This window comes from Phyllostomus discolor, chromosome 9 (assembly GCF_004126475.2).
Source record: "Phyllostomus discolor isolate MPI-MPIP mPhyDis1 chromosome 9, mPhyDis1.pri.v3, whole genome shotgun sequence".
NCBI lineage: Eukaryota > Metazoa > Chordata > Mammalia > Chiroptera > Phyllostomidae > Phyllostomus > Phyllostomus discolor.
Window position 1 is genome coordinate 100,629,261 of NC_040911.2, and position 288,358 is coordinate 100,917,618.

Here is a 288,358-nt window from a genome sequence, read left to right on the forward strand (position 1 = left end):
CTGAGTGGCTCACGTGTATCCCATGAAAACTCAAATCAGTGCACCCTAAATTCAGTTTCCCCTTAGCCAGGGTTGGCCACGACCGTGTTAACACCACTTGATAAAAGGGATGAGTGGCAAGCAGGAAGTTAGTGGGTGAGGAAGCAGCATTTTAGCGCAACTGGGTGTGAACACCTCTTACACAATTTATAGAAATCTAAAAATACACGTCTGTGTGAATATATTGTTAGTAACCCTCCTCCCATGTCCAAATGCATCCCCAGTGTCTTACTCCAACATGGATTATAATAGACACTTACCAAAGCTCTGTTTCGGGATTAAATAAATGCTTGATGAAGCAACAAGGAAGAAAGGATATATTTATGTGAGTTTTTTTAAATGCCCCCATGGAGTGGTTGTACATGGAAAAATATGATTCAGAAGGTTTTCAAAAAATTAGTATTCAATTTATTAACCATCACAGTTATACAAAAATACTAGCTGTTTCTTATGCTTTAAATTGCACTCACGAATCTATTATTAGTCTACTATTCTATTTCTAAATTCAGTAGATGTTAGCACTCACTTCTAAGCAATCTTTGACCAAAAAAAGAGCTTCCTTTAAAAGCTTAAACACCTCAAATATTTTAAACACCTTTGATAAATTTATTTCCTTTATTTAAGTACTTCAAGAGACTAAAATAATAAAAACAACTTTCCTGAATAGTTACCAAATCTTTTAAATTTATTAATATTTAAACTTATAAAATTTTGAAGTTTTCATTCTCTTAACATGTTTCAAATGCCTAAGATAAAGTGTGTACAATTTATTGTTTACAGAAGAATATTAATACTATGGTTTTGTTACTCTCAAAATTTGTATACTTAATTTTAACGTTTAGGACACATGGTCACATTTAAGGAATATAGCTATCATTCCAATTCAATGGATTTACTCATGACCATAGGTTTCATCCATAAGATTTTCAGTAACGGCCCTGCTGGGATACAGTGAGGTCTGTTTCAGGTTCCTTCCCACGTCCCCATAACTCCAAGACATGCTCCGTTAGCCTCTACCCCCCAAGTTCATGTTGCACACATTTACTAACCCATATGTCTCTTCGCAGATTCTGTAACTCTCACCCAAGTTGACACTTGATTTCATACTGATTTGCTTCCTCCTCCTCCCCTCACAAAGCACATTACCTTGGTCCTTGCTCCATCAGACTTATGAATTTGATGACATTTTAAAGACATAGAAATATAATCTCTATCCAAGGATAGAGACTTGCCAGTCTGATGACCTCATTTTAAAACTGTATTCTCAAATGTGTACAACTGGTAGAGGTGCTTACAATGACACCCAGTTGAATTGTGCAAGCTTCATCTGATTTGCATTTAAATTCAGTCATTCGACTGGAAGGAAAGTGAAGTACTTTTCCTAAAAATGAAACTTCCTGCTATTCCCACACATATATCAAAGAATTTCAGAGAAGGAAAATGACGGTATAAAAAATGGGCAGTGAGCAAGAGAAATGTGATTCAATGGTAGGCTTTCGTTAAATGTGATAGCGAGAACAAATAAACACGCATTTCAAAAACAGTTCTTGAATGAGAAGGCTCAGAAAGTGGTAACTAGTACATTTATGGGTTATGTATCTCAGTTTATATAGGTTCTGTATAATAGATACTAGAAGAGGCAGGGTGGCGCTAATTTCCCCATCATAGATATTTATATACATATAGAACCTAACACAGATGTCAAAAATAATCATCGAACAGGAAGGAGTGTTGTAAAACCATCCCCATCTCTCTCAGTACAACCCCCTCTCCTCATAACCGAAAAGGCTCGGACAGGAGGCAAGGTCTTGGGGAAATAAAAAAAATCGCTTAGTTTTCTATGTCCTACAAAAAGTTAGACTTTAACATTTTTTTTGACACAAACATGAAAAATTGATTTAAATGTATTCACAGAACTATGAAATTACCTGCCAGGGAAATAAAAACAAGGCGGTGTGGTTGGCTGACTCCCCAGAGAGACCATCAAAACAGCGGTGGATCAGAGCCAGGCTGATGGTCCACGGCAGGGGGGCAGGACAGAGTGTCCGTCTGTCCTTCTGGGGCCTCTCCAAAGGGAAAAGCCCAAAGCGGGCTCTCCTGCGTCCTGATTTAAGACACCGCTGTCCTCGCGGGAACCTCCCTGGGGTCTGGCAAAGTTTGTGACAGATGAGTTGCGGTCGGAGGGATACGGAGAGGTGCACACTCGGAAGTGAATCTCTAAAGCGTAGACAATACTTTGATGAGTCCACGTGAGCAATCTGTTGTTTCGTAGGAAGAAGGCACTACTGTTCCCCGCAGGGAAGACAACAAGGTGCACAGTCTATTGTTCCGATAAATGGGTGTTCTCGGCAAGTTCCTGCAACCAACAAGCAAGTTCCTGGCAACTTTATTTTTCTGGGCAGGAATTTCTTGGCATTAACAGGGCAGTGTTAATGTCGGCAGTCCGGTGCGTGGATTACATGGTAACCGTGGTCAGCAACGTGTTTTTTTTTCAACAGCAGAATTATGAAAACTTGAATAGAAAAACATAGCTTTTATATAAAAAGGGGGGAAGATAAACATCAGAAAACAAAAATTAAGAGGGCAGGAAGAAGACCAAACATAGCAAGATATGTTAAAAATGAAAATGGGTTAAACTATCCAGTGAACACATACATTTAATTATATGATAATTGAAGATGAGCAGACTTTACAAGGATGCCTGCCGATTAAGAGTGGGCAGCGACGTCTCGGACCATCGCAGAGACATTAATAGGGAGCATTATACTAATGCAAGACGTTAGAATTCAAAGCAAACATTATTAATGTTGTAAAGGAGTTTCATCATTTTAGGGTTCTGTCTGTTTAACATCTCAAGACCCATGTGATATCAAATAATAGCCTGCAAGCATTGTCTGTGTAGCCTTCATTCTTTCTTTTTTCCTCCCTCCATCCTTCCTTCCTCCTTTTTTCCTTCCTCCCTCCCTCTCTCCCTCCTTTCTTCCTCCCTCCCTCCCTCCCTCCTTCTTTCCCTCCTCCCTCCCTCCCTTCCTTCCGGCAATGTTGAGCATCATACCAGGCCCTGTGGCTCGTGGTGGGCAAGTCACAAAGGTCCCTGCTGGAGTTCAGCCTAAACAGGGGGTGGGGAAGAGACATGCAACATGCTAACACATTATTAAGCAACATAGTTTCAATTTGTGATAAGCGTTTTGAAGAAGAAAATAAAACCGTTTACAACTGACCCGACAAGGGGGAGGCAGTCGTGAGAAGCGGAAGGAGGGGGCACGCCAAAGGGAGGAGCGAGGGAACGCTGAACCGCGGAGGAGGGCGCGAGGGGGTGGGGCGCATTTCGGGGCCTGCGAGAAGGTGGGGGCTGTGCGGGGGCACGAGGTAAGCGACCTCGGAGGCGGATGAGGATGCGGGCCCTGGCATGACCTTGAGGCCAAAGACAGGGCGTGGGTTTTACTCCGCACGCGAGTGGAACGTGATCTTCTTGTCCACGTCACTTCAGAAGACTAAATGTTATCTTCCTTTGAGCTAAAATACTCACGCAATGACCAACGTGTCCTTGCTTCTCCCGTTTATTGTTGCATGTTCACGGTTATTTCAATAGGCTGATGAGAGAGTTAAATTTTGAAGCTTACAAGGGAAACCAAAGAAATATTTAAAGTATATTAGTTTACTTTTTTATTCTCCCCGCAGACTTTCATCAAAACAGACTATTTTTATTGCGTTGGCTCCTTAGAAAGTCTCTGGAGTTATGTGGTTTCATTTTTTTAAATTTCATTTTAGAAAGCCCCCAAGTACCTGTATTCTTGAAGAATTCCGATGTTGTCAGTGACTGACAGTGATTTTTAGATATGTTTTAGAAATGTATACAGTGATGCTGTTACCGCACACTTTAGGCATAACAATTGAGCATCTATTGCTTGTAATGGGGTAACATGGAAATGGTGTTAAGTTCCATCGGTGGAGAAAGGAGAAATACAATGTGTTATTGTCACATAGTGGACCGTGAGTCAGCAGTGTACTGGATTAGGTCTGTGTGTATCAGCCTGGCCAGGTCTCCACAAAAGAGGAGGCAGGAAATGAAACAACACCCTCCCCTCGCCCCCGAGGTTTATTGAGATATGATTGACACGTGACATTGTGTAAGCTTAAGGTATACAAGGGTTGATTCGATACATTGATATATGGCAAAATGGTTACCATTGCCGTCTGGGGGTGTGAGATTGCAGGCGCTTGAGAAAACTTGGAGAGCTCATGGATATGGTTATGACCTTGACCATGGTGTTGATTTCGTAGGTGTATCTGTGTGCCTGAACTTAGGAAATTTTACATTTCATTGTGTGCAGTTCGTTGGGTGTCAGCTACACCTCACTCAGCAAGGCTGGCCGAATGACTGTGGCTGGTCGTGGACTTGAAGAGGAGGCCGGCGCTGATGTCCCTTCCTAACTGGTGCGTGAATTGGTTGTGCACGTTAAAATTAATGGCACCGTAGATTCCCCAAAACTACAGCGATGACTACTTTTGTTCTGAGATCCTGGTGGCTGAGCTTTGTGCTATCTCCAGCTAAAAAGCTGCTCACGGAGGTCCTAGGAAGTACTAGACAGACGGGGATGACGTGGGGAAGACAATGAACTCATTTTCCGGGGTGTTCAGATTCGGGTGTGTTTGTTAGAGGTGGCTGGGTGTCCCCCAGTGGCTTTCCGACTGGTCCCTTTAGCCTCCTGGGTTCCGACTGAGCCGGTCCCCAGCCTGAGCCGCAGACTGCCACCTTAGCCTGGCTCGTGGCTGCCTTCCATGACACCTATGCTTTCCCGCCTCCCCACCTGTCTGTGAGGCCAAGGTCATGGGGCTCAGCTCTGGCCAATGAGGTTAAAGCAAAGTCAAAGTACAAGTGAGGCTAATGCAGTCCCCCCAGTCTAAGAAAGATGTCTCTAACGTTACAAATGCATCTTCCTGTCACCTCTTATTGTAAATGTGTCCGTTTCTTCTTGCCTCATAATTCATCAACATGGAAACTGTGTTTTCAGCCTAAAAACCCTCCCGATGCAATTTAATGGTGAGTTGAGTGAAGTTGCAGTGTTTCCTCTTTGAATGGCAGCGCCGTGGACCACCCACCCCCATCCTGCAGCCGGCTCCGTCTGCGTCTTTGGACAAGTCGTTTAGTCTTTCTGCGTCAGGTCCCTCTGCTGAGAAAGCGGATGACAGTACAGGGCTTGGGGGCACCGCCAGGATTAATTAACGCTGGCAGGACGCTTGGGATGTCACACTTGCCCTCTCCACGCATTTCACTCCGCCACGGCACCGCCCGCCCCCGGAAGGCTGGTCCCATTTAGCTCTGTCTCCCAGGTCCGGTGACAAGGCAGGAGAAATAAATGACCTGCCCTGAGTCACTCCGTCAGCCCGGGGACCAGCCCCGAGGAGACCTCTGGAATATTGACTTCTAATCTCGTTGTGACAGCCAGCCCGCACACACCGCTCTGCTCTGACAAAGAGCCCCATGGATGGCCAAGGCCTTTGTCATCCGGTTGCTTCCCTCTGGTGTCTTTCTCGGGAGCCGGCCAAGATTCTCCTGGGCTGCTTGGCGCTGACCTCCGGAGAGGAGGGCTCCTCTCTCCTCAGGGAAGATGGTCCAGTTTCTGGGAGAGACTAATGAGCCCAGGGCTGTAAAATTCACATTCCAGCCAAGTTCGCCAGAGGTTTGTGTTTGCCTTTGTGTCTTCGGTTATAAAAGTTAAGACACAAGGTCCACCCATGCAGAAAGAAATAATATGTCTGTTTTTTTTTCATTGCATTGGGATTTGTTTTTTTTTAAGCACACAGGACAAAATGAACATCCCCAACACTCCTGCCAACAGCTAGCAACTGCTGCTAATAGTTTAGCTTTAGAGAGAATTCAACCTGGGTTTTAAAAATATTTATAAAAATCCTCCTTTAAAAAAAACTGCACCATACTGCACAGATCATTTATAATACCACACTGATCAGTAGAGAAGGACCCTTTTATTCTCTCTGACCTTATTCACTCCCCTCTCCTGCCTCTTTAATTTCCAATCACCCTGACACTTCTGCTCCAAATGTAACGTATGCTGTCTTGTCTGGGACGTGCCTCTTGCTCCCCACCCCTCCCCCATGGAATACTCCCTAATTTCTTCACCTGCCCCCACCTTCCAAGGGGGTCAGGTCCTCTCCCCTCGTCCTGACATCGAGTAACTTTCTTTTGTGTGCAATGTCACACTTCTCTCCGAGTATTTCATTCCTGTCTTGCACCCCCATGAGGGACGGCCTGAGGGCGGAGTCCAGGTGGACCGTGACTCTTCCAGTTGACTCAATTTTGGCAGAAGCCTCAGAAGCCCAGGAGAAATCTTTAGAAAACGTCGTGAAGCAAGGTGCTGACCCATCCAGGCAGAGGGTGCAGATGAAGGTGACTCAGGAGACTGAAGAAGAATGGCTCTTGGGCGGAGAAGTGCTCTGGGCGGGGGGAGCTACCCCTCACCCTACAGCAGGGGAGTGACGCTGAACAGAATCATTCAGAAGACATGCGTCCCCACAAGTGTGGGGACATGGACTGGTGCCTGACCCACTCCTTAATAGTCTAAAGGGGGGGGGGTGGCCGGAGGTTGACCAGTTGCCTTGATGCGTGCAGGTCCCCTGGGGTGAGGTGGCCTTTTGTCAATGTGGTGACACTGAGGGAGCTTTGCCCCTGGCCAGTCAAACACTCCGAGGGAGCAGGTGGGGGCAGTCTTATTGAAGATCTGCCAAGAGGCCCGCCTGCGAGGGGGAGGGGAGCCCAGGACAACCGTGGGGCCCTGGGATCCCCGGGGTGTTCTGGGCAGAGAAGAGCAGCCAGACAGAGAACAGGGCTGCAGGTGCAGCTCCGGGCAGGTGTGTGTCTCGTGAATCCACAAAAACCGCTGGAGCGAAGAGCGGGCATGTGTGTACCTGCTGCCGCGGAGCACGTGCATTTCTAGGCAACACCCACAACAGGAGCAACGTTCCCTGGCTCTAGCCTCTCCTTTCCCTCCAAACTCCAGTCCTGGGGGGTCCAGAGCCTGGAGCTGTTACACAGAAGAGACGGCAGAGCAGAAAGTTGCAAAGAAGCCGTCCCCAACCCTCGCTGCACTCCGGTGGCGGAACTGGGGCCCGGGGTGAACTGTACATGGTTAATATTCTGCTTATATGGCTACTGAATTAAAACGGACTCTTTATTACCTACTAGTTGCCAAAAAGGCCAGGAGTTTTATGGAGATTTCACTCAGGTTTAGAGAAAGAACTTTTTAATAAGCAAAGCTTAATGGGGCAGGATTGTGCCCCGTGGATCCGAGCTCTTTTGGATATTTGGTTACCTGTAGGTACACGCTTCCATGTGAAAAAATATGTTTAGATACATGTATTATGCTAAGATATATGTGTTGCATAAAGGTGTATGTATCATATTAAGATAAAGACACATATCATCATAAACAATACTGCAATGAATATTCTTGTAACTAAATGTCTGTGCTTTTGGATGCATTCCCAGAGTGGGGCTCGCCGAGGACCAAAGATAAGCAATTATCAAAGTTTTAAATGTTTCAATAGATTTCATCACTTATGCCTCAAAACAATTATATCAATCGATATAAATTTGCAAGCTTCATTTCTCTCAAAGATTTTTGGGTAAAGGTTTTTAGAGGTGCATTTTTATATGGTCTCATCATTTCCAGTCCAGTACTTTCTAATTTATTTTTTTTTATTCGTCAGACAGAACTAATATTTTAAAATATAAATCAGACGTTTCTGCGTAATTTCCTGCTTTGGAATAGAATGCAGTCCTCTCGCTGTGGCCTGCCAGGACCTGGGTTACATTGTCGCATTCTATCTCCAGGACTGTTCTCCGCACCTCTCCCTCTGCTGGGCTTAGGGCACACGGACCTTCCCTTGGCCCCTTGACTTGGCTAGCGAGGGGTCCTGGCTTTCAAGTGTTCTTGCCTCCAGCTGGAATGCACTCGCCCTGAGGGCTCACAGAGCTTCTCGCCTTTGCCATCTCGGCTCAGTTGCACCTCCTCCTCCGAGAAGCCTTCCCGGACTGGGGCTGCTTGTTCCTCCCTGCACAGCACCTCACCCGTTTCCTTCGCATCGCCATCTGGAGCTGTTTAAATTGCTTCTTTGCTCGTGTGTGTTTCCTGTCCCCTGCTGGGATCCGAGCTCCATGGGGACAATCACCGCCCACGGCAGATGCACCACCGTATCTGTTGAAGCGGGAAGGAGGCAAGGGGGCAGTGAGCAACCAAAGCAGCCGGCAGCCCCGGTGCTCCCCCCATCCCCCCCCCCCCCCCCCCCCGGCTTTGGAGCTGCCTCCCAAGCCACCCTTCTTCCGCTGGGTCAGGACGGGTGGAGGGAGACCTGGCCACACAGCAGACAACCCCTCCTCTTAGCGACAGCCCACCGTTTTCATTAGCGCTGCCTCACCCTGCCTGTGGAAGGGCCGCATATGTTTCTGCGGCACTCCCGCTGACAGCCGTGGGCCACGGCGCCGAGGCTCAGGCTATTTTTGGCAAAGGTATTGGCCCAGTGCCACGGCGGCCGCCGCCTGGCTACTTCGTGCTGCTTGGTGGAAACACAGCCTCCTTGGGGGAGGCTGGGGAGCCCGGCACCTGCTCTGGCACAGGTGGAAGCTTCTGGATTTTCCCACACTTTTCTCTCCCGAACAGCTAAACAACAACAACAACAACAGTAACAATAACAGTAGCAATGATCGGCCAAACGAAATGCAGAAGGAAGGGCACGCGTCTTTCACACTTCAAGCCGGAGTGGATATTTCTGCTTGGGCTGTGTCGGAGGGGGCGGCCTCCGAGTTGATGTCGGCCCTGCCACGCTTCGGTTCCAGCGTTCTGTTTCGGTGCAGGACGCAGTTTTGTTTCACGTCAGCGAGATGACACACAGGAGGTCGTCTCTCTGTTCCCCGTTTGGAGCTCACACGGGTTCCATGTCAACGCACGTGTTTTTCACAAGGGCGGGCCCGTGGCCCGAATGTCTGTGTCCCTCCAACACCGACGAGGCGTTGAAGCTCCGACCTTGACGTGGTGGCGTCTGGAGGTGGGGCCTCTGGAAGGCGATTAGGTCCGATGGGCCCGTGGGGGTGGGGTCCTCATGGTGGGATTAGCGCCCTCACCACAAGAGGAAGAGAGACCAGGGGGCCCCCTGCCCGCAGAGTGAGCGGTGGCTGTCTGCAAGTGAGGGAGAGGAATCTTCTGGCATCTTGACATCAGATGTCTCAGCAAGAAATTAATCTTCTTCTCAGTAAGAAATCGATCCCTGTGGGACTCGGCTCCAGCAGCCCGGGCTGACGGAGCCAGGTGCGGTCAGGGTCAGCGCGCGGGCGAGGCACTGCGGGTGCGTGGTGTAAACAAGCACTCATGGTCAGGGGCGTGCGGATGGAGGCTTGGCCCTGACGCAGCCCTGAGACTGGTAGGGGCCCCCCGACACTCTGTACCCCAGTGCCTCACGTGTCTCGCCCCAGTCCCAGCCCTGGGGAGTGTGTCATTCTCCCATAAAACTATGGGCTAACAGAGGAGAAAATGACCTCAGCCAACGGGTCCAGCCTCTGCCATTTGGGGTTTACCACTCTTCCAACTCCGAGTGATTCTGGTAGAGTGAGTTTGGATGGGTCTTTATTACCTTGTCCAGCACAGGGCTAGACACCTCATCAGGTCCAGCCAATCAGCGCCTGCCACCGTTAGACGCAGGGATGGCACAGGGATGGACATGTGATCTAGAAGACCCAATCAAACTCTCCCCTGGGATAAATAGATGGAAACCCTGAGATATGCAGCTGCCCCAAATCGAGTGGGGCCAAATAAACAAGACAAAAACCCAACAGGCTGTGTCACTGGGAAGCACGAAAGGTAGTTCTGGATTCGGGGATGGCTGTATCTCTAGCTCTGTCCCCAGGCCCACATTCTCCTTCCTCGGCTTTGTTCTCAGCCTGGCTCTCGTTTTGGAAACAAGGTGGCCAGGGGCGGCTGCGTATCTCAGTGTTTCCATCTATTTATCCCAGGGAAGAGTTCGATGGGGTCTTCTAGATCACATGTCCATCCCCGAGCAATCCCTGCATCCAAGGGTGGCAGGCGCTGATTGGCCGGACCTGATCAGGTGTCTAGCCCTGTGCTGGACAAGGTAATAAGGGCCCATCCACACTCACTCCACCAGAATCACTGGGAGTTAGAAGGGCAGTAAATCCCATATGGCAGAGCCTGGACCCGTTGGCTGAGGTCATTTTCTCCTCTGTTAGCCTACAGTTTTATGGGAGGATGACACAGAACATTTTGGAATTTTCTCAGGCGACCCGGGCCTTGCAGGCACGTCTGGATACAGTTTAGTTGAGAGGCTTGAGACTTTAAATCCCAGTTCCACCGTGCCTTCGACCAGACTCCTTTGGTCCAATGAACAGAACACTTCCGTCTGAGCTGGTTTAAGCAAAAGAGAATTTTTTTTTCTGGCACGTGCCATTCCGTAGTCTCAGAAGGACACTGGGGAGGTAGACAGTGCTCAGTGACCTGCCCAGTGCCCATTCTGTGTTGTCCTTTCTGTGTTGTCCATTGCCCATTCTGTGTTGTCCTTTCAGAGACAGAGCCATGCCAGCATGGGGACTGCCTTCCCCCTTCGCCCTTGAAGACAGGCGTGGCCACGGGACAAAATGGTAGTGGACTTCAAGAGGAAGAGGGGTCTGAAGCCACTGGGCGCCGTTGTCACCCGGACGCCCTTTCTCTCTGCGCTCCGCTCCCTCCCCCCCTCCTGGGGAGCGGCAGTGACTGGCCCCGCCAGCCTCAGGCTGAGCTGGCTCTCTCCCCGGGACAGTCTGCCTGCCGGGTTGTTTCATGAGGGAGAAATAAGCTCATGTCCCACTGAAGTCGTTGCACTCTGGGGTCCAGTGGTTATACATGCCTCACATGTGCTTCCATAACACAATAGATCCGTGGGGTGCAGAATAAGGGGGTTCAAATGGCGTCTTCAGGCTGTAGTTCGCTTCTCTTTATCTCCTGTCCCTGCTGCTCCGCGGTGGCCTCCACTGTCGCAGCTCCTGGGGTCCAGGGGAACTGCGTCTCAGCCATGCCCGGAGTGAATCGTTGCCTGAGAAACCAGCAAAGGTAATGCAGTGAAGTCTTCCTCATACAGGGTAGGTCCTGTGTCTGGACCAGACGGTACGTCGGGTGGGAGGAAGGTGACATGCTAGGCTGCCCCCCTGCCCTGGGAGCGAGGGTAACAGTGCAAGTGGTGACCACTGCTGAAGGGTGGGGGGTGCATGTGGGTGTTGAGAAAGCCAACAGGAATGGATGCAGACGTAAGTTCCAGGTTGTGAAGATTAAACGGAGACGGAAGTAAGGATGTTTGTGCTGTCTCAGGGTTCCGTTGTGACTGTGTGTCCGGTGGGCAGTGCATAGTTGCAGAGTCGTGTGCTGTGCAGCTCTGTGAATGACTCCTCTCCCCTCCAGCCCTGGCGTGTCCCGCATGCATTTTGAGAAAGCGTCGGTGGCTGTCCCCCCCCCCCCCCCGTACATTGCACGGCACAGTCTGTGCATTTTGCACACCTATCGGTGTGACCTCCCCCCCAAAACAAATAAACCCCACATACTGAATTCAGTTTAGCAATTGCAAAAGTCTCTTGTCCCTTCGCATCTAGTTTGATTCCAATTTCCTCGCTCCTAGCTTAATTATTTATGGATGTTGATTAAACTCAACATGAACTACCAAGGGCCAGATTTCACAGTCTCAGAGTTTGCCAGGAATTATCTGCGTCACCCCGCACCCTGCGCCTCAGGCTCCTCACGCCAAGCCCCCTCCCTGCGTGTCTGTGACGCTGGGGGTTTAGTCCACGAGTGATGGGTGCACGGCGGCCTCCCACGGACACATCTGCTTCATGGCAACCATGGACGGTATTTTTTTTTAAGTTCGAAGCCTTCAAAAAGAATTCTCTAAATGATTTTTCTCCTCACTCCATCCTCTCTGGGTGAGAGATTTAAACTTAAAACATCATGTCCATGGAACGCCAACCCCGATGGCTGAGCTGCTGGTGTACGATGCAGCCAGAAGAGTGTCCCCGACAGGGTGCTTGCTTTCTGCTCGTCCTGATTTAGTCTCGATTCCCCTGTGACACGCTCTTGGGTCTTTCTCTTCTTTAACTGATACCCACGAAACCCAAGGTGACTGACCCGCATGCGTGTTCCCGGTGAGAAAAGAGTCCCTCTTAGAGTGGAAAGGCCGGGCGAGGGTCAGCAGGGGAAACAGTCCACTAAATAAAGGAATTTTCATCTTAGTAGCTCCGGCCAAAGGTCACCCAGCCTTGGTTCGCTCACCTCCGGGTAACACGGACTGTCATATATTTCAGATGCTGTGTTTGCTTCTGTGGCCAGCGCCATGATTGGAAAGCACTTCCTCCAAAACCAGCCAGTAACCTCCGTCCCCGGTGCCACCACCTGCTTCTCCTAAGGGGTACGGGACCCTGTTTCCTCCTCTCTGTCCCAGCCCTGTGGGACTGGGGGAGAGCTCTTCCTTCTCCTGAGTTCCAGCGTCTGTGAAATACGAGTGAGGAGGGTATCTATCTCATTATTCCTTTAACAGAATTGGCACCCGGTCCAGCCCCCTTACCGGTTATCACCAACCCCAGGAAGGGAGTCCAGTCCGGTGAGGGCCAAGTCTGGTCCCCCTTTAATTTATTCTGCAGACTGTGCTCCATAACGGTTATGAGGATGAGCGCTATTGCCTGGCTCTGGGGGCATAAATGTGGACACGGTATTTACACTTGCGGGAGACCTACCTCAAAAGGCATGGGAGGGTTTGAAGGTGCCTGGTGCTAAGGGTTTAGGGAGCACCTGCTCTGGGCCAGCCTTTGGGGGCACACGTGAAACCCAGGCTTAGTGCCTGGGAACTCACGTTCCGGTGGGAAAGATAGGTTCAGACAATGAAAATGTGGCAAACGGTGTCACAGAGGATGGGGTGCAGGATGCAAGGAACCCCGAGGGAGCGTGCAGCTTAAGCCAAGGCAATATCCCTGCCCTCATAGGCCAAGGTCAAGGCAAGCCATGGCATTGCCACCTCCCCAGATAAACCCACCAGAGACGTAAAAATCCCACCACAGACGTAAAAATCAGCCCTGCTCAGGGAAGAGACGGGGCTGAAGGCAGAGGTGGGGTCGGCGGCGGCTGGGGAAAAAGTGAAATTTCCTCTCCTTCTAAAATAAGCCACCAGCGCGAGCAGAGAGGGAGCCTTCCAGCGGCGGGCTGTCTGGGAGGTGCAGGGGCGCCGGGGACGCGCGCTGGAGGTCCAATCGCTCGGGGAAGTGGGCCGGGCCAGGTGGGTGGGGGACCCTGGGAGAGCGCGTTCAAGTGGGTCGGCCGGTGGGTGGCCACTCCTAGTGCAGGGACCTGCACGGCTCCTCCTCTTCGACCCCCCTCCCTCCTCCTCCTCCTCCTCCTCCTCCTCCTCCTGGGCCTGGGAGGAGGCAGGGCTGGATCCCTGGGCAGCCGCCGCTCCTCCTCCTGGCAGGCTGGCTGATGAGTCAGCTGACGCCGGCGCTCCTGCCTCGCCTCGGCGCTGCGCTCTCCCTGCGCTCCCCCAAAGTGGCTGCACGCCGCCCACTTCCAGGGTTGGGGGACAGGCAAAGTGATGTGCGCCTCCTAAAGCCTCGCAGAGCCGCAGCGGAAGCAGCTACACCTCTTCAACTTTCTCCCCGCCCCCACGCCTCCTCTTGACCCTGCCCTCCACCCTCCCCGAAGCCCCTTAGGGTGCGTGCGCTCCGGTGAGGGGGTCACCGGCTGACCGGGATGGCTTCCAATTTTAATGACATAGTGAAGCAAGGGTACGTGAGGATCCGGAGCAGACGCCTGGGGGTGAGTACGAATCCTCTTCTTCTCTGTTCGCCGGCTCAATTGTCTTCCTCCTGAGCCAGCATCTCCGGAGGGAGGAGGAGGAGGAGGAGGAGGAGGAGGATCTCGGGCCGCGCGCTGGTGAATGGGAACGGCGAGGTGGCTCTCGCCGCCGCCGGAATCCACACCTCCGCGGGCTGCCCCTGGGAGGCCAGGTCTAGGTATGTCACGGGTCTATCTTTATCTCTCGGATGACTTGGCTTTCTCACGGTGGCCGCGTGTTTGGCTCCAGGAGCCGCCGGAGCCCATCGACTCGAAATAAATATTTCTCGGTAGCCATGGGAGTTAGAGCCGAGAACCCGGGCGGGCGCGGAGCCCTGCCGGATGCCCCCGGTGCCCGGCTTCCCGCTCGCGCCGCCAACTTAACTTTTCCAGGGGATGGGGCAGCTGGCCGAGAGAGAGGGCAGACACCCTCGGTGTGAACAAGGTCAGAGACCCTCTGCCCCCTGGGAGGCTTCTGCCCCCTGAAAGGTCTCTCCGGACTCCAGGTCCTGGGCGGTGACCCGTCTCTGCCCCAGGTACTGGGAGAGGCAGCGTGGGTAGCCCCTGGCAAGGCCAGCTGGGGGTAGATGCTCCAGTCTCAGTCCCACCCCCCCCCCCCCGTGTTTAGTCTGGGCGGTGGATTTCTGCTGCTGGAACACACGCTGGAACCCACTGAGAGATTGTTCAGGGAGGGACAGTCCCTGGCAGGGGCGAGTGGCTCTCTGAATACGTGCTAAAGGGAAGAATGAATGAGTCTGAGGGTATTGGGAGGGGACACATGATGGCACAGGGGTGGCTTTTGTCAAGGCTCCCCCCTTTCCCCCTTTCGTCGTCACCAATGGCATTTCTGACAGCTCCCACTCTGCTGTTCTCCGGGACTGAGGGACGGCGAAGGGATTCCTGAGGGAGGGGCAGGATCCTGGAATGATTTCTTAAAAAAAAAAAAAGAAAAAGAAAAGGCAAACTACCTCATTTCTCTCAGCGTTGTGTCCAGTGGTCTTGCTGTCTTTGTTTACTGCATGCGTTGGGCCAGAGGTGGGGGAGGAAAGTTACTTTAGTCATGTCTGAGATGACCGTGAACGTCAGTGGTGATGTGGAGTAGCCCCACCGCCGGGAGGGGGAGGGGGAGGGGGGAGGGGGGACGGGAGGGGAGGGGGATGGTGCCGTCTTTCTCTGCGGATCTGTCCTGGCACCTTTGTCTCATCTGGTCTTCAGACTTTCTTTGTGTGCCAGGTAATTGTACTGACAATTGAATAGAAATTTTACCGAGGTAAACAGCTAAGGAGGAACACCTGGTGATGAGAAACATCTGTAATTATTACAAACTCCTGCCTGGTTCCTTCTCTCTTTTTCTTTTCTTTTTCTTTTTTTCTTTTTCTTTTTTCTTTTCTTTTCTTCTCTTCTCTTTTCTTTTCTTTTCTTCTTTCTTTCTTTCTTTCTCCTGCCGGTTACCATATTTTAGCAACTATGTTCTCTGTTATTGTGACTGTATAATTACATAATTAGGAAGAATGTAGCAGAACTAATCCATCCCTATCAGCCCTGCCTGAGTTTCCTTGATTTCAGGTTTTGCTTTGCAAACGTTCTTATCACCAGGATCGACTATGCTTGGGGGACTGAAGTGCAAGACTGCCATGCAGAGGACGAGAATTAATAGGGCATTTATTTTGGATAATCTTGTGGGCAAGCCAGAGTGTTACAATAGTAAAGGCAGCATTAGAAAAAAAACCACCATTCTAATTTTAGACTTACTCCATCATGTCAATTGAGGAAATTGTGAAGAGGCATCCATTCTGTGTTAGGGAGCATTCCAATAGGGAGAGGACATGCATTATTAATGTACAAAATGTGAATTATTCATGAGGACCGGAGTTTATGCCAAATTGTGACACATGGTGATGTATTTGAAAGACGAGTTACCATAACTTTCTAGCTTATGGTAATTGAGATTATTTTTCCATACTACTACAGCTGACACAATATAGTCCTCCGTGTGTGCCAATGTTTATGGACAGATCTTTGAGGCAGAAGGGAAGGAAAGATAGTTTGCATGCATTTTATATTTTACTGTGGTTTGGACGCCAGCGAGCAGTACCCTTTCCCAGGATTTGTTTGTTCTGTCTCTGTTCACACTCAGACCGACTCTGGAATATCCACTGGGTGACGGTCACTGCTCGTGGAGACAAAAAGGTCAAAAATATAATCAAAGAAATCTGGTCTTCTCTGTTGACGTTGGTGTCAGCATCCGTTAATTTTTTAAAAGTGTTCTCACGATACGGTTTGTGTACGTACACCGAGGAGGCCGATTGTACCGTTGGCAGAAAACAGTACAAACTGGAGTTCTGAGTGGGTACTGCCAGTGAAGGGAAAACTGCTTCAGGGTGGGTGCAGGGACCCTCTGTCCACAGTGAGGCGTGGGAATGGCGTTCCTCCAGGCTGCAGGTGGCCTGGGACAGCGCGCCACAGGTGTGCGTCTCAGAGAGAGGCCGGGCACGGTGCCTGGCGCCAGGTAAGTGCTCACTGAACTGGGCATTGAATTACAGAGCAAATGGGTGACTTTGCAATTCATAAGCCTCTTCAGGAACTAATATGACATAATGGTGTTATTAATGGAATCCAGACAAGTGTCTGTGCCTTGGAACCCTGTTTGGGAGGGTTTATAATTAAACAAGAAAACAGCATTTTGTGGCAAGCAGCTGTTGTGCTGAGAAACGCTCCCTCGGATTTGGACGAAGAGAAGAGTATGCATCCTGTTGCTATGACTCGTTAGCTCTATGACCCTTGACCTTCCTCGGCCTCAGTTTTCAAATCTGTACAATGAACACGAGCTGTGTTGGGAGCGTTAAACCAGATAATACCGGTGAAAACACAGTGAAAGCATACACAGCATTGATTCCGACTGTGTCATTTCTTTAGTGTAATCAGGGAGGGGTTGGAACCAGTGGAAGGACAGAGGCATTATTGATTCCTTTATTTTTATATTTTGAAGTGTTTACTGTTTATGCAGCTGGAGACACTCTCATCGGATGCAGCGTTTATAAATCGTACACATTTAAGTGATTTTGTTGTACCGAGAGAGGAAACATTCAAAGACCGTCCGCATTCAGTTCGGCCGGGGGGGGGGGGGGGGGGCGAGTGCTCGCCATTAGGTGAGCTCCTGAACAGTTTTCGTGATTAAGCCATCAAGTGCGTATTGTTTTTTTTCTTCAAACACATAAGAGCTTAATGACATGCAACTCCTGTAACTCAGAAGTCTCAGTATCGTCACGTCTTCATTCTCCAGCTTACTCCTCACCGGTTCGTGGAAGCCTCAGGCTGTGCCCCTGTACAGGGTTCGCTCAGCGATGTCCATGTTACTATTGGGGGGGGGGGGGGGACGGGGGGGGGGAAGGGGAGCAGCTGTCTACAATTACTTGGCTAACCCACAAACGGACCTAAAAATGTACCCCAAGACGGTGGAGAGCCAGGCAGTTTGCACACCGATAACCCGACCGGGCTCGTGGCTTAGATGGCACATGTTAACTCTCCTCACTTGGCTTCTCCCTTTGCGACAGAGAGAACGTCCCAAGCAGTCATTGCTATGGCTAGTCCACAGTCCGAACCTCAGAGCTGAAACTCAGGCTTTTTATCTGCGTGCAGTCCCTCCCCCCGACGGCTGGCCTGCGAGTGACGTGTCTGTGCCCTGGTCTACCAAGGACCGGTCTCCCGTCTGGCCCATTGCCCCCTGGGTGCCTGACCAGTGCCTCACACTTTAGGCTTTCTCGCCCTTGATTGTTTGTCCAGCATCCACCGGAGTCTGCATCTCAGCCACTAGAGGTCCCACCGTTGTAGTTGCCCTGATAAAAATCATGCCAGCCAGCCAGCCAGCCAGCCAGCCAGCCAAACTCCCTGCCATTTCTCTCTCCTCCCCCATTCCCCCACTCCCAAACCGTCCAGCAGGAGATTTTGTGGGTTTTGTCTCTGAAATACAGGCAGAATCTGACTCCCTCTCCTACATTCCCTGTTAGCGCCCTGGACCAAGCGCCGTCACCCTCTCTGTGATAGGGCAATGACCCCCCGACCTGGCTCCCCGGCTGCTCACACCACGCGTGTCTTCCCGTGCAGTTCCGAGTAAGAGATTTACAGGGGACCCCGAGGTCCTGTGCTAACTGGGGTCCTTTGCTACTGCCGTTCCTTGGGCTTGGAATGGTGACCCCCCCCCGCTGTCTCTTCCTCCTGGCTCCCTCCCTCACCTCCTTCAGACTCTCCTCGCGTGCCACCTTCTCAGTGACACCCCCCAGACACCCTATTTTTACTTCCCCCCTCCCCTTCTATCCCTTTCTTTTTTCTCTCGCTAGACTTACCACCCCCTGCATATCTGTATGCTTTATTGGTTGATTGTCTGTGTCCCCCAAATAGCCTGTGAGGCTCCGAGAAGGCTGGGAATTCTGGAATTCTCTAGCTCTGATTTATATTAGAGCTGAACCCTCAAGCACGGAGCGGGCGCATGGCGAAGGAATGCACGAAACCATCACCACGGACTAGTTTCAAAGCGTGTTCTCTGATATGAGACTGTGTTCAAGTCCCAATTTGGCAACCGGTCATGTGACTTTCGATGAGTTGTTTAACATATGTGTAAGCCTCCGTGTTCGGTAACAGTAGGGAGGCTCAGAATGCCCACCTCATAGATAATGTTTGTAGAAGGGCTTACCACCGCGCCGGATACGGCGGAAACCCAGTTCATGTTTGTCGCTGCTCTCACTAGTAACCGCCCGCGCGCCACGGAGGAGGAGGGCGCATGGGCGGTGACTGTTTCCGCTGCTCCTCCTGCGCTAGCGCTCCTCCTTCCCATCCTCGAGGAACGTGCTGGGAGAGCAAACTTACTACACACGACATAATTACAGGACGAGCGCAGATACGGCTTGGCACGGATGCTAGATGCAGGGTATTTGCCGTGGGAAGATCTCTCCTGATCCCTGTAGACACACGGCGGAGGCAGCAAGACCAGGAAACAATCATCTCCATTGGCTTTGCTCTGTGTGAGCTCGTCCCACTAGGAGGTTATTTCTGTTCATTTGCCCAGGGGTGGGGGGGGGGGGGGGGGAGGGAGGCGGCTCTTTCTGGGTGGCGGAGGACAGGCTTGAAGAATCAGTCAGTAAATGGCCAGGTATTAGGAAGATGCATTTTCTTACCCTTCGCTTCTCTGTTTCACCTGCCAAAGAGGGTTTACGATTTCATTTAGGGTTTGGGGGTTGAGAGGCGATCAGGAGTCTGCATTTTTTAGGATGCCACGAGAAAGGTACAGTCATCACATCACAGGAAATCATGGAAATAGAATAATGTTATTGTATACATACTATCAGTACGTAAGTATATGTACACACTCATGCACACACACACAACCGTTCAGTAAGCTATATCAACTGTGGTTTTTCTTCCTTAAGAGAAAGAGACTTTGGGGGTAACTTCGCCACTCATGAAATTCACGGTCCAATAGACCGAGCAGAGAGGCCTAAACCAAGACCATGCAGTATTTCGGCCCAATTTGGATCTGCTTCCCCGGTTTCCTCGTGAGAAGTGCTTTCTAGCTGGTAGTTCAGCCATCTTCATTCAGCGGTCCGTGCGGATGGCATGATTAATTATGCATAAAGCCGGCCTTTAATCATCATCCCCGAAACCCGATTTAAGCAAAGAATGGCCCATGGAGAGACTGTATGTATAGACATAAACCAAATTACTGATGTGACAATTTTCCCCACAACGGCCGATGTGTTTTTCTTTGTTGTATTCATTAGACGACTAGAAATGTTTATCTTCAAGCCGTTTGGCAATTTTTTTTTGTTGGGGAGTCATTATCTTTGGTATTTAAAGAATTTAGTTCTCATTTGGGATATATTTGCCTTCATTTTAAGCACTCATCAAATATGTACTGAGTGCCTGCTAGTGCGAAGCTTGTGCTAAATCGCCCTGAATAAGACAGGAATGGTCAACATCCTTAAGGAATTAACAGTCTGGTTTGGGGCTTATTAACTCGAGACGAATATATTTGCTACGATTTAGGGTGAACTAGTCTTAGCGATAGGTCCCATTGTCACATGAAATGTATCTGCAGCCCCCCCCGCCCCCCCGCCCCGTTCTGTGTTGGCGGAATGAGGAAAGGCAAATTTGATTTTCCTCTTACTCGAGGACGCTGATTCCAGGCGGGTGGGAGTAAACCTCAGGAGATTCTAAGCCAGGAAGAGCTTCTTGTGCCTCCCCCTCTACCAGCCCCCATTTCTGAGAATTTCAAAATGAAATTGTGAGTTTAGAAGCGCCACAGACACAGGCGAATGTTGAATTTAAAATAGCTTCTCTCTGCAGTGCTGACGGCTAGATTTTGGATGAGTATCCAGACGCTGAATTTTGCAGAGCAGGTTGGGGACCGATTTTCCTTTCACTAGTGTTCTCGGCCTCTGTGCGTGCCCTGGATCCCAGAGAACATCACGGCGAGCTGTGAGTTTTATGCTCTGGAGTGGAGTCCTTTCAGTGGACTCCGGGGAGAGGACGCAGGTGATTTTCCTCAGGCGACACTGCATAGTTTTTATCAGCTTCTTACAGGGATCTGGGCTTCCCTGCCGAGGCCCTCTTATGGCCCACGCTCTACATCGGCCACAAGGCTAGGGACCGCTGTCTTGTTTTTCAAAATTGGGTTTAAACCAACGTTAGATAATCATGCAGCTGTAAGAAGTAATACAAAGAGATACTGCATGTCCTTTACCCAGGGTCCTGCAGTGGGGACATCTTTCCTACCTACATAGCACGTTGTCCCAGCCAGGAGGCTGACCACGCTCCAGGCAGGGTGGACACAGAACACCCCCTCGCCACCGTGTCCTTCCTCGTGCCGTCTTAGAGCTGCGCCTCCTGCCTCCCCTCCCGCAGCCCTAAATCCCCGACGACCAGTGCGCTGCTTTCTATTCCCACAATCCTGTCATTTCAAGAATATCGTGTAAATAGAACCATGCAGGATGTCACCTTTGGGGCTTGGGGTTTTGTCCCCTGCTCTGGAACGGCCATGGTTCCAGCAGTCCATTCCTTTTTCATTGCTACATAGTATTCCACGGTGTGGGCATACCATGGTTTGTGGAGCCATTCATCTGTTGGAAGACACCTGGGGTGGCTTCCAGTTTGGGGTTCTTCTGAGTAAAGCTGATATGAACCTTGTGTACAGGTGCCTATGTGACTGTGACTGTTCACGACTCGGTAGGGGGCCACCTGCAAGGAGGTGACAGGCTGGGGTCTGACCTCGGAGTCAGCAGAGCAGCGTGCTGTCCCCCGCCGGCAGAGCCACAGGGCTAGGCACTGCTGTCAACCTCGGAAAGGTGCAGTCAGGTTGGGGGAAGTCCTTCAGACTGTGCTTGAGCGGTTGCCCTTACGGCAGTCCTTTTGGTGACCTTTGCTCATGATAATAGTACAAAACACGCCCCCGGGCGGAGACCTAAAGTACTAATGAGACGTGCGTAGGGGCCCTACTACACTTGTGCCCGCTGGTGCCAGCCCGCCCCCCCCCCCCCCCGGGAGGGACCTGGACCGTGAACCCCGGGGAACAGGACTCACCCAGCACCCTGTAAGCGCAGCCCCCGCAAAGGCTCAGGAGCCGACGCTCATTGGCTGCACCGTCCCTCAATGATCGAGCTGTGATCTCTGCCCGCCAAAGCTTTAGAATCCTTTTCTATTCCAACTCTGGTCTCCTCCGTGATTTCTCTCTGTGGTCTCAACAAGACCTTCCCTTTGGTCAGTAAGACCTCTGGGTAAATGCCCAGGAGAGCAGTTGGTGGATTATATTGGTAGTTGCTTGTTTGTTTGTTTTTTTAAGAAAGCACCACGCTGTTTTCCACAGTGGAAACGGTTTATCGCATTCACACCTGCAGCGTGTGAGTGGTCCGGTTTCTCTGCATCCTCGCCAGAATCTGACGTCACCAGTTTTTGGTGCTGTCACTGTTTTTTCTTGTAGACATCCCGATGTGTGTGTGTTGGTACCTCCTTGTGGGGTCATCTGCACGCCCCTCGTGGTCAATGACCTTGAGCATCTTTCACGGGCTTATCTGCCGCCCGTATTTACATTTTGGTCAAATGCCTATTCATGTTTTCTGCCCATTTTTCTATTGGATTGCTTGTTTTTTAACTGTTGAAATTTGAGAGTTTTTAAAAAAACATATATTCTGCATATTAATCTTTTTCAGACATATGGGTCCTAAGAAAAAATATCCCATGTATTGGATACCATCCTCTTAAGGGACCTCCATCCAATATCACGATAGGTGTTTATGTTACTTCCCAGCCCCCAAGTTCCAAACTTATCTCAAATTTGCCTAAACCTTTATGTTATCTTCCCTTCCTTCATATATACAATGAATGAATACTTCAGTGGTTAATAGAAAGAGAAATTAGCCTGTCTTATGAAGGAACTCACTGAGATAAATTCAAACACTGCTTTCCACTCACAGCTTTTACTTAACATAAGTTTCACTGTTTAGGAAAGCAATTAAATTCTTAAAATGCATTTAATTATCTTAATGCCTCACATTAACTCAATACAAGAAATTTATGTAGAGCACCTTTAAGAAATCATATCTCGTGACTCCCCTAGCAAAGCTGACTCTTCGTGTGAACAGTTTCTTCCGGTCACCAGGTTTTCTTATCCGCCAACATGCAGATATTTTGGCTCATTTGCAAAAGAACCACATTTGAGCCTGGGTTATAATTCACCGACAGTGGTCCCAAATCAAGATGTTCTGAACCTGGTCTGGTCTGTAACATTGTAATTCAGATGCAAAGTGTGGTGTGAAGTGAGATGGGAAAAGCACGTTTCTCTGGAGACCTTGCCGCCGGGAGGTCTTCACCCTCTGACTCCCTCTTCTCTGTGGTTTTCTCCCGGCTGCTGGTTTCCTTTTGTATCCAGATTTGAGCTTTTTACTTCTGGCTTCAAAACTGACCTTTCCTAAGGTCTTCTCCTTACACCCCTCTGGATACCATTCTAATATCACAGTATATGTGAGGACCTTTTACATTAATTTTCTTTATTTTTGTGCCAGATATTTTTCTTCCCAGTCTTTTTTTGTTTTGTGTGGTTATGTTTTCTCCCACCGGGATGCTAAGTTCTATGAGACCGAAGACCGTGGCTAGCTTGTTCACTGTTGGGTCCCAGCTTTTAGCTCATAGCTACAGTGCTCAGTATTTGCTGGGTGAATGAATGAATGCTTGTACTCAGGTCAGAATAACGGAAGGGGATAGTCCCATGCGAGAAGACAAATAGAAAACTGTGCTTACGTCCCACTGATTTTGTTGTCGATTCTATTTCCGAGTGGTAGAATGTTCTAGAGTTTCTCCTTGGTATGTAACCTGCAGATTCAGTGTCAGGGAATACAACAAATAATGCTGGAGGTTTTGAGTGACCTCCTTAAAATTAAATTTTATTTGATGCCCTTGGGAATAGGTAATATGTACACGGTACAAAATTTGAAGGTTCACGGTTTATACATCAAACGGTAAGATTTCGGTTCATCTTTGTCTACGGGGACCACCTAGTTTCACTCCCCAGAAGCAACCACTGTGAATGGTGTCTTCCAGGAATTAGTCTGTGAACCGGAAGTTTTGTGTGTGAGTGCCCTGTGTATGAGTGTGCGTGTGCGTGATGTACATTTGCACACTCTCCTGTCCCGTGGTTTTCTTGCTTAGCAACCTGCCGTCTTTCCAATGATAAGATGGGATTCAGTGTGTGGATAGGCCTGAGGTCATGTGATTAACCGCTTATTCATTCATTCTCTCGTCTTCCTTCCTTTTTTATTATTAAATATGTGCACAGACTATTTTTATGCCCATTTTACAGATCCCAAAACTGAGTCACTAAGTTGTTTTTTTTTTGTCCAAGTCCCACAGCAGGGTACGTAGCAGGACCTGAACTTAAATTCGAGCTGCCCTCTCTTTAGTGGACCCTCTGGGTCCTTCTTTTCTGCTCCCCTTTGCTGACCGCTTGCCATCTCACCTGGCTGGTGAGCCTCCTGATGAGTAAATCCCCGGAAGTGGGGCCACCGCCCACCGTGCACTCACTGTGCAAAGACGGTGTTCTCCACCAGGACCTCTGAGAACCCCCGCACCCTCTCGTCCTGGACACGGGAGCTTGGAGAGCTGGTTAAGGTCTTGCTAACGTAATAAACGAGAAATGGACCCATTGTACCTGGATTTTCTCACAGTGTGAGACTGAGTTCTTGGCCTATTTTATAATTAGAATCTTTTCTGTCTGCAGTCTTCTCTTTATTCTTATTTGAGAATGATATTTACTCAACTTAAAAAGTAGTTATTAAGGACTCAGAAACTCCTAAAAGGTTATTTACTTCCTTAAAAAGAATACTTTGCTTGGAAGTGCTATGTAGAAATCTTTGATCTAGAAGATACGATAAATCCTATGTTAACTAGTGACTGTTATTTTTTTCCTAAAAATAAAATTATAATAGTTGAAAATTTGATCAACATATATTAGGTAAAAAAAGATATATGTATTTGACACAAATAAATACATAAGGACTAATGTAGCCCAACCAATATTTTCATTAGCTTGGCCGGCCTTGTAAAATACTGCACGTCAGTGTAGCTGGGAAAGGAAAATATTAATCTTTTAACTGCTGGCTAGATGCACTTCCTGAATACCCCACCTAGGGTGCTCCTCGATATTAAGAACCGCGAGGCCTTACCCAGGTTGGAGTCTTGAGCCTCTCTTTTCCTTACTCTGTAAGCTTCAGCCACCCTAGCTCCTTCCTGGTCCTTACAGGACAGCCGCTTTTTCATTCAAATCCTCTGCACTCAATTCTTCCCTTCACCCGTACGTAACGCGCTTCCGTGGCTGGCTCTCCGCTCAGTTCGCAGCCCCACGGGCGCCTCCCCAGACTGGGGACACCCTGGCACACGTGTCTTCTTCCCTCAGGTGTTCTCTGTGCGGCCACCCTTTTTGTTTCATTGAAACTCATTCCTCACCACTGTAATGGTTCTTTAAATTCTTTCATTCTTTTTTTTTTTTTCTGCTGGCTGCCGATCATCGAGAGGGTAATATCCTTTTCTGTTTCTGTGGTTGTTTTTCCCAGCTGAATTCTCTTCAGTGGCTAGAATCATGCCTGGGCCCATAGTAGGTGCTCAATAAACATTGAAGTAAATGAATGAAACCTCAAGATAACATGTTGCATATGCAGTTATGAATCAGGCACTAACCCTAGCGTACATATCACGTGGGTACATATCCAGAAATCCCAGGAAATGCCAAGAGTTGGGTGGAAATCCGTTGTGCGGTTTTTGTTTGTCGCCTTCTGCATTACCCCCACTGCAGTCCTTGGGCCGGGCCAAACATGTGGGCGAGAGAAACCCGGCTGGAATGAGAAGGGCCTGATCATTCCCCGGGCCTGCTGCTGGCCATCTGCTGTGACCGGAGCAGTGTCCCTGAACCCCTCACACCTCAGCTTCTGCCGGTGGCAGAGTGGAGTTGGAGATGTCTGACCTCCCTCCTCACCACCTGGCCGCCTGCCACGCCCGACGTGTGACTGTGGATGTGAGAGGCTTGCCAAACTGCACAAAAAAGCCTCTTTACTCCCAGGCTGGTCTCCTCCGAGCCCCACCATTGGCCTCTGGGGCGGCAAATGGCAGAGAAGACTTTGGATTCCGCTCCTGATGCAGTGGCTTGTGTCAGACCTCAAACAAGAGCAGATGGCTTTTTAGATTCATTACTTTGGATTTCAAAAGGCAGAGTTGAGTTTCTAGGGAAAAAAAGAAACCAAACAACAACAAAAAAGGCCCACTCTGCCTACAACAAAACATGGACACACACACACGCACACACACACACACACACCAGTTCCTTTTAACACCTCCTTTGCATTGCATGCACATGGCGAAGAAATTTAAAAATCCAAAAATCAAACAAAAAAAGGGATGCAATGAAGAGGAAACATCCCTCCTACCTCAGACTTGTCTTACTTCCCAGGCGCAGCCATTCAAGCAGCTTCTTGTGTATTTATGTAGAGACGTTTATGCATACGTACACATACAAGTGTGTGTGTGTGTGTGTGAGAGAGAGAGAGAGAGAGAGAGAGAGAGAGAGAGAGAGAGGCCGGCCTTTTGGGTGTTCTCCTGCCTCTCTTTCTTGGCTCAGCCCCCCACTTCCAAATCTACTCTGTTTAGAGCAAACTGATCATCTAAAAAACTCAAACCCAACCCTATCCTCCCTCTTCCTCCAAACCCCCTCATGCCTTCCCCTCACACGTAAATATTCTGCAGTGTCCTCAAGATGCTCTGTGAGTCTAGACCCTGCCACCTCTCGCACCACCCAAGTCACTGCTGGAACCCACGGGACCGCCAAGTCAGTGCGCCGGCCACTGTACCCGCTGACCAGTGCTCCAGCCAAACACACTCCCTTTAGTTCCTCTGTTGGCCCAGCCTTGCCTTTGTCACTGGCTCTCCACGTGCCTTTTCATGGGTGAGGAAAGTCTTCCTCCTCCTGCGGCTTCATTCTCACCCAGCAGACCCCAGCTGGGTGTCGCTGCCTCGGAGATGCTGCTCAGCACCGTCCGCCTGTAAAGGTGGGAGGAGCTCCATGCCACATGCAGACTGTTGAATGTAAATGAATTAAATTGAAATAGAATACAGACAATTCAGTTCCTCAGTTACACTGGCCGTATTTCCAGCACTCAATAGCCACACTTCGTTAGTAGCTGCCATGTGGGGCAACAGCAATATAGACCATGTCCAGCATCGGGGAGAATTCTGTTGGACAGTGCTGCCCTGTGTTTCTTCATGACACTCATGGCTGTTTTAAGTGATATATATTCTTAAGATTTTATTTATTTATTTTTTAGAGAGGGGAGAGAGAGAGAGAGAAAGAGAGAGAAACATCAATGTGCCATTGCTGGGGGTCATGGCCCACAACCCAGGCATGTGCCCTGGCTGGGAATCGAACCTGCGACACTTTGGTTTGTAGCTCATGCTCAATCCACTGAGCTATGCCAGCCATGTTTTGAGAGTCAAGTTTTGATGCTTGTGCCCTTACTCGTTTGTGAGCTCCACCAGGGCTCAGGTGGTTCCTGTCTTGCTCCCTGCTCTTCCCCTGTAGTGGGAGATCAGTAACGCTTTGTTGAATGAATGAATGAACGAATCCCTCCCAGCTCTCACCTTTATTGTTGTACCTCGCTGATCAGCAGACCTTCTGGGAGAGGAGGGCTGAGCAGTCCATGCTCTGACCCTAGTCCCCATCGATACTCCACCAGACACCCGAGCAGGACCCTAATTTTGTCCCCGTCAGCATCTGAGATTATTTAACCTTTTCCTGTGGGCTTGACCTTTTAGCATCCACTGCCTCACTGTGGAAAGGTTGCCTGGAATCGGACTAGACCTGCATGGTGGGTACTGGAGCCCCCCAGGAGGCTCCTCCCCGCTGCTCCAGGCCTGCAGCAGCCCTCCCTCCCCCCAGCCAGAGTGCGGGGGGGGGGGGGGGGGGGGGGGGTAGACAGAGGACACCTTGCAGCGGAGCCCCTGCTGCTGCTGAGGGAAGGCTACCTGGCTGAAGCCTGGCCCCATCCTGTGGCACAGCCCGCCCACCCACAGTGACTGCCCCTCCTGTATGGGGCAACTCTGCCGGTGTCCAAGGTCCTGCACGGGCATGGGGGCGCCTCAGAGGACAGTGTGGAGAGTGCCTTACGGCTGGCCTGCCCCCCGCACTCCCCCCTAGGTGTTGCGACCCACTTCCCCACTAAACTCGCTGAATGCAAGCCTCCTTCTTAGAACCCACTCCCTGGGAAATTCAGCTCGCCACAACCTGATTTGTAATCGCAAATCTGCGGCCTTTGCCTTTTGCAGAAAGAGGTTTTTTCACTTAGGAGAGCAACAGGCCACGCCCCTCCATATGTAAACTATTCATCCATTTATCCCTTCACCTTTGTAGCAGAGGTAGCTGGGCACGTGGCATGTGCATTTTGCAGCTAGCAAAATTATGATGCTTTCTCAAAAACATTGTATTAGAACGAAATACATTTTCCTTGAGTGATCATTATTTTTTTTTATTTTAATTGTTGTTTAGGTACAGTTTTCTGCCTTTTACCCCCATCCCAGCCACCCCCATCCCTCCCCACCTCCCTCCCATTTCCACCCCCTTAGTTTTTATCCATGTGCCCTTTATACTTGTTCCTGCAAACCCTTCCCCTTTTCCCCTGAAATTCCTTCCCCTCTCCCCTCTGGTCATTGGCGTCGTTTTAATTAAGAACAGCGAGAGCTCAGGGTGTTAGCAGCACGTCTCTCCCTGTCGTAAATTAGAGGATGGAATGGTCTTTTTATGTATCATATTAAGTTTATCAAGGAAGCAGCAGCAGCTCCAGCTTGTCAAGGGAGAAAGATGGGTTGTGGATTTATATGCTCAAATAGTTAAATGTGGAAGTTTCAGCAACGAGAGACGGTGGTCAGACTGAGCAAATGGCAGAAGGAGGTTGGGTCAGATTTTCAAAGCAAATCAAGCTGGTTTTTTTGTGTCCCTTTGTGAGTGCTGGTATTTGCCCTGATGGAGCAAAAATCACATTAAGTGTTTCAGGGTCATGGTCCCAGTGAACTGTATAAACCGCACAATCAACCTTTTCTTGCATAGGATAATTATATAAAGCAGGGAGGGAGAGGCCATACCTTTTGAAGCTGGTTTTATAAAGGTTTGTCTGCAAAAGCTAGCATTTTGACAGGTTCCAGCTCTTCAGCTCCGTGAGGATTTTTCCATGGACGAGTATAGCCACCTGTTGACCATGTCAGTGAGGTTGGTTGTGCTGCGGAGGTGGAAATATAGAAGGATTGACGGCAATTAGCTGGGCTCTGTGAATCAGTATACCAAGCCTGGGTGAATCATAGTAGGGCATTTCATAGCTGGTGCCCTTAGGCAAAGCGCTATACACACCCAGAGGGGAATGAGTTACTACTAGTGACCCCGTGTTGTGGATAAAGAAAGTGAACATCAAAGCAGCGACATGACTTGTCCAAGGCCACGTGCACAAGTGAGATGAACCTTGGGCACATCCAATTCCTTCTTCATTGAACTCTTGGGGCAACGTTTAGTCATTGGTTACTCCCTGTGGGAGGAGGGGGAGGATTCTTACAGGCCATCTCGGTTTTCTAAGTCATATGCTATTAGTGTCACGTGAAGTTTCAGGAGCCTCAGCAATTTAGGCTGAGCAGTTAGAATATGTCCTGAATCACAGAAATGGCGAAGGACAGAGGAGAATTTGCACTCCTGTTGGTACCAACGTCCATGCTAGTTGCACGCACACCGACCCTGATGCTAGCAGACCCAGAAGTCTCTGTGGTGCACGGATCAGAACGTGCGTTGGGTCAGGCGCCACACACAGACTGCTCCTTGTGGCGGCCTGCGTCTGCTGCCGTTACTACAGTCCTTCGGGGGCCAGCATCCGTGGAATGATGGCCAGGTAGGGAGTAACCACTTCCGTTGTCTCTTTGGCCAATTTAAAAGGACCAACTACGTTAGTAAAATTAAGGCACAGCCCTGGCTGGCATAGCTCAGTGGATTGAGCGCGGGCTGCAAACCAAAGTGTCGCAGGTTTGATTCCCAGCCAGGGTACATGCCTGGGTTACAGGCCATGACCCCCAGCAACCGCACATTGATGTCTCTCTCTCTCTCTCTCTCTCTCTCCCTCCCTCCTTCCTTCCCTCCCTCCCCTCTCTAAAAGTGAATAAATTAAAAAAAAAGTAAAATTAAGGCACAGAGAGATTGAGCAATTCACAAACAAGACAGCCATGTCTGTTTCTACGGTTAGCCACGTCACCTGACTAAGTGGCCGTAGAGCATAGTAGTTAAGTCTGGGTTTGCATTCTGACTCACTCCCCTATGATGGGCCATCTCTGCCCTTATTTTATAGATGAGAGAGTCGGGGCTTAGAGAAGATGCGTGGTCTACCCAGAACTGTGCGGCTACAGACTGCAGGAGCTCCAGGCTCCGAGCCTTTCTCTGCTCTGTCTCTGTTACACTCATGCGGGTCCCGGTCTCCAGTCCTTGTCATTTTAATGTTGGTAACAGGACTCACTGAACACCTTGAATTACAGTGGTAGGGCGGTCTCTTTTGCTATTATTGTAAGCTGCTTTATCAGATGCCCCCCAAATACCTTGAATTCCTACTGTAGGGTCGCCTTTCAGAAAATAGACTCATAGAATAAAGTTAGGTTCAAGAAATAGAATCTTTAGAACAATTTGAGTAATGGAGATTTTCTCATTTAATATAGTAAACTAAATTTGAACACTGGGCCCAGAAAATAGCGAAGACCATATTGATGCTAATAATGTTTATTTTAGTATATCTCTTTCCATTTCCCCCCTACCTAGCTACAATTTCACATGCTTTCTACTGCGTATTTACTATGTCACATCTCTTGTTTAAAATGTATTGTGTTGGAGAGGTTGTGGAGAAAAAGAGACCCTAGTGCACTGTTGGTGGGACTGCAGACTGGTTCAACCACTATGGAAAACAATATGGAATTTTCTAAGAAAACTAAAAATGGATCTGCCTTTTCACCCAGCAATTCCACTGCTGGGACTATATCCTAAGAACCCCGAAACACCAATCCAAAAGAACCTATGCACCCCAATGTTCATAGCAGCACAATTTACAATAGCTAGGTGCTGGAAGCAACCTAAGTGCCCATCAGTAAATGAGTGGATCAAAAAACTATGGTACATTTACACAGTGGAATTCTATGCAGCAGAAAGAAAGAAGGAAGAAGGTCCTACCCTTTGCCACAGCATGGATGGAGCTTGAGAGCATTATGCTGAGTGAAACAAGCCAGGCAGTAAGGGACAAATACCGTATGATCTCACCTTTAACAGGAACCCAAACAACAAAACAAACAAACAAGCAAAATATAACCAAAGACACTGAAATAGAGAACAGGCTGACAGTGACCAGAGGGGAGAGAAGGGAATTTCAGGGGAAAAGGGGAAGGGTTTACAGGAACAACTATAAAACACACATGGACAAAACCTAGGGAGTGTGGAAATGGGAGGGAGGTGGAGAGGGCTGGGTGGGCGGGCTGGGATGGGGGTAAAAGACAGAAAACTGTACTTGAACAACAATTAAAATAAAATAAATGTATTGTGTTATATTGTAAACATTTTCTCAAATGGCTACAGAATTTTTAAAACCATAATTTTCTCGAAGTCTGTGATACTCCACTGAGTAGGCACATAATTTACTTGACAGTTAAAACAATTAGGTTGTTTTTTAATTTCAAATACCACTCCGGCTTATAACTTTGACAGTGTTTTGGACTGATCCCTAACGATGGATGTGATTATTATGCTAGAGAGTTTGAATATTTTTATGCCCCTTGATATGCATCTTGAGTTAACTTCCCCGAGGGCCATGACAATTTATAGCATTGTCGGGGCGGTCTGCCGGGTCTGCCAGGACAAAGACCAGTGTTTCAGCCCAGACGCTGGCCGCGTGCCACCGAGGACGCCAAGTTCTATTTGTTTTGCAAGTCCGGAGTTTGGCTCCAGCTCCCAAACTAAGTAATAAAACAAAGTTATACCTACCGTCTTCGGTGTATTTCAGCCCTTAGCACGAAGATATATACAGTATTTTGTGACTTCCATGATTTAGGCCCTCCGTAAATTCTTGAAATAATTTAGGAATGTCATTACAACCAGAGAAAATTAAACATGCTCTTTGCAGCGGTGAGCGGGCCGTCTTCAGCGCGCTAATCAGTGCCGCCGGGTCACTCCAGTGAGCCCGTGGCTCCGTTCGTTCCGAAAGGGGGAAGAGGACACGTGGTATCTGTTTCTGAATTTTGAGCAAATTTTAGTTCCTCGGGTAATGCTCTGAATGCAGTTGATTTGCTATGTGCTTACGAAGAGTGGAGAACCTTGAATTTGGTTTCATGGCTTATGTCCTTGACTAATTATACTCACTCTGTTGATAAAGCCGGCTGTACCTACCTGGAAGCTGGGAAAGTTAATAAAGAGGGTGTGTGCCCCTTTAAGTAACTTCTGTCCTCTGGCTCTTAGTGGTTTGTGCAGAGCACTGTCAGGCCACATTAGCCGTCGGGACCTGAGTCATAATCATTATACCTGAGACCTAATTATTCTTATAGTTCCAGCTGTGTCATGCGCTGCCATTCATTTGTGGGCTTATGCATTCCGTGACTCATTGCTCAGCGCCTTTTTATTGAGCGCTAGGCTACTAGCAGGTGACTGATGAGTCAGAATAAGCCGGCAAATGATTAATGATAAGTGCAGTTGATCAGTAATTTTGTATCACTGTGATGTTTTTATGCTGTCTGATTTAAAAAGTTTTATAGATATGCACATGGCTCAAAATTGAATAAATAATAGTCAAACAAGGTGCACAGCAAAAATTCTCTCATTTCTCCCCCCATAGCTGTCTAATATTATTCAAATAGACATTCGGTGTTACGGTTATTTATGTATTGTTCCGCCCTGTTTCAGGCATGTACCAAATTACACATGCATGTATACAGATATGTTTACATATGTGTTATGTGTGTGCCCCATTCTCCCCACATATACTATTTTTTGCATTTAAAAACTTTTCATTTATGGTCGACTTTCTACATTCTTTTGTATTCATTTCAGGTGTGCAGCACAGGGGCAGGCAGTCATGTACTTTACAAACTGTCCCCAATTTCCGGCGCCCACCTGGCACCGTACGTAGTCATCGCGCCTGCGTATACTTTTATGTGATGACCCAAAGGAAGGGTGTGGAGCCGTGTGGACACGTGAGGAGTGTTCCAGGCAGAATGAAAGGGGTACAAAAGGGCAGAAGGTCCAGGGCTGTGTGCATTGGCAGTGTGCAAGGACCAAGGCTGTGTGCGTTGGGAGTGTGCAAGGACCAGCAAGGAGGCCAGGAGACCTGCGGCGGAGTGAGCAGTGGGAGAGAGGAACAGCATTCGGGGGGGCCGCTAGTCCTCACTGACCCCCCTGTGCGTGCGTGTAGTGCTTTGCTTGACGTCTCTGGCCATTAATCATCCTACTATTATTAGTCCTGAACTGACTATACTGGTTCACAGAGCCCAGATAATTGCTCTCGATCCTTCTATATTTCCATCTCCACATCACAACCAACCGCACTGACATGGTCGACAGATGGCTTTCCTGTTCTGCGGAAAAATCCTCACGGAGCAGAAGAGCTGGAACCTGTCAAAATGCTCGCTTTTGCAGACAAACCTTTATAAACGAGCTTCAAGAGGTATGACCTCGCCCTCCCTGCTTTATATAATTGTCCTACACAAAAATGCTTGATTGTACAATTTATACAGTTCACTAGGACCGTGACCCTGAAACATTAAATGTGATTTTGCCCCATCAGGCGAAACACCTGCAAGGTGACACAGAAAAGTGGCAGCACGCAAGTTACCAAGGTCAATTGCAATCTCAAATTAGCTTGATTTGCTCTGAAAATGTGGCCCTATTCTCTCCTTCCATTTGCTCAGTCTGACCACTGTCTCTTAGAACAATGCCTGCTATGTGGAGTCAATAGTCAGATCGCGTTCGTCATTATCGTCGCCGTGAGCGATGTTATGGATGGAGGACTCATTCTATACGTATATTCAATACCTACTGTGTGTTAGCACTGGAGAAACAAAGGCGAAGAGTCCTCGTTCCTGTGTTCATTGTGCCGATTGGGAGACAGACGAACACTCGTGGGTTTACTGTTCGTGCCCTGGTCGGGGACAGAGCAGCGGAGCCGCGCTGGAGAAGTCACATGGGCTTTGCCAGGGTCCAAACCACAATTTCTATGAAATTAGTCATGTGCAGTTCACTTAATCTCTCTATAAAAAACAGATGTTAACTTTTTAAAAATAATTCACCCAAGTACTCAGTAAACACATGCTTAATATGAAAGGTGCTATAAACTCATTCGTTCGTTTCACTAATGTTTGTTGAGTATTTGCGCTGCGCCAGGAGCTTGGGCGGCATGGAGGCTAGAGTGTGAGTGAGACCACTGAAGACCCCCTGCCTCCCGTGGGCTCCTGAGGGGCTGGGGCAGGGGATCGGTTGCAAATGAATGGAAGTGCTGGGCTGAGCTGAGAACTCCAGGGAGAGTTAAGTAGACTCCAGAGCCACTCTGTCCAATAGAAATACACTGTGAGCTGCACACATGAGCCATGTGTACGCAGTTGGGAATTTTGTGGAAGGCACACTAAAAAATAAAATGAAATAGGTGAAATGAACAGTAATCTATTTTCTTTAATCCAATAGATCCAACTTTTTATCATTTTAACACATGACACAAAAATTATGAATAAGACATTTCACATTCCTTTTGCTAGTAAGTCTTCAAAAATGTGGCCTTTTGTTTATGACAGCACATTTCGTTTTAGTCCAGCCACACTTCAGGGGCTCGAAGCTACCTGTGGACAATGGGCATCTCAGGTCTGAGTGACCAGGTGTCCTGCTTTCCCTTGAGTGGTCAGGGAGGAGTGAGATCTTGCGCCGAGGAGGCCCCAGCCATGCAGAATTGTGGGAGACCAATTTACACAAGCCTTTCTGTGTAAAAGACAGGACTGGGCGAAGAGCTTAGGACAGAACAGGCTTCCTGTGGTAACCCAGGACAAGCCGACAAGGCCCATGGGTCCAGATCCCAGAGAACCAAGAGCGAGTAGTGTGAGGTTGGAGACCTAGCATGGGGCCAGATCTTGTAGGAGCTGAGAGCACATGGACGGGGGACGATGGGTGGAGATTCTAAGTGCGTTGAGACTCGTTGGAGGGGGTAAGTGGGAAGTGATGAGAGCGGAGTGTCAAGAGGCAAGAAGGCGAGCAGAAAGCCATGGGAGATACATCCAGTCCAGTGTTGGAAGGTCAAGGTGGCCGGGAGAAGTGTGTCGTAAAGAGGACTTACCCGGGCAAAGTCGGGTTGAACTGGGATTGGAAGACACAGAGGGTGTTTTATACCCATGTTCTTCACACTTCTCTGATTACATAATTCATTTAATTAAGAAACAGCCGCTGCTAACACCTTTATATTTCATTATCCATTACACCCGTGCTCTACTATTAATCCATATAGGACAGTGTTATATTTTAGTAAACCTGCTTTCTTATTTATTCCAGCTGCACACAGAAGTAAATACAAGTTTTAATATATTTTTTTCCCTTTACTTCACTGCATCTGGGTTTGGAAATGACTGTTCTAGGCAGAGGGAATCACCTGGGCAGAGGGAATCACCTGGATAAAACAAACCAGGACTCCCGTGGGGAGACACAGTGGCTCCCTCCACACCCCTGGAGGCGAGTGTAAGTAGGCAGGTGGGTGGGGCCACGGTCCAGAGCTCTTTCTGGAGCTAGATCCTAAGAGCTTATAGGCTGCCATGAAGGATTTTGACCTATTTCTGTAAGTGATGGGAAGCCACTGGTAGGTTTTAAGCTGGAGAGGGCATCCAGCCTTTTGGAAAGCTCTTTGCTGTCAGCATTTCATCCTCTTTGTCTTCAACATGTACAAAGCAAGTGCAGGTGACGGGATTTAAAGCAAGGCGGTCACAGAAACATTTACGATTGGCTAGAAGGTTCTTCTTGCCTTCCTCTCTACTTTCTCTTGTTAAATTCTCTAAGTTGAAAACTCTTGCTGGTGAAGACCGTGGCTTTGATCACAGAGAGAAATTGCGTTCCAGGACACAGTGCACACCAGCTCCCCCTGACCCCTACTTCCACCGCTGCAGAAGGAGAATTCCACCCGGGCTTGATCCAATCAAAACCATCCCGTTATACCGCGACAGAAATATCCACCGGAAGCTTTTGGACAAGAGTGTGGACACTCTTTGTAAAGTAACCGGTGTACGTTTTCTTTCATTGCATTTTTTTGTTCCTTTGCACAAAATTTCCTAGAAAAAAAGGCTGCTGTTAAAAACCGTGGTATTTCTTTTTCTTTGTTGTAGGTTCTTTTCTCTCTTTCTTGGCTAATTAGGCTGGCTGGCTGTGGAAGGGGCTGTTTCTCCTCCCACAAATGCTCAATAATTAACAGTCACATTTTATATTTAATCTTAAAATATATGCACGCGAACTAGCCTAACATTTTTGAAACAGCCCTTCAAAAGTTTGGACTAAGAAGCTAATTTATAGCTTCTTATTAGAATTAGAGAGAAAATAAGCCCTTTCATGTTCAATTTCTAGTCATGGCTAAGAGAGGTGTTTTACTGCTGATCTCTTTAAACCGCAGCCAGAAATGTAGACTGAGAAAATGACTTTATAGTGATGGCTAATTGGCAAAGCCGACAATAAACATTGTTGGAACATTGAGAGAAATGGAATGTGGGCTTTCTTTCTTTTTTTTTTAGGAAAATAATGATTTTATTTTTAAAATTATATTTTATTGATTATGCTATTACAGTTGTCCCAATTTTTCGCCCTTTGCCCTCCTCCACTCAGCCCCTCCCCCTCCCTTAGCCCGTTCCCCCACATTGTTCAAGTCCACGGGTCATGTGCAGGTTGTGTGGCTGCTCCATTTCCTATCCTGTACTTTACATCCCCATGGTTACTCTGTAGCTACCTATTTGTACGTCTTAATCCCCCACCTCGTTACCCATTCCCCATACCCACCTCTCCATCTGGCAACCATCAAAATGCTCTCTGTATTCAGGATTCTGTCTGTTTTTCTTGTTTGCTTGGTTTGTTTTTTAGATTCAGTTGTGTTGATAGATATGTATTTATGGCCATTTTTTCACAGTTTTGATCTTCTTTTTCCTAAGTAAGTCCCTTTAACATCTCATATAATAATGGTTTGGTGGTGATGAATTCCTTTAGTTTTTTTCTTGTCTGGGAAGCTCTTTATCTGCCCTTCAATTCTAATTAGTAGCTTTGCTGGGTAGAGCATTCTGGGCTGTAGGTCCCTGCTTTTCATGACTTTGAATATTTCTTGTCAGTCCCTTCTAGCCTGCAAAGTTTCTTTTGAGAAATCAGCTGACCGTCTTATGGGAACTCCCCTGTAAGTAACTAACTTCTTTTCTCTGCCACTTTTAAGATTCTCTTTACCTTTAACCTTTAGCATTTTAATTACGATGTCTTGGAGTGAGCCTCTTTGCATCCATCTTGCTGGGGACTCTCTGTGCTTCCTGGACTTGCATGTCTATTTCCTCCACCAAATTAGGGAAGTTTTCTTTCACTATTTTTTCAAATAGATTTCTAATTTCTTGCTCTTACTCTTCTCCTTCTGGCACCCCTATGATGTAAATGTTGGACCTTGAAGTTGTTTCAGAGGCTGTTTATACTGTCCTCACTTCTTTAGATTCTTGTTTCTTCTTGTTTTTATGATTGGCTGTTCTTTGCTTCCTTATGTTCTGTACCATTGGTTTCATTCTTGGCTTCATCCACTCTGCTGTTGTTTCCCTGCAAATTGTTCTTCATTTCAATTAGGGTATCCTTCACTTCTGACAGGATCTTTTGTATGCTGCTGAGGTCCTCACTAAGTTCCTTAGCATTCTTTTAACCAGTGTTTTGAACTCTGCACCTGATAGATGGCTTATCCCCATTTCATTTAGTTCTTTTTCTGGAGTTTTGATCTGTTCTTTCATTTGGGCCATGTTTCTTTGTCTCCTCATTTTGGCAGCCTTTCTGTGTTTGTTTCTATGTATTAGGTAGAATTACTATGACTCCCTGTCTTAGTAACGGGGACTAATGTCGTAGGTGTCCAGTGGCACATCCTCCCCTATCACCTAAGCTGGGTACTCAAGGTGAACCCTTCATGCAGGCTGAGTACACCCTTCTCTTGTAGTTGAACCTTGATTGCTGTTGGCAAGTCAATGGGAGGGACTTATCCAGATCAGTTAGCTTCAAGGACTGGCTGTGACCACTGACCACCAACCTCCACCCTCCATGGAGGATAAGCTGTGCAGGGGTAGGGTGGTATGTAGTTGTCCACTGGGGTTCCCTGAATTGTGCAGGTCAAGATCAACCCCCATCTGTGTTTTGCCAGGGACCATCCCTGCCGGAGCTATAAAGCAATCTGAGATGGCTGCTACTTGAGCTGGTCTTGGAGATTCCCAGGCAAAGACAAGCTATGACTAGAGGTTGGTTGCTGCTATTCCCAGGCCAGGGGCCACTTAGCAAGAGGTACGGGGGCTAGGGGCTCACTGAGGCTGGCTGTTACTTGTTTGAGAGGATTTAGGAAGTTATGAAGCATGAGCCAAGACCAGCCATTCATACGGAAAAGCAGTTTGGATGGGCCCTAATCTGGGAATCTCCAGGGTGGGGCAAACAATGTTAGCTAGGCTGATGGAGTCTCAGATATGGCACCTGCCTGTGGGCCCTGTGGCTCTGTCGGTGGGGGGGCTCAGGAAAGGGACAATGCCTCTGCCTGCCTTTCTGTCTGGGAGGAAGCTGTCCCCCAGCTTTTGCCTTGATGCCAGACACTTCAGTTTCTCCCTGTATGCCACTGGTGCTTTTAAAGCTGTTCCCGCATTGTTGGAGGTCAGAGGGAGTGAGTCTCAGTAAGTCTATGTGTGGGCTGTTTAAGGGAACCTGCTTGAGACTCCAGAAGTTTCTTCCACTGACTCAATCCCCACTTGCTTTTGCAGCCAGAAGTTATGGAGACTTATTTTCCTGGCACTGGAACCCTGGGCTGGGGGGCTTGGTGTGGGGCTGGGACTCCTTGCTCCCAAGATATCCCTCCCAAACTTTTATCTACCACTCATGGGTGTGGGACCAGCCTGTTCTGTGTCTCCAACCCTCCTACCAGCCTTCATGGATGTGGTTTCTTTTATTCCGTAGTACTCAGACTCCCATTTAACTTGATTTCTGATGGTTCTGAGTGAGGTTGCTCTATACTTTTGTTGTAATTTTGATGTGGTTGTGCAAGGAGGTGAGCCGTGTTTACTTATGTTTCCATCTTGCCTGGAAGTCGGGAAAATTACATGCTGGCTTTCCAAATGGATTCGACACAACATCCCATGGCCCAGTTTGAGAGAGAACATTTCTCCTTCCCCGTCTGCCACAATCCAGTTAGTCCACCCCCCTCCGCTTTGCTGAAGTTCATGTACATTGCCCAGGGTCATGCTGGATTGGAAGTCTGCCAGGCTTTGTGGGTTTGCTGGGCCAGAATTACTGTCCCTGCTTGGCCATGGGGAGCACATCCTGTCTACAGATTCACTGACCTGATTGCACTTCTGGGCTTCTGGACTGGAAAGCGCAGTCTGCTGAATGGGGTTGAGCTGGGGGCCCAGCAAGGCTGGCTTTGTCAACATGGTCCGCCCATTGTGCTCAGCTTGACAACAGTGCAGGATGACCATTGTGTCTGATGACGGAGCCACCAGACTCCTCCTTCAACAATAATAGCAGCAACAGCCATAGGAATGGTTACCATTTAGTGAGTGATTTCCATGTGCTCAGTCCTGAGCTCAAGTTTTCCATGAAGCCTTGCCATGACCTTGTGAGCTGGGCAGCATCCCCTTGGAGATGGAAGTCGTCCATTTCCTGGGTGTGAATGCTGCCGCCGCCGTAGGCCTAACTCCTGCAGGCTTGCATTTCCCCTTCTTCTGGGTGAGAATAACAGTAGTAACGACTATCTAGAGCTGCTCTATTAAGCGGGAGCCTGTAGTGCTTGGCACATAGTAGGAGGTCAGTAATGGCTAGTCCCCGACATTGCTTTGCTAATGAAGACATTTAGGTGTAGGGAGGTGGAGCAGCCTGCCTAGCCTCTCTGTGCTCACAGAACCAGTATTTCCTCTGGCCTCGCCAAAGGATGAAGCCAAAGAGAGTAGAGTAGAAGAGCAGCAGGTGTCTGATAAATTAAAAAACGATTTTTGCATTATGTTAGTGGGTTACCCATAGTTCCCTGGGGAATTTAATAGCTATAGTCTTGGTCTTGATAATTGTTGCCCCATACCAGGCAAAGAGTCATAGCTGGAATTTTTGTCAGTTATGTGCAAATGGCAGAAAATCAAATTAAAAGAAAGGTATTGGCTTGTGAGATTCAAAGACCCCAAAGTGCATGTAGGTTGAAGGATGACTTGTCTCAGGAGGCCAGAGGACATGGATGGGAACTGATTCTTCCTTGGACAGTGTCCTTCCTGAGCTTACAAGATGATTGTAGCAGTTTCAAAATCCTCACCCATTCAGATTTGTGCCCAGTGGGACAGAAACAGTTGGAGAAATGTTCTGAGCCTGGCTCTCACTGGCCAGAATTAGGTCACGTGTGCATCATGGGAACCGATTCTGTGACCCAGGTGATGGGGGAGGCGAGTTGGCTCAGGATGACGGGGCTGTGCACTTGAACCTGAGGATGGGTCCCCTTACCCACACTGACAGGGAGATGGGCTCAGGGAGGAAGTGCAAGGTGCTGTTTCCTTGTAAGAGTGACAGATGCCGCAAGCAGGAGTGACGGATGCCACAAACAGAAGAAACCTGCCAGGCTCCTGCATAAATAAGGAGCAGCCTCACCTGTGTGCCTTCAGGGCATGTTCCTTTGTACTTTCCTTCTCTTTTCCCTTAAACTTTTCCCCTGCAAAATATACTTATTCAGAGGATAAAGAAAAAAAAGATTCATCACCTTCAAGGGAAAACAGCCAACTGTCCTGCAGCATTTTACATTTTCTGCTGTCGCCTAAGTACTGTGGCACATCAGTCCAACCCAGCCCATCATGACATTGAATGGTGATCACAGAAACTCAGAAGGACCCAACTGACCCAGTCATTGCAGTTTGTTAAAAATCTGGATTGTGAATTCCTTCATTTGGGGGGTCAGTTTGGGAAGTTGGTTCTGCCATGTACACTATTTAGTAACAGTGCCGGCAGCTGATGCTTTAAGTATAGGCTCCTGACTCTTTACCTCTGGGACCCTTGGGCGGTAAAAACTGGGCTTGGTGAAAAAGCGTAGCATTTTTTATAGTATTCTTTTAAATCAAAATTCCACACTTAACTATTTAAAAAATACTCTTATTTAAAAGAGAAATTTGCTATGAAGGCTCAACTTCCTTTCGGTGGTGCTCACCAGAGCCTGCTCCGTAGCAAAGCTCTTGCTGTTAGAGAACTATAAACTGACCTTTTACAATGAGCTTACGTCACATCGGTAGGTAAAATGGGAGGAAATAAGGTAAGTGAACAAGTAAGCAAAAACCCTGCCTTCTAGGACATGTTCATAACTCTTCTCAACTTTGGTATTATAGAAATCATAATTCGGTTTGACAAGGAGCAAAGAAGTTAGTTAAATTCCTTTGTCCCAAATCTTAAAGCAGGTCAGCATCTGAAGCCAAGACAGGATGCCAGCGTTTGGGAAATCTAATCCCTGTTCTTATCACTAACTATGGACCACTTAACGATCCGAGGGCTAATCCTGTGGCTCTGGGAATGAACTAACATCCTCCTTCACCGTGACCTCTCTGTCACTGACGGACCTTCTGAATCGGCCCCCTCACTTCCGTATCACCCACAAATACTTGACTCCTAGTCGGAGAGATGGCTTGGTGGAGAGGACATATGTGCTTTGGTTTCAGAAACCCACGTTCAAGTCCCATCTCTGCCACCTCACTTTCTAACTGAGTCACCTACTCTGAGAACCTCAGTCCTATAAAGGTACCAAGTCGATAGGGCTGGTGTGAGAGTTATGAGATTAATGGGCATTTGATGGAGAGATGATCAACAAATATTAATTCTAGATGACGGATGCCTAGTAGGTACTCTAAACTGAGCTACGGTTGTTGAAAACATTCAAAAGAGTCAAAAACTCCAAGGCCCTTGGGACAAGTTGCCAACCTAAATGAGTGAAAGAGGCTGGTTAGGCATTGCAGCAAAATCACATTCGCCCTGTTTCATAACCAGCCTGGGGATCCAGCCTGGTTACTTCTTCCAATTACTGAAGCAAAGTGGGAAGTCCAATTTTATGCAAAACTTGATTATGAAATATGGGTTCATTTATTTTTTTAAAAAATGCCCTGTGGGCAAAGACTCCTTCATATCCACTTGAAGGCTGCCATTTTGCAACTGACCATTCATTGATTTCATTTATTCATTCACCAGACTGTGGGGGGGTTGGAGGTGGTTCAGAAGTGAGTTGCAAAAAGGGCTGGAGAAAAAGGCTTTCAAAGGAAGGGGAGAGACACTGAGATTATTAATGTTGGGGGAAGGTGGGCTGTCAGTTGGCTAATTAGTAGTCTTCAAATATATGAAGGGAATTGAAATAGTTGATGTTGACTAATTATTCTTTGTCTTGTAGAGAATAGTACAGAAAGAACACACATTCATTTTCAGGGAGAATAATTATGGGTACATTTAAGATACCTGGGACTCAAATTTGGGACTGATTAAGTTTTCCAGGGGTGTCCAACTTTTTGGCGTCTCTGGGCTACACCGGAAGAGGAAGAGTTGTCTGGGGCTACACATTAAATACATCGCAACACGTAATCACAAAGAAATCTCATAATGTTTCAAGGAGATTTACGCTTTTGTGTTGGGCCGCATTCACAGCCAGCCTGGGCTGCACGCGGCCCGCAGGCTGCAGGCTGGACAACCCCGTTAGACAGAGCAGGGGTGGGGGAAGGCCGTGGACCTTATTTTGTGGTGGCTTCTCAGCAGAGGACACGTTTTCAGAGGGATCTGTTTATATGGTGTGCGTGACCTTGGAATGACCCCCACCCCCATCTGGATTCTGAGGCTGTGGTGACTTCTGAATGGGTTCGGTAGCTGCGCCCAACTTTCCCAACGCACTGCTCACTGCACGGTGCGATTCAAGGGAAGGGCCGAGGGGTCCGTAGGGATAGGGGGTTCTGATTACTGGAGTCTTTTGCCCTCTCATGCCACAGCCGCCCCAGTTAACGGGGTGTGCACTTTGAATGCAGGGCTCCTTTTGGAGACGGAGAGAGGAGTGTCTCCCTGGGGAAGTCACATCTCCCAGTCTGACAGGCGTCAGCTTAAATCTTCCTGCTCTCTTGTGATTCTGAATAATTCCGCGCAGCCCTCCTCACCACAGGACCGGGTAGGGCTGAGGACTCGCCTTCTCCACTTGTCAGAGGTGTCAGGAGCTGCGAGGAGCCCAGGCGCTCCCCGGGGTTTCAGACACGAGTGGGGTTCTAAGGGCTCCAGCAATGACAGCCGGTCTCTGCTCCTGCTAGCTTTGGTTCGGGCATGCTTTAAAACTGTGAAGCTTAACAGGGTTTTAAATATTCTCTTTCCTTTTGCTGAAAAACTTCGAGTTATTTTAAAACATATGGGGGTTGCCTAGTAACAACAGCTTCGCCGGCTGTGTAAGGGGAGTTTGCTTTTTAAAAAATTCTTTTGGCTACAGAAGGGTAGTCAGGGAGAGCAATGGGAGACATGAATGAAAACTAAGGTGTCTCTTTGGGGCTTGAGATCACATGAAACGGATGTTGGAGGGAGCGTGTAACACTAGGTTTGCGTCTGAGACGGAGAGGAACTGCTGGTTCAAGGAAACCGTCTTCTGCTCTATCTTCGCTGATCTGGGTAGCTTCTGTGAAGCGTATCATGTCCAAGTCAACTTTGCGGGAGTTGAATTATGAAAACATTCTCTTCCTCCCTTCCTCCCTCCCTCCCTCCTTCCCTCCTCCCTCCCTTCTTTCCTCTTCCCTCCCTTCCTCCCTCCCTCCCTCCTCCCTTCCTTCCTTCCTTCCTTCCTTCCTTCCTTCCTTCCTTCCTTCCTTCCTTCTTCCTCCTCCCTTCCTCCCTCCTCCCTTCCTCCCTCCCTTCCTTCCTTCCTCCTTCCTTCCTTCCTCCCTTCCTTCTTCCTCCCTTCCTTCCTTTCTTCCTTCCTCCCTTCCCTTCCTTCCCCCCTCCCTTCCCCCCTTCCACCCTCCTTCCCCCCCTCCCTCCCTCCCCTCCTTCCTTCCTTCCTCCCTTCCTTCCTAGGCTATCAAAACAAAATGCCGCAGACTGGCTTCAACAACAGAAAGTTATCTTCTCACACTTGTGGAGGCCGGGGAGTACAAGGTCTTATAACCTCATCTAACCGGAAACACCCACTCTGAGGCCTTGTCTGCACGTACAGACACACGGGGGCTGGGGCTTCCATGTGTGAACTGGGGAGGACACAGTTCCGTGTGTGACAAACGGCATGGGTAATCTTAGCTTTCTACGACCCTGACTTCAGGCTCTGAGATATGGGTCAGTGATAACTGGATTTAAGCTGATCTTACTCCTCTTAATTCTGCTCCTTTTAACCTAGTGGGCAACAACAAACCACCGACAGGGTGAAAATCCGGGTGGACCCAGCACCCTAGGTTCCCAACGAACTTGTAGGAGAGCGGAGTGTGGAGCTTTGCGGAGTCCTGCAGGGGCCGTGGGGTGGTGCAGACTATTGGCGGGACTCGTGGCACCTTTCCATGTTCAAGGGCAGCTTGTATTTCCTGTCTCCCTCCCTTCCTCTGTCTCTCTCTGTGACCTGTACAGAAGGAGACTGAGGGAAAATGCAGTTCAAGTTAAAGAAACCATGGGTACCGTGTGACGTAGGAAACCCAGTCTTGACTTATGTAAGGAACATGCATTAGCTGCCACCTCTGAGTCCTGCACAGGTCGTCGGAATAACGTGGCGAACGCGACAAGCAAGGGCGCTGCCCCGCTACATTCCTTCCCTGTTTATTAAAGCCCAGTCTTGGCCCTGGCTGGCGTAGCTCAGTGGATTGAGCGTGGGCTGCGAACCAAAGTGTCGCAGGTTCGATTCCCAGTGAGGGTCCATGCCTGGGTTGCAGGCCATGACCCCCAGCAACCGCACATTGATGCCTCTCTCTCTCTCTCTCTCTCTCTCTCTCTCTATCTCCCTCCCTTCCCTCTCTAAAAATAAATAAATAAAATATTTTTTTAAAAAAGCCCAGTCTTCTGGAAGCGGAAGGACGCTGAACCTCGGATGCAGTGGTTTTTAGGGAAGGTACAGTGAATGGTTTCCCAGTGCAGTCTGGGGTATATGGTAGGCACAGGATGTTTGAAGGAAAGCCAGCTACCTTCTGACCTTTTGGAGAGATGGTGACCTCCTTCTGTCTCCTCAGTGTCCTTCGGGGTCCCTTTCGGGAACACGGTGCTGAGTGGGATGACTCTGGGCCCCAGCCATTTTTGATTTTTCCCTGGTGTGTTCCCTTGACCTCCTGGGCCAGGGTCCCGGTCTCCCTCCTTCCTGTGCCTGCCTGACTCTTCCTGGATGTCCACCCAGTCGATAGCTCCGTAGCCTGATTTGGGAGCATAAGCTGCTGTAATATTTTATTTCGTTGTGTGAATACTGCATCGCACATTTTTAAGACAGGAAGTTAAAACGTTACAAACAAGCGCCAAGGCCAGTGTCCCTTGGCAATAGCTTCCTGCCTTTAATTCCTTACCAGGGATAACCACTGTCATAAATTTGCCTAATGTAACTCCAGATGAGTTCTAGCATTTGCATAACTGTATTCCCTAGGAATATAGTTATTCGGTATCTGTGTTATTTTATGTAAGTAATAGCCACAGCGTTCTGCAAGAACTTCCATTTACCTCCTGAGGGAGAAACACGTGTCCTTGAGCCGAGGTGCAGGAGGAGGACGCCGTGTCGGGGTTTCTGGTGGCAGCATAAATTAAAGACAGTATGTGTGTCCATCAGCAGAGGAGGGGTCCAGTGGCTGTTAATTGTGTACATTGTGGAATTCTGTACCATTTTAGAAATGATGGAGACAAAAATGGAGAACATGCGTAGGCAGTACACAGACACTGACGTGGCGAGATCATCTCTGTGTGCTGTACCCACATTTCTGTCACGTGATCTATGACACCAGAATGACGTTGTTGACACGCGTCCCTCCACTTAGACCGGGAGCATCCAGAGGGACGGGGCGGGCCCTTCCCTGTCCATCTTTGGTCTGCTCTGGTCCGGGCCGTGCTTTCCGTGAGCGCTGCTGGACCGGTGGAAGAACGTACCGAACACATAAATGAATGTGTTATACCTGAACAAATAAATGCGGAACCAACACATAACTCCATTTTCAATGATTGGAAAGAATTTTGAGGTACAATCGTTCTGGTTCAGTGTTCCAAATCATTAGTTATATATGGGTTCAGTTTTCCGAAATGGAAATTGCATACTATTTGTTTGCAAGGGGCACCTTTAAAAAAATAATAGCACGTATTATTACTTTTACACGGCTGTTGAAACTACTAATTGCACACTTAGGGGTTGGAGAGCACACGAGTTTCTTCTCTTACAGTTTTGGAGGTCAGACCTCTGAGCCTCGCCTCGCGGGCTAACACGAGATGTGGGCGGAGCTGCGTGTATTCTGGAGGATTCAGGGGAAATCGTTTCCTGGGCTTTCTCAGACTCTAGTGCCTGCCTGCACTTTTTGACGCACAGCTTCTTCCTTCATCTTCAGCGCGTATCGCTGCCACCTGTCGCCCTTGTCGCATCCCTTTTCTGACTTCGCCCTCGTGGGATGGCATACATTGCACCCACCCTGAGACGCCAGGATGCCCTCCCCATATCAGAATCGGTGGCTTGCCCACATCTGCCGAGTGCCTTTTGCCATGTGAGGCGCCATCTTCACTGGTTGGGGCATTAGGACCTGGGCATTTTTTTGTTTGTTTGTTTTTTGGTGTACCATATATATTTTGGTGCTCCTGGTTACTAAATATTACTCTGAGATCTTACAATGCGGGGACATTCTACCGATGTGTCACTTGAGATGCAAATCTGTAGAGTTTTGAGCTCGTGTTCCCTGTTGCTTAACTCACTTCAGGAGGTCGATTTACTCAGCAAGGACACCAGTCATTTCTCCCACCGGCCGCCGATGAAGGGAGGCGTGGCTCCACTGAAGAGACACGACCAGGGCGGGTCCCTTGCCTCCCGAGATGCTAGCCACCCGGAAAAGTGTGTCGGTAACTCAGAGTCCTCCGATCGCCAGCAGCCACCCCGCTTTCTCAGGCGGTGTGGATGCTCAGCGCGCTTTTCTGCTGTTCTGGGCGCTGCGGTAACGGGGTAACGCATCCGCCGACAGCAGCCCCCGACACCATCCATCTCCTTCTGGTTCTCTTTCCGTTGATTCTCAAAGTGGACAGGGGACGCCCAAAGCCAGGCACATGTGACAGTGACACGCTTCCTCGCAAACGTGTCACGCGCCCTGAGGCTGCAGGGAGGCGGCGTCTCGGAACCTGGCGCCCGAGTTCTCCTTTCCCCGTGTGTGAGTCCCTACGCGGGCCGAAGTGTGTCTCCTTAGGGAACCCTGCTACACCCAGTGGGGAGAGGCGCTCTATTTAAATGCCCGTGTGGAGAGCTCCTTGTCAGCTGCAGATACATAGTTAATTACTGTAAGGAAAAAAAATCCACGCATGTGAGTATGATGCGGGGGTTGGTTTTATTCAAATGAAGGTTCTAATTCAGTGTAAAAGGAACCGGAGCGGCGTCGCTGAAATGCTGGCCCCCTTCGGAGACGGCGTGCGTTCGCGCCTCCGCAGCCCGGCTCCATATAAAGAGGCCCGCACAGCAGATGGAGAGGCAGGAGGGAGAGGGGCCGTGGTTTAAATTAAACCCTTGGGAGCTACTCCAGCTCGAGGGGCGTTTGATTGGCTCCCTGGGTTCGGGTAGAGTACGCCACTGCGTCTGAGCTGTACCTTCTCCAACGTCCTGTGCGAAGGGCTTTATTTTCACAAAAACTCTGGTCCTCCAAGTGGAAGAGATGGGACTCCCACTGAGGTGGCTCGTCCCCGGGTGTGCTGCTTACACACGGTCCCAGCATCTAACCCAGCAATAAAGGGTGAAAAAATTAACGTGGGTCTTTACTCGTGCATTCCTTCATTCCATTGCTAGATGGGCTCTTACTACTAACTATGGTTGGTTTCCACTCACAAAGCATTTCTGACGCCCAGTAGGTGTTGGGTTTCCCTGCTCCAACCTGCTCTCCAGCAACTTTGGACACTAACTGGGGCCCCGCAGTGCCACCGGGAGTGACCGCAGACCCCACAGTTCAGGCGCTCACCCACGCAACTGTCCCCCTTTCGGATGCCAATCACAAGTAGTGGGTCCTCAAGGTTTCCCATCGGTGCACCTTGGCTACAAATTGGGGGTCCTGTGGCTCCCTTCTTCTATTCGATAATTTGCCAAAACAGCTCACAGAGCTCAAGGAAATGCTTTACTTCTGTTACTGGTTTATGGTAAAGGGTTTTGTCAAGGATACAGATGAACGGCCGGCCATGGGAAGAGGCACACAGGACGAGGTCTGGAAGGGTCCTGAGCCCGGGGGGCTGTGTCCCTGTGGAGCTGGGGTGTGCCACCCTCCTGGCAGGTGGATGCAGCCACACAGCCTGAGGATCTCTGACCCCTTTGTGTAGGATTTTTGTGGAGGGTCCATCACGTAGGTGTGATTGATGAAATCATTGGTCATTGTGATTAATGGGATCTTTGGCCCCCCTCACCTCCCCGGATGTCAGGAAGTGGGGCTAAATGTCCCGAAAGTTCCAGCTCTCCAGTAATCACCTGGGAGGTTCAGGATGGACCAGCCTCCATCCTGAAGCTCTCTAGGGGCCACCACGAGTCACCTGGGTAGTCTAAACCCAGGTATGGTAAAAAGGGGCTCACTGTATCTAACAAAACAGGCTCCTGTCACCTCTGTCACTCAGGAAATCATGAAGGTTTTAGGAGCTCTGTACTAGGAAATAAAGATGAAGACAAATTTATATGTCTTATATTACAAGGTCTCAATACTAAAGATCAACATTTTTCTTAGATTGAGAAATGCAGATTTTAGATTTTAGTTTCTGCCCTCCAAGAATTTTCAGGGTAGGAAGGAACCCACTTGTATACCTTTAATTAAGTCTTTCATGTCTTTGCTCTTATTCTGTAACACTGAATTTAAAACAGGTTTTTCTTAGACGCCATTCTGGTCTTACAAACTCTCTCCTGGGCTCCAAATTCCGCACGTTATCAAGTTTCTTTACAGCCTTGCGTTCACTTTTAAGTACAACATATCAGAACCCATGTTTTATGTTCTGTAATAATCTTTCAATTTCTTTTATTTACTTGAGAATTTGAAACTATATGTTGCTATGTACAAAACCCCTAGAGATTGAACAGACTGGTTTGATTTACACATAACTTTGTACCCGAGGTGTGATGTTAAATCGCTGAGTTTAGTAGATTTAAGTCCTAACCCCTTCCGTGTGTCTTATCAACATTTTAGTGGCATTTGGTTAACACGCTTGGGCTCACCTGGCCTCAGTTTCTTCACCTGCATAACGGGCATTGGTGTGGGTTCTGGCAAGGATCACATGCTGTTGGGTAGGAGTTCCGTGAAACCAAGTCAGGCCATAATATATGTTAAACGTTTAGCATTCATCCCAATAGTAAATGCTGTATGAATACCAGAGATCTAATTAACATTACATCTATTTTCAATGATAAATTATAACTTTTATTTCATGTCTAGTATTCTTTTTAACATTAAAACCATCCTGAAATGAAATACATTATATATTCTCCACTCCAGAGATACAGAATTTATCAGTGTTCATACCTTGAAAATGAGGAAATGATGAGATTTCTGTAATAAAATCTACTGAAAGGCAGAAACAACTTTTTCATTTAGGTCCAAGTTTCAAGTTTGAATATGACTTGAGCTCTTTTCTTCCCAAATAACTAGCTTGTATTTTAAACAAATATCATTACGTCGATAACAGTATCCTCTTGCGATTCAGTTAAGAAAGAGAAATGGGTTGTTTAAACACAATGTTTTTTTACCAGCTCATTTGAAAGTGAATGATGCATTCAATAACTGTGTTTGCGAATTTGGCTCTCTGCTATGAGATAACCAATTTGTCTGATTTTATCTCTGAATGAGTGCTTGTTTTGGCTTCAAGGGGAGGTGATGCATTAGAAATTGCATATTAGCTGTGGCAAATCTGATTTGTAGGCATTTAGTAACACCTCATTTCAAATTATCAGGGGAGAGAATACTGTTATCTTAGCATTTTGGTCCTTGAAAAATCAGCTGTGTTCTAACTTCTGTAGGGTGTGCATATTTGCCTGCTGATGCTTGTTGCCTTACAGCTTCTGCCGAATCTTGGACTCTCGCTGCAGTGTCCATGTCATTGGGCGCGCCCTCTTCCAGATGACGGGATCAGATGTATCTTAGTAGGCTTCCCAATCCAGCTCCCCAAATATATCCTCCATAAAGTCCCTCCTGTCTCAGTGAATGGTGACTCCATCATTTTAGTTGCCGGGGCTATCAACCTTCCGTCATCCTTGACTTCTCTCTCTCTCTCATTTCTTCAGTAGTTCCTTAGCAGATTCTGCTAGCTCTGTGTTCAAACTGCATCTTGTATTTAGTTCTTTGCACCCCTTCTTTTATCAGTGCAGGTCAACACTCCATGTATTATCTATCACCTGGACTGTTGCTGCAGCTTTCTAACCTGCTTCCTCGCTCCTACCCTTGCCTATCTTTGGTTGAGATGAGTTTTGATACAATAAATGAGAACAGGCCACTGCTCTGCTCAAAACTCTACTAGTCTCAAATCTTACCCAGAATGGAACCCGGAGTCCATCCGTGGCCTCTGGAGTTTCACGTGATTGTGCCTCTGGCTCCTTCTCCGGTCTTCCCTCCTACTCAGTCAGGGTCTGAGAAAGCTGGGGGAGCTCCTTGACTGGTGGAATGGGGAGACTGAGACAGAGGGCTGATTCAGACTGTCCCTGTCCAGCTCCGTGACTCACTCAACTCCCTCTCCCTCACATAACAGTGAGGTTCTGATCAGCATCGCTCATCTAGGAGCAAAGCCCCAGGCCTGTTGACCACAGAGACAGAGTTTGGGTCAAACTAGAGATAACATCTAGGCCGCAGTTGGGTTTCAGTTCCAGGCCTGGAAAAGCAGCAAAACCAGGTGAGGTGAGACCATGGCCGACGTCAGAAGCAGTGGCTTGTGCCCTGGCATCGACCAATCAGTAGAGACCACAACCCTGAAAGGACACACCTGAAAAGCTGAGGAATCTTCTATTGAGATCCTCCCCTAAAACTCCGGCCTTCAGAAAATAGATAAAAACCCTTAAGACGAAGGGCCCAGTGTGAGCTCTCCCTGAAGCATGCCCATGCCATCCCCTCTTTCGCTCCTCAGGTGCGGACTTTTCGTTCTTTCTCCAAGGGCCTTTTTTTTTTTTTTTTTTTTTGCCTCTGGATCTTGTTTCCTGAGTGCACGCAGCCCAGCTGGCTCGCTTCTTCTGCCTCTGTGACCATCTTTCTGAGAGGCCAAGGCAGCTCTGAGAGGCCCGCTTCTCTGTGCTTGCTAAATAAACTCCCTCTTTGCTAGAGTTCTTGGCTCTGAATTCTTTCTTTGCAGAACTCAGGAACCAAGAGCCTGCATCGCTGCTCACACGGCCACTTGTCCATCCACTCTGTGGACTGCCTGGCTTTTCTTTAACTGTGGCAGGCACGCTGTCTCGGGGCCTTTGCACTTACAGTCTCCTTGGAATGTTCTCTCCCTGCCTGCAGCCCAGCTTGCTCCCTTACACGACCTGGTCCTCTGGTTGAATGGCACCCGTCAGAGGGACTTTCTATGAGCAACCTCTGAACGGCATGTGTTTTCTCCACTTGGACCTGTCCTTCACGTTCTGGCTTCATGTCCCTTATTACCAGCTGTGGTGTCTTCTATGACACAACTTCTGACACCAAACATGTGTCTCTTTTTCCACACCAGTTCTCCAGTTCTCCAACACCAGCCAGCTGTCCTGCAGCTCACGTCAGCTGTGGTATGATTCCTGGGGTTGGCGCAGACTCCCCTGGTGAGGGGCCCAGTCCCGCAAGGCTGCCCTGATTCCGATCCCAGCCACAAAGGAAGTGCCCCGGGTACCCACACTTCTGCCTGCTGGCTACAGAATGGGGGCGCCCACAACTCCCTCCTCGGGTTCACTAATTTGCTAGAACAACTCAGAGTGCTCAGGAAAACACTTTACTCACATTTGCCACCTTGTATAAAAGGTACAACTCGGGGACGGCCGAAGGGAAGAGATGCGCAGGGCAAGGCACAGAGAGGACGGTCTTCCAGGACCTCCCGCGCCCTCCCCGGGCCTGCCACCCTCTGAGCACCTGGGCGTGTTCACTGACCCTGACGCCCTTGAACCTGCCATCCAGGGGGCTCTGTGGAGATTTCATTATCTGGCCAGGGGTTTCATTGCACAGGCACAGTTGATTAAATCACTGCCATTGGTGATTGAACCCAACCTCCAGCCCCTCTCCCTTCCTGGGAGCCAGGGTACAGCTGTGAGTGTCAACCTCGGATCACGTGGTTGGTTCCTCTGGCCCATCCAGAGTCACCTCATTGGCCTGAACCCATGGTTGAAAGCAGCTCATTTTGAATAAGAAAAGATGCTCCTACAACTTCGTCCTTCCACTCGGTACTTCCCAAGGGTTTCAGGAGCTCTGTGCCAGGAACCGGGGACAAAAATGAAATGCAGATTACCTATCATGCCATACCCGTGTGCCTGTGGAATGTTGTGCTTGGATGCTGAGGGTCTCTCCGCACCGGCCAGAGTTGAACGCAGCACCGAGAACAGCGCCTGAGGCATCATCGATAATCAGTAGTTGCTGAATGAGCTGCTTAACTGAATTACATTGAACATTTACTAATTCAGAAGTTCATGGAGGAAGACCACAGACAGAGGCAGAGAGGAGTGAACACACTCTCCGTGGGAATCAGAACGGAAGACGGAGGGAGAACCGGAACCGAAGAGCGTTCTGCTTCGAGTGCGAGCCCTCTGAGACACTCACACAGTGGAAACTTCCCTGAGCTTCTCTTGAAAATAAACTGCCCTTTTCTTAAGCAAACCTGAGTGGGTTTTCCATTCGCTGCAAGCCAAAGAGCCTCAGTTAATGGAACCCCGATAAGCCTGGAGGAGTACAAGAGATGTGCCTGGCACACAATAGGTGCTCAGGAAATAGTGTCTACATTTTCCTCAACCGCGGCCTCTTTGAGGGCACTTAACTTCAAAACTCCTATAAAAATGTTGCGACTGCTAATCACATCACTGTGTTTAAGGTCAGCACCATGGGCCACATTTGTTGTGGCGCAGAATTGGAGCACTTAGGGGCAGCTGTGTTAACGTCCAGCATATTGGACATCCAGCTTGTGGACTGGGTTAGCAGTGGTCCACCCCACTCACCTCTCAACTGTGCCCCCTGCACCTCCCAGGTGGAAGCCAACTCAGCGTCTCCATTTGGAGCTGGTGGAGGGCCGAAGGGACGAGGCTTTGTGAAGGGGAGTCCGGGACCAGGGGAGGGTCGTGGCATTCGTGCCAAAGCAGGAGGAAATGAAGGGCTGCTTCCTGCAGTGGAGATGGGACCGGGGTGTCTGTCCCTCCGCCTTATGGTTCCCCACATGGGTCTGGTCCACTTGCTAACGTCAGCGAATACTTGCTGGTCCGTGTTTGCCCTAGGATGCAGTGAGACCTCACGGGACTGGCCCTCTGAGTGCCCTGCAGTGCCCAGAAGCCCAAACTCTGCTGCTCTGACCGCACCCCTGCACGAGTGACCCGATCTGAGGACCGCCTGTCACCGTGAAACAGACCCCCGCAGCCTGCGCCCCTCCCATCACTTCATGCACAGTGCCGGGGAAGGCGCTGGCTCTCTTCCCTCCACTGTCCCGTGGGGAGGCAGAGACTCGGCAGTGAGGGAGCTAATTTGCCCAGCATCACACAGGAGACAGAGTGGGGTGGGTGCGCCCTTATGCAGGGAGAAGCACTCTTAGAGAAAACATTCACCGAGATGCCCCTGAAAGCAAACAACGCATTATGTTTTTGTTTCATTATTTTATTTCTTCAGGGCTTGTATCATTGCGGGGCCTCTTTGTGAGAGGCGAGAGATGGAAACCCTCTAGGCGCAGACTGGGTTTCCAGATGTCAAACCCTGTTCTTTAACTTTTCGGGAGTTTCTTCCTCTGTGACATGGAGGCCGCCATCCCTGGCTGGGAGAGTTCAGTCGGCTCCATTTACGGAGCGACCCAGAGTGGCGGCTCCCTCCACTTGCACACTCACCACGAGTATCCATTCGCGGGGGGGGGGGGGGGGGGGGGGGGCGCTTAAAAATTGTGCTGCCTATTTTTACAGCCTAAAAGTTATTGTAATAATGCAGTCAATCCAAAAGAAGCTATGCACCCCAATGTTCATAGCAGCACAATTTACAATAGCCAAGTGCTGGAAGCAACCTAGGTGCCCATCAGTAAATGAGTGGATCAAAAAACTATGGTACATTTACACAATGGAATTCTATGCAGCAGAAAGGAAGAAGGAGCTCCTACCCTTTGCAACAGCATGGATGGAGCTGGAGAGCATTATGCTGAGTGAAATAAGCCAGTCAGTGAGAGACAAATACCATATGATCTCACTTATAAGTGTAACATAATCAACAAAGCAAACAAACAAGCAAAATATAGCCAAAGACACTGAAATAGAGGACAGACTGACAGTGACCACAGGGGAGAGGGGAGGGAATTTCAGGGGAAAAGGGGAAGGGTTTGCAGGAACAATTATAAAGGACACACGGACAATAACCACGCGGTGGGGGGTAATGGGAGGTAGGTGGGGAGGGCTGGGGGATGGGGCTGGGGTCGGGGGAGAAGGCAGGAAACTGTACCTGAACAACAATAAAAAAACTCGGGCAGTCACAAAGATACCGTAGGCGTCCTGTCATCCTCGCTGAGACTGGAGACACCGGAGTCAGCCTTCTGAGGGCTTCCCACTCGGTGATTCAACTTGTTTGGAAGGTTCGCCTGCAGATTTGGGGCCCAACACTAGGAAACAAGTCACTTTTTCATTTTAAATGTGTGCACGTGAGTGGGCGATGTTTCCTCGTGGCGGTTCCCAGCTCCCGCCGCCCTCGTTTTCCTTCTGCTCTCCACGCGTCCCCTGGTTCCCTCGCTAAGTTCTCCTCCTTCCGTTGGGCTGCTCCTCTCCGTTCGGGTTCGGTCTTCTCTGACCTCCACTCTGACCTCCAGCCCAGAAACCTGCGGCAGAGCAAACCAGGAGTTTTCCGACCTTCTCCCGCATTCCTCCCTTCTAGGTCTGGTGAGGTCAGACCAGGTTTCGTGGTGGCCCATCTGAGAGATCTCCTTCCCCGAGTGATGAAGCCACATAAAGGCAGGCTGGGCCCAGAGCGCTTTCGGCCTGAGGGGTGCCCTTTCTCTGCATCGTGAAGGGCGAGGAGCTCAAGTGGGGACAGTGACAGTGTGACTGATGCCAGGATCCACGGCATTCTAACGGGGGAATATTCAGGAAAGAAGTGTATTTGTTCCCTTCGATCCATCTCTGGCTGCCAGAGCTGCCGGCTGGCTAGTGAAAGAAATGGGGAAGCTGACAGGTCGGGTATGAGAACTTTAGAAGGAATGACTGTCCCCCTAGAATTCAAAACTTCCTGGCTGCAGACTCAAGGTTTGATTAGAAATCAAGGGAGCATCAGGCAGAAACCAAGTATGCTTGGTTAAAAAAAAAAAGAAAAACAACAAAAATTTGAAGACATTAAAAAGACGTCCAGTCCTGGTGGCACAGCTCAGTGGATTGAGCGTGGGCTGCGAACCGAAGTGTCACAGGTTCGATTCCCAGTCAGGGCATATGCCTGGGTTGCAGGCCACGGCCCCCAGCAACTGCACATTGATGTTTCTTTCTCTCTCTCTCTCTCTCTCTCTCTCTCTCTCCCCCTCCCTTCCCTCTCTAAAAATAAATAACTAAAATCTTTAAAAAAAAAGGACGTCCAGTTGCCAGATGCGTCTGAGAACCGTGTAATTAAATTAAACCATGTTTTCCAGAAATACCTGGGGCATCTCTGTCTTTCAGGATTAGACAGCTCTCCATGCACATGGACTCCCAGAGAAAACAGCGGGGCTTCTCAGAAAGCAACCTTTTCCCCTCTTTTCCTTTCTGAGCACCCATGTGAAAGGCAGGTGCAATTTCTCATTCAGAGGGAGAGAAGTTTGAAGACTAATTGCTTACCACAGAAAAGTAGTGTCTATGAAATAATGGGATTTTATTCGTCATGGGTGATGTTTATTAAGGTACGGGTCGTCTGGTCTTTCATTTTACTAAGAAGTGATTCAAAATAGTTGAGATTTCTGCAAAGGTGTGACCAGGATGCTGAAATAATTGTGCTTTCAACAGCAAGGACAATCCAGAGGATGGCTTTCATTAAGATTTCTCTCCACAATTGAAAGCTGGTGCAGTGTGCCCGAACAGAGGGGTTTGGTCTTCGAATGAGATGTGGGTTGTGTTTTACCCGCACCGCTACCGAGTCCAGGGGCAAACCTCCGGGTACGTGGTTGCGAATTTGCCTTCTCCCTGGGCATGGTGGCTTTAAAAATTTTGTTTTATTTTAGCCCCCAACAAGGGTTAGTTCTCTTGTGGTCTGAGGAATGCAGATATATTTTTAATTTTAATTGTGTACACCTGTGCTTAGAATGTTATGAAGCTTCTTTCAACCTGTGGTTCCTTGGTGGTTCCCGAGAAAGCATCTATGTGTTGTCCCGGCAGCCACAGCAAAATGCAAATCCGAGAGCAGACCTCTCACACCGGGGTCACTCCACGGTGTTTGCTCCAGTGGTTGCTAAGGGGGGTGCTGTCCCCAAAGCACCTCTTGTTAGTGTTTCAGAATGGAACCTGGCGATAAAGTTGCATGCCTAAGAACAAAATCAAACTCAATGCCAGGGGAAGGTGGAACTGAGTAGAAATAGATTTTTCCCTCCCCAGAATGAGAGAGCATCGAAACAATAAATTTAACCAAGTAGCAAAGGGATACAGGGGAATAAGTTGAGGCTTTAAGATATGTAACAATGTTAAGTTAGCCATGTCTTCATTGCACTGGAAAACTTTTGCTGTCTGCTCATCATGATCCGGTTACTGTAATTAGAGACCCTCACGGAACTGAGAATCTAGAGAGAGAATTAGATGATCAGAGTGTAGTTTGTATGTCACGGTGGAAGGTTAAGGGGCCCCAGGTGTACAAAGAGGGGCCTCTGACACTTCATTTATTTAGCAATTGTTTATCGAGTCGCTACAGTGTAGCCAGCACTGTGAAAGAGTCGAGAACAAAATAACCACGAATAGAGATCTCTTTCCTCCTCTGCTCACAGAGGTTGCATTTTAGGAAGAGTATCTGTCATTCATTACATGTCCGTGTGCCAGGCATTGCTCTAGTGCTTTAAACGAAGTGACTCATTTGATCCTCTTGACAGCCCAATGAGGTAGCTTCCCTTGCAGTTACCCCAGAATGTTCAGAGAGGTTAATAACTTGCCTACGGCCACACGGCGTGTAGTTTGGGATCAACAGGTGAGTCCCGACAGGTTGGCTCCCGAGGCTGCATGGCTGACTTCTGCTGTACAATACGTGTCTCTCCGTGGTCTGCATGTGTATGGCATGGGGGGACGGGAAGAAGGCCAGCTAGAAGAAGTAATGTGACATGTATAGGAAGTCGCCAGGTGGAAGGGCATGAAGCAGGAAGACCGCCCCGCATACAGGTACTGCGTCCGGGGCAGGAGGAGGGGACTTCAGCAGAGGAGGGGTCCTGGGGGCGGCTGTGAGCCCCACTTGGCAGGAAACCTCTGAGTCACCTGCAGACTTGGGACTCTGTGCAGGGACGGCTGCCGTCACAGCCTCTGGCATGTTTCTCTTCCTGCTGGGTGATCCTCCCCTTACCCTCTTCCTCTGGTTTTCCCCATCCCCGCCGGCAGTGACTTTCCTATCCAGGCTCGGTTTGGGGCCAGATTCCAGGGGGCTCTGAGACCTGCCGTGGGAGTGGCGCTTCCTCAGGCTTTGTCAGACCTCCTGGCCCAGAGCGCACGGCTGTCACCTGACTTGGACATCTTGTCCGGGGACGAGGGACACGTCTCAGCTCGCTGGGATCTGTGGCTGCCTGACCCTGAAGCATTCTGTCAGCAGAAATGTTCGGTCGTCTTGATGTTTGGCTTCGCACAGGACAGGTGCTCGGTCCTACTGCCTTTCAAAGCACCTTCCGTGTACACTGCCCCAGCAAACAGACCTGGCTTGGACCAGTTAGTCCTTTGCAATCTGGGGTAAAGGCTTTAATTTCCGGTAGACTTTTCTTTGTCTGGCGTCTTCCTTTTCCTCCATGTTGACACTGTTCCCGGTTTGGGCCAGATGTGTCCTGGCAGTGGGGGCGCACCCAGTGCCTTTGAGGGTGTTTAGCAGCACCCCGGGCTTCTGACCACTAGACACTGATAGCGACGCCCCAGCGGTGGCAAGTCAATATTGTCTCCAGACGTTGTCAAATGTCCCCTGGTGGCAAAGTCACCCCCAGTTCAGAGCCATTGATCTAACAAGGAGTAGTGTGTATATATATATATATATATATATGCTTTGGCTAACCTGTTATAATTAAATTAATATGAGGAGTAATAATAAAATAATAAAACATGCAATTAGGAAAGGCATATTTAAAGAATAAAATAATAATTAACCTTTCTGAGCCCTCCTCACTGTTGGGTGCCATCCACACGGACCTGTGTAGGAGCTGCTATTATCACGGTTTCACGGACCGATGCTCAGAGTCGGACCGATGGTGTTTTTAGTAACCTTGACTTTATCCCCACCTTCCCGTTTTTAGAGCTCGGGGAACTCTGCTCTTAGTACCAGAATGTGCGATAGGACAAATCACATTTTTTACTCTTGATCCTTGTTTTTTATTCGATTGATTTCACAAGACAAATGATTACCTTGTTTCTCCAGAAATGTCAAAATTAAACGATGAAAACTTGATTTGTGTATTGATTTTATAACTTCAGAGATCATATGCCGCCAAAATGCTGTTTTTAAGCAGCAGTGTCTGTGGGCAGCTGCTGTCTTATCATCTCTTTTTCTGATAATTGTCTCATTGTTTTTCACTATTTTGCTGATGACTTTGTAAAGTCATTTTATTGTCAGCAGTACATTCAGGTCCTGAAAAGTGAATTCAGAAGGAGCCTGCCAGTATGGCTGGACCACTAATTAACAAAAAAACAAGGTGGTCCTGAAGATTTGCTTTTGTTCTGCAGCAGGGATGTGAGCTCAGGGTGGTGAGCTTGGCCTGGGCAGCAGACAGACCCGATTTCAAGTGCTGACACCACAATATATTAGTTAATTTATATGGCACAGAATATTGGGCTGCCAGAAAGTTTGTTCGGTTTCCCATAAGCTGGCTCCAGTAGCGTTCTTCATTCTAAACACTTTTGTTAGATCGCATTGTGACAGCTGTCGTAGTAGCATGCATTAAAAAAGAAACATCAAAATCGGTGAATTTTGGGGCAGTCATTTTAATAATGAAGATGGAAGAAAATACGCAACATTTAAGGCATAGTATGCATTATTATTTCAAGAAAGGTAAAAATGCAACTGAAATGCAAAAAAAAGAGATTTGCTCAGTGTATGGAGAAAGTGCTGTGACTGATAAAATGTGTCAAAAGTGGTTTGTGAAGTTTCGTGCTGGAGATTTCTCTCTGGACGGTGCTCCAAGGTTGGGTAGACCAGCTGAAGTTGATAGTGATCAAACTGAGACATTAATTGAGAACAATCAACATTATACCATGAGGGAGATAGCCGACATGCTCAAAATATCCAAATCAACAAAGTTATTGGTGATAGTGAAAAACGCATCTTTTATTTTACAGGAAAACCCATACAGACTTTTTGGCTGACCCAATAGTTAATGTGCTGCCATTATATAACCCTGCCCATCCTTCAGTAAAACCAAACAAGTCAAAACTCCCCCCCGACCAAGATCAAACAAGCACCTGACCTGCAGGCGCTGTCACTTGCACCTCTCTGCACGACAAGAATGATTTTCGAAACTCTGTTTCTTCGCCGTAAATTGCCCATGAAAACCTGCCACCGTGTCCTCCGGGGCCGCCCAGGTTTCTTCTCTTGCATTCTTGGCTTAGGATTTTTTACAGCACGACTATTGTTCCTCACCCCTCTGCCCTTTTCTGGGAACATCGTTCCATGTGTGTGTGTGTGTGTGTGTGTGTGTGTAAAAGAGTGCTTTCTCAACCATGGAATTCATTTCTCTTCCCATCTTTGAGAGTGGCATTCTCATTTTCTGCACTGAACCTTCCCACGGAATGACTCTCACTCAGCGTTGCCATTTATTCATACACGGAGGTGTGGCGGCCGCCACGCTGCGGAGGGGTTGTAATCGTTCCTGGGACTCAGCTTCAGCATACGCATTTCAAATGAAACTCTCTAATCTGGGTTCTTCTTCTCCTTGTTATCCCCCCCCTCCTCCCCTCCTCCCCCTCCTCTTCTCTCCCCCCTCCCCTCCCCCCTTCCTCCCCCTCTCCATCTCCCTTCCTTCCCTCTACCCCACTTCCTCCTTCCCTTTGCCACTGCAGATCCATGTCTTTCGAGGGTGGCTAGAGCCTGTTTCTAATTATAGGGATGCATTTATTTTAGTTTATAGGGAGATACAGTCATCTTGAGGTTCTGTGGGTTTAGAGCAAAAACCCACTGATGCTTTGAAACGTTGGCCTGACAAATAGTCACCGAAGGTTCTCTCCGTGGTATGGTAAACGGCATTTCGTGGAATGTGCTTTTAAAGAAAAACGCGGTTTCATGATTGTTTCTTCTAAAAGAATGACTCTCAATATAATTTGAATGTTTGTCCTCTACATTGTCTCGGGTTTTTTTTTTTTTTTTGAAATCTTGTACAAAGATGCTGAGGCTTGTCTGGAAGTGTCAGAGCCATTCCGAGGCACGTTGCTATCCAAGGGCAAAAATTATGGAATTCCAGAAATGTCATGAGTTCTGAGTATGAATTTCTCCCAGTAATGTATTCACGCAGTCATTCAGAAATAAAGAAGTGAAGACTCTAATGCTCTCCTAGATCCTGAGGATTTAATAAGGTGATTAAGGTACAAATATGATTTTTGTTTTTTACACTCTGAGGAGGAAGGGAAAACAAATGCGCAGACAAATAAATGAGCAAGATGATTTCAGGTATTGGTTTGGAGCTCACGTGTGGGAGTTGCAGGTATATTGGATTTGGTGGGCGGGGCGGTGTCTCAGAGGAGGTGACGTCATGGCAGACTGCGAGTGCGTCGATGGCTTCGGGGACCTCCGTGAGCTTGACCCTGAAACTTGCTTGTCTGCCCCTGCCCTGACTCCGGCCTTGACCATGTGAGCTGACTATTATTAGCGCACTTGACATACACAGAGGCTTAGGAAGCTTTTACGGACTTCTGATTCCAGGACTGGTGAACAGACATCCCTTCCCCTGTTCGTTCTGCTGTGCACGACTGAGATCCCTGGACATTACGTGTAAGTTTTTGTGGGGCCAGGCATATATGCTAATATAAACCAAACCCTGCAAACTCTGACCGGTGGAGAGAAGCAGACCGACTGGGGACCTTAGGATTGGAGGAGCAGCTCGGTGGTGACTTCCCTGGGTTTTCTTTGGCCCCATGTATCCCGGACTTGGAGCTAGAGAAGCCGGCAACCCGCAAATGCCAGCGGGTACCAACGAAAGTGCCAAGAAAACCCCTTCTCCTGACCGACAGACCGGGAAGCGAGGCAGCCTAGCAATGCATAAACCGACTCCTCTGTATCACCAAACCCCGCCCATGCCATGCCTGCCAGGAGGGGCTGAGTAAGGAGCCCAGACCTCCACGCGTGTGAGACTCTGCAGTGAGTGAGCAAAGTCGTTCCCCTCCCCCCTTAGGTGCTGTGCCTTGGCATTGCAAGTTCGACTGACGGAAGACAGCCCGTGTCATTGATAATCCTCCATTCACAGGGACTTCACAGAAAAGATGTGACGGTTCAAACACTGGTGAGGTATAGGGTCATATGCACCATTTCGACAAAGGATGAAAAATTGGGGTGAGGAGGCCAGACAAAGGAAAGGGGGGTTGAGCTCCTGGGGGTGGCGCGTTCTGGGGACGGGACCAGGAAACGGAGAGTAGATCGGGGTTGCTTAGTGCGGTTTGTGACCCAGGCTCCTCTTCGCTCCATCCCCGGCCTTCCGGGTCTGAGAGAAGGAAGCGCCTCTATGGCCGTGAGTCCGTGTCACCCTGTTAAAGGGAACTAGATGCCTTGCATTTAGGAGAAAGGGGAGGGGAGAGAGCTCTTGCCACGCTTGCTTGTTTCTCAGTTGCCTTCAGCTCACCGTCGTCCCTGTGCCAAAGCAGCGTGTTTGGCGCCTGGTGAAGTCTGACCCCTTTCACACGTGCCAGGGTGTCGCTGCCCCATCGAGGCCGTGTCCATGGAGTGCAAGGAGGGAGCCAGGACTCTCCTCCCTGCCAGCTGGTCACTAGCCCTCCCCAACACGGTGTCAGAGAGACCATGGGGGAGCCTGGTCCTGCGCCCTCACCCAGCCGTGGTGCGGGGCCCGCCCCTTTGCCGGCTGGGGCGCTGTCCGAGGAGGTTGAGTGGAGAGGAGGATTTTCCCCCTCACCCAGTGTGGTGGGGAGACCACGCCCACTCTGAAGGAAACAAGGGCCCCCACAGGTATTAACACTCTTGCTGCTGCTTCTCTCCGACTTCTCCTTGCCCTGGGAGAATATGCCCCATGGTGTCGAGGTGAGCCACCCCCCTGGCAAACGCAAGACGCACTCAGGACGACTGCGACTGAACTGCCCAGGCATGCACGAGCGCAGCCGTGATGGAGAGGCCAGGCCAGATCAGCAGAGCTGCCTCATGATCGGCCACAGTCGTGGGGAGGGATCGGTGGTTGCTGTGTGAGGTTGCCGAGCTCCAGGGTGATGCTATGCAGCCACAGCTAATTGGTAGAGAAGGCTCACCCAGGACGTGAGGGATGAAAAGGAGGCTGCCCTGTGAACAGCAGTGGGGACAGGCTTCGGGCGAGCCCTTTCATCCTCAGCAGAGGAGCCTGTGGTATTTGGAGGCTGCTGTGTCAAGTGCACAGCAGGCACCGGTGGGAGAAGAGGTCTGACTAGTAGGCGGGGGTCAGATTACACAGGGCCCGGCTATGGAACTGGGGCTGAGTCTTGGGGATTTTGGTTTGGGGATCACTCCAGATGGCTTCGGGAGTCCCTTTGGAAGCCACAGTGAGATCATTTCTTTTTTAATTGCACCAAAGACTTACTGAGTGCGCACGACCCAATGACTGTGTTCCGCAAGCATGCCCACAACCCTTATCCCCACATGCCAGGCATTGTGCCAGGGGCCGGAGAATTACTTGCCTGCCTTTGCACACGAGGAAGGGAGTCTGGGGACTTTGCTTTGCACACCGCCATTTCTTCAGTGCTCGGAGCAGGACCTGGTACGTACTAGATACTCAACAAATATTTGTAACATGAACGAGTGAAGGAAGGAATCAAGAGGTGTGCTGTCCTTCGTTGCATGCAGATCACCACCTAGTTGGGTGGTATGAGCGGCCAACCACTAAGAGTGCTTTGCACGGAATGTAAGTTCTTTCAACGCACCGATTCGCCCCATTCTCACGACAGCTGCAGGGGAAGATAGTATTACCGTTCACTTTAAAAGTCTGATAGAATCTTGTACAGTTAGTTGACCCTTGGATGTCTCGTGTTTGGACTGTCTGGGTCCACTTGGAAGCCAATGTTTTTCAAGAAATACCGCAGAGGTATTTTCCTTGTGATTTTCTTTTGATGATGTTTTCTTTTCTCTAGCTTACTTTATTGTAAGACTACAGGCTACAATACATACGACATGCAAAATATGTGTTAATCAACTCTTTATGTTACCAGTAAGCGTCTGGTCAGCCGTAGGGTGTTTTGGTTAAGTGTTTGAGGGAAGGAAAAGTTAATACACAGGTTTTCGACTGTGCGTGGGTCGGGGGAGAGTGGTTTGATGTCCCGTATAGCCCCTGCATTGTTCCAGGGTCAGGTGTGTATGCAGGCTCATCTCCGCATCATTGCGTAACCATCGTGTGTGACATAATGTTTATACAAACGCAGGTGTTTAACGGGCGTGGCAAGCTCATCGTACGCACGCTCACTCTGAGCAGCCTCTCTCCGAGTCCCGGCCCTCCCCCAGGCCTGCCGGGTTCATGGGAACCTCGTCCTCTCACTTCCTGGGGCTAAAGGTCTCGCAGTCATCCTGGACTCCTGCCTTGCGTTCTCCCCTACATCCAATCCCATCGACAAAGCTGTTGGCTCTACCTTCCAAGGATGTCGGGACTCTTCCCGCGTCTCATCCCCTTCCCGACTCCCACCCTGGCCCACATCACCATCCCCCTGACCGGTTTCTCTGTCTTTAGATCCCTACCGTCTACGGAATATAACCTGGATCATGCAGAGCGGGGCAGACGTAGGTCTGTGAACCACTGCGCGTGTGGAAAATAAGACAACGCTGAATATATAATAATACCAGGATAAACTGTTTCACATACAACTGTAGACTGACTTTTGCCTCACCCTGTAGTACGTCTACTCAGAACTGTTCATCTCACGTCCCATGTCATTCAGAGAAAAAGCCAAAGTGTTTACAAAAGGGCCCAGAAGACCCAACCCTAACCCCCTCTCCCCACCGGCCCCGCATCTGCGGCCTCCGCTGGCCTCCTCACTCACTGTCCCGCACGCTGGGCAGATCTCTGTGTCGGGGCCCAGCTTCTGCTGCTTTTGCCTGTTGTCCTCCTCCCCGGTCTGCCCACACCGTTGACCCCGCATCTCTTCGTCTCGTTCAGGGCTTCGCTCAGCATCCACCCTCTCTCCGGGAACGTCCCCGATTACCCCCCACTTAACATCAAAATGCCCACCGCTAGAATTTCTGTCCACTTTCCTGGGTTTATTTGTGTTCACGGTACTTACCAGCCTAAGACGTGTGACCTGTGCACCTGAACACACACATACATGCACACACACATGCATATACTCATAGGTGCATTTCCCGTACGCACACATTAAAGTTTGATTTTCTCCTGTGATTCTGTGTCTGTTCATTTGACTCTTAGCCCAGCCAGAAGGGATTAGAAGGCAGGAGGAAATGTCTTCTCTTTTTTAGCCCCCGCAGGAGCAAGAAGAGTTCTTGACAGATACCGATGCCGTGAGAATGTTGCACAACAAGGCACTCTTTGCTGGACCCTCACTAACCTCTGCCTGTGTGTGTACTTGCAAGGGAGGTGTATATGGACGAGGAGCGAAGCAGAACAAGGCTAGGACGGTGCGGGGAGGGGGGACGAGTTCCTGCAGGTTCTGGAATGTCGTCTCGTGGCTGTGGCTTTTTGCCTGAAGGCAGAGGCAGCCCAGAAATGTGTTTTAAACAGTGGATGGATGCGGTCAGACTTTGACATGCACCCCACTTGTCCTGCAGGCCATGGGGTGCAATGTGGCCGGCGTGAAAGTGGGGGAACTCCGCCTGCAGTTTAGGAGGTGGTGACTGAGGGTCCGTGGCAGTCCCCAGGGAAGATGAAAAGATGCTTCAGGCTTAATTAGATGGTAAAAAAAACCCCCAGAGGGTTCAGCGATTGATGTGTTGCATTGGAAGATGGCCTTCCACACCAGGTAAAAGCATGACGTAAAGATACAAAATGAACTCGTTAGAGATCCTGCTTCCCTCGTTCATTCGCTGTGAGAACAGAGCGGAACGGTATAACCGGTGCAGAGGGTGACCTGCAGAGGGCGCGCCGGTGTGAACTGTGCCAACCCCGGGCAGGAGCAGCTGCAACCGCCCACCCCCCCGCGCTGGGGGAGGGAGGCCGAGGGAGCCCCCACCGAAAGGGACAGAGCTTCCGTCTTTACGGACGAGGAGCATCGTGCGTTTTTATGAGCTGACACTCTGGGGTGGAGAATACCTCCCACACACCCGAGGCAGAGCCCCTCGGACCTGTGTGTGTTATAGCACACAGAGCTCCCCGTCAAAGCACAGATATTTTCCCTGTGAGCGTGGGAGGCGGGGGTGTGTGGGCGTGAGTGAGGGCAGGGGTGGAAGGATCGGACATACCGTAGCGCACAACCTTTGTCTGAGCAACTGAGCCGTGTCTACTGAGTGCACGTCTGTGAAAGAGCAGAAACATGAAAAGGCAGGACAGCCTGCTTTTTATACTTAATTATTTACTAGTAGCATTTTTCTATGGTATACATATTCTTTAACAACATCATTGTTAATGATGGCAATTTCCAGTTTACAGATATGCCAGAATTAATTAAACCACTCCCCTGAAACATGTAGCGTTTCCGGTTTCCATGCTGAAGGGTCCTATTCCCACATGTTTGCATAGTCCCTTAATTATTTCCTCGGGGGGAAGTTCCCGGGATTAATATTTCCAGGTCAAAGGGTAGACATAATTCCGCCTCTAGAAAGGTTGTCCTCATTTACTTCACCATTAGCAAAAGCCTGACTCGGCCAATGTATTGCCTGTGGGGGCTTTTACGGATTTTTAATCTTCTTTATAAAATTTTTATTTTATGATTCATTATCCCGTTCTTTCTTCCTGGTATTATTTTTCTGCAGTGCATTTAAAATGTTACCTGGCTGCCTGGTGTGAAACTGTCTTCAAATGAGCATTTCTTGCCTTGCAAAGGAAAGGTATGCAGTGTCAGCGATAGGCATGGAATCATGTTGTTTGCTCATTAAAATGATTTTTTCGCCCTCTGTGAAATATAGATTCCGAACCAGCTCGTTATTTCGGTAAGTGGAGTTGGTGGCAGCCTACAAGTTACGATTCAAGGGTGCCCGGGGACACCCCTCCTTTTATATTCTTCATCGGTCACCGTCTGCAACCCCATAATGACAGAGTCACCCCAAGAGCCAGAAAGTTATAACCGTCTCGGTCCCAGAGACCAACCAGGTCAAATTCTTGAGTTGGGAGAGGAGGAGCGTGCAGGCGATGGCAGATGGAGGGGAATTGTCTTCTGGGCTCATTTCCATCTCCCGTTTCTCCTTGGTTAAGGTCTCCTCCCCTTTTACTTCCAGATTGCATGATTCTGTGCCTTTTTCTGTGGCTGTTGGTCTCAAAATAGCAACAGAAGAACCCCAAGACTCCGGGCAGGCAGCTGGCGCCTCTGGCCGGCATCAGTGGCCGAGGCGGGGCTGCTGCGTGCTCCTAGGGAGGTCACTGGTCAGCCCCAGGCAGCGGGCTGCCTACGCCAGCAGAGAGAGAGGGGGGAGCCAGACTTCACCGTGGTCCTAACTAGTAGGAACCAGAGGCTGGCAGTTCGAGGGGCAAGGGAGGCCAAGAGGAGCTGAGAAGTTTCAGGAGATGCTTCCAGCGTCGTTAGAAATACTTAGCGCATTTGGGTTTCTGGACTTCTGTGAAGGAGGCTGAATTCTTTGTCACTTAAGGACAGAGCGTGTGGGATTCTTTTAAATGCAAACACTTCTTGCAGACTGCTAAGCTACCATGGCATCTGGCATCCTGGACTAGGGTCTTAAGACTCCACTTTCAGAAATCCTTCATTAAAAACTATCTCTGTGGGCGAGTGCTCGGTGCCAGCGAACTAAAAATCACAAACGCAGCCCTGGCTCAGTCGGCTGCAGCGTCCTCTGGCCACCAGAGTGTTGTGATCCCCATTCAGGGCACCTGCCTAGGTTGCGGGATCTATCCCTGGTCGGGGCACATACAGGAGGCAATGGGTCGGTGTTTCTCTCTCGCATCGATGTTTCTCTCTTTCTCTTTCTGTCTCCATTTCTCTGAGGATTAAAAAAAAACCCACAAATGCAAATGTCACACTTGAAGTAGCTCTGCTGTAGAGCTGCCGTCCAGATGACAGAGCGTATGGTTACAACTAAATGTCCCTTTTTAGAGTATGTGAAGAATGCAAATAAACTTCCTACGGGCAGCACGAGCCTCAGCCTACATGTGTGCATCCCCGGGAGTCCGGCTCTTCCGGGGAAATCCTGGGGTGATGGGTAAGAGCTTGTTCTCCAGAGCCAGGCAGCCTGAGGCTGCAACCCTGGCTCATCTCTACTGGCTTCCTGGCCTTGAGGCAGATGGAGTGAATACCCTCACTGTGGCTGTATTTTTCCTCCTTGTGAAACAGAGGAGTGGGGGGGAGGGGGAACAATAGCCCCTGCCCTTCAGGGTTGTTGGAAGGGGTAGCTGAGACGGTGTGTCTCACAGGCTGAGCCTTCCACCCTGCACGGCAGCCCGTGCTAGGCACTGGTATGAACATCCCGGACAAGAAGGAGATCTGATTGGTTTAGGAGAGCAGGTGAAAACAAGGTTCGGGTATGAGGTGAGGCTGCCGTAGCATGCTGTGGCTCAGGATATATCTTGAGGGGATAATGCTCAGGAAAGAAGAGAGAGTCAGTGTGGTTACAGAAAGGGGGTGCCGGCCACATGGCAGACAGCCCTAATAGCCCCTTTCCTCCAAGCGCACGGTGACTTCGTGGAATAAAGAAGCTATAAAACGCTCATTATAGCCAAGGGCAGCGATGGGGTGCTAAATCTCCGCCTGTGAGCATGCTTAGGGAGGCGCCTGCATGGGGTAGAGCAGGGATTCCTAACCATGGGCAGGGCGACCAGAAAAATGGCGGAGGGCTACAGAGGCGTCAGTCCGCACTTTAATGTAATTGGATTGAAGTGAAACTTTAACTTGTGGGGAGATGTGGAACTTAGAGGGGTTTTCCCCTGGGGCACATTTCTCCCTCTTTCCCCCCGACCCCACCCAGGAGGATCATGCCAAACAAAGTGTTATGTTCCTCAGAGGTGACCGGAGTTTCAACAGTTGAGAAATATGACTGTAGACCACAGGGTGGCAAATCGTGGCGTGTGGCCCTTGTCTGGCCCACTGCCTGGTTTTTAAATAAAGTTTTATTGGAAGATAGCCACACCATTCCCACACACATGTATTCTGTAACTGCTGTCATGAGTGTAGTAGTTGCTACAAAGACCTACACCATCAGAGACTAAGATACTTGTTCTCTGGCTCCTTACGGAAAAAGTTTGCTGACTCTTAGCGTAGATCAAAAGACCTAAATGGTCACGTCTTAGTTAGCTTTCCTCTTCTCTTGAGCTTACATAGAGGCAGTACATAATTTTCTTTTAACAGGAATTTTGTGATCTAAATTTTCTTTCTGTTTTCTTCATAACCACCCCTGTGCCCTCCAGAAGTTTAATTTGAGACTCCGTTGTTTAAGACATTGGGATAGACTGCCGATACAATTAGGGCTTCTAAAGAAATGTTTAACGGTTTCGGCTGCTTTTTGGAACTGGAAATCTTGGGGAATTGACCAGAATATTCGTTGTTACGAAAAGACGTTAGTAAAAAGTGTCAGGCATTTGAAACCAGAGCTAAGTAATGATGAAGGATATCAAGTTTTAAAGAAAGGAAAGACAGTGAAAAAATAGTCAAATCCTTTAAGGGGCAGTGACAATTTAAGGCTGAAAGTGAGGTGCAATCAAACCACCACCGGCAACAAAAGGCACGCTGAAGACCGTTTTCATGTGACTCCTAAATCTGGCGGGTGTCGGCCCAGGTTGTCACAGCCGTGTGATGAGCTTATCTATTCCAGCTGCCACAATGGCTGGTGTGGATTGACTCGCCCGAATGGAATCTGGGGCTTTGAAGATATTCACAAATCCTCACGTTCTTGAAATGTGCAACCTCAGATTAGTGGGCATTCATCTTTAGCGGTGTTCCTTGCTGTGCGTGCCAGGGGACATTTGGCACTGTCTGGAGACAGTTTTAATTGTCAGCTGAAGCTGGAGGAGCTTGCTCCTGGGATTTCTGTGGTGGAGGGCTGGCCCTGTTGCTACTAAATGTCCCACAGGACACAGGACAGTCCCGCACCGCAAAAAATTATCTTGCCTACAAGGTCGATAGTGCCAAGACCAAGAAACCCTGATGCGTAGGAGGAGGTGAGATTTCTCAGCGTGAGAATCATTCTGTTGTCAAATTCTCTGACAGTGTATGTATCATCGGACTGCCTATTCTTTATGGCCATTGAAATTCCTCTTTCCTATTGTGGCTAGGATAGAAGTTTCCTCCTTAAGTTAAAAAATAAGTTAGTTAAAAAAGTCTATGCAGAGTTGTTAATAAAAACTAGTATAGATGGTATGCAGATACATTGTTTAAAATATGAAGGAGATGGTTGAATGGATGAGTTGTAAGAAAAGAACTGTCCTAAGCTGTTAAGTGAATGTCATTCTCAAGGTGTCTTCCTTTTCACCTTTTAACAACTCCCGTGTTAATCCAGCCAGTCTCCACACCTTACCACGGTCAGAGTCCTGAGTCCCCCTGTCTCATGTTCTCTAAACAATACTGAGATAGTTCTGGCAAGTGTTTAACCCCTTGGTGCTACATGGCTTTCCTCGTGTTCTCAGGACAGGAAGTGCATGGCAGTGGAAATGGGGAGTTCACTCACCCCAACAGATGAGAGTTTCATTTTCCGTGTGTCTCTCAAACTCCAGAGGGTCGCCCACACTGTCCCAGAGGCCACTGGTTGGAAAGCACACCCCTCAGGGGCCCTCAATGTGGAGCCTTGGCTGGGGACCTCTTTGTGGGCAGTCCCAGCAGGAAGCGCTGCATTGTCTGAAAGGCCTTATGCATATTTATGGTTGGCTTGCAAATTGCAAACGAGAATACTTGGGGAATGAGTTCAAGAGCAAATGTGTCTGGCTGCACCCCAAGAGGCCCTGATTCAGGAGACCTTGGCTAATCTCTAGGAATAAGCACATCTAACAATCCCTGGGAGTGATGACGGGCCACCTGTGAGAGCCGACCAGTTTGTTTTCATCTATCCCGCGTGGACTTCCTGGCCAGTAGTTCCAGGCAGCGTTGCGTGTGATTTTGTATGGTATTTATGTTTGCCGTTATTTGATTATAACATTGCACCTCCCCCCTACTGCTTAATAAACACACACAAAAAACAAAAAAAGTGAGAAACAAAAATCCCCCACGCTTCATACCGATGGATTAGATGGCAATCATTGACATGCGGAAAGTGAGGAATCTTTAGCTGGCGTTCAACAGCCTTTGGACATGAGCCAGACGCATACTGGTTCAATTGTAAAGAAAATGAACATCAACGGAAAGAGTTAGAAATGCTGCCACTCAGGCTCAGGCCTGAAATTGAGGCATAATTAGCAAATTTTATCTGTCTAACTCGGTGACAATGATTTTCTTCGGTAGTGGCGTATTTCTTACACGCCTTTGGCATGCTCAATTTCTAACGCTTTTTCTGGGGTGTATACAAAAGAAAGTGGTTGCCAATAATAGAATGACAGTGAGAAACCTATTTTCTACACCTTCTATTTGAACAATCCGAGTGACAGTCAGTCTCACTGTAATTACAGTAATCGGGGGGCTGTCAAGTTTTAAGGGAGCCGGGTGTCTCATCTGCTGTTCAGACCTAAGTGAGAAGTCGGTGAGACTTCTATTGGCCAACCATAGTCCTGAGAACATTCATTGTCATGGCTGACTCGCCATCCTGAAAGGGATGCTTGAACCCTTTCCAGTGATTCTTATAAGTTGAGTCCTTAAAGTTACTTAGCGTACGTGGTTACGTAGACTGCGGTCTGACTGTTAGAAGCAGTAGGATGGTGGAGTGTGGAGATGGCCGTCATTAGATTAGGCTGTAAGTTTAAGATCTTGGGTACATAGCTTAACATTTTTTTCATTAAAATTTTTTAAGTGCTTTATGTTGAAGTAATTATAGATTCACATTCAGTTATAAGAAATATTGCACATAGATTCTGTGCCTTTACCCATTTCCCCTGGTGATGACATCTTTGAAGTTACAATGCTATATTATAACCAAGATATTGGCATCCACGCTGTCAAAACACAGGCCAGTTCATCACCACAAGGAATCCCCATGGTACCCGTTATACACCCCCTTCTGCCCACCCCCCTCCCTACCTGACAACCACTAACTGCTTTCGATAGTTTTGTCATCTCAAGGATGCTATAAGTGAAGTTATATAGCATGTAACCTTTATGGTTTGGCTTTTTTCTCCCACTCAGCATAATTCTCTGAAGGCTCATTCGAACTGTTGTAGCATTAATAGTTCATTCATTTACATAGCAAATGTGTCTGCTAAGTAACATTGCGTGAGAGGGAGTTTTGCTTCACCATTTCCCCATTGAAGGACATGTGGCTGTTTCTGGTTTGGTGCTGATACAAATGAAGCTGGTCTTGAACATTCTTGTTCCAATTTCTTTTGTGGGAAGTTTGTGTTTCTCTGGGGTTGATTGTTCAGAGTGTAACTGCCGGGCCTGTGTTGCTTGTTTAGACTTTTGAGGAAATTGCCAGACTGTTTCGGAGCAGCTGTACCAGTTGACACGTCCACCAGGGAGTGTGCGGGGGCCAATTTCTGTGTATCCCTGTCAGCCTCGGGTGCTGTTCTTATTGTTATTATTATTGTTTACTTTAGCCAATAGGATTGGTGTGTAATGATGTCTCATTGTGGTTTTTTTTAAAGATTTTATTTATTTATTTTTAGAGAGGGAAGGGAGGGGGAGAGAGAGAGAGGGAGAGAGACACACACACATCAATGTGCGGTTGCTGGGGGTCATGGCCTGCAACCCAGGCATGTGCCCTGACTGGGAATCGAACCTACGACACTTGATGTCTCATTGTGGTTTTAATTAACATTTCCCTGACAGCTAATGATGTCGAACATCTCTTCCATGAACTACTCAGTCATCTGTGTCTCCTCTTCCCTGAAATGTCTGTTTAAGTCTCTTTTGGTCCATTTTGTAATTGGGTTGTTTCTTTGCTGTCAGGATTGGAGAGATCTTTGTGTATTCTAGAGACGAATCCTTTGTCAGATAACGAGGTTTGCAAATATTTTCCCCCAGTCTGGAGCTGTCTTTTCATTCTCTTACCAGGTTTTCACGTAGCAAATGCTGTGAGTCCTGCTGACGCCCGCAATTTGGCACGTTTTCAGACTATGCTTTTGGCATGAAGTCTAAGAACTCTTTGTCCAGACCTTAATCCCAAACATTTTCTCCTTTTCCCCCTGAAAGTTTTATAGTTTTGTTTTATATTGAAGTCCATTGTGAGTGAATTATGTGTAAGACAGGTGTTTCTGGTTAAAGTGTTTGTTTTTCCCTCGTGGATGCTCAGTGATTCCAGCATCATTTGTTTGAGAGCTTACTCCTTCTCCATCGAATGCCTTCTCCATTTTTGTCTCCACGGTAGAGCCCTTGATAAATCAATGACTATGCAAAATGAAAGCCCAAAGAATTGATTTTCATTACTGTGTTATTGTACTGATACCTTTGGATAGTTCAGAATCTACAGGCAGAGCTGTCTCTTCCTCAGGCTGCCAACGAAGTCTTTAGAAAGTATCAGATGCGGGGTCCCCGAATTTACTTGCATTTGAAAGCAGAGCATGTGCCATGAATGCCTATGTTATTTGAAATGATTTGAGGTTTTTATCTCTGGGACTTTTTGTCAAATATTCCTACTGATAGTGTTATCAAAACATGAAGAAATTTGCCTTCAAATCCTTTTTCTTTAATTTCAGTAATTATCAGAATGACATAATACACTCTTGTGGAAACAATTTTGGTTTTTTAAATTTTACTTCCCCAGGCACCATCACGTTTATGGCTTCTGAGTATTTCACAGGTGAAACTGTCAAAAGGAAAACATTTCGATGCAAATGTCATTACATCACATCTGAGGGGGTAGTGAGGCTGAACACAGTCTCCGTACTTTCTTTCAGATTTATCAGCGATGCTGGTTAGTATTCAAGAAGGCCTCCAGCAAAGGTCCGAAGAGACTGGAGAAATTTTCCGATGAGCGAGCTGCGTATTTTAGGTGTTATCACAAGGTAAGACTCCGCTGCTCTAGCTTTCTGGAAATCTCTTCACAGGTAGGTAACCCAAGTTCATTGAGCCTGGAAACCTGTCTAGATGATTTGACCCAAGTACAAATCTTTCTTTTTCCAAGCACAAAACATCTCTGCAATAATATCTACTTGCTCATTGTTTAAGATAATTGGCTACTAACATTCACGGCAGCATGGGTGGACCTGGAGAGCATTGTGCTAAGTGAAAGAAGTAAAAGACAAACACCGTATGAACTCACCTGTTAGTGGAAGCTAATCAACAAAACAGATAAGCAAGCAAAACATAACCAGAGACATCGAACTAAAGAACAACCTGACAGTAATGAGAGGGGAGCGGGGAGGGTGATAACAGGGGAAAGAAGGGGCGGTGTCATCAAGGAACGTGTATAAAGGACCCACGGACAAAGCCAAAGGCGGGCATGGATAGAAGGCAGGGTGGGGGAGAGTGGTGGTGGGAAAACGGAGACAACTGTACTTGAACAACAGTTAAACATGCAAATAATAATAATAATAATTGCCTAATGTAAACTCATGTCAGTGGTTTCCTACTACTTGTTGTTTTCCAATCTCTAGTGTAAGAACTTACCATGTTGTTTCATAGATTTTCAAGTTGCATAGTAGACCCTATTCCGACATGAAAGCCCCCCGAGGGTAAGAGTTGGGTCTCATGGAACCTAGCACAGTGCCTGGGGCAGAACAGGCCCTCACACAGAGCTTGGGGAGAGGGGACTGGGGTGGGGGCGGGGGGAAGCTGGGAAACTGATGATTGGTGGAGGAGGTGGAAGTACCACTAGTTTATTTCTTTAAGTTTCATGACTAAATCTCATTCAGATTTCCAGTTTCCTGAGCAGTAATGGTGGTAGTAGTAGGGAGACTTCCTCACTAAAAATAGTCATTGTTTGTTACTGTGCATCATTCAGTGGGAAGTTCAGGTCAACACAAGGTATACTTGCTGATTGGATTCACAGATTAGCCACGTCTTTCCCTCTTCATGGCAATGTTGTCATGGTCTTTGTTACTGGGCAGTCCGTGTATTTTCTGTTGTTTTTTTTTAAGATTTTATTTATTTATTTTTAGAGAGGGAAGGAAGGGAGATAGAGATAGAGAGAGAGACACATCAATGTGCGGTTGCTGGGGGCTGTGGCCTGCAACCCAGGCATGTGCCCTGACTGGGAATCGAACCTGCGACACTTTGGTTCGCAGCCCGTGCTCAATCCACTGAGCTATGCCAGTGAAGCCATTTCCTGACCCCATTATTTTAAATGGAACCCTCTGGTACCTCCCCCGCCCCAACTCCCCTTATTTTTCTTTTTTACACTTAGGTATTCACTTGGTTGTTTCTTAATTGTCTTCACCACTGACCACCATACAATAAGGTCCCTAAGGGCAGATTTTTTAGGGGGATGAGGGGGGCTAGGCGTGGTTCTCTATTAGTTATTAGTACCTAACACACAGAACACACGTTTTATGGTATTGGCTGGACTGCAATGGATATTATCAGTAGAAAACGTGGAGTACGTATAGATGTCTCTGTTACAAACTTCTGCTTAGCTTGCCAGAGAAAATCTGTACCTGAGACATCTACAGCCAGGGAAAGGAGTTTTTGGTTTGGAGGAAATGGGGGAGTGAGGATAGGGGGCAGAAAAAGCCAGGATTGGGAAGTTTTCTGGGGACAGACTCAAAGGAAGTCCAAGAGGATTGGAAGATGCCCCTTGAACATGAAACAGGCGAGGGGAGATGGAGGACAAGCTTGCCCTGTCTCCCACTTCGCCCTCCTGGCTGTGGAATTTAATATGTAAATCTTTGAGGAACGTGGTGAGGCAATTCTCTTTCGTCTCCAATCATCATTAACCAGAGTTCAAAGCATTAGAACGGCAGAATTATCTACATTAAGCCTCCAAGCCCTTGATGAGTTCCTGTAGCCGGATTCATCCTTCTTATTCTTTTAGATCTGATACATTTCATATTAATCTCTTGGGGCCGACAAAAAGCCGGAGTAACCCTTGAGTTATGCATCTTTTTTATCTAAATGCTGTGTAATTTATGAATCTTGATAATATAATACCGGGGTTGTAAGTAGCATGCCGTGACCGGATTTCAGAGTGTACTCCTATAGATAAAGCCATTCCCAAAATAAATGAGGGCTTGTACATGACGCTGTTGGGTCAGTACCGAGGTGGTGTGTGACTTCAGCGGACACACCTGCCCTGCAGGGCATCTGCAGCATTTATGAGAACACCGTGCTGCTTTCATTTCGTATTGAAAGGTATTATTAAGAAAAAAAATGCCAGTTGTGCCTATCTGATCCTTCGTCGAAGTGTTAAGACAAGAAATTGGCTGGAGAATTTTGAAAGTCAGTGCCTTCCTCCCTGCAAACGCAGCCAGCGGTGGTCTCGTGCACACACCGGAAAATAAATGCATGAATAATGCACGCACAGAACAAGTCGTTTTTCATGTCTTTACCTCCTGCGGGAAGCGCCCCCAAGCACCGGCGGCTGGCTGGCGGGGACGCCTGCGAGTGGGATGGACTGGAACTGCGACTGTGTTACCACGTCAGTGACCTCACCTACACAGTTCCTTCGGGTTAAGCACAAGCCCGCTGTTTTCATTCAGAAAGTCAAAGGCATTCACCATCACCAGAAGGGGCTGAGCGTTTCTTTGCGTAGTTTTCCTTTTTCTGTAATGAGGAATGATTGGGAAGGGATCAGAGTGGAAGGAAGACCACCTCTTTCTTTTCAAACCAAGGCCGGCGGCGTGGTGGCGGGAGTGTGCTGGCCCCGGATGTGGGACAGCTGTTTCCTAACCCTGGCCTTGCTGCTCTGCGTGTCCTGCACATGGCTTACCTTCTGTGTCACGGTAACCTCCAAGGCCACTCCCGCTGTGGCTCCTCCATCATCATTGCAGGGTTCAGTTCGCTTTGGGCCAGAGGGACAAATCCAACATTTCTCGAACCTACTGTTCGCCAAAATGTGCGTGAGAGAGCTTGGTGAAGGAGAGTTCTGGGAGGACCAGGGTCCTGGCGTCAAATCTGAGAACTGCAGCTTTGCCATCCCGTTTTTGAGGTTCCTAATCCACGGGAATTTGTGGAGGCTCTGGGGAGTTCTGCTGTTAGGACTTTATCCCCTTTTTTTAACCAGATTTTTTTTACTATTGTATTTGACAGGTTTTTAAATAAAGCTTAAATACTAGTGGTTTTTTTGTGGTTGTACACATTTTCTCCCATTCCATAGCTTCTCTTTTCATTCTTTTAATGGGGTCTTTTCAGAAAAAAAGTTTGAATTTTGATGTGGTCTCGTTTTGGGATTTATACTGTCCCGGGTCACGCTTTTGGTGTCAAGTCTAAGCACACTTTGCCTGGCCTTGGATTCTGAATGTTTTCTCCCAGTTTTGCTGTTTAAAAAATTTTAAATGTTTTATAGTTTTCAGTGTTACATTTAAGTCCATGATCATTTTGAGTTTAATTTTTGTGTAAGGTGTGAGATGCGGATTGAGTTCCATTCTTTTTATTGGTGGCTGTGTAATTATTCCAACACCATTTGTGGAGGAGTTTCCTTTCTCCATCCAATTGCGTTTGTGCTTTTGTCAGGGGTCATTTCCATAGTTTAGCATGGGCCTATCCCTAGATTCTCCACTCATTTCCCCTGGGATATGTATCTACCTCTCTGCTAATATCATACTTTCTTGTCTGTGGCGGATCTAATCTTTACTCTTTGGTAGCATGATTTCTTCCAATTTATTCTTTTTTAAAACATTGTTTTAGCTCTACTAGTGCCTTTCCATAATGTTCTACAATAAACTTATTGGGATTTTTGAAAAGAATTACGTTAAACCTATACATCAAATTGTGGGAAAGCCAACATTTTTTCTATGTTGAGTTTCTTGGTTCATGGACATGGTGTGATGTTCCATTTATCGGAGCCTGCTCTGAGTCCTTCATCAGCATTTGTAACATTCAGCCTCCATATCCTGTCCACACTTTGCCAAGTTCGTACCTAATTGTTTCATTTAATGTGGATTCAATTTAAAGCCTTTTGGGTTAAGTCCTTGACTTGCGTAAGTCATTTTTTGACCTATAATGTGATAAAGCAATCATCTGGTTTAAATTATTTTTTTCAGTCCCTCACTGATTGGACCAGTCATCTGAAATGGTTGGTTTTCCTTGCTTTTTGGGAAGAGACTCAGGTTTTTAAAGGTGTATGAAAATGTAATCCTTTTACTTTGTCACTAGTGTGTACATTTGTTTGACTTAGTTATATTTGTAAGAAACACACACATATATAAAAACAAGACAAAAGCAAGCTTCACTGACAAAGTTCATTGGTTGCAAATACCTCCTCATTCATTTACATTTATTTCGTCCATGAGTTTCTGAAGAGCATATATCTCTCAGGCTTGTTCTGTGCTATTTTATGTCTGTGTGGGAGCATTTGAATGCAGTCCAAGTCCCCACAGAAGCTCTCTTTAAATGGTGTCAAAAGAAAAAGGGTGGGCTTTTTTCAAGTTAGTGAAAAATTAGTCAGTGGTGGCTTTGCTCTGAGAGACATCACAGATTGTGGTTGGGCCAGTGAGCCACTGGTCAAGGCTTCTGCTGACAAAGAATGGACATCCGTTCACCTTCCTTTGAAATGTTGTGCAGGTTCCTTCCTTCCTCCCTTCCTTCCTTCCCCTCTTTCTCTCTTTCTTCCTTCCTTCCCTCCTTCCCTCCTTCCTTCCTTCCTTCCTTCCTTCCTTCCTTCCTTCCTTCCTTCCCTCTTCACTCTTCTTGTTCCTTAATTTGTAGACATCATGCATGCTCCCAGTAACCACCCTGAACCACTCCGAAGTGTGTGGAGTAAAATGAGAGAGGACCACAGCCCCAGTCCCCGTCCTCTGGAAACACAGTGCCGTCAGGCCAAGGCACGTTTTCAGATGGTTTTCTCCGTCTGTGCAAACAGAAACATGGTCTCACTCATATAGAGATCTATGTTTAGAGCAAGAATGGAGTAATTCATTATTACATACTGTATGTGCTTATTTAAGGAGACCCTAATTACAGACGTCCCCAGCACACTGGGGGTGCGTCTGGAGCCCCTCTGTAACTTTGGGTAGCAGTTCCTTTCACAGTCAGAACGTCATGGGTCGTGAGATCCATTAAATGGCCACGACAATTACACCGGTCCCCTTTTGCTCACCCCTTGACTGTAAGTCTAGGTCAACAATTAGTGGCGTATTGATGACACCTCATTAATTTAGCAGTTCTGGAGCAACCTTTAATATCATTATACCTTAACCTGCTTAGAAACACTCAAATTGGTAGGCAAAATGTTTCCAGTTCTTTGTTAATACACATTTCATTATGGTAAAAAAGTTGTGCCTCTCTCTTGATGTGTCCGTGTTAATCTTTTTGGAAGAAAAAAACCTTAGAAGTGGGATTGGAGGCTTTTATCCCCCACACTTGTAATTTTTTGTAAAGCACTCTGCCAAATCGTGTCCGGAAAGGTGATACAATATCACACCCCTCGATGACAGCTTAGGAAAGTGCCCTTCGCCCCGGATTCCGTTCTCTGCATAAATTTCAGGTGCAGACTTTTCCGTTTGAGTGCTGCTGCTGCTGCTGTGTGTGTGTGTGTGTGTGTGTGTGTGTGTGGCTTTTTATTTTTAAGGAAGACACAACGAATGGATTATTTAAGTTATTTCACACGGACAAATAAAGGCCCACTCTTCAGGGAGACAGTTCAAATTTATGACTCAGACAGGCACTGGTCCAGTTTATTTTAAGTGACCAAGGGCATGTGGATATTTTGGGAAAGAATGGAACCATCTATCTGGGGGTTGGGATATCGCTGTCTAGACTGGTTCTTTCTTAAGAAATCCTTTATAAAATGTTTGCTTAGACAGCCGTGTTCGGGGTCCTGAGTGGGAGGCTCACGGAGAGGAATGTTTTGTGGCGACAACTGGTGATTAGACCTAAGCGTGTCTCTTTTCATTTACCTGTCCCTGCTTGCTGGCGCTGTGTCTTAAAACCAGGGGTGCTCTTCTTAGGAAAGACAATATGGAAAAGTTTGAAGCTTTGGAACACAATGTAAGCAATCTTCTGGAAATTTTTAACAGAAATGTTTATTAGGGCATTTGAGAGTACTCTGAAATTTCAGCAAATAATAATACAAAAACAAGTGTTGCAACAAAAACAATAATAGTAAGAATAGTGTAATTGATTATTTATTTGATTACTTGAGGAAACATTATGGACCCCCAAATGGGTCGCTTTCATATTACTTTTATTTTCAAAGACAACCTATGAAAGTTAAAGGGGCTTGTGCCTCTTCATTTTCAGCAGGGTAATGGCTTTATTTAAAAAAAAAAGAATAAAGCAATTGGAAGCTTCTGCAGAGCTTTGCAATTTGCATATACAAAGCGAATTGCTCACTTAATTCATTCAGTCCCATAAGGGGAAAATAATTAGGATACAGCCTACGAAAAAGCAAGACAGCAAATTGCCTTTTTAGGTAGCGGCCTCATTTTCACTCCGTAAATATAAATAAATCATCATCTGTACATTACTATAAGCAAAAGAAGGAGAAAAATTGGAAATCCAATCCTTGTTTCCTTAAATGGGTTCCGACTTTGCAGCATTGCCAGAAACATACTTAAAATTCCCACACAATGCCTACTAATTGCGTAATTCTGACAGGAATGTACCAGTTACTCAAGGGAATGTATTTTTAAAAAATTTGATTGTCTTAATCTTCTCTTGAAACACCAGAGGAAATTTAAGAGTCCCTCTATCTAGTTACAAAGTAATCCATTTGGAAAATTGAATTGTGTAATTTGTAATTGTTTTCCGAGTTGTTAATGCAGAACTATATCGATAGCAAATTAAAGTTTTAAAGTATGGCTGCTTTGTTAATCACTGGCTGTTAAACATTTATGTCAATTAATATTATCACGTATGATGAATAAGACATCTGCGGTATGGCTTTAAACAGCCAAAATCATTTGATGGTCCTTATTTGGGAGTTCCTAATTGGATGGCATACTTAAAGATTTATCAGAAATTTCGGAGAGTGTTGAATATCTTTTCTTTGATGGAGTCATAAGACTCGGTATTTCTGATCGTCAGGAAACTGGAAACCAGGGACTGCATAGTAATTAAGTAACTCTTCAATCTCCCCCTGTCTTTCCATCCTGCCCGCCCCCCCCCCCCCTGTTTCAACCCAAGCTGTAGTCGCAATCCACCAACTGCCTGGCTGTCTGCCGGCCTCTCGACCTCATCTTTGTCCTCCAATCAGGTTCCCTTCCTTCCCAAGGTTAAGGCCACCGTGGATGGCCAAGCCAGCTGTCCACTGCTTAACTCCAGGGGGCGCCACTATCTTCAGTTCCACGTGACGGTCACTCTGTTGTTCCCTAAGGCATCAGCCTGTCCCTTCTCCATTCTTACTGGATCAGGGATTCTCAACCCCAACACTATTGACATTTTGATCATGGGGGGCTGTCCTGCACACTATAGGATGTTTAGCAGCATCTCCGGCCTCTATCCAGTAGATTCCAGTAGCACCCCCAGTTGTGACAACCTAGCATGACTCTAGACATTGCTACGGTTACCCATGCAGAGGAGGGGGGTGCGGAAATCTCCCCCAGGTTGCGAACCACTTGCTCTACAAAAGAGTCTTTCTAAAACACAGACGTGGCCCTTTCATTTATCTGCCTGGACTTCCCGAGTCACACGGGACCCCGGTGGCAGTGCCAGCCCCTTAGGAGCTGGTCCTGGCCCACCTGCGCCGTGTTTTTCACACAAACTGCAGTCCCCTGCTTGTGCATCGTGATTCCCTTTACCTAGACACTCGTCTTCCTGTCTCATAAGCCCTTGAGTGTCCTTCATGACGACCTGAGGAGCAACAAGGCCTGGCTCACGAGTGGCCGCCTCGCTGTGCCTTTTCCGTGTGTTCGCCTGGTGGCATCTGCTGGTTGACTTGGCGCTTCAGCGGAGGGTAGTCAGGCTACCTGTGTCGGATCCCAGCGCACCTGTCGGCCAGCTGGGAAACAAATAAACCGCTGGAAGCCTCGGCATGCTTGTATGCACCGTGGGCACAGACGAGCAGCAGTCCTTAGAGATGTGAACCCCTAAATAACGGCCTCGCCATGGAGTGCACAGAGCCCAGTGTCTGACACAGGAGGAAGAGCCTGCTTGCCTGCCTGCCTGCCTGGAGTCGCATCCTGCCTCTGCCCCTGTTTGGGATTTGTCCCGCCCTGGGCACGGGACCCGCATCGCCGTGCCTCGGCCTCCTTGTTACCGAGGGAGAACATGTAACATGTACTCACCGAGGGTGTGCACGGTGCAAGGCGCCATTCTGGGCCCTGGAGATCCGGGGAAGGGACAGAGAAGAAGGAAATCCGTACGTAAATACCCCGTCTGTCATCGGTGTGGCTGCTCAGCGCTAAGGAGGGAGGTGAAGCCGGTGAGAAGTGTGGAACGACCCCGAACGGTGTCAGTGAGAGGCGAATCCATGGCTGGCTAAGCGTGGCAGTGGCTGGAGGGGGAGTGTTTCTAGACAATAGGAGGGGACACACAGAGAAATGTTGCTTCCCGGGACAAAGAGACCACGGAAAGAAAATGGACGTTGTTTAGGCTTTTAAGATAAGGAAGCAATAAATCGGGCACTGCCCTTGTCTCACTTCGGTGTAGTGAGCGCTAGCATCGCAGGGGCTGGATTTGCAGAGAGGCGGGTAGGAACACTCCGGAAGCGCCGCAGAGCGAGCGGTCCCGCGGGTGAGCAGGACCGACATGGAGACGCCGAGGTGCAGATTTATTTCTTCCAGCTGCGGAGAGAAGTCCGCTTCTCTCTGAGGGACTCAGAGTGTGGGGGAGGGGCACGTGGCTGCGAGGTATCTTGGGAACAGTGAACCCAGGTTTGTTCAGACTGATCTTCAGGCAGGGCTGTGCAACCAAACCAACCTGCTGAAGCCAAAAGCACACCCCCAGCGAAGTGGCCTTCTGTCGTCCCCAGGTTGGTCCTGGAAGGGCGGGGTGGACCCCCTTCCCCGTCTGCCTCGAGTCTCGGTGGGAGGGAGGCTGCCTCACAGCAAGGGGGAGGGTTGGAAGGCCCCAATAAGATGCTCTGCGGGTGCTCTCCAAAAGCTTCAGAAGCCAAGAGTCACCAATAACCCTGCACCACAGGCTCCAGAAGTGTAACCTAAATGGACCCCCCGATTCGCCTGGACATGGTGTTCTTCGGATCCTAACCAACCAGTTAGAACTTGCAGTGGTGGCAGCAGCGACCTGGCTGTCCCTGCCGCCATGGCCGTGAAGGGACGGGTGGTTATTTCGAAGTCACAGCGGCGTGGCTTCCTTCTCAGGTGAGCTGCTCAGTTGTCTGCAACAGCTCACCGGTGGACAGATCCACGTTTAAAACCAAGGATGAGGATGGCGGAATGCATATGGGGTGTACGGTGAGCACTCATGCCAGCTAAACAGACAGAGTGAATTCTACACAGTTGAACTGCTCACCTGATTCAGCGCTGTAGCTACACATGTTGAAGTAATGCATAATAATAGTGGCTCTAGTAATATCTGTGATCTGTGTTTCCAGATTACTTTCATAAAAAGCAGTACGGGTGGGAGCAGTGTCAGTGTCTTATATTTATCTCGAATCTGTCCATCCTACTTGCATGGGCTCAGGTGGACAAACCAATTGGATTAAAAGAATAGTACTTTGCAGGTAAGAGTCTCCCATGGATGCTAAGACATTTCCCTGAAAGATGGTTGGAGAACAGGGTATTCACAAGATACCAGAGGATCGTTGAAAAACCAGTAGAAGAATTGCTACTTTATGATGGAGAGAAACGGTGGCTACCTCCCGGGGATCAGAGAGAGCCTCACTAATACAGGGATGCACAGGCGCGATGTGCCTTCCAAGACGATGCAGCGTGAAGCCCACAGGCTCTCTGACAAAAGGTTTCTTAACAAAAATGGTACCTGAATCTCCTCAAGCCTTTCCTAGTGACTTCCACTGCAGAAAAGTGCTGGGAATGGAAAAGTTAAGGGCTCCGTGGAAGAGCGAACATCTAGAACATGGAATAGTTTACCGACGTAATCATCCCAGAATGGTAGTGCCATTTGCAAGATGTGGGGACTCGTCTAAGTTCAAAGTGGCTCGGATATGAGAAGAGATGCAGTGTCCACATCGTCACTGGATCCTGGATTGGTGACGGCAGAGGGTGTGGGCCCGGCTCGCAAAGACATGTGGGGACTTGCAGGGAACTTTGAATATGGGATGGCAATGAGATGATACAAGGGATTCTTCCCTGTTTCCTTACGGTGAAAAGTGACACTGAGATGAGAAGAACCTTGTTCTTCGTGAGAAATATTTGCGGAAGTTGTGTCTATGCCTGCAATTTTTTTTCAAATAATTCAACCGAAACCAAGTGCATATGCACGTATGTGTGGACACACACCAGCACTCACATGTATGTATGCTTAGAGAGATGAAGCAAATAAAGTAAAGTTGGCAAAACGTTCCTAATTGTCAATCCTAGGTGCTTGGTGTACGTGGTACCACCATCCCTCAGCAGATTCATTCCAGGACCGCCTGGATACCCAAATCCACACAAGTCCCTCATGTAAAAGGGTGTAGTACAGTATTACTCTTCCAGCTTTTCTGTTTGAAAATCTTCAAAATAAAAGGAAAAGAAAGATCTCAGAAAAGAAAAGGATGAACTCAGAATTCCTGGAGCAACAAGAAGAGGGAGGGAAAAAACAAAGAAAATCCAAAGTTTTGGTTTAAAAAATATGAAGCATAAAGGAACCAGAATAAAAGAGGACTGAAAGAATTCTCAAAAAATGTCAATCTAAAAATTAATTTAAGTTGACTTAACACCTGTATTAAAAGACAGTGGCTTATACTGTTGGATAATATTATACTCCAACAGTATATTTCTTAAAGTCAGGTAATAAGTTTTTCTGCAAGAGATTTGTCTAAGTGAAAGCAAGCAAAAAGTTTAATGTAAACAATGTGGTCACCCGCACAGTGGTGTACTTGCTACTCAGATGCCAAAACGTTTTAAATATGTGACGGCAGGGACGAGTCTCACAGCCACATGTTGGGTGAAGGAATCCAGACACAGAAAAATACATGAAGGTTTTACAAAGTCAGAGCTAACCAATGGTGATGAAGGTCAGAGTAGTGGGTTTCTCTGTGGGTGGTACTGACCCAGGAAGTGGTGGTTTTGATTGAAATGTCTCTTTTGTCCATCTGGGTGGTGGCTACGCAGGTGTGTACACAGGTCAAGATTCTAGCCTGTAGTCTTGAGATTTCCGTCCTTCACTATATGTTCTTGACCCCGACTACCTGATATTTAGACTCCCGTGCTGGGTGTCCCACACAGAATTTCACTAGAGCAGAGTTCTGGTGTAAACCATGGTGCCCCATGTACCCAGATAAAAGCAGGTGCTTCCTGGAAAGCTGGATTTTCTTCAACACTTTTTAAAAGTTTTATTTATTCTCTAGAGAGGAGAAGAGAGAGAGAGGGAGAGAAACATCAATGTGTGAGAGAAAAATCAATCAGTTGCCTCTTGCACACCCCCAACTGGGGGCCTGGCCTGCAACCCAGGCATGTGCCCTGACTGGGAATTGAACCGGCGACCCTTTGGTTCGCAGGCTGTTGCTTAATCCACTGAGCCACACTGGCCAGGGCTCTTCAACATTTTAAGGTCCAAGTAGAAAAGATGATTTTAGTTCAGATGACCTTTTGTTTATTTGAGTGGACAAACACTTTATTTTTACTTAGGAACTAAGATTTGCATTCCTTATTTCCTCCCCCCCCCTTCACCTTTAAAGGTACGGCTTACGATGGGCAGACATATCTTTGATGTGTTTGTCTCCAAAGCCACTGACATCTTTACTTCTCCTCATTTGTTTCCTTATTCACGCATTTATTCATTCATTAATTTTTTTAGTGTTTTTACTAAAAATATTTTAGTAAAAAGTATTTTAAGGAGCACACGTCATGGAGTGTAGTATTAGGAAAAACACGCAGACAGAGAAGCCAGAAGTTCTAGCTGTGGGTGGGGCTCCACCCTTCCCTGCGACCTATGACGTTATAATGGTTTCTTCCCTGATTCTCACTATTCATCCTTGAACGGGATTCATGACAGTACCAAGGGTGCTATAGTGCCCGGAGGACTCCAGATCATATTGTAACCATCCGACGTTCTGTAGTTGACAGAAGTGGGTGAGCTTCCTTCCTGAGCCATGGACTTACATCTATTACTGTTGAGAAAAGGGGTGGGTGGGACCCATTCCCTCATTTAATGAGATTGGCTCTACTTCAATTTAATGTGACACGGTGTGATTTCCTTGGAAAAGTTAAAAAAAAAGATTTAACTGATCAAATAAAACCCATCAGTTTTGCATTGCTCGTGTGTGTTATTATGTATTGGACTAGGAAATCTGGTCCCCTCTGCGCTAGAAGCGGGGTTGGTATACAGTGGGATTGGAGAAAAAAAAATTCTTTGGAAATTCTCAGTCAAAAGGAAATCAGCCAGAGGGTGTGTTGGCCAACATCTGCTGTGGCAACCATTCCAACATTTTATTAGATGATAGCAACATGATTTTTACCTCCTGCCCTTGTTCCGCGAGGGACCTGGGTTGAATGTGAGTGTATTGGGCACAGCTGGGTTCGTCTGATTCGGTGGAGATCCATCTGTCTGCACATTCAGAGATCCAGGGAGGAAGAGGGTGATGCTGTTAGGGTGGAAGGTGGAAGCTCAGGGAGAGAGGAACTGACCTAATTACACACGCATTTCAGTTGGTGGACGCGGCATATCTGCTTCCATTCTGTTGGCCAAAGCCAGTCGTGCAGCCAAGTCCAAAGTCATGGGGAGAGAGTCACAAGGGCCGAGGGGGGATGGACGACTGTGAACAAATAATCCAATCTAGAGAAGGAAAGGAAGGTCTCTGCGGGGTGCAGAATGTGCCTTTGGTCGGACTTTAAATAATCCCCAATTCTAGAGAGAGAACAAATTCTTGCCACTTCTTCTCTTTACCTAATCCCTTCTGACCTCGCGTTCAGAAACACACCTCGCGCATCACACACATCACAGAACTTCCTATTTAGTGTTTGGGATCTTAGTATTGGCGGATTTTTCTAGGAGCCGCTATGTTCCGAGATTTTTCCATTAGTTCAAGGACTGAATTGGCCCAGGGTGTACCACAATCAGATTAAGCCTGTAGCTAACAATGGGTTTTGGAAAGTACACGCCCAGTTTCTGGAGGAAATCAAGTATTTCAATGCTTCTAATATTGACGTTTTCAGTAAACCGTACAGATTGTTTCTGGTCTTGTTTGGTGGTGTAGCTGGATTCAGTAGGCTTAAGTAGACCTTGGAGAAGAAAACGGAAAGGGGGTGCGTTTGGGGGTGGTTACAGGTATGTGCGCACAGGTGCTCACTAAGGTGTGGTTCCGATTTAGGGACAGACCCTGTTGCTTCAGAACCTGATCTCCCTTCCACTTGTGAATCAGCACCCTGCTGGCTCTGGGGACACTCGGTCCCCTCCCCACAGGGGTGCCAGGTTGTTATTATCTGAACCAGTTTCCAAGATGGGTAATTGTGTTCTGACTCATGCAGTTCTTCCTACGTTTCCTGGCTCTTTCGGGTGACTTATTCCTTCCTCTTGGCCCTTAACGGATGGGTAATAAATGCCGTGATGCATTCGGGAGTTGCCGTGTTCAGACGAGGGTAGACCACTCTTATATAGGGACTCTGTAGGGGGTCAGCCTGAAGCCTGGGGCACCCACATCCTAGGTCCACCCCCGCCCTGGGAAAAGAAAGAGACCCTCAAACAGGAGATGAGTTGCAGGGCTGAAGATTCTTTGCGCTGGGCATTTTTCAAGTCGGTCCGTCATTAGCATTTCATTCAGGCGGCCAAACAGCGTAGGATTCAGGGTTACATGGCTGCCTCCGTCAGCGCTTGCTTCTGCTATTTGTTTAGCTGTGAGCTTGAGCACCTGACTTGGAGCTTTCTCAGCCTCAGTTTCTTCATCTTGAAAACATCGATGATACTCTCTTTCTCACAGGGTTTGTGCAGATCCAACGAGCCATACCGTGCAAGAACAGCCGAGCACGGAGCGTGGCGTCTCGTGCAGGCTTGGCAAATGCCGGCTCTCCTATGCCTGTTTCTCACTGAGTCCACCAGTAAGTCACTGACAGGTGACTCGCGTCTAGCTGCGCACCGGAGAGATAAGTGGATTAATCACAACAGCGGATAATAGAATACAGCTTCCTGCATCATACACGGAAGCAGAAAGGAAGGAACAATTAATTCACACGAAGGTCGGGGCAGGTTTCCCAGAGGAAGCCGACCTTAAAGGAGAAGGAAAATTTCCCCAGAAAAAAGAGGCAGGAGAGGGAGGCTTTCACCTGGGAGACGCGCCTTGCAAGCACGTTTGTGCGTGGGTGTGTTCTTCTGTTCAAGTCCACACCTGTTGACGGGGTTTCTGCTCTGCAGCAAGCCGTGTGTTACACTCAGGGGATGTACACTGTCCCTGGCCCATGGGACTTGCACTCCAGAGGCTAGCCGGGCGCTGAACCACAGCCCGCGCAGCCATCGGCGGGCTGAGGGAAAAGACGCCACCAGCCCTGGCTGGCGTGGCTCGGTGGACTGAGTGCGGGCTGCAAACCAAAGCATCGCAGGTTCGATTCCCAGTCAGGGTGCATGCCTGGGTTGCAGGCCATGGCCCCCAGCAACCGCACATTGATGTCTCTCTCTCTCTCCCTCCCTTCCCTCTCTAAAAATAAATAAATAAAATCTTAAAAAAAAAAAGAAAAAAAAGTCGGCCCCGGAGGGTAGAGCCTGCAGACGGAGAACAGATGGGATTGGGGTGGGGGGTATCTTTCAGGGCTGTGCAGGAACCCAGGTTTAAACTAAGTCCTGTGAGGTGAGGGGGGCAACGTCGGGGTGGGGGGGGCAGGCCCTGTGCCTGGAGAGTCCCGGGCCCTTCTGGGAACGAACGAAGGAAAGGCCCGAGTGGCTGGGGCACAGGGCAGGAGGCGACGGTGACGGGGAGAAGACCGGTGAGACAGCTGTGGGGAGGGCCACCGAGGGTCCTGATGGTCATCCCAAGGATTTGGGCTTTTGCCCCAAGCGCCATGCGTGGGAAGTCGTTGAAGCACTGTATGCATAGACATGCTCAGACGTGAGCTTTGAAAAGTCCACCTGGACCTCGTGTTTCCGGCGGGTTTACACTGGGAGGGGAGAGAGCGGCGAGTCGTCGTGGCAGAACGACAGAGGCTGGTGTGGGGGCGGCGGCACAGACATAAATCGACTATGAACCGTTTTATCCCGTAAACCCTAAGGGGCTTGGTGCACTTGGAGGATGAGTCAGGCAGTGCTGCGCCACCAGGGAGACCGGCTTGGCGAGCTTTGGGGGACACTGGTGTCTTGGTCCAGGGGTCCCCAGCCCCTGGGCCGTGGGCCGGTAGCTGCCTGTGGCCTGTTGGGGACCGGGCCGAGAGGGAAGCTCTCCTGAGCTCTGCCCCCTGTCCCACCCCCTGGCCCCCGCCCCGTCCGTGGAAAAACCGGCCCCTGGTGCCAAAAGGCTGGGGACCGCGTTTCAGTCCGTTTGTGCTGCTATCACAGAATGTCCTGAACTGGGCAGTTTATAAACAATAGAAGTTTATTTCTCACAGTTCTCGAGGTTAGAAAGTCCAAGGTCAAGGCCCTGTTAGCTTCAGTGTCTGGTGAGAACTTCTTTCTGGTTCATAGACGGCATCTTCTTGCTGTGTCCTCAGGCGGCAGAAGGGACCAGGGAGCCCTCTGGGTCTCTTCTACGGGGCACTGACCCCATTCAGGAGAGCTCCACCCCCAGGACCTAAGCCCCTCCCCAAGGCCCCACCTCTTCACACCATCACCTCGGCTGGGGGTTGGGGTAGGATTTGATCTATGGATCGGGGAGAGGCACAAACATTCGGTCTATAGCAACTTGTATGGTTTTTATGCTAAGAAATTTGCATTTATATTATAAAGAGAGCCAGTGGAAGTAAAAAAAGCAGGGAAACAAACTAATGAGGTTAGCCTGCTCATTGAGGATATTTATTTAGCTCCTTGCCTGCTTCTGGAGCCAGGCGCTTATTGAATTTAGAGCAACAGGTGGAAGAAATGGTCCCAACGACGGAAGGTAAAGATGGATGGCAGGCACATTCTTTCGCATAACAGCAAGGAGCTCCTGGAAGGGGAGCTCTTGTAGGTGGGGAAGCGTGATCTACCTTGTCACTACTCAACCCTGAAGCCACCGAAACCTTCCGTCAGGCAGGAGCCAAATCTCAGCCCCTGGCCTGCAGCGGGGACCCGGCTGTAACCAGAGGGGCACAGCCATTCTGGAAACTCAGTAAGCAGTCCCCCACGTGGGAGGGGAGCGGTCTGTACAAGCGCTAAAGGAGCCATGAAGTGGTGGGAGAGAGGTGGGAAGAGGCGGGACGGTGTGGAATGGGTGGTCTTTCCCTGCTCATGGGAACCAGGCGTCACCGATGCAGACTTCTCTGCCTCTGAGTGAAACAGAGATTGCCTGGCCCCTGGGAAGCTGGGCAGTCTGAGGGCGGGCGCGCCCTTCACAGAGCAGCTCTCTGTGTCAGGATCCAGGACTCAGATGCTGAGTGGGGGCCGTTGGTGAGAGGCCAGACGGTCCCCCTGGGGCTGGCGAACAGGGAGATGGTTTAGTCATGAACTGGATGGGTTTTTGCTGGGGGTTAGTGGGGTGTTTCCTCACCTGCGAGTATCTGAAAGGCCATTCACCATGATGCAGGCAGACATGAGAACCATGGAGAAGGCACAGCCTTTGGCAGGTAAAAAAACCAAATAAAACAGCCAGAACAAGCTTTCTACCTCCGTGAAGGTGAGCCTGGCCACATCACAGGCCTCTGGATGGATAGGAGCTGTAGGAAGGTGCATTAAGGATAACCCAGAAGGGATCCACGCTTTCCCACCCAGCCGCGTCCCTCCTGCTGTCCCTGTCTGCTGCCCGGAGTCTGGGGGTGTGGGTGGGAAGCACTCCTCCGGGGAACGCGATCAGACTCGCCGTTGTCCGTTTTTTCCAGGTCACGGAACTCAACAACGTGAAGAACGTGGCGCGATTGCCGAAGAGCACCAAGAAGCACGCCGTGGGCATTTATTTCAGTGACGATACCTCCAAGACCTTTGCTTGCGAATCAGGTTTGTGCGCGGCGGGGAGGGGCTGCAGCCTCCGGGTTTGGTTTGACACGGGCGGGCGCTGGGCTCACGGGGTCGCCTGCTGGCCCTTCCCGCAGATCTCGAGGCTGACGAGTGGTGCAAAGTGCTCCAGGCGGAGTGCGTGGGGACGCGGATCAACGACATCAGCCTCGGGGAGCCCGACCTGCTGGCTACTGGGGTTGAGAGAGAGCAGAGTGGTACGTAGAGAGACTTGTCTCCTTTGCCCGTTTATAGACCCGTTTGGTCCCTGTATAACAAAACGTAAGATATCTTCATGACGCAAAATGCTTCGAGTTGTAAAAAAAAGAAATGCACGTAAAAGCAAAAAAACCCTTTTGTTCCCCCTAAAACCAGTGTTACTATTTCAGTGGGTTTCACTTCTTTATGTGTTTTAGATGCACACTCTGACTATGTCTGCATTAGCAACATCAGCTAGAATTTGGGGGGATCCTGCTCTGTGCCTGTCTCTGTGGAAGAGGCATATAGACTATTTAATTTTCTCAGCAGCCCTAGGACAGAGGTACGATTGCTTTCCCATTTTACAGATGGGGAAACAGAGGCTTAAAAGAGCTAAAGAGCTCACTCCAGTTCCAGTCGCTAGGGTTTGATTCCAGACCATATGTTTGGGCCCGTAGATAGAATGCACGGATTTGACTGTGTCGTGGGTGTACGCCTTGCCTTTTCCACTTACAATTTTCATTGAAAGCCTTCCAGTGTTTTTAATAGAATCTGAACTTTATGAATATTTCATCAAGTGTAAACCTACCTAAGTCTGTGATTTCTTTTTTTTTTTTTCCTTTCTACTGAAACACTTGAGCCAACTCTTTGAGCTCAACATTCAACCCAGGAATAAATCATTTTATGTAATAGTGACCAAAATATTCATGAACACTTCAGCAAAAATCAATGTTGGTTTACAGTGTGAGCCCGGAGGTGGGAATCGCTTCCTTGTCTCCAAATGGCTGAGGCGTGGGACAAGGTAGATCGGACCCCCGAGTTCTGCTGTGGCCTATTGACGTGATCCCCGCGAGGCTGTGGGGCCCCCTGGCCTGGCTGGGGCCACAGCAGAGACGGAACTGGGCCAACCCTTTCCCGGGTGCGCACTCGAATCATTAGAAAAAAAACATCCTTCCCTCGAATTGGGGGGTGGTGTCTTCACGACACATTCACGGTCTGGGACCATTTCGCATGGCCCGTACCGGCCACAACCCACCTTCACAGACATGTTATTGACGGAGACCTAGAAATGCCCGCTCATTCCCAGGAGCCTCTTTGCAGACCGGGAAGGGGAGCTGCGGGCCGGCGGACCTGTGGCAGGTCAGACAGCCGAGTGCATGACCCTTCCCTGCGCCCCTAAGTCAGGAAGCGCCCCGACTTGGAGGGCGTACCCAAGTGCCTCACAGACAGATGCACGTAAAGAGGAAAACATGACAGGTTTTGATTTCTTTTTAAGTTTAGAGTCCTCTGATCAGCACATATTTTCACAAGTTTGTGTGTGCAAAGCTGCCTTCTGATGGTGCTACGCACTGCATTCGAGACGTGGCTGCACCTGGGAGTTACCTGTCCTGGGCCAGTGTTCTGTGCCTCAGTTTCCCCTTCTGTCAAATGGGAGTAAGAGTACCTCTGGTAGAGGAGCACCAGGGATGATTCTGAAACTCGACTATGTCTTGTAAGGCTCTTTATGATGTCGGTTTGTGTAATTTCAAGTACTCGTAGTAGAGAGGGCCGCTCTCACTACCGTGACTGTTTTCACTGGTGAGCAGGGCAGCTGTAAAAGACTGTTACGCAAATAAACTGGTAATGGTCTCTCCTACTTTTTAATTAACGATGACGGTCTTTCTTACTTGTTCCAGCAACTATTTGGTTAGAGGGAGTTTGAAATAACTTAGAAAACTTGAATAATACATGCATGAATACATTTCACAAACACAGTCTTGACACTCCTACTTACCGAATTCAACTAAAACCTATGGGAAATTCCAGTGATATCTTTACTGCAATAAAGTAATTAATGTAGAATGGCATTAATGTTATTAGCATCACACTCTGTTGTCAGATGTATGCAATCTACCACAATGATGGATAGGTGAAAATGTGTTTGCCATAATGGTAATATTCCTGTTCATATTTCACTTAAAGATTTTTGCCTCTGTAATCTTAAGTTAATGACTTTTCTAAAAATATAATAGAAATGCCACAATTATACCTGTAGAAATGAAAATTTGGTTGCTGTAATGAACCAAGAGCTATATTTAGAATAATCTTAGTTAAATTTTAAACAGTCATCCCAACAAGCGAATGAATATTTCTTTCTAGCATTTCGCTGAAGACAGCTCACTGTTAAAACTAGTTCAAATGTATCCATGGGAATTTTTCCAAAATGTAGGTCTATTACATGCATGGCATTAGTGTCAAGTTTTCTTTAAATAATTTGGGATACAGTTTCATTCATGTAGTTATGAAAATTACAAGTTAATCCATATAACTTGAACATCATTAAACTAGATGACAATTATTTCACACCTGCATCTGTTGTGAACACAAAAGTGTGGGTGCAATTAATATGTACCTGGCAGGGAAAAAAAATGTTTTCATGGTTTCCGTGCTCAGCCTTTTATTGGCACACACGTGTTTTTATTATGCAAATTGAAAGAGTCTAAAAATGGTCTTTGCTCATTTAAATAGTGTTTAGGGTGTGCTGACAGGCAGACTATCTCATAATTATGTGATGTAATACGGTCTTCATTAAAAAAAATCATTTTCCTGGACTGCTAACTTAGGAGGAAGGTTTACCCTTTTGCGTGTTCAGTCAAAAGCTAGACTGTTTGAGCTTGAATTATGTTTGCAATGCCTCTGTGTTCCTACATTGTCTTTGATGTTTTATTCCTGGGGATTTTAGACTAACCTTCTGTTTTTCTCCCAGAGAGATTCAATGTGTATTTGATGCCATCTCCTAACTTAGATGTACATGGCGAATGTGCCTTGCAGATTACTTATGAGCACATCTGTCTTTGGGACGTCCAGAATCCCAGAGTCAAACTCATCTCTTGGCCGCTAAGCGCCCTGCGGCGGTACGGACGAGATGCCGCTTGGTTCACTTTTGAGGCAGGGAGGTGAGTTTCGCGATCGTTTGTCCATGTCCCTCACCCTGAGACCCCCACCCCCTCCCCCAGGTGCACATCGTTGGAGGCCTTGGTTTACACATGAGACCCACCTGGCACCACACATGCGTAGAGCTGTGTATGACCCTACAGTGTTCGGAGGGCGTGCTGTAAACTAGCCACATATCGATAAACACGGCGTTCTTTTCCACGGGCGAGTCTCATGCTTCGTGAACATGGTATGAATTTGCACTTTGTGGTTTGACCGCGTACCACAGACTGAGGTTGAACAAGGTAAAAATGTACTGGATCAAGCTCCTTGGTTTTGGGAAAACTTCCCTGTTGTTACTCTGTTTACATTTCCTGGTCTGAGCTGACTGCGGTTGGTTATCAGTGGGGTGGGGGGGGGGCACGGACTTCATTGAAGCTGCAGGTGGTCAAGTTCCACCTCCTTTTTCTCACAGTGGGACCAGTGACGCTGGCGCTGGAGGAGGGTGACTCTAAGACCAGCTCACCGCAGGGCCCCGCACAGCAGGTGCTGCTGGGGTTTCCCTTTGTCCTCCCGGGCCTTAGTCCGGGCAAGGGCACAGGGCTGCCCAGCGTCTGGGTGGGTGGGTCGTTAGCTACGAAAAGACCAGTCTGATCAGTGTCTCACTGTCCTTCCTCAGTGTAGGCCCTCTCTCTCTTTTTTTTAAAGTCCTCTTTTATTTTTTTAAAGATTTATTTATTTATTTTTAGAGAGGGAAGGGAGGGAGAAAGAAAGAGAGAGAAACATCAATGTGTGGTTGCTGGGGGCCATGGGCTGCAACCCAGGCATGTGCCCTGACTGGGAATTGAACCTGCGATGCTTTGGTTGGCAGCCCGCGCTCAGTCCACTGAGCTATGCCAGCCAGGGCTTAGGCTCTCTTTTTAAAACACTGTTTATACATGTTATATGTTAGAAATGTAAGTGACTAAATTTTGAGAAACAGAAGTCCTTTAAATGGCCTGACACTGCATTCAAATTGAAATCCATCAATTTGTGACTTCAAAAGTAAGTTGTGTGTCTAACTGGACAGGAATGTGGTACTTCATATAAAGAGAGTAAACACAGAGGTTCTAGCCACCTGAGACCCCAGTCCACCTGCATATGTGACAGTAAGTTTCCACTCAAATAAGTCTGTTCATTCCAGTATTTTAAACAAAGCCCAGTTATTTACAACTTGCTTTTCAGAAATACGATCCATTTGATGCTCTTACAACCATTCTGGGAAGTTTTTAAATTCTGCTTTCCCATACAGCTCTTCTCTGGCCTATTTATTTTCTTTTTTAAAAAATTTTTTAAAAGATTTTATTTATTTATTTTTAGAGAGGGAAGGCGGGGAGATAGAGAGAGAGAGAGAAACATCAATGTGTGGTTGCTGGGGATCATGCAGGCCTACAACCCAGGCATGTACTCTGACTGGGAATCGAACCTGCGATGCTTTGGTTCCCAGCCCGCACTCAATCCACTGAGCTACGCCAGCCAGGGCTGGCCCATTTATTTTCAATCTTGAAAGTGAATTCCAGGTACAGCATCATTTCCAGTGCAGCATGGAGACGCTGTACGTGAGTCAGGGGGTCTCCCAGAGTCTGAGAAGGTTGTTGTGTTAGGGAAGGAGACCTGGGTCTTCGGAGCAGGGTTCTTCCTTCAGAACTGTGTCCCTGCGGGGTGGAAGCAGGATTCAGTCAGAATTACTTTTTATGGTCCTTGTGGGGAAAGTCTCTACAGAGAAAATTAAGAATTCGCTTGAGCAGGTGGATGTTTTTTCCTGTTTGGGTCCCAGATATTATTTGTGTGTTCATTCTAACCAATAACATCAAAGTATAAATATGTTTTATAATAGCCTTTTATGTTGACCATAGACCCAGGGCATTCCCACTCTTGTTTCATACTGATACACGGGGGAACTCTGCCCTGGTCTGGGCATTTGGGGACATTTCAGACAGCACACATTCAAACACGAATATCTTCCCATTGTTCCTTGATTCCCTATTTCTAGGGAATCCTAGTAGGAAAAGTGTGTTTTCTAATCATAATTTCTGAAGACTAAAACCTTAGTAAACTTGTAAGCTTCTGTAGTATCTTATGGTTATTTGAAACTTTTTTTGAAATTATCTCAAGATTCCAGGCTTTACTACTACGAGACTAATTCATTCACACTGAAACCTGGTTGAACTTATAAGGATCTAAATTTTTTTAAAGACTTTTATATTCCTCCTAAGTCTTGTAGGAAACCAGAGACTTTTTAAGCCAATGTATTGTGTGTGCATGTGTGTGTGTGTGGGTGTGTGTGGGTGTGGGTGAGAGAGAGAGAGAGGGAGAGAGAGAGAGATCATGGTCCTCATTTGTAAACAACAGGATGCAGGGCGCCGATGTAGTTGTGGAGAGATACTGAAAGAGTTCAGGCGAAAGAAACGGTGGATACCAAGTGTGGATGTGCTGGAGACATACATTTCAGAATTGTCCAGTGACCTCTGACCAAAGGCCACGGAGCCCTGCCACCTTGGAAAACGGAAGAGTTCTCCTCTGGGACTCTGGCCTGTTTATGGTCTGACCTTCCGGGTATTTCATCAAGGACTCCCGCAGTTGGGTGATTATAGAACCCACAACCTGTCGCACGCAGCCTGGGGCCTCAGATAGCGCAGGGACTTGAGTATTTTTTGAGTCTCAATAGCATTCTTAATCAGTGTCACGCTTCTCGGGGCTGGTGCAAACGCGAGGTTGAATGATGGGAAGGACAAGGGCCGGAGATTGTGTTCTTGGCACCTCGCTCATTCCTCAGCCAGCGTGCTGCAGCCGCGGGACCCTGGTTCAAGAGTCAGCGAGCCCCTAGGCTCTCATCTCTATTCCTTGTTAGCTGTTGACCTTGGACGAAGTGCTGACCTCCCCTTGTAAGTTTGCCCGGAGATTTACTTCCTCGCAGGGTAAAAGCAGAAATGCACATAAACAGATGGCCTAGGAGGGCGCTGGGTTTCTCCTAGGTAATATCTTTGATGTTTTATTATGATTCCTTCTGGAACAGGGCCTGCGCTGGCAGGATACAGTGTTAAGCACAAGGTGATATTGCTATTTTATATGTTTGCCTGCAACTCACACAAAGACGGATTTTTATAGTTACCGTCAAGATGCTCAGGGTAATCAGATCACCCTTGCTCCCCCAAGCGCGAAGCTTTCGTGTCTGCCTTGCTTTATTGGTGAAGATCATTTCCTCGGCTATTTTCGGATGTTCAAAACAAGGCAGTTTCCTATTAACTAACACAGTTTCCTCCCTGCCTCACAAGGATGAATGAATAGAGGTTGAGCCTCTCTGGGTGAACTGTTTTCACATACCAGGCTTGCTTCCACAAAGGTGTCCCCATATTTCTGTTCGGAACACCGGGAGTGCTGTCAAACACCTTAGCCCGCCTGTCAAAGACCTTAGCCCGCCCCTCAAGACCAACAGCGAGCACGGGTGATAAACTAGACTGGATGTTGGCCAAAACTAAATTAAATTCTATTTCTGCCACATGCTGGCTGCGCGACTCTGAGTGTGCCCGCTAACGTCCTGAGTTCCCATTGGCCACCTGTCACGTGGGTATCATATATACGCATCTCACAAGATCGCCATGGAGATGCGTAAAGGTACACGCACACACCGTTGCCCTAATGCCGGCACAGAATAGGCCGTGGTAGCAGCCCACGGCCACGAGTGGGAGAGAAACTCACTGGATCACTTACCTCAGAGTCCAGGGAGCAGGGGTGCCTGCAGGCTCAGCTTCACCAGGGTCAACGATGACCTTGGGCCTCAGCTCTGGGTCCTGTTTCTTCGAGGACGGCGTCGCTCTGGCTCCCCATGGTGGCTTCTAGGAGATGTGGGATGATCTCACACCATCAGCCAAGGGAAGTGCGATCCGTTTCTGCCATATGCTGACCAGTACGTTTACAAGGTGTCGGGCACTGTACCGGGAGCACTTTCTGGAAAGCACACGGGCTGTGAACTGAACAGAGATGGTTCTCCCGAAGCAGGAAGGCAGTTCTGACACTATCAGAAGGGGAATAACTTCGAGGTTTAAAAACAATGAACCAAATGTGTCCAGTACAACACTGCCTCATTGCCCAATGCAAATGGAGCGAAGCGACGGCCTGTGATTGGCAAGGTCACTCAGAAGGAGGCTGAGAGGCAGAACGCTGGCTCCCTGCGGCCGTGATTGGGCACCCGGGGACATGGGGCAGTGTCTGGAGACATGTTTGCTTGTCACCCCTCTGACAGGGGGCACTACAGGCACCTCATGGGCAGAGGGGCCTGAGGTGCTGTTACACCTACACTCGCGAGCAGCCCTTCCCAGGAAAGAATGACGAGGTCTGGTTATTCGACTGAGAAACTGCCCTAGCTGGCGTGTCCTCCATCGAAAATAATCGCTAATACTCACTGAGCCCTCACTATGTGCAAGTCGCTGTCCTAAGCATTTGGCATGCACTCTCTCTCATTTAAACCGCTGGGTGACCGTATAATATTATCATCCCCACCTTGGTCCAAAGGCGGGAGACTAGTACATCGTGGATTCAGGAGTCACTCTCGGATCTGCTTACTTCCCAGCCCTGTAGATTTCTGAAAAGGCAAAGTATTACCATTCTACGGGCAGTCAGCATAGTTCTTTTATGTTTCCTTTTTTAATTGAATTTATTGGGGTGACACTGGTTAATAGAATTGTGCAGGTTCCAGGGGTACAATTCTGTAATGCATCATCTGTGCATTGTATCCTGTGTTCACTGCCCCCGCCCCCAAGTCACGTTTCCGCCCACGGAAGGAGGAGTCTAGTACTTAATGAACTCCCACAGAGCCGAGGAAGAGAGCTCAGACTTCCGTAACCAGCGCTCCCCGACACCATCTGGGTGATCGTGTCAGAATATTACCATTGTTATTGGAGCTGCCCCACATGAGGAGGGCTGTCCACCAATGGGCAACGGACTTGCAAAGATGTTGGTAATGTGAACAGGCCTCCTGAGGTGTACGCTTTCTTAGTTTACTTTAAAGCTGGGACCTTGTATTCTTTCAGTTAGGAGGGCAGGCACACACAGCTGGGGTCGCCCATCTCTCCCAGGCAGCAGGGTCATGATTACAGGTCAGCAGCGTTTTCTAGATGCTATCTCTCCCCCTGCCCCCCCGCAACGCCCCCATAAGCAAATCTGACCAATCTCAATTTGTTTCCTCGAGGAAATTTGGAGTCGAAACATAAACGTTTCAGAAAAGTGTGGTTGCACGATGACTTGCCATTCCTTGCCTCTAGAGATAAAGAACAATTAGTATATTTTGGGGGCTGAGATACACATCACTTCTTTTGAGGTTTGTCTTGTCTCTTGTTCTTTTCTTTCCACTTCCACACCGGGACCCCTCAGGGAAGCCCATCCCGTGGGCAGGCCCCCCCACGTTTACAGGGAGACCCAGGTGACACGAAACCCTGACTGTGGCAGCATTCCCCACCGAGCCGTTCTGAAATGTTTATCGCTCGACGCAAGGCGGCAGGTGGCCAGCAGGCTCCCCGGTGATTTCACAGCTGGCGGCGGCGGCTGCGTTTGCGGTGCCTCTGTGTCAGCCCCGCCCCCGCTCCGAGCACCTCCTGGCCGATCTGCTCTGATACTCCGGGCGTCGCACCTGCAGGAATGGGGGCCGCTCAGGTGACATTTGGCAGGACGGACTGAAAAACCACCACACACGAGCACTCTCTCGACCGGCTGGAGAGCTTCCCGCCCGCGCTTTCGACATTGTTTTAAAGAGAAGCTTTTTGGTGTGCCAAGAATATGTGAAAAGCAACATTGCATTGACAAATGCTAGTCCTTAAATGGAGTGCATGAATGTGTGAAGAAGCTTTTTTTTTTGTTTTTGGATGTAAAGGCATCTGAACAGCCTCGGAAAAAGAAATCATTTGCTTCCCGTGCATGTCACTCTAAAAACAAGTCTAATCGGTGAAAACGACTTTTCGTTGGAAAACTGTTTCCCCCTCTAATTGGTGAATTTACAGCTAAAAGGACAATTATTCTGATATAAATCTTTGAATATTCTCTATTTGTCTTCTTGAGTCTAGGCTCCTTAATGATCTGTGATTTCTGAATAGAGCATATACTTGTTCATATAGAGCATTTTATAGAGCATATGCTCACTCATATTAAAGGATTGCAAGCAAATGAACAAATAAAAAGTATTCGGTTCTTCCCGCTATGTTGAGTAGATGGATTTGAATGGCAATGAACTAGATCTCACACCCAGGCTTGCTCAGAAGTGAAATTGCTCCTTTTGCAAGAAAGCAGAAACTACTATTGTGGCATTTATTCCATTTATCCTTGGATAGCCTATACCCCCAAATAATTTGAAGTGTAAAAGTCACACACATTTACTATAAATAAATAGGAGGAAGAGTTCCCTGTCTACTCCACAGAATAGCCTCTCCAATAACCAGCATGAGTAGATCTCCCATTACTGTGTGCCTGTTCTTTGCCGGACTTGGTGCTAGGTGTGCGTGTGCAGACAGACAAGAGGAGGCCACCGTCGGAAGCTTAGCCGGGTCGCCTCGGCCCCCCAGCTCCTGGGACTGTAGCACAGGAAAGCCCTCGGTGGGGAGGATGGCTTTCTCGGGGCTTTGGGGGAAAACTAGACATTCAGCAATGCATCCTGCCTTGTGGCTCTCTCTTTTTTTTAAAAACAAATTTTTAAAAGATTTTATTTATTTATTTTTAGAGAGGGAAGAGAGGGAGAAAGAGAGAGAGAGAAACATCAATGTGCGGTTGCTGGGGGTCATGGCCTGCAATCCAGGCATGCGCCCTGACTGGGAATCGAACCTGCGACATTTTGGTTCGCAGCCCGCGCTCAATCCACTGAGCTATGCCAGCCAGGGTGTTTTGAATTTTTTTGAGAACCGCCATATGTTTTCCTCCGTGGCGGCACCAATGGACACGCCCACCAACAGTGCCCTGGGGTCTCCCTCTCTCCTCGTCTTTGCCCCACTGTCCTCTCTCGTCTTCTCGTCAGTCACCGTTCCAATGGGTGTGACGTGATAGCTCCCCGTGGTTCTGATTCCCCTGGGGGTCAGAAGTGCTGGGCACCTCTTCACGCACTTGTACCTGTTTGCGTGGTGTGGCCGTCTTGTCGCAGCCCACGGCTCTCGTGCAGGTGGGGCGGTACCTACTGCTTTACCTGTGACGGCCCTCAGGATTCTGGGAACCCGGAGTCTCGTAAAAGCGGGTCATTCCTTCTCCCGTCGAATATTCCCGGAGTGCATTCTAGTAGCCAGGTGCGGTCCCAAGCGCTGTGGATGTAGCAGGGAGTCAGACATCCAGGTGTGCTCATTGTGAAACTCACTCTCTAGAGGACAGGAGCTACAGATGAGAAAAACCACTTTAAAAAGGAAAATAGATGTAGACTGTGTAAGTCCCGCAGCGAGAAGGAAAGCCGTTGGACAGAAAGTGCGGGAGGAGGGGTGTGGCTTTCAGCAGGGCGAGCTGGGCTGGCTTTGCTGGGTCAGCCACGTGTGAGCGGAGACCTAAAAGGGGGGAGGGAGGGGGCCGTGCGGGAGTGCGGGGGCAGGGCGTTCCAGCAGGGGATGGTGGCTGGGCCGAGGTGTGGAGGGTGAGGTATTATACTTGGAGCTTGTAAAGGAGAGCCAGAGGCCGGCGTGCCTGGCGCAGAGCCAGTGAGGGGGACGTGATGGAGGAGAAGGTGGACATCCCCGTCGCGCCATGGCTGGGCTGGAGGCCATTGTGTAAACATGTTTAGGCTTTTAGTCTTGGTCAGGTGCGTAGCCAATGGGTGCTGATAGAGGCGGGCACCTACAAAGTTCATAGCAACCATTCCCAAGACCTTCCAGGAGTCCCCACAACCGCCTGAGGTTGAATAATTTGCTGAAGGGACCACAGAGCTCGCTGAACACTGTGAGGCTCGTGGTTCAAGTCTATTACCATGCAGGACACAGCCGGGGAGGAGGCGCGTGGGGTGGAGGGCAGAGAAGGGGCCGGCACGGAGCTTCCGCTGCCTTCTCCCTGTGGGGTCGGGACATCGGTCCCCTCCTCACCTCGCTGTGGGACGTTCTCTCAGACTGTCCCCAACCAGGGAAGCTCTCCCCGGCCCAGGGCTCAGAGTTGTCACTGTCACACATGTGCGTGATAGATTTACTGATGCCCACACGGTGGATGTGGGTCCCCAGGTCCGCCCTAAATCACAGTCACTGTGTGGCTAGCCCAAGAACCCCAGGCAAACCAAAGGGGGGCTGTTCATGATCCTTTAGGAGCTGCTAAAGCCATGAGAAAAGGGGCGAAAGGGTGTAGCCCGGACTGAGGATGGGCTGACCCCAGTGGGTGGGCATGTTGCCTTCAAGGCTGCTGCGGCCGCTCCCCTCTGACGAACTGGCTGTTCGTTCCGTCGGGGTTAGTGAAGGTAGGTACCGAGTTTGGGTTTGGAAGCTGCGTGAAGCATTTCCTTCCAACCCACCGTTCACAAACTGCTACGGCAGGAGGAGGGGGTAAAGATGCTTCCCGACAGGCACTTGGCCCTAGGTCGGGGCCTAGCTGAGATGCAAAAAAGGAAGGAAAGCGTGACCTTTCCTGGACTTTACATGTCAGGCGATTAAGAACAGACAGAATTAACCAACTGCTACTCTCTTTCATACTCGCCATATTCTATGACTTCGGATGATTTGTTCCCACAAACCTGCACACATATCGGGGGGTGGATTTACAGCTAACAAGTGCTGATGGTGGCCTCTGTACACATTTCAGGGGACGGGGAACTCGGTTGGGAGGCCTGGTGGCACTGAGGACGGAACTGCAGCGTGTGACAACGCCCAGGACGAACTGGGACCTTTATCTTTCTCCCGCTCCCCTGGCGAATAAGCTTTATATCCTAGTTAGACGGTGTTGCTCACGTCCTGAACACACACAGAATACTTCACTGGAGCCGGAGAACAGAACACCCATTTTTTTTGCATAGTTTTATTTAAAGAAAGCGGCTTCTTTTCTTAAAGAGAGACTGCACATGCATTTTCGTTTTCAAGGAGCAGGTCCCCATGACTCTGATTTCCCGTGCCCTGCCCTGAGCCGCACCCTCTGCAGCCGTATTCATTCCACCCTCATGCACCCCACCCTGCTTCTCCGTTTTGTTCTGGGATGCGGGCGCCCGCACTTCCTTCGAGGCTGAGATGCGGCTGTGCCTCCTTCACGGGTTTTCCCCGAGCACCCTCGTCCTCATCGGCCTTGACATCGAAAGGGTTACAACAACAGCAACAACAGAAATCCTCGTGAAATGCTGATTGGTGTCAGATCCTTTGCTAAATATAAAATACTGCTTCCCGTCACCCTGTGAGGTTTGCGTGACCTCATTACATATGAGGAAATATGAGGGCTCTGAAACTCGAAGAGGTCAAGGAACGTGCCCAAGGTCACGATTCGAGCGTAGGAGGGAAGCGGTGGAGACTTCCCGTCTCCTACACCACCTGGAGCAGGGCCCCAGGAACCGCACCTGTGCCCAAAGGTGGGGGTGACTTCAGGTGGCAGAGGCGTGGCATTAAATACGTGTGACTCTCACGGTGAGGTGATGGCCACGTCCTTTTCAATTACCTTTCTGCTCCCTTTCATCGAGTCACAGAGAAACATTCCTGTGGGTGCCGGCCTGTTTTAACACATCTTCTAACACTTTCTAACTGACCCGACTCCCTGAGAATCGAACACACTTCCAGCTCAGGTCTTTAACAGGAGGACCCAGGTGATTTAATACCATTACTTTCGTTTGCATTACATCCATTTACATGCCTGCTTCTAATGAACGTCAGCGCAAAGTGGCTTAGGGTATGGAAGTGATGATTCCGTTTACAATACCTTTGTTGGAGGGGGGGAATGTTGGTTGATTAAATAAGTACTAAATAGGTAGCACAAAGAGGTGACAAGCAAGTGGAAATTGTAGTTGAATGACTGATGTTCCCAAAGGGCCAGCCCCTGTTTGTCCCTCACCCTGTGCTGGTCACAGCAAAGCTGTCTCTCTCTCTCTCTCTCTCTCTCTCTCTCACACACACACACACACACACACACACAGGGCACTAGCAGCGTCCGACTGCCACCTTGTCTCAAGCTGAGATCAACCAAGCAACAATGTCAATGGCAGGAACAGAGCAGGATGGACTCTTGACCTTGACCAGAGCACACTCTTTGGGGGAGCAGCAGTTCCCCCACCCAGGAGCTGCCTCGTGTGTGTAACCTCTGCACCACTGAGGCCGAAGTCACCTTCTCCCTCATGCCCTTGCTTTCGGTGGTCAGAGGGGCAGTTCGGGAAGGAAGGGTATCGCCGGGAAGAGGGACGGGGGCCATGGCTCAGTGTCTGCAGACAATCTTGGTACCCAGCGAGCAGAGACCGGAGATGCCGCTAAACCTCCTGCCGTGCCCGGGACTGTCCCCCACAGTGAAGAACAATCTCACCACATCGACACCGAGGTGGTTAACGCAGCAGGCAGAGAACCCCTGTTCTGCACTATACGCTCCTAACAGGCCCCGCCCCAGATTTTTCTTCCAGATGGAGCTACTGGCTTCCCTGTGTTTAAGCCTCTCAATGGCTCCATTTGGTGTTTCTCTGTGTGCGTTTTGTTGCCATAGGGTCTTTGGCATCGTTATAGCCACGGGTGGGGGAGGGGTCCCTGCATCTGTTCACCTCACCCTCACAGACAAAGGAATGTGCATACTCTAAAGTTTTTGCTCCTGATTTTGTGTCCTCTGCCAGGAGCCTCTGATTGGTTCCTCTCAGGTTTGGGGCTTCCTAATTTTCTTTTTCTCATCTAAGGCTGACACCCACCTCTCTTCCTAACTGTACGCTTTCTTGCTTAGTTGCCCCTTGACCAGTGCCACCGTGGTATTATTCTTGAAGCTGCTCATGTATGTAGATCTGTCTAACCAAGTACACTGTGGCCACCACAAAGAAAAAGCCATGTCTTTTTTAATATTTTGCAATTACAGTTTACATTTGGTATTATTTTGTATTAGTTTCAGGTGCACAGTGTAGTGGTTAAACATTCACATAATTTGCGAGGCGATACCCCCAGCAAGTCCAGCACCCGCCTGGCCCCGTACCTAGTTATGACAACATTATTGACGACATTGCCTGAGCTGTGCTCTACAGCCTCACCACTGTTCGGTAGCTGCCCGTCTGCACTTCTCAGCCCCTTTCCCTTGAACACAGCCGCGTCTTTGCCCTCGTTTCCACCCACCCGAGCTGCTGTCATGATTTGCCTTATGTTGGTCTGACAGCACTGTATTCCTTCCATTACAATATGCAATTGCGTATGGGAAATTCAGCATTGATTTTGTAACGACTTTGCAGGGGTGGGCAGAAGAGTGTCTTAAACAGGCACGTGGAGTGTCAGGTTCATCCTGCTTTCAGCAGGGTCCAAATATTCTAAACAGACAAATGTGCGCACCCACGCGCGTGCTCGCAGTAGGTCTGCAGAGTGAGGCGGTACAGAACCGGCCGGCTTACTGACTTCTCCATGAGTTCACACATTAACACTGCCCAGCATGAGATCATTTTTTAAAATTTTTATAATTTCAACCTATTAGTATTTTGCTAACAAAATGCATTGGTGTGAGGTGGGATTGGCAAAGAGAGAAAGAGTTCTTACAACTGGGCCTTTGTGCCTTTGGGGACCATTGCGTGCAGGCGGTGACTCTGAAATAGGGAAGACTCGTGTACCCCTGAACACTCACGCTCAGTTGATGGCAGTCTCTGCACACCGAGGCCGCCCCACCTCCACCCTCTCCCCACCAGGCGGGAGGCCCTGGACTCTGACCCACCCCAAGGCATTCAGGGTGCGGTATTTCTGTTGGGATGGTTCTAGCTTTTTCTTCTAAACCATTCCCCTCCTGGGGAGGTCTCAATGAGTCCTCCGTTTAAATAAGACTTGCTCACAGAAGCCCGGCCCAAGTGCCCAGTTCCGCCGTTTCCATCAGCTGCCTGCCACATCGCCACACTTGTACAGGTATTTGCTGAGCGCCCAGTAGAAGCCACACCCTGTTCTAGGCGCCGGTGGAAAAGCTGCGAGGAAGTCAGAGCAAAAGCTCTGTCTATAGGGACGTCGCCTTCCAGTGGGATGGTGGCAGTGCACGTTGGGTGAAGATTTGCTATGTGCACACTATGTATTTTGTCTAAAACTTTCAGGAAAGCTGGGGGACAGTGACTGTCGCTTTATTTTCTTTCCAGAAGTAATGCGGGCTTAAAGAGGTTAAATAGCAGGTCACAAAGCTGGGAAGGGGCCGTCCAGCAGGGCAGTCTGGAGCCCAAGTCCCGCCTCTTGTTCCGTGTTGCTGTGATACATCTGGGCACGGATGAGGGAATTCCTCATTATTTTTGGATCTCTTGATTTTCTTCTCGAGCAGTCACACAATCCATGGTTTGGGGGGACAGGCATACTGTTCAGGGAGTTGTGATTTGGAAATTCAGGACTCCCAGTGCATTGATACCAACACAATATTCTTTTTATCCGAATCCATCCTTCTCAGAAAGGACACGGGAGAAGGCAAACATAAACTCACTATTTTACCTGGTCTGGGTTTTGGTCCCTGCTTCTGGTCAAGTGAGACCATCAGGAAAGAGTACTGGTGCATTTGGGACCACTTTAGATGCTGGAAAGGTGTCCAAGGAAAAAGTCTGGATGCAAGGCATCCAGACCACTAAAAATCAGAATGCGGATCTGCAGTTCTGCTGCGGGGGAACCATTAGAACCTCTTCGTTCCTCGCCGTGTCCGCCGGCGACGAGACGCAGGTGTTGCTGGACTGGGTTACGTAAGACCATTAGCCTGTGCGATGTGTTTTCTTTTCACTTCCTTTCCTCTTTTCTTTCTCTCCTACTTTCTTCTTATGAGCCTCGGGGAGTTCGCCTATTGTATTATTTTGACAAAGACGTGCAGTAACATTTTTAATGGATTTAAAGTGGCTTATGAAACAGCACCCAGACCTATTGGGAGGGAGTGGATGGAATAAAAGGACGCATGGATTGAGGTTAGAAGAGACTTGGGGAACAGCATTTAAAGTTCATTGTCACCTTCCTGGACCCCGCTGTCCCACCAAGGGACACGAGCCTCTGCCCAGCATGGCCGACGGGCCTAACTGCTGTTCTGTTCAGTGCAAACCAGCGGCCTTCTGGCCAGCTCGGGTTACCAGGGGCATTTTGGCCCCCACGGCTTAAGAAAAAAATGAAGTAAGTTTCCAACATTAAGGATTCTGGTTATTTCGCATAAAAATCAGGTTTCTGAATTCTCGTCAACAACCGGAAGCTGTGGCCACATTGGGCCCATGTGTCGCATGTGAATGAATGAATGCCCGACTGGGGCTGACTGGCGGCTGGTCCGGTAGCCGCACCCCATCCGCTCTGCCGTGTAGTGTGTTGGAGCCTCTGCATCCACTCACCTGTGTCCAAGCCCTGGCTGGATTTGCGACTGTGACCCCTGGTCCTTTCTGCAAGTGGCCAGTTGTGTGTATTGTGTGTGTGTGTGTGTGTGTGTGTTTGAGTGTGTGTGAGTGTGTATGTCTGCGAGTGTGTGCGTCTTCCAGATCCTCAGGTGGAGGCGGGGGTGGGGTCTATTGTTGGTGTACTTTAAGGAAGAGTACTTGATGCTACAACGGTTTCGATTTCTTTTGTTTTTGATCACAATAATGGTGTAGAGATTCAACTGTCTTTAAAGAAAGCGTGTAGATTCATTATGGTTATCAAAAGCAGACACTGGAACAAAGAGTGATCATCAAAGAGGAGGTCTTGCCAGCTAGCGGGTCATCATACAGATGAAGAATTTCTCTACCAGTGTTGAAAATAAAACAGAATAGAAAACACCAGCATGTTGTTGATAACAGATAAATAGCCAGATAGGTACACTGGCTCATAATCTAAACTCTATTTATTACTGTGGATTGCAGTTGCAAACACTTTAGGGGCCACTGGATTGTCGAGTTTGAGAAGCACTGTGGCAGGGTTTGGTACTGAGCGATCATCGACCACAGTTTCCGGGGAATAGGTATCCCCATCCTTTCTGGAACCAAGGTTGGCATATAAGTCAGGAAGCAAATGACAACCCTGGTCGTAGGGAAAACAGACGGCCACTTCTTCCTCCTAAAGAGTTGATTGAGGTCCCTTCCTCCTCTTTGCCAATTGTATTTCCGTATTTGATGGAGAAAGGAGGTAGGAAAACATCGACCTTGCAGAACGAGGTGTCCCTCTGGTGTGGTGGCGTCCGTGAGGCGGGGACAGCAGCGGGTGTTGGAGCACTGGAGAAAGCCCTCGGGAGAGAAAGAGGACTTGACTGTAAGGCACTGGTTCTTAGCTTTTGTTCTTCACTGGGTTAGAGTGGCCTCGTGAGGTGGTTCTGTATGTTAGCTCGCTGGAAGCGCCGTCTTTTTTTTCTTTTTCTTCTCTCACAGCCTATATTAGTGCAATTCAAGTGAGGCAGGTTTTGACTGGTCACGCACACCACGTTCTGTACGAGCTGAGAGCTGCCGTATGGCCGTGGCATTGGGCCCACTGTGGGAAACCAGATAGGGAGGAATCTTTCTATTTCTGCTGCATTGATTGCATAGACTGGGCCAGATAAAATAATTAACAGTGGCTTGGGTCAAACGTTTGCTTGGTTTCTGTGTTACACTAAGCGGTTCTTCCGATGTGAGCAAATCCCAGGCTCCGAGGCCGGTATTCAGTTTTCCAGAGCTGCTGAGATGGTGGGAGTGGCATTGCACCTCAGAGGAATGAGCTTCCTGAAAATGAACAAGCAAAAACCTCTTAGTGTACTGTCGATATATGTGTCTATCAGGATTAGACCTTTAAAAACATCCTCACGTATAATTTTGCCCATGTCCTTTAAAAATATTTAGAGTAATTAAATGTATTGGGTAAGTATGTATCATGTGTGTATATACATGTAATATATCTAGCAATGAAAACACATGTGTTTGCCCCCTGCCTAATCGCGTGTGCCAGCCTCCCCTTACTCGTGGGATCCAGGTCCGGTTCAGCAGCCTGAGTCGGAGGGGCCCTTCCTTGTAACCCGAGGCAGTGGCGATAAACCCACAGGGCTCCCCGAGGGAGACCTCCCCTACGTCCCCAATGTTAATGCAGTGCAGTCATGGTCATTAAAAGAATCCTTATCTGCATTTGATTCATCAAGTGAGTGGGAGCTAGGGTGTCATTCAGCCCATGACTGTGGACACGAGGGGACCCTTCGAGCTCTGTCTGTGAGGGGAGTTAGAGCAGAGTCCTCGGGCCCCCGCGCGGAGGGGCGGGGGTGCTGACGGGTCTCCGATTCCTGGACTGAGGGGGTGGGGCGGGGGAAGCAGTCACAACGGGCATCTTCTTCAAGAGTGGTAAAGCCGAGTGTGGGGATCATGCTAAAAATCAAGAAATGGCCCTTTCTTAAAAAAATGAATTTTCTACTTGGCTTGGCCAAAAAAAAAATCGGCATTGCGTTAGCCCTCACCTGCAGGCGTGTCCAACCCACGGCCTGTGGAATGCACGATGCTGAGGGTGACTATGAATGCAGTCCAGCACAAAATCATAAAGTTACTTAACACCTTTTCTTTTTCTGCTCATCATTTTTCATTTGTGTGTGTGTGTGTGTGTGTGTGTGTGTGTATCTAACGCATGGCCCAAGACAACTCTTCTTCCAGTGTGGCCCAGAGATGACAAAAGGTTGGATACCCCTCGATTCCTGGCCCATATTAATAACCATTCACAGGAAACTGGACTCCCCTGAACGTTGTTTAGCCAATGGGCATGCGCGTCCTCATCGTGTACAAGGGATCTGGGTCTCGTTTCCTGGGGGGCGTACTAGGCTCTGGGCCCGCGGAACTTCTAGGGGGCGGACTCTCAGAAGCTCTTTGTCTTTGCTTTTGCAGGATGTGTGAGACTGGCGAAGGGCTCTTTATCTTTCAGACGCGAGACGGGGAGGCCATCTACCAGAAAGTGCACTCTGCTGCCCTGGCCATCGCCGAGCAGCACGAGCGCCTGCTGCAGAGCGTGAAGAATTCCATGGTACGTGCGGCATGTCCTCCTCGGGGCCTGGTGGGGACCGTGCCAGGGCGGCCTGGGCATCTGTGTGTGGCACACCCCCGCCGGCGTTATTTGAGCAGGGCCTTCGCTCTTGTCTTCCGCCGTGGATGACTCGGGTTAAATGCCATCCTGGGGCGGCCCAAAGGGGCCAATTGCTAGACAAGGAGGTCTACTTAGTGCCTCTATGATTGTAGGTGTGCGCCTTCATCCGTTTGGGCCCCTCTAACCAATACCCTAGACTAGGTAGTTTATACACCACAGACACTCGTTCCTCATGGGGAGGCTGGGGAGGCCAAGATCAAGGTGCTCGGACGGTCTGTGTCTGGGCAGCCCACTTCCTGGCTGTCTTTTCCCTCTGTCTCCCATGACTGAAGGGATGAGGGATTGCTTTGAGCTTCCTTTTGTAAGGTCACTGTGCCCTCAGGACCTAATCACGTCCCAAGGGCCCCACCTTCTAGTACCCTCCACGTCAAGGCGGAGATTTCAGTGTATGGGTTTAGGGGAGACGTCATCGCTGAGTCCCTTATAGGGAGTGTGTCACATTGATATTGATTTGGGTGTGCGTGGACCTCTTTAGACACAACTATGTAGGTTATCTGCCTGGAGATACACATTTTTTTAAAAAGATTTTATTTATTTATTTTTAGAGAGGGAAGGGAGGGAGAAAGACAGAGAGAGAGAGAAACATCAATGTGTGGTTGCTGGGGGTCACAGCCTGCAACCCAGGCATGTACCCTGACTGGGAATCGAACCTACGACACTGTGGTTCACAGCCCGCGCTCAATCCACTGAGCTACGCCAGCCAGGGCTGAGATGCACATTTATAGCAGTATCAGAAGTTGGGGTTTCCACTGCCGATGGGGGTCGGAGAGCACATGTGAGTGAGAGAAGGGAGGACACTGGAGTGAGATGTCAGAGGCCTAAGAGCTGACAGCTGTTGGCGTGAGACTCTGGGCTCCGTGTAGGAGATCTCTTGATTTTTTTCCCCCCAGAGAAGCCAAAGATTTGAGTCTGCATACAGTGTCTCCCAGCCTGTACCTCTTGGCAGTGAATTCTAGTTAAAACCAACAGCAAAACCATCACAGCTTTTGGGCCCAAGAAAACGTGCCCTCAGACCCCGTCTTGCCCATAGGCAAGCATCTGCCTCTCTGTCTGATAAACCTTCATCACCTCCCACGCATCAGGACACCACAAGCACAGACACACACGAGCAGCCACAAACGCCCTCTCGGGACACCTACCCCGTCCGTTGCATGGTGCGAGGAGCTGGGACTCGTACAGAGAATGATGGCTTCTGACTTTCTTCTTTAAGAAGAATAAACCCACAAAGTCGTGACGGAATGCAGAACAGTTAAACAATGCGAATCGTGCCTGAGGCTGCAGACACATGCGGAGAGCCGCCCATCTGGGAGGAGCCGTGTTGGCATGCTGGGCGTGGGGCAGGCTGAAGATCGGTGGTGTGAGCACGTGGGCTGGTTGGAGTTCAACAGGGGGAAAGCGTTCCAGTTATTAATGTGACCCGTCCCAAAGCAGCCCTAGATTGCTCCCCAGGGACCTGTGTGGGCCCTGCCCTGGGGTTTTAGAGCAGGAATCGGCAAACTTTCTGTGAAGGGCCAGCGAGTAGAAGCTGGAGGCTCTGTGGACGACGATGGTCTCCTGCAAGTCCTCAGGTGAAGCAACTGTAGGTCACACGGCACCAAATGAGTGTGGCCGTGTCCCTAAAAAAACCTTTTATTCATATTTCATGCCATGTTCACAATTAGTGAAGTATTTTTTTCTTTCCTAATTATTTAGAAATGTCCTTTTTGAACTAATGCAAACTTGGTATTCATTTCCCCATCTGCTTACCAGTTCTGGATATTGCAATAGAGATAGGTAAATGGGTGGATGGACAGAGAGCTGGCTGACCGGCTGACTGGGTGGATGGGTGGACGGACGGACGGATGGATGGATGGATGGATATTAGCTCGCTAGCTGTGAGGTTGACTCAAGTCACTTTGAATTTATGGGGCAACATGTAATTGCATTAAGGTTGCGTAGCTATCCATTAGATAGACGCCTTCAAACATCTGAGATTTTTTCGAAGGTTCCTTATTTGTCAAGCCATCAATTAGCATACATTGTTGTGTGCTTAAAAGGCAGGTTCTGTGCACACGTGTTTTCCATTTACAACCTTCTCATTACTTCCGCTAAAAATTAATCAGAATTATGAGTAATTTGTTCAGATCATCCCCTTGCAAATTCAACTGGAAAATAACGTTGTTTGCTCTTCATTTGCTGTATGCTAAAATGAGTCCGATAAAATGAATGCCACTTTAAAGCAATAGCAGCCCATTTTAGATGGAAATGAGTTAGCTTCAAAATGGATCTGAATCTCAAGGAAGTTAACCCGGGGATTGTGAAGCGCTTCAAAGGAATGTGCTTGAATCAATTTCTGAGCAGGGGAGAAAAGAGATAAGGTGCTAAAACTGATCAAATGACAACAGCGGAACTGGCCACCCTCCCTGGGTTACAGTTTTGAGATTTCTGGTTACTGGAAATGGATCCACACAGACCTGGCTGTATTCTCAAGCAGGAGCTGCGCCTGGGCCACTGTTGGCCAGCCTCTCTGACAGTCAAGGTCGTAAATGGAGAAAGACGGTGGAGGGTGAGCCTCTGGGCTTGGCCTCATTATTAGGAAGCCCTCACCCACTGCGAGCTGACTTCAGCTACAGACAGAAGAACCCTTCACTGCGGGACCCAGGCCAGTTGCACGTTGCAGCCTTGAGTGGATTGGTGTGGGTCAGACTTGTGACCTTGCCCCCCAGAGGTCACAAAGGAGGCTCATGGGATGGATAATAATAACAGCAAGTATTGTCATTGCGGTCAGCTGAGTACTGGCCCCCCAGCCATGTCCCCGTGGGAACCCCGGAGCCCGTGACTGGTACAGACTGGGAGGTGTTCTGCATAGACTCAGATCCTTGGTTCCTCTGGAAACCAATCGAGAGTACCCCTACCTGGAGCCCACAGCCTCAGGTCAACAACTGTGGGGGCTTAGGCTTTGGGCATGGCCCCTGTCATGGTCTGTGGATCCAAACCGCAGTCAGAGGAGGGACCGCAGAGGGCGCGGACACCGGGGCGAGAAGATCACAGGGCCATCCTACTGTCGTCCCACCACGCGGTCTTCTGGGATCATACTTATTTAGTGCTCTGGTACTAGCTTTTTGATACTTTCTCTACTCTATGGTGTTTTGCTAATATGACCGTGTATTTACTGAGCACCTGCTGTATGCCAGGCTGTTTGGTAATAGTAGCGTCTGGGGTTTATCAAGCCTCCTACAATATGCAGGACACTGCCCTCGCTTTTCCCCTGGTCACCGCTGTATCTCTGCAAGGTGGACTCATTCGTTTATTCTCCTTCATTTGTTCATTCAAAACTGTTCCTGGAGGACGTCAGATGCTCTGCCGTTACACCGGTCACGCCGTGAGCGTGAGGCCCATGCTCCCCTGGGGCTTGCAATTCAAGAAAATATTATTCATGACTCTTGACCTGAGAAGAGTCCCTGTCCCTGTCGTGTAGATGAGGAAACATGCTCAGAGTGGCCGCGTCACTTGCCTGCAGCCGTAGAGCTCGTGACTGTCGGAGGCAAGAACACAGGGTCATTGTTGGCTCTGGTTCCTAAGCCTCTACCTGCGGCCAGAGTGCCTCGGCCCTGGGGGAGTTATATCCCCACTGAGAACCGTCTCAGTGTTTCCAAATTGCCCGGAAAATCTTTCAGAAATATCAACTTAGAGTACACCTAAAAAAATCACTGCTCCGGGAAATCCCACTTCTTTGAGTAGTTTTGGCACCAGAAAGCAAGCTCATGATTCTCCCCTTCCTTCTTGCTTTTGAAACTCAGTGCATCACTATTATTTACTTGGAAGGGGGTGCTAGACGAGGGTGGGGCGGGCCTGCACTGGGGGAGGCCTCCCCGTTGAACGAGGTGGACCAGCTGCCAGCTGCCTTGCCAGAGGAGCTGCCCGGAGACAGCAGGGACAGCTCTGGGCTCCCTGGGGCAGCCGCTATTTTTGCCACCTCGGAGATCAGTGTCTATGGCGAAGTCTAATTTTGGAACAAGGAGTGGCGGTGTGGGGGATAGTCCTCATTCCGTGACCAGGCCTGTCGTTTTTAGAATTTCTGCAGGGAGGGGGTGACATGGTGGAGACGGATTGCAATTTAGCAGTCTCTCCCTGGGGCTGTGGGGAGGTGGGGGGGTCCCCGGGGGGAGGGAACATGTCAGCCCCACGGTGACATCTCCCCACCCTCTGGCTGCACACAGGCTTGAGAGTGAAATCTGAGCGGTTTTCCTTGTTTTCACTGGGTCGCCTTTTTTGTTGGTTGCTTGAACGGATGGCTTTTCTTCCAAATTTGGTTTTGCAAATCAGATTTGCTAACGAATTTGTAGAGTTCAACTGAAAGCCTTCCACAATTCTGGAAATCAAAGTAACGTATAGCCAGTCTCATTTAAAAATGCTACACATGTTCCAATTTGCTCCACAATTTTTTAAATATAGAGGGCATCCAAGAAATCAAAGCTTCAATTTTATTACTATTCAGACACTGCAATAGACACTTGCATGCTGGATATGTGTGCGTGTCTGTATATATATATATACATATATATATGTATATATATGTATGTATGTGTGTATATATATGCATATATATGTATATGTATACATATATATGCATATATATATACACACATATATATATTCCCTCTCCTCTTCCTACAAAAAGATGTTTTTAACCTTCTGTTTATGGGCTCTGGTTAATTAGGATTTTTGCTTTCTTCTTCTTCTTTTTTATATTGCTTAAAGCAATTATCAGCTTTCTCCTTTTCCTGAATTAAGCCCTTTTTATATCCTGGTATATTAATTATCCAAAACCCTTTTAACAAACACCTGTTTACTCCTTGCAAAACAATGTGGTAGGTCTCATTGAGAATACAAAATAGAGTATAAACATCCTTTTGCATCTTTAAAAGGAGGTTAAAATCTAGATAAGGAGGCATGATTTATACTCCTCAAATCATGCGACAATATCATCCTGTAGATTCAATTCGTACCATCTCTCTGGAGGGCAACTTGTCCTTATTTATCAAAAGGAAACTTATACACCTCTTGACCCGGCAACAGTCCGTCTGGGAATCTGCTCTGGGGACACGGGAGCAGAAGCAATGATGACGAGGACACGAGTGACCCTGAAGACGACGAAGTTCCCATCCTTGGGGGGCTGATTTGTCCTCACAGACGTAACTGAAAAACAGCTGCGGTGTCACTCAGCAGGGAACACGGAGATAAATCACGGCACTCGATGCCACAGGAGTCGTACGAGGCAGTAAAGAGCATGAAGAGTCACACTTGTCGCATCAAAGGTGTGTGAAGGACAGGAAGGAGCAAGAGGCAGGAGTAGGTAGAGCGGAGGTGCTTGTATGTGCTTTGCAAACACGACTTCCGGCCGATGCAGAGGTACACGTCCTGTTGGCTGGCTCTGTGGGGCGGGACGATGGCGTAAAGGTCCGGAAAGGGTCTTTTATATTTCACTGTATGTCTTTGTCTTCCATTTAATTTTTTTTTAAAAAGTCATGGCTATATAATTCTATTTATAGAAACAGAAACAGTAGTTGAACTTCTGGCACCTGGCCAACTGAACGGATACCACCGATGGGGGAGAGGAGGGTTTCATGAATGCATAAAAATGCATGATGAGAGAGAATGATTTTAAAAATAGATATGTTGTGGAGCTTAAAAGCTTAATCGGTCAAGTTTCAGGGGCTAGAAATGGGGCCTCATGAAGGGGCAGGATCACCTTGTTGGAGAAGGTGCGCCTCAGCCGAGTTCGGGATGAATAAGAGTGAGCCGTGTGCTGCTCTGATGGTGATGGTGTCTCATGGTTACTGAGCACTTGCCACGTGCCGGGCATGCTTCTAAGCAGTAGACCTGCATTAGCTAAGCACTAGACCTGTATTAACTAAGCAGTAGACCCGTATTAACTAAGCACTGAACCCATATTAGCTAAGCAGTAGACCTGTATTAACTAAGCAGTAGACCCATATTAACTAAGCAGTAGACCTGCATTAACTAAGCAGTAGACCCATATTAACTAAGCAGTAGACCCGTATTAACTAAGCAGTAGACCCATATTAACTAAGCAGTAGACCCGTATTAACTAAGCAGTAGACCCATATTAACTAAGCAGTAGACCCGTATTAACTAAGCAGTAGACCTGCATGAACTTTTAAGCGTCAACGTGACTCTATCCACATGGGCAGCACAGCCATCCTGTGTTTGCAGGGAGAGAGCCTGACGTGCGGACACCACGCTAGAAGTGAGGCAGCCGAGATTTAAATCCAGACCCCCGTTCACATCGTGGCCACCATGCTCTACTTGCTCGGCTAAAATTAAATTAATCGAATTAAGCCACCCAGCACGCCTCCTGAATTCATTAGATATTGAAAGAGGCTAAGTGGAATTAACCTGCATTTAGTAACAGACATTGAAGACAGATGGAACTGTTTATTCAGACACGATTGAGACAGATACAACTCGGGCCTCTTAGATTTGCTGCGACTTTTGTTCCTGCCTCTTAGGGGAAACCGTCATTTTCTGAGCACGCCCCTTTCCATCTCTTATAACAACATGATACTTTGCAACGTGCAGTGGTGAGTTGTAATAATCTTCTCACCTGCTTATGAAATGCTGCCCTACCTTGTGCCATTCCCCACCAGAGCTGTAAGCTCTGTAATGTTGCCATGGCCAATGTCGAGCTGGTGGCTGTGCCCCTACTGCAGGAAATGGAAACACACTGAACGTTGCTAACAGGTTGTAGTCTTGTTTAGAAACTCTAGAACTCATGGTCATGTTTTAGGCAGTGTTGCCATAAGCAGGAAATAAATGGAAAGCCTGTTGGTGGCAGGACAGCAGGTCATGACGTGAAGCAAAGGTGTTCACGGGAGAGCAGGGAGCATCTGGTTGGCCAGGGAGCGTCTGATTGGCCAGGGAGCGTCTGGTGTGGCCAGGGAGCAGCTGATTGGCCAGGGAGCGTCTCATTGGCCAGGGAGCAGCTGATTGGCCAGGGAACGTCTGATTGGCCAGATGGGCGATGGTGAGCACTACGGTTTTTGCATTGCCAATCCCGGCAGAGAGGAGAGAGATGGGAATGGTGACGAGGACCGAGACATGCATGGAATCGGTTCTGTGCCATTTTTGGTCTACTTGGAGAAGTCAGGAAATAAGCAGTTCACCCGCCCCCACCGAGGGCTGGCACGTCTCTTCAGAAAAGGGGCCAGATGGTGTGTCTTCTAGACTTCACGGCCGTGCATGGTTGCCGCTGCCGCCGCTCCTTCCCTTCCTCCTCCTCCTCTTTTTTCTTTTTAACTTTAAAAATGTAAAAACCATTCTTTGTTCTGGGCCACGCAGACACAGGCCACCAGCACTTGGCCTGGTTTTTAGGCATTGGGTACCAATGTGCTTGTTTAACCAGCCTCTCCTCCTCCGAGCCATGCGATTCACTTTTTCTCGTGGGAGGTTGCCAAAGGCCAAGTATCCGTTTCTAAAGGTGTGTTGTGTGAACAAGCGAGGGACCGGCCAGGTGGTTTTGTGAGCATGGTGAGAAAGAAAAGCAGAGCCAGGATGCCCGTGGCTGTTCCCTCCCAACGCCCAAACGAGGCCCCAGCTCAGGGCGTGTCAACCTCACGCGGTGTGGGAAAGCAGGCCCTGGGGACCCGGGTCCGTGTGTGCAGGTGGGAAGAGGGTTTCCTTAGCCAGGGGGCGCCAGAGTTGCCAGAAGCAAAGGGAGCAACGATTTTGTTTAATGCCCGTGACTAGGAATTCAGATGGCTCTGAATAAACACATGCAAATCACTTTCATTCCCCATGAAAATAACCGTCTGCGTGCATCTGGTGCTCCGTAAAGCGCCGTGCTTGGAAACTCCGCCCCAAATGGCTGGTCTCACGAACAGCCGCTGCACTGAGGCCACGGCCATGGTGGGGGCATCGTGTCAGCCAGAGCTCTCCGCTACGGCATCTGTGCAGTTTTCCCGGTGGGAAGCAACCTTTCTCTCTTGCCCCCCACCCCACCTCCTCTCCCTCTGAAGTTTAAGAAGTAAGCCTGCTCGCGCTCTCTCCTTCCTCTCCTTGACAGTTCAGCACTGTTCTGTGACAGCTCGGTCACATTTTGATGACAACAAGACCCATCGCTCTCCCAGCAAATGTCAGGTCAGGGAGAAGAGCTGGAGAGAGTAGCCAGCTCTCTCGGTGTTCCATGCCAAGTGTGCGTGGGCGCTGGAGTCGGGATCGGGTGCCGTGAGAAGGGGGGTCAGCGGGGAGCCAGGAGAGAGCACGCTGGGCAGGGAGTTCATGTCCACTGGACAGAAGGCCCTGGGGCCTCAGGGGTTGAGGAGCCTGGCTGAATTCCTGCTCAGTTCTGTTCCCCAGGGTGCCCGGGGGTGGCGGGGTTCCCGTCTCCTGGCATCCTAGATGGTTTGCCTGTTGCTCTTTCTCTAAGCTTTGGAAATAAACTCTGGGTATCTTTTATCACGATGAACAGGATATGAGCCCGTCTTGAAGGTCTTCGTAACACCTTTGTGACATGCTAGGAGAAACACACAGGGTGGTGATATGAACTTGAAGTTGGGTCCTGGCTGGTCACCGGCACCAGCCCAGAGGCCTCGGGGCAATCTCTTCACCACCCTTAGTGTTCATCTCCCCCTGTACAGGGGGGTTGTATTGGTACCTGCTGTGTCAGGTGGGCTAAAACAAGTCAGTTCTCGACACAGGGCCGGCACCTGCTAAATACAAACCAGCCGGAGCGGTCATTAGCATTGACTTAATGATTCGTTCGTTCCGTCAAGCCAGTCACTTCATCCATCATTGAGCCATTCAGCTCCCTTTTATAAGGTGCCTACTGTGTGCCAGGAGTCCTGCCAGGCACGAGGTCTGTGAGCACGCACAATGGATCTTCTCCGCCTCTGCCTAGCTGAGGGTCCGCCCATTTGTTGCGGAGGGAGCGGCTTTGTGGAGGCCGGAGGTGCCGCGACCGAAGCTGGGCTTTGAACCAGCGGTCTGGCCGTTCCCGGTGGAATCCTGGGGCGCAGAGGAGCTACGTTTGATTCATTTCTAGGTTTCCAGCCCCGGGCAGAGCACAGGACTTACAGAGGAGGCCCAGAGGGCATCAATGGATGGAATGAGTGAGTAAATGCACTGAAGAACACCCGAGTGCAGGATTCATTGAAAGGGGGCGGGGCGAGGCCGGGCGCCCCCGAGCCTGTGGGCGGAACAGCGAGTTAGGAGGCTGAGACCAGCGGAGGGACGATTGAGGTCGGACGGCTGCGGCTCCATCTGGCCCTGTGCTGAGCGTCTGCATGTTTTATTTGGTTTAATTTTTCCCAACTGCCCTTGGAGGTGGGGACTGGTTTCTGAATCCTGTTTGAATTCATTCTTACATAAACACATGTATGTAAAATTTCACTGACTGTAAAAATACGACCACATCGACGATGATTAGTACTGTATTTTTTTCTTTTCGTGATTTGTTTGCAGGCATGTCTTCACCCTCATTTCCCCTCTTCAGCATCTCCTGAATCCCACCGAGAAGTTTCTACTGATCTTTGCACACTTTCCTTTGTATCCATGCAGTCCTGTATAGAACTCTGCCTACATACACACATAGACACATGCATGTACACACGATGCGGATTTGTGGGTCATTGCTGGTTTTACACAAGTCTGATCCTATTACACACTTTAAAGACCACCCGCCTGGTTTTCTTACTCCATAGTCAATATCCTGTGGAAATAGTTAGAAGTCAAGTGGTACACAGGTCTGAGTCAAGGGCTGATTACAGACCACAGGCAAAATCAGGCCTGCACCTGTTTTTCTAAGTAAAAAGGTTTCCAGGGACACAGATACACCGATTCGGTTATATGTTGTGATGGCCACTTTCACACCAAAACAGAGGGTTATTAGTTGGCTGTAGAGCTGTTTCCTACCTGGCCCTTGACCTTGGTTGGCCATCCTTGGTCCTGTTCATTCCTTCTAGTGGCTGCGTGACGTTTCAGGGTCTCGATGGAACATTAATTCATAAACCTGTCTACGGGAATATCAGATTTTCTTGCCACGAATAAACAATACTGCAAATAAGCGTGTATACATGCCTTTACATACTGCTTATTTAACTGACTTCCTGAACTTTATTTAACTGAGTTTCTAAAAACTATGTAACTGGATTTTCTACATGCAGGAGTAGAATTACTGAATCAAAGGACATAAGTAATTTTTAAAAATATTTTATTTATTTATTTTTTAGAGAGGGAAGGGAGGGGGAGAGAGAGAGAGAGAAACATCAATGTGTGGTTGCTGGGGTCATGGCCTGCAATCCAGGCATGTACCCTGGCTGGGAATCGAACCTATGACACTTTGGTTCACAGCCGGTACTCAATCCACTGAGCTACACCAGCCAGGGCTGGACATAAGTAATTTTTTTAAAAATTTAAATACGTGTCATGACATCGCCTTCCACAATACAGACTACTTTTCAGTTTATTGACAGTAGTACTGGGTCCATTGCATGGAGGGGGAAACTGAGGCTCAGTGGCCCAGGGTTAGTGAGTAGAGTCAGTACAGGAATGTAAGGCCCAGGAGTGTGCTCCGTGGGAACTGAAAGGAAGGAGCACCCAGTGGGACTAGTGGTAGAACACAGGGCAAGGAGGGCCTGGGCGGGGTGACAGGGCCAGGGAACGGGGCCAGGGACACCAAGGGACCTTGTCTGTCCACTTTCAGTGAGCACCAACGTCACAGGTCTCCGGGCTCCACCTCCAGTGTCCCAGAGTCTGCGGTGGGGCGTTGGGATTTGCATTTCCAACTGGCTCTCAGGTGAACCTGATGTCACTTGTCCAAGCATCACCCTTGGAACCCCGTGGCTCCTCAGTGACTCTGAGAATCTGGCTCCTTGGTCCCCAGACGAAATGGGGCGGGAGCTAGAGAGGGCATGGCGCAGGACTGCGCACCTCGATGCCCTGCGTGCACAGGAAAAGTCACAGCCAGACTTACACCTGTCACTCGCGAGCACACCGCTGTGTGGAGAACGGAATCCCGTAATCATCCGTTCTATTGGACACCAAGCGGCCTTTCCAGGTGTATCCATCCGCAGGTGTGTTTACGAGGCTTCCCACGGGAGTGGGAACCTGGTGTTAACTCCAGGGGAGAGCGCCTGCCTGGCCGGGGGTGGGGGGAGGAGAGGCGGGCAGAGTCACTGAGCTGACCTCCGAGCCCCCTGAGACTGACTGACCTCTTCTCGGCGGCCGCGTGGTGGCGCCATAACGATTCCAGCTCTCGTCCCACGTCGTCATCGGCCGGCGGGGCTGTGCGGGAGGAGTTGGCTCCTGCCACCGAGCGCAGCAATGAGCGTTTTGAGCAGTTTGCGTTGATTGAACAAGCCCGCTTCATCAAGCAGAAAGAACCCCAAAGAACGCAGCGGGTGTAGTGATCGCCGTAAATGACTCTCAGCACCGAGCCAGGCAAGATACATTTCCGAGAACTTTACAAGGGCGTTTGATACACTTTAGAAGTGCAGGTTTAGCTGTCAGGTTGCAGAAATAGATGGCATGTTCCACAAACACTTCATTTTTATCTTTTTTATTTCTTTCTAGAAGGTATGGTCTATGACGGCTGTTCTCTTTTATGGGAGACATTGGTCTGGATTTTGTGGAAATACACCTAACACTTTAAGATTCAGTTCAAAACATTTACTATTCACGAGCTACTTGGAGTTCTCCTCCCTGGTTAGACATTTGAACTTGTGTTGAGGCCTCGTGGAAAACTCATTGCTAGTCTCCTTCGAGCTTCCCCCGGATTTCCCTTTCGGTTGCAGTTATAAGTGTCATTTGGAGAAGCCTGTGGCGTTGGGGCTGGGGCGGGGGACCCGAAAAAAAACCCTCAGTGTGTGCGAAAAGGTGAGGTGCTGACTTCGCTTCTGAAAGGGTCTCAGGGGCAGCTGCTTAGAAAGATGGGGGGTGGGGCAAGGGGACAAGTAAGACGAGTCGGGGATACCTCAGCCACCCAGCACCTCATTGAGCATGAGTGGTGTGGGCCAGGGTGGCAGTGGGCTGGGGCGGGGGTGGTAGGGACCGCTGGGCTTTGGATACATTTTGAATTTTGGAGACACAGGATTTGCCGACACGGGAGCTCTTTTGCAGGGCAGAGAGTGAATAAGCAAGGTGGTCTCAAAGTTGTTTTCCTTTCTTCCTCTTTAAACGGAGCAACAGGCGGAGTGGGAGAACCGTTTGCCCAGAAGGAGAGGAGGCCGGGGGAGGGCAGGGTGAGAAGTGATAGTTCAGTTTTGTACACATGGAATGAGCTATGTCTACCCGGCATCTGGGTGGCGGTGGGAAGTTGTTGCGTGTGGGTCACTGGCCAGCAGTGACCACGGAACGCTGCGGATGGCTCGCCGAAAAACACGCGAGAAAAAAAAACATGCACAGAGACAAACTAGTTTCTGTGGGGAAGTAGGGACGAAATGGCCACCCCTCCTAGTGGGGAGTGCCCGGATTTACCGTCCATACCTGCTTTTATTGGGCTCATTTTGCATAATAATTCAGGTAAAGTACAGTACTTATCAGTGGGAAGTAAGGAACTATAGATAACAAGGAACTCTGCCGGTCTATTGAGTCGGGGTCAAAGAGCTGTAAGACTTTGAGGAACAAACTAACTTCCTCCTTGGACCCCTCTCATTCAACTGAGAGCATTCTAAACAAAGAAGGTTTCACAGTAATTTACATGTTCTTTCTTAGGCCTGATCACCCGGGGAATCCGCCCTTTTCAGCACACAGCTGCACCACCCTGTCATTGTTTCAGGCTTAGGTGGAGCAGGGGAACTAAGGCAACCAAGAGATAAGGAGATTTTCTCCCAGACGATGAGAACTCAGGCTATGTCAAAGCCGAGGAGTGAGGGTCCATCACCCCCTTTTGCTGCAGCCCCCCAAGTCCTTCTTTTGGGGGGCCTCCCAAAGTGATCGTGCCTGTCTTATATCGTTCCCCCCTTGGGGAATCTTACCCGTCTTTGACTAGCCGACCAAGCTTTGGGGGGTTCAGTTATGAATAAAGCAGCAGAAGCAGCATTCCTGCCAGGGAGATAAGCTTTTGTCTCCTTCTTGGCTTACGGTTCCAAGGGCGTTCCCTTAGCCTTAGCCTAGGCGGGGGTTTCAGCTTCTGATACCCGTCAGGGCGGTTCCCAACAGGAAGTGGGCTGTTACGTGTCTGAGGTTTCGGGGAGAGACTGCAGTGACAGATACGCCCTTGGGAGTCAGCAGAGTCGGGGAGGACCATGCTTACACCCATCCAGTGGGGTGCTCCCGTGCAGGTCCGTGATCGCAGCCCCTTGATGTTACAATTGATGCAGGGCTAATTATAAATATCGCCGATGTTTATGGGGTCCCACTATGAACCATGTACGTTTTCGGAATTAGTTGCAAATTAGGGAACTGTTTTCTCTCTCTCCTTTTCTCACTGGCAAGATACGAAGGAGTCAAGGAGGTTAAACAACTAGCCTAGAGTGGCACAGTTACTAGTGTCAGATTCTAAACCTCAGCCCAGTTCTTGGCCAGGTTTGAGCTCTCCTTAGCCACAGCGGGCAACTTTGTTCCCAGAACCGTTGGTCCAAAGGTGATGAGTCACATAAGACAGTGGTTCTCAAAGTGGGGGGGGGTCCCTGGGCCAGTAAGGCTGGAATCACCGGGAAACGTGGCAGAAATACAAGTTCCCGGCCCCCAGCCCCAGAGCAGGGGCGGGGCCCAGGACTCTGCATTGTCAGGAGCCCCCCCAGATGGTTTCTGTGCTTGCTAAGGTTGGAGGACCACCGACTGAGGGTCCGGAAAGCACAGGGACGTTGTGTGGCATTACTTGCGGAGGAGAATCGGTGCGCAGGCCAGACGGACGTCGTTCCGGAAGCCGAGCGGAGAGTGTCCATGAAATCGGAGGCTCGGCTGAAAGAGGCCGCTGCGTCCGCAATAAAAGGAGCGCGGGGACTCGGAGATGGTGGTTTCTTTGGAAGCCCATTCGACGGTTTCTCTCTTGGACTGAAGTGTCCCGGCCGACTCGCCTTGGCCCTCATTGTGTGCTTAACATAGCCACGGGAAGACAGTGGTTTGTACGCACTTTCTCAGGGGAGCCAGCAGGCTGGGATGAGCGCTGGAAGTCTCGGGTTGGGTGCAGCTGCGGCTCCCAGAACTCTGGGCTCAACCCCGTTACCCGCACAGTGCGCCCCCCAAGCCCATTCAGCAGGCAGAGCGCATGGGAAATGGCGATACGATTTGCATATGCAAAGTCGCTGCGGCAGAGGCCCCACTCGAGCAGCCCCGTGGAAGTTGGAGTCTGCAGAGGATGGAATTTAGCTCTGGAGGGATCACCCTCCCAGCCGGGTGACTGAAGCTCGTTTCTGAATGGATCCGGACCCGAGTCGCAAACACGCCATATGGTGCTTGCAACTGACTGTGGCTGCAAACAATTACATCCTGTCGTGGTGTTCAATTTCCAAACACACCATTCTCCGCCGTAGAAACAGTTGGGTTCCAGAGAAGGGCCACGTGGCGTGGCGTTGCAGCTGTGACTCAACGCGCTGCTCCGCAGTCCTGGTTTCAGACTCCCGGCGTCAGCCAGTCCCGATGCAGAAACCGACACGGCACGTGGCCCTGGGGAGGACGCCCGGTTTCCTTTCCTCCCGGAGAAGCTGTGCACAGCGCTCCTGATAACTCTTCAAGAGGGGGGATGGATGGATCTGTCATTCTAAGGGGAGGGCCTTGGCGATCAGCACTCCCCGCACCGTGGGTGCTGGGACGTGTGAAGAGGGATCTGTCTGCGTCCTTGGCACTGATGGTGACAGGGGACCGTGCCTGGGTCAGTTGTCACTCAAGTTTAAATGTTACTTCCCCTGGGACTGGGAGCCACCCACTAACTCATACGATGTCGTGCTTTTTAAAAAATCCTTTGCACAGCACAAGCTGCTATCCGATTTTATATTTTCGATGACAGCTTTATGGAGATATAATTCACATAACATACAGTGCGCCCTTTAAGCCGTACAATTCAGAGGTTTTAATGTGTTCTCAGAGTCGTGAGGACGCCACCACCCTTGACTCCAGAGTGCTTTCATCACCCCCAACAGAAACTCGTTCCCTTTAGCCATCACCCGGCCTTGGGCAACCGCCCGTTTAGCTTCTCTGCATCTGGACCCGCCTTTTCTGGGCATCTCCTGCAAACAGGAGCACGTGATGTGTGGCCTTTGTGTCTGGCATCTTAGCCTGCACTTGAACCCCCTTCCTTTTTATGGTAATCCGATTACTCTTACTTGTTTAGTTTCATTATCTGTCTCATTAGAAGGGCAGTTCTGCGAGAAAGGAGACTTGGATGCTCGGAGAAGGGGAGAGCTGTGTCCCACATCACACAGCCCAGGGAGAGCACCCTGACCCGGGACATGGGTCTCTGGCCCTGTGGTTACTTTCCTTCCCTGGCAGCGCCATGACCCCTGGGCCTTCAAAGGCCAACCCTTTAGAGCCATCGGTTATTTAGGCCACCGGGCAGTTTCCGAACTCCGAGTAGGCTGGGTCCGGAAGAGACCAGGGTGCGTCACTGTTGGGCAGGGGGACAGTTGGAGGACTGCAGGGTGAGAAGGCACTAGACTTGCAGCAAAAGCTTGTCTTTCTTCCCTGGTGGGATTCTGAGCTACCGCTGCTCGTTGAATGCACAGATGTCACACTGCGCTGGCCCCGCACCGTGCCTGTGCCCGGAAGGGGATCTTCCCGAGGCCTTGCATCTGCTCATCACATGCGTGGCAAAGTAGAACGAGGAAGAGTCTAATTACCACGTCCCCCATGGCCAGGGGAAGCCACATTCATTTTACCTGGACCTGAAGCTTCCGCAGGAATTGGCCTTGGACTCCCGGGGGTGGGGGGGCTTCTCATGTTCTGAGTTGATGGGGGTTTATTTCCGCAAAGTATTCCCTGCCCCCCGGGCAAAGGCTGGGTGCATTCATTCATGTATTCATTCAGCCACCCACCCTCTGTTTGTTAAGCCTCCAGAGGCCCTGGCTAGGTGCTGGGGGTAGAAATCAAAGATATAATCCCCACGTAGGGGGAGTGCATGCCTGTCCTGGGGGCAGGTTAGTGTAGAAGCCCTCCCCAAACCGGCAGTGATCGGACTACCAGCAGGAGTTTGTGTCTGGGGGCAGCGTCTGGTGTCCTTAAGGGTGAAGAGATGTCAGCATCATGGCCCTGGGAGGTGATTCCCCAGCTGACTCTGGAAGGGAAGGGAGGTCTCACTTAACCCGGTGGCGGTGGCGGGTGGGGACAGCTCTCTGGCTTGGGGAGCAGCGGTTTCAACAGCACGGAGGTGTGAGCGTGGGCGCTCCCTGGTGGCTGGAAGCCAGCGTTCCCACCCAAATGTGTTTGCATTTTCTAGAACCCCGTGAACCCCCAGCCTCCAAGCTGTCTCCCAAAGTGACCGTGACTGTGGTTATAAACGGGCATATATTTTGAGTGACCTTCCCATAACTCAGTTTTTCTAACAATTTGCAAAACGGGAGGTTTTCCGGGAATGTCTCTATCACGTTATAGCAGAAATGCCTCTACTTATACATGTTGTGGTTGGGTAATTTTTATTGCTCCCCTTGAGTGTGAAAGCACTATATTTATTTTAAAGGAAAACCAAAGTGCGTGAAAGTGTGTCAGGTTTTTAAAACAGGAGGAGAGTGGGGGGAGGAAGGGTATAATTCTTCTCTCCAGATACCCCAGGTTACCCAAGTTGAACTCCTCCAGAAATATAGTGTTAATTTACATTCCCACCAGGGGGCGCCCACGAGCCCCATTCCCGTCCCCCTTCACTAGTTGGAGCTACTTGACCATAATAAAGAAAAACGAGGGTGGATACTCTCCTTGTTTTCACCAAATCTGCTTCCTCAGTCCTCTCACCCTTTGAGAATTCAGACATTTTTTGCATGAAACAAGACTTTTTCATCATTTTCCTCCCAAGACAATGAGAATGCTCCTGTCATAAAATACGCCGGCTGTCCTTCCAAAGGGTGGACAAGGAAGCCGCGAGGCGGGCCTTGCCACGGTCGCTGTGAGACGTGACATCGCTGTCGTCTCCTCCTCCTTCCAAAACAAGCTCCTAAAAACGCGGCCACAACGAGCGGCGGTGCAGAGATGTGCACTCACGGTCACATCGAGAACAATTCGAAGGGATGGCTCCTTCCCAAACGTGGTTCCCGTAGCAAATTAATTTCTCATTAAATTAAATATAGTCTCTCTCTTTTTTAAAAAAAGGATTTTATTTATTTATTTTCAGAGAGGGAAGGGAGGGAGATAGAGAGAGAGAGAAACATCCATGTGTGGTTGCTGGGGGTCATGGCCTGCAACCCAGGCATGTGCCTTGACTTGGAATCGAACCTGCGATGCTTTGGTTCACAGCCCGCACTCAGTCCACTGAGCTACGCCAGCCAGGGCTAATATAGTCTCTTTATAGTGGGAAAGTCAGGTAAGCACACCTTGAGAATTCAGTCCTTTTCTCTCTTCAGTGTCTTGCACTCATGCAAATGCGGTCGAATGGGATCGAGAGTCACTGGGTTTTTCTGTGTGCTCCCTTGTTGTTCTTAGGTTGTGAGAAATGTCACCTACAGACAGAGATAAACAGCCACAGAGCTTCTCTGCTTAGCTTTGTCCTCAGCTCCTTGCCCGTTTCAACTGAGAGGCTATGTGTGAGGAAGTCAGATGTCCTCACGAAACCTAGGGCTGTGTAATTCTTCTCGGGGACACATTTTGGGAACGGTGCTCTTCTTGTGATAAGGACCGAAAAATTCAATCATCACGCATAAATGCAGCCATAAATTAAATGATCTTTGGAGCAAATGGTGATAACCTTTTTTTTCCAAGTTCAGTCTCATCAGCCACAACCACGATTTTGGTCTCCAGGGTATGAAGTCTCATATTATTTTGGCTGTATCGAGTGACTGTTCAGATATTTTTTTCCTAAAACGACCATGCTGATGACTTGGATAGAGTGGGCAGTTTTCTTTAAAAAAGAAAAAAAGAAAAATTTAAATAGGCTTTGCAATTCATTATTAATAATAATATCCTCCATTTTCCCCCTGTAGCCAGTCTGTGCTAGGCAACAGGCTAAGCAGGTACCATTTCACGCAACGCTCACACGAGCAATTAACATGGCCAAAATGGCCTTCCCCCAGATCGAGCGGAGGGCTCCTTTTTCGTTGATTAAACCTGCCTGCCTCTGGTTTGCGCTTGCCGAGTGTTCCACTGCGTGTTGGTGCCGTCAAACCAGGAGCCGAGCAATGAAGACTGATGTTACCACCGTGGGTCTAGAGCGCCCGCATGGAGCCCCGCGCCTGGCGGGGTCTCTTTCCGCCGCGGTAGCTGACGCGCCTTTCTTGCCTTGTCACAGCTGCAGATGAAGATGGGTGAGCGGGCCGCCTCGCTGAGCACCATGGTGCCTCGCAGCGCCTACTGGCAGCACATCACCCGGCAGCACAGCACCGGCCAGCTCTACCGCCTGCAAGGTAAGTGCGGGCAACTGGACTGTATGGGGATGACGGGGTGTGGGTGGAGAACTGTGTGCGCGCGGGCGAGGCTGCCAGCACCCGGCCGCCCTACCAACGAGGTGGGGCTCCGGTCAGCCCGCCGCTGCTGGATGCCAGGCTCCTGGGCCAGGGGCGCATCGGGGTCTCACCCCCCAGGCACTGGCTCTATCACGACATCCTGGGAGAAATGGGTTACATGCAGATTCTCGGGCCCTGCACCCCAGAGATGAAGAGCCGAAGGATGTGACTTTGCACAGATGCCTACATGGCCTGGGCAAGAGATCTGGGGTCCCCTCGGAGAAATAGTCCGGTGGATGGACCGTTAACTGCGTCGCCATTCCTTGGGAACTTGCTAGAAGCGCAGATTGTCGGGCCCCTCCCCAAACCTAAGGAGTCAAGGACTCTGAGGGTGCGGACCAGCCAGCCATCCCGGTCTCCCAGGTGCGTCTCAAATTTAGGAACCGCGTCTAGGGGAAGAGAATGAGCTGAAGCTGGGAGTCCCGGGTTCCAGTCCGCGGCGACTCTGCACAAATCCTAAGACGCCCCTCTTCCAAACACGCGGTCCCAGAGCCAGGGTACAGAATGCACCAACAGGAAAATTCGAGGAACGTTTCCTTAGACATCCAGAGGCGGCGATTCACATTTGGTAGTTTATGAGAACAGCGGTGCGTGCATCACTGGTAAATAAAGAGGCCTGCGGGGGAGCCGTGGGACCTTCCACCCACGGGCACTAGACGCCAGGACCTTGCCGCCCCCGTGCTGCTCCTCGTGCAGACGCGGGAGCGCGCTGAGCAGGGAGTGCGAGAACCAGTGGGGGCCGCGGAAACCGGGCCAGGAGCCAGCCAGTGCGCACTCTGAGCCCTGGTCGCCCAGCCTGCCCCGCAGCCTGCCCCTCAGCCCCCCCTGCTGGGAGCTTCTGCCCCGCGCAGCTCTTCCCGGTGGTGGCTCTGCAGCAGTGCCTCCCAGACTTGACTGTAACCAGCGTGGGACTCTCTGGTGACTGCACTCCTGAGATGTGGCGGAGGGCGCCCCGCTTTATAGCCGTTCGCACAGTTTCCGTTTCGTATTTAATTGCGAGGCCCCTTGACTCAGGACCGGCTCCCCCGAGAAGCGGTAACGCCAAGGCGGGCAGGACGGCTGCCGCGTCTTTTTATCCTCCCAGGGCCGTGCTCGGGGCAGCCACGAGGCGTGGCGCGAAGAGCGCACCCAGGGTATTTCCCCTGTCGTCGTCACGACTCCAGTCTCTGGTCACCAGGGCAGGGCAGGGCAGGGCAGGGCCTGGGACGTGGGAGAGCTCAGGAATATCTCTACGCCCCGAATGCTGGTGTGTGCGCATGCGTGCGTGAGTGCGTCGCTAAGCAACCAACCAACGCCTGAGCTGGCCTCCGGAGACCCAGCCGCGCACAGAGTTGGATTAGAGCCCCGTGTTGCAAATGTCCTCTGTTCCGTGTCATCTTCGGAAACTCGCAGTGTTTGAATGACACCACCACAGATGTGGCCACATACGTACATACCCCTTCCACTGTTTATCCAATTTCGTTCAGTCTCATCCACTTACGTACATTTATTTTTTTAAAGTGTATTTCACCACCGTCTGCTGTTATAGCAACTTCTGATATATAATAAGGTAAAGCACATGAACTTACTTACACTCACGCAAACCTACTGAACGGCTGTACAACTTGACTCTCCGCACATACAAAGGTAACCTTTACAGAAAAGGGGGGTCTTTTTAGACTCTGCTTGTCCTGAACCCAAAAGCAAGCTGAGAACCAGTAGGATGTAGGCGTCACAGAGAGGAAGTTGGCAAATGGCCTTAATTCCAGAGATGCAGTGTGGCACTTGGAGACTCGGCCGTGTGCACCAGCGTGACGAGCCGAGGTATTTCCCTAGATAAACACCGTGTTTGCAAAGACACTCAGAGAATGAGGGAGTCGTGAGCACTTACACTGAGTTTTGATTTCTGAATTGATTTGTGGATATCCCAGAGCTTCCAAATCTTCAGGACAATTTGGGCAGGAAATGTCCCATGAGGATCACACTCAGATTACGATCCTTAACTAATCCAGCTGAGACACACTCTGAGGCCAAGGAAGGGTCTTATTGGGGCCCTGGTTGCATAATAATATTTTTAAAAATCTTCTTTTAAGTCAAAAGAGGATGTTTTAAGTACTGTTAGCGTGTGGTTTGTGTGCTTCTCAGGGATCCGTGACTACCCCTCCCTGTTTACACCTGGACACACCTGTTTCTCAGCACGCTGACGCTGTGTTTCAACAGCAGTAGCAGCAACCAGATTTGCACATTTGCCTGCACGTGCAAAGCCCTTGTCGTGGTTGGAAGGCCCCTACAAGGTGGACAGGTCTGGGAATGACCCTCGGGGACTGGAAACCCACAAATTCCAGAATAAAAACAGGGACCACGCCCCCTGCGGAAGTGGCACAGGGGGATGGAGACCACCAAAGACAGAAATCCCCATTCTTTAAGTTGGTCGTGCTGTTGTTTCTATCAAAAATATACAGCCACCAACCAAACAACACCTCACAATTAAATTCAGGTTTAAACCTTTCTCGTTAGGTTTATTATGTGTCATAGTTTTACCCGTCACTTAAAAGTAATGAGGTATTACTGTAAAATCAGGTTCAAGCTTGCGGGTCCAGGCTCTCCAAATGAACACCGTGGCGGTAATTCCTTACGAGACAGTAATGGGAAGAGGGTGGTGGTTCAAGTTCGGATGAAATCAGTGAGGACGAGGGTAACTGTCACGGGATTCCAGCAGACACGATGGCTCATCGGGCTTTGTGATGGGCCATTACAGGGCTTTAGAGATACTCCTGCCCTCGGGTTTGGAGAAGATAATTAAAACTTTAATTGTTGGCTTTTTGGTGCCTACGACGATCTTCATTGAATGGACACATTTTTTAAAATCAGAATTCTTACATTGTCCCTGTTTTGGCTGCAGAACACACTCCATGAGATACTCCCCGCCCCTGGAATCTGTTTATGCAGGAGAATGGCGGTGTCTTTGCCTCCAGATTGCTATTTTGCTTTGTGGTTTGTACTAGTTATTTCATCCGATGATTCATTGTCACCTATTTTTGTTACTTGTGTAGGAATTCGTGGAAATGGATTTTATCTTGATATTGAATTTGTACCAGTGTTTACTGAGATATTCCTCGCCTGTGTGTTCTGTGTAGAGCAGACCACATTTATTCCATGGTGGGGATTGCATTGCAGTCCCCAGAGTTCCTTGAGATAGTGCTGATGTGTGTGGTCTGTATTGCATGGGGCACGATTTTTCAGTAATTTGTTCTCTTACAGAAGTATAGTTCACAGACTGTCTAAAATGGTCTTGCTTATTGGGGGTGGCCATTTGCACGACAAATAAACGGAATAAGTGTGTCTATTGTTCCGTCTCCAACTACCTGCCTTTGTCCTTCCCTTCCCCCAGCCCCTGGTGGCGGGGGAGGGAACTGAAATCAGGGAAAATTAGTTACATCGGGGCCCTGTGTGTGCCGCGTGGGGAAATTGTATGGTACATAGTTTCTTCTGGTTTTGCTCGTGTTCGTTTATGGCTTGTAATTTCCCTGGCTGCTGATTCACCCACCTTAATGTAATCTCCGTATGGGAGAATTTATCTGACTGGAGAAACTTTTCATTTCCTCCCTAAGTCTAGTCTTGTGGTGTCCCCTGCTGGCTGGTTTTGGAATTGTCGCTTTATTATTATTGGTGGTGGCTGAGAGGAATGACTGCTAAGACGTGGTTAATGCATTTTCCCTCCTCTCATCCCATCTTCCCGTTGTCACATAGAAACCCCCGCTACGGTTAGGCATATACAGAACCAACGTGTCAAGGAGGCTTCCCACGAAAACTGGAAGAAATTTATGAGAGCAAAGCACTCGACCAGTGTATGTCGACACTGTGTCCGCAAGATTCCTTAGGAATGCCTTGAGTAATGTACCTGCAGGCTCATCTTGTCCCAGTTACGTGTCACCTTAACCTGCTAGACGTCCCCCACCCCCCGAAAGTACTGATGCCTAACAAGTTTGGAGGAAATGCCATGTGTTAATTCTCCTTTTCGAAAATCAGCGTGCAAATGAGCATGTCCAAGGCCCTGAGATATCTTGCAGGAAAAAAATCTGTTTAACGTTCTTTAAACCCGAGAGCTGCAAATTTGTCGACTAGGAAACCTCTTCTTTCCTTTTTTGTACGAACATGCCCCTAGCGAAGGGCTGGATTTGTTCCTTCCAAGGGAGACCGGGCATTCTCGATGAGTGTCCTTATAAAAGCTACCCTTTCTTGAAGACCTACTGTGTGGCAGGCTTTGCATGAGGCCTGAAGACACATGATCTCATTTCGTCCTCGAAACAGCCGCCTGTGAGTGGGTCATATCCATTTGCAGCGAAGAGCCTGAAAATTTGAAGGGCTGGTAATGTGTCTGAGATCATCTGTGTACAATAGTCAGTACCTGAGGTTCTCACCTCTCCATCACTCATCCACTCATTCATTCATTCATTTTGTCAGTCAGTGTTTATTGAGCAACTACTTTGTGCCAAGCATGGTTCTAGATGATAGAGAGAGACTGGGGTTATCGGATGCACCTGTTTCTGCCCTCTTGGGCCTTGTAGTCTAAACAATCAGTAATTTAATTCCAACTTGACACATGCCACCTTGAAAAGAAAGTGTTTGTTATAGAAAATAGGGAAGCGGAGCTGTTGGGTTGCGGAAGGTGATGAAGGGATTTCTTTAAATGGGGTGGTCCCAGGAGGCTGTCAGTGTCTCCCGAGACCGGCAGTTTGAGAAGAGGCAGCCACACTGAGAGTGAGGGAAGATGAATCCCTCCGGGGATGCCAGCAAGTGCAAAGGCCCTGAGGCAGAAACGAGCTGGGAGGTTCAGAGAGCAGAAGGCAGGCAGTGTGGCCGGTGCGGAAGGGGCGTTAGGGGGCAGCTGGGGGCTGGTGGGTTCTCCTGCTAACAGGCAGAGTTGGCGGGAGCGGGACCGTCTTCTGTATTTCAGTGAAGGCAGAAACCGAGATGCTTGGAGGTCAGCAGTTGCTCACGATCACGTGACTGGGGAGTGGCGGAGGTGGGGTCCAAACTCCAGGGCTCTGACACCTGGTCCAGGGCTGCTCCTTGTCTCAGAGGGCCTCGTCTGTGAGTGTCTCCCAGCGTGCACCGTGCTGTGGAAGTAGCTCCTCCACAGGACTGGGTCCAGCCCGTGTGATTTACATACGTGTTTTAAGGACGATAGATTCTGGGAGCACGTGGCCACTTGGGTGACATTAACATGTAGGTTTTCGATATCCATCCTAACGTAGTCACAGACATGGTGTCTGCAGCGGTTCAGACAGAAGTAAGTCATGGTTAAGATCTGAGCAAAAGTGAAAAGATGATGAAGAAACCAAGCTCTCAGACTTGCCTGTCCGCTGGGCCAGGGGGGACATGCCAAGAAGGAAATGGGAAATGGGTGTGGGAGTGGAGGGTCCCTGGCGAGCCACCGGCCTCATTTGCCGAGGGCCGTTTGCAGTCACCTCCTGTCCGTCCTGCTGTGGCCGAACACAGGCCAGTGGTACCTCCCAGTGTTGCAAGAGTGCGGGTAAGTGAGCACCTCTGTGGAAAAGCCCACAGCTGCTCAAATAGCGACAAGCAAGTCTTATGAGTCTTGTGACCTGTGTAGGCCACAGAGCCGGTCGGGCCCGGATGGGGCTGCAGGCCGGTGCCGGCTCCTGCCCTTTCTGTGACCTGCAAAAACATCAGAACATCTTTCGGTCCATGTCCCAGCTTTAAGCTAAAAATGGCCTGCAAGCCAAGCTGGAAGGATGCAGTTAGCCCTCGTGACGGAAGCTGCGGTGTTTCCATGACCGCCTGCCCCCAGGTGCATGCTCCCAGTCGCTCTCCTCAAACACTCGGGGAGTCTGAGGAGCCACAGTCAATGGCACAGAGAAGGGCTTTGCACTTGACCGAGGATTTGGATTTCGCATTGATACTGGTGGCATGCTGTCTGCTTCCTGCAGGACATTTTATCAGGCTATCGTAAGGCCGTACCTGGCTTTTTACTTGCAGTAAAACTCGTTGTTGCTGGTGTGGAGGTGTGTGTGGGGGGGAAGAGCTCAGAGTTCCTGTTCGTAGCTGCTGGGGGGCTGAAGAAGTGGTTCTGGCCATGGAGGGTGTTTCAATATTCAGGATTTCTCTGACAGTCCCTGCTGTTGCATGCCAGTGACCATGTGACTAGATATATGATTTTCTTATGGTTCAGATCTGAGGCGTGTGAGTACCCAAATCTGTGATTTTTGTTCTCCTTGTGTTTTGGTGTTATGCCCACAGTAACTTACGTAGGACTTTGTGGGGGTTTTTTAAAGATTTTATTTATTTATTTTTAGAGAGGGGGGAAGAGAGGGAGCAACAGAGGAAAAGAAACATTGTTGTGAGAGAGAAACACTGATCGGTTGCCTCTACTACAAGTTCCGGCTGGGGACCTAACCGGCAACTCAGGCATGCGCCCTGACGGGGAATCGAACCGCCGACCTTCCCGTTTGTGGGATGATGCTCCAACCAACTGAGCCACTCTAGTCGGGACCACATAGGACGTTAAGTGGGTGTGGACTGAGGTCTGTCAGAGATCAGAAAATAAACTTGAGGGCCACAGGCCACCCCCCACTTTCTCGGTCCGGCCCGTGTTGGACTACAGCAGGGTTCTGCGCGTGATTGGGCGGGGTGGGCGTGCCCTCTGAGCTGCGGTCGTGTCTCTGGGATTCCCGGCGTGACCCGCGCGTCTGGTTCCCGGGAGGCCTGTGCGCGGGGACGCCAGGTCGTTCCGCTCAGGTGTGCGTCTTACATGCACCGTGCGCATTTCTTGGCTCCTGCTCACCTGCGCCAGGAGATGGCAGTAAAACCTCTTGTTTTTGTAACATCAAGGGCTCTCCCTGCAGGATCAGCAAACAGGGGCCGGCTGGGGTTTTCCGGCCTCTCCCGCGTCTGGCAACAAAGGTGCGTCGGGAACAGGGACGCCCATTTGTTCGATCCATTTGTTCATCCGCGCACAATGCGGCTTGTCTTTGCGCTACCGGCAGCAGAGCCACCGCGAGACCACGTGGTCTGCAAAATGCACCGCTTTTTGTGTCTGGGTCTGGGAGGAGGGAGTTTGCCATCCGCCTGTGTCACAGGCGGGGGCTGACAGTGGCCTTGGGTGCCACCTTCCTCACTTTCTCGGTTGGTACCTAAACCTGAGATCATAAAGGCCAAATGGGCTTTAAGAAGCCCTCCTTTATAGCAAGATTTCCTAGGTGCAATGAGTATTATATCGTCTTATTGGTCAGGTTTACACGGAGTGTCCAAGCCAAAAGTTTCCACTGTCCTATGACTTTGCCTCACTTTCCCTAAATGCCCTGGGTGTTCATGAAAATGAAAAACCTGGGAAAAGAATCAGTGGTCCGAGGGTAGCTCCCTGCAAAAGCCACATGCAAATGATATGTTAATCACACAGGCTCTCGTGGCTCTCATTTGCATATCACTGCGCGTGGCCTCTGGGAGCAGTCCGGGTCCTGTGTTCCTTAGGTTCTGCTCCCTGGACGCTGGTGACTGGCTGATCTGATTGTGGGCTTTCCCGACATGTAACCGCTGTTTCTCGCATTCTTTTTGGAAAAGATGTCGCCAGCCCTCTGAAGCTTCATCGAACAGAGACTTTTCCCGCCTACCGGTCGGAGCACTGACAGTAACTGTCCGGCCGTCCGTGTGACCTGCGTGGGACGCGCCGGCCACCGGCCCCCCCCCGGACGTCCCGGAACGGCAGCGAGAGAAGGGTGAAGGAGAGAAGCTTCCAGCCCTGGCTCATCCTGTGCTCTCATTGGGAAACCGTAATAACAATGTCTGTCTCTCCGTTTTCCCTTCTTTTCTTTTTGTTCTTTCTCTTTGTTCAAAACAAACAAACAAAAACAAACCTTCGCATAATTGAAACATGCTCTGTAGATCTCGGCCTCTCATCCCCCGCTCACAGCAGGGCAGAAAGGAGCCGCTGTCACGCAACGATTTTCTATTGTAGATACTGTGTCCCTTGCACCTCTCAGAATCTGTCCTTTTGTGGATTCTTGTGACTGTTCCTTCTGTGTTTCAATTGTGCGGCAGTCGGTCCTGACAATAAAATGCCTCTTCATTATTTGCTACTTGTGTATGCGGTGTTCCTCCGTTCACACACACGGTGTCCCGGCCCTGGTCAACCACTGGCCATCGTGTGTGACTGCATCCCCGGTCAGTGAAACCAGCAGGTGGTTAAACTGGTGCTCTGGCTCAACCTCACTTACTACGTTAAGAAATTACTTTTCAAAGGACCCTTTAACGTTCTTTACAGGGTGACGGTTTTCCCCCAGTCTTCCCCCCTTCCCTTTGTGGGAAGCCTTTATTTCGTTTGAAGTACCTCCATCAAACGTTTTAAAATGAGAGATGGTTCTTCCCCCGGGTGCTGTCTGGATTCTGGCAAAGTGCGGGTTTCCCCCGTATCTTCAGTGTCTCTGCAGGTACGTGAGTCTTTTCCTCTCTAGCCCTGGGCACGGTGTCTGATCCAAGGCCGACCATTTGCAGAGTGGCCCTCATTCATTAACGGGTCTGTGCTGAGCACCTGGTAGTCTGGGGCGCTGTACAGATAGAGCCCAGGTATCCTGGGAGATAAACAGACACAGGCCCTGTCCCCAGCGGCCTGAACCGCAGAGGAGTTCGACAAGGAAATGAGGTGGCCATTCCCATCCAGAGTGCCGTCTGCTAATGGGCCCCCTGAGGCAGCGACAGGGCCATGCAGCTCCCCAGGCTGTCCCCACCGGGGAACTGACTCTTGTGGACTCCCCAGGCTGGAGCTGGCACACAGCTTCACGGGAGAGCAGGGATGGTGTCTGCCAAGGTCACAGCCCCACTGCCAGGTAAAATAGGGCACATCCCGTTAAATTTGAATTTCAGATGTGCAATGAATAATCTTTCACTGTAAGGGTGTTGCATGGAAAATAATTACACTTTTTAAGAATGTTCATTGTGTGTCTTAACGCCAAATTTGACTGGTGGGGCTGTTTTTCTTGGCTAAGCCTGGCGACCCTGTTTCCCAGGCCCTAGAGCTGAGCCTGACTCACGGCCCGTGCTTGCAAAACACATGTTGAACGGACGGATAAACAAGTGAACTTCTATCTTGGGCACAGAACTCATTCTAAAGGAGGCAAGTGAATGCTGAATACCAGTATATAGTTTCTCAGTGCCCGCCCAGCACGGGGTCAGGCCCTTCCAAATTCATGATTTTCACCGGAACATATTATCTTGCATTTTCTAGGAAAAAAAAATGTTTTTACTAAGCCCCCAGAAAGGGCCATAAAAAGGTTTATTATCATTTATGGTCTTTCCCAAAAGTGTACATTTTCCCAGAATAGAGATTGACCCACGAAACCCTAAAGGCCCGGCTCAAATCCCATTGTGTGTGTCTGAGTTACTTGGGATTTCCAAGGACACCGCTGGTCAGCGGTGCAGAAATATCAGGGAAGGAGGGTTAGGCGGAGCTGAGAATTAATTAGTGGATTAAGGATATGTAAATGATTTGTTGCTAATGGCTCTGCTGGCCTGCAATTGTGTTACAGCTACTTTTCGCATCATTTAGCTCCTCCCCCTTCTCCCAGGTGCATTCCGACTCAGCACGCACAGATTTGGTTCCCCGCGCGTATCAGCTAATTCGCCCCACTGTTCATTTTCCCCAGCTCTGCCGGGCTCTTACTTTATCTTCTTTTCTCTCCTAAAACCGTCTCACGAGAGGCTCCCCAAGAGTCCCAGGGCCTTGGCAGCCCACGCCAGGGATTAAGTTGAAGGAGGAGATAAAGGAAATGGAATTAAAGAAATAATTATAATTTTAATGAAGTCAGAATTGCTGAAGCAAGTCTCAAGCTAATGAATGGGCAAAGAAATGTTGCTGAGTGGAGTTCGCCACAAGTCAGAGCCTCTTTTAGGACAATTTTAAAAGAGAAACGTATTCACGAAAGAGTGAGCGTTCTGTAATTAGGGGATCCTCACGGCCTTTATGTATTGTCGGGCGCTGCTCCAGGTGCTTTACTTGTGTTGTCTTGCTGGATGCTCACCACAGCTCTAGGAGGTAAGTATTATTGTTCCCATTTTACAGATGAGGACACCGAGCCTTCAGGAGTCTTGGTAAATCTAAATAAGATGCCCAAGATCTCTCAGCTCTGTTAAAAGGGAAACTGGGGCACATTCCAAATTTTAACAGGTTAGCCTTGGCCAGTGTGGCTCGGCTGGTTGGGCACTGCCCCACAAACCAAAGGGTCGCCGGTTCCATTCCCGGCCAGGGCACAGGCCTGGGCTGGTTGCGGGTTTGGTCTCGGTCGGGGCTCCTGTGGAAGGCATCCGACCAGTCAATGTTTGTCTCTCGCATTGATGTTTCTCTGCCTCTCTTTCTCCCTCCCTTCCCCTCTCTCTGAAATCAAAAAAATTAAAAAATACACATTGAAAAAATAATGAAGAGTTTATTTGAGCGCACATGGATTTGCTGTGGTCAGAAGGCCCCAGGCACAGGAGCTGTGGGAGAGGTGGTTACAGACGAGGTGCAGACAGGAGCGAAGCAAAGACACTGTTTGATTGACTGGAGCGTCAGTGGTTTCCTTACCTGAGGAAGCCTATTGGCTGTAGCGATCGGTAGTTACTACGTTTCATTTCCTTGCATTCCGGGGCACTGGTGCTGGTTTATAGTCTGGTTTGCTCAAGTAGGCTAACAAGGCATGAGCACCACCCAGACTAACGGCTTCTTGTTCAATCACTGTAACAGCTTTTCCATTCTCATTCCCGAGCCTGCCGTGGGAGACCCTAGCATGTGCTGCCTGCCCTAGGGGGCAGCAAACTTTCTTAAGAGCCGGGGTATGTTCTCTCTTGCTATTATGTTGCTAAAGCAGCCACAGGTAATACATCATAAATCCCCGGGACGGCTGTGTGCCAATAAAACTTTATTTTGCAAAAGCAAGCGGCAGGCTGGATCTGCCCACCCTGGAGCCACCAACCCCTACTCTAGATAAGGAGAACCATAAAAAACGAGCTTTTGTTAGTTTGGGGGTTTTGGTAGAAGCCAGGAGAAATGTAAACACTTCGATCCCTGGCGTTAAATAAGGGGAAACAAGACTGGAAATGACATTGTCCCTAACCTGAGTGGTGAACACACAAGCAGGAGGAAGGAGTGGATTTCAAGGCGGTGGCGGATTCCTACACAACCCACACCACACGCTAAATACCCCAACGTTGCAAATACCCTGAAATCCCGGGGCTACACTGCAGACTGTGTCTCAGACACAGTCGTTTCTGTTTTAATTGTGTGCTGAGGAAAAAAAAAAGGACAATTTTTTTTTTTTTTGGTGGGAGGTGGGGTGGGGCATAGAGGAGTCAATTCCGTATTCCTGTCTGCACGCTCAAGCCAGCGCCGAAAAGACCTCAGGCTCCGTTGGAGGCAGGAGGATGCAGCCGAGGTTAAACTGCTTCCTCCAGGAGGACAGCCTGGGTTTCCCCCGTGCTCACGCGCTAGGCCCTCTGGGTGGGCGGGGCTGTGCGGCAGGTAGTGGGTCCCGGAAACACCGCGTGAATGACGCAGGAGCGCGGCCCCGCCTTCACTGCGCGGAGGAGAGCACACCTGTGCATAAAGGGACATGTTTATGGTTGCTCTTTGGGACAGCCTTGACTTTGAGAGGGGAATACGGCACCAACTCGCAACAAAACCTTCTTCCCCATAGTTCCAAAAAAGAAAAATACATCCATTTTCAGCTTTCAGGGAGGACCGCAAACTCCACACTGTCCACCATGTAAAGGCTGTCCTTGTGGTTCAATGTTGGAGGTCCGTTGGCCCGTCTTCGGATGGACGTCACAGCTGATTTCGAAGGAGATGGCCGGCTCCAGCGCCGGTGAGCCCACCCAGCCTGAGGCAGGCCCGGGGAGAACCGTCCGCCCACGTCTGAGCTGAACGAGACACGGCCCCCCCCAGGTTCCTCTCTCCGTGCTCCTAGTGATCAGCTGTGGGCGGACGGCGCCCACCCAATAGGGCCAGGGCGGGGCCCGTGGATCTGCCGCATTCAGTGTCCCCAGGTTTTTCCGATGCAAGCGGCATCCCATCAGCCCTGTTTCAGGAACCCTTGCGGAGGGAGCTAGCACTGGAGAGGTTCCCATCAGGTGAGACTCGGCACCTGCAGGCAGTTAGCAGGTAAGGTGTTCTTAAGCAAGACGGCGTGCTGGAGTGAGCGGGCGGGGCGGCGCTGCCAGGGCCCGCGGGGCGCAGGACGCACAGGCACAAATGCGCTCCGCATGCGGGTCACACGCAGAAAGGGGGCTCCCCAGTGGCGTTCTCGGTGCCTCTGCAATATTTTCATTGTTGCTATAACAACTGAGAAGGACGTTCGGTTTGACCTCCTTTGTTTCTGTGAGTGACGAGAACTGGCTCTTCTTCATGGAAACAGCCAGGCGGGAGCTGCGTGCAGACTCCCGGCGCGGAGCGCGGAGGACACGCGCGCACGCGGGGGAGAGGGGAAGGGAGGCAGGCAGCATCCAGTTAACCAGTCTCTCTCCCACCCCCACGCCCTTCTCCGGGCTTTCCCCTCCCTATTGAAATCTGGGCTTGATTTTCTTGGCCATGCTTGCCTTCCCTCCCCTGCTGAAAAGCAGAAGTTGCTTGGGTGGATTTGAAGCCATGGATTTGGGTAACAATTGGGATTTTGGCTCTGAGTCCTCTTGGTGTCTTCTCTGTTGGGTCGACGTGTGTGTTTCGTTGCTGGTTTATGCGGGAAAACAAGAGGCCAAGGACATGGTTTAATCATGTGGGGTTTTTTTCAGTAGGGAGTTACCTTGTCCAGGCCCAGCTGACGAGGCCCATGTGGAAGCCCTCTCCCGTAAGGGTCTGCGGGCCTGGCCCAAGCTGACCTACTCTCTGCTTTTGAGACTGAAGTTGTATTGGCTCACAGTTGTGTTCTATACATTGCATTCTATAGCTATGCCTGCCGTGGGGGCACAGCTGCAGGGCTGAGTGGTTGTGGCGGGGCCGCGTGGCCCCTCCAGGAAAGGCTGGCCCCGCTCGGCTCTTACGACCCCTGCCCTCAAGAACCAGAGGGTTCCCCCCCCAGGCAGGCTTCAGCGGTACCTGTGAAATTAACGTGACCCTGGAAGGGAGGAAGGGAACCCTTAGCCTTCTCCAAAACAGCTTGCAAACCTGGAACATCCTCCAGGCTCCAACCTAAATCCCAGGCTCTTGGCTTATTGGCCGAGACCCACACCCCTCCACCCCACCAGATGAAGTCACTGGTCGCTAGTGTTGAAAGTACTCAGACCGGTTCCCGCACAGTCCTGGTTACAATTGATGGCATTTTCGTGTGGCTGGGGATTGTCTGTTCTCAAGCTCCCAGAGGGCGGTTGCTGTATCTGTTTCGTTAAGCTTTGTAGGGGCTTGGCTGAAAAGTTTTAGTTTTTTTTCCATAGGAAGACTCTAGTAGTGCTTAGTGGCCTTTAACATCATTCGAAACAATTTTGTTAGATTGTATTGTGACAGCTGTCCTATCAGCATGCATCTAAAAATGTGTCAAAATTGGTGATTTTTTTTGTGGTCATTTTAATATCGAAGATGAAAGAAGGTACACACCATTTTCAGTGTATTATGCTTTATTATTTCAAGAAACATGAAAATGCAACTGAAATGCAAAAAAAAAAAGATTTGTGACTGCTCGAAGGTGTCAGAAGTGGTTTGTGAAGTGTCTTTGTGTTGTTGACATTTTGGCCACGTGATTCTCTGCTGTGGGGCTGTCTCGTGCCTTGGGAGATGTTTAGCAGGGCCCCTGGCCTGGACCCACTGGACGCCAATAGCAGGAGACAGCTGACATACTCAAAATATCCAAATCAATAAAGTTATTGGTGAAAGTGGAAAATGTGTCTTTTATTTTATAGAGAAAAAAAACAAACTTTTTGGCCAACCAAATACCACCAGCACCAAACAAAATACCTGTTGAACTTATTCAATAATCATGTCATAGATAAACAAAAAGAGAGATGGAAGCAGACGCACCGTGAGGTCGCCGTGGCAGGGAACCCAGGCAGCCCTAACTTTTCTGGGAATCCTGCCGTGTGTCGAACGTAACCCCTGCTTCATCCCAGTGAGGCTGATGATTCCCGAAGCCACACACCTGACTTCCACACTTGCGGTTCCCAAACTGTGTGCCAAGGCGCCTCGGGGTGCCACTGTGAGCCCACAGAGGGGCTGTGGGATGCACGGAATTTTTTCAGGAGATGGTGATACTCATCATCTTTTGGATCTCCGGGGACCTCTAGCTGGAGGCTGCTCAGGGTCAACATTAGATCCACTCATTTCTACGGTGTCATTTTTGTGAAGTGGGGCTTTTGGCAGTAGCTGTGATAAAAAGAGACTGCATTACATGAAAATCAATGTGGACTATGAAGTGGGAGATGGGGGTGGTGTCTGGCCTGATACCCAGATTTGGGGAGGGTCAGTGCCAACCGACACACACCTTTATCAAGGATCTGCAATTACTTAAGAATAAGGTAAAACTAGTTTTTCTCTGCATTTTCCTGTATTAACAGCTCCTAATTTGTTAGGGCATAATTATTCCTTCAATGGAACCACTAGGTATTTTTGACCAAAGGTGCTATGACAAAATTATTGAGCTACGAAGAGCCCCGTGAACAGAGACAGCTGTGAGAACCTCTGCTCCCAGCTCTGTTTCCCTGCCCCACTACCTGGTTTCACGGGTGCAACCTGTGTGTTCCCACAGACGCCACGCCGACCGGGCCCCACACCTGGTTTAGAGCTCTGTGGCCGCCATCTTGAAATCCTTGCTATTTTTATCTTTGAACTTGCGTGTGTCCGTGACGTCTGAGAGGTCAGCGGAGCAGGCGTGTGAGCAGAGCAGGCACCTGAGTGGGAGGGTGCCCCCCACTCTCCCAGCTGCCCTGTTTGCATGCATGTGGCGTTCCTGATGCCCGTGAACACAGCTTTCCAGAGGACCCATGATGTAGGGGCGTTCCTCGAGCCCCAGAGCAAGGACAAGGTTAAGTGAGTCACGTCCACCCGTGGGTAAGCCGAGGTCCTGCCCCACAGCCAGCCCGGAGGCTTCCCCTCTGCCCCAGAACTTGCTGCACTTGCGGGAAGAAGGCAGTGGTCTCTCAAACGACGTCACGCCCTTATCCACGTCACTTCCCCCTGACACTTGGGAAGGGAGGAAAGATGGGAACACCCATAGCTGGTTCTTTCAGGCTTTCCTTCTTCATCAACAAGCCCAAGGCCAAGGGTGTGGGCCGCAAGTGCTCATGGGAAGAAGTGAAATGAAAGCAGCCATATTTGTTGTGGGCAGCGTGGCTCTCGCTCAGGCGAGGACAAAATACATTGGCACGTGCGGGCTCCAGCGTGTGCACACTGTGATTTTGGTGAACCTGTAGGTGAAAACGTCCTCAGGTTAACATTTCAAGGGGACCCCACACAACATGAAGGTGACCAGTAAAATGCGTGTGTCTCTCACGTCCTGTGCGGGCAGGTGCTCCTTAGAGAGCCGGCCAGCTGGCCGAGTGGGAGTGGGGACCGTATTCCAGCTGACTTCTGTCTCCTTCCTGCTTCCACGCACGGCTCCCCCGAGGGTCCGTGGCTCATCATTTCAAGCCCTTCCAGTCTGGACACGTAATAACCGACCTCTGCTCAAGACCAGCCACACGCTTCCTATTTGAAACCCAGGCCCCGGAGCCAGCCAGCCCCGGAGACTGCTCAGGAGCCAAACAGCACAGAACTATTTTCCTCATCACTGAATTCCTTTTCAAGTGGTACCATCAGAACAAAGAAAGAAAGGCGTGCGGTTATCAAAGGAAGCCAGCCCCCAAATTTACTTTCCTTTAACTGTCACACAAATTTTGAGCCAGAGGCCTGGCTGGCTGGCTTTGAAGATAAAGATCACAGTGCGTGCTGGGGACATTTCAATAGCCTTTCTGAGGACCCTGTGATTTACTTGGGGAAGCAAGAAAAGAGCAGAGAACAATGGGCAGGACTCGGCTCAGAAGGCATAAAAGCCCAGTGTGTAATTCTGGTCCTCGGGGTCTGTCAGCTGGAGGAAATGCCGGTGGACAGTGCAGGGGCCGGAAGGGGCTGGACTGGGGTTTCCGCAGGTGTGTTCCTTGAGATGCCAGTTAAGGTTTTCGGGATGCCAGGTGGGGATGGGAGAACCGTTTGGTCCCTAAGCAAGTTTTTGGTCAATGTTCCCTCATTGAGCTCCTTTACTTTGCAGATTTTGGGGGCCTCGCATTCAGTAAATAAACACAATGGAGTTGCCAAGGGTGTGCTCGGGGAGGGGGCGGCAGAGGGTCTGGTGCAACCTGACTGAAGCTGGTTTGGCTGGTAGATACTGGATCAGTAGCGTCCAGGGAGGGGAGGCAGGGGGGGCACAGGGCTCCTCACTCTCGAACAGGCATCAGGGGCCGGTTTGCAATTTGGCTGCATCCAGATACCTGTTAACAACCGTTAGCCGGCAAGTACAAAAACACTGATGTGGTGGTCCCCGTCCCGAGCCCCTGCACCCTCAGATGCTCTGACTGTGTTTCATGGCAAAGGTTCCCCTGAGGCAGACAGGACAATGTTCTAGCAGTGAGACTGACTTAAGTTTCCAGGGGGGGAGAGGCGGTCTCCCACAGCCACCAGCTGCAAAGAGAAACGGTCAGGAAATGAATGAAAAGTCACCTGAAGAGAATCGGTGCGTGTTAATGCCTCCTGGTAGGTCAGAGAACAGAAAAAAATGCTGATGAGCTAAATCAGGGACAGACCTTCCATTTAACCCCCCTGATTAAACTGGGTTGCCTTCGATGTCATTCGCTGTCAGCTGTCCCTGATGTCATTGTACAGACAGGAAAGAGACCAAGTGTGAGAGGGGCTAGGAAGGGGCACTGCCCGAGTGCAGCCCTCTCGGGGTGGGGTGAGGGGGCTTCCCGGGAGTTTTGCTCTTCTGGCCATTTGATATCTTTGCTGCTTTGTTTTCCCTCGAGCCACTCAGACGCTTTAAAGTGTTGATCCCTCGTTCACCCCCTTCAGCAGTAACAGCCCGGGAAGTTCCATCATACACACGACGGAGCGCTAAGCGCCTCTGTCCAGGTGTTATTAATGCGCTGCTGGGCGGGGTGACCCTTGACCCCAGCTATCTGGAAAGACCGAAAATGCTATGACCTTGGTCCTTGCAGGAATTTCCCTTACATTCCTTTTTTTTTTGTAAAAATATTTTTTGCTGTTATTCATCAGCATTCTTACAGAAAACCAAACTGATAGAATATTGCTTTTGGGCCGGCATGTATTATTTGATACATGACACCCAACATCATCAAAATATGTGAGAGAGAGCTCTTCCAGTGGCAGTAGCAGGGTGGAGCCACCCTTTGAGCAATGACCATTGGCACCAATGCCAAGGCTCAGAGAGAACTTGAGGGGCAATGGAAAACACGGCCGTTTCGCAGAATGGGAGGTCATGCCCGTGGGGGTTGTTAACACGGTGGGCACGGACTCAGACGGGCTGTGTTATTTTCACTCAGGGCACGTGTGACACCCAATGTGTGGATTGTTTTCGGCACCGACAACCAGTTCTGACACCCCCTGGTGTCCTACAGTTCGACACGATTCTGAGGCTGACTACCCGGAGTGGGCACAGACCCCGCAGGTGGGGGGCTCAGTCCCCCAAGGCCACTGCCCGTCAGGTGGCCGCCCATGCTTCTGACCCGCTGGCTAGGAATCCAGGGTTTCCACGACCCTCCTTTCAGGTTCAATGACTCGCCAGAATAGCTCACGGACCTCGGGAAGGCGCTTCACCTCCCGTGACCAGTTTATTCTAAAGCGTGCAGACAGGAGTGGCCTGAGGGGAGGGAGGCACCGGGCAAGGTGCACGGTGAGGGCGGGAAACTGCCGAGCCTCTGTGGGCACCCCTCCTTCCTGCACCTGCCCAGGCCCACAGTCCCTTTCCACATGCTGCCCCCACCCCCGCAGTCTCCGTGGAGGTTTCATTACCTAAATATCAGCACTCGGCCGTTGGTGATCGCACTCCGTCTACAACCCCTCTCCCATTCCCTGGAGTCAGGGAGTGAGGCCGAGACACCGCACCTCCTCATCATGCCTTGGTGTCTCTGGCAACCAACCCCATGCTGAAGCCACCGAGGCGCCCCAAACACACTCTTGTCACTCAGACTCCCAGTGTCAGTAGCCGTGTGCCAGGAACCTAAATGGAGACCAAGGGGATGTTTCCTCTTCTGTCACAGACAGCCTTAAGATGGCACCTCACCTCTGCCGTTTGTTAGCTGCTTGACCTTGGATAAGGACTGGTACCTGGCCAGGCCTTGGTTTCCTCGTGTCTGCCATTGTTCAGCTGATTCCTGACTCAGGGTGTGCTGGTCACCAGGCAGTGAAATATCAAGGTCACCCATGGTGACTGACTTGTCTTGGCTTGCCCGGGACTTTTCTGGTGTTAGCACGCAAAGTCCCCTGTCCTGGGAAGCCCCTGAGTCCCTGGCGAGCCCCGGCAGTGTGTCACCCAGCTCACACCCCAGCCGACAGCTGAAGAGGCCATTGAGTGACGGTCATCAGTTTAGTCCACAAACACCGTGTGCTTTGAAATGACCAGGAATTGTGCACAGTAGCGAGGGTTCAACGCAGTTCATTGTCTTGTGGGAAAGGCACCCAGGGGCTGAGTCTCAGGTGGCTCGGCCAGGCAGCGTGGAGAGGCGCAGTCAGCCTGCTGGGCACAGGGGTGTCTCTACCGAGAAACCAGCACTGGAGTTAAAAATCAGTGAGTGGCTCAGATGCAGCCAGGCGGCAGCAGAGGCAAAAGACACACCCCTTTTTATTGGCCTAGAAAGACAGCTCCATGTTTGTCCTAGGAACTGTGATTTAGGAAAATAGATTCCGCCTGGGCAAGGGTTCCCTGCAGGTGTGTTAGCAAATAGCCCGGCACCTCGTCAACGCCTTGGCTTGCCAGGTGCTCACGGAGGGCACGGTGGCCTGGGTGATGGCCTCTGGCGACGACCTAAGGATGCTTCAAGTTTCCGGCTGGGCTGCAGCTTTCATGAATTGAGTCATATTTGCAAAGATTTGGCCATGCCTTAGGACTGGGGAGTCATTTTTTAAAATAGAAATTATGGCTGTTGAAGCAGACACTCAATCTTTTTTTTTTTTGTCTTTACCCAGCTTTTTTCCATACTAACAACCCTGGCTTTGTTTGGGGGAAGCAAGGATTCTATTCGAAACAACATGCTTTTCCCACTCCTCTGCAATGTCAGGGCGCCTGGTCCTGGCCAGAGAGACGTGGGCAGAAGTCCCCACGGAAGGCGTTCTTTCCTCCAGCAAACACAGCTGCTAGAAATGAAGGCTTTTATCTCTCCTCTTTGGCAATCTCCCTTCTTCGTGCCTGGAATGCAGATGTGATGGCTGGATGTAGAACAGTTATTTTGCTCCCATGAGGAGCAAAAAAGACACTTGGTGAGGATGTCAGAGAGGAAGCTAGAAGGAGCATAGGACTCCCCACAAGTAGCTGTACCAGCCCTGGACTGCCCACGTCCAGACCTATTTCACATGACAAATTTCCACTTGGGTAAACCTCTGTAGATGGGGCTCCAGGGTGAGTGGCCAAATGTCATCCTGATGAAACTGTTAGGTACTTACTTCAGTGGTGTCTGGCAAATATTGTGAGCCTCAAAACTTGCAGATGTGTGGACTGAGTACAGTGAGTGTGTGTGTGTGTGTGTGTACAATGTTTCTAGTAGATGGAATTTTCACACGGTGCTATCAGGGCCACCTTCTCTCTGGGGTACAGAGGGCGCAGAGCCCACAACCCAGGATACTTTGAGAGACTCATAAAGATTTTTGACTTCCTTTTAAAGTCAGAAGAAAAGTCCACTTTGGATTATATCGGTCTTTATGCAAGCTTAAATTGTATGCTATACATCTCGATACCGCTTTATGGGGGAAGGGTCCTTCCGCAGCCAGATGCCTCCTCCTCTTGAAAAGGAATTGGTCTCCTTTCCTGTCACCCAGGCTCCCCGCCCACGTCTTCCTCGTGTGGCTGCAGGGACTCGCGCTTCCACTCGGCCGAGGTGTCACGGCGCAGCGGAGTGGCCTCCTCGTCAGCGGAGCTGGGGCAGAAACCCAGCCTGGCGTGCGGCAAGTTTCCGAACTTCTCTCAGTATCGGTTTTATAAAAAGGATCGATTTGATTTGTGCATTTACCCAACACTGATTCAAATGCCCAGGAGCTGGCAGGCACTGTCTGGAGGGCACTGACTTGTTTGAGGGGGATAGAAATCGGTGCATATGAAAATACTGTCTGGCACTCAGTACGGTTTTCAGCCCCCTGCCCCTTGCCCATGAGCTCCCAGCCCGTGGCTGAGCTCGGCCTTATGCGCTCTCTCGCTGTGCAGAATGCTGGGATTATGGGAGTGGCTTCTTCCCAAGATGCATGGGGGTGGGGGAGGGGGGGGCTTCCACCTTTTGCAAAAGAGCAATGCTTTCCATGTGACTTTAATCAAGACCCTGCACTCCCTCCCACAACCAGTCCCACTGTGGTCCAGCATCTTGTCTCTCTTGATTTTGTTCTGTTTGTAAAGCTCCTCCTCTAGGTGAAACGACCGGGTAGCAGCATGACATAGGATTAACCACCTTTCTTCCCGAGAAGCTGTCCGAATTTCAGACCTGGTTTACTTTTTGTTGTTGTTGTTGTGTGATTTTTTTCCTTCTTCTTCTTTTTTCCCCTCCACCTTATGATAACTCCCTTGCTGATTCACCTGTGGGGAAAAAAGCAACTGTTGACTAGAAAAAAATGTGTATTTCCCCATTATACTCTACCAGGCCACATCAGAATGCATTGAAGGCTGCCTCGTATGTTATAAAAATGCCAAATATAATTTCTATGCAAATATCTTCTGGGATTATTCTGAGTTTATAGTCTTTGATTGCACGCAGAAAAATACACTGAGTGAATCGGAGGCAATGCGCGCTCGACCCCGCTGTGATAAGAAGCGTCCTAGAGAGAAGAAAAGGAGATGTCCCTTGAATCGACTTATTCAGATTCGGTAGAAGAAATGGCAGTACATCCCCCAGGAGACAGACTCGGGATTTTATTTTCTCTGCTATCAGATGTGCTCATTTCCAACCAGTTTGCCTCCCCCCCGCCACCTTTGCCTGGTCCGGGAGTTCCAAAGGGGCACCAGAAGGGACTCAGGTGCCGGGTACCTCCTACCCTGGGGCCAGTTGCCTGGAGCCAGTTAGCCTGATGGTTGCCCAACCATGTCCCCTTGCCTGTTGTGCAGAGAAGTAGTGGCCTGGGGTATGACCTCATGGTGCCACGCTGGTGACTGGATACTCCTCGTTTTACCTGTGATGGGAGATGCCTATTCTGTGCCCAGCGGTGCCCAGGGCCCTCACACCGGGAAATCTGACAGTGCGAAGTCCCAAACACATTGGCACATTGTTGAGCTGTGTGTACAGATAGTTGGGGGGGGGGGGAAGACTGCCAGAACCCCCAAACACGCTCCCAGTCCCGTCTTCCCTCTCGTCCTTTCTCAGTGTATGCTTGTGCTTGAAGTTCAACTTTCCCAGGGGAGCAAGGGACGATGCTTTGTGGAGGGATCATGTTCTCTCCATCAACCAAAGCCCAGAGTGACAGGCAGGCGTACATTCGTTCGCCGACGCCCTCCTCCGACGTGACTAACGACCTTGATGTCTGCCGAACGTCACGGGAGCTTCTAGGGAATACGAGGAACTAGACGTGGAAGTGATTTTTCTCGAGCAGCTTGACCCTGTGTGGGAGAGTTTGAGAGGACAGGGATTCAAGGTTGGTGCGGTGATAGGCAAGTGCTGAATGTTTGGAAACCTAGAGTAGGGGGAACCCAATCCTCACTGGAATAATCATGGAGGGCTTCCTGGAGGAGGTGATGCCTGAAGAATGAGTGAAGAAGAGTGTGGATGCTTAAACAGACATTGCTCATGGAGCACGCAGGCATAGTAGAGGGAGATGGACCAGTCTGTAGGAAGACAGGAGGCACCCCGGAGCATGACGGAGCTTTGAAGGAGGGCAAGGTCGTAAAAGAGAAGGAAAATGTGAAAGCAATGGAAAGAAAAGATGAAAAAGACAATTGGGTAGACCTAAGTGTTTTGCTGAGAGAGCCCAGCACAGCAGACGATTGACTTCTGGCTCCTGATGGCTGCCTTTCTGGTGTGGCATGCTGGGTGCCCACCGGCTTCCTCTCCTTGCATGGGGGCCCCTGCTGCCTCCATTTCTAGTGACTCTTGGACAGGCCACTGTGGTTTTATTATTATTTTTTATTCTAAAGAGGCAAACTTGTATAATGTGTGACTCCTACAGCTGTTCACCCATTCATTCATCCACCTGAAGTTTACTGAGCATCTACTATGTGCTTTAGACACTGGAGATAGGGCAGTAAATACAACAGACACGATTCTCCGCCCCCCTGGCATGAGTATTCTGCCGGGGGAAGTGAAGAATAGGTAATATCTGTGTCATGCCTGCCATTGGCAGTGCTTCTCAGAAAACCAGGCAGGAACGGGTGCAGGGAGTTCTGGGCAGGGGATGTTGTAAGTTTAAGTAGGGTGGACAAGGAGGTCACCACGATAAGGTGATTTGGAGGAAAAATGACGAAGCGGGTCAGCCTCAGGGAGTCCGGGGGAAAAAGCATTGTAAGAAGGGGCACAGAGAGGGTGAAGGCCACAAGCCAGGGATGTGGGGGAGCGAGTGGGGGACCCCCGCCGTGCGGCTGGAGAGGAGTGAGTTTGTCGGGGCAGCTGTGGAAGACGCTGATGTCCAGCCCCCAGACGCGGAAGGATTTGCACTTGCTCAGAACACCGTTGTGTCCTGCTGCTCGTCTCCCACGCGGCCTCGTATCCAGAGGAATCTGCCGGCCGTGGTCTTAGGAATCCTGGAATCCAGGTTTTTATGTGAAATATCCTGAGGTCGAGACAGCGGCTTTTATTTTGTTTTCATGATGCGCACACAAATCCGAACCTTTCTCCGGGTGGGGTTGTCTCTGTGGTGTCCGGCTGGAGCCCTTGGCACGGACCAGGGGCTCCGATGCTAGTTGGGGAGAAAGCTTGAACACCCAGGAGCAATGGGCAAACTGTGTTATCAGCCTTGTATGTTTGTATTGCACCAGGTGCATTGGGAAGCCGGAGAAGGGAGAAATCCCAGCTGCTTGGAGGGGCCTGGCTGTGGCCTCTGAGAAGCTGGGTCTCCATGAACTAATTGGAAAGTATCCATTTAACTAGATAAATCAGTTAAATGATGGATACTATCTGAGTGAGCCCCCGCCAGCAGTGCTGGAAGACCTAGGAAAACACATTCCAGGCAGATGAGCTGTGAAGCAAGGAAGGGTGTACGAGAGGTTTGGTCTCCTGGGAGCAAGTCCTGTATAAGGGACTCTAGAGGGTCAGCAAGTAATTTGAAATCTGTGCTCCGTCTATTACCTGCAGTTCTTCCTGCCTGCCGCTGACCCACCTCTGTGTTCAGGTTTGGTTGTGAATTGTCTCTAGGTTCCTTTCGAAGTGGCTGGTGGCGATTCAGAGACATCCCACCAGGGGGCGATGTTCTCATTCAGGAAAACAAAAAACAAAAAACAAAAAAACCGGAAAGGGACGCCAAGAGAGAGCAACTTTTTGTTTCACGCTGTCTGCTGGGTTCTCTGATCCCTGCCTAAGCCTGGGTTTATAGCTAATAAAGTAAAAACAGCGTGCACACTTTCCCTGTTTTTATTCATCTCTGGCGCTTTCCACGGATCCTCCACGCCAGGCCCACAGTATTTATGTCTGTGGCGACTGCTCTGCGAAGTGCACGCAGACCGCGTGGGCATCCTCTCCAGAGGCCGAACCGCAGCGGATGGGGCTGCACGTGGGAGGAGACGGTCAGAGGACGAGTCGGTCTCTGGGGAGGGGGAGGGGGGGAAAAACAGCAGCTTTCACTCCAGCTTTTCCAGATGCGTGATTTAGATAGCATCTAAAAGCCTGCGGAAAGGCCATTTTTGAGGAAGAGAACATGGAGCCATTTCCAAGAGACTCTCTCTGAGCCTGTCCACCTGGGGAAGCTCAGGGCAAGGGCGCCTGCCCCCAGGTGGGTGGCTGCTTGGGAGGGACAGTCTCCAGGCCTGTGAGGGACTGGGGGAGGGGCAGGGGAGATGGGGGCCCACGCATGGGCAGGGTTTACAGTCTTCATCTACTCCTCAAACCCCCCACCCCCACCCCAAGACAGGGTTGACCTGGGACAGTGGACCAGGAGTTCATTGCCAGCTCCGGCTGCAGGAAACAGCTACAGCGGACCCTCAAAGGCCTGTGCGGTGCTCGGCAATCCCCCCTGGAGGTCAAGACTGGGTGTTAGTGTGACGTCATCCATGCATTCACCCTACTCAGGCGCACTTGGTTCCTCTCACGCCCTAGACCTTGGACGTCCGGAGATCTTTCCCCTCATTCTGTTCCTTCTTCCCTCCTGCCTGGTCCTATTTCTCATCCCAGCGCCTTCAGAACCCGCCTTCCCCTCAGGGAATGAACACATACCCGCTCTCAGCACGTGGCCTCCCCTTCCCGCTGGCCCCCTGCTGGCCGCCACCTCTCGCCCTCCCTCCCCCTCCAGTTTCTGGAACAGCGGGGCTGTGCATCTGTCGCAGGTGAGGTGAACCTGCTGGATGCCCCACCGTGAAGAGTTGGGTAAAGTCTTCTCCTGGACCCTGAGCGGGCAAGAGAAATGGGGGCAGAGTGAGAAGTACAGACCCAGAGACCTGCTTTTGAGCACCCGCCCCCCACCAAGTCCCCTCCCAACACGCCCTGCTGGGTGGTCAGCTCAGGCCCAGGCCGCCGGGCGTGCATGCGGCCCTCAGCCACAGTCTGCCGCACGAGCTTCAGCCTCAGCCACCGCAGGAATCACTTGGCCGTGGTGGGCGGGCTGTGTCTGCAAGACTCCATCGGTCTGCAGGAGCTGGTTGATGCTGACTTTTAGGTTCCAGGTTTTTTGATAGTTTGTTTGTTTTTAATTAGCGGGTCTACTTCCTGGAGGTTCCAGATGACCTGCCCAGACACATGCCACACCGGAGAACCAGGGACAAGTTCCCTGTCACAAAGGAGTGTGCAGCCACCTGCCGCCTGGCCTTGCTTGTTCTCCTCGCTGGGCACGGCGGCCCCAGCCTGTAGCTCGGACGGCCTCACTGCCCTGCTTGCTAAAGATTTGGCTTCTAGAACCTTCCCCACCAGCTGTGCCTCTGAGCCACCCACTCTGGACTGCGATGTTCCCCCTGACTTTGATTTCAGGGCTCAGGTTCACCTGTGTGTGTGGTGTGTTGGGCGTGGTCTTGTCCCTTGTGGGTGGGGAAGGAGGGTTGAAGAGTCACTATTTCCAAGTCCCTCCAGCTCTAAGCTTTGTGATTGGCAGCAGCCCAGTCCAATGGGATCAGCCCAGCCTCCTTCACTCAACTGCCAAGTCAGAGCCTCCCAACACGGTTCTGGGCACGAGGGCTCTAGGACCAGGGAGCCACAGTTCTGCGGTCCTGGAGAAGTCACAGGAGTGGGGCAGGTAACCTGCAGTAAAGGATGCCCCCAAAATGTGTGTCAGGGGTACAGGGCTGGGAAGGAAAATTCAGGGAGTGGGATGGGGTGCCCAGGGAAATCTGGGTGATGGAAATACTCAGCAGGGAGCTGAGGGCGTGAGCCAGGCTTTGGGGGAAGCACGTTCCCGAGAACAGCATGGGCAAAGGGCCTGCGGTAGGAGTGGGAGGAATCCAGTGTGGCTTTCAGGAAGTGGGCAAGGGGAAATGGCAGAAAAGGCAGCTGGGGAGGTAAAGGTGGGGACTTCCACAATGTATAGGACTTTGAGGGTCCTGAATGAGACGTGACGTTTCCTGAGGCTTTTGAGTAGAGATGGGATCTAACATGCCTTCAGCAGTTTAAGGGGCTCGTTCATGTTATTCATCTGTCTGAAGGGAAGTATGGTGTGCGTACAAAGTTACGTGTGTAAGCAGATGGACATGTATCCATCCACACGTCCACCCATCCATAAAGTCGTGCACATGCGCTGCACAGGTTTGGAGAGTACGCCTGTAAACCCCTTTTCTGCTAAGTGTCCACTGCACACAGGTCCCCGTTTCTTCATTTATTTGCCCCTAAAGCAGGGACCGCATTCGGAAGAGCAGGGGGAAGTCCAGACGCCCGTGGAGCTCCTCCCCACTCCGGATGCTCCCTGGGTACTGGTCTCAGAGAGAGAGCGGTGCCCACGGCCCCCTCTCCTCCATGGTGCCTGGCAGCGGAGGTGTCCGCGATGCTGCAGGATGCTTGGAGAAGGGACCCGCACAAGGGGAAACGATGGGTAGATGTCCCAGGCGGCCCCGTGGCTCTGTAAGACTGCGCTGGGGAACGCTGGCACCCTCACTACACAGGACTCCTGCTTCCCCACGAATGGGAGATGGGCCGGGAGAGAGCCCGCTGGTGTTAACGAAGCACCGTGTGTATTTTTAGAAGAAAAAGAGAGGTGACTCACAATAAGAAGACCGCAGGGTGTTTCAGATAGAATATATGTGTGCGTGTGTTTGAAATCAAGATTTCCTCAAGGTGGCTCCTATCAAAAATAGATTTTTCAGATTCTCCTAGAACTCATCTGATTTTTTTCTCTAAGAGTCTGAGGAGCCTTTTTTGTCCAAGTCAAGGATCTCCGCAGGTACCTTTGGCCAAGATTTCACCGGCCAGTCCATAAGCTCCCTCATTACTATCCTGGTAACGAACCTTCTGCTAAAAGTGGACAGTAACTTACCGGGGATATTGGATTTCTCTTTGTTTTTTTTAAAGATTTTATTTATTTTTAGAGAGGGAAGGGAGGGAGAAAGAGAGAGAGAGAGAAACATCAATGTGCGGTTGTTGGGGACTGTGGCCTGCAACCCAGGTGTGTGCCCTGGCTGGGAATCGAACCTGCAACACTTTGGTTCCCAGCCCACACTCAATCCACTGAGCTACGCCAGCCAGGGCAGATTCCTCCTAAAGGGTTTTAATTTATAGCCGTGGGGGAAATTTTAGGAGACGTCGTTTGCAATCTTTCAGTTACGGGATCAACCCGAGGGTCCTCGGGTCGAGCTCACCCAGATTCAAACGCTTTACAAGTCAGATTCGCTCAGGGGACTCTTTTTCTGTTTTCGCCCTAATGGGGATCTGAGTCAGCCTCCTACGGGGTGTTGGTCAAACAAAGTTTCTTTGGGACGCTGTGCATCAGCTCACCCCTTGGGAGAACTGGGGAAGGAGACCAAGGCAACGTAAAAGGCGGCTTTGGGAGCAGCTTCCCCACCGGTCCTGCAGCGACTCTTGCCCAGCCCTGGGCTTCCGTCCCCTCGTCCACACTGGCCGCTGCTGGCGTCTCTAAAAGGCTTGGATGACTAAGTTCCTAAGGGGACCTTTGCGGTTGTCACCCCCTCCCTTCTTCACCACCATCTTGAGCATCTGTCCTTTGGGAAGTCCGTGTTTCGGCCCCAGGGATGTCCCCCACCCCCTCTCATTTCCTCTGACAGCCCATAGTGCTGTGATCATCCTCACCCCTGGGGGCAGAGTAGTGGTGGTGTTGGGGGGGCGGGGCAGCCTGTGGGAGTCCTGCAGAGCTCTGTGCATTAGGAGTGAATTAGGAAAAGGTCCAGTTAACCCTTCTCAGGGCTGGCACTTCTTGTCATTCCCGTTTTTCTTTCTTTATCTTTAAAATAAAAAAAAAATCCTCTTAAAAATGTTTATCAGCAATCGTGACATAAAAGGAAGACCTCCTTCCGACGCCTGCCACTCAGAATCACCGGAGTCTGTGTGTCTGCCAGGGAGTGCAGAGGCGAGACGTCACCAGAAAGCACTTCTGCCCCCGGTTCTCAGGTGTGTGTTTACAGCATCAGCAGCCTGATTGATGAGATCCTACATGTCTGTTACCTGCCCCAGTGCCTGGCACACGGCTCTGGGTTTACTGGATGGTTACTGTGATGCGTGGCACAGTGCCAGCGGCAGCAGAATCTTCGGCATCACTACAAATAGGTTGGTTACACCTTCAGGACCAGCGTTGTGTGCCTGGGTCTCTTGGGCCTCCAATAGCTCATGAGAGCACCTGTGCACGGAGAGGTACCACCATTTATGTGATTACGTGTCCCTTGAATGCCAACCCTACCGAGGAAGACATACATGGTATTCTTTTTAATCCTCACCCAAGGATGTGATGATTGATTTTAGAGAGGGAAGGTAAGGGAGAGAGAGAAGGAGAGGAACATTGATGTTGTGTGTGTGTGTGAGAGAGAGAGAGACAGACAGACAGACAGACAGACATTGATTGGTTGCCTCCAGTATGCACCCTGGCAGGGGACTGAACCCACAGCCTAGGCACGTGCCCTGACTGGGAGTCACACCCACAACCTTTTGGTGCACGGGACGGTGCTCCAGCCAACCGAGCCACCTAGGCAGGGCCAGGGTGCTATTTTTAAGACAGGTTTTGAAACACTTTTATCTTTGGTGATATTGAGAAGCCCTACTCGCCATCAAAGGGTCTTGAATTTCTCAATGCACATTAAGCTTTGTTTCTCCATTTTTCTTTTTCGGAAAGTCCATTTCCCCTCTGTTACCATAATCCCTCAGAGTCCCGGAGAGGTTATTCGGTGAGCTTGCGAACCCTCGTTGCTCATTAATTACCCGGAACGGACGCCCTGGACTGAATCGGAGAGGCAAACCTAACACAGTCGTCACGCCCGTTTAGTCTGCGGACCCTTTATGATGCACTGATTTGGGGTTTGTATGGGCAGGTGGTGCAAGTAGCAAGTGATGGAATAAGAAACGTATGTGTTTCTTTCTCGTTATGCATGAATCTAGCTAGCTAGCTAGAGAGAGAGATGGAGGAGACCGCCGGCTGAAACAGAACATGGGTCTCCGGCCTTCTGAAGTCTTGCCTCTTGACTGTTTTACAGCCGCGCTGATGGAAAGCGTAACTGTGGGCAGAGCCGCGTCGGGAGAGGAGCCCGTTGTCTGGTCTGTAGCTTAAAACACGGGCTGAAGATTGGAGCTCCCGTGCAGAGGGGCTCGAATGTGGACCCTGGATCCGCCAGGAACAGTGCTAACTGTGGCGAGTAACCATGCATTTTGGAGTCGACAATACTCCGTGAATAAAATAAGTCTGTGGCTTCCCAGACCTTGAGTGTCGCAGGCAGAGAGAGAGAGAGTGTGTGTGTGACAATAAAGAGCTAACAGGTACTCGAATGGCAGGACGCCAGGCCGCGGTGAGTGGGAACCGAGGAGGCGCGTGCTGGGCGCAGAGGATTTCGGGAGGCGGGGTTGGCGGGAGCGCCCTTCGAGGAGGCAAGACCAGAGGCCGGGTCTGCTGCCTCCGGTGGTAATGAGAATTAACCAAGCACGCAAAGCCTTTAGAATGACACGTGACACATGTGCTCAGCATGATCCCTGCTACTTGTGTGTGGCCTTTCATAATTAACGACCCAAATCTGTTCGTCCAGTGTTTCCAAAAACGCTTGCACGTTGGAGCTAGAAGAAGCAGGCTTGCGGACGTGGAGATATGGACGGGGCAGCCGACACAGGAGGTCAGGGGCGGGCAGCTCGGTCTCCGGAACCAGGAGGCCTGGCTCCGAGCAACTCACAGCCTCTTCCCCGCGTCTCTGAGACCGGAGAGAGAGGTCATGCCTGCGCCTGCGCGCTCGAAGGCAAGGGCAGACGCGGGTGATTGCACGTTGGTGCGGGGGGGAAAAGTGGCTGTCGTCCTAAATCTGCCCTTTCAAAATCTGCTTTCCTTCACCATCAGCTTCTTGAGAAACTGACAGTCTGTTCTCAGGGTCAACCGCGCCAACCCTCCCTGGGCCGGCGGTGTTTCCCCTACTGCGCCCCTGTGCACCGGATCTTAGGCAGCCGTGTGCGTGCGAATTTCATGCAGACCCGGCGTGGTGAGGCCGCAGGACTGTTACTCTGCGCTTCTCAGATGGTTCTTTCTGTTACTTGTTTACACCGCGAAACAAAATCAATCCAAAGTCTAGGGTTTCCCCAGGCCACGTGACTGTCGGGTCCCAGCAGACAGTTTAAATTGCGTGATCCATTGCCTAAAGCGGGGCGGAGCAGTTAATTACAGCTTAATTATCTTGCAGACAGGGAGTCCAGGGGCGGCTGGGCTGATCGGTGGGCATTTGCAGCATCTGGGTGTTTGAGAGCACGAACTAGTTTGTAACACAATCAGGTTCTCTGGTTACAGTTTCCTGAGTCCTATCAAGTGAGAAATGCGTTGCTTTTCAATTCCAAGGCTTTTGTTATCACTGCAACGGTGAACCTGACAGCCAAAAGCAAAGCAAAAGGAAACGCCAGCAGATGGGAAGGCTTGAATCGTGGTTTTTGGGTTGGCCCAAGCTCGGAGAATGCAACTTCTAGGAAACTAGTGTAGCAACCTCAGTCCCTTAACCACGTTGTCTGCCGTTACTGTTTATTTGCAACTTCCAGATGATATTATTCTCCTGGCCTGACGTTAAATTGTGGCCTCTTTGCATTTTGCTGCAGAGTTGTCTTAATGGTTAGTACCATTTTTTCCCCCTCACACGAAGAGAGGGAGTAAAAAACCGTTTTCATAAAAAAAAAAAGAAGGTGCAAAGATACAAAGCATCTCGTGGGTGACTTCACCGTCTGCCCACATCTAGCTAATAGGATAACAAAAACAGTTATCAGGGGGGAGAGCCAAAGAGTAAAATGTCATTTGGCAGAGTCTGGGCTGTGTTTCTATTTGTGATTGTCGCATGGTGTGCAGGCAAGCGGGGTGGAGCCCTGAGCAGAGAGCAAGGAAGTTTCAGCTACTGTGCGTCGGTTTCCACTGGGTGTGAGGCTGCAGCCGCCAGAGCTGAGCTTGTCGCTACTGCGGTTCTGCTACCTCGGGACCATAAATTGGAGGCAGAGACAAGAAGCAGTGAAATCTAAATGACCTCTCAAGATTCAGGACAGACGTTGAACCACCAGAGGGGCCAGGAAGCTGTTGCAGGGAGCTCCAACAGGATTACCGTTGGCAGCATGGTTTCTCTTTCTAGCTTCAGCCTCCAGACTTGGCAGTTGCCGTCCTGGGTAAGCGGCCTGGCGGTGTCCCACTGCAAGAGTTAGGCCCTGTGACTTGGCAGATAGTTACTGCTCAGCTGCCAGCTTTTCGTAAACCATTAATTTCCCATTATTTTATTTGCACAAACCCATCTCCAGCTCACTCACATTGACCCCCTGATTTCGGGTTCCCCAAAGGAAACACAAACGGGCAGACTCCATGGAAACAATGCCAATGCGTGAGCCACCTCAGGGGTGTTGTCTCCATCCTCCGCGCTGGCCCTTTCACTAGAGACCCAGCTGTAGAGAAACAAGAAATGCCGCCCAGGGGGACAGGGAGCCTCTTTTTAATGAGCACCGACGGTGACAGGCGGGGGAATGAATTCCGTCTCGGGCCTACCCGGTCCTAGCCCATCTTCACGGTCATCTTGTGATGGAGGAGGAGTCCCCCCACTTTAATAAAGGGGGGAATCGAGCAGGAGAGAGGCTCAGGAGCTCGCCCAGCCAGCACGGGGCCGGATGGGGTTAGCACGTTGCTGCTGGAAACAGCGCCACGTTTAGTGACCTGAAACAGTGTCCATCTATTACTAAGCTCTAGAGGTCAGAAGTCCTCAAATCATCAGGTGGGCAGGGCCTGGTTCCTTCTGGAGGCTGCAGGGGACAGTGTGGTTCCTCGTCTTCTCTGGTTTCTCGGGCCGCCTGCATTCCTCGGCTGACAGCCACCTTCTCCGTCTTCCAAACCAGCAGCTTCGGATCTTGACACCTGTCTCTCTGACCTCGCCTCCTGCTGTCACATACCTTTGCCTCTGGCCCGGCACTGGCCCCCCCCTACCTGGATAATCTGGGGTGGCCTCTCAAGATCTGTAGCGTAGTCACATCTGCAAAGCCCCCTTTTTCACATAAAGTAACATATTCAGAGGTTCCAGGGATTGGGGCGCTAGCACTTCGAGGGGCTGTTATTTGGCCCACCACGCCAGGGCCACAGTGATGAGTGTTTTGAGAAGACCAACCCTATTCTCGTGGCCATCTCTGGACAGAGGAGCCTGTGGTCCACGGTCTTTATGGAAATTTCTAGAACTGTGCAGGAGTATTCTAAACCTAAGAGCGTGTCTCAGTCACAAGATTAATTTTTCTCTCTTTGCATGATCTGTACATTTCAGTGTCAGTTTCAGAGTCTTTCAACGGCATCAGCTGTTAACCATCAACAAACTAGAAACAGGTATCTGGCTAGCATGCTGGATGATGAGAACCCTCGTTTTGTGTGGATGCGGCCTTTGTTTATGGCACTGTCCCCGGCCCACTTTTTCTTGTGTATCTTCAGCTGCAGAAGTCAATGCACCACGTTTCCTGAGTTCCTTGCTCCCGTCTTCTGGGCACATGGGCTCAAGAGGCATGACTGACTGCCTTATTTCTGCATTCTGTTGCTACAGTGTTTACAATCTCGGGAAGCCCCCTGCTGAATCTGGAGAACGCTTTCCTGAAAACCACAGATGATCAAAGGCATGAATGCAGAGTTAGACTGTGGAGGTTTAATCCAGGCTTCCAGCTTTGTTAGCGCTGTGACTTTGGGCCAGCATCTGAACGGGACCTAGGCTTCCGTTTCTTTTTTTTTTGAAGATTTTATTTATTTATCTTTAGAGAGGGAAGGAAGGGAGAAAGAGAAAGAAACATCAATGTGCGGTTGCTGGGGGCCGTGGCCTGCAACCCAGGCATATGCCCTGACTGGGAATCGAACCTGTGACACTTTGGTTCGCAGCCTGCGCTCAATCCACTGAGCTGCGCCAGCCAGGGCTAGGCTTCCATTTCTCACCCTGAAGGAAGGATGTCAGGGGTGAGCCCGCAGCACCCCTGCTGGGAGACTCACAGAGGGAATGGGGTGGTTCTGCCACACACAGGAAGCTCTGCTCGTTAAACTTCATATGTGAACATCCAGGCACGTGCCCTGTCTAGGGCCTCTGCGGGACCTGAGAGTGGCAACTCATGTTTTATATTGCAATGCTTACTTCTGTAAGTTCTCATATTAAAAAAAAGCACAAATACAAAACTTGACTCCAGAAGGGAGATGGGAAATGTTCATTAATGGAATAGTTTGGGACTTATTTTCCGAACCGTTCTGCATTTCCATGTCGTGTTTCCTCCCTGGCATTGGCCGCTAAGCCTCGGTGGTGGGGTGAGTGAGCGTGTGTCGCTCACCGGAGTTTCAGAGTTTCTCGGAAGCCTGGGGAGGAAGCGGCTGCCGAGGTGTGCTGGCTCACGCGTCCCCCGTTCCGAGCCCCAGAGGGGAATGAGGTTCAGAAACACCTTCTGATGGTTGCACGGCCGCCGAATATCTTAAAACTACAATCGATTATTTGATACTCCATTTACTGATGGCAGGGCACAGGAACAAGTTTTAGGAACACAGAAACTTCCCCAGTTCTGGGTGGGTATCCGTTGTTCTGCCAGGGTCCCAGGGAAAAAAGACATCTGGGAAATATTCTTACCTATTAAATGAAATCATTGGTTTCCTGCCTCTAACCATTCCATGCCAATTTTCTGTTCAGCTTCCCCGTTTCCAGCTGCGTTGCCTCTGCACAGAACTGACCACCTTGTGATAAAAACAAAACAAACGGAACTTTGGTTCACTGTCACGTAAAGCTTCTCGGAGGACCTCTGCAGGCTGTGGGGTCTTAACCCCATCCTCCCTCCTGATCTCGTCGTCTCCCTTCTGTCTACTTCGTGGTTGTCAAACGCCTCATGAACACAGGTGTCTCAGGTATCTGTCCAAACCTTGCCCGTGCTCATGCCTCTTTAAGAAGTACCTTCTGGCCCTGGCTGGCGTAGCTCAGTGGATTGAGCACGGGCTGTGAACCAAAGTGTCCCAGGTTCGATTCCCAGTCAGGGCACATGCCTGGGTTGCAGGCCATGACCCCTAGCAACTGCACATTGATGTTTCTCTCCCTCCCTCTCTCTCCCTCCTTTCCCTCTCTAAAAATAAATAAATAAAATCTTTTAAAAAATCCCCAACAAACTGTTATTTGGAACAACTGAACTGAGAGAGAAGGGGCCTGTGTGGGACTAAGGACTGAAAAACGGGACTTTGGGAAAACGTGGGCAGCAAACCGAGCTTCCAAGCGTTCCTTTGGTTAAAAAATCTATTCCACTCTGGCTGTCTTCAGGATTTCTCACCTGGAGTTCCATTTGTCATGATTTTCTGTTTGATTGTATTTCAGAGTTGGGTCATTTTAGATTTCATCTTCTGCTTTTTAAAATATGTTTAGCTATAGCCCTGGCTGGTGTGGCTCAGTGGATTGAGCGCTGGCCGCGAACCAAGGAGTTGCCGGTTCCATTCCCAGCTGGGGCACGTGCCTGGGTTGTGGGCCAGGTCCCTGGTAGGGGGCACGCAAGAGGCAACCGCACACTGATGTTAAAAAAGAAAAAAACAAAAAAGAAATACTTAGATATAATCGACATACAAAACTCGTGTCATTCTAAAATATTACAGTTAAACATAAAATTATAGTTTGTGACAAATTGTCAAATATCAGCAATTTCAGATGTTCGACTAATAAGATTTTTGTCGTATGCACCTTTTAGTGACGGTATCACAGCTCTGTGTACAGCAGACATATTTAAAAAACGAAAAAGAAAGCTTTATCATTCTTTCTTTCTAGAATGTTGTATAAGCCGATGGTACGCTCCCCAGACAGGCAGCCGGGTGACCCCTTTTCTCAGGAATGGCCTGAGAATCGGGGTCAATTCTCCCTCACATGTCTTCTTTCCTCTTTACCAGGAAGAAAAAACATACAATCTGGAAGGAGTCTCTTATCAGGATTCATTTTCTCATGTTTGTACACTGGGAGATAAAGGCGGTACTTCTAACGAATTACATTTTCATTCTTAAAATTCACACTGACTGCAGAGCAAAGCCTGAGCTGGCGTTTTCCCTGCACGTTTTTTTAAATCTCTCCAGGATATGGAATTGCAGTGAACTAGAGGTGTAATTCAGGAACTTTGCAACTTTCAAAAGATAGTATCAGTCCCTTCCCAGAAGGGAAGAGCTGGGTTTCAGCTCTGAAGGAGGGATTTCTGCTTCCTAGGCTGTGAGATGAACATAGCCATGGTTGGGTCCAGACCCTGAGGGCTGCTGAATCTCCTACTCGATCAGAGGTCCAAGGTCACCTTGGGGACGGGGGCTGGAGGTTAGCGCGTCACCTCCTAGGACCGTCTGCAATGTGTGAAGAATGACAGAGTGGAGGCCTGGGATCCCGTAAATTCAATCCCTGCACTTGCTTGTATAAAACCAGATTTAAAAAGAGTACAAATAGTAACATCACTTGAAAAGTGATATGAAAACATACTGGTGCTAATAGAAGGTGGCCAGTTATTTAAATTTAATATGTGAGTACCTGGTCCCTTGGGGAAAGAAGTATCTGTGAAAGCCGGTGTGTCTAGGGATGGGGGAAAATTCCTGACTTTGTCCCAGACGTGAACACAGGATGGGAGTGGGATGAAACCAAGGCCGGATGCAAAAGATACAATGTCACAGACCTGCAGGGTTGTTTTTAGGAAGGCTAAAGATCAGCAGGCTGCATTGAAGCTCCCGGAAATACTACCCAAAGGGGAACAGCTGTGACAGTGGTCTGTCAGACCAGATGAGCTAGGAGAGGTGGCCTGTCTGCTGGGGGCAGAGCGAGGAGCTGGCTGTGGGCACGGCCATGCAATCCTCTTCCTCTCTTAATCTTCTTTCCCAGCAAACCTGATCTTCAGTCTGAGAGTGTCAAGCAGGCACCCTGAAGAGGAGAATTAAAGACATCACAACACTAAAAGAAGCAGGGGTGGGCAAATGTTTTCCGTCAAGGCCCAGAACCTTTTACTATATCTGGCTTTGCGAGACTTCTGGTCTCCATGGCAACCACTCCATCTGCCCCATTGCACAAAAATCAGCCACCTATGCAAATGAATGGGTGTGGCTGCGTTCTAATAGAAGTTAATTTGCAAGCACTGGAATTTGAATTTCATGTGATTTTCATCTGCCATGGACTGTGATTCTACTTTTGATTTTTTTTCAACCATGTCAAAATATTTCTAAAAACATGAAATTAAATTTTTGAGCCCTACTGAAAGATATGTATTGGGCCAGAGTTGGCTCACAGGCCATCGCCTGCCCACCTTGAAAGAAGAGGTCACTTTGACGATGGCATTCTCTACTATTAAATGAAGTGCACCAACAGGACTAAGAAACTGCTGTCACCCATCCATAACAGACGGCATTGACTGAGTGAAGGACCAAATTTGGGGACAGACACGTGTACTAATTTTCTAAAAGGTACTAAATGGCCGCTTCTGGGGACCATAGACTAGAACGTTGGAGGTCCGTCACAGAAGTATACGGGAACGCGTTATTAAACGGTCAGATGCACTAAGAATTGATTACTGCCTGGTGCGATCACCAAAAATAAATATCAAACAAAAAAATTGGTAGATTGAGTTATTACAACAGATGAATGGGGCACATGGAGGATACACTGAGCGTGCAGGAAAATGTTTGGCACAAATCTTTTTTTTTAAGATTTTCTTTATGTATTTTTAGAGAGGGAAGGGAGAGAGAGAGAGAGAGAGAAAGAGAGAGAAACATCAATGTGCGGTTGCTGGGGGCCATGGCCTGCAACCCAGGCATGTGCCCTGACTGGGAATTGAACCTGCGATGTCTGGTTCACAGCCCATGCTCAATCCACTGAGCTAGGCCAGCCAGGGCTGGCACAAATCTTTCAACACACGTAGTCCCAGGCCAAGGGGAGACCTGTAAGCTGTATGACAGCAGCACACCTTCATGGGGGCGTGATTATTGTCACAATGGCAGTGTGCACTGGCTGCTGAGGCCGTGCTGGGTTTACCGTATCAGATAAAGCCTTTACTTTTATGCTGCTGAATGCTAATTATAGGCCTAAACGCCAGCCCAGCATTCCCAACCACCTTTCACCTGAAGTCGCCGTGATTAGGACAAAAGCCACACTCCTCACATTTTCAAATGACCCGAGACTACCAGGGTTTCCAATGGAATCACATCATAAAATATGTAAAATTGGGGGGTTTAATATTTTATTGCTATTTTATATTTTGAGATCTCCCCATGTCACTCCTCATCACATATTATACACCAAATCCTTATGGTTTATCAATGTTTTGATAAACATGTCAATATCACTGATATTAATATTACTCCAAAAACACTTCTGGATTTGCTAAGATAGTCTTGGGGAGTTTTGCGAAAATTAGACCCCCGAGCCTCTCCTCGCAACAGCCATCTAAAGTCTGAAGATTGACATCTAGAAAGTTGTCGTCAATATTATATGAAACCGATAATGTGGAATTCCTCCTCCCCAAAGATGTCAAGGGCAATCAGTACATCCAGCAGATGAGGGCAGTTGTGTTTTCTCAGAACGATGCCTTGGAGTGTTAGGTTCCCGCCCTAAATTCAAGCGGCCTTTCTGTCCAGCGCTCACTCTCTCTGCGGTTCAGCGTGGCGGTCTTCATTCATTTCCAGCCCGCGGGGGCGGGTCTCTGATTTGGAGCCGGGCCAAATGCCAGGTAGCAGCGCCTACTATGGCAGCCCTGCCTTCCCGCCCGCCTGCTTTCTCAGCGCGTCCCTTCCCCGCCCCCGCCGTGTCCTCTCCGCCTCGGGCCTTCAGGGCCCTCTCCTTCCTGCCCCCACTCGTGACGTGTTCCCGTTGCTTCCCAGTCACCCCGGCTGCTCCGTGGCATCGCCACCATGGCGCACTCATGAAATACAGGCGTGGGCTGCGGCCGTCTGCCCGGATGTGCACAGATGTCCGGGGACCCTAGACCAGACACATGCAGCCCTGCTGTGAAGTGACACAGTGGCTTTGGTTTGGGGCCCTTGGACCGACGTAGTCCAAAGGGGGCTTCCGTCTTCCTTCTCCCAGGGGCGGGAGGCCTCCTTTCCCTCGGGTGCGTGCCTTGTCTCTGTGTGTGCCTACGAAATCGGGCTGGAGGTCCGGGTCCGAGGTCACTCTTCACCTAACTCTGTTTGAGGATTTCCCAAACAAAATGCCAATGACATCATTCACAGACAATGAGACCAATGCTCTGGGTCTAAGGCGGTGTCCTGGTGACCCCGGCCGCTCGTCCCCATGCCGGGAGAAAATGATGTGCTCGGCGAGGGTGCTTATGTGGGTCCAGTTATTTATTTACTTATTTTTGAATTCTCTACACGGCTTCTTTGCCTGGTGGGAGCTCTTAATACCTGACCAGTCGGTCACTCCCCAGATACCATCTTATTCGTCAGGTTTCAAAATGCAGTCAGGTTTCGGTCGGGGCGGGTGGGGGGAGCAGCTACCCCACACAAGCCCCCCTCTGCTAACCAGACTGCCCCTACACTGTGTTGGCTGACGGCTTGGGATCTCTTCCCAGGGAAGTTTCTCATCGGAAGGAGTCTGCGAGATGCCCAGAGCCCTCTTTCCCGACGAGGGCGTGTGGGGGAGGGATTTACGTCTTCTCTCCTGGACTGCCTGCAGCTGCGGGGAGCGGGCATGCATCTTCTGCTCCCCGGAACGGGAGCTGGCTCGCGACATCGTGCTCCGGAAGGCTGGGGTTGGATGGGTGTGTTTCCTCTCGAACACACATGCATCACGCAGGAACCCTAGGATTTCATTCTTATTTTATTTTATTTTCTGAGTCTGTAGAAGCCAACTGCCTCGGGGGCTCTTTCTCCTGGAGACTCTGGCAGTGCCAGGGCCGCCGCGATCCGACTGCTGCAACGCGGCGTGCATACACCTGCTCCTGCAGCGTGTGCTCTGGGCTTGGCTCGTGCCGAGGCCGCGTGCCCTGCTTGTTGAGCGCCACGCGGAGATGCCAACGACATTCATCTTCATTAAGTTTCCAAAGCAACTGGCCTGAAATGTGGGCATAGTACCACATGTACTTGTTTTTAAGGGAGGTGTCCTTGCTTCTGAGGTTTCTAGGATGTTGGACTCCATTTTTTGCTTACGATGTCACCTTGGTAAGAGAATAAAGAGAATAACTTGATGCTACGTGCCAAACTGTAGAATTCTCCAAGGAGATGGACAGAAACGCTGATCATCGGTGAGGGGGAGGCAAAAGTGGCTGTTGGGATGTCTTCCTATCATGCATCGTGAATATTTTAATGTTTGGTCAGTGGGAAGCTTGCTCCTTACTAGAAAGATAGGGGCCGTGGTCTCACCTGGCTTCAAAGAAGTCAAGGTGACTCTGGCAGCGAACATTTGGCATCATGGGTAATGCCTACTCTTGCCCTGTGTCATGGGCACGTCATCATTTTTTCCCCTCTTGTTTCTAAGAAAGGATATGTCAGTGCAACAGCTGAGGGAGTCTCAGCATCTTCAGAATGTTGGGCATCTATGAGATCGTCTGGGACTTTTCCAGCTCCAGGAGGAAAACAGTCCCAACCCAACGTCACACTAGGAAACCAGCACTGTTTCAGAGTGTGAGGGGCGTGCCGGTTTCAGGCCCGTGGCCCCAGGATTCGGCCGTGTGGAATGCACACAGGGTTGCCCACAGTTTTGAGGGGAAAAATAAGGAGACGCATTATATGTGGGTTATACTAATTCCATAGCTATATTAATGTTTTTAATTCTTTCATTTATGCTTCTGCATTAAAAGTGCAACTCTAGAAAGCAATAAAGATATCCATATGCAAAATAGTACCTGGGACTACGATAATCAGTTGTGTTTCTAAATGTAAATAAATAAAAAGTTGGATTAAAAAAATCGAAACGGAAGATTTTTTTTTTGTCCTGAAACTTTGGGGCAAAAATGTGGGTGCGCAGTGTACATGGGAGCACGTTATACAAAGCAAAATATGGTCGATTTGGGATACACGTGATCTCAACAGAACTCTCCCTCCCACTCTTGTCGCTCAGTTCAGTGGGACCCATACTATGGTCAGGGCCCGGGCGCTGGTCCCCGCCTCCTGCCGCCCTTTCCCAGGGTCTCTCCCGACTCCGGTAACTTGGCTGCCGCACAGCCTCGTGGATTCAAGCCGAGCCGGAAACAGGAAGCCCCCATCCCACCCACCCCTCCAGAATCCCTGAGATCTGACTGAGCTAGCTCCCGGACCTATGCTGCAGCCTGCAGAACACGGTGTCCTCCATCCGGGGAGACTCAGAGTGGCAGAGAATAGATTCCAAACAAAAGTCCTTTCTTTTGCTGAAGATGGGAGGATGACAATACATGCCTAGTGCTCTCATTGTCCCCAAGCTGACCTGTGCCTCCCGGCCCCCCAAATCCCCGTGTCGAAGCCCTAACCCCTGGTACCTCAGAATGTGACTGCGTTTGAGGATCAGATGAAGTTAAGATGAGATCGGGAGGGTGGGCCCTCACCCAGCCTGACCCCAGTGTCTTTCTAATAGGAGGACATTTGGGTACACAAAGGGAGAAATAAAAAACCCGAACGTGGAAGCCAGTGCTATTTTGGGCATCTTTTCAGGAACTTCAATAACATCCCAAACAGTGCAGCAACCGCCTCCTTGAGCATCTTGGCCTTCATGTGAAGATGTTGGCATCCTCTTTCGTTTCCCCCTCAAAGACAACACCCGCTCGAATTCTTCAAGGCCGACAGGAATCACACAGCAAGGCGCGGAACCGCAAAGCTGCAGCACCAAGGGCTGAAAGTCCGTCCTTCCCATTCCCCGTGTTTGGGTTCTGTTCACACAAATTCAGATCGTGTGAGCGTGCCGAAGAGGGCCATCTTCGGGAGAGGATTCGAAAGCCAGACACCATCATTGGGCTTCTCTGCTCCTTCCGTGTTTGATTTCGCGAGGGATCGCTTTTGTGGTGGTGCTTGTTATTTTTCAGCGGTACAAAGCAACTGTTTTCGGCTGACACCATAAAAAATAGACCATTTAAAAAATAAATAATGCATCGAGTTTTCAATACTTCTTTCAAGACGCATAAAAATATCCCCTTTCAATTATTCCAGCGGCTCTTTTAGCTGCTGAATACATGCTTCTGAGGCTTGTCTGTGCCCCCCCCCCCCCCCCCCCCCGGAAATTTGTCTGGTGTGTGAAATTCATTCAAGGTCTACACGAAGTCCGCGATTGCATTCTATTAAATGTAGGATATCATTATAGCGTGTGTCAGTCACGAGAAAAATAAACTCCAAGGCTCTCTGGAGGAGTGTGTCGGCTTCATAAATTCTAGGTACCAGATGTACTTGTCAGTTCCTCCGTCCGCCCCTTCCCCCAGCCCAGGAAAGAGGTTCACATGGTTCCGCTCACCCTGGCACCTTGCACCGTGTCACGAAAGGGGCTGACTTTGCTGATCTTTCTCTGGAATCTTCCTTTGACCCGAAGGACCACGGCAAGGTAAGTGTCTAATGAGACTGCTTTGCACAGATCTGGCCATTTGGAGTCCTGGAGCCCTTAACAGTTGAAAAGGCACTCGGAGTACCTCTCAGCATTTTGCATGGAGAGGCTGTCAAGTTACATCTTCTCCTCTGCTTTTGATGTCTCACACGCCCCATCTGCGGGAGCCCAGGGCTGGGAGAAAGGTCACCGGGCTCTCGGCTCTGCCTCAGGAAGAGCCAGAGCTGATCTGTCGGAAAGACAAGAAAACCCAGCCGTAGTTTGCCGTTTTCCAGCTCGACCAAGGGAAACCGAGGCAACCTGGTTTCTGGCGTGAACACAAAAGTTAAGGGATTCAGCAGATACAATGCCCTAAGTTATGTGGTCTAGGGGATACATGCAGTCTTGTCCCTTCTCGGCAGGAAATACTTGTTCTTTGAGGGCCGGTATCCGAGGCTGACACTACTCATGGGGGTCTCAGAGAGGCATCTCGAAGTGTGCCGAGCCTGCCACACCCACACGTCCCTGCCTTTTATTCTGTGTCTCTATTTGCGGAGCCTTCTGAGGACAAGAATCTGATGGGACCGGCCCCTAACTCCCCAACCCCAAACAGCCTAGGGACACAGAGCAGTCAGCAGGGTTCCTGGCACCGGGCTAGTCACGCTTCGAGCCATGGGACTGACCATGTCATCATGCCATCTCAATTTGGACTGGAGGTTGTCACCTGATCTAAACGTACGTATCTGTAAGACGGACATAGGTGGGACACCCAGATCATTTACAGTCCAAACGAGGGCAGTACAGAGAGGGAGAAGAGGCCTCTTACTGCCAGGAGCTGGGGCCAGGCAGGGCAACTGGGGCACAGGCACCGAACACCAGCAGCAGGCGCCACCTGGAGGCTCTTCTAAGTACTACCCCACGTATCCCTCTACTTAATGAAATATGCTCTAATAGCTCCTCTTTGACAACAGGGAGACGAGGCTCATGGCAGTTAAATAACCCCCTAAATTCACACAAATCTGCAAGGGGCCACGTCAGGAGACAGGCCAGCCGCGTTAGGGGGTCCTGTCGAGGGCCTGGGGCTGGGAGGCTGTTTGGTATTGAGTTTAGGGACCAGTCCCGTCAGATTCTTGTTCTCAGAAGGTTTGGCAGGGCAGAGAGAGACATAAAATAAAGGGGGGTGGGATAAATGAAAGGTTGGGGCACTCAGCAAGAAGGCATTTCCCATGAGACTGTTACAGAACAACCAAAGGGGGCCGAGGGCAATATACTATTACCAAAAGGAACCCCCCAGGTTCATTATGTCCAGAGGAAAGACGTCTCTCAATGCCAGAGATGCATGAAAAAGAAAGGACATGTTTACTTAATGCTGTACAGACTTAAAGGAGTGACCTAATGTCTTCATCAAAACCCCAAAGTCCCTTAAAACACCCACAAACACACACACCGTCCTTCCTTCCCCCTTTGCCCAGTCTGGGGTACCATATCTCAGGAAAAGAAATAGAAATCCGTGGCTCAGGCAGCCCCCGGTTCTTCCCAGTTAGTAATCCGTCTCGGCTGGTAGGCCTCCTGCCGTTCCCGGCACCATCAGCTGTGTCACCGAGATCTCTGCTAAAGCCGAGTGGTGGTTCCCCCTACTAATGCTGTGGGGGTCCCCACTCTGGCAAAGCCACGTGACTCTCTCTGCACAATGGCCACAGCCAAGTGGTCCTCTCTCTGCAATGGCTGCGAGGAGGGAGGTCGCCACTCTGCCAAAGCCGCGAAGTTCTCTTTCCAATGGCTGCCGCATCTGGGTTTAAATCCCTGCACCAATCTTCCTCTGCAGCCCCATTTCCGACTCCTCCCACAATTGGCTACACTTGCCAGCACTCCCCTATCCTTCCAGCTTTACTGGGCTGCCATCGTGAGTCTGGGCAGGTGTGGCCCCATGGCATAGAGCCAATCATCTCCAAGCTCCCACGCAGGTGCTGAAACTCGAGGGACCTGCCCCCTAGTTACATCTTGGTGGAGAAGTTACTTCCATCCCCCTGGCTCAGAGTGTGGCCACAGCTACTTAACATATCTATGTACCAGTTAAAGGTTATAGATATGCTAAATGACCATGCCAGAGGTTAGCTGCAAAGCTGTTGCTATGCAAAATAGCTCTCAATGGCCCTGCTTGATTTGTCCCTTCCCCAACCCATACCTGTGCAGGGGAGGGTTGAGGACATCCTAATATTTCCTGAACACCTTGAGTTCTGGACCCCATTCCAAATTCCTATTTGGGGTCCCCCCTCTTGGCTGCACCCTGTAACAAGACTGGAAGAAGAGTAGAGTGTCAGCCATGGGCTGTAGGAGACCATTCAAGGTGGTGTGGGCCCAGCTCCCACTCGGAGATGCACAGGACCCACGCCCACGGATAGGTTCTCTTATGGGGAATCAGGCCTGCAATGTGCCTACGCTGCTTTGAGTCTTGCTCTTGCTAAAAAAACTCCCTCACCCTGAATTGAGGACATTTACTGCAAAGTAATTTCCTAAAATCCATGCTAAACCTTCCAAAGATGAGTGTACTGGGGTCAACCACCTTTGCCTTTTCATTTGCAAATACCCCTCTTCTGTGATGTGATTAGCGGCATGGGCTCCTTTGTTTTCTGTAAAAGGTAACCACCTACAGTGAACCTGTGCATAGTAAATGAGGACCATCCTGTAATGGGCTGAGAATCCCAATAAAGGCCGGTCACAGCAAGGGCCGCGGCTTTTGCTCCCCTTAAGAGAAAAGTCATGCTGTCCCTTTTCCTCCACCGGACTCGGTCATCTGTGTGAATGTCTCATTTAGTCCATAATGATGCGGACACTGTGGCCGGTGTCTGCATCCATGGGCAGTCACTAGAAGGTGACATGGTCACCCGGGAGGGCTTCTGAGAGACAATGGTCCTGGTGTCCCCGAACGTGGCTTACCTGCTAAGGGCCGCTGCCTTTCTTCATTCCTCCTGGGCACTGGCTCCACCTGAGGTAACCTGACGCAGGTACGCCCCCCGGGGGAGGTTCCTGGTGGAATCTGACCCTGGTCCTTGGGCACAGGAGCAGGGACAGACCAAGAAAGTCCAGTCCAGGTTGGTAGGTGGCGATTTAAGAATCAAGGGACTTACATTCCAGGCTTGTCTTGGGCTCCTCAAAGGAGATCTCTGTACCCGCCTCCAGAATCTTAAACATTTATAGGGATGCCTCAGTGAGGTTAGGTCACGAGTGGAGCCCCATGTCCCCAGTATATCAGGCTGTGTTCTTCGATATGGTTCTGGTTGTGGGAACAAATATGGGTGGAACGTATCTTCTAAGGGCCAGGGAGGGTGGGGAGGAGCCTCTCATTGTGAGGGACCAGCGGGAGGTCACACCCTCTCAATGACCTCCGCCAACACCTGCACACAAGGCTTTCTCCTGAGACTCGAAGGAGTCTCCTGCACACTGTCAGCGGCTCCAACAGGCTTTAGGGGGCAGCTACGGCTGCTTGGCTGGAGCTGGAAGTGAGGCTGGAGGAGGCAGAGCCTGGGCAGGGCAGGAAGTGTGTGCCGGCTGCCAGTGAGCACAAGACCTGCAGCAAGCCGAGGGTTCTCTGCTGGGCTCTGTTTGTTTCCAGCTCGGGCAGGTCTTACGTGCTAATGGGTTTGCGTGAAAACAGGGTTCCTGTAGGTCTCCAGGTCTACATGGCCTGGATGTTGAGGATTCCTGCAATGAGTTGTAACATTTTCCTGTGGACCCCTAGATTTCTTTAAGAATTGCTTAAGGGAGACATGAAGACTGCATCTATTACTTTTTTACACTTCATATAAGATAGCTTGAAAGCACCAAGGAAAGCAAATATCCTCAAGTGTACTTGAAACCCTTCCCCACTGGAGAATACTAGGGTATTGGCTTCTGCTGCCAAAGTAATGCTTTAGCTCGGAATACAGACCTGGCAGCCAGGGCGCCTGGTTCACACGCTGCCTCCAGCACTTCCTCCCTGTTTGACTTGGCAAGGCGCTTGCATTCTTCATGACGCACTGTCTCTGTGAAATGGGTACAAGAGTAACGGCACGTAGAAAGCACACAACCAGTGTCAGCTCTTATTTGTTAATGTTGCTGCTGCTGTGCTGAGCTCAGAATTAGCCCTCTCCTGTCGTCTCCTTCATCTATAGGAACTTCCTAGGAATACATCATTAATTTGGAAAGGTGGAAGCTCTGGCACCACCTTGCATGTAGGTGGAAGCCTAGCCACATACATGCAATCCTACCTAGTAGACTATAATCCTACCATTATAGACTACTATGCAAGGATAGGCACTAACACAGAAGTGTATCACATCATATGGGGATGCTACATGTTATTTTGGGGATGTTCCTTGTTGCTTCTTATCTGATTATAACATATATGTAATATATTCTGTAACTTTCTCTGTTTTTGAATTTTATACATAGGATAGGTTATATATTTGATATATAAAATATCATAACTACATTATAAATACACATCTACATATTGATATACACCTATAATATGTTTGTAGTTTTACAATATATGCACTTGTAAATATATTTAGATACAGGTATTTTATGTGTATATTATAAAAATATTTTTATATCATATTTACATAATAAAAGATCTGAAAATAGAGAAAGGCACAGATAATAGTATAATCAGCACCTGTGTATCTACTACCTAGGTATAATAGATATCAACTTTTAAAATCTTAACTTTTGAAAGAAATAAAACACTACAGATACCATTACCCCTTCTCCATTCCATTTCCTTTTCTGTCCTCTGCATCTTCTCCCCGCCTCCAACCAATCCTATGCTGAAGCTCCTGTGTATCTCACATAACTGTTTTTTTAGCATTTTAGCACAAGTGTCTGTTTCTCAGGCCAATAGCTAAAAGACAACATGGTATTTTTGTTGTTAAAAATCACTGTAAATAATATTTTTCTAAATGTATTGTTGTAACTTTCTCTATTCACTCAACTTCCTTTTTGAGGCTTATTTATGCTGATAAGTGATCCCTCTTTCATTAATTTGATTGCTGCTCAGTAATGCTGTGGTAAGAATATATCACAGTGAGTCTACCCATCTCTCCAGTGCTGTATATAAACATTGTTTACAGCCTTTCAGTCTTACAAGAACGGTGCAGTGTACATGCTTGTGCAAACTGCATCCTTGGACAGATGTGGGGGAGTGCAATTTGCAGGCTATGATTCCCGATCTCACTTTTATATACATTTTATTTTATTTTTTAAATTTTAACTCAGTAATATATGTTTAGTATATTTTATTGATCATGCTATTACAGTTGTCCCATTTTCCCTCCTTCATTGCCCTCTGCCCTACACACCCTCTCATACCCCATTCCCCTGCCTTAGTTCATGTACATGGGTCATACATATAAGTTCTTTAGCTTCTACATTTCCTATACTGTATTTAATCTCCACCCTGTCTATTTTGTGCCTACCATTTATGCTACTTATTCCCTGTACCCTTTCTCTCCCTTCCCCCTCTCCTCTTCCCCACTGATAGCCCTCCATGTGATCTCCATTTCTGTGATTCTGTTCCTATTCTAGATGTTTGCTTAGTTTGTTTTTTTTTTAGGTTCTGTTGTTGATGGTTGTGTTTGTTGTCATTTTACTGTTCATATTTTTAATCTTCTTTTTCTTAGATAAGTCCCTTTAACATTTCATTTAATAATGGCTTGGTGATGATGAACTCCTTTAGCTTGACCTTATCTGGGAAGCACTTTATCTGCCCTTCAATTCTAAATGATAGCTTTGCTAGATAGAGCAATCTGGGATGTAGGTCCTTGCTTTTCACCACTCTAAATACTTCCTTCCAGCCCCTTCTTGCCTGAAAGGCTTGTTTTGAGAAATCAGCTGCTAGTTTTGTGGGAACTTCTTTGTAGGTAACAGTTTCCTTTTCTCTTAATGCTTTTAAGAAATTCTCCTTATCTTTGACCTTGGGTAGTGTAATTATGATGTGCCTTGGTGTGTGCTTTTTTGGGTCCAACTTCTTGGGGACGCTCTGAGCTTTGTGGACCTCCTGGAAATCTATTTCCTTTGCCAGATTGGGGAAGGTCTCCTTCATTATTTGTTCAAATAAGTTTCCAATTTCTTGCCCTTCCTCTTTTCCTTCTGGCACCCCTATGATTCCGATGTTAGAATGTTTCAAGTTGTCCTGGAGGTTCTTTAGCCTCTCCTCATTTTTTTTTTGAATTCTTGTTTCTTCATTCTGTTCTTGTTGAATGTTTATTTCTTCCTTTTGATCCAAACCATTGATTTGATTCCAGGATTCCTTCCCATCACTGTTGGTTCCCTGTACATTTTCCTTTATTTCACTTTTCATAGTCTTTACTTTTTCCTCTATTTTGTGACTATCCTCAATCAATTCTGTGACCATCCTGATTACCAGTGTTTTGAACTCTGCATCCAATAGGTTGGCTATCTCTTTGTTGCTTAGTTGATTTTTTTCTGGAGCTTTGATTTGTTCTCTCATTTGAGCCATATATTTTTTTGTGTTGGCACACCTGTTATATAGTAAGGGTGGGGCCTTAGGTATCACCCACATTTTATATATTAAAACTCAAGCATTCATTGGCTATTCTTAATTTTCAGCTTTAAAACAAATATAATCACTACCTCACTCTCCCACTTTTGAGTCACTTGAAGACTGAAATTTGCAACAAAGGCTGAAAAAAGCCTAGCATTGGGATCTGCTCACCCATGTGACCCAGGAGTTACTTGATGCTGTAGGTAGGGCATGTAATGCAGAAAACAAACCACAAAAAAACCAAACAAACACAAAAAAACAGAAACAAATTGGATGATGAAGATCATAGGAGACTAGAGCTGCCATTTCTTTTTTTTTAAGATTTTATTTATTTATGTTCAGAGAGGGAAGAGAGGGAGAAAGAGAGAGAGAGAAAAACATCAATGTGCAGTTGCTGGGGGCTGTGGCCTGCAACCCAGGCATGTGCCCTGACTGGGAATCGAACCTGTGATGCTTTAGTTCACAGCCCAAGCTCAATCCACTGTGCTATGCCAGCCAGGGCTAGAGCTGCCATTTCTAACCACCAGTGTGAATACGATGCACTCTTCAAAGCCATTACAATGCATATAAAATGCTAACCCTTTTACTTTATATGTCTTGATCAGATTTTTATTGTGATAATACATAATTATCTTTGAGAAGTGAATAACGGAAGAAGAGAAGGATACTTGAATTTCTGTTCCCCTACATTCCTAGGCAAGACTTAGTCCTACTTCTGAGCCCTTATTCTCCAGGGGCATTGTCACTGACCCTGAATTCTGACCTGCCGTGACTCTGCCAAGTGGGCCCCGTGGACTCACTCGGTTTAATTAGACGAGACTCTAAGCCTCGTCCTATCTGCTAAAGACGGACCTTAGCAAGGGTCACAGCATTGCCTGTGCCTGGATGTAACTCCAATGGCTGTTCATTTCCACACATAAACACAAACCGCTTCAGAGTGGAAATAGAACCTGGCTGTCTTCTACTTTTGTCCAGATAGAAATGGGAGGGTGGGATGTGCTACATTAAGAAGCTGGGTCGTTGTTTTTTAGAAATGGAATTGTTCCATTGTCCCTCTTATGGTGGTCTGTTTCTTCCTCTGGATAATGTCCCGCCTTTCAGAAGGCACCCGTGGCAAACAGTTGCAGGCAGACGAACACCGAACGGCGAGAACCGAAAGGAGATGGTGCTCATATTTATGTGGTTTATAAACAGAGGAGCTTGCACATGGAGGAAGCAGAGTCGCCTGCACCAACTCCAGGAAACGAATTTTGTTTGGAGACAACATGGGAGGGAAAAGCAAATAGTTGATTCAGAAGAGATAAAGCAACGGCGCGTTCAGACCTCTGAAATGACTATCGCCAGCCTGGTTTAGAAAATATCCTCTCGCTTACCGCACGTGTTGTGCTAATTAGAGAATATGCTGGAAATGGAAGCCGCAAAGTGTCATTGTGCGCTGCTGCCCGACCTCACACCTGCTCTGCAGAGTAGCAGCTGAATCTGTACCAGCCTTAACCACAGGACACCCCCACAGGGAAGAGTGGGTGGGGGGAGAGCTGGAGTGTAACAAGGTCTGAACACAGCCAGTACCACTCGGAGGCATAGCCTCTGAAAGGATGCATTTGCTCTGCTCTGGGACTTCCTGTCCTGAGGCCCGTTTTGTGGTCCCAAGGGCAGCCTGACCCAGGCGTCATGATTGACCTTTACATAGTTAAGTGGTTTTTGGTTCCCCTCCAGGTCTCAAACCTCAAATCTCAAACCTCGTAAATTCAGCGTGTTTGTTAGCTGGAGAGCTAGCCAGGTGTTTGTCCAATCAGACAAACCAGACCAGTTTGCTTAGCGGAGGGACTGTGGGGCCCATCTGCTTTTTGAATGGCAAGGTGCCTCTCGAAAGGAGACGCTAGGAAGCCTGGGTACTTCCATATTGGTCCCCTAGGATTCTCGGTCTCGCGAGACCCAAATTGCTAGGAGTCAAGGATTTGAGTGGGAAGGAAATAAGGTCTGTATAACAAGTGAACTCGAAAAAGAAAGCCTTTGGTCTTAAACATTTAGACTGAGAAAAGACTGGATTATAACTCTTTTTTTTAAATGATTTTATCTATTTATTTTTAGAGAGGGAAGGGAGGGAGAAAGAGAGAGAGAGAGAGAAACATCAATGTGCGGTTGCTGGGGGTCATGGCCTGCAACCCAGGCATGTGCCCTGGCTGAGAATCGAACCTGAGACATTTTTGGTTCGCAGCCCGTGCTCAATCCACTGAGCCACGCCAGCCAGGGCTGTATTATAACTCTTAATTAAATCAGTTACAGCAGGGGTCCCCAACCCCCGGGCCGCTGGCCCATGGCCCCTTGGGTTTGAGGCTGCACAGCAGGAGGTGAGTGGGACTGTAATGCGTGTGAATTGTACCCCCCCCCACCAGGTCCCTGGGAAAAACTGTCTTCTATGAAACTGGTCCCTGGTGCCAACAGGTTGGGGACTGCTGATTACAGGATGGGTAAGCAGATAAAAATGCATGAACAGCAGGAAGGGGGCGCTTTTTATTACCTGAATCTGACGAGCTACAAGGGAGAGTGGTGGGGACCTCCCAGCAGGGTGGTGATGACGCACATTGACGAGCGCTCACTCTGTGCTTGTGGCTCCTCCAGGAACTTCCAAAGCATCGTCTCGTTTCATCTCCACAGCGGCCTCATGAGAGGGATGCCGTCATTGTGCTTGTTTCTGAGCCAGGACACTGAGGCTCAGAGCCATTGCGTAACTTGCTGAGGTTCCTACAGCCACTAGGGGGCAGCTTTATCAACATCTGGTGCCAGAGAACGGTAGCACCTTCCAACCCAGAGATCAGTCAACGATCTGAGTCGTGTAATGACTGAAAGAACAACACGTGGCTGAGAGAAGTTAGTGGTTTCCTAGGGAACACATGTCTCTCCTGAGATGTCCGCTGGGGACCTTGGGAACCAGACACATACGGGGTCTCCTAGAGGCGGGGCCACAGGACCCCTGGGGCTGACTTGGATTCTGATTTCAGAGTTCCGACCCATTGGGTCTTGGCCCTGTGAGTGTTATGGCTCACCCGTGGTCTGAGAGGCCCAGGGCTGTCTCCTAGTCCCAACCTGTGATGACTCAGGCCCCGTGGACCGGCATAAGCAGAGCACAAGCATCTGTTTAGTTCATGGAGTGAGGGTCAGTGGGATGTCTGGTCGACCTGGGCACCGAAGTAAATTGTAGGGTGTCTGATTATTTTGTGTGTCATCTCTGTTGACTGAATTGATGGTGCGGGAATGTGAGCATTTGGTCAGTGATGAGCGGTCCCAACGGAGCAGCTGGCTCTGTTGCAATTCTTGGTATAATAACTTTGATTTTTGTTCCCAGTAATGTTTGGTTCCAAGTAACAGAAACTTGGTGGAACTTAAGTTTTCAAACACAAAGCGTGTGTGTAACTATGTTGGGAAGGTCAGGGTGTCTTAAGAACTCGGGCAGGACATAGGCAGAGTTTTGAGGAGCTGACACTGGAAATTATACATTTAAAAACTAAAGTACCCTTCTTATCTCTCAAGAGTTGAATGCGACCTCATTTCTTCTTGTTACTGCAGAGGTTACCTGTTCTCCTTGGCCTCCGTAGCCAGACCTTCTGTGCTTCTACAGGCACATGGCAGAAAATGGGCTGGCCCGACCCATCTGTCTGTACATCCCTCTTCTGATTCAGGGCCCAGGTGGGACTCGGACATCCAGTTCCCAAATCTCTGGGGTATCCGAAGGTCCTACCTTGGATCTTTGGTGACCCTGGGGCAGTGTGGTCGGATGGGGCCGTGCTCGCTCAGCCGGGCTGGTTGGAAGTAAACCAGGGCCAGGGTGGGAAAGGTCCTCCACCCGCCACACCATGGGGAGCAGGAGGGGTCGGTGCTCAGAGCAGGGGACCAGGGCTGCTCCAGGCCCCCGTCTAGACATCGCCTTGCAGGAATTTGATCGGTAGTCGTTCTTACGTCCTCCCCAGCCTGGCCTTCCAGGTGAAGATTCCTCGTTGTCTGATGAGTGATGCTGTTTGGGATTTTCCTTTGCATTAGAATGGAGGGATTTGATATACGGAATGTGAAGTATTATGATGGCGGGTGTGGATTTTGCAACTTGAAGGGCTTGGGTCTGCATCCCAGCACCAAAGCTTACTCGCTGTGAGTGGTCATGAGAGTGACTTAACTGCTTTCTGCCTCTGTAGCCTGTTCCACGGAACAAGAATACTATTTATAACTACTTTACAGAAGTTTCATAGGGGGTCATTGTTTGCATACACGAGTGATTTAGAACAGCCACGTAGGGTTCTCAGTAGAGTCATTTGGCAAGAGGTTTTGTAAATTAAGAGATTTTGCAAATTATGAGATTTTTGTAATTATGAGATTAAACATGCTTAGGGACTTTTGCATATTCATTGATTGAAATTAAAAATCCAGGAATTAAAGCGAGCAGGGGTGAGGCACCGAGGGGAAAGCAAACGAGATGAAAAAAAACAGGAGACGACAGAATAGTCCCAGTTTTACAATAAGGAAGGGTCCCGCGCAGTGAGACGAAGGGCCTGTAGGTGGCGCACTCCACACCAGCCCAGGCTATGGGATGCCGTTCCCCACTTCCTTTGTGTCAATCTCATCACGAGAAATGCCACACGCAAATGAAGTACTGTGATCTGGTAGAGCGGTGGGTGTTGTGGCTCACACTGTGTAGGAGGAAGGCTGGGGGAAGCTGGGAAGAAGTGTGGGCAGAGGACACAGGATGAAATCCAGAGGGAAAGGGTTCAGTTGCAAATATAAGGGTGTGTTCCGACTTGAAGCTTTGCCTGTTCCAACTGGGGGGCTTTGCCACGGGGCGGGGGGGGGGGGATCCTAGTTTGCAAGATGCTACGTCTCTGTATCTTAGTGGCTTCTTATGTTCCCTGAGTCCCTTTCACTGTGGCCATTTCTACCTTACTTTATTATCTTCCCAGCTCTTGGCTGTGCCCAAGGAGTATCAGGCTTTGCTAAGGAATAGAGAAAATCCAGCTGTAGTAATTATAAAGGCAGTGGGTCACTTTAAACAAAGAAAATGTAGGCCAAAGACGTTGGACATTTTAGCACCAAGGGGTGGCTGGTGTCCTTCTCTGCCCAGCATGTTGTCGATGCGATGCGAGACTTTCTGTGGCGTCTGGTACCGGGCAGGTGCCTCCGAGGTGTTGTCTTCCCATCCTCCCTCTCGGGAGCGTGCGGCCCAATTAGGCCGCTGGGAACTCGGAGAGTGGAGTGAAGTCTTTGTGATACGAGCATCTGTGTTCTGCATCCGGGCAGCCCCCGCCATGGCTCTCCCTGCTTTGACTTCTCTGGCTTGTGCGGGGAGTTACTGAGAGAGAACTGGTCTCCGATTCTTGCTGGGAGCAAAGGATGTATTTAATCATCAGTTCCGCGCTGTCCGAGCTGCGTTCTCTCGACAGTGGGGGTCAGCCCCGTGCTTGCGCGGCAGCCCTCGGCGAGTTCAAAGGACTCCCTGAGAAACAACTGGGTGAGTTTTGTTTTTTAATAAGTGCCGAAAACGGTTTTTAACTTGCAGCAGAAATAAACTTTGCATTATTTTGAAACCAAATAATGGGCAAAATCACCTACAGATGTCCTTTTTCTGAGTAGCATTTAATTTAGATACCAAGTTTTATTTCCTTTTAATCTGATAAAAGCAAACATATGAGCACCTAAAAATGTTTTTGTTTTTCTTTCCATTTGGCTTTAATGATTTGGAGAAGATAAGCTCTGATAACAGAATATGTTTCCTTATGTGGCTGGTAAAGCTTTGCTTAAAATGCAGCTAAACAATTGTTCATTTCTTAATTAATCCATATTATTATACTGGTGTGGTGCGGCTGAAATGTGGTGTTTACTGAAAGTCAGTCTTTCTGAAGGAGAAGAAACTGTGGGTAGAGAATCTTTTCTTTTAGAAAACAGGCATTGTGTTGCCTTCATGTTTGTGTCCCTAATACTGAGCATGTTGCCTCGCACATAGTAGGTCCTCGATGAGTCTGTGTGGTGTTGAAGCTACAGGAATTCGAACTCAGATCTTCCAATGCGCGGAAACTGGAAACCCAGCCCATGGCCGATACAAGGACACGCCCGAGGGGCTCTGTTTAGTCCGGAAAGATGGCGCTGTTTGAGCTGCTTGCTTGGTTGTGGCTTGGTTGTGGGAGACTTTTTGACAGGGTTATTGATGAAAAGTTTAGAACATCCTGCAGATTTTCTCACTGTCTTCACTGGGCGTGATCGGTGAGAGAGAACGCGCTCACACTGGGCGTGCAAAGGAGGAACGGCGTGGCCTCACGTGAAAACGGGTGCAGACCTCACACCACGCGTCTCTCTGGGCTGCCTTCACGAGGTGAACTGCGTGCTAGAACTTGACTGACCGAGAAGGCTGAATGCTCGTTAGGTGTCATCTCCTTATTCGTCCCGAACGCCCCCTTCAGCATTCTCTCTGTGGAGTGTGCTCTCAGACCCACGCCCCTGTCGCTGGGACCTCCTGGTGTGCTCCAGCCATCCCTGCGCTGAGCCACCACCCCCACCCCCCACACCCAGCTGCAGAAAGTCTTGCTGGCCACCTGGGCACAGAGCAGGCCAGGTGTGGCTGGGACTTAACCGTCCTGGAGGGCAGCCCTTGACCATCGACTCTCCTGAGTTGGGGTAATTCTGACGCGTTTGTGGTGCATTGCTTCTGGTGGGGACTAAGCTCCCACTGCCCACGGGGGGTGGCAGCGGGTCCCAGGGCACGCCCTCTCCAGGCCACCTCCGCTTCCTCCAGTACATTTCCATCTCCCCATTGGTGCTCCGGCCCTGTCTCCCTTGACACTGCACTCCAAGCTGTGTGTCACCGTCTGTTTCGGGGAGAGCAGAAGGGAAGATGCCATTGTCCCCATGTCTCTCTTGAGCACCCCTGTGCCCAGAGAATTTCAGGAAGTTGTGCGGGAGAGCCAGAGAATGGTGCAACCAGGAACAAAATCCACGTGGGTCTGACCCCCAGAGGCAAAATCAAGCAATAATGGGGAACTCCCAGTCAAGGTGTAGGCAGACATGGCTCGCCCCTTCGCACAACCGCATCAGAATTACAGCTGAAACATAGAACAGCCATCACTCAGAACCTTCAGAAATTGAGTGGAATGGAAGTCTGACAACTACAGAGTTAAAGAAACCACATCCATGCAGACTGGTAGGAGGGGCTCAGATGATGCGGAATGGGCTGGTCCCTCACCCACGTGTGGTGGGTAAAAATTCGGGGGAGATGTCTGTGGAGTGAGGAGTCCCAGCCCCACACCAGGCCCCCAGCCCAGGGACCTGGTGCCAGGAAGATAAGTCCCCACAACTTCTGGCTGCAAAAATGAGTGGGGATTGAGTCAGTGGAAGAAGCCTCTGGAGTCTCAAGCAGTTCCTCTTAAAGAGCCCACGCATGAGTCCATGTGTCCCTGAGACCTACTCAGACTCACTCCCCCTGGGCCCTGGTGATGGCGTAGTGGCTTAAAAGGCGCCAGTGATACAGAGGGAGAGACGGAAGTGTCTGGCATCAAGGCAAGCAGAGGCCATTGACCCTTTTCTGAACCCTCCCCACCAGATACGGCAAGCTGGTGCCATATCTGAGACTCCATCAACCTGGCTAACACTGTTAGACCTGCCTTAAAGATCCCCAGAGACTCTGCCCCACCCAACTTACGGGCCCACCTAGGCTGCTTTTCCAGGTGAGTGGCTGGTCTGGGCTCGCACAACTTCTAAATGCTATTAAAGCTCTGGCTGGCATAGCTCAGTGGATTGAGCGTGGGCTGCGAACCAAAGCATTGCAGGTTCGATTCCCAGTCAGGGCACATGCCTGGGTTGCAGGTCATAACCCCCGGCAACCGCACATTGATGTTTCTCTCTCTCTCTCTCTTTCTCTCTCTCTCTCTCTCTCTCTCTTTCTCTCTTTCCCCCTCCCTTCCCTCTCTAAAAATAAATAAATAAAATCTTTAAAAAATGAATTCTTAAAAAAAAGATTGCTAGCTGATTTGAGTATTTAACAACACTCAACTGATTTTAAAAAATGCTATTAAATAAGCAACAGCTGTCCTCACTGAGCCCCCGTCCTGGCACTAGCAGCAGCCAGCCTAGATTCACAGCTTAGCTTTGTCTGGGAATCTCCAAGCCCAGCACAAATAGCAGCCATCTCAGATTGCTTATAGCTCAGGCAGGGTGGCCACTGGCAAAACATAGGTGGAGCCTGACCTGGGCCTGCACCACCCAGGAAACCCCAGGGCCAGCACACCCAGGGGACAGCTATAGACCATGTCGGAGCACCAGCATCCTGCCCCTGCACAGCTGATTCTCCATGGAGGGCAGAGATTGGTGGCCAGTGGTCACAGCCAATCCTTGTCTCAGACTGGCCTGGGTTAATCCCTCCTATTGATCTGCAAACAGCAACCAAAGCTCAACTACAAAAGGAAGGTGTACTCAGCCCATACACAGGGTGCACCTCAAGTACTCAGCTTGGGTGGTAGGGGAGGCTGTGCCACTGGACCCTACAGGGCACCTACTACTTGGCTACACTACCAAGACACAGAGTCACAGAAGCTCTACTGAATGTGTAGAAACAAACGCAGGGAGGCTGCCAAAATGAGGAGACAAAGAAACATGGCCCAAATGAAAGAACAGATCAAAAAGTACAGAAAACGAACTAAGTGACATGGAGATAAGCAATCTATCAGATGCAAAATGCAAAACACTGGTTATAAGGATGCTCAGGGAACTTAGTTAGTGAGGACCTCAGCAGCATAAAAAAGATCCTGTCAGAAATGAAGCATACAGTAATTGAAATAAAGAACAGTTTACAGGGAAACAACAGTGGAGTGGATGAAGCCGAGAATCAAATCAATGGTATAGAACAGAAGAAAGCACAGAACAGCCAATCAGAAAAACAAGAAGAAACAAGAATCTAAAAAAATGGCAAACCAATGGGAATTCTACAGTGTCCGTGTAATTCTGATAACATTATGTGTGGAGAGAGACAGCTGATCCCGTGAATGAGTATCATTAGTTTGCTACATTAAACGCATTCTCTAGAGAGCCCCCCCTTATTTTTTTATCTTTGGCATACCTGGCCTAGTTGGAAATAGGAGACAGATCCCTAAGAGATCTTCAAGCACAAGATTTTATTCTTCTTTCATTTCTAATTCCTTTCTTAGGTCTCCCAAACCTCACTGAAGAAGAACTTGTTTCTGAACTTACATGTCCATGAACTAGTTTCTTTCTGGGCTTGTCACCCAGGGCCTGAGGGGAAGTATTAGTGGGGCGTGTGTGTTCGTACACATGTGCACATGTGAGAGGAACATACACACACAGACACACACATTATGGACACCGTGGGCTCCAATAGCATCATGTGCTCTCTTCTCCTCTCCCCTTTGCTCTGTGTGTGGGTTGGCTACCTCTTTCTCAGGCGTTTCTTTCCTTGTGGCAGCACGATGGCTGCCAGCTGCTCCGGGATGGCATTCTACCATCCTGTTAGGTAACCACTGTTCCACAATTCCAGAAAAGTCCTACCGTCGTATCCAATTTGCCTCATGTGGGTCATATGCCCATCTTGGAACCCGCCAGCATGGCTAATGGAATGGCGAGTGTTGATTGGCCAGGGCTGGGTCATGTGCTTCGTCTGTCTTTACCCACCTGGCAGCCCCTGCTGGGCCAAATCTCCACAAACCACATGGACTTGGAGAGGTGGCATAGTGGTCCCTCGAAGGACAATGTCTCCAGTGGCCAAGAGAAGCAGGAAAGGGGGCTGGGCGTACCCAGCAAGAGATGCCCTCCCCAGTGGCCGGAGGGAGCACAAACCTGTCCCTCGGGCTTAGTGGTGAATTGCTGCTGGCCATCATGCTTTGGCAGTTTTAAAAAATGAATTCAAGGCCTGAGATTCTTCTCACATCAAGTACAGCATTTTTGCTTTCCCACTGCATTTTAGTTCATCGAAACTTGGTCGTAGTAGGCATTGGATGGGAAATGGTATTGAGTCTTTTAGTCCTTTAGCCGCACGAAGGGATTTTGTCTGATGAAACACAATCTTAGACAAATAATGGGAGTGATTAGCGAGAGATCAAAGAGCCGAGAGCCAGACACTGTCTCGGCCCCAGTGTGGTCAGCGCCTTGGACTCGCTGCCATCAACCTTCTCGGGTGTTAGTCGGTCCACTTGGAAATTCCGAGAAAAATCAGTGTGTCGCCCCAAAGAAGACACGGGGTTTGGAATGACCTTGTTTTGAACAGATACAGTAGAGAAGACAGTACGTGGGAGCAGCGGCCTTGGCACAGCCGACAGGGACCTCTGCACCAAGGATTGCACGGCCCCCAGGCCTCCGGCCGTGGCTTCAGGGACCTCCAGCCGCCGGCTCATTTCCAGCCTCTGCTTCTGCACCCTGAGATGTCGAGCTGAAATCACAGCCGAGGGTGCGAGCCTCCCAGCTGAAGAGTCGCTGGTCTTCCTGAATGTTCCTGGCTCCTGAATGCGCTGATGGTTCATGCTATCACATCCAGAGCTCAGGAAACAGGAAAGGGGCTGGGGAGCAAAGTGACGAGGAACCAAGGCACCGCAGTCAGGCGCGCCCGGGTCCGAGTCGTGCCTCCCACACTTTCTTACTGTGTCTGGGGACGAGGGGCTGAGCTGTGTTGAATGGTCCCTCATGGGGAAAGGGAGGGAATCCACAGTTCCAACCTTACAGGGCGGTGAGTGTTATATAACGCGGTTTATTTCACCAGCGCTGAGCAAAGTGTCTGGCACATACGGAATGCTCAGACAATGCTCCGAAAATGAAGGTGGCTATAATTAGAGGACGAAGCGCTTTTCCAATTAAGGGCACCCTCAGCGTGCCTGCAATTAGAGACGCTGGACGGACAAGCCGGGCGCCGGTTAACCTGTGACTCACAGACTCGCTGGATCGCAGTGGGAGGCTTCCCCTTTTGCTTTTATTTCCCCTGGGAAAGAGGTGATGGAGCACGGAAGTCAAGAAAGTTATGATTTCCTTAATGAGGTGGTAAAGGACAACAAGAATAGCAAATCAGGTTTGTTCAACCTCACGCACGGAGACATCGCCCCTGGGCACGCCAGCACTTTCTTAATCTCTTTTTTTCTGTGAGCCCCGAGGGTGGGAAGGGCAGGTGTGAGGCTGCAGCGCTTCATTTATCTATTTTCATACGGACACAAGTATCAAATGAAGATAAAATGTAGTTTTCGTTCGTTTGTGCCAATGGACGGCAGCCCGGAGGTTTGTTGCATCTACTGTAATTGCTGCTCGGTCTCGGAAAGCGCTAGGTAGCTGGAGCTGCCTTGTGTTTCAGCAGACCCACCTAATTAGGGCTTGCTGAGGCTCCTGCAGAAACGGCTGGGGGTGTCCTAGGTGTGTCCCCGTCAGCGGTGGGGGACGTTGGCCTAGAAAACTCTGCTGGGCACAAGGATGCTGGCAGGCTGGGGTTCCGACACGTTGCTTCACGGACATGGAGCCTTGACTGTAAGCGGCCCTCATTGGTGCCCTGTCGCTGGAACGTCCCGCTCACCTTGTCATCTTACTAGACAAGGAGGTGATGATCAGCCTGCTGTCTGGGGAGCAGTCTCCCGCCCAAAAGGCTGAAGCGATTGCTCGACAAGATGTGCGGATGGCAGCTGGCTGTTTGGATTGTTCTCTTTTCCCCCGGAAAACCTTAGCGCATTCCTCTAAGAGTTTTTGATGAGAAAACTGGATGACCTACTTCCAAATCCTCCCAAGTTAAAATAGATTTGTGTGTTTGTGCGTATAGGCGTGCATGTTGATGAACACTCACACTGGGAACTTGGCACATTTTGAATTCAGTTGACATTTTGTCTTCCATGTAGCACTAACCAATATAATTTTTGTTTTGATTTATATATATATATATATATATATTTAACTTTTTTTTAAGATTTTGTTTTATTTATTTATTTTTTTTTAGAGAGGGAAGGGAGGGAGAGAGAGAGAAACATCAATGTGTGGTTGCTGGGGGTTATGGCCTGCAACCCAGGCATGTGCCCTGCCTGACTGGGAATCGAACCTGCAACACTTTGGTTCACAGCCCGCACTCAATCCACTGAGCTACACCAACCAGGGCTTATTTTTTACATTTTTGACACTATGTGAGTGTTCTGATATAAATTTCCTTCTCAGAAATTTTCTCTTTTACTGCTTCCTGGTTTGAAGTTTCACGATTTGGTCCCAAGCTTTGCCTAACTTCATTTGTATGACTGCAGTACCATTGTGCATGCCTAGTGCGTGCCAGCACCCCCCACCCCTGCCTTGGGGACAGATAGACAACCAGCCACACCTTTAAGTCTCTCTCTCTCTCTCTCTGTTTTTATCTATCTGTATATTGACATAGGTGTTGATATTATATAAATATGTACATTCAGAAATCTGTGTCACTTGCTTTTTATATTTCTGTGTCAACATAAAGACATTTATGTATTCATACTATGGATGTTCATTAGCCCTCGGTGCCCTCAGCCATGGGTATTTATTTCTCGCAGACTCCAGTCTGCAAACAAAGCAATAAGCTGTGAGGCTTGTGATGGCGCCAGGCAATCTAAACTGTTTTTCCCTGCCCAAGGCAGTTCAGAGACCTCAGCATCTGCATGTTTCCCTCTAGGTTTTCTCTTCGTCAAAAGTGAAATTATATGCCAGTGACCATTTTTCACGCCGCCTCTGCCCCGAATAATCTGGACCATTGGATCTTTCCAATCTTCTTTCCTTGATCATCGCTGCAGAACCAGTTACAAGCGAAGATTATGGCTCTGGAAGTGGCTGGTTTTGAGCCCAAGATGCCTGAAGAGCAGTGAGTGGATTTTCAGAAAATGGAGAATACACTCGAACGTGTTACTGTTTGGAAAACTTCACACTCCTTGTTACAAAGAAAAAGTAGCAGTTCAGGATCTTTGAGTTGGGATCAGTTATCCGAGATGTCGTTTGCATAATTGTGTTTTATTCTTTGGGTATTTCAGAGTACTCTTCGCTCCCACCTCCGTTTTCCTATTTCCAGGGCCACCATTGTTCCAAATAACTGATCGGTATCAGAGGCGCCTGAATTCAGAACGCAACTCTCATTTCTTGGGCAGTCATTTGTCCCAGTGTGATCGGGACGGGCACGACCAGGAGAAGGAGGGGCACTAGAAAGAACTCGGAAAGCAGTTTCTGAGTCACGTTTTTATTTTTTTTTTCATGTTACTGCTTAAAATAGGTACCTCATGCTTTATTCAATGTAATTTTGTCCATGATACAGTTTACTACGAATACTTAATTGGTATAGTGAGGTATTCACTGAGAATGAGGCAGCAGCATCAGTACTGGCCCTTCGGAAGTTAGTCTGATGCTTACGTCTCGGGGCCACGAAACATAAACTACTTCAGTGGATGAGCCAAATGAGCATTCGTTTTTCTCACGCATTCCGTGGGCTGGTGAAGAAATCCAAGAGTGAAATGGTAGCTCCATGCTGCTGGCATGGACCCATGTTGCATCGATAGTTGTGCTTGGCTTTCCTCAGGCACGCGGTTCCACCCATAGTCTCAGCATAGCTGTTGAAGCTCCTGCCATCACATGTACATTCCAGGCAGGGAGAAGGAAGGGCAAAGCTTACAAGGCAAAGTGCCAGGCAGGTCTATTGCCTCTTTCTGGAAAATGCTAGTTCCCATGCCGTGGATTCTCACTTACATTTTATAGATGAGAACTTGGCGAGAGGGACACCCTGGCTGCCAGGAAGTCTGGGGGAGGCGAAGATTGTATCTGAGCATATTTCTGTTTAGAACAACTTCAGCCAGTGAGCAGATACTTGCATTCAACTAATAGTGCCTTCTTAACATATAGAAATAACATGTTATCTGTCAGGGCAGAGAAAACACCAACTCACTTCAGATTAGGTCCCTGATGTATCTTATACATTTAATAAAGAAAATGTCAACACGCAGAAGAAGCATAGGAGAAGCGTGTGCCTGAGAAACGGCTATTTCCATTGCAGCACTGTCAAGGAGAGGAACCAAGTTAAAGGGCTGTGTGTGTTTACGTGAAGACAATGCAGTATGGGGGTGTGTGTGTGTGTGTGTGTGTGTGTGTCAGGGTGGGGCAGGGAAACAAGAGAATCTGCAGTTTCTTCTTCAAGCAGCCTCAGTAGTGGTTTATTGGCCCCACTATACTGTATAGTGTTAAGCTAGTTGCTTAGCCCCATTTTGCCGTGGTTTTCCCGTCTGTGAAATGGGGGTTATAGTAATACCTGGCGACAGAGGTCACCTCCTTGCCCAGACGTCAGCCAGCCTCCCCGAAGCCCTCTGCCCAGTGAGGCCCAATTTGAGCTTCAGTTTCCACACTGGGGGAGAGGCCAGTTTTGGCAAAAAATCCTGCTAAATCAGTGTAGCCAGAGCCCCCCTGCCCTGAAATACGGGCTCCCTCGATACCTGACCAAATTCTCATCCCCCGGGGACTGCCTTTATAGTTCACCACCCTGGCCTGTCCTTGCCAGACGGGTTACTGAGCACGAAAACCTTTTAGTAATTTTCCACTCACCAGCCCCCTTTCCCACTCCGGCTCTTGGCTATTAATCCCCATTTTTTAAAAAATAAATTGAGCCCCATCCCTCTCCCCTACAAACTTTATTGAGCAGTCCCCATTCTGTAGTAATAGAATCAAGCCTGCCTTCCCATTTTCATAAGGATTATGAGCCATTCTTCTTGAGCACCGTCTCACGGGGTGGTGCGATGAGCCGGCTGCTGTGTGCAGAGGACTCAGCACAGTGTCTTCCCCACAGCGGGGGTGAGATCAGTGAGCACCCCGTGTGGCGGTGGGAGGGGCTCATCAGGCCGTGTCTTTGTCGGACGCCAGGTTAAATCTCTCTCGGATTCAGTGTGTCCTGTCCACCCCTGGAGCCCCAGCCTCCGGTGTGTTGTGGAGTTCACGCAGTGCCCAGTGGAGTAATGAGTGAACCTTAGCAGATGCTAAAGCATCTTTGGTCCAGTAAGCTCTCTGGTTTGTTCCATGTCTGTCACCAGTAGGATTTCTACGCAATCTGTTCAAGGCCTCAACCAACGGCCCTCGAGCAATCCCAGCGTATACAAGAGCACTGCTTTGTAGAATACCCATCACACACCCTTCTGACTACAACTTGACTTTGCAGGACAACAAAGGGAACATATTCTTGGCCTGCCAACCCAAGCGCGCACCATTCACTTGGCAGTTGGATTTTCCTCTGGAAATAATAGATTGGCTTTCTGCCGTTAACGCTGGGTTTTTTGGAGGGGAGCAGATTTTACCAGTGAGAAGCCCGCCTCAGTCCCTGCTCCTGCTCGGAAAGCACGTGTCTGGGGAGCGTACTGGGAATGCCTGTATGGGCCTCTCACGTGATTACAGTGACCGCATTCTAAGTTCCCGTTTTCAGCTCTTCTCAGCAGGCTAACAAATTCAGTAAATAACATACTTATAATTACCGTATTTTGTCGTGTATAATGCACACCCATGTTTTTGTGCGCATTGTGTATGGGATTATTATACCCATTATTATACCCATGGTATGTAATCATTGTACCCCTGTATAAAGCACCTCCTTATTTTTCCCTCGAAAATTTAGGCAAAAAAGTGTGCATTATACATGGCAAAGTATGGCATCCTGTCTAGAATCTAATCCCAGCTCCATTATTTATTTATTAGCTATACAATTTGGGCAAGTTATTTAAATTCTGTGTGTCTTGGTTTCCTGGACTGTAAAACAGATTTTATAATGATGCCTGTTGTATAATAGGGTGACATTGTAGACAAAATGGAATAACGCCCTGTGATATAGTTCCTGGCATGTAGTAATTGCTCAGGAAAAAAGAAATAGTATCCACGTTTTCCAGTTAGTTCGTCCTTTGAGACCATTGTTTCCATTGCGCCGTTCACCACAGGGGTAAACAGACATCAGCTCAGTGAGAAAAATGTCAGTCACTCTAAGTATTTTGTCCGAGATCAAAGATGGGGTTGTGACGGAATTTTCCCGTCGGGTGTTATGAAACTGGAGACAGAGAGACTCCATTTCTGGTGAGGCCACAGGGACTGTCACTGAGGAAATTATTCCCGATGCCATCTGCACCACACTGCGGTGAACTGGAGCAGCTCCGCATGATACATCCCGTATTGCACACTCCACAGCCGCCCCACCCACACCATACACTATGGGTGTTACACTACAGCTATCTTGGGTTTTGAGTGCTGATTACTTACTGGGGGTGAGGTCGGTCAGAGACACTGGGTTTCGTATCAATTTGGAATCTATTCTTTCGGAAACGGCCGTGTTTCAGGCCTGGGGTGAAATAATGTCTTTGCGCCATTTTTGAAAAGAGGGATTTATAAAGGAAATTAATAATGAAACGGAGTTCAAGAACTAAAAGTGAATGATAGCACACTTTCCAATGCTGTAGCTTTATATCCCTTTCATGTACTAAAACTTCTGTAAGGGGCACTTACAATGTTTAGCTTTCTTTCCTCTATTTCCTTGGTATTTGTAGAGACTATTGAAAGTTATAAAATTCTAAAAAGAATCTAAGTTCTAAGAAACATAAATTTCAACTAGTTCACATTTATCTTTACACTCCTCCTAATTTAAGTCATTTGGCGAGATTTTAGTATATCTACTTTAAAATGCTGTTTGCATTTTTTTCTGTATATTAACAGATTCATTCACGGTTTTCTACTAAGGTGTGGACATTTAGAAATCAAAAACTTTTCATTGTATCCCAAGCACCCAATATTCATTCACCCGTTCACTGAGTGACAAGGGACAGAACCAGTGGTCAGAACATGTTTATTGAGAAAGTAAGTGAAAATATGTGTAGAAAACTGAACAAAAATGTATGTGGAAAGGTAAACTTCTCAGTTAATGACACCCTGCTCACAATTTGCTATTCTTTCCTGCCACCCTTTTTTATTGTGAGTACACTTTTACACTTAGGTGGGATTAATTCTTTATTTGTATATAAAAGAGCAAGCAGCTTTCTTTACTTCTAAGAAAAGGTTTTTTTTTAGTGTTGAAGCCTTGAACCCGAAAGCCATTGAACGATGATACTCGTTTCACTGCTCTCACGTTCTGCAGAGCTGCCACTCGGACTGTGCGAGACCAGGCTGTCCCTGGGGCCGAGCAAACTCGGAGCGTGAGTCTGGGTCGCCGCAGCCTCCCCAGAGAGGGCTCAGGCTTGCAGGGCAGCCCTCCGTCAGCCCGAGGACCACACAGGGTGTCTTCTGCTTCTGAGTCAGCTCGATGCGTGCCACGTTGGCGCTAGCTCTGACTCGAAGCACAGAAACGCAAATCTCTCATTTGCAATCCTCGAGTCCAAAAAGCCTTTTTGGTTGTGGCCGAATTATAGCCAAAAGTACTGTGACAGCAACACATAGCCTGTGTGAGTCCAGGCAAGCAGGGACCTCCTTCCTCCCCTGGGCTGAAGACATTGTAAGATGATGTATCCCGGGGGTATTGGTATTACCCCTCTGGAACTGAAACGCTCCCTATGCAGAATCAAACTCTGCCCCCGTCTTGGGTTTCAGATAAAAGACTGTAGATGTGTATTTGCTTGGAAACACTGACACTTTTAATAAGGAGACAGCATGGCGTAGTCATGAAGAGTTGGGCTTGAAAAGCGGACGTACTGTGTGCTATGTCTGACTCCTGAGAAAGCGGCTGGTACGCTTTGCTTCCGACTCCTCCTCTCTGAAACACAGAACTGGTACCTGATTCTGTTCCCAAGGGTTGTTGTGTGAGCACATACATAGGGCTTAGCCTGATGCATCATTAGTCCTCATCACGTAACAGCAACGCACACACTTCTGGGCATGCAGCGTTTTCTGTATTGGTTGAATCCCTGAACCGGAAGGGGGCAATTTGGACCAATGCTTGGTGTGGCATTGACCCCTCAAGAGTCGATCATGTTTGACAGGGAAAGGCTTCACCTCCAAGCACAGACGTTTAAAAGACATGCCCGAGGAGAGTACTACTCTGCGTCTCCGGACAAATATTGAATCTCCAGGTCAGCAAATATTCAGGGATTATCCCGGAGTAATTACTCTGATAATTGGGACTTTATAAACTGACATCCAGTTGAACTGAGTGTGATGATTTATTAATAACTCCTTGAAGAGGAAAAAGGCAGACGAGGCAGAATAACATTTTATGAGGCATCCAGGAATGTTGACTCTTTATTAACATGCAACGCCCAAGGTTCTTTGTTAAAATAAAATTTCATTCAGCATCGTAGTGCATAAATGATTGATGGGATCATTGTAACACTTTCCTAGTGGAATTCCAGTTTGATTTTCATTTTTTGGAGCCCCACATCCGTCTTCTACGATCTAGATAAAGCCACCTCCAGTGGTCAGTTTCCTCCCTGTGGGATCCTTGTATGTATGACACAGAACTGACACGGGCTTGCTTCTGTGCTCCCCAGGGGCCTGGGAGAGAGGGGCTGCCATATTGGTTTTTTTTTGTGGCTAGTTCGAGATGATTCTTCTCCGAAAAAGCCACTTTAATGGCTAATTTTCTAAATGTGCTTTTCGAATACCCGCTTTCTGTTACTTTCAACGTTCGTATTCTTAAATATATAGCTTTTCTGAAAATAAGTGAAGTATTTGAAAATCAGTTTTAAAAAGTAAATAACATTTTCTCTGTAGAGACCTTCAGAAATTGGACTTGACATATAATCTTTTTATTGGTCAGGCATTTATTTGTGATACGTGTGTTTCCATGTCAGGGTGAATTTTCCAATAATCTAGAAGAGAGAAAGCTTAAAGTCTTGGCTGAATTAATTTAATATCTTGAGGGCAGAAGTGTGTGGGTTTTTTTTTTTAACTTCATACAACGCTTTTCAAAAGAAGACCTAAGGAATTCTAGAAAGATTCCTGGTATAATAAATTTCAGTTTTAATAAGAAAGCCTCAGTGGATTTCAATTATAGCAAAAATATCTGTCTTCACTGTATCAGCTTAGCCGTATTCCGAATAGTCACCATGAATGCCCCTCCTTAAGGTCAACTTGAGAAGGCTGACATTTTAACCGGGTCAGACCTCATGCGAACTGGCGGGACAATGACATTAAGTCAGACTTACAGCTTTGTGTATGTAAATAGCACTGCCACCCATTTTATAGTGAGAATGGGTATTTCCATGTGAATACCATTTATGACTGCTCCCTTTGTATCTGCATGTTCTGTTCACTTCCTTCCTGTCTGCGATCCCAAGCTGAGTGTGTGACAGATACAGGTTTTTATTTGGGCTTATCTTTTCCAAGTAGTGATTTTTCTCAATTGTATCTTTTTCCTACTAAAATACCTGTGAATTTTATTTAAAAAATCAAAATGTCCCTGGCTGGTGTAGCTCAGTGGATTGAGCGTGGGCTGGGAACCAAAGTGTCCCAGGTTCGATTCCCAGCCAGGGTACATTCTTGGGTTGCAGGCCATAACCCCCAGCAACCGCACATTGATGTCTGTCTGTCTGTCTGTCTCTCTCTCTCCCTCACTCCCTCCCTTCCCTCTCTAAAAATAAATAAATAAAATCTTTAAAAAAAATCAAAATGTTTGCCTTTCAAAGAGCAAAAATCCGGACAGTGAAATAAAAGAACCCACAGCCTAGAAGAAAATATGTGCAAATCAGATATCTAAAGGACTTGTGTCCTTATCTCTTACAACTCAGTAATAAGACAGGTAAGTCACTTAAAAGTGGGCAAAGAACCTGAACAATTATTTCTTCAGTGAAGATATTTAAATAATCAGTAAGCACAATAAAATATGCTCCCATCACTGGTCACGAGGAACATGAAAATTAAAACCATAGTAAGGCCCCATAATCACAAGCACTAAGATAGCCGACAAAAGACAGGCAATGAAAAGACCTGGTGAGGACCTGAAGAAATTACCATATTTTTCGGACTATAACACATACTCCCCCCCCCCCAAATTTTGGAGGAATAATGGTTGTTAATGCTGCTGTTGAGTTCTGTTTACATTTACATTGGTGAAATATTGTGTTATTTATGTTATTAAATCTTTCACCACATTTTTTGCTTCAAAAAAATTTCCCCTATCTTCCTCCTCTAAAACCTAGGCGTTTCTTATGGTCTGAAAAATGCGGTAAAACTCTCACCTACTGCTGGTGGGAATGTAAGAAGGGACTGCCACTCTGGAAACAGTTTGGTAGCTTCTCAAGATGTTCAAAAAATAATCAAGTTACCGTGGGACTCAGCACTTTTACTTTTAGGTAAATACCCAAGAGAATTTAAAAAATATGCCCATGCAAAGACTTTCACATGAATGTTTTAGCAACATTGTTTTTATAAACATTAAAAAAAAAGATTTTATTTATCCCTGCCTGGTGTGGCTCTGTGAATTGAGAGCTGGCCTGCAAACCAAAAGGTCACAGGTTCAATTCCTAGTCGGGGCACATGCCTGGGTTTGCCGGCCAATGTTTCTCCCCCTCTCTTTCTTTCTCCCTTCCCCTCTCTCTAAAAATAAATAAACAAAATATTGTTTTAAAAAAACAAGAGGGAGAGAAACATCAGTGTGTGGTTGCCTCTCACGTGGCCCCTACTGGAGACCTGGCCTGCAACCCAGACGCGTGTCCTGACTGGGAATTGAACCAGCGACCCTGTGGTTCGCAGCCCATGCTCAATCCACTGAGCCACACCAGCCAGGGTACAACATTGTTTATAACAGCCAAAAATGGGAAAATAAGATATGCAGATGGCAAATAAGCATAAGAAAAGATGTTCCACATTAAAGCTACATGAGATACTGCCACACACTTGTCGTGTATGTTAAATGACCTGTTCTGTGTTAGGGCATGTTCTTCATTTTACTGACATATCAGACCAAGCGAGGTCAACACTTTCACCATAATGAGCTGTTTTTACACGCGTGGGAGTCTGTTCACCAAAATGGCAGCCTGTGAGTAGCACAAAAGAGGTGATACTAGAAAGGAAGGTACATTTTTAAAAATTTAAAATCGTCATGCGAGATTGAAATATTCCGATGTCAGTTTAGACAGGACATTTATTATAAATACGACAACGCTCAGGTGTGTGAGATTTGAAAACGGACATTTCCTTTATTTGTATTTAGGAGCGCGCCGGACACTGTCCCGCAGCTTCTCACGGGCTGCCGGGTTCTAGCTGTCCGACAGCCCCGGGAGGGAGGTGCCGGTTTCCTAGAGGGGGAGGGCGACTGAGCGAGGGGGCCCAGAGGGCTGGCCCCATTCCCTACGGCTGGTGGCAGTGAAGCCAGTTTGAATCCAGCAGTCTGGCTGCATAGACTGAGCTCTCAGCTCCTGCTCAGGGGTTCCCCCGTGCATCAGGCGGGCAAAATGGCCAGAACGGGGCTCCAGGGGTCTCCGACAGAAAGTGCTTCCAGCCACGCCTATCCATTGTACACTGGGCCTCTTTTTTGTTAGTTTTCCTCAAAATGAATAAGGTGATGATCCATGTTCATTTAACGACTTTTGGGGGCTATCTCTTTCAGCTCTCCTTTAGTGGCAAGGGTCAAACTACTCCAACATGTCCTAGACAGAGAAAAATTAATTTACTGGTTCACACCAGTGAACAGGACAGTGAGATGTACAATAGCCCCAGACTGGGTGGGGAGCAGAGGTCACGCTGTCAAAGGTTGCTTGCTTCTCCTCTTCCATTATTCCACACTGGATCGTGTCTGTGGGTTCCATCCCCAAAGAACCTTTCCTTTTATATTTTCAGCATGGCTGCTGGGACAATATGAGGTTAAATTCCTTGAAGGTTAAATTCAGAGGAGGCCCTGGCTGGCATAGCTCAGTGGATTGAGCGTGGGCTGCGAACCAAAGCATCGCAGGTTCGATTCCCAGTCAGGGCACATGCTTGGGTTGCAGGCCATGACCCCAGCAACCACACATTTAATGTCTCTCTCTCTCTCTATCTCCCTCCCTTCCCTCTCTAAAAATAAATAAATAAATAAATAAATAAATTCATTTAAAAAAAGAAAACAGAAGAATAAGTAAAACATTTTAAAAAATCCAGAGGAGAAGGGTGAGGCAGTTTCCTCTAGCATTTCTGGCGAAAGTGCCACTGCTCACTGTCCAGCTTAGATGACACGCCCTCTCCTGAGCATGCTCAGGACACTGTGTTTGGCCACCTGGCTCCGTCCTGGGGCTGGTCAGACAGGCTGAGAACGTGTCTTTAAAAAGCCGTGGGTGGCTGGGAAAAAGGGAAGTGAGTGCTGAGGGGGCAAGCTGCAAAGTCATTCCAAGTTCCGAGCGTAATTTTGGCGGGGAATTCATCCACCTCCCCCTAAACTCCCCCGTCTGTACGATCAGTGGAATTTGATACCTGATCATCTTCCCTGAATGAGCAGCATCCGGGTTTGCAAAATTAGGAAACCGCGGGCTTGGTCTGAGGGCAGGTGGGAGAGAGAACCGAAGGGGGTTCGGTGATGTGACACCTGTAGATTGTTTTGCTTCTCTCCTCCTACAGCAGGAAATCCTTTATAGAACCGAGGCTGCGATGATTGCCTGTCCAACCAGAGACAGGCCGTGGGACATCAATTAAGATCGCCAGTGGATTATGGGGCACGGACACGATGCGCCCGGGGAAGAGCAGGTCAATCAGTTTTCCACCTCGGTGGGCCAGCGCAATCAGAGGAGGTTGCTCCGGTGCGTGTGGAACCCGTGACTAGTGCATGTTGTCTGGGCCGGGCTCTCGGTGCACTCCCGTTCACAGCCAGGGTGCTTTCGTCTCTCCCACCTCAGCGGCTGGCAGGTTTTTGTTCTTCCAAGCTCCCTTGGGACTGATCTGTTTATCGGAATGCAAGCACAGCACAGGATGGAGTTCGCAGCCTGCCTCTTCCGGCTTCGCGGGAGCGACCGGAGCGGGTGCAAGAGGAGGAGGAGCAGGGGGCGGTCTACTCGAGGGATCGTTCCTGTTGTCATAGGGAGCGGTGACAGTCTTTCGGCCAGAGTGTGCATGCACGTGTGTGTGTGTACGTGTGTGTGTAGAAGGTGATGGCTTGAGTTAGGCAAGTACAGCTTTGCTCACACATGTAATGTGTGAGTCCCCTCCACAGGAAGGACTTGGGAGTCAGAGACTTAGGTTAAACCTTGACCCAAGCGCAGTCTAGCAAAGTGACAGAAGGACCTCAGCCTGCCCGCACTTGTCAAAGGGAAATACCAGTCTCACCCACCTCTGCAGATCTTCGTGGGGCCTGAATGCGAAGTGTTGAACCCAGTGTCTGCACCTTCTCAGCGCTCAGTAAGCGACCTTGCGTAAAGACGGGGCAAGGAGAACTCTCATTATTGAGCTGCGTCTTGAGGTCTCTGAGAGCAATGCACTCCTTTAGGGGTCCCTTCGACTGTCCCCCCGTGGGGTGTACAAATCACGAGTGAAGATTCTCGGCAGCTTCCTCGGGCTGCCCAGTGGGCACGGGCACGCCCTCAAAGCCAAAAGCACGTCTGTGGAGGTGACGTCTTGCACACGGTGGCACTTCTCCCCCCGTTTCAAGCATCCATGGAGCTTGCCCACCTCTCCGGCAGGAGTCCCGCACAACCTCTCTGTGTGGCTTCAAGGCCGTTTTTCACTTTTATGGGCACTATTTCTCCCTGGACAGCCCCATCTCCCACATCGAGGGCCACGGGCCATCTCTCGTTTACGACGCCCCCTTCATCTCCTCCTCTCCGCTTGCCCGGCCCCGGGAAGACCATAAAACATCCGACCGCGGTGGCTGGCTGAGATTCTCCGAGAAGAAGTCGTTCCCGAAGTTTAATGACAGGTGTGGGCAAACTTTGATCTGGCGATAGTTGTCCCAGATAACAGAGAGGTTACACGCGAAGGACCACTGAGCGTTAAAAAGAAAAGAAAGTGGATTAAAAAAGCAGGATGCTCCATCTGCCAGGAAGCAGGCCTTCAGCCCAGACGGGGAAGAAGAGGGTTCTGTTAGGAACCAACCCTGCGAGCCAGTCCGAATGGAGGCCGGGATGAGTGCAGAGGCTGAGAGGGGAGACCCTCCCCCACTTCCCCCATCTCCCTCCCCCCTTCTCGTGCTGGGCTCCTGCTCAGGCAGGCCGTCCTGGAGGTGGTGACTGCCAGGCTGCAGGCCTTCTCAGGGTCCTCTCCCAGCAGCCCCATGGGAAGGAAGAGACCCTTGGTCCTCCTTGTTCCGTTCGGGCTGCTACAGCGGCAAACCCCACATGGGGGGCCTTCCACAGTGAACGTTTGTTTCTCACAGGTCCAGAGGCTGGCAAGTCCAAGATCAAGGTCTCCGCACATTTGGAGTCTGGCGAGGACCGGCTTCCTGATGTGCGGGCAGCCGGCCACCATCCAGATCCGAGCCTGCCAGGCCGGGAGGGGGTGGGTGGCGGGGTGGCGGGGTGGGGGGTGTGTGCTGGACTGTCCATCCTCTTCCGCAGGCACGAACCCCAGCACGGAGGCGCACCCTTACAGCTTCACCTAACCTTAATCGTCTCCAAATTCCATTGTCATGGTTGAGGCTGGGCTTCCGCATAGGGATCAGAGGGGGCCCAGACTGGCTGTCGTGTCATTCTCTTACCTCCTGTGGCTCCACAGAACCCCGGGGACCGAGTCTCCCTGCGTCTGGGCCCGGGGGGAGGGAGCACTGAAGGCTGGGTGGCCGAAGCTGGTTCCCCGAGGAGTCTGGCTGCATCTCGGCATAGACAGCATTACTGGGGAAGTTTAAGGCTGAAGTTCCCAGCTTGAAACCAACCCCACGTAACTGGCTAGAGCAGGCACGTGGCATCGGTGAGGACGCTGGCCCCAGGGGAGGCCGCCGCTGGAGTCTGTGACTTTAACTAGCGCATCCGCAGGCCCTGGCTGCCCACAGTTCGGCCAGGATTCGCACCTTCACAGCCCAGTCTCCCCGTGGGTAAAGCGCGGGTGATGACCGTGTCCACCTCATGGGACTGAGCATCTGTAGAGCAGCTAGATGAGTGCGAGCCCACGGAAACCGCCATGAAATTGTTTTGAGAAGGAATATAAGCACGATCGTGTTTGTGTCTCACTGCCGGGGAGCTCGGAAGGATTCGCGTTGTGCGGACAGCCTGATTTTCTCCGGCAGGCCCATTTCGGGGAGCTGCAGGCCCACGTCCCTGCTGGTTCACTTCCTGGTTTGGAGGCGAAAGGGGTCGCCTTCCCTGCAGATGCCGTGGGCGTCATGGAGTGCCGGCGAGGTGCCGTCTGGCATGAAGAGCTTCTAAGAAGCCCAGAATTTGCTCAATCAGAAGCCACGCTTTGCCCTGGCTGGCGTAGCTCAGTGGATTGAGCGCGGGCTGCGACCCCAGGCATCGCAGGTTCGATACCCAGCCAGGGCACATGCCTGGGTTGCAGGCCATGACCCCCAGCAACTGCACATTGATGTCTCTCTCTCTCTCTCTTTCCCTTCCCTCTCTAAAAATAAATAAATTTTTAAAAAGCCACGATTTTATCGTCAGGATCTTGATCTGCCCCTGGTCTCTGCCAGGCAGCAGCCTGCTGTCAGTTAGGGTTGCTCTTCACGTGTTCTCAGGCCCACGGTGGGTGGGCGTGTCTGAGGAACACACTCCTTCCCGGGCCCTCCGGAACCTTCCCCCTGGGAGCAGCCGCCCCCACGCCCTCCCCACCCCCTTTACTTTGCTAATTAGCCGCTTCATCCCGCACTGCTCATACATCTAATTCTGGGGGGAATATTTTGTCAACACTCGCATGGAGCTGAGTTACATCATCATCAGGAACATGTTTGGGTTTTAACTAATTATTTTAAACTTTGCTTTTATCTGTTTACAGCCCCTCAGCCTCCAGGCACTGAAATGATGAATCAGGGGAAGAAGTGTCGAAGGGAGGGGTGGAGAGAAGAGTATGTAAACACACACACACACACACACACACACACACACACTGGAGATGCGTGCCAGCCTTTCTCACGGTGTGTGAAGTGTTTGGACGCACACACGCTATAGAAACGGACAAACTGGAAGGGCTCCTGCCCTCTCTCTGCTCCGGAATGGACTGAAAGGAGACGTACTGACTGTCGCTGGTCCTTTTGCAAGGCCTCAGGAGGGGCCGTCTGTAGAATGCACGAGGGAGTTTTCTGTTCTTCAGTGACGGGGACCCGGACCCCACGCCGACTCAGCAGAATGAGGGCTCTCTGCCGCTCCGTTCACCCCTGGTTCAGTCCTTCTGTGTTAGTTTCCCAACCAATTCCTCCCCCTAATGCGTTTTTCCTTTTGTTATGTGCAGGTGCCTGAGCCGGGGATCTGAAGCGGCTAGTGAAGGAACGAGCTGGAACGTTCCGTCATGTCAGGATGCCCAGCCGGGTATCAGAAACAGTAGACGAGACGGAGGGAGCTCTGTGTGGAATGGAGCATCATGGGCTTTATTTTATCTTATTTTTTTTTATTTTTTGGATGCTGTGAGGGAGTCCATGGACAGCAGGGTCTGAAACATGGGCAAGACTAACTTACGACAAGGGCATATCTCCTCAACCCTCTGGTGCCACTTAGTAAAACACACAGGTTTGTGTCGTGTGCCCCAGAGAAAAAAGTGATGTCAGGTGATTTTTATCTCCTTGGACATTGTATATTTTTGTATTTCTATACAGTTCATTCTTGAGCTCAGCCCTGGCATTAAGTTAAATTACGTGGAAAAGCTTGATCCATTCAAGTCTTATTTTTAAGATCCGTAAAAACGGTCGGACTGTTTTTGCCCAGGGCTCATTTTTCACGGTTCCTGAATCAAGACCCTCGTGAGGACTCTCTCCAAGGCCCCGTGAGTGAGGACGGTTTTCGGTCGGGCTTCTGAGAGCGGGCACCGTTTCTGGCCCCTGGGGGGACAGGCGCTCCCCCCCCCACTCCCCTTCAGTAGCATCTCCCCACGAGTGTGTGCGCCCGCCCGGGGCTGGCGGCCCCTCGGGGCGGGGGCCTCTGCGGATTCTGGACCTCTGTCCGCATGCCTCCCCCTCCTCCCTGCCCTTCGGTCTCCTGAACTCTGGCCCCCTCGTCTCCTTGACTCTCATCTTCGTTCCTGACTCAGGGAGTCCACTGGCTTCAGCCAGGCTGCCTTCCTCTGCTCCGGGACTGGGGTCCCCCTCAGCCCGGAGAACGGGGGCCATCACAGGCTTCCCTCCCTTGGTTCCCACCTGTCAGGGAATCGCAGTCCTCTGTCCCCTGATTTCAGTGTCTTGCAAGCTGCTGTTCCGTACATTAGATAATTAGACGTTTGCGAGGCGGTGGCGCTAGGTGGGACGGTCTGGCCCCTGTTACTCCACGTTGACTAGTAAAAGAGGTTCTTCCTTGTGGCTTGGCTTTGAACAGGCTAATTAATCTCTTGGAGTAAACACCAGGGGTGGTTTTTAAATTGTTTTTGGCAGTTTTTCTTTTTTTATGTTTCGTAACTGCCCCTTGCTCACCCGGTGGAAGTGACAGTCCCATCCCTGTGTCTCCTGTGACAGAGGAACACATGCCCCAGGCCACTGGTCAGTACAACTCAGGTTCGCAGCAGCTGCTGGGATAAAGGTGGCTGTGGATCACAAACCCCACACATCCTGGTCCTTCCAGGAAAACTTACAACGCTGTGTTAAGAAGACCCCCCCCCACTCTCATCTCCGCCAGAACGGTGTTGTCATGGAGTTGCTGGGGCCCCCTCCTCCCACCCGTGTGCAGAGGGGACCGGGGAGAGAGGCACAGCCCCACGGACTCAGCTGTGACGGGAGACAGAACTCGCTGTTTTCCGATTGCGTGAGCCCACACTCGTTTCTCCTCTATTGTTTTGCTCCTTTTCCCTCTTCTGTTTTGAGTGGAGACTCCACCTCTTGGAAGCAAAGGGGTCCTGCTAATCCATGTATCTCTCTAAGGTCCGTTTCCCATCTACACGGGATCCATCTCTTTGTACCTACAGCGTGTCCGTCTGTACCTGCATCTGCATCCCCCAGGGCCGTGAGCGTCAGAGGGAACAGGCGGTCCGGCAGCCGCTCTCTCCGCTGCCGGGTTCCCTCGCTCCCTTCCGGTCATCTGGTTGGTTGAGAACGCGGACCCCACGCTCACCTGCCAGCGTCCCAGGTTGGTCATGTGACCCAAGCCATCCGCCCATCCCATCTCCTGGCCAAATGGATTGGCTCCAGGATGAACACCCGATTCAGGCCAGTGCGGTGAGAGAGGGCGCCCGGGAATGCTGCGGTAGTTGTGGGGGCTTTACTCCGGGAGCGCGGGGGGCAGACACGCAGCTCCAGTGACGGGAGCACGGCCTGCGGAGGCCAGACTCCACCACCAGGGGGCAGGCGGAGAGAAAGCAAGACGCTTGGTACTCCTTCAAGCTCACTTACGCGTTTAAAAATTATGTAAGTCAATAAATTATTATTTTTCTTCAGACAGTTTGCATTGGCTTTTACCACTTTTAACGTCTGTGGCTGCCGATTGCTATTATATGTTATTATGATCGTTGTTGTTATGTGATTCCTGGGAACTAGGTTCCTTTTTTAAACAATTTTTTTCTAGTTTGTTTAGAGAGAGGGGAAGAGAGGGAGAAAGAGAGGAAAGGAAACATTGATGTGTGAGAGAAACATCGATCAGTCACCTCTCACACACCCCCAACTGGGGACCTGGCCTGCAACCCAGGCATGTGCGCTGACTGGGAATTGAACTGGCGACCTTTTGGTTCGCAGGCCGGTGCCCAACCCCCTGGCGGAGCCACACCCTCCAGGGCTGGATTGCTCGCATCCTATCCTCTGACCCCACGCACAGAGCAGGTGGCTCTGTCAGCACACCTCCAGACTTCACACCTCCGTGGGCATAGTCAGGAAAAGGAAGTTCGAGTGATTCCATTCACAAAGTGCCTCTTGTCTTCGCAGAAATCTACCTCTTGCACATTCAGCCTCACAATTTTTAGGTTTAAGTAATCGCTACGCCCGTCAGTGGCAAAGCCTGTCTTCAGATACGGCGCCAGCGTCCCAGCGTCCTCAAAGAAGAACTGTAACGAAGCCTCGGAATGAATAAAACATCACGTCTTCCATCACCTCTTTATAAGGATGTCGGGGGCTGCTTGTACTTGGAGAGTGGTCATCAGTCTTCAATGACAACTTGTTCACATTTAGATGATCATTTCTGTGTTCCAGTGAGTAACCGTGCTGGCAAGCTACAGGGGGGACGCCGGCCTGGCCCAGTCCTCCCGCCTGGAACGAATAACCTGTTTTCATTCGGTTTTTATAAAATCCCCACCAAGGCCCCAAACCTCCACCTGCTCCTCAGGACCCCAGGATGCTGCTGTCCTGCAAAGTGGGTCTGTCCTCCAGCCGGTACTGCACCCAGGTGTGCGGAGCAGCAGAGCACACAAGCCAGGCCCCGGATGTGTGCGGAAAATCCAGGCGGAAACAAGTTATCCACAGCCTCGCTGTTCCGCGTCTGTTTCACAGACCAGCAGCAGCAACGGGTGGGTTCGCCATGCGGACTCTCAGGCCCCAGCCCAGGTTGGCGGAGCCAGAAGCCGCATTTTAATTCAACGGTAGCTAATTTTCAGGCACTTTAAAATTTGGGAAGGGTCATGAGAGAGCATGGGTTCCCAGACTTAGCTGAGAATTACAATCACCCGAGGAGCTCATTTAAAAAACACAGACTCCCAAGGCTTGCTGAAAGTTATCGTTAGGTGGGCCCTCACCCTGCAGGTACTTTTTCCAGTAGGTTAGGAAGGGTTTCAGGTGTTTGAATTATTAACGAGCCCCTCCAGCGGTTTAGAGGCGTGTGGCTGAGCAGCCCCGTAGAGCAGGTGGTCCGGCTACTGTGGGCTGTGCAGAAAAGTTTAGCAAAAGAAAGAGGAATGGGAATGATTTCTGCTCCCGGGTTAAGACCGCTAATTGTGTGTGTGTGTGTTTGCATGTTTGTGCATGCGCTCGCCTGAGTGCATATAGGCACGCGTGTACTTGACTATGTGCATCTGTAATCAGAATTGTCTTATGCACACATACAAACATGTCGTCTCCTGTGTATGTGCATGTGTCTGGCACATTGATGTGACCCAGCCAAACAAGCTAAGCTTGGCTGATACAGGTCCGTGGGGACTGGGTGGGTACCACTTCTAAGTCCTTCCTTTTCCTCCTCCCGGGTTTGATCAGCAGCATCGCTGTTCACCCCGCCGGGGAGACAGAGCCCACCGCCATGCATCCCTGGGCTGGGTGGTGGCTAGGGGCCTGGGCCCTGCAGCCACACTGATTCGGGTGGAGGCCTGGCGCCCCCTGCTTCAGTTCTGTGACCTCGGGTGGTTTGCTCACTTCCATAGCCTCCGGGGACTGATCGCAGTCACCATGGTGATTAAACACGTTCATTCAGGGCTTAAAATTATGCCTGGCGCATAGTAGAGTTGCAATAAGTATTAGCTGTGATTGCTGTTGTGTTGTTACTTGTAAAGACGACTGGCTAAGTAGAAGTAGTTAAAGGTCACATACATGTCTCTATAATGTGTGTGTGTATGGTATATGTGTGTGTATGTATATGTCATCACATTAGACTCAAGGAAAAACTTTAAGTGATTTTCCTCTACACTAACATTAATGGCCCATTTCAATTTTTATTCCTGATACTAAAGAAGTGAGCTTTAGTTACCCTGTAAATCTGCCGAGAGCTGTGGACTGTTAGGCATGAAGAGTGTGCATGTATCCACACATGCACGGTGCAAAATGCATCATTTACATGACAACAGGGTAGGTGGCCAGTGGTGGACGGAGTCCACCTGCACGTCCCACGGTGGAACCCTGCCCTGACCCCTGGGGTCCCGAAGGGCAGGGACTGTCCTTGCTGCTGTTTGTGTCTCTGTCCCCGATACAGTGTCGGGCTCCGGGGAGAGGCCCCACAACTTGTGCTATGTTGGCCATAGAACTTCCTGATTATGAGCAGCTGATTCTTGATTTCCACCTCTGTTGGAATGCAGAAAAATGTCAGTGAATCACGGGCATTATTATTGCAGAGCTCGGGCAAAGACTGGGGGGCAGGTCCTCGAGCGGTGCCCCTCCGCCTGCCCGGAGCTTGGATGGCCTGGGATTCTGGTCAACACAGATCCGGGTTCTGCGGTCTGGGGCCTGCTGCTGCGGCGGTTCTGTGCTTCTAATAGGAACAGCGATGATGCCAGTTCAGGGACCATCGGACCTGCACAGCTGCAGAGGACACAGCTGGGCATGACGGGGCAGGAAAGGGACCAGGTTTACACCCCAGACCCACACCTTGATTGTAACAGCTGGCGTCTTTCCCCGAAGGCTTGTGCAAGGAGCGTGTGTGCCTGAAAAGGCCCAGCACAGGGCCGGGCACACAGCGAGTGTGAATACATTGTTATTCCTGAGGACGGGAGCTCAGCACCCCCCTCCTCTTTCTGAACGAGGGCTGTGTCATCGCAGCCCCGATGCTGGCTCTGTGTTAACCGGCCGGAGATGGATGGCGGGGCGTAAATCAAGGCTCTCATGAATAATACAGTGGGTTAATATTGTGCAGTATCATGGGGGGCCGGCTCTATATAATTTAAGGAGACCGAGTGTCTTTTGGAGTAAATTTTTCGTTGTGAATCAAAAACCATGATCTCTAATGTTCAGGTTTTTTTTTTTTTTTTTTAACCGGAGCTTTTTGAAATTCCAGACAGATCCCTATAACCTACATTCCCTTCCTTGTAAAATCAAGTAGTACAGACTTAACTCACATGGAAGCTGGCTGTTAAGACACTGGATAATTCAACTGAACAAGGGTTTATTGAGCATCTACAAGGCACATTTGCATATTGGGAACTTAAGAAAGAATAAGCGGTAAGGTCATATTGGAAGAACTTTGAACTGTCAAGAAAGTGAGAATGACATACTGTTCATTGGTTTTCATCATCTGTTTGACACAGACTTAGTAAGTAACGCTTTTACTGAGTGGGTAAAACAGCGTTGGTACATTTACAGATGGAACCTTACTCGGCGGACAAAGGAAGAAAATTTTACCCTCTGTGAAAACAGAGACAGACTCCGAGAGAGCAGGCGGACAGCTCCGGCAGGGGGCTGGTGGGGGTGGGGGTGGGGGTGGGGTGGGGCGTGGGGCGGGGGGATCGAGCAAACAAGAAAGCAGAGAGAAGGAACTCAGGGACTCGGACAGCAGCGTGGTGACTGCAGGGGCGCGAAGGGTGGAAGCGGAAGAGGGTGCAGGGGTGGGGATAAACGGTGATGGAAAAAGTGAAATAAAAGAACAGGAAAAAAAGTGCATTTTAGAGGAAACATCTTGGGAATTGACTCCCGATGCGCTTCCCAACGAGGGCGCGTGGGAGCCCCGTGTTTCCAAGGAGGAGCCGATGCGGTCCTTCGCCGGAGCGGGGTCTCCACCAGGGTTCCGACCGTTGAATGGGGTGCGCCGCTGGATCATGTGTCAAAGACACAGGCCGCTTCAGAGATGGAGCAAATTAAAATTCCTTTAGATTTTATTACTAAATACAAGGTGTTTGCAGGCCAGGTACACATGTTCTTTGTATTTGCTCGTTATGGAAAAAATGCCTTTTTTTTCCCCGGACGGTCCCATATTATGCGGTGATTAGATCCGTGACCCCTGAGACAGACAGACAAAGCCAGGCTCCAGCCCGCGGTCTGCGGCCCGAGTCCCTCCTGCTCTGCCTTGGGGGTTTGCCCGCCCCCCAAACAGAGGTGGAGATTCCTCCTCCCGGGAGGGCTGGGGGGATTAAAGGTGGAACCACAGACCCAGAGGGGGCTTGGTGCACGGCTCTGCCCTCTGCGTTCCGGTTCCCTCTGCACCGCGTGGAGACAGACAGCCAGCCCTTCAAGGAGCAGCGTTTCGGCGAGGGGCACAGCAGGGGGCGCACCGTCCTTCTGTCCACGGCCGGACCCCTCGGCCCGAAGTGCTCACGTGCCTCCTTCAGGAAGAGGACGCGTGCACGTTGTGTTTATACACAAACAACGGACACCCGTGGATTTCTCCTGGCGCAGCATGTAACCTGCCCGTGACAGCCTGTCTCCGGGACTCGAGGCGGTGGTGTTCAGTGTGCCTCGATAATGATCGCACTCCAGAGCCGGGTGCGCGAGCGGAGCTTCGTCGTGGCGCCGCTGTCATCTCCGATAAGCGAGGGGAGTCGTCCTGGCGGCCCAGCCTGCACGGACGCCACTGCTCGCTCCCGCAGACGCCCCGGCTAGATGGATGTTCCGCGCAGAGCCCGAGTCCCTCCTCATCAATATTCAGTGGCTCCTACGAGGACAGCCTCGTGGTGAATTCGTGGTGACGACTACGCCGGGTCAGGTGTGGACCTTATCAGGGGGAATGTGTCGACCCAGGAAGGGCGATTCGGGAAGGAATGTGCTCCTCGGGTAAAAACGAGATAACATGGTGGTAAGTTCAGAGTTAATTTTGAGGCTCATCCATATTCAGTGGCATCTGAGATCAAGTGAAAAGAAACTCTAACCCAGGTGTATCACACGGTCTTAAAAATGTTAATTGAGGCCCTGGCTGGCGTGGCTCAGTGGATTGAGTGCGGGCTGGTGAACCAAAGTGTCACGGGTTTGATTCCCAGTCAGGGCACATGCCTGGGTTGCAGGCCACGGCCCCCAGCAACTGCACATTGATGTTTCTCTCTCTCTCTCTCTCTCTCTCTCTCCCTCCCTTCCCTTCTCTCTCAAAATCAACAAGCATGTCCTTGGGTGAGAATTTTAAAAAAGTGTTTGGACCTCCCTCTCTCCCTCCCTTCCTTTCTCCTTTCTCTCTCTCTTTCTTTTTTTAAAATCTGATAAATTAGTTTCAAAAGTGAAAGGGTCAAAGTGGAGAGGAAAGGCATTTCCTGGCTAGAACTTAACTTTATTTCTCCGTCAGATATTAGCGCACGCCTGGCGTGGAATACAGAGGTGAGGCAGTGGAAGATAATGCCACTAACGACACTGCTGCCATTGGAACGGCAATAATGACGAATGATTACGGAGAGCCTAGTTAGTGCGAGACTCTCTAAATAGGCTTTATCTCCTATAATTAGCAAGGTATAGCTCACATGCAGATTTCTAATTAGTGGGAGGGTTACACAAATAATAATAATAATGCACAGAAATTTTGTGAAAGGAAACAGACATAATACAAAAAAATGTTCTGTGACAGGCATTGAGCAAGGTCAGCCTCCCAATCAAAAAGTGATCTTAAACATAACCCTGCTCATTGCCAAAGTTTGCAAACCTGAGTTATGCGCATTCCGTGGTGAATGGACGTGCAATTGCGCCCCCCGGGGGTTCCTGGCTGAAAGCGCAGGTGTGAGGACGGTTGTCCGTCTGGAGCTGGCTCCCTGCTCTTGGTGGCCAGGACCCTCAGTGCCGCTCCCTACCAGCCCTGACTTCAATCTGGAGTTGCTGTTGTGCACGTGCTGGGGTGAGGCGTCGCCGCTGCAAGGGTGGCATTTGCTCCCAGAGACGATGGGCGGGAGCAGCAGCGTCAGGAAGTGGGTGCGTAGGTGCACCCTGGGCAGGCGCATTCCCCCGACACGGGGCTGCTTTTCTCTCCTTTGCCCCCCCCACGTTCCTTCCTCTCTTCACCAAACATTTACCCAATAGTCACTTGTCAGGCCCTGCAAGCTGCAAATCTACAAAATGGAAAGAAATATTGCTCCTGTCCCCAGGGGCTGGAAGTGTTTCCTGGAGGGCGGGGCAGGCAGGGGAGAGGCCCCTGCACGCCCACCCGCGGAGCAGAGTGGGGAGTGTTCCACAGTCTGTCCTCACCCCGACCCACGGGGCCCCCCACTCTGCATGACTAGGGCTCCGGCTGTCTGTGTAACCCTCTGCATTACTTCCACTTTTATCTCAGTATCGCTGTCCGCCCACCCTCCCAACACTCAGCTGCCTCCACCCCTCTCCATTTCTCTTTGTGTTATGTTTGAAGAAGAAATGCATTTCCTTTTCTTTCAAGTCCAATTTCCGATGTGTGCTCTTGTTCACATCTCCAAAAGTGAGCTTCCCAACGGAGCTGCTTCTGATGAATAATGCGGCTTCGCCAGGGAGCATCGCCTGAGGGCCGCCGGGGTGGGGACTGGGAGCTCATTGATGGAACCTCCCTGAGCCTTAATTCTTCTCTCAGCACCGCATTAGTCCCGTTTCGCAGGTCAGTAAACTGAGGTTCACAGTGGACCTTGCCTAAAGCCCCCTGGCTAGTAAGTGGTGAAGTCAGGTCTGAACGCACAGTCCTTGGAGTCTAGAGTTAGATGTGGCTCTTCCTCTGGCTCACGCCGCCTCCCGCGAGGTCCGTTTCTGTCCGTGACAACACTTTTCGGGGCCAGGCAACAGGCCTCCCTTCGCCCCTTCCCCTCCTCCCCCTTGGTCTTTCCTCAAAGAAAAGACTGAGAACTCTAGACTTCGTTTCTCCACTTTTAGTGTCGCCGCTCACCGGAGTCACTGTGGCCCCTTAGAGTCGAGTCACTTCCTCCCCCGACTTCTAGACATGCCTGCGCTGTTACCCCGGTTTGCTCTCCCGCACCCCTCTCCAGCATCCCCCCCTTTCCCGCTCTCTCTAACTGGTTTCTCTTGGCTCCTTCAACCCTCCCGCCCTCTCCTCCATGCAAATAGGCATCTAGCTATTTATTATGAAGCAGTTATAAAAAATATGGAGCTAACCCATGCATACAATAAAATTAAAAAGTGCAATGGATGTTTTATGGCCGTTTTTTGAATTCCTTTGATTTTTCAGGGGGCGGCTCTGAGTATTTTCTGTTTTACAACGGAGGGTGCATCATCGATCACCACTTTTTGAATTCTTCCACGTCTGATGACATCTGTCCTCTGCCCTCCCTCCCAATTGGCAATTTAATTGGCCACACATTTCTGTTACCAGTTTGAGTGTTTGCAGAATTCTGAGCTCAGTAGCTTTTCCCCTCAGAACTCTGAGGCACTGCACTCTGTTCTCGTCTAACGCCTGAGCGTCTGAGTGGGTTTCAGACACTTAGTCTCATTTCATTCCTCCGTAGGTGGACTCCTGTTTCCTTTTGTGTTCTCTTCGGTGTGAGTGTTTTTAAATCTTCTTTACGATGGGCACTCGGAGCGTGTTTTATTTCTACTCGGTGCTTAAAGTGTCCTTTTGGTCTGCAGGCTTGGCCTTCTTTTTCAACGAGGGACATGGTGTCCCATTCTTCTTTGATTATTTTCTCTTCCTCGTTATTTCTGTTCTCTGCTTTTGCTCACTCCTCGTAGCTGAATTCTGGGCCTCTTGGACATTTTTTTTTATTCATGTCTTAAACTTTTTAATGTGGATCTTTTTCTCCCTTTAGCTTTCTTATGTAGAAACGTGCTCAACTTTATCTAGCTGTCGCGAGCACTTGAATGTGACTCTGAGCTCCATCCTTTTCCCCCTTAGTTTCTCCAGGGAATTGTTTACTCCTGCATCCTAGTTTTAATTCCCAGACTCTGTCTTTTAAAAAAACGTTCTCAGCTCCTTTAAATGGTAGCCTGTTCTTTCTTATTAGATGCAGTATTTCTTCCAAGATCAATGAATGACTTTCACTCGTGGGCAGAGTTTCCTTATGCTTATTTTTCCTGCACACCTGGCACCAGGGCCTCTCCCCGCCTCCCTCCCGGGCTCCAATCTGCTCACCTGGCGCCTTCCCCAGGTGGATCATTCCTTTCCTTGGACATCAGTCGTCCCGAGGCCAAAACTGCTGCCACAACCCTCCTGTCTCCCCCGTGTGTTCCGAGAGCTGTTCTTTAATGAATCACCTGGTAAGGAATTACTGCAGTTGCCATAGGGTTAAATAACAGTAGGCTTTAATGTAACCTGAGAATTGGAGGTCAAGTACAGCTTCCTGGAAGAATTGTATCAAAGCTGAGGCTGGAAGAATGTGGGGGATTTAGAAATCAAATTCCGAAGTCTGCACATTCTCACTACAGCCTCTCATGTCTCCAGCCACGTTCTACCGCTCTGCGGCAGACGCTGGCAGTCACCTACCTCACGCCCTTGACCGTATTTTTATTAGCAGAACCCTGACTTTGTTCAGAGGGGCAAATATGCCGGCCAGTGGTTTGTTTTTGTGTTCTATCCAGCCACCCTTAGAGCTGGAGACGTAAGGTCCTGTACCACACTTGGTTGTTGAGATGTTGGTATGAATCCCTGGGGGCAGATAGTCCTGCTACAGAAAAATAAAAAGCTTCTCTAGGAGAGAGTCCTTGAGTCTTTGCCTTGGTCATGCCTGGAACAGGGACCAGATGCCTGGAGGTGCAGCAGCCATCCTGGGACCATGAGGATAAAAGCATATACCACCCAGGTCTGACATGTAGAAGCAGCCTGGACTTTAGTGACAATATCTAGCAACTGCATGAGCCATGGTCTCCAGACATTCCTCTAGAATTTATAAGAGAAGAATAAACTCCCTCCAATCAAGCCACTGTTAGGTGTTTTGCTGTTTTGGGTGTAATATGATCCCAATGACTCACGGTAGGTAGGTCAGGTGTCCCTCAGCTCTCCTACCTCTCCTGGATCAGCAGTCCCCCGGGTATAGTTCACAGGTCAGCAGCATCAGCACCACCTGGGAACTTACGGAAATGGAAGACCTACTAAATCTGACACTCTGGGGACCCCTCCCGGAGATCTGTATTTTGATAAGCCTTCCGGATAATTCTGTTGCATACACTAAAGTCTGAGAACCACTGGCATAGAGCAAGGATTCAATTGAATGTATTAAATTTAGGAAATATTTTTCTTTGACCTTTAATAGTACATCATCACATAAATATCCCTCAAGTGAAGATATATATGGGTATAGATAGATAGATAGATAGATATCTATATCTGTATATATACTTCTTTCTTTTTTAAAAAATATTTGTTTATTTTTAGAGCAAGGGGAAGGGAGGGAGAAAGAGGGAGAGAAACATCAATGTGTGGTTGTCTCTCGCATGACCTCTACCAGGGATCTGGCCAGCAACCCAGGCATGTGCCCTGACTGGGAATTGAACCTGCAACCCTCTGGTTCACAGGGTAGTGCTCAATCCACTGAGCCACACCAGCCAGGACTATTTCTTTCTTTTTTTTGCTAAAACAACCACCATGACTTCCTCTCACCTATTGAACTGAGTAAAAGCATCTGAGCTATTCAAAGTTGCAAATGCTGTCTTCGCCATGTTCTGCTTTAAAATTTTGTTCAAATCACATGATTCCAGTACAAGTAATTTCCTGTGGACAGACTAAATCCCACCCCCATCCCGAGTGATCTGTAGGGCGCATCTTTGTCCTCCTTCCTACCTTTATCCTTGGGCACTGGGGTCACTGCTTGTCTGCCATCACCACGGCACGCCCCTTTATGAGGCTCTGAGGGGCCTCTCCTCTGGGGTCCTATAGACCCTCGCTTGTGTCTTTTAAAGACCACTTCGAATTGTTTTTAGGAAGTTGAAGAATGTACCTTGATAATTACGTCGAAAAAGAATGTAACATGTAATTAAAATTAAACAAAATATAAATGTATGCATAAACGCATTTTTGGAAAATACGTCCGAAAGTTGAATCTGCATTGTAATTTTTATAAACATAAGGAGTGCTAAATTGTTATTGATTATTCCTTTTTTGCCGCACCATCTGGGACTCTGACTCCGGGAGAATGTAATGAGTACTTCTGTCATCAAGCTATTTTAAACTTAAAAGTTAAGAAGAGGTAGATTTCTTTTTAAAAAGAAAGCAAACTTTACAATTACCGCGCAGTAATTAACTTTTAAACTAGGCAAAAAAGTGGTTTTTTTTCTTAAAGGAATATATCAGGATATAAAAAGGAATAAATATCATCTGTAATACTTTGCCCTTCAAAAAATGTATCCTTGATGGCAATTATAGAGACATGGCTGCTTGTTTTAATAACTCCTGGTTAAAAGACTCATCCTTGTATTAATTTTACAGTTTTGTATTCCTTAACAAATTAACATGCTATAAGGTTTTTTTTTTTTTTTTTTTGAGGAGAGGAGAAGGATATCGTCAGTGATCTGACAAGGTTGTCCTTTTCCTGCGCACTCATTGGCTGCTTCTCGCTCGTGCCCTGCACACCTGCACCCTTGGCGCATGGGGACGACGCTCTGACCAACCGATGGACCCCGCCAGGGCCAGCTTTTCTCACAATTGCGGAAACTTGACTGATTCCTTTATGGTTCCTGTCATGAAATAGATTATTTTTATTTGGTTTTGGTCATTTGAATTGGGAGTTTGAGTGAGGAGGGGAGGTAAACGGGTGAGTGCACCGCCACCTTGAGCAGAGACACACTATGACATTTCTTCCAATAACACCGTTATTTTTCTTTCCCTTCATTTCCCGGTGACAGCGCAGCCTGTGCTGATATTGGGCTTCATACATTTTAGCTAATAAAATAAGCCATCCCTGTGGTTTCCATGATGATAAGAGAGAGCCAAACTTGTCTGGAAGTCAATACAGGGGCGACTTGGAAAAGGAAAAAACGGCAACTCTGGTTTCTCTAGATTAAATTTGTCCTTGGGAGGTAGAATCCGATTCGTCGTGGCGGTGGGCTCTATATGCAAAGGAAATGTCGTTCGAAACGGACCTCCTTCTGCCCCTCCCTTGTGGGCACTGCCTCTCCGCCCACCTCCAGTGGCTCTCTCTTTCCCTCTCCCCACTGAGGGCCCGACCCCTCCTCTCTCCCTGGAAACCGAAAGGTAGATGCATGCTTTCAGAATGTCTGCAAGGGGAGATGACGCTAGGAAAGCTGTAGTAGCAAACAGACGGGACTCTGTTACATTCTCATAGAGGTTGAGGCGCTTCCCCAAGTCCACGGTCCCTTATCTCTGCTTCCTTGTTTCGTCTTCGTTTTCTTTCCGAAACAACACTCTCGTCCTTACACGTGTCTCCAGGTGGCTGGTCTCATGGCATGTGAAGGTGGTCCTATTTCACCCCTCAGTCTGTCAGGGTGGCTCATCACAGATGAGTCTGACACAGGCAGGGTGCATGCCCGCTGCAGATTACATGAATGCATGCATTTAGCAGAACTAAGTTGGGGCGGAGTCTAGCAGGGAAGCTAAGAGAATGAGCGTTGGACTAAGCGTGGCGTGACTTGTCCCTGGCACCTCCATGCACAATGAACTTTACGACTCTGGCCAAGGTAGTAGTAAACCTCCTGAGCTCCAGTTGTCCTCATGTGCAAGACTGGCATTATATTAACATCGCCTTTTATGTTTGTAGGGACAACTCAATGACACTTTGCATAGGAGTGGAGCACTGAGTTGAGGGCGAATAGCCTCAAAACTGGCAAGCAGCAGCAACGCTGATATTTCTGCATTGCTTTTTATGTGACGGTCGTAAATTACCCTCTCCCTCGTCACCAAGTTCATGGTATGGCATTGATCCTGGTGGCCAAGAGCATCGGTGCCTTTTCACTCTGGCCTCTTCACACTGCCGGCTCCCTTTCCAAATGCACAGGGGCGGCCACCAGGAGCTCAGCCTCCCGCAGCCTGCTCTGTTCCTGTCCGTCTACCCCGATTCCCTTACTGGAGAATGCAGCAGCGAGGGCATTCACTCACTGGAAGCCCAGCAAATTGTTGACGCTAAGAAAACGTGCGCCGGTGTTCCCCAGACTTGAGACTTTGTTTCTGTGAAGCAGGGGCCACTGAGTTGTCAAGCACATGGAGTAGAAGTAAGTAGACACCTTCAGAACACAATGATGCTTACACTTGGGGGATTAATCCAGTCCCTGGCATCGTCAACCCCAGTTCACCCGCTCCAGATCTCATTCGCTGCCTACCGCAGACACACGCCCCGCATCCCTGCCTGGATTGTTCCCCACGTGGCGCTGGTTGCGTCTCCTGCTGCTGCCCTTTGCCAGCAGAGGAAGGCTGGTTTTGTTTCTCGTTTCTGTATTGTTTGTATGAAGAAGAGGTCTGGTTGCCGGGGCTCCCAGCCGTGGTGTGGGTGCCCTCATCTTAGAGACCTTCTTCACTTCGTGTGACCGGATGCCAGCTGTGTTCTGGGCTTGGCTAGGCTTCAGGTGGCTGCATGACTGTGAACTTCACTGAAGTCTGACCCGTTTCTCTGGCTGCTTTCCTAAATATATGTTCGCCTGACTTGGCTAGCTCGATGCTCTCTTTTGTTATTAACTAACCATGATATGCTGCATGCAAAACGAATTGTTCTGCTGATCTTTTTCCTAGTGTGCACAGTCTTCTCTCTCCCTCCCCCTTTCTCTCTCTTTTTCTCTCTTTCTCCCCAGCCCTCTGTGTCCGTCTTCCAATTCTTTTGATTTTATCTTCCTTTTCGGAATATCTCATGGTTTCCATTAGGTTTTATGTCTCCATGAATCCCACCAGATGCTTAGTAACACTGCATTCCATTCACAGGTTGACTAGTCACCCTCCTGGGGACAAGCCAAGGGTTTGTCAGATTAAGCACGTTAACAATTAGGTGACCTGAGGCCACAGAAGAAGGTGCAGATCCTCCCGATTGGGCTTTTGAGGCTTTCTTCTGAGCCCTGTTTGAAGATAATCACATTAGACGCAAACACAGCAGCACCTTGTCTCCCATGCCCTCCCCCAACAAGAACACTTTCAAAGAATGAATAAGGTACTGCCTCCTTTCAGCATCCTCTCGGCCACCCATCACAGCAGGTGGACGAGGAAAGAGCATCCTCTGAACTGACGGAGAAAAAAGGCAGGTCAAGGGTTATTTCTGTGCAGTTCAAGGGTTAGGGATCCACGCAAGACCTAAATTTTCTCATTCAGAGTAAATAAACACACTTCCATTTTTCTGCTATGCACACAACGAGTTCTTGACAATGAGGATGTAACATTGCTCGTGAAGGTGGTGAAGGGGAGTCTGGGAACAGGGCGGCCACAAGAGACCATAGAGGAGCCCACGGGCCCCAACACCTCCACCACCTCCGCCTGCATCGCCGAGGGTGGCCAGACTCCCCTGTGGCAGGTGTGAGGTATCATAAAGGGAGAGCGCTCCTCATGTGGGCGCTGTCAGGCCTCAGGCTTTCTTGCAAGAGTCTCATCCATGTTGTGTAGGTTAACCTGCATCGATACCCCACGAGCTTGGAACTAACTGTGACTACTCACAGGCACACACACGCAAACATTGCAGCCTGGATAAAAACTAACAGGCTGACTCCACACCCTGCCGTCCACGTTCTTACAGCGTACTTGGGACACGTGCTACAAGAAGAAAGGCTCCATGTCATTGGAAGTTAATGGGATTTTCTTGTGTCCTATACTTACAAGTGCCATTATAAAGTGAGTGAGGGAGAAGGGGAGAGAGAATGGGGGGAAGAGAGAGAGGGAGGGAGAGGGGTTTGTTATTAAAATAACAACATTTCTAAGTCTTAAGAATGTAGCCAGTCACATTGTGATCGTTACTGCTTAATCCTTTTGCCCAAAAGACAAACAAAAATAACAGCATAATTCTTCCCCGACGAAAAGACTGTGTTGGTATTTTTTTCTTTCTTTCTCTTACTTATAACATTTTGTTTGAAGGCAGTAATGAATTGCTTTTTTGATTTAATTAGAAAATCTGCTTCCCTTCTACACGCACACACACACAGGTAAAGTGTCAAGCTTCCAATTATACGTGGAAAAAATATGTTCGGAATCCATGCTAAAAACTTGATTTGCATCACGCTTTAATCATCATAAAGGAAAAATGTAAATGTTTCCAAGTGGTCTAGCTACATAAATAACCATCCATTTCTTAAGTACGCCATAGACTTTTCCCCTGGAGAAAATGCTATAACTTTGATAGTAATGTAGTGGTAATTAATTACCAGAAAGAGATTAATACTGCATGCCAGGAAGGATAAAGGAATGCACAGCGGCCCTACATACTCTGCAGGCAGGACAGAGAAGGGAGCGCTGTGCATCCAGCCTACTTAATTCGGATTTCAGGCTGATTTCACAAAAGGCTCTTCCTGATTTTTTTTTTTTTTTGATCAGGTTTCTCAGCTGAATCTCTATCCCACATTATCCGAATCCTTGCAATAACCTCTTTATTGGCCTTAAAGTTCCTGGTAGCTTATCTCAACTAAACTCTTAGGAAATCTCCTTATGTCTTGCTGCTCTGATAATTTCACGATCGCTCTGTCGCTGTAGTTCTTGGCTCAGAAACCTTCCACGGGTCCCCATTCCCTTCAGAATACAGCCCAGTCTTTGAAGGAGCATTTCAAGGGTCTTCACTGCCAACACAAAATTTGCTGTTTCTTTCTCTCTTGCCGCCAAGGCCAATCCCCCAGAAACCCACGGCTCCCCAGATTTGACTGCTAAAAAACATTCATTGGACACGTAGGACTTAAAAATTCAGATTCCTGGGTTCCGTTCCAGGGATCAAATTCTCTAGGAAAAGGGACTTGGGATCTCCATTGTACCAAGCCACCTAAATCTTTCTGACAAGTTGGGAAACTCTGTCCCAGGCGAAACACACTTGTCAACCCCTAAACACGACCCACACTTCCCCTCTCCCATGCACTTTGCTTGCCATGAACCGTCTTGCTTATTGAAATCCTGCCACGGCGGGCGATTCAGTGGGTAGGGTCTTAGTGTGGGTCTCCCCCCAAACGAAGCCTAAGACGAGACTTTGAATGCAGGCGGCTCCTCTGAGGTGTGACCGCGGGAGAAAGGAGCACGGGAGTGTCAGCAGTGAGCCAGGCCAGGGCAGGGAGGACCGCACGGGGATTCTTTATCAAGGCCACGGCTGTCGGCAGTGACAAGTCGACGCTGCCGGCTCGTGGGCAGCCTCCTAAGGAGTGTGCACGAAGCCGGTAAAGCCACCCATGGGAGGGGCGGACCTTGGGGCACTCGCCCGCCTGCTCCGGTGATTCCGGGGCCATTAACCGCCTGGCTCGTCCAGGGGAGGGGTCCCGAGGCATCGAAGCAGGCCCTGGCAGAAGGTGGGCAGCGGCAGAGTGCAGGCTCCAGGGGGGACTGTGTCCCCGGTGGTGAGCCTGAGCTCGCGGCCGAGGTGGGCTCGGGGGCGGGCCCAGGCCCAGGCCCGCCCCCTGCGCCCATGATTCCCAGCGGTACGACTTCTCTGCAACCGAGCAGCACCCCGGTAGCGAAGTACCCGGCTGTAACAACCCACACGTCTGACCTCCCGGCTCCCAGGGGGCAGGGGCAGGTGAGTTCAGCTGGGTGCTCCAGCTCGGGCTCCCCCGGGGCTCTGTCACCTCCAGGCTGGGCTAGGAGGGACCTGCTGCCTGGCTCAGTCCCGGGCTGCGGGCAGCTTGCGCACTGCACCGAGGGCCTCGGCCCCTCTCTGGCTGCCGCCCGGAGGCCTCCCTGGGGCCCTTGGCATGCGGGGGCGCCCCTCGGAGGGTTTTCTGGAGCGAGCTGGCTGGCTTCGTCACAGAGAGCCAGCCCGAGGCCGGGTGACCGTGCTGGTAGCATGGTCTCAGGCCTCCGTAACCTGCCCTCTCTTCGCTCCGCGGTGTCCCAGTCACGAAAGGAGCCACCAGGCCCAGCCACCCTTGGGAGAGCCGGGTTCCTTGTGTCCCCACGCTGACAGTCCCCTCTGCATCCATTGTCAGCATGTGACAACTGAGCCGCGGTTCATATGGTGAAGAAATGTTACATTAAATGTTTTCCTTGTTAAATTCTGAACGTTTCTCCCACTCTTTCTAACTTCTGCAAATCTGAGGCAGTAGAGGACATACGGAGAGAAGATTTGAATAAATCACTTGACACCTTTCTCAAAGAATGAATGCCCTTTTAAAATTAATTCATAGGAAATCCAGTCAAGAGATAATAAGTAGCACAGGAAAAAATGTAAGGTACTGTTAGCTTGTAATTAATTTTTCATGCTACCAAGGCTGAGAGAAAGTGTAAACCGTGGCGGTTAGGTTCACCCAGAGCTGAGGTGCTTCTGTGTGAACCCCTTTGTGAGCTGGTGCCCCTCCCTGTCACCTGGTGGAGAGAGAGGGCTTTGAACTTGCACCCCGAAGGGTCCTGCAAGTTACCAAATCGCCCGAGACTCAGTCCCATTTCCTGTTCAGTGGGAGCCGAACATGATCCTGGGAGCATATCAAATATCGATGGAGCACCTACTGTGTGCACCCTGTGAAAAGCAGGAGTCACACTGCATGCTGGGTGACCGGCTCACAGTAGGCCTGCGGTAAATACCAGCAGAACCTGACTCTGGCCTCGCGGGAGGCTCTGCTGATCTGCCCGGCACAGTAAGGGGAGCTGTGGTTCCAGGTGAAATGATGTTTATGTGAGGAACTTGAACTTCCAGGAGTGAGACAGGAGTTTGCAAACGTTGATTCCTGTGGTTTGAAGAACTTACAGAAGGTGGGGGGGCTAAGCCAGTCCTGGGGACTCGGTTGGCCTGCTGAGTGCCTTTCTGTGTGTGGCATGGCATGCTAGGGGCCCTGGGGTGGTTGGGTGAGATGGGTGGCCCTGCCCCATTGGGGCCCGGGGATGGGAATGGGTGGGTGCCACCACATGGGGCTGGACGTGTGTGAGCCACTGTGCTCGTGTGGGCTGGACCGGAAGCAGGGATGCGGGCGGTGCCGGTGCTTGGGTTCGCTATGACGTGCTCGGGGGCCGGTGGTCCCACCCATGGCCTTGCTGGGGCATCTCGTCCTGTCATAGTGCGGTGGCCGGGAGCTCGTCCTCTGGAAGCAGCCCGCCTGGGTCTGTTCGTAGCTTCACTTTGAACTCGCTGCGTGATCTTGGCTGTGACTGGATCTCTTTGAACTTCCGTGTCTTCATCTGAAATGTGAGGATAACGATAGGATGTGTTTCACAGGGTTGTTGTGAAGATTGAAACATTAACCCAAGTAACACACTTAGAACAATCTGGAAGACAGTGTTTTGGAGCTGCTGCTGCTGCTGGTATTGCTACTGTTACCGCTGCTGTTTGTGTGGGGGCTCTTTGGCGTTGTTGTTGATTGTAGCAATAAGCCTCATGTCCCTCCTGCCTCTCTGGCCCCTGCCCTCTTCTGTTCTGCCTTAGTTTCTTATATAAGAATAGCCTGGGAAGCGTGTTAACACGCAGATTTGGGGGCCCATCCTGGTTCGGGGGCTCAGCAGGCTGGTCGTGAGACTCAGGAGCCGGCATGGCAGGAGGCCTCCAGGAAGGCCGCACTGTCAGACGCTCCGCCTTCCGTGAGGCTCACCGCCCTGAAACTTGGGGTTCACGGAGGCACCACTCCGCTGCAGACAGTGCACTTGGCTCAGTGTATGTCATGTGCACCCCTCACCGTGTTACAGAAAAGACGACTCAAACGGCTTCGGGGTTTTTGAAGGGGAGTCTTATTTATGCATGGGAACCCAGAGCAGACGTTCCAAATTCTGGGCTCCGAGCTCAGGCTGGGGCTGGCTTATATTCTTGTGACAAAGGCAGAAGGAGGAGGGGAAGGAGTGCAGCTGCTGAAAGCGGGCATGCAGAAGCAGAAAGCAGGGGTTAGCGTCCGACCTTGAGATAGCTGCTTATCTGGGAATGGTTGCTGCCTGAGAATGGCTGCTGTCCAGCTCCTACCTAAGAATGGCTGCTGCCCAGCTATGTCCTGTCACAACCGAAGCTCTGCCAGGTCGTCATTGTTGTCCCCGTTGAATGATGAGCAAACAGAGGCCCAGGAGATTCAGATGATTCACACACCTCATGCAGGGCACTGAAGCCGGACCGGTCCATCCAGAGCCCATCTGTGCCTGTCCTGAAGCCGGCCCGCCTCCTGCCAGGCCGTGCGGCACCTCCCCCTGTAAACACCTGCTGTGTTCCTCTCCATCTGCCGCTCTCCAAAGTGAGGTCATTCAGCCCACGGTCATCTAACTGAGTCTGAGGGTTTGGACGGGCTGAGCCACGGCCCGGGGTCCGAGTCCTGACCAAGGCCAGGCTGGAAAAATATGAAGACTGTGCATCTCTTCTTTGTACGGCGGGGAAACGAAGGGTGTTATTTTAAAAGCAGTTTCCAGCTTTCCTGGGGTGTGACTGGCACACGACATGGTCGCGTTTCCAGGGCACAACACGTGCGATGACGCACTTCCAAGCTCCAGGACGGTCCCCGCCAGGGCGGGCTAGCCCCTGCAGCACGTCCCAGGCGAAGACCAGGCAGGACCTCCCCATCTTCCTCCGGGAAAAGCCTGCAGGGCCTTCCCCTGACTCCTGGCTCTGGGTCCCGAAGCTGCGCCTCCGCCTTGTTCGTTAAGACAAAGTTCCTGCTTCCCAGTCACATTGCGAGTCGCCTCACGAGTCACCTCGTTTTCCGTGCCTTTCTCCTCTTGCACCCCGTCGGCCAGTTCCTCTGTCCCGGGTGTTCTTTGGAACCTGGACCGGTCTCCTCCGGGGACTGGCGAGCTAAGCAAAGCGCCCAGGGGCTGAGGTCTCTGCCTTTCAGGCTTGGTCCGTGGCGGGGGGAGGGGAGGTCCAGTTGCAAGAAGCAACAGAGAATGGTTTTCCCACCGATCTGCACGGAAGGGGGCTGGGCTAACAGAAGCCAGGGAGGCCTGCCTGGGGACCGTAAGGAGCTTCCGTGGCAGAGGAAAGGGCGGTGCTGGTGTGCCTGGAGCGGTGGGGACGGCCTGGGTGGGGGATGTCACGGCAGGCCCCGCTCAGGGCTCGGGACAGGGGAGGCCGTGCGGTGCAAGCTTGATTTCTAACTGTGCGCATGTGCACAGGGTGCCAGGGAGCGGGGGCCGAGGCCGAGGTCCAGAAGATCTGGAAAAGCAAGGCGACCTACAGTGAAATTTTATTTCACTTGATATAACGTTGAAGTGCATGTGTGTGTGTGTGTGTGCGTGCGCGCACACGTGCAGTGGACACACATGTCACACGAGAAGCACCGTGTTCTACCCCAAAGCTCTTTCCTTACCGTTTGCACACCTGTCCCATTTCTTGGGAAGTTTTCCTGTGAAAGAGAGATGCGTATGAACACACCAAAACGAACTCGAAAGTTAACCAAGTATGTGAAAGCAAAATTAATTTCTTGCCGATGCTCAGATCTCCCTTATAATTGTATCCTGAGCAATTCTGCACATGCTTTCCTGGACGGGGACATCATTTAAAGTCACAGCGGAGTGAGTGCCACCGATACGCCTCTCATTCCTTCTCACGACAAATTGTAATGCACGAGTCAGAGCCTGGACCTTTAAAATCCGTCTGCCTGCGCTGCGGCCGACAGCAGAGGGATGCATCCGTGACGTCTGATGTCCGGGTAAAACGGTTCGATTCGGCCCCTCTCGGTTTAGGATGTCTCCTGAGCACCGAGGTGCGCAGCAGATGGCAGAGGCTCCAGGATGAATCCCACGCGGGCCTTGTCCCTCCACTAGGAGCAGAGAAGGGCGCACATTCAAGGGTCAAGGGTCAAGGGTCGTGGTGAATTGCGTCGTCGAGCAGTAAGTTGGGCCGGGTCCCTGAAGTTAGTTTTGTAGGACTGTAACATGAATCGTGGTGGGGGAAGGCAAGGAGAGGTGGTTGAAAACGTCTTTAAAAGCTTTATGATCCACGTTAAAAGGAAGTGTGGGCTTTATTCCCTTTATTCTAAGAGCAGCGGCGTCAAAGCCTTTGACATAAAAGGTTTTGAGCAAGGGGCTAACGCCAGATGATTGTCTTAGAAAAGACGCTTTGACGGGAAGTAGGGCTAATATTAGCACAGACTAAGTGATTGATACATTTCAAAAACGTGCCTCTTAGTCTAGGGAGACGGTAGAGCCTGGCGCCTGGATTCGTGGGTTAAGGGAGAGGGAGAGGAAAGCATAGCTGGGTAGCGGCCCCCGCACCCCCTCAAGGCAGCACATCCTGAGGAGGGGAAGGGGGGGTCGCAGGCAGGAGGGGCACAGGTGCAATGGGCCTGCAGGTGGCACTAGTCCTGGACCAGGAGTGCCGGAGTCTGGAGCCCAGATGCGGCAGGTAGGGAATACAGAGAAGACGAGTTAGATTGAATCCGTGGGCCATGGGCTTGAGTGAACGTGGGAAGGCGAGGGAAGGAAGGTACTGAGACCGGCGCCTAAGTTTCTGACTCAGTGGCCGTAAGACCTCACATCCCAACTGTATCTCTCTGTATGACGCTGCACTGTGCTCATGTTCAAAACGGCATGTGGTTTGCCCCGGGCAGTAGTGCCATGGGTTGGAGCTTCATCCCGTCCGTACACCACAAGGTGGTGGCTTCGGTCCCCGGTCGGGGGCGTGGATGGGAGGCAGCCGATCTCTCTCTTTCTCTCTCTGTCCCCCTCCCTCTCTACCTCTTCCCCCCCACCCCCGTCTCCTCTCCCATCCCCCACCCTAAAAAATCAATAAGCATATCCTTAGGTGAGGATTTTTTTTTTTTTAAAAGACAACATCCCTGGCTGGTGTAGCTCAGTGGATTGAGCGAGGGCTGGGAACCAAAGTGTCGTAGGTTCGATTCCCAGCCAGGGTACATGCCTGGGTTGCTGGCCATAACCCCCAGCAACCGCACATTGATGTTTCTCTCTCTCTCCCTCCCTTTCCTCTCTAAAAATAAATAAATAAAATCTTTTAAAAAATTAAAAAAAAGACAACATATGATTTAAAATAGGGACCAAGAAGGAGGTTACATGTTGTTTGATGGTTCTTAATGCTGGTTATTTATGGGACTTTTTTCATGCCTCTCCAATTACTGCTAAAACATTCCTCAAGCAAGGAGAAACGGGCTTTCTTTCATTTTTGCGCCGTCCTTCTGACGTGGAAGCGGGAAGGGTGTTGTACCTGGGAGCCCTAGGGACATGTGTCCTGAGCCCTGGCTGCTACCCGACCCCATGGTGGGGGCGGGGTGGGGGGCACCGTGGGGCGTCCCGGCAACACTCCCATCCTCTCTCCTTAGCCGAGCTGCACGGGGTGGAGGAGCCAGCACAGAAAGGGCCACAGCCCCCCTGTGGAGCCGCTCCCAGCGGCACTGAGGGCGCAGGCGCGGTCCCCTGTGGGCGGGCTCCTCCCCCAGGAAGGGCGGGTGTGGGTGGAAGAGGTCCCACCGCTGGGGGCGCCCTCCTGCCCAGGAACCGCCCGCTCATCTGGCCACCTGGCCCATCCTCGACCTGCTCCCTGTGAGGCCCCCAAGTCCCCACAGGCCCTGAGTGATGCGGAAACCGTTGACCATTTAGTTTAATAAAATTTTCACACACCATTAGCACCTGTTTCTCAACGCTCAGATCGAAGTTCTTGTCCAGCCCCAGTCTAAAAGGCTCGCTGCATTGTTTTGGTTTTCAGCTTTGTTTTAATAATTTAAAAAACAATGGCACCAGGTGGACAACTACAGAAGTAAAAGTGAAATGGAAAAACAAAGGGAAAAGACTCTTTTTTTGAACGGAGGTTTTCCGAAGTGTTTCTTTAGAGTGAGCTTTTCCCCCTTCCAGGACCAGAGGCCGCACGGACAAAATAGCAGATAAGCACGTTTCCTTCTCCTTATGTGATTCCTGGCGTGGAGGGCCTGTCGATCCTTCCAGAGACCGGATTCGCCGTGGAGCTGAGCCGGCGACGTGCCTCAGCGTCAGCCTGGGAGTCCGCTGGAGTCTCGGGGGAGAAGCGCGGGCCAGGACCCCCTTCCTCCGAGGGGCTGGGGAAGGAGGAAGAGGAGCGGAGGGAACTTGGAGCTGCCGTCAGAGCAGGAGGGGAAACCACTCGGCAGAAGGCGGCGTTTCACGGTTCTGTTTCAAGGTCGTCCTTGCATCAAGCGCCTCTGCCTGTTTGCATTTTAATGTGTGATCGTTTGATGGGTAGCTCAGGCGGAGCCCAGTCCCGCCGGCAGGCCTGGGGGGGACCCGCGTCCGTCTCCGGGAGTGGAGGGAAGGGTCCCGGCTGCTTCCATTGTGCTGCTCTTGTCGTTGACGCTTGTAACTCACTAGTCACTTGGGCTTCCCACGGACACAGAACAAAACGTGCTCAGCAGGATTAAACGTCAGCCTCGCCTCCCGCATCTAAAATTACCTCCTTCCTTTTAAAAATTTGCCATTTCTTGATTTTTCTTTTCACTTCTTTTATTTTTCTCCAACATGGATTTCAACCATTTGGTGGCCCTTGGGTCACTTTTTAAGGAACCCCTGGCGTGTCCGTTGAGTACCCCCCAGGAGTCCGTGGCGGTGACATGGGTAGCCCCGTGCCTTTGCCGGAAGCTGAAGTGTCAGAGGAGGTCATCCTGAGAATGACTGCTGCATGACCCACCAGCTACACCTGGGTGGTCGAGGCCCCTTGCTGTTTCCCTGCCCTTGGAACACACCCGCCCCCATTCCCGTAGCTGGAGCCCTTGTCAAGGACACGGCCTGGAGAGAGCAGTGCATGGCGGAGACTGTCTGGACTGCACACGTGGCTGAACCCCGTTAAGGCCTCTGTGCAGACTTGTAAGGTTCTGACACTGGCTGTGGGACCTAGGCATCTTGCTGTCACCCAAGACCAGCCTTGTACATTCCGAGCTTATTAACACAGCTGCCTACCAGTCTGGAGTGGTCCTCTTCTCTCCCCATTCTCTTTGGGGGCCAGTTTGCCAATCAACGGGAAGACACTGTGTTCTGGGCACCCCCATTTTCTCAAATTACCATCAGTCTGTTTCATTGCTGATGGAAATACAGTATAATATCACGACGGAGTTAACACAGAGAGTGGAATGCCGTCACCACACAAGCCACGGTCAGTGGTGTCGTGACGTGGACAAATGCATCGGGAGGAAATTTTCGCGTCATCCTTTTAGTTCTGGTCCTTGGAGGGCAGGACCTGGAGGAGGCTGTGGTCACCTCCCACCCCTGCTGCACATGCGGAGAGCCAGGCTGGAAGCAAGGGGTCCCGACTAGTTCAACGCTTAGTGGCTGATGTGCACCTGCTGGGAGCTGGGACCTCCCTGCTCTCGGAGACATGCTGACGTTTTCTCAGGTGGCACTGCTCACCGAGTCGCCAGGTTGCTCTAACAACCCGACGTCTTCGAGCGCATGCCTACTGTGTGCCAGGCTCGGGCATGTCAATATCGGACCGACGGTCCATGGTAAAACGTAATCCTGTGAACACACCATCGTGAGAGGACTCTTTATTTTCCATGTAGGACAGCGGCTGCCATCACAGGGTCGCCGGCATCACCGCCCCACCCCCGGGAGGTGAGCTGAGAAGTGAGCGCAAGGAAGTCTCCGTGTCTGCTTGCGTCTACAAGGCCGGCCTCGGGGAACACTGTTAGGGCAGGTGAATTTGAGAACAGTCTAAGTGGAGCGTGTGCGAAGGTTCCTCAGTGCAGCCGCCTTCCTGCTCCTGCGTGGCGGATGGGAGGAGCCACTGGCTGCGGGTCGGTTGCAGGAGGCGGGCCCTGCCGCTCAGGTGACTCCAGAAGAGGGAGCTGAACCTCCGACGTCTTTGCGAGACTCCAGTGGGTGCTCCCGTGGGTGTTCACTCCCGCTTTCAAAACCTGACGGGTTAGCGAGCTGCCTCTCCCACGGGCAGCTGCCGAACGCCCGTGGATGAATGGCAGCCGGGATAGATTGACTCATTTAATCAAGACCCTTATTTTCCCGGGGAACAGCCATGGCCAGGAGGCAAACCAGTTGGTGCTAATGAAGTCTCGAGCTTTACAAATGGCTCATTTCTGTGGTGGTACGTTAGTGCCAGCGCAAGATTTAACTTGTCACTCCATCACCGTCACATGGCCTCGCCCATGTGCACAGAGGCACAATGTCCCCACCCGCCCTGGGGGTTTGGAGTTCTTCGTGTGCTGGGGGCCAGGGGACAGGCTGCGTGAGGCCTGTCTCTCTGGTCCCTTGAGTCGGGAAGTGTGGTTTGGGAGGACAGGCAGTGTTGGGTCCTCCTTGGAGCTCCTGAGGAATGCAGAGTCTCGGGCCCCTCCCCAGGCCTACGAACCAGAATCTGTATTCCAACAAGATTGCCAGGTGACCGATGTATGCGCTGTACACTTAAAGCTCTGGGGCGCTGCTCCGGAAGGGGTTTCTGGCTCTTAGAAGGCATGGGTGTGTTTGCACAGTTTACCTTTTATTTGCCAATTTCCAATGTAGTTCTGTAACAAAGAGTACCGCCCCGCCTCCCACCTCCCCCTCCCCCCAAAAAATCATCACTGTTTTGAAACAGATATCATTCAGACCCGAAGTGGGAACATGGGGAGAAGAACATTGTTGCGTTTGGAACTTAACGTTGGGTAATCCTGATTTTCAGAAATCCCAAATTTATCTATTGGAGAAGTCTATAAACACAGTCACGGCCGCCCCAGACATAATTCAAAGAGATTGCTTTATCTCTTTACCTAGATTCCTGAGAAATCGGTGTGCATTTTTAAAGGCACGCGTACCTGGCTTCCTTAATGAAAGTTTTACGGCAAACGCCCTTCGTTCCTAATGCATCCTCAAGTGAAGTATTGCATACTTAATTTTCCACTCAAGTAATTTAGAAACCATTAGTTAAAGTGAAAGTCTGAGACAAAGTAGGATCCTTGTGTGTTTCGATGGCTTCCTCTGAAGATTGCTCTTCTAAGTGTCAGAGAAAGATAAATTCTAAATTGCATTTCATCACATCTGGGTAGCGGCTACATATTTGCTTTCCAGAAACCTGTCTGGCAAGAGTGGCAGAGGATGGGCGGTGGAGTGATGGGGGAAGAGCCAGCCGACCCATCTCAGGGCTCTCCATCCATCCAGCTGGCCCCGTGCTGCCTGTGTTCTCACTGGGACAGAACCTTTCTCCTGGTCTGTGGGCAGCTCCCTTCTGAAGCAGCCAAAGACGCTGTTTCTCTGTTGTTCCTGTTACTCGTACCTTGTGCTGCAGAGCTGGGCTAGAGAGCGGTTTTTGCCTCGGAAGCTCAAGATCATTGCTGTCACCCTCTGAAATTGGCAGTCATGGGTGGCGTTGACGGTATCAGGTGCTGGGTGCCCCTTCCTCTTTCTCTCCTCACACGTGTGCTTCTGCCTTGTAGCTCTTTTCAAATCTCACCACAGAATCTTTCTCTCTTGTGCTTGAATGGTTTGATTTTTCTTTCAAGTTAGAAGTCTCTCAGAGAGAGGCTTTGAAGTACAATCGGATCCAAATTTCAAAAGTAAAGAGGCGTGTTTTACTGATCTAAAGAAAAGAATTGCATTTGCAAAAACTAATATTTGCGTAGTTCCCTTTGCAAAACGCTGAGATTTGCCCACTTAGGTCAGTCTAAACGTCTCTTTTTCAGCTGTAGTTTGATACTGAGGTTATAAGGTGCCTCCTAATGCATAGACCCCGACCCCGCATGCCTTCGTGTGTGTGACACTGGCTTCTTTCTTCTCTCTCTCAGCAGCTTCATAAGAAATGTTTGAAATTTGAGTTACAAATTTGATCACAGTCTCTAGTTCCAGGGTTTTTTTTTTTTTTAAATTACTAGCTTATATGATATTTCTGAGTATATTTAATGTATTTCAGTACTAGAAAGTTATAACAAATAACATTTAGAGACTTCCAAATTGCAAGTGAGGGGAGGGTCTGGATGATGAACAATGTTTTTCTGATGAATTGGTGCTCCTTGGAGAAGGGAAATTGAGGTTAGAAGAGTCTGCTTACAAGATCTGTAGGTCAGGGGTTCTTAACCTTTGGAAGATGGGAGACAGACTGGGTTCATTCACATAGTTGCATGTGTTACATTTCTTTTCCCTAGGCAAAGGGTTTCATTGGATTGCAAAGAGGTCTGTGTTTATACACACACACACACACACACACACACACACACACATATAAGATACACTGCTCTGATCATTCGTAACTAAAATCTCTACTTCCATTTTCTTTGAAATACTTGGGTACCATCAACACGCATGGTTTCCATGATGGGTTTCCAGTCCCTGATTTTATTCTCTGCTCTAGCCGGGACAGTAACTGTTCGGTGCACATACATTTGCACTTCCCAGAGGAGAGAAATACTTCTCATTCATGGGTTTTATAAACAACAGTGGTTCTTATGAGCTGTGTATTGCCTATGTCTATGCATGTATATGAACACACATAAAGACATGCATGTATATTTACACGTGTAAGCATTGATGCCCTTGTGCATTGAAGCATGTGTGCATTCATATGCTATAGTATGTGTGTGAATGTGTGCATAGTTGCATGTAAGGAAATGTGCCTATATATGCATGCTTGCGTGACTGTCTCTAAATGTGCGTATATATCTATGCATGTGGACGATCATTTAGGTGTATGTATGCACACATATGTGTATACAGTATAAGTGTGTGTCCACATGTGGGCATATGCATGTATGTGTTTGTGTGCACATATACAGGTGCATGTGCAAGGGGGTGTTTGTGCATGCAGCATGCATGTGTGTGTTTCTGTAGTCATGTATGTACACGTGCTGCTGCTGCTGCTGCCGCTTTTTCCAGCAGAACTGTGGCTCTACCCTGAGCGTCCGAGTGATGCTTCGGGAACCCGAGGAGACCGGCTGGGGTGTTGGTTCGGAGGCTGAGCCGGCCCCGCCCTCCCGTGCAAGGCTGAAGGAGGGCCGGGGAGGAGGCTGTGTGTGGGGCAAAGCCTGCCCTGCCGTGTCTGGCTTCCCGAAGACCGAGGTTTCTTAGGGGACTCTCCGTCAGTAACTTCCCAGTCAAGTGGGCAGGGGTCAAACGATCCTTTCCTTTGTGTTTCAATCACAAATGCCCCGACTTCCCATCCAGTCCAGGAGCAGGTGGAGGCTGGTGCAGATTGGTGGGTGCCCCGCCGGGCCGCGGCTGGGACCTGCCTCGGGCAGGCAAGGGCACCGTGGCAGTGTGGCTGCGGTTGCCTGGCCCGTTTCTCTCGCTCGAGCACGCTGGCCTGCTTTCCCTGCCCAGGCCGCCTCATTATGCAGGCGCCTTGAGGAGGCATGCTATCAAGCAGCTGGGAAATGCATTCTTTTATGGAGAGCAGAAAGAAAAGTAGCAAAGCCTCTCTCCCTACAATTGGCTCGTGGATGCTGAGAAAAGAGATTGGCCAGCGTTCCACATTGTGTTTCCTGATTCTTAATAATTTTTTCTGACTCTTACTGTTTCTTTGAATTTCAAAATAAATGTTTTGAGTGTACAGTGGGCGATTTCCCTGTGGCTTACTAATAGGTCTATTCTCAGTCATTAAATTGTGAAGGACTTTGTTTAATCGCTTGATAAGTAATCCATTACATTTTTTAACAAACACTCTGTAGGCTGGTGTGAATACTTTTCTTTTCCTAGTGTGTTAGGTTTGGGCAATTTTAAAATTATTTTTTTTTCTGTGTACTGGATCATAGACGGACAGTGAATTTTAAAGCTTTGTAATCTCCCTTAAGTAAAACGTGCATCCTTGCATTTCCAAATGAAATCCTTCCCTCAGTGCTTTGTTGTTCCAAACAATAAAACCAGAGGGATGGAGAATTGAGTCTGAAAGCGGTATATCAAATGTCTAGATAATAGTTTTACTTTTTCATTAGATAGTATTGAAAAAACCCTGCCTCCCTATTCTCTTACCTCTGTGACTTCGTTCAAGGGGAGTATAATTTTTAATGGAAACATTGTTGACGGCTTTAAATGCTTTTCCAAGTTCAAGGATACATGAGTGGGAATACAGTTGGGTTTTGAGGATAATTTTAAAACGTTCAACAGGGTTTTCTGTGTGCAGTGGGTTTTTAGACAGGGTAAGCAATTTACTTTTATGATGTTATTAGTTATATTGAAGCCCATACGTGAATTTTCATCAGGATTCTGGAAAACAAAGGTATGGAATTGTTAATAGCATTAAAGAAATCATGATAGTGTTCAAAATTGTAATAATCAATCACCCATGGCCAACTTGTCTCGCCCCCCAGTTGTGTCGGTGACATCACCGGTATCCTTATCACCTTACTCACCATGACAGAACCTGCTTCCTCCCCTGCATCCCCCAAGCCCACCTCATTCCAGGTCACTGGGCTCAACTCCACCTCCGGCCAGTTGAACCTTTTGCCCGGGATGCTAGTTTTGAATTCTGCATCACTCCGCTGCTTGTAGCATCCTCTTATCTGTACTCTGTGCTTCTCTGGGTTCTCTGCCATCAACCACCCTGTACGTGACCTTGTTGAAAACCTTCTCACTGGTCCAGCCATCATCAGGCCATCCCCATGGGCCACCATGGTAATGGTTGCCATGTGGTCATCTGTAATTCATGTATGTTGACAAATGTCATCAGCTGGGTGTCCTCTGCCAGGGGCGGATCTAGGGGACCCCTGGCTGCAGGAAGCTCTCCATCTGAGGGAGGGGGATGCTGGGGAGGAGACTACAGTATTGCAACAGAGAACAGTAAAGGCTACGAGAGAGGGAGGCAAGGCGAGCTGGGGCACATCGGGGGGTTGCCACCCCGCTCTGTGGTTGCAGCCAGGGAAGCTCCCACAGAATCCGTAAGTGTGAATTCCGACCTTGAAGACAAACAACTGACCAGCCACCAAGAAGTGTTCCAGTTGTCCTTGGAGCTGACTTTATCCTTCTTTTGTTGTCATTCTCTATTAATGACGGTCATGATTAGAAGGACCATAGGATGAATTTTAATACCTATAAAGACTACATGGCTGTAAAAGGTGGCATGACTGTTTTTGAAACAGTTACTAACTGTTGAGCAATTCCAAGGCCAAGTACTTCATGCACATTAACTTATTTATCCTCGCAAGTGCATTCCAAGACGAGCGGGGGCACGGAACAGTTCAGCGCTTCTCAGGGCCACTCGGCGAGTACCTGTGTGCCTGAGACTCCTCAGCCCTGCTTGGACACTGCCCTCCTGCCCTGTGCTGGGGGCAAGTGCCCGTGACCCAGCTCTGTGGAGTCTGAGTGGCCACGTAGTCTCACAGAGGGAAAGTGAACTTGGACATCGGAAGACACAGGTCACTGTAAGGGTTGTTAAGCAATTCACCTGAGCTTTCTGATGTTCCGTTTCTGCATTTATGACATTATAGGAACAATAATATTTGCCTCTAAGGGTCCTTGTAAAGATCAAATGAGACGATAAGTATAAAAGATTCAACTTACGTTGCTGTTGCTGGTATTGTTACTAGTTCTACTTCCTAATATGATGGTAACACGCGACTTAGTCATCAAAAAAGATCGAAGCTGTTATTCACAAATCATTAAGGATTTTTAGCTCCTAGAAACCATTATTTTTTTATTCATTCTAGAGTAGCAGCTGTTCAGAGACAACTGTGTTTTGCCCGCAAACACTTGGCCAGCTGATGTCTGTCTTTACGCAGGAGTATGAGGTCTGTCTAGGAAGTATCCGGTCATGTAATATGAAAAATAGAGACATTTATTTATTGGAGAAGATACAAGATACCAAAAACATTGTTCAATGATGCCTTAATCTTCCTCAAAGCAGGCATCCTGGGACCTCACACAGTTCTCCCAATCACCATCAGCTGCCCCATTGTATTTTCCTGAATCTCATCCTTGGTCTGAAATCTCTTCCCTTTCAAAGGTGATTTTAGTTTGGGTAAAAGCCAGAAGTCACAAGGCATCAAATCTGGGCTGTAGGGGGGCTGAGTCACCTGGGTGATTTGATGTTTCACCAAAAAACTCTGTATGAGATGTGATGTATGAACAGGTGCATTGTTGTGATGAAGCTGCCAATCACCAGTTGCCCATGGCTGCGGCCTTCTGAATCATCCGAATAGTTTCCGCAGAGCAATGTTCAAACTTAATGCAAAAACTGATGCAGATTCATTGCTCTGCTCACTCAGTCATTCTGAATGTGATGACCACACAGCACACACGCTCGCTCAATGGCATCTACAGCCCCACTGACTAGTACGGTGAAGTTGTCATTGTTCACACATGCGCATTCCAGTCCACTCTCCTTGGCTGCCAGGTTACCTCGATGCCGTGCACACCATTCTCATTATAGTAACAGTGGTTGGACATTTTCCAAACAGATCTTGTGTTCTTCCCCTTTCAGACACGGATGGCTTTGTGGGTGTCACTCGTACCCTTAGCTGAGAAATAAAAGCCTGACTAGGAATAAGTGATCCAGGCCATTTGCATCCGTTTATATCACCCTGGGTGCATATTCGAAGTGGAAGGATATATCAAGAATTGATATTCTAGTCAATCAAGCTATGGACACCTCTACTGAGTAACTGTAGGGGTTGATGTGATTAGCTTTAAAGTGCAAAATGTTCTCTCAGGCCACAGAATGATAGGGTCACGTCAAGGTAGGAGGGCGGCATCACCAGCACCCTTGCAGCCACCTGATGCTGTCACACTGCCGCCTGGGACAGGGGCAGGGGTGAGGGCATGCCCTGACTGTTAGGAAGTTTTATAGACGATGACTTCAACTTCCGCTTGTCATTGTGGAATCTCATGGAGTGCCCAGGAAACTGAGTCTTCTAGAGGTGCCGGGTTCTGAGACGATGAGAAATAGCCACATACATGTACTTTTAAACAAAACAGAGTCAGGTGCATGCATTAAATACTGACGTTCATGGAAATACATGGATTCAGGACATCGAGGGCAGGTTTCATTTTTTTCGGTGATCCTTCGAGTCCTTGATAAGAAATGTTTGGTAACCACTCAAAATCCTTTCATCCGATTCTCCAGGGCAATTGATTTATCAGACAGAAAAAAGGATCTTCCTTTTAATTTCTCTGGACTTAATCGATTAAATATGTTAATTACTCTACTTAAATTTTTTCCTGCGATGCTGTGCATTCATTAAGGTGGATCATTGGGGCGACGGGTGAGAAATAGCTTCCCGCTAAGCCAGGGTAATGAATATCGACACCCTTGGCTTCTGCGGCCAATAGAAATCACATTCCCAAGTCCCTGTATCTATGAGGCTTGCTTGATAAGTAACTCCCCCCGCCATCTGCGCTGTGGGGATGGAAGCTCACAGAGTATGGGGTGAGTAAAATTTAAAAATTGGTTTTGGATTAACATCAGCATCAATAAAGAGAAACTACTGAGGCTGGTGTTTGGATCTCCAAGCCCGAGAAAGACGCGGGGAGCCGGGCCTGGGTATCGGGAGATAGAAGCAGGATAGACCCCGAGTCATTAACTCGCATCTCTTCCCCCTGCTGTGCCTGCGAAGAGACAGAGTCAAGGAACATTACTGCGTTAAATGCGGCCAGCGTCCCCGATAAAGATTTTAATTGAAAGAGGGACTATTCCAGCACCTTTTTATGCCCCCCAACCTTTATCTTAGTTGAACAGAGGAATAATAAAAAAATGAAACCCCAAGAGTTGGTGGTAGCCGAAAGGCACGGATGTTTATTTTTTTTCTATGCTTCTTATGTAAACATGGCATCCGGAAAAATGAGGAGGAAAAAATATCCTTTACAACACGTGAAAAATAAAACGACACGCTCGCAGGGAATGCGATAAGTTTCCATCCCCAGGTTTCCTAGGGGGCATGTTCTTCAAAGGCCTTTGAGTCACTGTCCTCGCAACGCGCTCTCTCTCCGTGATGGTGCCCGTTTCCCATCCGTGATTGCGTGTCACATCTTGTTTTCAGTGCCAACGCGTGAAGTGACAGCCCACCTCCTTCCCCCTTGCGGCGCTCGCCTCGAGAGATCCCCCCTTTACGAGGAGTTTCGGAGCACCCTGACAAGACCATGTTCTCAGGTCTCCTGCAGCGTCGAGGCTGAAGAGCCGGGGTGGACCTTGGAGGCCGCCTGTCGCCGCCCTTCAGGTAAGGGACCTGAAGTTCAAGCTCGCCGCGCGGGACATCCCTGCCTTGCCCATCGTCTGAGCGCGGTGCCCTGGTTAGGACGCGGGTTATTTAGATGCCATCCTGTTGGCCGTGGCAGAGCTGATGGGCTCTTTTCCTAAGTTCAGGATATTAGAAAAGGAATCTCTTGTCAGCTTGCTGTAGTTGTGGTTCACGGATGTCTACTCTTGCTCAATTGTTTTTGAAATCTTATTGGGGATGGATAACAAATGTTTCTGTTTATGAAACACAGGGGTGTATCAGGCCTCTCGCATTCTCTTCTTAACCTCTTCTCGCCTCTCATTGCTGCATTCCCTGGGAGGCATACTTTTTCCAACTGGAAATGTAGCCCTTTTCTCTGGTTTTCCTGTTCTCCCCAGGAAGAGGTTTGGTGGTTGAATGACTGTCCTGAGTAGACCTCATCCCTGTGGTGGGGGAATGCGCTGTACCCCCAGCCACCCTCCCGGGGTAGGGGATGGCGGACTCATGGCAGACCCTACAAGCTAGCTGTGGCCATCGGGTTAGACTTCGCTGAGTCTCGAGGGGGAGGTCGCTGCCACGTGAACACATCTACACAGGGTGCTGGGTTTCAGTGGAGAAAGGTGTGTCTAACTCTGTCTTCTGGCAGACAGAGAATCACCGGTTGTGTTTGTTGTTCGCTGGTTGCGAGTGATGGAAAACTAAGTCTAATCTAAATCTGTGTCTACATCAGACCAGCTAGGAATGAGAACAGTGAGTCTGAGAAATGTACTGCTGTATGTAAGTCCAGAAAATAGATTGATAGAATCAGGAACTCAGATGATGTCAGCAGAGGGGGGAACCTCCGTTTAAAAAATTTTTAAATGCTTACAAAATGTCTGTCTGCAATAGATGAATAGCAAGGAATGCTCATGGTAATAGAAAAGGCATCGGGCTAGTTCACACTGTGATTTGATTTTTCCTGATTTCAAACACACAAACAAACAAGCGAACTTAAAATACCAACCAAGAAAACATTATGATTTGCTCATCAGAAAGTATACATTGTGTTTCTTTGTTTCAGTTTGGCAAAGGTATATGGTGAACACTTTCTTAAATTTTAAACTAGAACATTCTTAGCATCAAATTTGAGATTTAAGTCTTGCTTCTTCAAGGACTTCATTTAACAACTTGAATTTAGCCCCCTTTTTTTTTTTCAGTTGAAATACTTGAAGCCTTTGGCTCATTAATGAGATTCATTGCCTTATGAGCTTCCTCCTCTTCTTCTCCTCCTCCTCCTCCCTCCCCCTCCCCTCCCCTCCCCCTCCCCCTTCTTCTTCCTCTTCCTCTTCTAACTTATTGGTCACTTCACCCTTTTCAGTTCTTCCAAATAGTTAATGTGCATTAACAGCCAGTTGCACAATAGATTGATTACTCAGAAATGGGCTGTGATTCTAATCAGAAAACTTATAGAGTGCTACTTAAAAATTATCTAGAAACCAACAAGATATATTAGGAACCAAGAACGCCCGATGAAGATCTGAAAATCAAAATGCAACGCCTAGTGAAAGATCTTCAGAGTGAACAACACCGTTATCCACTGAAAAAATTTTCATCCTTATGCCTCTCTAATGTCTCTGGTGCCCAGCGTCCTGCAGCTGCACAGACCTGGGGGGCGGGGGCATTAAGTAGGTCTGGGCCTAGAGAGCTGACTGCAAATGTGTCGGAAGAGCGACTTGAGCGGCCATCGCAGGCTAACGCCCGCGGGCAGTTGTACTGGGGAGTTCACAGAGCCCTTGGCCGGTACGTTTTCCCCAGAAACGAGAAATGACTACATTAAAGGACGTCGGGCCTGGGAGGGGCATGGTGTGACTTCCCTGCCTTGTCTCTTTTCATAAATGATTACTTTCCCTGCGCGCTTATTTCTCATTTTCTCCCCCTTGATGTGTGGCTGGAGATGCAGCACAACGTGAAAGGATCCCAGGAAGGCGGCAGCCACTGCTCACGCGGCTCCAGGCGCCGCATTCACGCCGATCAGATACAAGCCCTCTGCACAGGCAGCAGCTGCGAGAGAGAAGCGAACGTTTGGTGTGTTTGTCTTGCTGTTCTTTCCCCGTCCTATTCCCGGGGTTACACGCCTGGAGATAATGCACAATGGGATTGCGGAAATGTGTTCCAACAGGAGGAACTGAGAGCATGTTTTTCAGGGCTTTGGATTCATTCACGTCTCAGGCCTGAAGATCTGATTTTGCTTTCTGAACCAGCGCACGCGGGGAGCCTGTGGGCTGAAAGCCCAGAAGGTTCTTCTCTGCTGGTTTATTTCTTGAGGCACAACAAGCAATCATATCCCATCTCTGGTCCTTTTTCTTCTTCATTTGAACTGAATCTATTGAATGGCCAGAAAATATAACTACAATCAGAAATTAATCGGGCAGCGAGAGAATCCTAAGCTGTAAGAGTCTAGTTCCAGAATTGCAGTGAAACACGCATGTGCAGGCCCTCTTTTCGGAGAGGCCGTTCTTGCTGTTGGAATCGAGTCTGTCTCTGTGTTTATCTGGGGGCAGAACAAGGTCATTCTCTGTGTCCCCAGTGCCTAGAAGAGGACCTACCTCACTGAACAAGGTACCTGGAGCCAAGATGCCATAGCACGTACCTTGTGCTATGCGCTGTTGAAAAAGCACTTTCGTGTATGAATTCGCTCATTCATTACAGTAGTTGCTCCACCCCACAGCTGCCCAGCTGAATTCACTGGCAGCTGGGACAGCTTCCCATCTCAGCCCCTTGGCACCTGCAGCTCTTCCTGTCTCTCTGGCGTCTCCCGGACCCGCGGAGCTTGCCGGACCACGAGAACACACAACCCTCAGCCAGTGGTGGGGTGGGGAGGAAACAGTGAATAAATGGCACAACCTCCCCAGCCCCGAGCGATATGAGTCTGATGCACACGACACACGGTTTTTCAGGGGGTCTCTGGGGACGGCAGGCCTGTGTCTGCAGCTGGAACTTGCCCATTCGTTGCCTCACGCTTTGGCATCTCCTTCCCTCCCCTGGTGCATCCTCCACACGTTCCTCTCTGTCCTTCCTGGGATCACCTCCCAGACAATCTACCCTCATGTGGGTCCTTGTTGCATTAAGGGGTACTTTTGGCGGGATCCAAGTTGGACACTGTTGCTCCTCTAATTTTGGTGACATGCATGAACGAATGGATGAATGGATTTCAGAGGTACCTGTCTTTTCCAGGCCAACCAGAAAGCGTTCAGTCTTCCTAGATTCTTTCATTAAGTGAATGCACCCGGGCGGTGATGCAGCTGCCGTTGGTAATGAAGCAGGAGGGAGTTACATGTACGTGAAGACACAGAAAGGAATAAATTAACTGAATGCAGTGCAGTCGTTGGAAGCATCTGGGTTAGTTTCATGTCATTTGAGCACTGTTGACTTCCTGCTGGACCTTGGCTGGACCTTGGTTCCAGCTTTGTTTTTCTATACATTTGTATTAGCAAAAATTGCTTATTCAAGACAAAACAAGACATTCGTATGAAGTGACCGATAATTGAGTGAGAACAAAACACTATAATTGGGAAGATTATTTTTTATTCCTTTGCATTATATGAAAAATGACTTATAAACAGCACATACTGAGGAATATCATTTACTTACCATTTGCTTTTGATTTGATATTTTGGAATCAGGCCAAGGGAGTTTATTGATTTCGATCACACACATTCGCTCTTGCTGTTGTGAGAGTCGATACAACCTTATTTTATTCTGCTCCCAGGACTAAATTGATGTTCCTAATAGTTGTGTGGGTTCTATTAGTATATGAAAACAACACCGGCAGCCATCAGAAATGGTACGGGATGGCTGATAATTGTCATTTATTGAGGGTCCCTTATGTGCCAGGTGCTATTCTAGACATATGTCGTCTAATTAAATTACCATGGTAACACAATAAAGAAAGTTTATTTATCTTCATTTTACCCACGAAGAAACTGAAGCTCGGAAGGGTAACGTGTCCAAGTTTATACTTGAAGTGGAATTCACACTGATGTCTGCCCAGAGGCCAAGCCCGGGCCCTTCCGCTGAGCCTGAGCATGGCCGACAGAGGGAGAAGGAAGGTCCCCTGAGCATCCGCCAGCACTGGGGGCGGGCTCGGGGTCAGAGGTCGGGCATGGAGCCGATGCCCGGTGACGGATTCGGGAACGAGCAGCGAGATGGCGTCACTAACCTGATTAAAACCAACCCTACGGCGCCTTCCTTTCCCTCACCTCAACACCTGGGTCTCTTCACGGGGCTGGTCAGTTCTGCTGATATTTGACACCTGTGTGTGCCTTCTACACGTGACCCCACACCGTCTTCAGCCAGAGGGGATTCCTTTCAGTTCCCCAAGGAGCACCGTGCACCTCTCACCGCTGGACTTTGACCATGCTCTTCTCGTTGTCTGGAACCTTCTTCTCAGCCCTGTTCTTCTTTGCCTAGCTAACGCCTGCTTTTAAATTCAGGTCTCGGATTAGATTTCCTGTTCTCTGGGTGAGACCTCTCTCTCTCAGATCCCCCCCAGCACCCATGCCCCTCAGCGAGGTTTAAATTATTAAGTTATGTATTTCCATAACCCGCTGATTGATCTCGGAGATATGAGGGGAAGCTCCTTGTCCATCTTCCACTAGGCAGTGAGCTTCATAAAGACAGACACTCCCCTGCCCGCCGCAGCCAGCAGAGGGTGTAGCAGATTGTTAACCCTCAGTAATTACTTATTGAGTAAGTGTGTGAATGAGCACAAGGAAATATAAGCAAGTAGGGAGACCCGCGGGCCTTGTTGATAGCAGAAAACTTTGGAGGAGGCCCCGGCTGGCCAGTGGACGATACCCGGTCTGACAGCCAGCACCTGTCAAAGGAACGCCCCGTCCCTGGGAAGAAGGGTGAGGGCTCAGCAGGCCCCTTCCAACTGACAGCCTGTGCCTTGCGTGCCACATTTTTATAGTACAGGGGAGAGACACGTGACCCAAACCTAGCCACTCCATTGGATGGTCAATGACCAATCAGATCCCCCTATTATAGATTTGAACAGACACTGAGTCAGTCATCATCTAGGTGAAAGGGCACAGGATTGAAAAGATGCAATGGCCTGGGCCGTGGGGCCGAGCAGGGCCACAGAGACGGAGAGACAGGGGTGCAGCAGGTGTGTGGACAGAAGCAGAAAGGAGAGGTATCATTTGGGTCTTAGAAGGCTGAGCCCATTTATTGAGATTCGTTTCTTTGTCCAGCAGGCGACGTCGAACCTTCTCTACACGCCATCCCTTGTTTTGGGCTCAGTTTATATAAGCAGGGAGCTAACGTATGCAGTCCTGGCCCTCACCGGGTTTTCCTTCTGGATGGGGAAGCAAACACTGAAGTACATAAAATGTGCAGCATGTCACGTGGGAGTCACAGCAGTAAAGGCACCCGAAGCAGGGAGGGCACGTAGGGAAATGGGGCTGACGGTGTGGTTTTAGAAGTGGTTGTAATTAATTCGGGGCTTCATGGTGACGATGACGTGGGAGCAAAGACCCAGATGGGCCAGAGAGGGAGAGATGGGGATGACAGGAGTCTTCGTCCAGGGTCATTGGAATTGTCCCTTAGGAGCAGCGTGGGCCCTGATGAGCTAGAGTCTGGCCTGGGTGGAGTTCACCAGGAACTGTGAGGGAGCGGCTTGTGTTATTGGAAAATTCATATTTAATTTGTGATTCGAAGGCTAGGAAATAAGTTTCTGAGGTTTATCCTTGATCTACAGAGCAAAGCACATTTGCGGGCCTTTTTTCCTGAAGACCACGAGCTTCAGTGAGGGCTCGGACCAGAGGCCCCCTGGACTGGCGCGCTCTTTGAGTGAGATCTCAATCTCCTTAAACCAGGTGCCTAATCCCTTAAGTCCATTCTGTAGTTTGATAAGCTACCTTTCTGCACCTGCTTCGGAGAATGATGGATGTTTGCTCCGAAAGGTTTTCTCTCAGTCAAAGCCCAGTGGGAGTCCGGTGCCACCGGCACCTGCCATACGTGGGTATGGACGGAGTCTCTGTTCTGCTGGAATGAGGCCGTGACAGACGGCTTGGCGGAAGTGCCGTCGCCTGGAATTCGACTTGGTTTACATCGTTCTCATTTCCATCCTAGCACTTGGAGCTGCAGCAATCATTGGATGTGGAGCAGAGGGAAGGGGGCACATCAAGGACACTCCCAGTGTTTGCTCCTTGGAAATTGTTGTGCAACCAGCGTGCATCCTCCTTCTCCTTCCCCTAAGACTTGAGACTCTTAAAAAAGTTTTTTTTTTTTTGACTAATGTACTGTGTGTGTTTGGATGGTAGTGTATGAGAGATCACAAGCACTTTCATGGAAGTCTGCCGTTAACCTAAGCAAATGAAGCAGTGAGAGATAAGAAGGTAAGCAGCAAATTAAAAAGCGGCATCTTTTTTAAAAAAGATTTTTTCATTTATTTATCTTTTTTAGAGAGGGAAGGGAAGGAGAAAGAGAGAGAGAAAGAAACATCAATGTGTGGTTGCTGGGGGCCATGGCCTGCAACCCAGGCATGTGCCCTGACTGGGAATTGAACCTGCGACACTTTGGTTCTCAGCCCGCACTCAATCCACCGAGCTACGCCAGCGAGGGCTAAAAGTGGCATCTTTTAAGCACAGTGGGAGCTTAACAAAATGCCCTCCTCCCGCCGCAGTGCATGCTGGTTGGCCAATTTCAGGCCGAAGAGCATGCGAATCTGGGTTTGGTTCCTAAAACTGACCCTCATTAACTGTGTGATCTTGACCCTTCTTAAGCCTCCTGTTCTTCATCTGTAAAGTGGGCACACAGAGTGGCAGTTGTACAGACCCAATGAGATGATGCTTATCAAATGTTTAGCACAAGCCCTGGCCAAGGGCCCTAATGAGAGCACTTAATAGATGATGCATTATATTACTTTAGTCAAAATTGATACCGATCATTTACGAAGTACTGTAGGGAAAATTGGTGCTTCAACAAAATGATACACTCTCCAGAGCTTGCCCTCTGGGTTCTCTGATTCTGATGGTGTAGGATCTAGTCTCCAAGTCTCTAGGGTGGAGGTAACTGAATCGACACAAAATAATTTTTTGCGATAGACAGGGGCATGCTGTCCTCCCCTCCCGACAAGCGCTAGTCTGCTGCCCTTTGCTCATTCATTTCAGCGTTTTGCTCCACATGTGTTTATGCTTTTCTGATTCTTCACTGAATGGGGTTTAACGTCTGCCTGGTTTCCTCATTGAATCAATGAATATTAAGTGCAGTCTTTAATGCGAGCTAATTTTGTGCACATTCCATGGTGTCAACTGTTGCTGACAATTTTCTTTTAATGGTGGAGAGCCCCCTTCCAAGGACTGCGAGTGGGCAGAGGGACCCTGGGGAGGACCCGAGGGACTGACTGGGAGGTAGACACACTGGACACAGAGGTGGACACAGTGGATGCAGAAAACACAGTCCGCCGTGGGTGTATCAAGAAACCACTACATGGGGTGTCAATGAGTTCGTCTCACTGAGGGGGCCAGTCCATAGATCAGAGTTATTGGAATTTCTTGCTTACCTCTGCAGAGGACTAAGTCGCTGAATACGAGAAAAAAATTCAATACCCCCAATAAAGTCCTTCCTGATATAAATCTATAATGTTAGTGGCATTTCCCACTTCAGAAGCAAGAATTCATTTGTCTGTGTCCCCATCGAGGGACCATGTGTTATTAATCTTGTCATGCTTTATAGAACTTAAAGGACGTTACAGGTGGAGTATATATTTATGGAATAAATGATGAAATACTTGTATTACATTCTCTAGTAGAAGCAAAATGCCTTACTAATTAGGATTCAGTTGCTAGTGACACAAACATGACTTAAAATGGCTTAAGAGGGTGAATTTGTGGGCTACATCGTCAAAGCCAAAATCACAGTCACGGCACTTGTTAAGGATGGTAAGGGAGACTCTATTCACGGGGTGCCATCGTGATGGTAGTGGGGACCCTGTAGCAGGGTCCTAAATTAGGGGAGAGAGATCACACTTGACTCTGAATGCAGTGTGGGTGGGTGGGTGGGAATTTATAGCCCAGGACTGTGGTGGGGTCAGAGGATGGAAAATCACTCAGAGGGGCCATCAGGGGCCGGGGCGGGGGCCTCTGGCGAAACTGACCTGGCAAGGCCAGGGTGATCAGACGCCTCCTAGGAGGTGGTGGTGGACGAGGACCTGAGCAGATGTGCAGGGGTGGGGGTGGGGGTGGATTTAGACGATGGGGGGGTTCCAGCTAAATCGACGAAGCAGGATTCTTGCTAAAACGGAAGCATGCCGAGAGGGCCCATTGAAGAAAGCTCAAGGAGCCGGAAGAAAGTCTGGTGACGAAATCCTTGTCACCAGATTCTAAGTTTAAAAGGAAACTTTAAAAGTCCAGATTCAGTTCTATTCCAGGGCTCACAGAGTTCCATTTGGTTGAGTCTCCCAGCCCCTCGATGATTTCTTCTCCGTCTTGTTACCCTTCTTTGCTCTGGGTAATTTCTTCACGAAGTAGGCTTACTTCCTGTGGCGGCAAGATGCTTGCCATATCCCCCAAACGTGTGCTTTCAGCTGCTCCTTGTTCTGTGTTCTTTCATGTGACCGCCACAAGGGGTGCGGCCACAAGGGGAGGCACGGGAGAGCCTCAGGGACTCAGTGCGTTACTCTCAGGGTTCCCAGGCCAGGGTCCCCACCAGTCGCTCAGAGTGGGGGGGCAGCGCCAGCGTGGGCCAGGTTCCCGCAGACAGGAATGAGGAAGAAAACAAGGACTGGCGTCTCCACGGGGGTACCTGCAGCAAAGGGGCGCAGGCAGGGCAGGGCAAACTGGCCACAATGGTGAGGGGGGTTTCAGGGGTCTTGGCCCTGCAGGGGCCTCTGGTTCCCGAGCCTCTGGTTTCTGGGCCCCGGCTCAAGGATGCTGATGAGGCCAGAAGAGTCTGCTCTCTGGGGTGCAGAGCCAGCCAGAGGCACTCCAGCTCCAGGCGGATTCTCATATCAAAGGCACGCCCAAGGCCGTCGCTGTCTGGGACTAGCCCTGGGACTAGCCCTGGGACTAGCCCTGGGACAGCCGTCTCTTCCCAGCCAGCAGGCTTTCTCCGGATGTCAAAGGCTAGGGGAAAAAATATCAAAACACCATAACATCCAAAAAAGTTTAAAAGTATGTAAACAATACACTCTACTATGCTGTTTTCCTACATGGAGCCCAGTCCAGCTTTGTGAAAGGAAGGAGAAAAGCAGGGAGGCAGGTGGGGAGGGCGGGCGGGGAGTGAGCAGGCGTGGAATTCTCTAACAGGTGCGGGAGACACAGCTCAGGCACCTCCACGCAACGCTGCTACGTTCACCGGGTGGCTGACCTCAGGCGACTGCAGAGGTGCCTTTTTTATTTTTATTTTTTTATTATTTTTTAAAGATTTTATTTATTTATTTTTAGAGAGGGAAGGCAGGGAGAAAGAGAGAGCGAGAGAAACATCAATGTGTGGTTGCTGGGGGCCTTGGCCTGCAACCTAGGCATGTGCCCTGACTGGGAATCGAACCTGCGATGCCTGGTTCGTAGCCCGCGCTCAATCCATTGAGCTACGCCAGCCAGGGCCCTTTTTTAAATTTTAAAGTAAAACTGTTTGAAAGATGAAGGCTCCGCATAGAACTCTTGCGTTAGGACGGCTCATGGGTACCCTGGTCAGAAAAACAGAACTCTGGTCTCAAAAACGTGGACCTTTTATGTAAAGATTGCCTGCCATGCCGATACTGTGGGATTAGCCTTGAACCCCACATTGGCGCTTGTTTGAAGTGCTGCTCTCTTGGTTTAGATGGGGCCGGTGCACATGAGGTGGCGTCTGAGGACGTGTGTCTCTGCAGAAGAGAGTGGCAGTTCCTTTCCTGGGCTTCAAAGACCCGAGTATTTGTTTTCAAATAGCATCAATTTTAGCGATTTCCATTCATTTCCTGCCCTACTGCGCACACTTGCCGAGAATACCCTTCGGTGAATAGTAATGCAATTCAAATGACATCTAATCAGACTGTTCTTCTCCTAATTGATCTGATATTTGCAGGGGCTTTTCTTAATCTTTCAGGATGCTTTGTAGCAAGGACTCTGCCTGTCTGTTTGAATTAAGTAGGAGAAATGGAAATATTGGCTCTTAGATAACAATAGATTAAAAATCAGCAATTTGACAGCATGCAAATGATGGTTTCTTTTCCATTTGTTTCTTTGGAAAAAAAGATTTTTATCATGCTGCCAACAAATAAAACTTGCATATGTAATTAAACATGTTTTTGTAGAACTAGCCTCTCCTTCCAAATTGTTTCTTCTTAATGAATTGCAAGCATGTGTATTTGTTTAGGGTGTTTGGCCTCAAAAGCTAAAATAGAAATTGTATGTTTTTCCTCCTTGGTTCATTCAAGTTCAAGTGAAGGTTCTGAGGACACACACACTGGAGCAGTGTAAAAGCTTGCTTGAGATTTGCACTTTGTTGTGTTAATTGCTCCTTTTTTCTAGAGAGTGGTGGACATTTTAGCTAACTTTCCTTTATTTTCTAAGTGATATTCATGCTGGTGTTCTTCTTTCCAATTGTTCTTCCCTCCCCCTCTGTGATATCGGCACTGAGAAGGTGGGGCCCAAGACCACTCCGAGGAAGTGGCTGCGACAGGGTGTAGGGCAGGACAAATAATTTTCTCTCTACCCTTCTAAGTTCTTGGCTGGGACCCCTCTCTAGAAAGAGGCAGGTTAGCAGAACAAAAACAAGTTTAATAACATGTACACATACTGTGTACCTGGGAGATACCCAGGAAAAGGAGTCACCCCCCAAAGTGGCACTGGCCCCACCTTAGATACCACCTCTGGCGAAGGACGAACAGTGTTGGGGAGGGGCGGGCCAGCTACAGCCAGTGGCCTGGGAACACTCTAGCCAAGGGGATGGTTGCCATGCACGTTGAAGTCCTTGCCTTCTTCTTTAACCATTGGTACGAGTTTCTAGTCTCCTCCTCCCCCTGGCACAGGGAGAGGACCCCTTACAAATGGAGATTTACCTTCTAAATGCACTCGGCTCTCACAGTTTACTTCTGCTGGCTTGTTAGAGCCTTTGTTGGTTGTGTCTGCTGCATCTGAATCAGTTTCAAATAATTCTTAGGCCAAAGAGGCATCTCTGGGGCTGACAATTTTTGTTCTCGTTCAAGGGACATACCCTTGGTCAGAGGGAGATGGTGAACTCGCTTTAGGTTTTTGACCTCAGTTTCTTGCTGCTCTCTTCCAGGTGTAACGACCCCAGGGAAGAGGTGCCCCCGGCTCACCTAAGAGGGAAAGGGAGGAAGGTGGCAGACACACAGAGGGTCGGATGGAGCAAGGGGAAGACAGACGTGGAAGGAGGGAGGAGAGAAAGGGAGAGAGGAGGCGAGGGGGAAGGAGGAGGGTGGGGAGAGAGGGGTGAGCGAGCCAGGGGGAGAAGATGGGAGCGCACACTGAGGGGGCGAGACAGAGAGGGACGGCAGAGACGGAGGCACACACAGGAGCTTCTGGAGGGAACCCAGGCCTGGAGAAAGCCTCTGTCCTCCGGAGAGCGTAAACACTAAAATATGCTGTAATGCTCCTAGACGGGACCCTGGAGGGTGGAGGTTTTGGCGTCCTGTCCAGGAGCATTGTAAACTGTCTCTCTCTCTCTCTCTCTCACACACACACACACACACACACACACACACACAGGATGTGCTGGGATTTTTCTGCTAAGGAGCCAGTATTAGAAGAACCACACAGCGGGCTGCCGTGGGCTTCGGCAGCCGACGTCCTGGCGCCTCGTGAGCCCCCACACCTCCCTGACCTTGGAGGACGGTCTACCTCCCCTCACCCGTGTCTCTCCTCTGGGTCCCCACTAGGGTTCGTAGCTGGCCGAGCTTCAGGGGACTTCAGCTTCTCCGAGAGTCCCTGCCGCTGCCCGCTGCCTGCAGCGACACGGGCGCCTCCCATCCCGGACAGCACGGTCAGGCAGATTCTGTGCGTGCCTGGGTTCCTTCTGCCCTCTCTCCTGCCCCCTCCTCCAGCAGGTCTCCCTCCTTTTCCTGTCTGCTCTGTACACATGCAGCACCGCCCGGGGATTTCAGCCATGTAAGGCACGGGGGGCTGGTGTTCGAACAAACAGCTCACTGTTGAACGAGTCTTCACACAGTCTTTGGAGTAGAGGGCAGGCAGCTCTTGGCTGCGCTGGCTGCCTTGTCCTCAGACGGTGTCCTGTCCATGGCTTCCGGTGGCTGTGCCCTTGGTAATGGCTCTTGTTATTTCCGTCGCCTGAACTCCTGGAGGTTGAGTATCCCCCAGGCCCTCTCTCTAATGCCTCTCACAAATCCTGTGTTCTAATGCTGCGTAACACTTAGAAAATGGAGGCTGTCCAGGCGCATTCGGAACTTGCTCCTGGAATGAGAAAGGAGTGAGGTCCCGGGGGGGGAGGGGGGTGGACTGTAGCCCCTCCCCGGTTGGACAGAAGGGAGCCGGCCCACGGGGAAGGTGGGGAAAACTGCTGACACAGTGGGGCTTACACCACTCTTGGGACTTGCTCTGTTATCACAGGTTGGAACCCGGCTCCAGGCCCTGCCCAATCTCATGATTTTGTTGAGGCCAAACTACTGCTAGAACCTCACCAGGTTCTTGCAGCCGCCACCTGGTCTGGGCTATCTCGGGGCCCTCATGAGCGACAGCGACCAGGGGCATGGGCTCTGGCGCCGATAATGTGATCATAGGCAGTTTTATTTATTGACGAGTTTCCCTGCCTCATCTCTCGTAACCAACCTATCAACTCTCTGTGAGGAAACGCTATTTGTTTTATTGCTCCCGAGTTTTCTGCAGAACCCGGCAGCCTTCCAAGAGCGTGTCAGAGATCCAATAAATGTCTGTTGATTGACAGCTGATAGCATCCCTGCTGTGAGGTCTAGAAGCAACACCTACGAACGGCATGCGATAAGATTCCTGCAGCCCCCGCTTCCCCCAAATTCATAGATAATGTTCAGGTCTTTTATGATTAAAGATCTTTTAAAAGAGTGTAATTTTCATCTGGCCTTTTGCTGCCTTTATGACAGACGCATTATCTGTTCAGGCATCTATATTCAGGGTATGTAATAAGCGAGGAGAGCCAGGGAGCTAGGGTTTTTTTTGTTTGTTTGTTTCAACCTTGTATTTATTATCTGTTTGATGAACCAAGGGTGTAAATACCTACAGACTACAGCCTGGTTCCGGAACTCAATGATCTCAGGGAGAAATTAATGGTCTTGTTCATTCCAGCCATTTCCCAAGAGCATTAAACGTGAAGCTCTCTAAAGTTAGGGGTACCCAAACCATTTGAAAGGAATTGATAACGTGCGTGTGTTAGGGAGGGCGAGGTCTCTATCGGAAAGCCTGACTCCGGGTGATGAAAACCAAGTTGGAATGTGAAAAACGAATTCAGCGGTGACGGAAAACAGAAGTCGAGCCTCCTCTGCTGTGGCGTGCTGCTCGGGCATGGGGCGGGGTTTGGTGGCGAAAAAATATTCTCTTCCCTCCCTCACTGGGTGGTGCTTTTGTCACTCAACAGAGACGTGGAGAGGCAACACTCGTCTGGCCATGCTCAACATGCAACGCGTGTGCTCTGATTCTGTCTAAACAGTTGGCGTGCGTGACTAGCATCGCCCCGCTCAGCTTTGTTACGGAGCGGAGCCGGCTACGGCCGAGGCTGACGCTGAGCCCGGGTCAGCAGGCTGTGCCTACGTGCACTTTGCCACGTGGCAGGGACAGAGATCAGGGGCTTTTCCCCAAAAGGAGACTGTCCCAGCTGGGTTAAGCCGTTCTAGTAAATAGAGCAATTTCAGACGAAGGAGAAATCAGAGTTGGTGAGAGTCAGAGTCACGGGGAGAAAGTGCAGCGGCTCGTGCGGCAGGGAAAACACACGAGTGGGCACACGCACAACCTGGTGCCACCCGCCTGGTACCTGGTACCCCGGCTTTCCTGGCTCGCAGTTGGAAGGCGAGGGGCGGCTCTGCCCCAGGCGCGCTGGCCCACACGGGCCTGTCACCTAAAGCTCGCGCTCGTTCCTGGGAAACAGGAAGCCAATGTCGCGATTCTGTCGCCAGCACGATCAGCTGTGTTCCTTAACCGTCATCGGCACGGTTGCTTTCGTGTGCCCTTTTAGTCAGGAGCATAAACACGTTGTTCTGGTATCTTCATGAAATGCCCCCCGGCAGAAAAGTCCCCGATCATAATGGAAAAAGATACAGGAAAAATGGACTATGAAAAGCGCAAGACGTGTTCCAGTCCATGTCCACGTGCTCTGCAGACCGAGATTCCCAGGCACGGGGGCTGGTTGGGCGATGCAAAAGGAGGAAGTAAATGAAGCGATGTGGTTGGTTTTGCAGAAAGGGGCACTGGTTTGATTCTCACTTCCAGTAAGTCAACTTGTTGACATCACATAGGATTTGAACGCTGGAATGTACTGACTGAATCGTATTCCAGAACCGTCTCCGGGCCCACCCTGTCCAACACGCCTTCTGGGGTGTGTCACTCCAGTGCTCTTGGTGGGCTCCCTCCCTGATCACCTGATAATTGTTCAGGGGTCTTACCAGCTCTTGTAAAGGATTCATTGACTAAAGATGAACAACACCCGAAAGCTACATGGAAATATAATTATTTTAGGAAAGTCATAGTGGAAATGGGAATTGTAAAGGGAACATGGCTATTATTACTTTTTTTTAAACATCAGTTTGCTGTTCCACTTATTTTTTTAAAGACTTTTATTATTTATTTTTAGAGAGGGAAGGGAGGGAGAAAGAGAGAGAGAGAAACATCCATGTGCGGTTGCTGGGGGTTGTGGCCTGCAACCCAGGCATGTGACCTGACTGGGAATCGAACCTGTGACACTTTGGTTCACAGCCTGAGCTCAATCCACTGAGCTACGCCAGCCAGGGCTTTATTATTACTTTTTAATAGAATTTCAATAACATGGCTCTCTTAAATCTAGGCAGATGCATTGAAACACACTAAAAGGATGTAGTTCTCCTCCAACATTTCAGATGTGACACTTTTTTTCTTAAAAGTCTCAGGTGTCACAGTAGATTAGTCCTTTCAATATAATTACTAACAGACAATATTCAAATAACACCTCTAGTGTCATAAAAATCTTTCGCGACTCTTGAGACTCTGCTGTTTCTATGGAGAGTTCACCCTCCTGGATGGCTCACCATTCTATGAACACACGCTTTCAAGTTCAGAGGCGGCTTTGTGATAAAACCATAGAGATCACGGGAATCATGATGGAATGGCAAAACAAGTTGAAAGTGCAATTGAAATGGTTATTTATCATCCGAAGTCCTGGATTATTTTAAAATAACACAATTGGCTAATTGGATTTAACATCCAAGACTTTTTTTTAAAAAAACCATTTATTTAAAGCAGGTCTGTACTTGTCCTTAAAGCGAATTCAGGCATAAATAAGCCACCTCAATGTTAATTATCTTATTTTGCCCAGTACATATAGGATATTTAATAGCTTATCCTGGTGTTGACATATAGTCAAAATCTGATCTAGAGATTGCAATACCACCCAGACCTGGAGGACTTTTTTTTTTTAAATCACACTTTGAGACATTTTTTAAACAAACTTCATTTGGTAATAATCATGGATTAGCAGAAAAATTGCAAAATTTTTAGAGAGTTCTAAAATCTATAGAGAGTCCCTACATATTCTTCATGAGCTTTCCCAAACATTAATGTCTTACATAGCTACTGTACCATTGTCAAAACTCAGAGAGAAATTTTGGCGTATTGCTAGGAACCAGATTCTAGACTTTATTCTGATGTCACTAGCTTTTTCACTGAAATACTTTTTTTTAAAGATTTTATTTACTTAGTTTTAGAGGGGGAGGGAGGGAGAAAGAGAGAGAGAAACATCAACGTGCAGTTGCTGGGGGCCGTATGCTCTGGGATATGCTCTGACTGGGAATCGAACCTGTGATGCCTGGTTCGCAGCCCGAGCTCAATCCACTGAGTTACGCCAGCCAGGGATGAAATACTTTTTCCATTCCAGGCTCTAATCCAAGATCCCACATTGCATTTTGTCTTCACGTCTCTTTAGTTTTCTCTGATCTGGGCACTTCCTCAGATTTCCCCTGTTTCTCATGACCTTGGCTGTCCCAAGTGGCGTTCGTCAGGCACTTGAAGACTCGCTCTTGGTTTGGATTTCTCTGACCTCTCTCACCTGTTGGACTGGGATCATGAATTGGGGGTGAGTCCCATAAAGGCAACGTGTCTAGCATCACATTGTATTACCTGACACCAATGTGACTTATCGGTGGTGATGCTGACCTTGATCTCTTGGTGAGGATGGTACCAGCTAGACTGATTGCTCAGGTGTCAAGTTTCTTTCTTTCTTTTCCGTACTCTGTTCTTTGGAAACAGGTCAGGAAGTCCCGCCCACACTAGAGATGATGGTTGGGGAGCAAGCTCAACTTCCCTGAGAGGGGCGTGTCAGCACGTGGTTGGGACCCTTCTGTCAGGGAGACTTGCCTCTCTTCCCTCTGGGGGAGTTTAAAAGTAAGCTGTCATGGCATCACCTGTGAACTGTTTAAAAGCGACTGAGGCGACACTTAGTATTTAAACGTTTCACAATGGAAACATGTTAATTTGTTTAAATGGTACGAGAGACTATGAAAAAGGCAAGGGGTAGGACATAAATTTCCAGATTCTTCCGGTGAAGGACCTCCCCGCCCCCCGCAAATCTGGTAACCTCTACACTGTTCTGTCTCCAAACTACTTTGACCGCACCTCCCATATACACTGAGTAGGCACTTCAGTGACTGTTTATTCATTTATAAGTAATACGCATACATCACCAAACTAATATATTATGGGCACTGGGAAATGTGTAAAACTAGATTTAAAAGTTGTGCTCAAAGTGTAAATATAAACAGAATAGTAATTGCTAATACTTGAGTGCTTAGGGTGTTCCAAGCATTGCCCTAAATACGCTTGCATGCTGAATGAATACACTTGATCCTCACGGGAAATGTATGAAGTGAGAACTATCATGACTCACCTTCCACGGATGAGGAAGCCGAGACAAGAAACATCAGGGCCTTCCTCACCCGAAGGCTCAGAGTTGTGGGTGACAGAGCCGGGGCCCTTCTAGGCATCCGGGGCGGAGCTGTGCTCTCAGTGCTGAGCCAGGGGACGTCCTCACATTTCTCTCTCTCCCCCCCCCCCCCACACACTTGACTGGGGCGCCGTTTCTGTGCCAGCATGGCCTGGCCGTGTGCAGCCCACTGCTGACAGCACTGTTTTCGTGGGTGTGTCTAGGATGTAGTTCAGGATGTGTCCCGGTCCAGTGCTGCGTGTCCAGGGCTGGTTGTGTCCTATGCTTGTCCGTGCTGCGTTGCCCATTTTTCCAGCAAGGCTTTCTGGGAAGGCGGTTTCCTCCTTCCTGTGTCTTTGACCGGGACACAGTCATGGAAGACTTTGCTTTTCTTTCTTAGCTCCGGGGACAGCTGTACCCCGCTGCCGCCCTGCCTCTCTAGCCTGAACCTGTGGGAGGGAGGCCTTTGTTCATTCATTAGTCCCTACTATGTGCCAGTGACCACCGGTTGACTTTACGCTGTGTGATGGGACGAGGGGAGGAATTGCCTCTTTCCTACGGTGGGGGAAGTCTGTTTGCGTGTCACATGCCAGCATGCATGTGTTTCATCGAAACTCGGCAACATGGAAGTTCTCCCTATGTATTGCCTTGAAATATCTCCCAGGCAGCAGCTAACCTGGATTATTATTATTATTGTGGGATCACTTCATGGTTGATGTGCCGCAATGTTACAGATATCCCTCATTCACGGTCGCTGAGGTCACCTGACACCTTCACTCCCTCTCACTTCAGTGAGGTTCCTTCATACATTTGTAGTTCGGTGACCTCCGTTCCCATTCTGCATTGTTTTTGTATCCTCGATCCTCAAAACCGTTTTTTAAAAGATGTTATTTATTTATTTTTAGAGAGAGGCCAAGGGAGGGAGAAAGAGAGGGGGAGAAACATCAATGTGTGGTTGCCTCTCGCACGTCCCCCACTGGGGACCCGGCCCGTAACCCAAACATGTGCCCCGACTGGGAATCGAACCAGTGACCCTTTGGTTCACAAGCCGGTGCTCAATCCACTGAGCCATACCAGCCAGGGCCCGAAATGAGTTTTTAACTTTAACTGCATACGTGAACTCCTACTCTCTATGCGGTAGAGTTCTGCAGGTGTTTGAAAATGTGTCAGGTAGCCAACCACGCTCCTCCTCCACACACTTCTGGGAACCACGGGCATCTTCACCATCACGATAGCTTTGCCTCTTCTAGAATATTCCATAAGTGGCACGCGCACTACATAGTCTTCTCAGGCAGGCTTCTAGCGCAGGGAAATATCTATTTGAGATTCATCCATGTTTTCGCAGGGCTTGACGGCTCGTTTTCTTTTCTCGCATGGTAGTGAGTATCCCGTTGTCTGCGTGCCCCATAGTTTGTCTGTTCACTCATCGAGGGACATCTGGGTTTCTTCCCGTTCTCAGTGGTTATGAGTAGGGCTGCGGTAGGCATCCACACGCAGGTCTTACACTTGTTTCCCGATCATTCGGGAACTCGATGGGTGCATCATGTGGTAAACTGTTTAGCTTTGTGAGAAACTGCCAAGCTGTCCTCCCAGACGGGTGTGGCACTTTGCTTTCTCGCCAGTAACGAAAGCTCCAGTTGCTCCATAGTCTTGTCAGTCATTGAGATGGTCAGCTTTTGTGTGTGTGTGTGTGTGTGTGTATTTGTGTGTGTGTATGTGTGCATGCCATCCTAATAGGTGTGTGGACATATCCTGTGGTTTGAATTTGCATTTCCCTAATGATACATAAGGTTGAACAACTTTTTATAGCTTATTTTTCATCTCTCGGTCTATCTTCTTAGTTATCTCTCCAGCTGTGATTTACATATGAAGCATCTTCTTTATTGAGGTGTCTGTTCAGGGCTTTTGCACATTTTCTAAGTGGGTTGTTTTTTTATAATTGAGTTTTAAGAGTTCTTTATGTATGTCGGATACCTGTCTGATATGTGTCTGGCAAGTGTTTTTTCCCAGTCTGTGGCTTATCTGCTTATTCTCTTAATAGTGTCTCTTATAGCACAAACATTTTACATTTTAATGAAGTCCAATGTATCACATTTTTTTTTCATGGATCCTGCTTTTGGTGTTGTACCTGGAAACATCATCAAATGCAAGGTCACCTAGAGTTTTCTCCTGCGTTTTCTTCTAGCCGTTGTATTGTTTTATATTTTATATTTTGGTCTATTGTCTGTCCATATTGAGTTAATTCTTGTGTAAGATTTAAGATTGTTGTCTCTGTCTTGTGTATGGGTGTGTGGAGACACATAATTGTGCCAGCACCACTTATTGAAAAGTTATCCTTTCTCCAAGAAATGGCAATTTGACCTCCTTTGAAGATGTATTATTTTACTGTATCATGGTCAGATAGCAAGGAAAATTGATATGCTTCATAATATTTTGAGCTTTTATTTGCCCTGATACATTTTGTAAACATTCTAAATTGTATTCTTTGTAACTACAAGTGTAACTCTTAAAACATCATTGTTTATTATATTATTTAAATCATCAAGTCCTTATTAATATTTCACCATCTTTCTAATCTGTCAAACACAGCTTCTGGCTATTTTTTTAAACCATTCCTCCTATATTCTAAAATTCTTCTTTACCTGCTTTGATATTTCATGATTTTATATCAAAATTTCATGCAAACAGTATTTTGCTGTGGCCCACCTGTATTCCCATGAGCCCCTTTTCCCCAATAGAATGCCAGTCTTCTTCGGGGATGGAGTGGGTCCATTGGGTCCATTGTGAACAAGAATGACCATGTCTCCCAGCATCCATTGGACTCGGGGCCAGGGGTGGGGGGCAGGGGGGCGGGGCTTGTGACAAGCATCAGGCCAAAGAGCAGGCCTGATGTCAGCTGGGGATTTTAGACAAGTGTCCCCTCCCTAATGTGTGTCCAGTCTTGTTGTCCTTGTCGCCTCTGCCTGCTTCACCGTCTCTGAAGTGCACGTGGCATGCAGGGGAGGGAGCCGGTGCTTGTTGCAAACACCAACTTCCTTCACGTCTGGGATGCTGCCTTCTACTTTTTCTGCTTTTAAATTTCATCTCTTTATTCTTTCTTGCTGTCTCTTGCCATTGAGAGAGAGAGAGAGAGAGAGAGAGAGAGAGAGAGAGAGAAGGAGGGAAGGGGAGGGGAGGGAAAAGGAGGACTGGAAAGGAGGGAAGGATTCCTCGGATCTGCCTCTGTGCTTTTTGATCTTTCTCTTTATATTTCATTCCGTTTCAAATTTCCCCTGAGCCCTGCAAGAATTTCATAAGCTCGCCGTCGTCCTCACAAATGCGTTTGTTTGTCATCTCTGATCTGCTCTCTGGTAGGTAGGAAATTAGCATCTAAAGCAATTTGTATGTGAGCAGTCAATAAGGCAGCCAAGCATAAACCTTAAGGTGCCACCTCAGGGATCAGGAAATTGCCGCCCAATCCCGACGCAGCCACTGGCTCTTTTATCTCGAGCAAAATGCCCGACTTCTGTTTGTGTTTCCACTCGTCAAATGGGCATAAAATGGTACCTCTTAGCAGGCTCTAGGGGCTCGGAATAAGACAATGTGTATGAAGTCCCTAAGATGTGCTTGACACGTATCACACCCTAAATACACATTATTGTCTCATTATTATTCTGTAATTAGCAATGCATTGTTTTTAGTAGTAATTGGAAAGCTAAAAGAATTATAAAGCTTAATCCTTCCTAGTAAACAGTTCCTTCTGACAAGATCAAACGCTAAATAGCTCAATATCCCCACTGGCTGGAGACACAGTGGTGCAACGTGGTACGCCCATGCTCACAGTGGCGCAGCGCACAGTCGCCAGGAGGTGGAAACAGGTCAAACATCCACAGCCGATGAATAAGGAAACAGAAGGTGGTACATCCATCCAGTGGGATATTACTCTGTCTCATGTAGGGTGGACCTTGGAAACGTTATGCCACGTGACATAAACCAGACACACAGGGACACATACTGTGCGATTCAGTGTGCATGAGATTCCCAGAATGAGCAAATTCCTAAAGACAAACAATTCCCGCGGGGGGGTGGGAGAGGGGGGAGCAGGGAGTGGCTGTCTGTGGGGGCGGAGTTTTCGCTGGGGTTGATGCAAACGTCCTGGAGGCCCTGGAAAGTGGAGACGGCCACACAACACCGGGGATAGACTGCACGCCACGGACTTTGTCATCTTAAAAGGCAACTTTTATACCAGATACACTGTATTTTACTACAATAAAAAGCAAACACACAGAGAAAAGCTCTGAAACATGGTTTCAATTGCCACTTGGATGCTGCATGCTTCGTGTCTGACATTGAACTACATGTCGCTAAGTTTATAGAAAAATGACCCATCAGCAAACTGACAGTATCTCAAATGTACTTTTCCTTTGATGCCCTCACTATTTTTCATACCTTTACAGAGGCATTTGCCATGTTTTAAACGAGATAATTGAGAGGTAGGGTTGCAGGGGGTAGGAGATGGCTCTGAAATGCAAAGGGACTCTCCAGCCCCCAAACCGGCCAAAGCGCGCCGCACATGCTCATTTGCAAGAGCTCAGCACGGAGTTCAGCATCATTAGGCTCTGCGTCTGGCGTTCTTTCTGATTTCCACAAGCAGGGCTCTTGTGCGCTCCACATTAAAATACAGAGTGTGGATCAAAGTAGGAATTTTTATCCTTAATTAGTATGAAATGCACTTGACTTGAAACCCCATAAAGCCGACACGCTATACATTCTGGGATTTAATCACATTTCCCCGCACCTGTAGGTTCGGAAATCGGAAATACTGCATTAACAGGATTCAAGTCCACTGAGCTGGCAGGGCGTTGCCCAGCAAGTAATGAACAGAAGGCAGGGTCCATGAAGATCTTTCTTTAAGATTCGAAAGCGTACCTGAGACGAAAATATAGTTCCTCTCGGAGAGTGTGTGGTAATGATTAGAAAAAATAAAAGAGAAGAATCGTCTCATGTTCTTTTGAAATATGTGAAGCATTTTATTGGGACGAGATTTAGTGAGGTTTACATGCGAACCCTTCTGGGATGGAAATGCAGCCTGTGCCCTGGATGGGTCAAGTGCTTCGCCAGCCAAGACTCTTCAGCTCAGCCCGACAGTTTGCCGATTCAAGGTCGGGAGGAGAGAGTCGGATGCTTGCTGCTCTCACTGAGTTAGTTCACCTGGCTAGGTAGGCGGACAACCGATATCCAAGTTACACGCAGACCTTCGCTAAAGACTGTGGGGGACGGTAAAACGTGGTACGGTGACACCACGTGCGTGGCTGAGGACAAGTGAGTGCTGTCACATCGATTCGCGATCCATCAGCCAGTATTTTCATATTTTATGTTGCTTTCGTCTGGGGGGTAAATACTGACCTGATGGGGTCCCTGAGACCCCTGGACTCAATGTCTCTATATTATCTGAACAGGCTAAAAGGTAAGATGCACTGACACCTTTTCCCGTTAGCAAACAGGCTAGGCTGCCTCCGAAAAGGGAAAGGCAAAGTTAACTTTTCCACAAAATGCCCTTTGGGGGTTCTGCTAAAGTAAAACCCTTTCTCGGTTCTTGTCAGGAAGAACATGCCTGCTGATATGAAAATGTTCCCTTTTAAATACCGTATGTAAATTACGCGAGTGGGGAGTTTCCCGGCATTCACTCGATTCCACCTTTGCATGTAAAACAGTTGCTTTTCAAACCACCGGCCGTTACACATGCATTGCTGGGCACACATAATCTTTGGATCATGGGCCTCCTAGGGACTCGGGGCTGGAATGCTTCAACCATGAAATGTGCTAGCTGCCTTTTTTTTTTTTTTAAAAAAAAAGAGGACTTAGAAATGTATGGGCGACGAGGTGCCACTCAAGTGCCCAAAGAGGCCCAGGCTGACGTCATGAATGACTGGTTCTCCTGTGGTCTTCCTCATCGTGTATCTGTAAGTAACAAAATGATCAGATGCACGCACGAGACCCACAGGCTACCTAGGGGCTGCAGAGGAGGGTGAGTTCTGTATGGGACAGGGCGTTACATCCACCAGCTGACGCCTATGGTCTTTCCCATCATCTTCAGCTCAGTTTGCAGAAGCCAGGGGAGGCCGTGTGTGAGGAGAGAATAAAAGAAAACCGCTGTGGAGGCCCTAAGTCGAGGTTCTGGAGGCCGTGTTAAGGTTACTATCAAGGGCTTAAGATCTCACGCCAACCGTCCTGAGTGTGAAACTCGACTCTGTTCCCCCGCGGGCTGTGCGACCCTCGTCGGGCTGTGCGACCCTCATCGGGCTGTGCAGAGCGGCCGAGGTTCCGCTTCCCGCCTCGTAAAATGGAAATGACACGGCGTCCATGGCTCTGCTCTAGGAAGGGGAATATTTCATAGGGTTTCGTGAGGGGTGAGTGAGTTGATCTGTTGAAGTCCTTAGGGTAAGGCTTTTTGCAGCGCGAGTGCTCATGAAGTGTGAGACGTGTTATTTGTATTCATTACACTTAGCATTTCAATCACTAATGACATCGTGATTTTGTACTTCCCCGGGCCACAGCGTTTCCACCGGGGAAGTGACAAGGACAGAACGGACCCGTGAGTTCCAGGCACGTTCTCGGCACAGAGCGTTTTTGAAGGCCTCTCCTGCCCTCGGCCAGCACGTAAAACAGATGGCACCTCTGGTTGTAGCAGACATGAGGGCTGGGGACCCGATGGCCGCTCACACTCCCTGTCCCTGGGTCACCAAGGGTTTTGATCGCCAGTGGCTCCAGTGGGTGTGGGATTTGGTTTGGAAGCCCTGGCTTTAAAGGTAGAGTTGGGCTTCAGTTCCTTGGTCGGCACCTTTCGGTTTGCTGTGTGACCCTGGGTCCGTCATGTGCCTTCTCTGAACCTCAGACCCTGCCTCTGTGAAATCCAAGTGGGAAGGAAGTTCCTGACTTCGGGGAGGAGCGAGGTGGGAACTGCAGAGTTCCCACCTCCAGGCCCGACGCTGAGGAGTCTGAGTTCAGTAACCGTTTATTGAACAACGTCTGATGTTCTCGTTGAAAACATCCGATCGCCCCAGCAGGCGGTGGAAATGGTGACTTTGAGGATCAAGTTGCCCTTAGGACAGGGTGAGTTCATTGCAAGTGTGTTTCAGCTGGCGTCTTGTCTCAAGTCCCCCTGTGAGAAAGGACCACACGATTTTGTGAAAGGTTTTCTTTGAGAGGGAAACCATTCCGTTTTCCTTTGGGGTTCATGAGTTTGTTGGAGCTCAGGAGAAGTAAGGCTGAGATTGGTTTCCCTGCCTCCACGTTCACATCTGGGTTTCCCTGTCTTCTCCTTTCACAGAGCCTCGGGGTGTGGGATGGCCAGACTGGGACTAAGTCACCAAGCTCAAAGCTTCTAGTTTTGGGTTCAGGACTGAGCCCCTAAATTCAACAGGTCCCTCTACCAGTCCCACCTCCCTCCCTGAGGTGGTAGGTTTCCGTGGAGGTGTTTGCAGGAACCTGGGTTAGGAAATGTCACAGTTTTCTTTTGTGGTCGGTGGGGGTGGGGGGCGATTTTCTTGGGAATTGTGAAACTATTGACAGGTTGGAGGTAATGGTAAGTCATAGCATTGCCTGTTTGTCTCATCAGTTTTTATCTTTATGAGGATTATTCATCTCTCAACGTGCCTACCTATCTTTCCCTTGGGCGTGGTCCTGGGACTCCGTGGCCCCAATGACAAAAAACGGAAGTAATTGGATGGGTGGATGGATGAGTGTCAAGAAGCCTAGAGAGATGAACAGAGAGCAATGGAAGACTAGAGTAAAGCCAATGCAGAACACTGGGGTGCTAAAATTCACTTGTGCTACAAAAACCCGTGTGGCTGCGCGCCTCAGGTGGTTTGGCTACAACTGTGCAGCAATAAAAAAAAATGGAACCTTTTTCATGGGAGCTTTCATTGCTTCTCTCTTTAGATTATAAGCTTTTAGAGGGATAGTTACGATCTTATTTTTCTTTTCTATGAAAATTCAACACGTTTTAACGGTAAGCGTCTTCTCACACGCATAGGGCCGTGTACAGTATTGAATCCGTGTTAAATACACGAATAAAGAGAAAAGAAAGAAAACAGAATGATACCTGAAACGCCTTGCCTACATTTCACCTCTTCAGTTTTGCAATTTAAATCGCGACGTGTGTTTTCAGTCCGTGGCGCCGCAAAGATGGATGTAAGCTAGCTGCTAGTGCAGATTCAAATGAATGTTTCACATACAAACATAAAATAAAACGCTTTCCTTTCACCTTTTCACTCCACGCCTCGGTTCTGTGAAAGGGACGTTCACAGACTGTGAATATAAAGTGCTTCACTTCACATCGCCTCCGAGGTCGCCTCGGCAGCTCCTCTCCCTCCCCCACGGTTCCTCCTGGGGCCCTGCATCCTCTCCGTCTCGGGCATCACCGATGAAGAGCGTCTGTGACGGGGGAAAAAAGAAGTTACTGGAGCATGCTGGAAGGAGTGTCCTCCGTCTGCGCTCACACGCGGAGCGAGGGCTGCTCCTCTCGGTGGGGCTGAAGTGTTCACCTTGGAGACGGGCGGAGCGAGCTCCCTTTGGTCATCACTTAGAGGTGCAGAGGGGGGCTGCTGGGCTCTGTGCAGCTCAGTGGGGAAACACCTGTGGCTCCGGGCAGGCCCACGTGGAGGGGGCAGCTTTCTCCTCGTCCTCCCTTCCCCGTGGCACAGTGACCTTCCGTGGACCACAGTAGGACATGTTCTATTTATGTACACATAATAGATACTTCACACAGACAATGCCATTTAATCCTCGCAACAACCATACCGGGTAGGTAATGTTGTTCCTGTTTGATAAGTGAGCAAGCCAAGACTCAGAGAAGTTATTTTCCTAAGGACACACAGTAGGACCATGGATCTGTCCGTTTGTAGCGTTTACCCTTGGCTGCTGAAACAGGCCGAACAATATATTGATAAAACACCATCTTGTTTCAAGACTGTAGATTGTGCGACAGAGACTGCTCCCCCTAATGGAGGGAACACTTCTTTAACACGAAGGACTTAACATACATTTAACAAGTACCATTGAATCCCCACTCCCCAGAAGGATGTTGGGTTCTGGGATACAGTGATGGGAAGAAGAAAAGACAGACTGTGTTTCTGCACTCACGGAGACTATACAGACCAGACGAGGGGCTGGCAAACTCCGGCCCACCGGCCAGATCTGTGCCACAGCGTGCTCCGGCACCACCGTTTCATTGGGACGCAGCTGCGTGCACTGGCCCGCACGCCGTCCCCAGCGGCTGCTGCACCACGGCGGCAGACCTGAGTGATTGCAGCAGAGGCTACCCGGTCGCCGAGCCAAAATGTCTGCTGGCATCTCTTCCAGACCAGTCGCCAGACACGCGGGGATAGAGAGAACCTTCTGGAGGAAGCATTCTCCAGGAGCAGCAGGCTGGGAGGCACCGGGGTCAGGATGCTTAGGCTTTGGGAACCCCTCGTGACGAGTCCTGGGGAGGGGGGGAAAAGGACGGTGCTGTGGAGGACTTGAACTGTTTGCTTTGAACAGGGGTGGGATTCCGGACCCCCACTGGCTCACAGGTGTCCGGGGGACAAGCCTCATTGTGCATTTTCAGGAATCCGGGGGGACTGGCCGGGAAGTACCCACAGGCAGGCAGGCAGGCAGGCAGGCTGGAGTTGATGAACAGCGTGATTTGTGCTGGCCACGTGTCTCCATCCTAAGCCAAGGGCAGCAGGGGCTGGACCCAGCCGAGTGCAGGTGAGAGGAGGGGGCTCTTGCTCCAGCGCAGCTTCTGGGCATGCCGGCCCGGGGTTTGGATCTCACTCACCGCTTCCTGGGTCGTGTGTGCTACGCGACACTAATCCACACGCACGCGCACACGCATACAAACATGCATGCACACACACGGGAACTCGTTCCTGGGATTCCAGCCTTGATCCTAGAATCTCATCCACCCAAGTCTTTTGAAGTTTTCCCTTTGAAATTGTTATCGCCGCATCTTCAAACCTTAGGTTTCTCTTTAAAGAGAGTTTCATTGTCCGTGGAAGGAGGAGCTGGAATCATTGAGAGACAGCAGATGGTAGTCATTCCGGCTGCGAGTTCCGAACCCCAGTTCCCCAAGTTCACACTTAGTCACCGTGTGATATCGAGCAAGTCGCTTGCCCTCCGTGTTTCTTAAGATTTAGCTGCTGAGGACTCACTTTACTGAGTTGTTCTGAGGGAGAACTATGTTCATATTCTAAAAAACGAATTCACAGCAAATGTGGGTGTGTGTGAGTTATGCTTACCATAAAATTGACTAGAAAGCCGGCTCCCCTTGCCCGGAGTGCAGTGGCTCCTGTGTCTTTACCCGCCTGGAGAGGGGCAGAAGTTACCAGCCTCCTGTTCCAGTCAGTGCCGGGGGGCTGGGGACATGTGAGGAGGGGGTGGGGCCAGGCCTACGGCGTGTCACTCTCTTTGGGACAAAAGTTTGAGGGTGTGCCGAAATAAATCCAGTAATCGAGATAACTATTTTAATGCAATATTTAAAAAATGTAATTCCAGCCCTGGCTGGCGTAGCTCAGTGGATTGAGCACGGGCTGGGAACCAAAGTGTCCCAGGTTCGATTCCCAGCCAGGGTACATGTCTGGGTTGCAGGCTATAACCCCCAGCAACCGCACATTGATGTCTCTCTCTCTATCTCTATCTCCCTCCCCTCTCTAAAAAAAAAATAAATAAATAAAATATATTTAAAAAATGTAATTCCCAAAAAACCCTATGATGAACAAAATACCCATCATCTCCATCAAGAAGTGCCCTGTGAAGCCATATTGTGGCTGCCTCAGGTCAGCGATGGGAGTGGGGCAGCCTGGCATGGAACAAAGCCAATCGACACAGCGTGGTGCCCCACACCTGGCAGGTAGAATGCCTCACCTTGACTGCCTGGAGGGGGGATTGCGAAGCAGCAAGCACCGGGAGACACGGGGCAGCTGCCGTCCGATCAGGTGTGCTGAAGATGGTAAACTTTCTCCCCCAAACCAGAGGGATCCTTGAAGGGGTTCACGCTGGAAACGGATACGATGGGATGCTCATGGCGTGTAAACCGGAGACGTTCAAATCTGTAGATTCTAAACCAGACTGGGTAAAAAAAATGCAGTTCTGCAAAATCCCAAAGTAGTATGCAGACTTAAATAAATCTGTATTATTTTCTAATAGAGGGAATTCGAGGTCAGGCATGGATGAATGCAATTCTGTTCAATGTTAACTGGAAAACAGTGAAAGTTGATGGAAACAAGCTTTAGTTTTTGACGCATCTCTACTTTGATAACTGCCAATTTTATGAGCGCCCTTGCCTGAATACTTGGGGATAAAATTGAAAAAGGCTGGGAAATGTATTCCTGGATGATGCTGGGTTGGTCTGTGTTTCAGGGTGATACGTTTCTGGCAAGAAGGGACCCATAATATGTGGTCTCTTTTTTGTTGTAGTTTGAAATTACCTCCTGGTGGTTCTTTAAATTTTTCATTTAAAATGAAAGGTTAATAGTTACCCTGCACAGTTCTCTCGAAGTGGAAACGAGATTGCAAAGTTAAAATATAATTAATTTACTTTCCTATTATGGCTTCTGCTGGAGGAATATTCATGCATTTTGAACAGATAAGTTTTAAAAAAAGACACTAAATAGCAAGTGTTCACACTTGGACTCAGTTTAAAAGTTAACAGCTTTCAGGCCAAACAGATCAGACAAGCATGCAAGACGAACCTCCATCTCAGCGTGAATGAACACATCTCCCACTTTCCGCATCGCTCTGTTTGCAGGTGCAGCGTTAGGCTCAAAGGTCTTCTTGAAGAGTTGCTGTGGCGTTACATGGCCATTTTCTCTGTGACTCAGTCGTTCCCACTGGTCCCTTTCCCACTGTTCCAAACGTCCACTGCGGTTTCGGGACAGAGGGTGGTCCCGGTTCGTTCAGGAGGCCTGACTCAGCAGGTCACCTCAGGGTGTCTGGCCACGAGCAACAGGAATGTTACCCAAGAATAGGGGTAAGTCCTCGGGATCCAAAGGAAAGACGGAAGCAAGTAGCCAAGTTACTTAGAAGGACCGGCCAATGACGTGATCATAGTGGTACCTGAGGACAGACTTGGTGGGATCTGTAAGATGAAAAGATGAACTGTATTAAATCTGCCTTTGCTTCATAATTCATTTATAGCGTATACAGTTGATGTTTATAGATGAAATCGTAGTAGGGTTTCTACTCAAAGACTTTGTTTATAATTTTCTGATCATTCCCTTGCTATTTTTTGGGTTACCAGATTTTTCTAGAGTGTAAAAATAGATATGTCGCATTTAAAACACCCAAAAATTCAAAAGTGAAAGATTGGTTTATTTACTGATTCACTTATTTATTTGAATGATAACCGTAAGTCAAGTACTCTGCCCGAGAATACTGCACAAATCAGACAAATGCCGACCAATGGGAGCATAGAGATGGCGAGCGAGAAACGGGTTTTCAGAACAAGGTCCGTGCAGAAGGTTCTGTGCATTGTTAAAAGAGTAGGGCATGGTGACTGAGAAAAAGGTGAAGACAGAGAGGTGGCACCAGTTTATGGAGGTGCAAGGGGGTGCCTTTGAGGGCCTGCCTTACAGTTGAGTCCTGAGTGATATGAACTAGTCACGCGAAGATCCAGGGAAAGAAAATCCCAGGCAAGGCGACCGCAAACACGAGGGCTGAGAATGGAAGCACCAAGCACCAGCCAGCCTGGAGTGTGTGCGTGGGGAGATCATGCAGGCTGGAGGACAGTGAGAAAGGAAGAAAATATGATAGGAGGGAAGGTTGAAGAAGGTGCTGGCCACCTGGGCCCCCCTTCCAAGGAGCCAGCGGGGCGACCAGTGCCCGTAGGGTCTGGCTCACCCTCTCCCCTCTCCCCTGGCCCTGTGTCTGACTGCGACCCCTTGTGCCTTCAGCCCCAGGAGGTCCTGAACCCAGGCTTCCCCGTGGCTCACAGAAGAGACAGAGGACAATGTGTGGAACTTGCCGCAGGACCCAGCCAACTGTCAACTCACAAATAATCCCATGTTTTGTCGTTAACATTCAGAACCGTAGGAGCTTTCATTGGAAGTCTGGTGTCTATTTCATCTGGCCTTATTCGACAAGGTTGCAAGGTAGTTTATTTCGTAATAATTAGAAGGTCCTAATTTTTTCCATGGCTTTGTCTTCTCAAATTTCCTTGAATTTCTGTGATGAAAATAAAACATTGTGACTAGCATCAGCGGAGTATTAATTTCAAAGGCTTCATTTTTTCAGGTTCTAATTAAATGTGTACAACTTTAATAATTTACCTGGAGGCTGTAGCTGTTGTTTCAAAATGTACACACCTTGTAGCAGAAGTATGAGCCCAGCCTTTAACGGCCTATCTCTTGACATTTACACAAGAGTGGAAACTCCTATTTTGTTCAGCTTGCTGTTATTTTGGGCCTCTGTGACCCATGGCCAAAACTCACCCTAAGTTTTCCGAGTACTCGACCGGCCGTGCCTTCTCTATGTTTCAGCTGCAGGCTTTGGTGTGTGGAAGGAACCGTGTGTGGAAAGGATGCAGAACACGTGTCAGGATGTCATCATCGTCACTTTTCACGTCGTGCGTTTGTTGCAGAGGGCTAGCTGCTCCCAACCCATGTTTATTCCCCCTTCCTTATTAGTGGAACCCATACATTTTTTGGATGAGCATATGGCAGTCCGTAATAAAAACACGTCTGTATGCTTCCCTTGCAGCGGTCTTGGAGCGTCTGAGCAGGTTATAGACAAACGGGATTAGGGGCGGTCTCACGCAGGATCTTCTGGGAACCGTCCCTAAATGACAGCGGATACTCATCCTTTGCCCCTTTTCTCTCCTGTCCTTTGTCCGCTGTGTGGAATGTGGGTGCTCACATTGGTCATTCCTTCAAGAAAGAGGCTGGTCACAGGTACATAAAATTTCTAAATACCACTTGAACAAATAAATACATTTCACGAATAATGCTTTATTGTTCAGACAGACTGCAAATACATTGAATGATGTTATATTATACCTAGGTTTTTCTTCTTGTGTGTGCCTGCTTTTGCTGATTTCCAAGTATCTCTTCTCTATTTTTCTCTCCTGACTCCCCCTACCTCCTAAAGGGAAACTCCATGAGGGGATCTGAGAAGGGAAATGGACTGATTTATAGAACAATTAAAGTGTGAGTCAGTGAATTATCTATAAAAGGCAAAAATGTCATTTAGAAAACTGTAGCCACGTAGATGTTTTTTCTTCTGAGCTGAAACATCACTGTAGATTACTTTATTTTTGTTTCACGATGCATAATGCAATATAGTGGCTTTAAATTATTGCTAAAGTAATTATCCATGGATGGTGGTATTTTGCATATAAATACAAGTGGTTTTTATTATTAATGCATGACATAAAATCTTAGTTTCTGGTGTCAGTGCAAAAGGGAGACGCCAAAATGAGGCTGAGTGAAAATGAATAGGCCAGTGGAGTGTGAAAATGTGGGGCTTTGGACTTTAAGAAATTGTTGGACAAATGGACACGTGTGAGTGGAACTTTGAGAGAAGTGTGAATAACACGTTATCCTTAGGAATAGAGCGGGGTCAACCGATTACCACCTGAGGGTCAAACAGGGCCTGCTGCCCGTTTTTACAAATACAGTTTTTTTTGGAATGCAGCCCAGCCCCTCATTTGCATGTGGCCTGTGATGGCTTGGGAACTTCGGAGGCAGAGTGCGGTGGTTGCGACAGAGATTACGCTGCCTGCAAACCCAAAAATGTTTACTCTCCGACCCCTTCCGGAGAGTTTCCCAATCCCAGGAATGAAGCTACGAGCTTGCTCCAACCCAGAGGCCTCCACTCCTCCTGTTCTCTGTGTCTCTTCACAGCCCAGTCTCGTCTCAGTTTGCTGGCTCCCACTGAGATTCCGGTGCCGGCGGAACGGGACAGTCGCCTTGTTGGGGCTTCTCAGGAAGGCTTCCCTGCCCCCGCAACCCGGCAACCCGAGTCTCCGTTAGCTTCTGAGCCTCCTGCCTCCCTCCCTTTCGTACACGAAATTGCGTGGTTTGTCCTCCACCGCCACCCCCACCCCCCACCCCATCCCAGCTAGGATACAGTTTCTACAGGGATGGAGATCTTGTCTGTCTCTTCCTCCCCCGATCCCCGAGGTCTCCAGAGCCTCACTCACAGTCCGTACTAACTGAGTGAACTGGAAGGTGAGTCCAGGTGCCATGGTGACCGTCCGGGACGTGTGTCCGGCTGGGGCCCTGTCTGCGCTCCGCCCGGAGTCAGGCCGGCCTTGGGGGCACAGAGAATGTGTGTGTGTGTGTGTGTGTGTGTGTGTGTGTGCTGCTGCTGCTGGCCGTGGTGCTGGCCTGCGCTGTTTCTTCAGAAGTCTGCTTTTAATGCCTTCCCTGAGTCATTTGCTTTGATGACTTCTGGATAACATGGGATTTGTAGAGCATCCCATCAGAATTGTGCACGGATCCTTCCTCTGTTACTCCAGGAGTTCCTTGTTTTCAGGGGTTTCCCACCCACCTTCGCAGAGGTGTGCTTGTGAGGGAGTTTGAGCTCGTGACATAAGTGAGTGTGACCCGTGGCTTTGTCCTGTGTGTCCACGGGAACGAATGTGGAGAGCGTGGCTGTGTGCGACTCAGTCCATCTTGCCGGTTAACTGACCTGAAATTGGATCCGTTTGCTTAATTTTATTGCCTTCCAAGGTATTTTTCCAGACAACAGACATTATTAAATATTTAATCCAGCACTGGGAGTTCTGTTTATGGAATATTTATTAGAGGCTTTTATTGAAGGTTTTTTATCTTCCGCTTTGCGACTGATAAATCTTGGGACAGAGAGCTTCGCATCGGTGGCGCTTTATCTCCTCCTCCTTTTGTGGGAAGAAGCAAAACGTGACCGCGTTCCTAAACACAGCCACAGGCTCCAGTGCGCCCTTGGGTGCTCCACCGGGTTTGCCTGACCTTTCACACCCGTGACCTGACCTTCCCCACTGGCCTTGAGAAAAGCGCTTTGTTTCTTTTATCAGACATCTAAGGCGAAATGAAGTGGCTCATAAGTCCTATCAATTAAAGCTACTTGGAAAATGTCCTGATGGATCATTTTGTTTGTTCGTGCATTCAACAGATAATTCTTGAGCTTTCTGCATGTGGCAGGCTTTGCTGCCGCCTGTACGGAGTCCTGGGCTCGGTGTCTGCATATGCTTCCTTCTCAGTCCACCTCGCTTCTCATCACATGGTGGATGCAAGCAAAGGAGTTGCAAAGAATTACCAAAGATGCTGAAGTGCGTATGGGTAGGACGTGTAGAGATACAGCAATCATAGCTGGCTTCTCAGGAGCGGTGATTATGTATGAGGAGCCTCATGAACGTTACTTCCATGTCTTGAGACAGTTCCCTTGTCCCAGGTGAGCAAACGGTCATCAGCTGGTAGCTGCTGGCTGCCGGGGTCTGGTGTTGAGCCAGTGTCTCCCTCCCAGGCTGCCATACTTCCTGTCCCCCACAGCTGCCTCTGGTGTCTTCTCACAGTGGCAGGATACAGCTCGCTTTTCCGTGTGGTTAGAAATATCCAGGAGTCAAAACCTGTTCTGATTTCTCCTTGCACGGGATGCTTCCTGGTATGAAGATGCATGTGGATGGGAGTGGAGGAAAAACGGAAACCTGTTGTTCTCAAAGCCAAGAGCATTCCCCCGGCCACACAGAACCATGGGAAGGGTGGGGAGCTCGAGCCGTGGCAACCATGTGCGTTCACACTGATTAACACACCCACGCACATGCACGTACACCACTCCTGGATTCGCCCAGGACGTTTTATTTCAGTGGTTCTAGAGTGAGACACAGGGGCATGCATTCTGAGTAAGTTCTGTAACTGGTTCTGATGTACTTTCTGATCTCAACATGGAACCTGTCGTATCCGGCTCTGTAAAGGTTGGTTTGTGCCCTTTCTTGGTCCCCGCATGCATTTACCTTTCCTTCTTCCATCAGCGTCCCAGGTGATGAGTCTACCCCAGCACGCTCTGCTTCGTCTGGTCTGAGGATGTCCTTTGTCATTTCTCTTTCCTTCCTGCTTTACACGGATTGGAGGGACCCCTCTGATGTTCTGCTTAATGACAGAGGAATTTTAATGTTTTGAAATGTCACCGATGAGTCAGTTCTAAAAGTCAACTCTTCACACAACTACCAGGAAATTCTTACAGCTGTGGACTGAAGTGGTCCCGAATTAAATGGTTCAGCTACTTTTGCAAAAAGACGGGTATGTTTCTGAGTGGGTTTTGGAAAAATGACTTAGAACTTTTGCGATTAATAACAGAGGATAACCCAGAGTAGCTACTGTTCTGACCTGTATCACCAGAGATTACCCTGTTTTTGAAAGAAATTGTGCTGATTTAGACATCTATCAATAATGTATGGAAACACCCATCCTCACACCCTAGGGAACACAATATATTAATAAGGGCTCAACACGCATGCCAGCCTAAGCAACGAGAAGTGACAGACAGCTCATGGAAGTTTTACTTGGCTTTATTGTATGGTGTGAGTTAGGGTGACTTTTCACATGTAAAGGCTGTTTGAACCTCGTTGCCTCTGAGTGCCAGCTCATACCCGTTGGCTAGTATTTCTATGGGGTTGTTGCTGTGTATTATAGACGCTCTTTATATATTTAAAATATACACCTTTGCTATATAAGGACCAGGCACTCTTTTTCTCCGAAGAGCATTTTAAAGGACAAAAAAACTTGAGAGAGTGCTCTGCTCCAGCTTTGTAAGTGATACAATGCCACGTGGTTCAGAATAATAGTAACAGCTGCTCATAGTGGTCCCACCCGCCATAGTTTAAAAAGTGCTCGCTTACCTGTCTTTTGATTTCATCCTCATATGAATCCTATTCATGTATGCCCATTTTCTCCTTGTCCGACAGATCAGGAAACTGAGCTTTTAGTGATTTGACCAAGGCTGTGGTGCCAGTATGTGTGGGAACCCGTGCAATGTAACTACTTCCAAGCGCACTGTGGTTTCCCACGGACTCCCACTCTGGGGTTTGGCCCCTGCTCAGACTTCAAGCCTCATCACTTTTGCTGCTGACTCCCTTAGTCGCTGCTCACAGCCACCTGCGTGTGGTGGGAAGGGAGGCCTGGACCAGATGAAGAGGAAACCATACCTCTGTCCGGCCTCTTAGGGTTTCTGATTAAAGAGTAAATTAGAAGGCTAGACACATGGAAAGATTGGGATCAACTAAATATATAAAAACAGAGAATTAAATGAGTAGATGATGATATGTGTGTGAGAGAGAGAGATGGAGCACCAGGCGCCCATGTAAAGTATTCTAGAAATATCGGAATTGAAGTTGCAAAGTATCGATATATCATTCCAAAGCAATTATATAACTGGATACCACATGGGGTGAGATTGAATTATATAAAAGTGTTAATAATAGCCAACACTTATGAAGTGCTTCCTATTTGTTGGGCATTAGCCTAAAATTCATTTATTGTAAGTTACTTACTCTGTGTAATAACGCTGTAAGATGGGTGGTAGCCCCACAGAGGAACGTGACCTGCCCAAGGCCCATGGTCTGGGAGCTCTGACTCCCAGGCTGTATTTCCTTGGGCGGCAGAGCCGCGCTCCTGAAGGGGAAGGAGGGTAGGTAGGAGCGGATATCTCTGGCGAAATGAAGGGTGAATTTTGTTGCCCTCCTTTTGTCTCTATGTTTTCTTCTTCTTTTTATTATTATGATTTTTACAATACACATATACCACTTAGAATAAAGTAAAAATTGTACTATGCCTAGGAAAAGACTTAAAAAGGAAAAATATGTTTCCATTAAGTTCTTATTAGCCCCGTCTCCAAAAGTTATGGGTGCATGAAGGATAGAGATAGCCAACTGGAATTGGCAAAACTCTCATGAATTTCAAGTGGACACAGTGTGCAAAGGTTGAAAGTTTCACTGTTCTTTAATGGTCCCGCAATATTATGATTTTGTATAGAAGATTCCTGCCCATAGCCACATACAGGTCCCGAGGTTAAAGTGAAGGATACTCTCTTGAGATCTGACATTTTTTTTGCTTTGATGATCCATGCCTCACATTAGCCTTCTCACTGCAGAAATGCCTCTTAAGCAAAGTGTCCAGGAGCGAGAATAACTCTGCCTAATGCTGGATTCAAAGACTGCTGCTTAGTAGAGGAGGACGTGAGCAAGGCTCCCCTGGGGAAAGGAGAGAGGGAGGGAGGAAGGGCTGTGTTCAGAGTGGGGTGGCTGGGCATCTTTCCAGCTTCTTCTGCCAATTAGTTACTAAGTGGGCTCCCTGACTATGTTTTTGTCACTTCCCAGTGTTTGGAATATCTGTTATCAAAGGTGAACCCGTGACGCCTTCCACAGGGAAACAGGGATGCTTTCTGGGTCACTGCATTGGCATCTGATAACCACTGGTCCTGTCCCCATGCTGCATGTTACCTTTCTTAGCTGGCCAACCAGCCATCTGGGAGATCCTGAGTTTGTGAGAAAGAAATTTAAGACAAGTATTTTATTTGAAGATGCATCCTATTAATTTTCATTGGGAGCAAACAAGTTGATTAGACTAGATTACAGTTTTTCCCCACGCACAAAAATTAAATCAAGATGGATCGAAGACCTAAATAGGAGATCTGAAACAATAAATTACGTAGAAGGAAACATAGGCACTAAACTTATGGACCATGGTCTTAGAGCACATTTTATGAATTTGACACCAAAGGCAAGAGAATGGAAGGCAGAAATAAACGAATGGGACTCTATCAGACTAAGAAGTCTCTGCACAGTAAAAGAAACGGACAAAACAGAGACGCGACCAAGTGAGTGGAAGATGACATTTCCACACAACAGCTCTGACAGGGGGTTAATATCCAAAATGTATAAAGAACTCATATGACTCAGCACCAAATTAACAATCCACTAAAAAATGGGCGGAGAACCTGAACAGACCCTTCTCCCGAGAAGACATACAAACAGCCAGCACACAGGAAAGGATGCTGAACTTCGTTAGCTGTCAGGCACAGGTGGCGCACACCGGGCCTGTGCCCTCTGCCTTGTTTCATCCGGCCCGGCACCTTGTTTCTACCCGGCGGCAGTGCCGAGCTCTCGCTTAACTGTAAAGGAGCAGTTACATTTATGCAGTCCTAGCATTACCTTCGGCCCCTTGAAGGCAGCCTTGAGGCTGATGTGGCCCCTGATGAGGCTGATGTGGCCCCTGGTGATCCTAAGTGAGTTTGACACCCGTGCTCTAAGGGAAACACAGATCAAGACTTCAGTGCGACACCACCTCACACCTGTTAGAATGGCTGTTGTCAACGTGAAGAGCAACAACAGGTGTTGGAGAGGTTGCAGGGTAAGGACCCCTCCTTCGCTGCTGTTTGGAATGCAACCTGGTGCGGCCACTGTGGAAACCAGTGTGGCGGGTGCCCACAAAATTCAGAGCAGAGTTACCATGTGACCCAGCAATCCCTCTTCTGGGTGTCTACCTGAGAAACTTGAAAACATCTATTTGCCAAGATATAGGCACCCCCATATCCATTGCAGCATCTTTCACAGTGGCCAAGAGGAGACAACCAGAGTGTCTTGGATCGAAGACTGGATGAGGAGGATGTGGTGCATACATACCGTGGAGTACTCCTCGGCCAGAAGATGAAAAACTGCCATTTGCGACCACATGGACAGACCTGGAGAGTATGATCCTAAGTGAAGTAAGCCTGAAAAAGCTAAGAACTACATGATTTTACTCACATGTGGGCTATGAAACTGGAACTCACAGACATAGACAACAGCATGGTGATTACCAGAAGGGGTGGGGTGGGGGAATAGCAAAGGGTTGGGGGGGTCAAATATTTGGTGACAGAAGATGATTTGACTTCGGGTGGTGGGTGCACAGTGCCACCTACAGATCATGTGTCTGGAGAGCAGGGTGACAGCTGAGGGTGGGGCAGGGCGGGGGGGGAGGGATGGAGCAAAAAGGAAAATGGACTCATGGACACGGACACCAGTGTGGTGATTGTGGGGGGAGGGGAACAAAGAGGACTAAATAATAATGGAAAAAATACAAAAATTTTAAAAAAGAAATGTATACTCAGACCTATAGAATCTTATTAACCAATGTCATCCCAATAAATGTAATAATAATCAAAAGAGTAAACAAGTTGAATTTTCTCCACAGTGGCTTTCAGTAAATAAGAAATCCTCAAGTTCTTACAATCCCATTTACCCAAGACGGACACGTCTATATTTTATTAAAGGCAAACTGAGCTTGTGTTTAGACCATATCAGTAATGAGACAAATATCCTGAAGTTTCTTAGGAAGTGTACGTGAAGAAATAAGATATCTAGAGGCAATTACCGAGTTGGGCCTCGAAATTACTTTTATGAAAAAGAACAACATTTGTCATTTTTGTTTAAAATCTTGATTTATCACCTTCTGAGCAGAACTTGAAATGCTGTGTTTTCATTTTACCGAACAGAATGCCTTGCCTGCAGGTGAACAGAACGTCGGATTAAAACTCTTAATACTCTGGGGTGAAATCTGCTGCTTTTAATAAGAGACAAAGGCTCATTTGGATCGCCGTGTCGTTGCGCAGACCCAGCGAGCTCCGTTCATCACGTTCGTTGCCGGCTCGTGGGGGCCCGGCGCCGGGGCGGGAGCTGGGGGTGCACGCAGGCCTGCGAGGAGCCATAAATCTGACGGTCTGTCACCGGAGGCACTTGCTCTCCCAGGTAATTGTCTGACTTCATCTTCTTTCATCTGCAGCCAAGGAGGTTTCGAACGGATATTGTTGACAAATGGATCGCTTTATGCAAATGGCTTTAAAGAAAAATGAAGAACTCCACATAAATAGATAGTATTAGGCAGTTCATCTGTCTCAAAAAAAATAAAAAGATTCACCTTGATGGAGCCCTTCTACATGCTAAGCACTAAATGTGTACGAATGCATTTCATTCTCATGAGAACCTTTTGGTTTAATACGGTTGCTTCTGTTGGACAAATAACCCGGAGAGGCCCCATGGCTTGGCCAAGGTGGCAGAGATGGGCTTTTAGGCCAGAGATCTGGCTGCAGAACCCGAGCTATCAACCGAGGTCTTGTGCCGAGTTTCATTGTAGCAGACGTGCCTCCTTCCTTCTGGCGTGAGGACGGAAGCGAGCAGACTGGAGGCCGGCTCCTGAGAGGACAGTGTCACCCATGTGTGCCCAGGAAGACGCAGGTGGATCCAGGGGTGAGGGCAGGAGACAGCCATCACGCCACAGTGATATGAAAATCCTCCTGTTTGTGAAAGAAAAATACTGACCATGCGTGTTTTACCGGAACTGCGTTTCATCTCGAAGATCATTTTCTCCCTGCACCATCTCACGTGTCGAGGCGAGAGAGCCTTATGGCGAAGACCAGGGGCTGCAGCAGCCCACGCGGGGGCACGCCCTGCCGCGGCCGAGTCCTCTAACCAGCTAGCCGTGTCAACCTGTGCAAACAGCGGGGCCTCTGCACACCTTGGTGTTCTGCGTCTCCTACATGGGCACAATTACCGCCACTTTTGTAGGGCCGTCGTGGAGGTTTCAGCGAGATAATGTTTGCAAAGATACCCGCAAAGGGCTCTGAGGTCTTGGCAATAGTAGTGCCATCTGCATCGGTGGAACGGTCCTGCCGTCGCCATGCCGGTGTGCGGTGGTGACGGGTGTTGTGTGTCTGTGGCGGAGTGTGACTCTTTCACTGCCATAGTGACTTGAGTTGGAGAGGCAGGGACCCTTGTGACCAGTGTGTCCCCTTGGATGGAAGTAGAGAGTTGACGCATCTAAAAAATCATTTAGCCCTTGAATCATTTGAGTCAGTAGTTTCAATATTTACACTTCAAAGTCAAACAGTTTTTGCGCCATTTGATAAAATGTTCATTGAGCACCCGCACCAACTGTGTTTGAGGCAAAGGGAGTCTCTGTTTTCAGTGAGTTTGTATTCACAGGGCGAAACCAGCCACACCTGCCTGTCCACTCCTCTATCCAACCCTCCACGTATTTATTCATCAATGAACTAGCAATCTGAAATAACACAGGCAGCAATGCGAACGTTTTACCTCTGGGAAGACTGGAAAGTCAAGACGATAGCTGAATAAGGTCTAAACAGAAATGGAAATTAGTGAGGGGTTCTCACTGGGTGAAGAGAAACGTTAATTTACGTATTCAGTTATTTATGAGCGCGTGTTGGTTAGCTGCCTGCTTAGCACCAGGCCTGGTGCTGCTGCTGCCGGCTAAGGCGATAATGGCGAGCACACCCAGACATGGTACCTGATCTCACCACATGCCCGGCTGATTTGGAAAACACATCGGATCTGCGTTTCAGATGATGTTCTGGGGACAGTGTGACTAGCAGGGGAGAGGAGAGTAACTGCCAAATGCCAGGAGGAAGGACACAGTTGTAATCGCCCAAGTGCCGTTTCATGAGGAACCGAAGCGGGGTAGGGACATATATGGATCTGAATCATCCGCAGAAAATGCACTCAATGATGACTTCACATTTTCCTGCGAATCTAGATGCCAGCCACATGGGATTCATTTAATGGGAAGGAGTGAAAATTCTCTTGTCTGCCTGAGTATTTGAATTTGTGGTTATTTTCCATTGTGCTGTTCAGACAGACAGAAGCGAGAAGAGAACCAAGTGTCCCCAGTAATAAAGAGCGTATGAGTGAATCCTCAAAAAGAGAACAGTGAATAATCATCATGAAAATGACAGCCCGGGCCGCACACAAAGGGAACAAATTCTAATTTCAGATTGTGCAGCCAGGCAACAGAACGAGGCAGGAAGGCAAGGCTTTGTAAGGACCTCATGCCGTGGTCTAATTTTCCACATAAAACACCTGCCCACTCCGAGGACAGATAAAAAGTGCTTAAACTTAGCAAATCTGGGTCTGAAAACTTTTCTGCGAGGTTCTGATAAGAGGAATGAGATTCAGCGATTGGGCCCCTGGAAATTAGCCTGCTTAAGTGTGATGCTCAGTATTTCAAAGCCATGCACCGAATTTAGCCAACACTGACAGCGAATCTAACGCAGGGCGGGCGCCATGGCTAATTCAAAGTGGAAGGTGACTTGGCTTACTTTCCAGAAGGTGCTGGAATCTCCTGCGATGGCGGACTGCCACGGTGGTCAACAGTGTGGACTTGGAAGGGAGACCTTCCTGGGATTGAATTCCAGCCCTTTCACACAGTATCAGTGTCCATGGGGCATTTCAGGCCTCTGCAAGAACTCTCAGTTTTGCCATCTCTTCAATGAGAATAATATTACTATTATATTGGCTTAACACTACATGCATCTGTGATCTCACAGTGTCAGCGGGTCAGAGTTTGGGGCATGGCTTAGTTCGGTCTACCGTCCAGGCTTCCAAAGGCTGACGTCCAGTGTCAGCCGCACAGACACGCAGGTGTTGGCAGAATTAGTTCCTGGCGGTTGTGGGACTGCAGTCCCGCTTTGTGGATGGATGTCACCTGAGCCCCGCGCTCCACCCCTAGCAGCCCCCACCGTTCCTGGCCCCGTGGCTCTCTCCCAGACGGTCCCAGTGCAGCAGCTCCTGCCTTCGCAGCCAGCAGGAGGAGCTGCCGACCTCCAGGCTCTCCTGTGAAGGAATGACCTAATGATCTCCCTTTTGTTTAATTGAATGTCGACTCATTAGACATTTTAATTACATTCATGAGATTCCTCTTGCTTTGCCAGATGATGCTACCGGTCCAAAGGAAGTGACAGGCCCAGCACACACTCAGGGGGAGGGCTTGTGGTGGGCCGGGAGTCGCGGGGTGCACTGTAGAATTTTGCCTTACCCAGGTGCTTAGTCTACTGTTGTTTCCTTTAGAATCAGAGGAGGCAATATGGGTCTTACATAAAAGTGGGACGGGAAGTGTATCTCCAAATTCCAAAGCAACAGTGGCTTGAGGGCACGTTGCTGTGGTCCCCTGTGGAGGCAGACGGACTCCCCCCAGAGCATGGTTCAGAGTGGCGGCGAAGACGGCTGCGTGAGCCATGTGCCCCTGTCAGCCGTGCGAACACTAGGCCATGGCTGATGCGAAGAAGCCAGGTGTGAGCTGATCCAAGAGCAGAAAGAGAGCCGTCTTCAAGGCCGTTACGGGCCTGACACGTGCTGGGAATGTGATGACGTCAATCACCAGTGCGACTGGACCACGGAGACGGAGGGGTTATGGACACAAGAAGTCAGGGAGTTAGGCAGGGGCCAGATAATAAAAGGCCTCATGTAGCAGCACATTGAGGAGATTATACTTTATTTTGTTTATTAATCTCAGAGCAGAAGTCTTTGGCACAGATTAGGCAGGAGAGCCAAACAATCTGATCTGAATTAAAAAAAGTTTATTCTTACGGTTGTTTGGAAAATCTATGCCACATATTTCATCAAAGTTAAGATTTCACTGATTATAGTATTCACTCTTGTTTCTGAGATGTTAAAATCTGAAAGAAGAAAAAGAAGCAAAGGACCAGTGCCATTTTCAAGTGCCATCGACTGTAAGATGCGTTCCAATCTGAGAGGTGCTGCAAGATGGAAGAAAAGTGGATCTCGGAACACAGGGAGCACGGAGCTAGTTGGCAAGGGTGCACGCAGGGGAGTGAATGACAGGGGACTGGTGTCACGCCGGTGGCGTGTGTCAGACAGCTGGGATTGTTCACTCACACAGAGACAACCGAGCAACCAGATGTGAGTGAGGCTGCAGGGAGAACGGGCAGGGCTCAGTGACGGAGGAGCTATGGGGTTGAAGGAGAGAGGAGAGTGACTTCGTGGTTTGTGGTCTGAACCACATGGGGATGGTGGCACCTTCCCTGAGCTGGAGAAAGCCGTGACGAAAGGGTTGCGATCACACCTTCATTTCTGGCCACGTGTCTTGTAGACTTTCAAGTGTGATTGTTCAGCACGCGGTTGAGTAGGGAAGTCTAGACTGGGCAGAGATGAGTGAGCGCCTGTGATACCGCTTGGGGAGCCATCCACGTGAGGCAGATAAGGTCACGGGACAGGGTGAGTGGGAGACTAAAGAGAAAAGGCTACCGAGGACCCTAGACATAAGCTTTGGGAGGTGGAGGAGCTGGTACAGGAGTCCACCAACCAGGAGCCAGTGAGGGGGATGCAGCCATGTGGGGAGCGTGGGTGTGGGCTAGCTGGGGGGCCCGTGGTTGAGAAGTGGGATTTGGTGGAGAGCAAGCGTGGACCTCAGGCTTAGCAAGACGGAGGTTATCAGTGGCACTGGACTTGGCCATGTGTGAATGCGCTGGTTTACTCTGCGGACCGGAGCCCGCAGCCCCATCAGGAATACGCAACACTGAACATTAACCTTGACCGTGCTTTCCTCTATCCAGCCTTCTTCCCTGCTGCAGCTCAAGTGTTGCTACAAGATAAAGAATATTTGTAGCTTCATTTTTTAAAAATGCTGCCAATGGCACATTTGGAAATTAATGAATTCTGAAATTACTTGGTAAAAATGATAAAATTACAGTATTAAAAGTTGGACTTGCAGAACATGAAATTTTTTTTATGATATGGCCAATAACCTTCCTTTTTTTTTTTTTGTCATGAATCTGTTTAGGGGAGTCTTCCAATGTCTAGAAGAATAATTTCCCTTTGAAAACGAACCATGCTCTGTTTTGAGTTTGGCTGATTATGATAAATTTCTGTATTAGCCATTCTCTGAATGTTTTACATTTGTCTAATTATGACATATTTCTTTTTATGTATTCAAACACGATGTTGTCATCAGGAGAAGAGAGCTGCATCCAAGTCCTTCATGATGGGGGGTAAATGTTTGGGACGTGGCGCTCACTTCCGTGGAACACCACGCAGACCGTGGGGGGAGTTGGGGAGTCACAAGCCTACTGTGCTGGGTGTATTAAACTCTTTAATGCATTTTTTTTTGGTGAATGCTTTGTTTTAGAATAGTTTTAAATTTGCAACAAAAGATTGCGAAGATATTATAAGGGGTTCCCGTATACCCCAAACAATTTTCCCTATTATTGACATCTACCATTAGTATGGTACATGTGTCACTGTTAATGAACCAATATTATCAGTACATTCTTACTAACTATAGTCCACCGTTTATTCCCATTTCCTTAGTTTTTACCCACAATGCTTTCTCCATCCCAGGATCCCGTCCCAGGTTCCACGTCTCATTTAGTTGTCCTGTCTCCCGAGGCTCCTCCCGGATCTGTGGCACGTTCTCAGATTTCTGCTTTTGATGACAGTGATGTTTTTGAGGTGTCCTGTTCTGGCGTTTGGTGCCAGACTGTCCCTCAGATTAGGTTTGTGCACAGTTTTTCCCATGATGGGGCTGGGGACTTGGGTTTGGGGAGAAGAGGTGAGGGGTTGTTCTCACCCATCATCCGAAGGGTACCTCTGTCACATGTCTTAGGACCACGGATGTTCTGCTTGATCGCTGGCCGAGGCCGCGCGTGTCTGGTTTCCCACTGCGCCATGACCTTCTCCCCACTTTCATCCTGAGCGCCCCGGAAAGAAGCCGCCACTGTCAGCCCGTTCTGCGTTAGGGTGCCCCGCCCCACCGAGGGCTGAGTTCCTCCACAAATTCCTGGGGACCCTTCAGCACAGCCGGTCTCCCCCTCTCTCTCCTGTGTCTTTGTTCTTCCGCCCACTCAGTCCGCCATCGGCCAGTCATTCACGCCAGGTTGAGCTCACGGGTATACAATACTGCCTTTCTTTTGGTTTCGTTGCTGAAATCGTTCCATATTTGCCATCAGAAGCTCTTTCCAATGGCTCCTATGTCTCTTTGCTACACCGTGTGTGTGGGTGTGTGTGTGTGTGTGGGTGTGTGTGCGTGTTTTCAGCACTTTGTTATTTATGGGCATTCCATGAGCTCAGGTGCATGTTATACATTCACCGTCCAGTTCCTAGCATTAGTGATTTCTCCAGGGATCTCTCACCACCACCCCCCTGTTTTTTGGAAAATAGTATTAGAGATCAAAATCTGGTCGGTTAGTGTGTTCATTGCTGTTGGGGGACCATTTCTTATAGACCATCCCAGCAAACAGCAGGGAAATCTCTGTTTGTGTAGGAATCTATGCTGATGCACGTACTGGTAAGGATTTTCATATGTAGCATCTATGTACTAATTAAGCAAAGCCTCAGTTCATACTGATGTCTCTAGCTATAATCCGTTTCTACGTTATTGATTCTAGCTTCTCCCATCACTCACCTGTCTATTCCACTCGAACAATGAGACACCTGCCTTCCACCATTCACCATCCATTCATCTAATTGTCCAATTCCAGTTTGCATGTGTAGTGGTTTCAGAATTTTTAATATTAAAACTCGTAGTATTTATTTCAATGTATGCATCAAATGTCAACATTGAATGACATTTTTGTACTCTGGTTACTCTGTAAATCAATGAGCATAATATTCTGGCGGTAAGTGAATACGAAGTGAGTTTTTTCTTTTGCTTTTTTACTTCCACTAATGTAATTCACATAGTTTTAAAAGGTAGTAAAGTATGCACATAGTTTAAAAGTATCATCAGGTAAAATTTGTGTTAGGAGTATGGAGAAGCACCATTTCCTGCCTGACCCTTCTCTCAGCCTTGATGCCTGGTCTCTGAAAGTCATATCCGACTTTTTAAGCATTTTTTGTATTTTCCCTCAGTATTGCCAACGAATATCCATATACTGCTCTTTCTTGATACAAACATCAACCTGGAAATTTATATTCAATCAGCACTCCTTTGCTGCTGCAATAAAGAAGAACACTTAGGCTCTAATTACCTCTTAAATAGATTTATAATCATTTTTTTGTGGTTCGCCCTTCCTGCAGGACCTGCCCACCCATTTTACACATTCCAAATTTGATGGACATATTTCTTCTGTTCTTATCTTCCTCCCCCTCTCCATGTTATTGTGAGCCTATACCTTTCACACCGATGTCATTGCTCTTATGGGGTTGTGGAAGAGGGCGGAGCCAACTACCTGCATTTAATTCACTTCTATTTAATCAGAAGTCAGAGAACTTAAACACAGGTAAGTTTACTTGTGAGCAAAGCCTAAGGTTTTATAGAATGCGGTTATTTTTGCTGATTATAAAGAAATGGGTTTAATTTAAACAATTAAAATATTGTACAAGAAAATGTCAGTTTCTCCATGGTGCTGCCATCCTCTCTTCTCTACCCAGATTCCACCCCTTAGATTGGCCTGTTTTTGAATTGATTCATTTTTACCTTGTTCTAGGTTTTTATTCTCTTCTTAAATGACACACAGAAACCTATCTCAACTTCTGAACTTGCTGCATATTATCCCATGAGAGAGATGTGCTGATGAGATTAGATTGACACATTCGGTGCTCTTGACCCTTTAGGTAGGAGCCTATTTTTCACAAATAAACAATGTTACTGTGGAAACCCGTGCAGGTAAAATGTTGACATTTCTGTGAAAAAGAAAATGATGAAGACTAAACATCTAACTGTTACTCATAGGATACGCTATAGAGCTTTGTAAAAAAAAACTTCTCTTAGCTTACATGGGGCAGTGGCATTACATGCAGAAGATGTTTTCTTAAAGACCTGTTATGATCCCAACTCGGATAATTCAAGATTATTCTCCTACCAGGAATAAAGGTGTATGGGAATGTATTCTCCACTCACATACATCCACAACCATTGTAGCATACGTTTTCTTAAATGCTATTTTAAATTTTCACAGTGTGAACACTGATACTTCACATAACGATGTCCTCTACATTGATAACCCAGCATATCACTGTGGTTTGAAACTTCCTTGTGGCATTTTATCACACCTAATATCGATTTTCTGGTTTGGCTTCCAGTGTTAGCACGAAACATCCACTATTCAGTGGACACTTGGAATGCCTTGTTATGGGGCCTGAAAGAGTTAGAGTGAGAACAGCCTATGTTAGATGATAGGAAAAGAGTCACAGATTTATTCACGGGGACTAGTTTGAAGTGCAGATCCCACACCATACTTGCGGAGGCTGGCCTCGTTTCTAGTTACCGGCTGCAGGGTGGGGTCCCCCGGAAGCAGGCCTGAAAGTCACTCCACCAGCTCTGAATTCGTAAAGAGTTAATGGTTTCTGGAGATATTCACATTATTTAAAATTGGAGCCTAAGTGGCGATTCATTAATATTTTAATAGGACACTACTTTAAATTTCCATAATTTATTTTTCCATTAATGTGATTATACTCCGTGTGTATTGAAATGGCATTAGTAAAGCAGATGGCCCTCCACATTATTGGCGGAGCTCATTCAATCAGTTGAAGGCCAGAATAAAACAGAGACCGATTTTTTTTTTTAACTGACAGTGGCTTTTGGACTTTATATGCAGCATTGGCTCTTCCTGCCTGATGACCTTTGAACTGAAACATCGGTTCTCTCTGGGTGTCCGCAAACTCTGGCCCACCCTGAAGATTTTGGACATACCTGCCTCCATAATTGCATAATTCCAATTCCTTATGATAGTTCTCTCATACACACATACACACACACACACACACACACGCACAGTATGGGTCTTACATTTGCAGACTTCCCACTAACATGACCATAACCTTGGGTGGGTAGGTTGTCTCCTCCGTCTGTAAGAGCAAAGGGAGAGAGAGAGAGCCATAGAGAGAGTCGTTCTCACACACTGATATTGTATTAATTCTGCTCCCTTCCTTACTCCCCTCCCTGCCCCGGCCTGAGTCAAAGGAGGCTTTCATCTGAGATTTTCTCGGAGCTTAGTGTACTTGTTATTTTGCTTTAAATGGCCATTTTTTTTTCTATTATTACCTTTATACCCACGGAGTTGCCTTCATGACAAATGACCATTCGATTTAACAGCTTAGATTTCATGGATCCAGAGAGACTGTTGCAGGCACTGAGAGCTCGAGAAATTCGGTCTTGATTTGTCCCAGTGCACTGGCGTGTTCTATGGTGCTCAGGGCGCCAGAGTAAGAAGGAAATCAACGGACACCACCAGTGTGTATCGCTCAGGAGGCAGTATTGCCGGGCCACAAGCCGTCAGTCCTGGGGACGCTGTGGCGTTGTGTCTCTGACATGCTGGTGTGGACACCGTGCTATAGGACAGACCGATCGCTGAAACAGATCTCCTTAATTCATTGATGGGGAGCAATTCCATCTGCTGCAATTGGTCATGGTTGGGCTTTGGGGCTGGAGGACTCTTTGGCATGGAGATGAAGAAGGGTAGGGACGGGGGGAGGGAGGGAGGGAGGGTTGTAAAGGGAGATGCGGATCCAAGTTCCTTTGACACAGACCCTCTCCTTTGCAACAGTGCTGTGGCTTGAATGTGATTTTTATGGGGACAGACATCAGTGTTAAAAACGTATTGAAAATTTCAGCTCGAATTCTTTTTTTCGGAATTGGGTAACGACAACAAAGCATTTTCATTAAAACTGTCACCATTCCTTTGGGAAGTCAGTTTTCTAACACATTTGAGCATTTTTTCCCACCTACCTATTTCCAGGAATAAGGCAACGACTGTGAGAAAAGGAAAAAAAATTGTTTCTTATGTGAAAAAGTACTCTGGGTTCATTTTCCTGTGGGAAATTGTAAGAGCTTATGACTAATTTCTGACAACTTAATAAAAAAAAACATCCCTGTAAATAAGTTATGATAAAGTCCTTAATAGTTTTCCCAGGCAACTACAAATGATGTTTTCTGGGAAGTTGGAGGCGACTTATATTTTCTTACTTCACACAGTTTTCTTTTTCCTGTGCACCTCTCATCAATAATATGCCACATGCTCCCCTCGTAAGATACTTCACGTCTCTGAGCCTTCCTTCGCAGACTTTGCTTGAAGGGTCTAGGAGTCCAATCAGCATTTCATGTCACTGTGTTATCACTCCCGGAACCGCTCCAGGGGCCACCCGGAGTGCTGTGCTGTGTGGCTGTGAAAGGGGACTTTCATTGTGACCCGAAAGCTGACACACAGGAGTCAGAACTGGGTGGGGTGATAGGGGAATGTGGGGCGGGAATAGCTTCGTGCTTAGATGGTAGCTAACTACCACATGCCTGGTCCCAGGGGTTGGGGTGGGCGTGGGTGGGCGTGGCCCCTGGCCAACGACAGGCTTTTGTGCAATGACACTCTAAGGATGTTAAATGGGGGGTTTGAAGGCAGCGACAATCTTGTACTGCCATTCCCCCTTCGGCTTCTAGTTTCTATTCCATTGTCTCTGCAGTTCAAGATTATTCTCCAGTCTGTGTTGAAAACAGGTTTTTAGCATTCGGGCTCCGTTAACGCCGATGCAGCAGCTCACAAAGGGCGGATCCCGGGTTCTGAGACGGCTGCTGGATTCTGAAACACACAGACGTCCGAGTGCGCGTCCCGATGAGCGTGGCTGAGGCTGTCCGTGTTCCTTTCGCATCTTGACGGGGGGCGGAGCTGTGCTCCGGTCGTCACGCTGGGGTTTTTCTACGAAGTGCCACTTGGGGGCGTTGTGCTCAGTGTCTACCATGTAGTGATGTGTGATGGTAGGCCAGTTTCCCCCCCAGACCATAGGCTTATCTGAAAATGTTCTTTCTGAGTTCTTCCCTAAGGCGAAATGCTGGTTCCTTTCTGAGTATTTGTCTTTTTCTTTCTGCGTGAAGGAGATCTGTCTTCTCTCTCCCTCACAGCGAATATGTCCCTTCTTGTATTGTTCTCCCAAGGTTAATTTTCCTTATCCTTTGTCCCCAAAATGAGTAATTCTCCCCTCCTGCCCCCAAGAAGGTGATTTGGTGTATGTGCTCCCCTGAGTGACTTTTGTTCATTGATTCTTTAAAGTTAATTCATTTTTCTGCTTTTTTTTACTCACAGGTAACATTTTTCCACTTTGCCTTCCTTACCCCCCAAATTGATGACTTTTAAAACTGGTATTTTTTTTCACTTTTCTGATATCCTAAAGAAGCAACATCAGGATTTAAAATACAAAATTACAGTATTTCTCATCAGTGTGTTCTTTTAGAAATTTCTGCCTGTTGTTCCTTCCGTGGACTATTCCGGCTTGGCCTATTTCTTTTCTCCTTGTAGCACTCTGAGATTTCTATTTCTAAAGTATTTGTAACTAGATGCTTAATAAACCTAAAAGGGTTTTATTAAAAAACTGAAAATGATCCCTTTCCTGTATGATCATAAACTCAGAAATCATTACCACCGAATACGTAGTGACTGAGTAAATTTAAAACTGTTTTTTGAGGCTTCCTGGGAGATTGCAGCTCTATGTCCGGTTTTTTGTGTTTTGTTTTTCCTGGGTAACAAAACAATGGCTGGTTGGCACAACTGTTCTGTCCGTCTGCCTTATAGAGATGTTCATTCATTCGTCAGATGGTTGTTGAGGACCTGTTACGTGACAGAGGTGAGGCTGGGGGCTGGGTGTTGGTAGGTGACTATGGCGATCTGGGCCCACCCCCATCGGGCTGAGAGATTGGGGAGGGGCACAGTCTTGGAAAAAATAAACCAATAAATGGTCCATACAATGGAACATGCCCTGATTTTCCACTGGAGGATGGAATTCCTTTTACCTTCCGTTGCTATTTATTGTCTTTATTTCTCAGAAATAGTAGTAATTGCTGCTGCCCCTTATTGAGAAGTTACTGAGCAGCAGGGACTTAGCTTAGACTTATCTAATGGCCTTATCTCATCTGGTCCCCCAGACACGCATTGATCGGCCATGATTACCCCCATGCGAGCATTCTACACGTGTGGAAGCTGAGTCCCAGCATGGCCGTCACTGTGCAAACAGGAGCCGAAGGCAAATCCAGGTGGTTTGATGCCTGCACCTTGCTCCTCCCTGAGCCCGAGTGGATCCACGGAGACCTTTCCCTTTACTGCCAGACAGATGGCCACTGCGTGTTTCTAACAGAGACCGTCTCCCAGTCAACTCAGGGACCATTCCCACCCCCCACCCCACCCAGGAATGTGTGTTTTGGGTACCTGCTCCCCACACGAGCATTTATTTATACTTGAATCACTCGGTAAGCGTCCGTCTGTGGGTGGGCCTGAACAGCATCCCCACGATCCACCCCTGGAGGCGGCTGTCTTGGTTCACGCTGAGCAGCTCAGGGCTGGATGCGTGGCTCCACACAAAACAGCGGGACTCGTGGAGGGTCAGTCCTGGTTTTTGCCTGGAGATACCGAGAGCTTCCACATGGGAATGATTTAATCCAGAAACTCACCTCCCAACCTCGTGAAAGAGGCCTCATACAGTCTGATCTCGGAGAGGAGCGGCGGGGACGAGCAGGCCCGGAGATGGTCACCAAGGAGTGCACACTGCCTTTGCACAGCGCAGCAGGAGAGCGTAGCGTAGACAATGCCACAAGGCCTGCCAGCCGTTTGTGCATTAAAGCAGAGACAGTAGGGCTAGACCGGGGAGCTCTGGCCACCTAAATAAATGCTC

At 49.1% G+C, this 288,358-nt stretch overlaps 1 protein-coding gene across 2 annotated transcripts; it reads left to right on the forward strand.

Annotated features, from left to right (window-relative positions):
- The first annotated feature begins 13,520 nt into the window (after window positions 1-13,520).
- DOK5 (docking protein 5) lies at window positions 13,521-136,642 on the forward strand. Of its 2 annotated transcripts, XM_028524166.2 has the most exons (8): window positions 13,524-13,892; window positions 73,399-73,506; window positions 90,592-90,706; window positions 90,802-90,921; window positions 93,648-93,837; window positions 109,731-109,866; window positions 128,354-128,468; window positions 136,131-136,642. In XM_028524166.2, the coding sequence occupies exons 1-8, from the start codon at window positions 13,827-13,829 to the stop codon at window positions 136,193-136,195; spliced, it is 915 nt and encodes a 304-aa protein (XP_028379967.1). In that variant the 5' UTR covers window positions 13,524-13,826; the 3' UTR covers window positions 136,196-136,642. The 2 variants fall into 2 exon arrangements, with proteins under 2 accessions (XP_035865871.1, XP_028379967.1); XM_036009978.1 differs by lacking the exon at window positions 128,354-128,468 and having other exon boundaries at window positions 13,521-13,892.
- Window positions 136,643-288,358: the final 151,716 nt, after the last annotated feature.

Bases quoted from the DNA above. Each gene is read 5' to 3' on its own strand.
- DOK5 (XM_028524166.2), top strand. From the start codon at position 13,827: ATGGCTTCCAATTTTAATGACATAGTGAAGCAAGGGTACGTGAGGATC. The intron at 90,922-93,647 runs GTACGTAGAGAG...TTTTTCTCCCAG, and splicing joins GGTTGAGAGAGAGCAGAGTG to AGAGATTCAATGTGTATTTG. The intron at 128,469-136,130 runs GTAAGTGCGGGC...TTTTTGGAAAAG, and splicing joins CCAGCTCTACCGCCTGCAAG to ATGTCGCCAGCCCTCTGAAG.